This window comes from Dermacentor albipictus, chromosome 3 (genome assembly GCF_038994185.2).
Source record: "Dermacentor albipictus isolate Rhodes 1998 colony chromosome 3, USDA_Dalb.pri_finalv2, whole genome shotgun sequence".
Classification (NCBI taxonomy): Eukaryota; Metazoa; Arthropoda; class Arachnida; order Ixodida; family Ixodidae; genus Dermacentor; species Dermacentor albipictus.
Window position 1 is genome coordinate 38,429,006 of NC_091823.1, and position 257,682 is coordinate 38,686,687.

The 257,682-nt window shown below is 45.7% G+C and overlaps 2 protein-coding genes across 2 annotated transcripts; both read left to right on the plus strand.

The window, feature by feature from the left end:
* Positions 1-88,614: 88,614 nt before the first annotated feature.
* LOC135902509 (paired mesoderm homeobox protein 2-like) lies at positions 88,615-181,380 on the plus strand. Its single transcript, XM_070536429.1, has 6 exons — positions 88,615-88,918; positions 98,176-98,211; positions 111,238-111,345; positions 134,640-134,860; positions 173,862-174,075; positions 179,819-181,380. The coding sequence occupies exons 1-6, from the start codon at positions 88,615-88,617 to the stop codon at positions 179,986-179,988; spliced, it is 1,053 nt and encodes a 350-aa protein (XP_070392530.1). The 3' UTR covers positions 179,989-181,380.
* Positions 181,381-187,916: 6,536 nt separating this feature from the next.
* On the plus strand, positions 187,917-230,915 carry Pgm2a (phosphoglucomutase 2). Its single transcript, XM_065432789.2, has 16 exons — positions 187,917-188,172; positions 198,082-198,181; positions 199,381-199,537; positions 201,883-202,051; positions 206,863-206,886; positions 211,097-211,266; positions 211,434-211,623; positions 212,725-212,822; positions 215,449-215,543; positions 215,740-215,822; positions 220,269-220,362; positions 222,609-222,738; positions 226,762-226,864; positions 228,544-228,630; positions 229,846-229,985; positions 230,530-230,915. The coding sequence occupies exons 1-16, from the start codon at positions 188,128-188,130 to the stop codon at positions 230,630-230,632; spliced, it is 1,788 nt and encodes a 595-aa protein (XP_065288861.1). The 5' UTR covers positions 187,917-188,127; the 3' UTR covers positions 230,633-230,915.
* Positions 230,916-257,682: the final 26,767 nt, after the last annotated feature.

Genomic DNA, 257,682 nt, shown 5'->3' on the forward strand with positions numbered 1-257,682 from the left:
TTTGTTAGTGGAGATGTTAAACTACAAATAGATGTCAAAGTTAGTCAAGAAATGAGCGAATCAAAAGTGCCCATCAAAACAAAATTGTACAAAATACACCAGGCATAGTGTGCGGTGAGAATGTGTTTCTGTTTGTAGCATTATGCAACACATGTAAAAAGTGTAAGAAGAGTAAGAGCCTCATTGACAGTGTATAATATTGTACAGTTGCATTGCCTCTTATTAAAGCTTTGGATGCAGTTCTGTGTGTTGACATCATTTAGTACTTGGACACAGTGCAGCCCCATAGAAGGCAGCAAGAGAATAAGCAAGCAGCTAGAGAGACTCATTCAGAAATGTTTAGACGTCAGCAAACGAGCAGCACTATAGCAAATGTGAACCTTAGTTGAACAGAACAAGAATTTTTGTAACAAATGTGGCTGAGGACTTGTTAAAGAAAGTCAATGAATGGTCCTGGATATCATTCTAATAGGCTAGCGTGTGTAGGAAAATATTGTACCCGCGAACATCTCTACGTGCAGGCCAAGACTATGTATATGCAGGGTGTCCCACATAACTTGAGCCAAGAATTTAAATATGGAAGGCGCGTCAGAAGCGAATTCAACTGAACGCGTACTGTTCGCTATAGCGTATAGTAACTCTGACTATTTCTTGTTTTCCCCATAACTCGCTAATTAATTAGGTTTAATTACCCAACATTTTAATTAATGAAATATTAAAATCGGTGTAGGGGTTATCTCAGAAAAACGTTTTTGCATTTTACATGTATTTAAATTGGCTGTGTCGGAGTTGGGCCCGAGCTAAAGCTTCCTCTTAATTGGAATGCGAAGGTGATGATTGGATGTGGTCGCAGAACTTAAGTGATGCAAAAGGGTCCGTATCCAACAGCTCCTCCTCGCCCCGGAAGTTCGGAATGGCCGGTGAACTTAATTCGCTGGCCTCGAGGAATGCTGATGGAACATGTAGGGTATGGCGACGAGCCTCGTGTGACGAATTTCTGGATCCCGGGCCCTGAAGAATGTACGTAAAACAAACGAAACAGCATAGTGCTGCACCACGTGCCAAGTGCAGGCTCTTCACCCCTGACTCGCCACGCTATGACTATGTCAAAATCAACCCTGGGTTATTTTTCTTTTCCAAATTTTGATAAAGCAGTTCCAACCATATCTTTCTAAACAGCTTCCCATATCTCCCTGAATGCCGACAAGGCCAGAGTGATATTTTCGTTGCACAAGAAACGGGAGAAGTTAAACAATTAATGAAAACAACTTTTATAACTATACACAAAGTTTTGAAACTACAAGTATGACTTCCAGCCCATAATAACACTTCCGTCTTCGTTAGTCAAAGGAAGGAAGGCAATACGTTGGTTTACAGAAACAACCGGCTCAAACCATCCGTGTTCCCATTTAACTTGCCCCTTTTGTAAAGGATGGTGAAGTTATATTCCTGGAGAATTAGACTCCATCTGAGCAAGCGTTCGTTCTTAGGGGACATGTGTCAGCCAGGTCAGAGAACAGTGATCGGTCTCGAAAGTGAATTTCACTCCGTACAGATAAGATACGGTAATTTCTGGACCGCCCAAAGTAAGCAGGTGCGTTCTTTTTCGGAAGCGCTGTACGCCTCCTCTCTGCACAAGTTCGTTCTTTATTCTATGTCTGCACGTTAATTTTTGGCTACCATACAGTACCGGATGCTCCTCCGCATCGTCGCCTGCCTGCCTGGCTGAGGATGACTCTCAATCATTTGTCACTAGTGTCAGACTGCACGATAAATTCCTTAGAATATTCGGGGGTCCGAAGCACTGGTCCTGAGTTCAGAACCTCTTTCAGGTGCTGAAATGCGCTTTCTTTGGCCTCATTCCATCGAACTTTTTCGGGCTCTCCCTCTCAGAGACCCGCACCTTGTAGACGTGCCAGCACCTTCCTTAAGTGCTCCATGCTCCAACATTAGTGCTCGAAATGTGCCAAGCAGGGAAGTGAATGATGCGTAGCAACTTGAGCTTTCTGACTTGGGCACCTGCCAGTAACTCCTAGCTAAGTCGATTGTTGACATGTACTGGGCTCTGCCTACCCGTTCAACTCGTTCTTCTATGTTAGGTATAGGGTAAAGTTGGTCCCTCGTAATCGCATTCAATTATACCTGTGCGCGGCTCTTTCCCGCTCGCCTCTACGAGAATCATTGGGGAAGTGTAATCACTGTCTGCTGGCTCAGTGATTCCCAACTCAAGCGTTCGTCTGATCTCTACTTCCATTATTTCTCGCTGACGAGGTGAGACCCGGTACGGTTTGGATTGAATGAGTAAAGAGCAAGGCGCAATAGACCAGGACAGAAGAAGTACACAAACGACAGGACCGGCGCCACTCACAACTGAGTTTATTTCCGCATCAAGCCTGCCTTATGTAGGTCAACCAATGCAATCACACACGAAACATTAGAAGTAAAATACAACAATCCATCGACCACTCAGAAATCATATCTGGCACAATAAATCAAATTGGCAAAGAAACACACGTAGAACAGCACAGGAAGCAATTCATCGAGCACAGTCATTACCAAGCCAACGGGGAGAAAAAACGAGACATAACAAGTACCATCTACGCTTCACTAGCAAACTATGCAACACATAACACCATTGAAATACCTAAGGACCAGCCAGTGATAAAAACTGCAGGACTATGGGAATAATGACCAATGAATAACATGGAAAAACATGAAGAAAGCGCGTCTAAGAACTGCATCTGCGTGAAATCTAAAATTTCGAATAGTCGCAGCCTGAAAAAATTGATAAAACGAGTGACCGCGCGAAAAACGAACCATGTGACAAACAATGAAATGGACAGAACAGTTGAACGATAAAGGGTCTAAAGAACAGTGTCAGCATCAAAACGAAGAAAGGTGACAAAAACCCGTAACAGTCACTTGAAATCGTCAACAAAAATAAAATCTAAATAAACAAAAGGAAGACAGATAGATAAACCTAAATGAAAGCACTATAGCGTATGAGGCCTAGATGAGGCCTAAAAAAGTAGTCTCCTTGTCACTAAGCACAATGGACGGCCTGCTGAGCAATTTGTTTCCCTCTTTCTTGATAAAATAGGCTTCCACAATCTCCCGCTCGAACCTGTCTTTTCCAAGCTTCAAAAATTTAGTTTTTCGAACTGAAGGTGGCAGTTAGTGCAATCTCTGCAATGCTCTACAAGGAAGCTCCCTTCATTGTTGCGCAGATTACGACAATGTTCGATTGCACGTTCAATGAAACATCAACATGTTTGTCCGATATAAGCAAGCGTTTTACTTGAGCAGGTTTGGACTGGACACGCCCGTGTGATGTCAACTCAATCTCATGAGTAATGAGCGTCGTTCTCTCTGGTCGGCTACTGAAGCATTGGCGAAATTCCTCAACGAGTTTCCGGAGGTCGCTTACTTGATCGGCTTGTGGAGCCAGTCGGTTTACAGACAGATTCAGGTTGTCCTGTACGGAGCGTTTCGCATCTGTCCCTGTCCGTAAAACTCGAAGTTCGACCACTACTTCTTCAGATGCGTTTACCACCATGTTCACAACCTCTTCCCTTCCACAATAAGGTTTCATTAAATTGCAGTGGTAAATGATTCCTTTTTCCGGGAACTTCTAGCGTGTAGTTAGTCATCTATATCTTCTGGGTAACCGTTACGGGTACGTCCCACTGTACCTCAAGTTTGTTTTTTCGTGAAGGCCTTAGGATCATGACCCTGTCGCCTACCTTAAATGTTCGCCTACATGCATTTCTGTCATAGTACACCTTCGCGATTTCCTGGGCCTCTTAGGTTTTTTTCAACCAGTTCGCGCGAGACACTTAAGCGATCCAGCAATTTTAAAACCTAACTCACCACAGTCTGGCTTTCAACTGTTCCTTCCCACATTTCTCTTAACATTCTGAGGGGGGAACGGATCGTCTGACCGTACACCAGCTCAGAAGGAGTGAACCCCGTTGCCTTATGTGGGACCGTTATCAACGTGAACAGGGTTGCGGGTAAACAGTCCTCCCAGTCTGCTTTGTGTTCACGGCACAATGCATGTAACACTCTCTTAAGCCCCGAATGCATCTTCTGAACGCTGTTTGATTGTGGAGCCGCACACCACACCTTTCTAGGAATGTCGTGGTTATAGCACTTGTAGATACTGTCCACTGTCCCCTGGTCAGCCTGAATCGCTGCAGGAAAACCGATTCGCTCAAACGCGGACAACAGAGCGTCGACTATCTCGGTGGAGCTCAGTTCCTTCAAAGGAATTGCTTCAGGAAATTTGTCGTGGGACAGAGCATGGTCAAAAGGTGCTTGCACCCTGATTGGCTCGGCGTCAAAGGCCCGAGTGTGTTGATCACCAGCCGACGGACTGGCTCCGTGATTAAGGGAACCAACTTTAAAGGTGCTTTGCGTTTATCTCCCAGCTTTCCAACTCGCTGACACGCGTCACAGGACCTTACATAATTTTCCACATCCTTAAAGCATCCTGGCCAGTAATATTCTAACAAGAGCCTCTCCTTCGTTTTGTTGATTCCTAGATGGCCCGACGAGCCATTTCTGTCACACAAAGTCAGGAGGTCTGCCCAACACCTCTCCGAAATGATTAACAGATCGAGGATACGGCCCCTACGATCTCGGTAGTGTCTATACAGCAGTCCTCCCTCTTCGTGGGTGGTAATGTTGCGCCTAGCTATGCCCTCTTTTGCGTTCATGTGTCAGAGCCTGGTCCCTCTGTTGCTCCGCGCTTAGCGACTCCCTGTCCCCCTGGCCCCCAGAGGCAGATAGTACAGAGCTGCTCTCCTTTTCTGTTACTTCCACTGATGACCTTTCTTCGCTACACGAGTTTTCTACGGGGATCATGTGAATTGGCACCTCTGGTGTCACACTGTTTTCTTTTTCCTCTGTTGTCCGAGGTTCTACTAGAGAATGCGCTTCCTCGCGTTCCGCCACCGCTGCGCTGAGGTCCTCGGTCAGCTGAGTGGCGTGCTCGCGAGCAAGTTAATGCCTGCACCCTTCCTTCTCAGAACTCCTGACTCCTGACCAGGCAGGTATGAGACGATTTCTAGTGCAAAACTTGCACTGTTTATTCAATGGTAGTGAAGGATATAGAAAAAGAGTATGAAAATAGATACATTGGGGGGCCGCTTAAATAGGCCCGCTAAAATCGTAGGCGGGATCTTGCTCACGTCAACATGACGTGACATGCACAGAGTCTGGTCGGGGATGGGCGGCTTATCCTTCCTCCTAGGCAACGTTGCACGGGCTTGCCTCCTCTGGCGGCAACCCGCTGGTCCTGTTTGGTTCGTGGAAAGGTTCTCCCCTAGAGTCGGACAGTTCGCGGAAAGGGTGCTCCCCTAGATTTGCACAGTTTGTGAAAAGGGTTCTCCCCTGGAGTCGCACAGTTCGTGAAAAGGATTCTCCCCTAGAGTCGCATACACACAGAGGGGCCTGTAATCACTGCGGGGCGCCTGCCGGACCGGCAACCACTCGAGACAACCATAGCAAATTAGGGAACCATCCTCCATTTCGATAAAGCATGGTCTTTGAGCATCCTTTTTGCCCGGGGTGTTACACACGAATCATAACAGTGTTTACAAAAGAAGGGTAAACTAGGTCCATGGTTGCTCCACTGTCCCTTAATACATTATAGGTTTTTCTGCTAATCCATAGCTCCTGGAGGTACGGACAGAGAAGCTCCAAGCTTTTGTCGCGTCCGCCCACGTAGGAAATCACTACCGGCTTTTTTTTTTTTTTGTAATCCGCGGCCTAGTGACCTAGGCCCTGGCACTGATAACATCGGACTGGTCACCTCTTCTCGAACTCTTGCACATCACTTCTTTTTCCCCTCCTCCGGAGGGCTGCTAGCTCCTTTATCGTTGTTCCCTTCCTGAGTGTTTTTCATCGACTCGGCCCTCTCGGTAGCTTTTACCTGTGTCTGTTTTTTGTGGTGGATATACCTTCTCGGATTATCCCTTCTATTCGAGCTCGTTGTTGGTAGTAAGTTTTCGTCGCATCACATACTCATCAGCTGGCTGAGTCGCCTCATCTACCATGTCTACGGCATTTCTATCTTGCACCCAAAACCTCACTGACTGTGGAATGCTGCGGTAGAATTGTTTGAGACAAATGCACTCTATAATTTTGTCTCTAGTTTCGTAGACTTCGGCACCCTTAAGCCACTCAACAAGGTTTGTTTTCAAACCAAACACAAACTCTGAGTAGCCCTCGTCGCTCTTTTTGCTCGCTTCTCTGAATCGCTGCCTAAATGCTTCCGGGTGTAAGAGTTTTAGACGTAGCTGAGGGGAGGAGCTTCCCACTGCTGGCTACCAGTTGTATGGGTTGGAGTCAGCCATGAAATATGTGGTAGCTGGCCCATGCCGTCGTCCAACTCACCCACGCTTGGGAAGCGGTTGTGGGGAGGAACTTGCTCTTATCGCGAACTAGGAGTACAGGATTTAATTACAATATTTACATTAAAACATGAGATACATTTCAACAGTCTAGCATGACTCCCAAATGGAGCGCACAAGACGAAGCACACGAGCACAAAGCTCCAAGCACACTGCTTGTCGAGCACACAGCTGCTTAAAAACACTCAACATTCCTAGGTCCCTAGGTGAGGGAAAACTGCTGTCTAACCTTTGTCCAATCGGACGGTCCACAGTCGTTGGAGGTATAGTCGGCTCGCCTTTGAGCGGGAGGGCTCACACACACATACGCACTTTGGATTCCCAGAACCCACCGCGTTGAGTGGGTCCTCGTAGCCAGGTTGTCACACTTGACCCAAGCCGGCGCCTCTTAATTCCTGAGCTGACTTCTCTGGTAGCCGCCACGACTGTCAGCAGACTGTGACGAATTCTGAGGCCCGCGAAAACGCACCGCAGAACACCCTTTTCCGAGAAGCTCTCTTGCCGCAAATAGACCATGAAGGCGACAGCGAACCAAGTAACAATACACAGTCCGCCAGACGTGGCTTGACTTGCAGGCGCCGTCGACTCGACGGAGGAGACGCATGGTTGATTAACTTTGCTGTGGTCTCCAGTTCTGCGAAGGAAGTGCATGGTCTGTTAACGTTGCTGGCGTCGCCGGTTCTCTGAAGGAGGTGCATGGTTGGTTAACCTAGCTGGCGTTGCCGGTTTTCTGAAGGACGCCACCTCCGCAGAACGATCGAAACTACTGCAGCGGGTCGCGAAAGGTTCGCAGGTCAGTACCCCTGCAGGCCGATCGTAACACGGGGAAATTCGCTACCTCTTCAACAGCGCTGTCTTTACTTTCCCGTAGTCTTCCGCGTCATCCGCCGTTAGTCTTGTGACTACGTTCGCTGCCTCTCAAGGCAACAAAGTCACCAACCGCTGTGACCAGGTGCCCTGAGTGAAATTACACCTTTCACAAGTTCTCTCGAAATGAACCAAGAATAATGCAATGCCCTCTCCAACCTTGTACGGTTTCGTCCACTGGCCAATCCGACGTGGCTCGACCTCGCTTGATCTGCTACGGTTGTTCCCTTCATTGCCCGCCAATGGACGCCCGCCACTGGATGCGATTTCGGAAGTTCAACCTGTAGCTGTGTCATTTTTCTCGTGCTTTTCCCGTTCTCGCTTACGCTCACGCTCACTCTCACGTTCTTGGCACTCACGCTCCCGTGTTTCTTGTGTCACCTCCCAAGCAATCTTAATGCTTTCATCATTATTGCCACTATCTTGAATTGCCTTTTGGATAGCTGGCTTTTTCATCTTTTCGTCCGCCTCAACTGCCAACTCGTCACACAATAACAAGTTTGACCTCGTCAACCTTCTAAGATCCATGGCAGTTGCCCCTACTGGTGGTTAGAACTGTTTTCCTTAAATAATTTGTGCAAACACAAAACATGCAACAAGTTCCCGATTCCTAAAACCATCAAAATAAACACGCAAAATTTGAAGTCTGCCGAATCAAAAGAAAAGAAACCACGCGCTCACTCACGAATGCAGCACCACGCCATCCAGTTCATCGGTCCGCTGTTGCCGGTTCCTCAGGACTCCCTGGGTCGAAGGCTCTTTCTTCTTCGCTGTTCCCAGTTCCTCAGGACTTCTTTGGACGAAGGTTCATCCTTACCGCTGCCACCAGTTATTAGATCTTGCCGTTGAGTGCGGGAGTTGGCCGACGTTGAGAAGGATTTTGCGAACTGAAGATTTATTTACATTATTTACTGTAATAACACAAAATAATGAACAGCCATAAAGTCATTGACGGCCGGCAGCAAATCGGACACTGCGGCCTGTGGCAAGAAGAACGAAAGAACTCTTCTCCCTGTCTCTCGCTTTTAACCCCTTTGGTCTCTCGGGGTCACGCCATTTTCGGCCAATCGTCGAGCCAGCTCAGGTGTCGTCATTTTCCTCCAATGGTAGGCACCCATGCAACTGCCGTCACATTCGACCAATGGGGACTCTCCAAGAGCTCCATTGTCCGAGACTTGACTTGCCTCCGGCGTCGCCTCCTCGCCTGGAAGCGCTTAGCTGGAGGATACGGGTTGTTCTCGAACGACCTTCCAGAACAGCAAAACAGCTTTGCTCGGGACCAAGATCAACTTCCTGGAACCGTGCCAGCCTCCCGTTGCACTTTCGGGAAGAGTCAAGCAGGGGAGGAGACAACGTGCGGCGCATGAGGTGGGAATCGCCAACCTGTATGACGGGTCCGGTAACGTGGTGGAAGCGCCCCTGCGCACCTTAATTGGAATGCGACAGCGATTGGATGTGGTCGGGAAACTCGAGTGATGCCAGGAAAAGGGTCCGCATCCAACGGGCTACAGTTAATGAGAAAGGAGTGTTGGATTTAGAGCAACCAGTTTAGGTGAGAGGAATGCAGATTTGATATCTGGAATAAAGACATAATAATTAGCAGGATAATCGTTTCGTTTCATTTAAATATACTGAAATACTGCGGAACAACCGTCTCTATGACTATAACCTATAGTGCCGAGGCCCCAAATGATAATTATACTGGTATACTTAACCCTAATCAAATTTTCCAGAATGGAGCTCCGAGTAATATCTTTCTCTGGCGGGAATATCGTCTACATGATAAAAAGTACTGGTATATTTATTCAATTTCCTTACAATCGTGGCATAGAGGGGACATCTTCAGACCAGCTTTATGTAAATAAATATTCAATTACGGGATGCGACAGCGAATTCTGGTGTATGTAACTTCCAGTTGCCGAGAAGAACACCACTGTTTATTACAGCAAAAACCGAGATGCTTAAAGTCTGGAGATGGTGTCAGCGATAATTTATTTAAATCATTTTGCAAACAACATTTTCTGTATCTCGATGCAGTCATGCAAGCTGTATCCGCTAAAACAGGAATCAAAAGTCCACTTAAAGACGTTCTGACTAATAAATCCGCCACTTCGTTTAAGTATAAACCGCGGGGGCCAGGTACCCACAGCAAACAAATTTTTGTAAAGTTGTAGGGACTAAATTTTGAAACATACTTTATTTAGCTGTATTCGTTGCTGTGGAAAGCGACACAAATACCGATAGAGAATTTGTAATACGACAGCTGACGATTGATTAGCGGGAAGTTTGCGCATCGCTAGAACAATAGCCAATAATTCTGTACGAAAATAAGCGTGCTATCTAGAAGGTGAATAGAAAAGAACCAACAAAGAGAAGGAGAGAAAATGCCTACTCCAGCGTTCTCTTCAGACAGTGAAGCATGAGTGGCTGGTTATATTGCTTGTTTCCAGGCGTAGAACGGCACATAGTCTTAAGAAAATTGCTAGCCGGGTGGACACAAAAGTGGTCTTTTCAGCGTCAGAAAAGCTCGCGAAAATATGTCGATTAACGGACCCGCACCGTAGGCCAGCTGTCGGATGCTCTACGAATCATCGTAAAGCACCAGTGGGTTGCGTAGAAGCTGTTGTTTGAGCTCCCGCTGTCCTGTGGGAAAAGACACATCGGACAGACAGGAAAGTGTCTTAATGACCGTTTACGAGAGCATAGCTTAAACGTGAAAAATAAGCAATACGGTCATCTGTCAACTCACTGTCAGGAATGCGGCTGTGCGCCGGTGTATGGATCCTGCCGGGTTCTTGCGAGGTACAGAGATAAAGATGTGCGAGAGATTATTGAGGCTCAGGCTATCTGTCGGAATAGTGATACGTGTTAGTGCCCCTTCGGTCGACTTGTTAGATTAGGAGACGACTTTTTTGGATGGTTAAAATTCGGATGAGGCGGCGCCGCGTACTGCGCATGCGTTAAATAGGTAAGTGTTTCCTGAAATAGCGCACTGGGTGGTGTCGTCTGTCTTCTGTCCTTGTTCGCTGGCGCTAAATATGCTTTCCAAGTCAGTTCACCAACACGCACAACAAATGACAATGCTGAGAAAGGTAATCTGGTAATTGGTCATGTAAATAGTGGTATGACATTAGTTTAGCATTTGAGGGGAAAGTATCGTCAAATTCTGTCTGGAGGCTTATCTTGGATTGACCTGTTGGCTGAATACGTTGAATTTGCGCATTAAATGGTTCTAGCTGTGCCTGTAAAAATACAATCTTAGGTTTGCATAGTCGCGGCCAATGATTATTTAAAAAATAAACTTGGTTCATTAACGAAAACATGCATTGATTTTCTTTGAGGAGAATCGTAAATTTTGAGGTGCGTTTGGACTGTAACGACCCTGAATCTACTTTTTAAACGTTGTATTCGCGCTTCTATATACAGAACGCTGGTTGCAACAAATTTAGGGAGGCCAAGGCACAATCGCAGAGCTTCCCTTTCTAATAAAACCAGAGGCTGTATTTTATAAGCTGGATTTCCGGAAAACAAGACACACCCAAATTCCATAATGGGTCGGACATACATCGTATATATCATAATTAATGTTTGTCTTCACAACCTATATCGTCGGCTACTGATCTCACTGAACCATCCCACGGCGCGAGTTGCCTTGGACGCGATTTTTTCAATGTGTCTTTTCCAGTTTAGTGTCCCATCACACGTGATTCCCAGGTATTTAAGAGAATCCACATGGGGAATGAACTCTTGACAATACTTGTTTAGAGAGGAAAAGAACCGCGACTACAGACGGGACGTGACGAAGGAGTGGACAGGACGAGCGGTACCTGTCCACTGTGTCCTGTCCTGCTCGTCCTGTACACTCCTTCGACACGTGCCGTCTGTAGTCACGGTTCCTTTCCTCTTTAAACATGTCGGATCAACTGGCTCAAAGTTCCCCCTCTTGACCTTGACAATGCATGAGTGAAATGTGAGCGGAAACATCTAAAGGAAAGAGAAGTGCCCTTTTAGTGGCGTTCAGAGACAAATGTATGATCTCAATCTAAGTTTCAAGAGCACATAAGTAATTTTCTAACGCTTGATAAAGTGAATGTAGATCATCATTAGATGAAAAAACAGCGATGTCATTGGCATAAACGTATATACCTGAACGTCCTGGAGCGAAGCAATGGAGCTTAAAAATAAATTAAATAAAACAGGAGATAACACTGACCCTTGTGGTGTCCCGCGTTTCTGCTTATACCTAGACGACGAACACCCGCTTTGAAAACAGAATTATATTTTCCTTAAGAGTTCTGAAACCCATGCCGAGATGTAGTTCGGAAACCTCTAATTTTCTGGTTGGTTTATCAGTATGCCATGCTCCATAGAATCATAAGCTATAGCTAGATATAGGGTCACTAATGCTGAATGTTCTCTTCGGCGAGGAACAAGTTGTATGCGAATCTCTAAGTCTACGTGTGCACGCCATATCGAGCATCCAGATCTAAAGCCAATTTGACTGGGGGTAAGTATTAAGTTTTCAGAAATGTAGGTTGTCATTCGGCCATACAAAACTACTTCTATTAGTTTAACCAAATTAGATGTGAGACAAATTGGTATAATATTATCTAAATTATACCCACCTCCCTGTTTTTTAAGTATCGAAAATACCTTAGTAATTTTCCATTCTGAAAGTATCCAGAGATTTTTTTAGAGAGTAATTTACTATATTCGAAATTTCTTGTGGGATAATTCATCCAGAAGTTTTATCACGGCTGTGGTAACTCCATCTGAACTGGGCGCTGAAGAAGGCCGAGAACGAACATCATCCGCCAGTTCCTCTAATGTGACTTCCCTAAATTCATCTAGCGGTAATGATTGCAATAGGTACGCTGGAATAATCGAAGTGAATCTGTTTTCTAGTCACTTTCCAATATATTTTAATAATTCGGACATTTCACGCGGCGAAAGGACACAGAGTAAATATTTGCTGCTATCGGAATCATCTTTCGAGTGAATTTATTCATATCATACTCATCTTTGGCTTTAGCTATCGCACGCTTGAAAGATGCAGCAATAAATTGGTAATCACTCCAATTGTTTGGACATTGATTACAAAGAAGTTTCTTCCAGGCAGCTTTTCGTTTTCAGTGAGCACATGTGCATTATGAAATCCACTACGGACTGAAAGATTTATCTGTGTCGGAGGTTATATGAAAAGCTGCATTCTTCAAGGAACGTGTTGAACTTGCACAGAGACTAATAGCCCTAATATTCTCTTGTATATGCGTACGGGAAAGCATATAGACTTCAAGTCCTTTTGAAATTTGTCATACCCGCCGCGGTTGCTCAGTGGCTGTGGTGTTAGGCTGCTGAGCACGAGGTCGCGGGATCGAATCCCGGCCACGGCGGCCGCATTTCGATGGGGGCGAAATGCGAAAACACCCGTGTACTTAGATTTAGGTGCACGTTAAAGAACCCCAGGTGGTCGAAATTTCCGGAGTCCTCCACTACGGCGTGCCTCATAATCAGAAAGTGGTTTTGGCACGTAAAACCCCATAATCTAATCTAAATTTGTCATAGTCTGCAAAAGTGGTATTTTTTCTTCTGTGAAAGAAATCACAGGGAAATCAGTCTCAAAGATAATAGGAAGGTGATCGCTGTTTGTAGCGCAGTCTATAGTATTCCACGACGATATAATTCAAGATTCAAGGTTCAAGATTTTATTATCTAAGTGCATGTAATAGATTGCATATGACACGTAAGTACAGAAGGAGGTCTCAAAGTCGCAAGAATGAGAGTGAGGCCTCCCATAAAACCATAAATCAAACAGCAACATTTCGGTAAACAGTGGTAAACCCAGAAAATTGAGTTTTAAAAATGTTCAGCGAAGCAAAAAATGAAACATATATGCTGAAACATATATGAAACATATATAAATGAAACGATTGCTCGATAATAGGCATAGCTCCCTAGAGGTACTTTTGATACCATACCTTTCGGCGTGGTTCTTTGAACTGTGTCACAAGATCGCACAAACCGTTTAATGTCCCTTTGCATGCACGGCCAAATTAATTGTTCTGACACTTCTGGCTAGTTGTTTTCCCTGCTTGATGACCAGCCATAATAGTTTCGTGCGCCATATTGAGGACTGCCCTTCGTACTAACTGTCTCGTTTCTCTTTCATCGTGGGCCCTCGCTATTCAATACAGTAATTCTCCAACCTTCACGAACTTATGCATGACCCGGCTCTTCCTACTTTGAATCCTAAAAATTCAAAACAATGTCGCAAAGTACTGTCCACTTCTTGCCTTTTTCCCATGACCACCACCACCACCACCACCACCACCATCATCGTCATCATCGTCATCCTATTTTAAGTCCACTGCAGGACGAAGGCCTTTTCCTCCGATCTTCAGTTATCCCCGTGCTGTGCCTGCAAATTTCTTAATTTCATCACCCCACCTAGTCTTTTGCTCTCCACGACTGCGTTTCCCCTCTCGTGGCACCCATTTATAACCCTAACGGTCCACCGATTATCTAACCTACGCATTACATGCAGTTGCATTTCTTTCCCCTAACGTCAATTGGAATATCGCCTGTCCCTGTTTGCTCTGTGATCCACACCGTTCTTTCCCTGCCTATCTACGTTAAGAATATAATTCTTCGTTTCATTGCTCTTTGTGTGGTCCTTAACTTGCTTTCGAGCTTGTTTGTCAGTCTCCAAGTTTCTTTTTAGTGATAATGGTAAGCTTCCAGTAAGGATCTGAGTATGTCGGCCGTATGCTCTCCAACACAATTGTATTATTCTGTAAATTTGCTTCTCATGATCAAGGTCCCCTGTGAGTAATTGTCCTAGGTAAATGTACTCCTTCGCGTACTCTAGAGGCTGACTGGCGATACTGGACTCTTGTGTTGTCACTCTATTGATCATTATCTTTGTTTTCTGCATAGTAATCTTCAACCACACTCTTACACTCTCTCTGTTAAGGTCCTCTATCATTTGTTGTAACTCGTCCCCAGTGTTCCTGAACAGGACAATGTCATCTGCAAACCGAAGGTTGCTGAGATATTGGCCGTTGATTCTTACCCCTAATCCGTCCCAATTTAACAGCTTGAATCCTTCTTCCAAGCGTGCGGTGAATAACATTGGATAGATTGTGTCTCCTTGTCTGACCCCTTTCTGTATAGGTATCTTCCTGCTCTTCTTGTGGAGAATTAGGGTAGCTGTGTAATCTTTGGAGATATTTTCCAATGTATACGTAAGTCTCTTCTACTCCTTGATTACGTAGTGCCTCTATGACGGCTGGTATCTCTACTGAACCCATAGCTGTGTCCATAGCTGTGCCTGAAGTGTTCATTACAAGGACATCTTTCCTGTCTTTGTTCCTCGTGCTTTTCTCCACTGCAGATATGGTACGTAGCTTCACCGGTATGCGTATCCGAATTTTCATTGTATTTGCCAACGACTTCGGTGGATTCATGCTCTGTCCTACTTGTGATTCTTGCAGTGGGGAAACTCCACAGGGGATCTGGATCATCCACTCTTCTGACCCCTGGCACATTCCCAAGAATGACGTCGTAAAGTGGTTCTTTGACACACCGGGCTTCAATCCATTCGCAATACTAAGGCGTCAAAAGCAATACTCGCCCCATAGGCATTCGCTGTAGCGCTCAATCCGCCAATCGGGCTGGCGTTTCTGTACCTGTGACGTCTGTTTCCGGCACCATGGATTGTCTTACAAGAACAATGCTGGACCCAGCGTCGCTGAGTACAGACACTTTTCGTCCATGCAGCATTCCCTCTATCACAAGTCTCGAGGTTTCTGTGTCTTCCGACCTCGGAGGCGTCGTGACAGCGCTTGCATTGTCCCTGGATTATTTCTGTTCAGTTTGCTTCGTACTGTTGACATTACTGGGACTTTCGCTTGCAACAATGTAACTGCCATATTATGTTCTCACTAAGCTCGGCAGGTTTCTATTGTATGTCCATGCTGCCCGCACCCGCCGCACTTCAACCACGAACTGCGAGGGCGATCCAGGGGCAATTCACAGTTCTAGGCCCTCTATTCACCCGGGTTTGTGGACGAGGGGGGGGGGGGGGGGTGCGTTGAGGCACCCTCCGTCAGAACGACGAACCGCAGCGTGGTGCTGGTGAACGATGACTGACTGCGAGCAGCTGTGCTCGTTAGTGTTCATTCTGTGTGATGATCCATGTTGCCCACGGAGCCTGGCGGGCTAACGAACATTATGCCGAGGGGTCGTCACATGCCCTATCCTGCCACAAAGAAAACATTTGATTGCTCTCCGAGCCTGCTCCTTCTCTGGTATTTGCTTCCTTTATTTTTCCCAAGTGCTTTTGGCCTTGGACTTCCAAATAGCAGCCACCGTGTTTTGCTAGCTCAGCCACCGTCTTCGAGTTGCGCTCTCTCAGGAATACTGCGACTCCCTGGTGACATGATGCCAGGAACAGTTCTGCAATCATGTTGTCCCTCACAACTTCATGTGTTCCTATATTAGCCACCTCCAACCAACGATCAAAGTAATTGAAGATTCTTGTGGCAAACTGCTGGGCCGTCTCGTATTCCTGTGGTTTCGAGCTTCGGAATTTATCCCATAATCCTTCGGTACTTAGCCTGAAGCGTTGCAGGAGAGCCTTCTTCACCTTGTCGTAATCTAGCGTGTCTTTCGCTGACACGCTGATTACGCTGATTCGCTGATTGAATACGGCCAGCGCTACTCCCGCAAGACACATGCTCAATTCAATCGCCCAATCACTCTTCTGCCGGCCTTGTCCTATGGCGATACTCTCGAAGCGCTTTATGTATGCATCGAGGTCATCTCGCCTTTCGTCAAACGGGGTAGTTAGCTTCTGGGGACACACTTTCACTAACCTCGGAGGTACAGTGTCTGATCACCTACATACAGTGCCATTATGGCCTCGGCAGGCATGCCCGCGGCCCTCCCAGCAGCCATTAACCGTTCAAGGTACATTCCGCTGCTAAAGACACCCTGAGGCACGTGACAAAGTTAGTGCGATTCTGGCAGGTTCACCAATGTCACGCATACGTCAGCGCCTGGTGCGTTCGCTTGGGAAAGCAGAATGAACACATGAACGTAAGGTGCGACGCCATGGCGACATTCATTGCATGATGAGTTGAAATTGCACACATGTTAAAATACAACACTTATTGCACACGGAATGCGTCCTCCGTAAATAGTCCCTAAATAATCAGTTGTCTATATATTCTGTGAATTCTGTGAACACGATAAGTATTTAGAAGAATTCTAGCATGCAGTTTGTTTTGTCTCACGCAGAAAGATGCAGAGGGCTTCACAAACGTTCCTGTGCTGTAACCTAGTACATTAGCCTTCAAAGGAAAGAGTTACAGCAAGAGTCAAATTCAAGCCAAGATTTTTGAGGGGTTGCTCTTTATTTGTTTGCACTTGTCGCTCCTGAAACCCTATTATACAATAAATAAAGATGGTTCGATAATTTTTTAAAAATATGGAGCGAGAAGGTTTTGTGTGTTGTGCGCCTCGCAAAAAGTAGGTGAAATATGTTTTGCTGAACTTTTTTTATCTTTGGCTATTTTGAGCTTTTACAGTAAAAACTCGTTAATTCGAACCGCAAGGGGAAGCCGCTTCAGTTCGAATTAACGAAAGTTCGAACTAACGAAAGTGAAGGAGGGCAACCGTACACTGCGATTTGGAAGCAGTAGGGCATGTCAGAAATTTGGCGTGTCAGAAAGTGATGGCGTGTGCCCGCGGCACACGCCATCTTCAAGTCGGAGCTCTGGGTCCGACTGTGCCACACCACCGATGTCCACCGAAACGAACGTTAGCCGAGGCTTAACACCATCACAATGAATCGCGACGGCCGGTACCTCCTAAGCTGAAAACAGAGGTGCACAACCGATGAAGACTGCCGAGACAAAGACGCTGAACATGTGAAGGTGGCGAAGGCCCTCATTCGTTGGTTCTTGATTGCAAGCGCAGCTGCGACGTACTTGATTCGCTGTGTTTTGGAGCTTGCCGTGCCATCTCCACACAGCATTAGCAGCTGTACAAGATTTGCAAAGCCTCCGAGATTCGTAACGGGCAAGAATTCTCGGAGGTTACGTAGAATGGAGAGGCGGCAGCCGCCGCTGCCTTCTGGCTGACCCCGCGTCGGTTAGATTTTTTTTCCGATTTTGCCTTCTCTCGCCGTTCTCTCCGTTTCGGAGGCAATACAGCCTTGTGTGTAGGCAGTAGGCGCGCTTCTCTGGCCGTGTGTCAGGCGAGCGTAGTTCGAATTATCCGTGAGGGAACCTTCTCGCGTTCGAATTAATGGACTTTTTTATACATAGACTTCTGTGGAGCTTGGCCGGACCAAATCGTACAGTTCGAATTATCCATAAATTCGAATTATTGAAGTTCGAATTAACGAGCTTTCACTGTATGGCGACCGTGGTTGGTGATCGCGAGGTGTGCTGAAATTGTGACGTGTACATAAGTACTATTCGATGTCGGATGGTCTTTCACTGTTTCGGGGGCATGGCGCATTCATAGGAAATCCTCTGAGACCGGCTTGACGGTACGGGCAAAATTGGTACAGATGAACAGCCTCTCCGCAGTGAAAACACAGGGGCTTACTGTCGGCGTCACGCCGCACGTCACTTTTCCGGGGCCTTGTCTCAGCCATAGGGGTCGCATTCCGGGCTATCGGTACCTAGTTGCTTGGCCTCGCGATTGGCGCACTATGAACGATGTACGCACTGTGAACTATCGGTGCACTTTCGCCTGAGCATGTCGGAATACGATGGCCTCGGTCGTGTTGGTGGTGGCTCACACTGTGGTTCCCGTATAACTTGCCTCACTTCGCTTCTTACGATATCGACGATAGACGGTTGCAGAGGAGCTTCGCTTCTTACGATATCGACGATAGACGGTTGCAGAGGAGCTTCGTGAGACTGCATGTTGCGTAGTTCTTCCCTGACTGCAGACCTGACGAGTTCCCGCAGTGTGTGAAGATTATTCTCAGTGCACACAGAAAAGACATCTGCAGGCTCGCAGCTTAGGTCGCGGTTGTATTGCCGGGCTTACTGCTGAAGCGTCATTTCAATCGTTGTTGCTTCTGATCGAAACTCGGCAACGGTCCGTGGTGGATTGCGAACGAGATATGCGAAAAGCTCTTGCTTTACTCCGTGCATGAGATGGCGCACCTTTTTGTGTTTGCTCATGTTGGGGTCAGCGCGCTTGAAAAGGCGGGACATGTCCTCTATGTACATGACCACGCTTTCATTCGTGCGCTGATTTCGTGCCCGAAGAGCAGTTTCTGCCTTCTCCCTGCGATCATTGTTACCATACGTAGCCAGCAGCTGCCACCGAAACCCTTGCCAAGACGACAGAGAAGCCTCGTGGTTCTCGTACAGAGTCGAGCGAAAACAATTTTTCGATCGTCCGCGTCGTTGTCAAGGGTAATCTGAACAAGTTCATTTTTTTTTCTAAAAATGGAATAGAGCTGGTTAAGTAGCACTTTAATTCGTCTTATAAAACAATACAATGAGTTTTTTGCAACTAGTGCTTGAGTACTAGTGACAGAATTCAACTGAGGAGTGCTTTCGTCATCGAGCAAGTACTTGAATATTCCAGGGGAGTCTCTAATCATGGCCTGCACTTACCTCACTTTCTCAATTATTAATGCTCTGTTCGCGATCATATTGACGCTTTATAGATTCTAGAGCATTACTCTATCACTTTAGCTTGACTTAATATTTGCCTTTAGTGTCCCTTTAAAGTCGTCGTCTTCATGCTTTTCGTGCCGTGCTTCTTGTGTCATTGCAAACGACAAGTCCATCACATACACATGCAGTGGCGGTCGAACTGCGCCTTCACGCCATTTTGCTACAATTCGACTTGGCTGCTCCCGGCTGCGCCATCTGCGCAAACTGCGCAAAAGTGAGGAATTTTTGAGTTTTCACGCCAATGCTATGTTTTCGGTAGGGTTATATGCAACTACAGTCAACAACCGATTTTTCGGGCGTCCGATAATTCAGGAGCCTTCGCGACACCGCCATGGTTCACCATAGAGTCAATCTATAAGAACTTCTGAAATTTCGGACGCGAAATACCGTCGCCATCTGATTTTCTGGACTTCTCGCCATGGCTGCAGGTCCGAAACAGCATTGGATGGATGGATGGATAGGGCTGAATCTTTTTCATCGGCGCCTAGCGTTGGTTGGTAATATATTCTGTACATAGTGGAAGGTGAAATTTCACTATTGCATTGATTTTAGCCACCAATCGGATAACCTCCGTTTGGTTATTTCTACCTGCTTAAACTCTATTTTCCCTCCACTGTCCCTAAACCCCAATGCTTTGAAAAAATCCGCCCCATTGCTGTGAACTAGGGTGAAGCCTTTTGCAGAAAAGTATCAGGTGTTCAGCCGTTTCCTCTTCCTCTCCATATGACCCGCGTACTTGACTCGGTACGACTTAGTCCGCCGTATTCCTGTCCTGGCTTCAAACAACAAAGTGCTTCCCCTAGAATTATCGTATGTAGCTTCCTTGGCAGTTTGCTGCTTGAAAGTTCTGTATGTTCCCAGTACTGTTTCGTATGCATCCCTGTTTTTTACAGACCCCTCTCTGTTTCTTTAACCGTTTTCTTAACTGATGTTTCTTGGCTTGGTTCCCTGCTGTTGTCCAAATATTTGCGTGACTAGTTTTTGGTTCGAGTCCTTCATATTGTGTCAACATTCCTAATGTACAACTGAAAACATTCCTTGCCCACTGCTTTCCCACCATTTCTCTCAATCGCTCCTCAAATTCGATCTTGCTGCTAGCTTCCCTGCCCTCGAATGATGTCCCCCTCTCCCATGTCACCCTGCACCCCCTGATTTGGTGTATTTCCGTGTGCTCCTAATGCAAGCCTACCTACCTCTCGTTGCTTAATTCCCAACCTTGTCCGTACCTCTGACCTCATGCACAGGACCACTTTGCCTGAAGTCAGAATAAGGACCATCACCCCATTCCATATCCCTCTCACCACCTCGTACTTATTGTAATTCCATAGTGCGCTATTTTTCATTACAGCTGCGTCCCTGCTACCTTTAGTCGTTACATATTTTTCATGTTCGAATAAGTACTCAGCCCCATTGTTTATCCACACGCCAAGATATTTGTACTTATTCAATAACTCCAGTGTAGCCTCCTGTATCCTATGCTCGCCGCCCTGGCTATCATTAAAAATCGTGACTGCCGATTTTTCGTTACTAAATTTTAAAGCTAACCTATCTCCATCTCCATCAGATTTCCAACGATCCCAGCAAATCTTCTTTGTTGTCTGCCATAAGTACAATGTTGTCCACATACATCAGTCTGGGCAATGACTGGTCAATCCATTCTCCTTGCTTAAAAAAAGAAAGGCTGAAGCCAAGTCCACTCTTCTCTCATTTGGTCTCTAGTCCTTGCAGATACAACATGAACAACGAAGATGACAGAGGGCACCCCTGCCTAAGCCCCTGCTTGATTCTCTGTAGGCTCAGATACCTTTTTTTACCATTTTATAAGCACCTTGTTGCCTCTATATCTTTTAAAAGATTAGTTACTCCATCTTCCACATCTAATGTGCCTAGTATGTCCCACAAATCCTCTTGGATTACAATGTCATAGGCTCACTTGATATCCAGAAATGGTAGCCATAGGTGCCTGTGTTTCTTTTCTGCTATATCGAATCACTGCGTCAATGAGAACAGATTCTCCTCTAACCTCCTTTGTTTCCGAAAAGAATTTCGTAGTTCCTCCAGCACCTCCTTGCCATCCACCCGTGCCTGCAGTCTGTCCTTTACAATCTGCATCACCACCCTGTAAATCACTGAAGTTATGGGATGGTAGTCGTTTGTCGGCTTTGTCCCCCTCTTCCTTATATATCATGTACATCCTACTTAGTCTCCACCCACCGGGGGCTTTACCGTCCATTATCATAGTGCTTACTACATCTCTTAATGTTTGCTTGAAATTGGGTCCAATGACTTTATTAACATAATTGGGATACCATCAGGTTTTGTCGACGTGCTGCTATACGAACCCTCTTATTTGCCCTTTCCCATTCGCTTTGTTCAAGTAGAGCCACTGCACTAACCGGTCTATCGTCGCCTGATAGAGTACATCCATCATTTTGTTGTTCTCTAAAATGTTCTGTCATCATTGTTCTTATTGTTGTGTTGCCTCATCTCCTTCTAACTGAACACCTTGAGCTGTCACTATACACTGCTGCTCTAGGCTAGTCTTATTACTCAAGGAGTTGAGAGGGTTCCAAATTTGTTAGGTGCTTTTCTATCCGTTTTGTTTACTTCTTACAGCTATCGGGTCCCCTTTCTTCTAATCTTCTCATTGATCAAATGGGGTGCTTCCCTTCTACAGTTTAAGAAGTCCCATTTTCTGTCTACATCAGCTTCTATATTTCTCTATGGCCTTCTTAACCTCCTCATCCCCCCAGCTCTAGGGTTTCCGTCTTCTTTTCCCTCTCGGCCTGACTCGTACCTTAGCAAGCTCTAGCTGAAATAGACCTGCTAAATTTGCGTATGTCCATTCTGTTTTAGTATTCTCAGTAATTACTTCCTTAATTTGTTGGGTTACCATTTCCAGCTACATTTCTGAGTAAGAAATCCCATCTGATTGTTCATTTCACCTTTTTCCTACTTTCATTTCACTTCTAAAAATCACCTTGATGCGCCTGTGATTACTAGCCAGACTTCTGGAGCCATATTCATCTATGTTAATTACCTCTAGCCTATCATACATCCTATGTGACATTGAAGTATAATCTATCGTCGACTGCAGGCTCCCTACCTCCCATGTTACGTGCCCTTCATATTTCCCAGCACTGTCAGCTACAACTAAGTCATGCCTTTCACACATTTTCAGCAGCATGTTGCCTGTCGAGTCTGCGTACCCGTCGGTATCTGCTATGTGTGCATTCATATGTACTAGTATAAATATCCCGCAGCCTCCTCCTAGCTGATTAATGTCAAATTGCTATGCATTCTACCATCTTTTTGTTTTCCTCTTTGCCATTTGCTCCTGTCCTCATGTATACTAACCCAAGGAATGTGTGCTCCCCTGCCACTTTACCGTTTAGCCATAAATGTTCCTTGCATTCCTGTTTGACCCTTTGCGAATTCATACTTGGATAAATGAATGCCCCAATTGCACCCCCTTTCTGCTGGTCTATGTTCTATTGCAATATTCCCATGCATAGCCAGAATTATAGAGTGGTTGCTCTATGTCCCTAAGATGTGTCTGTCCAAACGCATGTACCACCAGCTCCTTCTGCTTTAGCTGCTCATCTATCTCCTCCCACTTTAGCCTATTCCTGCCACCTTGCATGTTAGTATACCCTATGTCTGAATTAACTTGGCACTGGTGCATACGGCTATTTCTTCTCCTACAGCCTCTACGTTTCCTGAATCTTGGGGCCTCTCCGGCTCCGTCTTTGTATACACTGGTGGCCTCCGGGCTTTGGGTTCTCCCAAAAAGCCGTTGATTGGTGGCCCAGTTTACCTCCATTACGCCGTCCCCAAGTCGTCGGCTGAGACCCCTAATGACCCGGTTAGCCTCAACCACACGCCATTCCATCCCGCTAGACTGCCCCTGGACATCAGGGATTGTGCAAGTCGTCACATGCACCTTCACAGGGTCCTCTCTGAGTTTACGCAACCCAACCTCTGTCTCTTGAATTTCTGGCGCCTTGGCTTAAGAGGAAGCTTTAGCTCGGGCCCAACGCCGACGCAGCCTATTCAGATACATGTAAAACGCAGAAACGCTTTTCTGATATAACCCCTACACCGATTTTGATTAAATTTGTTGCATTTGAGAGAGAAAGTTAAATTATAGTGACTTTTGAAAGTGGAATTGCGATTTAGGGTCTTAATTTTGAGAAAAGCATTTTCAAATATTGGAAAGGTTGAAAAAGGTAGACGGGGGAAGCTTATAAATTAATAGCTCTGCATCAAAAAGATATATTGCGGTTCTGTAAACGGTATGCATTAGATTATTCAAATCAGACAAATTCTATATGTTAAATTATATCTTACGTGAATTTGTTACGTTGTGTACAAGGGTTCTGCAAAATCTATATTTCCATATTACTGAATTTTTTTATTCACGTGTAAGATATCAATTTTCTCTGCTTTAGATGTCCTATCAGATGCCATTCACAGAATTGTGATATGTTTCCTTGCTGAGTTAGAGTTGTAAACCTGACAGTTTCGTTCTCCGGAAATTTTCAGTTCTTGCAAACTTTAAATAAACAATTGACAATCTAAATAAAAAAAAAGAAAAACAACAGTCACTAGATTTTCAGTTTTTCTAAAAAGCAACAAACCTCGTCAAGTTTCGTGCAATGGTTGCCGAGAAAAACGAATTCTTCTTTTACATGCATTTAGATAGGAGCACCCGAGCTAAAGCTTCCTCTTGAGCACATCGTTGAGACCAGCATCGATAACAAGGTTTTCGTCCTCCGTGTTGTCCCATACCACCTTTTGAGTTTTGACCATTGCGTCAACCATGCGCGTACCTCTACCTTCACCCGTTTGTCTGCCTTCACTCTTCTAAAGACGCCCTCCTCAACCTTCGCTACGTTGGAGTCTTCCACCACAAGGACCCGTATTCGCTCAACTCGTTCTCCTCCAGTCTCTGATTGCTGTCCTCCGGTTCGCGCTAGCTGGCTTTCCACTCACCGTACTCCACTATCACGTGACAACGGGCTCACTGCCACTCGTCCCGCCGCACCCGAAGCCCGCTGCGCTACACCACTATATCGTTGTGGAGCCCCCGTGCTGCCGCCAGCTTCCATGTGCGGCTCTACGAACCTTAGGTGTCTCTTCCTACCTGTCCCTTTGTTCTCATTACGTGCCTGTGCCTGAGACTCGGCGCTTGTCTTGCCCTCCTCTCCTAACCGGGCTTACGCGCCGACTGCGCAATTAGCGCCTCGACCCGCTCTTCTAGCTAGGTTCGCTTTTCCAGTTCTTCTTTAAGCTCGCCAGTTATTCGCTCTAGCAGGCTGACCTTAGCCTCCTCCCTCTAAAGCAACTCGCCGACCCGAGTTTCGAGCTCAGTCCTCCTCTCTCTCTCCACCTTCAGCTCCCCTTTAGGCTCCTCAACCCTTGTAGCTATGACTTTTGCGAGTGGTTATAGCTTTAGCGAGGAATGCCTGGAGAGCACTGGCTTTCTCGCACCGCTAGTAGAATGTGCAAAAGTCGCACCTACCAGAAGACCCAGCTCTGGCGGAACAGTTCGGCACGGCTCACTGAACGATAGAGAACTGGCTTCCCCTCTCCAAAAGAACCAGCGCTCACTTTTACTGAACAACGACTTACTCGCTATTTAAAAAGAGCGGCTCAAAAGATCGGGCTCGGTCCGGAGTGACGCATCCCTACATTGTAGTGTGATCAGGCAATAATGCTCTTTCCACTGTCAACGTTAACTGAGTTTTTTAATGTGACCCACGCAAGTGTATGCAAGTTAGCATTGCTGAACAAAAATGGATCGACATCTCATAGCTACATTTATCTTCACTGCAGCACGCAGCTCAATCTTAGTATTCTCAGTACGTTGTAGCAGCTGCTCCTTACAACACAGTGTTCTCATGTATTATAGCCTGGACTTGCTTGAAAGAGGACCATATGAATGAAATATATGTTATAGATTATATTTGTGATTAATGATGCCCCAGCGAGGCATAGCTAAGCAAATACACTTTCAAGCTATATGATGTAAACAGTGCTCTCTTCATTATGGGCCTCAGTGGCTATGGTGTTGGGCTGCTGAGCACGAGGTCGCGGGATCGAATCCCGGCCACGGCGGCCGCATTTCGATGGGGGCGAAATGCGAAAACACCCGTGTGCTTAGATTTAGGTGCACGTTAAAGAACCCCAGGTGGTCAAAATTTCCGGAGTCCTCCACTACGGCGTGCCTCATAATCAGAAAGTGGTTTTGGCACGTAAAACCCCAAATATTATTATTATTGATTATGGGCCAATGTGGAGGACAAGCTATCAGGTTGGACAGAGGTCAGCTCATAGTGTCGTAAATGTCCTTAGGTGACTGCGCATGCCTGTTGAAGCATGTGCCTAATCATACCATATTGAGAAAGGTGTGCGAACTGTAGGTTGCTTGTGGGCAGAAAGGGCATTGTGCTGCTGCTAGGCAGAAGTGGGCGCTGTTCACGAAAAACACTGCCATCTCAAGCGGCTAGTGTTTTAGCACGTCCGCTCATTTGTTTTGTGCAGCTGCTGCAGTACCATTTGAAAGAACTGCTTATGGAAGTTGAAGTTGTCCGCAGTATCAATATTTCGAAGAGCATGAAGATATCAAGCGTACGGAAGTACAAGTATGATGAATGGGCATTTGTCAAGGTCGAATGCTCATATTCAGCGTAGTAGCTTAAGCTTGTTCTGTCCATGAAGAGGCACAATCTTGAGCACAAAAACGTCAAGCTTATTGTTATGTTAGTATGGTTTTACATCTTCTGGACACATTTGCACATGGACATCATTCAATATTTTCATTGTTACCTCCGTAAATTATGCAATGAGCAGCTCTATAATGATAAAGGTACTTATTTTATTTTTAGGACTCCCCCTTTTTTGCATCGTGGTCACGCCTGCCGTGCTAAGCTAGTGCGTTACACCAATATTTTGAGTGATTTTGTATTTAATAAGTGTCTTTATTTCTTTGCTTTTTACATTTCCTGTTTTCCTTGGTTCTCATTCCCAGGTCAATGTCTCGTATCCCACCGTAAGCGCAGCAATGAGCTATTGTGGCTCAATGGAGGACTGGATAGAACTTATCCTGGTGCTGGTGTTCATAAGATTTTTGTTGGACCTTCACACTAACACGTTCTTCGGTGCGCGCCTGAACAACGTGGAACCAGCCCTTCAAGCCGACTACGAAAATAACAATACCAACCTGCTGTTCTCCAGCTTCACAAAGGAATTGGTTTTGGCAGCATTGGCTGTCTTTAGTTCCGACCAACATCCCTGGATACACGGAGGATTAGTTGCCATCTGCTTGACAAGGGCCGTCTGGTACTCCGCCGTCGTCGTGAAACTGTACAGCTTGGGCGTGCCGGAATGGCCAGAGGTACGTATTTTCGCAGCGAGTTTGTGTGTATAATTATTGTGAAGGATTAGTACACATGTGTCGCGAATAAATGTTATCATGTGGAGGAAAATGACTGGTCATTCCAATATGCAGCATGATAAAAAAAGTCATATTTATTCTTTTTCTAGTTCGCGATTACGTGCTTGCAGCTGGGCAAATTCTCGACGTGGAAGCAGAGGCGGGCGCAACGGACACTCGATATGCCGGAAAATATTGCTCGCCACGGGACTTATAAACTGACTTCGTAGCTGCTCCTGCTTCCATTGAAATACTTAACTAAGATACGTTAATACCGTCACGCTTGAATATTTCTAATAAAACTGTCTGTGTGTTGCAGACTGCTAACAGGAGAGCTGTGCACTTTGGCGGTTTAGTGAGAAATAGGAGGTTGTGTGGATATTGGTGTTGTAGCAGATATGTGTCAGGCTTACACCAGTGTTATTGAAAAGAAAGAAAAGTTTAATCATGCGCAATACAGAGAGGTCAGCCTGAGGTACATTCGCCTAGCCAGCTACTCTGCGTGGGGGAAGGTGAAGGAAGAAAGAGGCGCATTCTGCGTGGGGGAAGGTGAGGGAAGAAAGAGGCACATGATGGGTGACGATGATGAGAAGAGAATGTAAGACATGTAGCAAACAATTTGGTCTGCTCAAATCTGACAGTCCAGGCCCATACGTTTTAAAAAATAATGCTTAGACGACCTTAAAACTTGATTTAACGTCTGTCCAAGGGCCTAAAATAAGCTCATCTAGCAATGGTAGGCTGCTGAGGCGTGTAATATCATTGCTAACTTTTGTCACTCTTCCACACACTGGATGTAGTCGCACTGCACATGACCCTAGTCTCACTCACATCACTTACATTCTCGAGACTCAGTGCGTTGGATGAGGTGTATGTATATGCACGTAAATGCCACCCCTAGGTTTTAGCTGTGCAGGAGACTGGCACAGCTGCGTTTTTGGTGGTAGCCTAAATTTCATGGTAGAGTTCAATCTTTCGAGTCACCTTTGGCGATTATGCGGATTGTCCCAGTGATCTTCTGTTGCTTTTCGGATGACACTTGAGAAAGGTAGTTGGCATCCACTCTCAAAAAAAAAAAAAAACAATTGCAAACAATGGCTCTGGTTCTTCGAGTTTCTTCTTCGCTTCGGCATCGGCCAGTTCATTGCCGTATACACCACAGTCAGTGGGAATCCATTGAGATCTAAGGTGGAGGTTGCTCTCTTACGCTAGAGAGCATAGCACAGTAGTTTCAAGAGCCAACAATCTGCAAGGGCTTTCTTTCAATACAACTCTAAATAGCTGCAGAGCCGACTTCGCATCACTGAAGACTATCTATACTTAAGGAGGCTGTTGGAAATTATAGTAAATTGATTCGCTGATTGCCACTAGTTCCGTGGATGTTGGTGTCGTCTTATTACGTCGAAGAAGCTGTTTAATGGTGATGCGCTGGCATGACAAAAGCCACACCTGACACATTCGAGTAGAACAATCCGTCTGTATACGAATTCACCGAGGAGCCATATTCTTTCTACTCATATTCAAGTGCTAGATGTGCGAGGTCCATGGTAGTGACTCGCGATCTTTTTTTTTTAATTCCGGGAATATAGAGACGTACCCTTTGGACATTACCCAGGGGGCTTTACGTGGAAGGCTAGCAGGGACAGAGTATGGTGGTATGGCAGATTCTAGGCGTTTACCGGCTCTCAAAAAGGTGGAGTTCGGCCGTATGTCGGGAAGTGTCGATAACAGGTGGCGTCATCGTTGGCACAGCAGCTACAGGAATACTTGAATAGGTTCGCGAAAGAGTTAGTAGAGAGACGGGTAAAGAGGTGATGCGAAATGCATTGGCGTTCCAGTTACTTAACAAAAAATGATTTTATGCATTGAAGCACGAAAGTAACGGGAACGCCAATGCACTTCTCCACAAAGCTCGGGAATGAATGTCTCGAAACTGGTGTCATCCTTAGAATTCATTCCAAGTGGATGTACTGTGCAAACTCTACGGTTAGAAATTGTAAATTGCAAAATGGACCATAAGGTAATTAGTTAAAAACTTAATTGGTTAATTTTTTAATTCGCCGGTTATGCAGTTCAATTTTTTCTGCAAGTAATGTCCACGTTTTCAACTAGACTAGTTCATGAACTAGAAGTGTACTATCTGCCTCAGACAACCTTTCTAAAATTTTGAAAGTGTTCTCTAAAACACCCAGTTATAGGTGTATGGGTACATATATATATACGAGTTTGTTGGTTTCTTATGATATGACTGATAAAAATCTGGCCCTCGGTTTCCTTTCTTCTCATTCATAAAACAAATTATATATATATATATATATATATATATATATATATATATATATATATATATATATATATATATATATATATATATATATATATATATATTATGCTCACATACAGGCTTTTATAAATACGAAAATATTTTATAGAAACGTAATCACATATTGACAAAATTTACCTGCTGTTTTCTATTACAGATGGCCACTCGTCTCTTCTACGTGCACTTGTTCGGGGTCGTGGTCAGCTTGTTCCTGATTATTTTCGCTGCCTCGAAAGAGGCCTATGACTTGCTGGCCGAGGACACGCCGTTCTCACAGTGGTTTCTCGCGCAACGCAAGTGAACTTGGATATTTCTGCTTTCATAGCTTGTTTGCAAACTCTCTTTGAGTCTCATAATGTAAGAATTGAAGAGAAAGAAATATAAGTGTGCCCGTACAGGGATGACGATTGTCGGTGGCGCCAAATAGACGAGTGCTTCTAGCGAGCTGTTTGCTTTAATGAGGTGATGAGAGGGGTCATTCCTGAGCACTCCACCACACTATTGAAACGTTCAGGCACCCAAAGCCGTCGCAGTGATGTGTGCGTCACACGGAGCTGTATTATTTTATGTTCAGCACCACAATTCTCTTGCGTGAGACCACATGGCCTTCACATGGGCGTATTTTGGCAGTGGTGAAGGTTCACCAAAAGACGCCATCAACCCCCAACTACACCAAATACAGGCAAAAGGGGCAAAAAAAAAGCTATTCACATAAAAGGAAAAGATCAGTTGTGCTGATTCCGTATCAATTTGTGTCATTACTTAGAGATTCTTCTCTCCATTGCATTGACGTTATATAATTTGTCGCATACTTTTGTCATGTAATTCTTCATTTATCATTTATTGTTCTCATACACGCGTAGAGTTCGTAGAAAAAAGCAGTTAGCCAACAAACACAAAAGTGCCACCTGTGCAAAGAATGCAATGAAATACAGTTTGCAGAACTCGGAGGTCAGTGTATGGGTATCCTATAACCAGTATTGTCCCTGTGTAGTCTTATAAATATTGCAGTAAGTTCAAACAAAAAACAAAAACACTCCAGGCAGCTGAGATCCCATGCATGCTTTATATATGTGACCTATCTTCCTTACATTCCACTCGCTGCATCGTTCCTCCTTTGTGGATGCCACTTAGTGTTCACGTGTTGGTATTCATAGGCTGCCCAAGTTTTCTTTTTATAGCACTACTGAATGTTTCCGTGAGTTTGTGTTTATAAACTACCCATGCTTCTTGCTTTCGTTCTTGTTTTTTTACTTGAGTGAATGTAGGCACGACAATACGCACAAGCTCTCGAAGCGCATTGGTGTCGCAGGGCAACGAGAGAGAAGATGCTCATCCCAGGCTGATTTGGCAATCGTAGACCGAGGAGCGTTGCTAAAGGGTTCGCTCCATTGTTACCTCACTAATGAATTCAGCTACTGTAGCTGGAGGCTTTCGCATCACCCCAACAAACAGCTGCTCTTTCACTGTACACATCAGCAGGCAGACCTTCTTCGCTTGTGTCATGCCAGGGTCAGCACGCTTGAAAAGCCGCTACATGTCCTCTACGAACATGGCTACGCTTGCATTCGGCTTTTGAACCCTACTCTAAATGGCTTGCACTGCTCGCTTTTTTCTTGCGGGACTGCTGCACGTATTGCATATCTGCCGTTAAAATTCTTGCCAGATAGTGACGGATGGCTTCGTGATTAGGGAACCATGTTCGGGCAGAGTCGTCTAGGGCGAAGTACACGTTCCCTAACTTTTTCTCTTCATCCCAATAATTGATGCCGGCCACACGATTGAAGTCATCGAGCCAGTCTTCCACCTCCTCAAAAGGCTCACCATGTAACGGTCACGGCCAGCGCGGTGTGTGGAGAACCAGCGATGCAGGAGGCTGCCCCGTACCATATGTCTCCTGTGTCTGGCTTGCGGTTGTGTTCGACGTCCTCAACAGATCTTGCAGGCCGTATTCCAGAGGCAGTCTTTGAAGCCGTTTGCTTTTGCGTAGGTTGTACAGTCCCTCGGGGTCAGAGTACATAGACGCGTACCCAGCACCCCCATCAGTTTGTCACAGACAAAACCACAAAAGAGTTCGGTCGACGCTATAGATCTTTTATGAAGCTGTGCTGGCACCTTCGTCGTCGTCTTCTTTTGTCAGCAACCCAGCATGTCTAGCATGTTGCACTGAATTGCACCGAGCGGCTGTCAGTTGTGTCAAAGTTGTGGCAATAAGTACAGGGTGTCTACCAACCAGGAAAACCGAGAAAACCGGGAATTGTCTGGCAATAAGTACAGGGTGCCTACCAACCAGGAAAACCGAGAAAACCGGGAATTGTCAGGGATTTTGAGTAGGCTGGAGAAACTCGGGGGAAACTCAGGGAATTTGTGCCTCTATCAGGAAGGGTGTCTACTAACCGGGAAAACGCAATTTTCAGGGGTTTTCAATAGTCTGGAAAAACTCAGGGAAAACTCGGGGAATTTGCGCTTCTATCAGGGAAAATTAGCTGTAATTTTCTTTAAAGGGAAAAAAAGTCGCAGTAAAGCTAGCTCAAGTTAAAGCAGTTGCCAGTGTTCAGTAAACGACCGACTTTCCGCACGCCCGATAATTCGGACGGCTTCGCGGCACCACCTCGTACCTCATAGAGCCCATGTATAGTAACTTCTGAAATTTCGGATGCGAGAACCCTTCACCATCCGATTTTCCAGACTTTTTGCCGTCATGGCAGGTTCAAAACAGCATTGCCACCATCTATTCAACCATCACGCGCATAGCTGTTGCTTTTGTTAGTTCAACCTTCTTTGTTTAGGCTGATCCTGGGACCAGGAGAGGGATGCGACTGTTACTCAGCTGGCCTGTACTCTCATGGAATGAGTTGCGGCTGGAGAAAACGCCAATTGCGTTTAACTTTTGCCTTTGCTTCATTATTTCCTTGAATTACGGCTCGCCGCGACGCTGGCAGATGCCCGGAACCATATACACGTGATATGGGTTAGATAAGGTGGGAAATAAAATAATGTGAAAGAGCGTCCATCATGAAACCCTGCAATAACCCTTAAACCCATAAGGAAGACGACTGTCGCCCGTTACCTTGTCTGTTTTTCCCTAATTGTATAGCACTTTTCGTGCAAAATTGGCAATTGGAAATAAAAATCGCAAGGAGTTGAGAAATTAAGCGATCTACTAAGGGAGAGAGCCAAATCAACAACCAAACTGCAAGCAAAAGCGAATAATAAAAAAGTTAACCGTTGTTTACGAGAATATTTATGGATCAACATCTTTTTATTTAAAAAGTAAGTAGAGAGAACGCCGCCCGAAGTGGAGAGCAATTACTTGTTTTGAATGACGCTTCTACAGTTATCGGTCGAACCGCCTCACGTAGCCACTTCTCTGCTGTGCTTATGTGGGTGTTTTTTCTAACCTTTCGCGGTGAGCGCAGTACGTCCAGAATTGCAGAGTCCTGCGCTCTACGCAGTTGTATGGGACTGGCGGCCGCACAGCGTTACGCAATTCGCGGAACTGTCAAAACTGATCCACAAGGCGAAAATAACTGATATTCGAAACTATAACATGAGAAGGACTGAAGAAGCCGTAAAAAAATGAACGCAGCCTGAAATCAGTAAATAAGAAGCCTGGCATAGGACAAACCATGATGTATTCACTAAATATAAGAAGGATAATATCATAAGCAATCTCGAAGATATAGTAAAAGCAGCGGAAAAATTCTAAGCTGACCTGTATACAGTACCCGGAGGAGTCACGATACCTTACTTAGAAACAGTAATGAACAGGATACAGAAACTCTCCTATAACTAGCGATGAGGTCAGAAGGGCCCTGCAAGACATGAAACGATGAAGAGCGGGAGGAGAAGGTGGAATAACAGTCAGTGGCGTAGCTAGGTCGTCTGGCACCCGGGGCCCGTAAGTCTTCTGGCACCCCCCCCCCCTCCCCCGGGGTGTAGCCGGCAGTAAGAGGGGTGTCTTCAGACGTATATGACACCCCCCCTCCCCCCCCATTGGCCCCTTGCACCCGGGGCCCACGGCCCCCCCCCCCCCCCCCCTGTTGCTACGCCACTGATAACAGTCGATTTAATCAAAGATCCATGGAGGAGACATAATGCTTGGAAAACTGGCGGCTCTTTATACGAACGAAGATTGCTAGACATAACGTTAAGAGAGAGAGAGAGCGGGTCCCAGAAAACTGGAAGAATGCAGACATTATACTAATTCACAAAAAAGGAGACGTCAAAGAATTGAAAAATTATAGGACCATTAGCTTGCTCCCAGTATTATATAAAATATTTACCGAAATAATCTCCAATAGAATAAGGGCAACACTGGATTTTGTCAACCAAGGGAACAGGCTGGCTTCAGGAAGAGATACCTCACAATGGATCACATCCATGTCATCAATCAGGTTATTGCGAAATCTGCAGAGTACAATAAGCCTCTGTATGTGGCTTACATAGATTACGAAAATGCATTTGATTCAGTAGAGATACCAGTAGTCATAGAAGCACTACGTAATCAAGGACTACAAAACGCTTACGTAAAAAGCTTGAAAAATATTGCTACATGCGTGTGGTATTTGTTTGTTTGAATGAGGTACGTGGGCGCCATCACTCCAGAAAAGAGGAGGAAGAACGAACTGGGCTCGCGCTGTGAATCTAACTGGTCAGCGCTGCAACCGTTATTGTATATATAATCTGTATATAGTTTCTCGTCTTACTGACTCGTCCTTTGCATAAGAATATCTACAGATGTTCTACAGCTACCTTAATTCTACCTAAGAAAAGCAGGGACATACCTATAGAGAAAGGGGTCACATAGAAAGACACAATTTCTCCAAAGCTATTCACTGCGTGCTTAGAAGAATTCAAGCTATTAAACTGGGAAGGTTTAGGAGTAAAGATCGACGGCAAATATCTCAGCAACCTTCGGTTTGCCGATGACGTTGTTCCATTCAACAACAATGCAGACGAGTTACAACATATGATTGGAGACCTTAACAGAGAGAGTGTAAGAGTGGGGTTGAATATTAATATGCAGAAGATGAAGATAATGATAAATAGCCGGGCAAAGGAACAAGAGATCAGGATCGCCGGTCGGCCACTAGAGACTGTGAAGGAGTACGTTTACCTAGGTCAATTAATCACAGGGAACCCTGATCATGAGAAGGAAATTCACAGAAGAATAAAAATAGTTTGGATCGCATACGGCAGACATTGCCAGCTCCTGACTGGAAACTTACCATTATTATTGAAAAGTAAGGTGTGCAATCAGTGCATTTTGCCAGTGCTGACGTATGGGGCAGAGACTTGAGAACAAGTTAAGGACCGCGCAAAGAGCGATCGAACGAAGATTGCTAGACATAACGTTAAGAGAGAGAAAGAGAGCGGTTTGGATCAGAGAGCGAACGGGTATAGACGATATTCTAATTGACATCAAAAGGAAAAAATGTAGCGGGGCAGGTCATGTAATGCGCCGGAGAAGGAAAGCGCAATCGAGGACGACAAAACACTAAGTGGAGCAATGAAATCAGGAAATTCACGGGCGCTAGTTGGAATCGGTTGGCGCAGGACAGGGGTAAATGGAGATCGCAGGGAGAGGCTTTCGTCCTGCAGTGGACATAAAACATGATGATGATGATGATGATGATGATGGAGGTGGTGGGCCCCCCCCCCCGAAAAAAAATCCTGGGTACGTGCCTGGCACGATTGCATGTCATTTGGTCATTTTTCTCAAAGCTCTTGGATCGTCAGCTGAAGCATGTCGCAGCTGACAAAGAAACTGAAGTTTTTGTCCCTAGAAGAGGAGGCTCGAGTTATCGCCCAGGCTGAAGCTGGAAAAAAAGATCAGTCATCGCGGAAGAATTCGGAATTCTGACGAACTCTTTCAATACTATTGAAGGCCAAGGATGCTACAGCCAAATTGCTAGCTTCAGGGACGTCAGCAAAGGACAAGAAAGTGACTCAGCCAGTGCACGAGGCCTTGGACAAGGCAGTTACACCTGGTTCGTGGAGATGCGGGCCAAAAAATCGCTGCTAGCGGTGATAGCGTGCGGCAGAAAGCGCTGGATTATGCCTGCATGCTAGCAATTGGTTAAGGCCAGCGTAGTTTGGCTGAACAGATTCAAGTCGCGTCACAGAATCATCGACAAGGTTTTTTACGGTGAAGCAGCTTCGGCGGAAATTGACGGTGCCACTATGTGTTTTCAGCCAGCCACGCAGGCATGCTGAAAAACTACGCACCGTCGGATTTTATAATTCGGCTGAAATTGTGCTCTTGTATGAGATACTGCCCACCAGGACCCTGGATTTTAATGGGCTGTGCTGCCATGGGTGCAGGCACAGTAAGAAGAGAATAACTATGCTCCTGTGCGCTAACATGAACGATTCCGACAAGCAGCCACTTTTGATCATCGGAAAAAGTGTCAAACCACCCTGCTTGAAAGGAAATCGGAGCCTTACTGTGGAGTACATTGCTAACACTCAGGCGTGGATGACCCAGGCTACTTTTGGAGAGTGGGTTGAAGGATTTGACCGGGACGTGAGGAGGCAAGGCCGAATGGCTTGTTTACATCTAGAAAATTGTTCCGCCTACATCATGGAGTACATTGAGCAGGAAAACATGCAGTGTTTTTTCCACCAAACTGCGCCTCTATCATTCAACACCTCGACCAAGGGGTCATCCAGAGCTTCAAGCGGGCCTACCATGAGCGCCTTATTCAAAGGCTGCTTCTGAACATGCAATTGGGCCACGAAGCAGATGTGGACCTCCGTGTGGCGCTCCAAATGATTCCCGCTTCGTGGTGTGCTACGAGAAGCGCCATAATCTGCAACTGCTTCCACCATGCTGGGTTCACTGCGCAGGCTGCAGAGATTTTGGATTCTGAGAACGAAGATAGCGATAGAGACAGGTGGCCATCCGATGAAGTTGCAGCCGCGTGGGCAACCGTGCAGTAAAGTGTAGATGTGCCTGCCGATGTACATCACAACGAGTACACCCAATTTAGCAGAATGCGTTGTTGGGCAAGTTGGTTCATCGTATTTGGAAAGATTGGTTGCGCTTTGTAGACGATCACAAGTAATTGCGCCTGTCCTGTCTTCTTACTTGTGATCGTCTACAAAGCGCAACCAATCTTTTCAAATACGAGTACATCCAAGCCGACTCGTGCGTGGTGGTGGTCGAAGAACTGACAGACCAAGAAATCCTGAAGAGCGTCCGCGAAAACGTTGTTTCGTCAGACGAAGATCAAACAGCCGCGCAAACATGAGCCTGGACCACCGACTGCATCGCAGGTCATGGACGCATTCATTGCAATTAGGCGTTGCATTGGGTCCCAGGACGACAACGTGTGAATGGCGCTGCTGGCGGCATGCGAGAGTAGCGTTGTGCCATCGCTTGGCAACAAGTGCAAACAACGTAAGCTCACGGAATTTTAGATTTAAAGCTTGCTTTTTGCGTCAGCGTGTCATGTGTGGCCTATGTATTTGATGATATTGTTACGGTGAAGTGAAGGAAGACGTTGAATTGGACTAGAGAAAGACGAAGTCTGGCGGTTGCCTGAACGCCATATCCATCATTTGTAAATATAAGTTATTTTACACTCGTGGGCCTGCTTTCTTCCCGCAACATTTTGGTGGAGGTGCGGGGTACCACCACGGAACTTCGCAGCGGACGTCATCTACCTGCTGCCACAATGGCAAATCAACCGACACAAGCGACAACGCCTCGGCAGCCCGTGCCCACGGTCATCCTCACTCACCCACGGGCGAAATTACCGACCGAAAAGGTACGGGCGAAATTTCGCGACCGCCCATACGAGCGCGAGACATTCTCTCTCAGTAATGGAGTAATTTCGCTCGGGCGTGGAAAGGCGGCGGCTAGCGTAAGCGATGACACGGTCTTGGCCCTGTTGACGCTGAGCGAGGACAGCGCCGATGCCATGACCACTCGCGTCAGTTCGTACTTCAGTGGGCGCAGAAGGGTCAAAGTGGGAGAGAATCGGGGAAGTGGTAAGCCGCTCAATCAGGGTAGAGAAGGCTTTCTCCTGTAGCGGTCCCCAAGAGAAAGAGGCGTCTTTCTTAAGAAGGTCAGTGAGAGGGTGAGCGATGTCCGCAAAATTTTTCACAAATCGCCGAAAATAAGAGCATAAGCCCAGAAAACTACGGACATCGTTCGTTGAACAAGGTACAGGAAAATTTCGCACGGCGTGAACTTTCTGTGGATCAGGTTGGATTCCGGCGGCGTTGACGAGATGACCAAGCATGTTAATTTCACGGCGACCGAAATGGCACTTGGAGGAGTTTAGCTGAAGGCCAGCCCTGCGAAACACGGAGAGTATGGTTGTGAGGCGCCGCAGGTGGCTCTCAAAGTTCGGCGAAAACACAATCACATCGTCGAGGTAACACAGGCATGTAGACCACTTCAAGCCGCGCAAGAGAGAGTCCATCATGCGCTCGAATGTAGCTGGCGCATTGCATAATCCAAAGGGCATGACTTTAAATTGGTACAGACCGTCCGGTGTGACAAAGGCGGTTTTCTCGCGGTCCATCTCATCGACGCTAATCTGCCAATAGCCGGAGCGGAGGTCAATTGATGAAAAGTATTGGGATCCGTGAAGGCAGTCAAGAGCGTCATCAATGCGAGGCAAGGGATAAACATCCTTCTTTGTTATCCGGTTGAGGTGACGGTAGTCAACGCAGAAGCGCCACGAGTTATCTTTTTTCTTTACTAAGACAACCGGTGATGCCCACGGGCTACTGGAGGGTTCAATGATGTCCTTGTCCATCATCCTGTCTACTTCTTTCTGTATGATGGCCCTTTCTGTTGCCGAGACACGATATGGCCGCCTATGAATGGGGCTGGCGTCACCCGTGTTGATGCGATGCGTGACAACAGATGTCTGGCCAAGTGGTCGGTCGTCCAAATCAAAGATGTCCCGATAAGATGACAGGAGATGACGAAGAGCTGCTGTTTGCTCGGAAGGAAGGTCGGGGGCGATCATCTTAGAAACATCGTCCGCAGGCGTCGAGTACGAAGGAGTGGATGACAAAGGTCCGTTCGTACTGAGGAAGGATTCAGAGGTCAAAAAAGAAATCTGAAATTCTTCCAAAGGAGTGATATGCGCTATGGCGATACCGTGTGGCAAAACATGTGACGAGAACCCAAAATTGAGGATGGGCACGCGAGCGCAGTTTTCGCGGATCCGAATTAAGGTGCTCGGTAGGGCAATATTACGCGACAAAACCACGTCAGTAAGCGGCGACAGGACGTACTCGCCATCAGGTACGGGAGGACAGGGCGTCAGCAGGACATTTGTAGCAGCCTGTGGAGACAGCCTTGCAAATTCAGCAGCACATAAGCGGTGTGGAGCACAAGTGGTTGCGTCGGCAGGAAGCGGCAGGTCCAACTGTACAACACCTGCGGAGCAGTCAATTTGGGCAGAGTGTTTCGAAAGGAAGTCGAGGCCGAGAATTAGGTCGTGTGGGCAGTGTTCAAGGACGATAAATAGAACAACGGTATAATGGCCCCCAATGGTCACACGTGCTGTGCACATTCCAAGGACAGGTGACGTACTCCCATCGGCGACTCGCACGGTGCACGGTACGGCGGGGGTCAGAACCTTTTTGAGCCGGCGGCGGAGAGCAGCGCTCATAACTGAAAGCTGCGCTCCTGTATCAACGAGAGATCTAACAGGAACGCCATCGACTTCAATGTCCAGCAGGTTTCCACATGTAGGCAGGGTCAATAGAGGATTTGTGGGCCGGGTCGGAGTTGCAGCTTCACCTCCGGGAGCTGCACCGCCTAGTTTCCCGAAGCGAAGCGACCGGTTGCAGAAGGGGACGAAGAGCGGTGAACGAGAGGCGAACGGGACCTACGACCTTGCGGAGACGGGGATCGGCTGGATCTTGGTGGAGCACTGTCGGCGTTGATGTTCCTAGTCGGCGTATAGGGCGAGAAAGTGCGATTGTCGGGTACTTGGCTGTAGTGACTCGGAGACGACCACCGAGGAGGCGACGACCAGTGGTTGCGGCAATGACGGGCGATGTGTCCAATACCGGAACAATTAAAACAGATGGGTTTATCATCCGCTGTGCGCCATTCAGCTGGGTTGCGACGGAGTGGTGGAAAGCTTTGCGTCCGGGAGCGAGCGGTCGGAGAAATTTGGTAGGTGTTGGTATGGCGGACTGAGCAGAGAGATGGAATGCCCAAACTTGCTATTTCCTCCCGAACGACCGCTTGTATAAGGGAGATAGCGGGTACGCTTTCCCGACAGTCTGAACGAACGGGAGCCGGGGCCATGGCCTCAAGCTCACGGCGAACGATGCGCGTTATTTCTTCCGGTCCTGCGGGCTGAACGAACCGCGGCGGGTCTTCGCAAGAAGATGTCGCGGCGGTATTGGGCAACCGGTCGAAAGTTTGAGTGACGCGGCGGCCCTTCGCTTGTTCGAAGCGCCGGCACTCCTTAATAATTGCATCCACAGTGGCACAATCCTTACACATCAAGAGATTGAAGGCATCGTCTGCAATACCTTTCAATATATGGCCAATCTTGTCTGCCTCGGTCATGTTGTCATCAGCCTTGCGACAGAGGGCCAGCACATCCTGTATGTACACGACATAGGATTCTGTGGACGTCTGAGCGCGGCACGCAAGTTCTTTTTTAGCTGCCAGCTGACGACCGACAGGTCTGCCGAACAGGTCTCGCATTTTTTCTTTGCAAACATCCCAGCTCGTTAGGTCAGCTTCATGTGTGTCATACCATTGCTTCGCAGTTCCCTTCAGATAAAATATTACGTTTGCAAGCATCATTGTAGGATCCCACCTGTTGTTGTCGCACACTCACTGAAATGCTCGCCATGTACGTTTCCAACGATCACCGCGACTGGGACGTCGCTTTACCATACGTCACTTTCGCATACAACTCGTCCCGTCACGACACTGCCGGATTTTCACCATTTTTCCTTTTGTACGGCCGCGACCCCACCTTGCCTTTTGACACGTTGCTACCTTCCGCAGTACAGTCACCCAGCACTGCTTACGCTCGCGATGCTATTGACTTAGCCGCCCAGGCCCGAGATGTCGCCCGTCATCGCCTCACAGTCTCGCAAGCTTCTCAAAAGCGACGCTACGACCTTCGGCACCGAGACCACCATTTTTCACCTGGTTCCCTTGTCCTTCTCTGGACGCCTTCACGTCGTGTCGGCTTGTCGGAAAAATTACTGTCCCGTTTTTCTGGTCCGTACCAGATCTTACGCCAACTGTCCGACGTGACCTACGAGATCGCCCCACTCGGTCAGCCTTCCGTGCCTCCCAACTTAACCAGTGATGTTGTTCACGTCACCAGGCTCAAGCCCTATGTCCCCCCAATAAGTGAGGCTGTTTAACTTGCACCGGGACGGAGCTCCCCCACCGGGAGGGTGATGTTACGGTGAAGTGAAGGAAGACGTTGAATTGGACTAGAGAAAGACGAAGTCTGGCGGTTGCCTGAACGCCATATCCATCATTTGTAAATATAAGTTATTTTACACTCGTGGGCCTGCTTTCTTCCCGCAACAATATTGCCACGTTTGATTGATAGACGATTTCTTAAAGAGGCCGTCAAAGTATGAGTCGTCGAAGGGGCAGCGCAACACTGACCAAAGACCAAGCCGCGAGCTCGTGAGCTAGCCTGTCCTCTTCTTCTGGAAGCAAGTGGCCCAAGCGCGTGGCACTACCCTTCCTCCCAGAAGAGCATCGACTCGATGCTAAACATATCATTGACGGGCAGAAAGACTTGTCCCGGGGCAAATGTAATGCTCCGAACTCCATGACCATTACGATGTGCGATATGGTTTGAACCGCACGATGCGCACAATCTCGGGCCGCGGTTGTTGGCGGCGTGCTGGCTCGGTGCCATCCGGAAGAACTTCATAGTTGAAGCCACTCACTTGCCGAAGCACTTTGTAAGGGCCGAAGTAACGACTAAGAAGTTTTTTCCAAAAAGCCTTTACGGCAGACGGGGGTCCAAAGTAGCACTTGGTCACCCGGTTGGTAGTCAACTTGCCGGCAGCAGAAGTTGTGTCGCACGTCAATACACTGCTGTTTCCTGATGTTCATGCGAGCCACTTGGCATGCTTCCTCGGCACACTGCACAAAACTCGGTGTCTGAACATCGTCTGAACTTCACAACCGTGAACAAGAGAAAACGGCGTGAAGTGTGCGGTCTCTTGCGTAGCGTATTGTACTCGAAGGTGATGTACGGTAGTACCTGTTCCCACGTCTTATGTGGCACGTCTGTGTACATCGACAGCATGTCGGTCATTGTTTTGTTAAGCCTTTCCGTCAAGCCATTTGCTTGCAGTGGCTGCTGCTACTTCCTCAGTCTCTCGTCGTACTTAAGGAACTTAACTAGGTATGAAAGTATTACATGTGTCTTTGTATTCACCTGCAGCACCGTTGCTTTATAACGGTGGCGCAATCTCCGTCAAGTAGCTTTTTGACTGTGGCCCCCAAATGACGTATGCATACGCGATGCTCAAATAAAAGTTTCATTTGATACAAAAAGAAAAAAAGAAAGAAAATATTGTCACATCTATTTTTTTTAAAGGGAATAATTCCTTGTCTCGTTATGGCAGCTGTGCGGTCCACGAACATAATTAAACATTACGTGAGACTATACGTTGCATAATGTCAAAAACAAACGCAATCCTTTACATCGCACTTAGTTGTATAGCAAAAGAAAAAAGCATCTGACTCATATTCGCAGCTGTCTAATTACTTTTTTTTTGGCTGAACTTTACAAGTACAGAGTAATTTTTATGAATTTGATCGATGTAGTTTTAATTGTAATTGGTTACTTGCTTTCTTCTATTTTCTTTTTCCTATTACGTATACGAGATTGTTATACGTCCCGCGTAAGTACGCGAACAGAATTGTGACGGACAGGAGAACGAAAAATAACAAAGTAAAGCGCGATATGTGGCGGTGCAGAAGACGCGTCGTCTGCTTCAAGGGGTAGCTCGTCGGGACATTCTATATAGCCAAGAACGCTAGCCTTAAGAGACTGCAGTGGGTCCTGGCGGGTAGGAAGGCGCATTCCAAGATGGACGTCCCGCTAGCCTGCGACGTTGGCTGGAAAATGCATGAAGTCGTGGAGCGGCACACTTTATAAGGAGGCACAGGACGCATTCGTGAGAGCGAAAAGAAAAGAGAGAGAGAGAGAGAGAGAGAAATCACTCTCGAAGACCACGGAGACAGACTGGTGCGGAGGCGTGCACCGTTTCCGCCCCCTCACCCACTGCTCGGCCGCCTCCCTTGCCGCGCTTGAATAAATGAACATTTCTTCGTTGCGATACAAGAGGAAAAAGAAAAAGAAAACGATGACGAAGAATCTTTTTTTTCTTGCTCACTTTCTTCTTGATACATTTTTTGCACAACAGCAAAAAATAGGAAGCGCTTTTTCTTAAAAATAGGACCGTTTGTTTGAGCCCAGGCTCGCTAAAGTGGTGTTTTACAAGGCCATGTAAGAAGGGTAAAAACTAAATGAGGAAAGTGGAAAAGGAGCGCATAACTTGACAACCATGAAGTCTAGTAGTCCTAATAGATGAATAACTATAGGAAAGGGGCCTCGTAATCACGTGATTGAACATGCACACAGCACTAATGTGGCATCTAAAAAGCAAAGTTCCTCTGCCACGGAAGCTACTCTGATACAGTTTTCGCGTAACATATTCGACTCTATATAAGATTTGGCCATTGATTGCGATTGAGAGCTAGAACAGCACAGCTATCAAATTTGGGATCGCAGTTGCACTCTTTGACAGTGGGTGGCGATATGCAGTAGGCGGTGGTGGCAACAGCAACGGTTTCTTTTCCCGATTTATTTTCGCAGGAGAGCAGATAGTTGGGCTTGTTGGTTGAAATGCATACTGAAAAAGTTTCCGCGGAGACATTAAGACAATGCCGAGAAAAGACAGGCACGAGCCATAAAATTGTTTCCGTCCAAGATTTCTCTCGTCCGTGTCTTTTCTCGGCGTTGTCCTCGTGTCTCCGCGCAAACGTTTTCATTATTTTCGCAGTTTTAATGCGTTAGTATTTTCAGACCACTTCGTACACTTTCCGGGGGGCTATCTATCGATGTATATATCTATGCACGTTTGTATCTAACCGCTTTCCCGCCTACTGGGTCACTGGGTGGACAGTGGTGGAATGGGTAGCGCATCGGGCTGCTGCACGGCCGGAAGTTCGAAGCCAACCAGTGGACCAACTTGGTCACTGAGTATGTGGCAATGCGTACACACGTGCCGCTCTTGAACAACCCTCTTTCACGCGGAGCTGGGTCACTTAAAGTGTAGGATTGGGTAGGTGCCGCTGTTTAAAAAAAAAAAACACTCACGCCGACTTGGAGTTCTAGGTATGTGCCACTCTGTCTGTGCTAGTCTCCAATTAACCTTTTTGATGTCAACTTGGTTTATTGTGTGTGTGCCAGTAGGTGTGTGCCGCTCTTTAATGAACGTATTGACGCCAACGTGGATAACCACACCAGACGACAAACTTTCTGCGGCAGCACAGCCAAAGCTACGGGCACGTGCGGGGAGATTCTGCTCTTGCGTTACTACGCCAAGTGTAGCGCCAACGTTTTGCTGGCGGTATAGGTTTCAGTTTAACCGCCGCGTTTAGCCTATGCGCAGTTTGTTACTCATGTGGTTTCATGCGAGCTTGCTCGGCGTATCATTACTATCCCTGAAATAGTGCCAAGTTAAACCGGATGTGTATATCGCTTTCCAAAAACGAACACGAGCGTTGATAGAATTTGTGAATGCCACATTGAAGAAACAAATAGCTGAGTCATTTTCCAAGACACATTACCTCGATGGTCGCTTCTCATTTTACGCTATAGGCCGAGCAACATAGGCTTCATCTTCAATCTCGCGAAATCCAATGCAATAATATTATAAGGCAAGCAATCCAATATTTGGTAATATTCTGAGGGAGTGTAGCAAGCGCTTTTATAGAAGTAAGAGTCTTTATTGTGAAAAGCTACGTACCAGCCAGGAAATCGGCAATGAGAAATCCAACGCAAAGAAAACGTACATTTTTCACCAAATCTATGGGATACAGCGTAGCTGTTCGCGGTTGTTCACTTTAGGAGATACAACGTTGACAAAATTTCACGCGGCGGGCAGGAGACGCGTTAGCGGCTACGGTCTGCAGCATTCCTCGCACAGGCTAAGCACGCAATTTTCGCACAATGAAAGGAACGTTGTCGCTTCTATAACAGGCGTCGACTTGTCCGATGCTACAGGTGTAAATTTGTGAACGTAGACTGTATGAACGTATTTGAACGCCGTCATTGCGAAGTGCCAGCAAGGCTTGCGCCAATAGACGCTGACGCCTCCGTTGCTACACTTCCTCGCGCGAAGTCTTCCGAAATCAGTTATATCCGCTGCAATCAAGAAACTAGAATACCGACCCTACATGCTCTGGAATTATTGAAATTCATGTTTGTTTTTTCGCACTGTGTCTAATTACGCAGTTTTTCTTACACACCTGGCGAACCCGCTGTACACGCTCATCGGGTTGCAGGGTACAGGGTACAAGGTGCAGGGTACAGGTAGCCATCGCCTGCGCACTGGACAAGTGACGCACTTGCGCTGGTAGTGTTAGCTAAACACCACACAGCTCCTTCCTTCGTTATCGTATGCAGCCAACCGAACACTCGTGTTAGCAAGTCGCTAGCGCACTCTCACGGGAAGCGCTTTCTAAGCAGGGCGTTAGTGGGCCTAACTGAAGTCTGGGATCCATGTAGCACTCACGCCTTTAGTGCCAACGCTTTAGCCAGCTGCTCCATGAATACGCTACATATGTAAATACTCAAATGAACCACTTGTCCACTTCGGTTACTGAGTATGTGTGACTGAGTGTACGACAAGCGAGGGAACTTCTCAGCTTTCGCAGACAATTACGCGCCACGCATCTCGTCTCGGAGGCTATGCCCAGACTTGCGCCAGTGCCACTAGGTGGCGCAACGCGTCTAAAAAGAAGTGCGAGAGCTGAGTTTTCCCCGCCCCCCTCCAAATCTATTTTCTGTGTTCAAAGGCGACTATAATTAAAATGTAAATATTGCGACACAGGTCCAGCCGATCAACATCGCATTCTATGGTGTTGCAGGAATAACCCTCCCATCAAGAAATCGCCTGTTGCAAGCTCTCTCACGGGAGGCCTGGGACTCCGTACTAAAATCTACTAACCCTAAAACCCGAGCCAGGCTGACGGACTGCCACCCAAGCCCCCTACGCCTGATATCGGCTCCCACCTCCCCTTCCCTTGTCTTCAATAAATATTATTTCCTTCTCCTCCAGAGAGGAGACCGGTTTCCGCATGGTGCGTTTTTCAACATCCATACGCACCTGCGCACCATGTATTTCAGAGGCAACGCGCAGACTTTGTGGCGACGGCGCGAAATGTTCATTTCCGACGGTGGCAATACGTTGCGTCACTATATTGATTCAATGCTAACGCATTTCCGTCAACAGCCATCATGAGACTGGTTCCGCTGTAATTCCTTTATTCGCCGAAATGACACATTATATTGCAACAGGCCCAATTCTGTGACGCCATTGTAAAGATTACACTCGTGGCTAATGCGGGATCATGCTCTTGACTACTATTTCTCACCGCTTTGCTTTTTTTTAAAACTAATCTGGGCTTTCTTGCAGCTATCGAGTGTTCTTACTCGCGAAGGCCAAATGTACTGCTCAAGCGAACCCATATTTCTCGAGCTCGACACACCTTCTTAGTCCCGAGAAGCGTGCTCTGCCTGCTCAGCAGCATTGTATTGCAAAGAAGCGCTGCTGCTGCTGCTGTTGCCGCTAAAAAACATACACACGATCGCTCGCGTCCACTCGCACGCTTTATATACTTTATTTCTTTTACTTATTTGGGTGCACAATTCACTTTGGTAAAAGGCTAAGTATTCAAATAAAATAATGCGCAAAAAGCACACTGTACATGAGCGCCACGAACCGTCAAGAAGAAATTTGCTTTACGTATACACATTTCAGTTTAAAGTCGGATTAGAATTCTGATTTGTCAGTTGGAACGCAAACTCTAAGAGTTTATTGAGCAGATTGTATTGCTCTTGTTTAAGCGCTAATACGAAGGTTAACCATACGTGGCCCTTCATCTTAAGATGAAGCTGTAGCTGGGGGCCAGTGCACGCTGCATCTCGATCGTAAATGTGTGCCATTAGTGTTTTAAGGTGCTGTAGGGCGATATTGCGAATGGACAACGCTTTAGGGTCACATAAATGAATCTCTAAAAGAACAGCATTCCTGTTCTGCTGCATTTATCGTGATCTGAAATATTAAACCCTGTATCACAATTAACTCGCATAAAAGAAGGAGAATGTAGAAACACTGAATACCGGCGCAGCATTCTAAACACTAGCCAAGGTGGCACCAGAAGAAGGCATTTTGAAATACTCGCTGCCATTTCATCCCTAGCACTTTCCTCCAATCCGCACCTTTTTCGAGCTAAACTTCGTTATTTATCAACATTCGGAAAGTGATGCAATCATATTTTTGCCAAGATTTCACGCTTTTTGTACGAGGCACCCATCGATCGTTTGGCACCATTCCGAAGAGCACTGCCTTAAGGCTTCGGCGAAAATCCGCTTGGCGGCGCCAGGCGTACTGGAATGGGCGCATCTGCGCAGATACATAAGCGTACGCGTTAAAGAGCAAAGTGCTCAAAAATTGCACGGGAACCCTTAAGTACGGCTTCCAACAAAGCGTCTATGTTGTTTTTGGAGGTTAAATACGATCAATCAGTGAAATAAGTAACTAGCCAGCCAGCAAAATTGATTATTCAAATATTCTGTTTTAGTTTTGCTTTCCCAGTGAAGGCGAGAACGCCAGTGCCAGTAAAGGCGCCTATCCCTCTTTTAGGTGCATATAGAAAGACTATTTTTTGATGTTTAGTTGAGTATTCTTCAAAAGAAAGTAATAAAGACTAAATCAGCTTATACTAATAAAGCACCTTTTAAAAACTTCAATTTCTTCAATTTTGTGGTGATAGGATGATTATTGCAATAAAAAACGGAGGTCAAATTCCGTTAGAAAAATTCGCACTGACACCCTAGCAGGTATACGTCACGGATTTGAGAGTACTTTCTTCCTTTTTTCCTATATTTGGGTTCTTGCAGCCTAGGGGTTGCCCTTGGAACTTGCTAAGTTCAGCCTCTGGCAATTCTGCATTACCATTAAAAGACTGCGAGACTGTGAGGTCACCGAAAGACAGAACGCCAACTGTAGTAGTTACAGATTCGGTAATTGCGTGCTGTTTATCGTAAAACACTTCGCTTAACCTTTGCCAGCCTTTGGAAGTGATTGCACTAATAATTGCTCGTAGCCGTCGCCAAGGCAAATATAATTTTTCATGATTTTAAATATGCCGTTCACATACTAAGTGACGAAAGAGAGAGAGAGAGAAAGTGAGAGCGCGCAGCGCGACTGAGCGCCACGTACGGGAGAGAGCAGCAAAGGCAGCGCGAGCTCCACGATCAGCAAGGGAAGAGCACGCGCAATGCCTTATCGAGACAAGACGCAGTGGCGCGGCGACGCGACCGCAAAACGACACTTTTGGACACAGGGGGCGCTTCTCGAGGCAGAAGCGCAGTGGCGCCGCCAAGCCTAGGTTCTGGGCTCGGCGACCAGCAGACTTCCTCTGCCGACATAAGGGTACCGACACAAATGGCGCGTGCTCGCGCAACCAATTTGCGTTATGTGTTTCATCGCCGAACTCCAGTTATATTAAATAGCCCTTTGAGAGTCATGGGCAATCGCGCGACAGCTTCGTGGTGACCTAACCTAACCTAACCTAACAGATGCTTTGGTTGGTGGAGGCGCTGTGCCGCGGTCCTCCGTAGGGTGCCTCGATAGCGTCGCTTCTACGGCGGCGCTGACATCGAGGCACCCTATAATTAGATCTCTGCCGCCTCGGCCGACGGTTGCGGTGTGCGTTCGTCGCCGAAGTCTGCTATGCAGATCACGGATGAGATGGACCCTTTCCGTTTACCAGCCCACCACAGCTTCGCTTAGACCGACTCCAACAGTGCGTTGCATCAACGTGATCTTACGCAGAATGGTCGGAAGAGTAGTTACGACCTCCATGGATTAAACGAGCGGCCAAGAAAGCGCAGGTGCGGAGCCGCTTGTTATCGTCACGCTGCCGTCATGCTCGCGTCGTCGTCACGCTTTCGTGATCCCGTTGTCGTCATGCCGCCTTAGTCGCACCGTCATCGCGCCACCATCGTCAACGTGGTCACGCTGTCGTGCTGCGTACATGTCGACGTTAGTTTGCGCCGCCGTCATCGAACACCGTTATCGGCGTCAGCAGCATATACTTCGGAAGTATTGCTAGTGTGTGTATTTGACTTGTTCTGTCCGCACATTCGGTTTGCTGGTACTTCGACAACCTTGTAGGGTAGTAAACAGGACTAAGTCTTGTTAACGTCCCTGCCTTTCCTTCCTCCCTTCTCTCTCCTTTGACAACCATCTATGATGGTTTCTGCAACAATTTTTAGGGGTCTCGAAATCCATCTCACGGCAATGCACCCCTTAGTTTTGCAAATCATCCAGGGCTTTTACACGAGACCAACAGAAGCGGGTCAAGTCGGCTTGTCGGGCTGGACTCGGCCTGTCGAGCTGATGCTAACTTCATTGGCCTGAGCCAGCTCGGCTGCATGGGGTAGGTTGCCCGAAGGCTCTTCCATCCACGCGCCACCGCGCGAAAACGCGTATGGAAGGGTTACCCAGCAGCGCGCATGTAAACAAAGACGGGTCGGACCGGCCAGAGCTGAGAATTACGTGGGACCAGTGAGCTGTCAGCGTTTAGACTAGATGAAAGCAGCGCCACTGGACGGCCGAAACAAGAAGGAGCGTGCCAGTGTGCTGCTTCTTGTTAAACAACAGCGTTTTCCTGTTTCGCCCCCTTTGATAGCACGACTTTCACCTAATCTTATCATGCACAAAGAGCTTTGTGAAATCGCCCCTCGGTTCCAAGCAGACAGCTGCTGCAGCTTTCGCAACGCGGAGCGTGTTCGCCGAGATGAAGTGAACGCGAAGCACATCAGCCTCATTAAACTGAAAGGAGACGAAGAAGCTCGAAGAGTGAGTTTTCCCCCTTAGCGCTTCTGATACACTCGCGTTTCCAGGTCGTTTATTCGTTACCTGAACTTTCTCGTTCAAATGTAATGATTTCTAGCTGTAGTCTCTGGGTTGTTCCGTTTTTCCCTTCTTAATAAGAAACAACTCGTGAAGAGGACGAGCGGGTAAAAGAAAACGCACGCCTCTCGCGGCACACACACACACACGCACGCACACACACACGCGCACATACACACACGCGCACACACACACACGCACACGCACACACACGCACGCACACACGCACGCACACACACACGCGCACATACACACACGCGCACACACACACACGCGCGCACACACACACGCACGCACACACACACACACACACACACACACACACACACACACACACACACACACACACACACACACACACACACACACACACACAGTCGCCATTCTAGACGTCTCGTTCGTCGTTTGCTCACCGACACTTCGCAAAACGGAGAAATTGCAAAGTTAGAGAGGGGTTGGGGGAAGAGACGAGGATGACGAAGAGGAGGGCGACTATCCGCCCCGGCGAAGCCCAAGCAGGCGAGGACTTCATTTCTTAAAAAGTGTCCGCGACGCGGCGGCTCCCATCCCGCGAGAGTACCGCGGCGCGCGTCGGCCGCTCGGAGGACGAAAACAAAGAGCCTCCTTTAAAATGCACGGCGCCGGTGCAGCCGTCGCGGCCTCGGCGGTAGCGCAGGCGTGAGCGCCAGCGCCGCGAAGCGCTTCGTGGAAGTACGGCGAAGAGCAGCGGGAGCTCGAAGTGGGAGCTCGAAGCAGTATAGTATCAGCAGCAGCAGCAGCATTGGAAGCGCCGGCGACGTCGGAACAGCGCTGGCTGTGGTTAGAGCTCTGCAGCCGCTGTGACGCTCGTGCGCGTCGTAACCACGCCGAGGGAGCTTCCGCGGGACTGGCGTATTAATCCTGGCCCTATCTCTCTCCTCTGAACCGTCGCACGCGAAAGGACAAGTGCGCGACGCGTGCTCTATATGTTACACCTATTTGTTGCTGCATATATGCTAAGAAAATGACGGCCGTATAGTAGAGTTCTGCGCACGCCTCTATGCGGTGTAAGAGGGCGTGTTTTTTGTTCCCGGTCTCGGGTGGAGAAGCGCGGATGCATTCCGAACGAAGGTTGGAGCAGCGGGGGTTGGCGGGAGGTTTTGCCCTGTGAGGCCATTTTTCTAATTGCTGCCCCGAGCGCTGGATCGGTATGTGTAAAACACAGCATATAGGTTTGTAGGAGTGGTTGCCGCCTAGAGGAAATGATGTGTGCTTGTCGCATAGACGCCAAAGTTTATTCTTGCGTTATGCTGACGAATTGCAGTTACAGTGCATGGAGGTAATTCTACGCGTTGCGTCGAAATCTTGCCTGTATCTGTCTAAGACTACAATACTCTAAACAACAAGGCAGAAATATATTTCCTGCTTGTATAGCGAAGGAAAAGAAAGCCGTAAATAAAGAATTTGAACCTGTCCGTATTAAGGAATGCAGGGCTGTCTGATACATGTGTAGACGTGAGGTGACGACAATAATCCAATTTCAATTGGCATCCCCTTTGAAATGGGACGGTGACAAATGGTCATCTAGCTTGCTTGAGCTAATCAGGTAATTTTTATACAGCTTAATGGCCTAGGAGTTTTGCCTATCTCGCCTTTATCTTTTCTTTTTTTTCAATAAAGCCTCTGCCTCTATATATTGCACAGTTACCTGCCTGTAACACATGTGGCTGCATCATTCTCTTCTCTGCTATTTTCCACCAATGCCCTAAACATCTATCGCTTAATTGTTTCGACGGCTGGCCTGGTAATGCTTCCATCCGCTTTGAATTCCAGCGCTTCTACAAGGTGGACCTCCCAGGTTACGGGCCTTGCTGGGTGAATATCTGAGCATTGTACTACAATGTGCCGAGTCGTTTCCGGACTTTTGATGCAGTAGAAACATGCTTTAACTTGTCTCAAATATTTTTCTCCTGCATGGTCCTTTTTTTTTCTTTTGTTCTCAGGCGCTCAGGCCTCAAATAGCAATGCACTGCCCTTTGTGCTGTCGTGCAGATTTTCCCTCCTGATTTCGTTTCTGCCGTATTTGTATATCTACATGTTCTTTCTTTTTCCCGTTCTTTCCATTCAACTTACCGTCTCCGTTTCTCCCACTTTCTTTGTGATGACTCCTGGTTGTCTACTTACCCAGTCAATTACAGCGTACCTAGTTGCCAACTTTCTTGACCTCTTCCTCCATTAAGTGTCCGCGCCTTTGAGGTGCCGATATTTATGCACTTTATCCGCCCATTGATTTTAATCCATGTTCCTGAGTCTTTCTTCAAAACTAATTTCGCTCTGTGCTTCTCTGAGTACAAAAAGGCCCAACCCCTGTCACCCTGCTTTGCCTAACTTGTGGTATTAACGTGGGCATCCGCTGCCAGTCGGCTCACATACCTTTCGTTAATTTCCAACCCTGATAAGATCTCTTGATTTTAGATGTTAGCGTTGGCACTATTACTCGTTTAACATTACGTCGTACCACCATGTATTCATTGCAGCCCAAAATGGCTATATGTTTCATTATTGCTGCCTTCGGACTTCCTTTCATCCTCAGAATATCTTGGTGGATGTTTTATTAGGTATTTCCTTCCCTTATGTTTACGCCTTGCTTGACTCTGGTATGACTTTTGTTGAATTGAAATGAATTTTGTTGAATTACTCGTCTCTTCATTAAAGATCATAATTCACCATTTCTCTGTGACGAAATTTCGACCTAGATATGTAGCTTCATTGACACATGTATTCACCCGGCTCTGAAATTCCCTATATTGTCCACCAGTAACGCCATGTCGTCCGCGTACATCAGCCCAGGGACCCTCTGTTACATCATTTGCCATTACGGACGTAACATTAAAAAAAAATGCAGTTTCGCCCGAAGGGCAAAGCACCGATTGCGATAGCGAATTAGTGGATAGCTGTGCGAAGTAAGCATAATAGCTTTAGCCGCCATATAGACTTGTAAACATTCGCTTACTAACTAAATTAACAATGATAGAATATGTAAGCTTGACTGAACGAGGACGTAGGAAGAAACAGACACACCGAGGCAGAGCTGTGTTTGTGTCCCTGCTTCTTTCTACGTCCTTGCACAGTCGCGCTTACACATTTTATCAAAGATTCAAACCAACTAGCCCGCCAACGTGTTTTAACTAAATTGGTAACAATGGTGTAACGCGCGCACACGTAAACATGAACACATGGCGCTCGATGATCGAAGAAACTCGCTGTCAAAATACTGGAGTGTGAAATCGCGCAGGCAGCAAGGGGCGAATTGACTTTCGTGAATCTCTCACTTCAACACGAACGAAACACCGAAAGCACAGCGCATACGAAGCTACCGGCACTACGCGCACTCTGCAAACATCGCAGATCGCTTTGAAGATGAGGTCCGCGCGGACGTGCGCTTTAGACACGTCACAGGTCGCTTTCAAGACAAACGAGCGCCGCCAACGCGTCACTACGGCGTCCGCCAACGCCGTCTGCTACGGCGTCCACCAATCGCGTGTCCAACGCCGTAGTAGACGCCGCGGTTGTCTCCAGTGTACAGGGAGGGGTGGGCGCGTAGGTCATCGAGGCAACCTAGCAGTCGCCGGAGAAGAATGCCCCTCCTCCCTTGCCTGACCCCCCTGCCTCATGCGCGACAGGAAAGGGCTCGCTTACGGCCCGCGTTCCTCACTCGCGCACGCGAGATTGAACCGCGTTCCCCGGCTGAGCCTCGCACGCTTTCACTCGCACATACAGCACACAGCGCGCGACGACGATTTTGTCACCTTCGGATTTTATACCGAGCATCACGGTAACGCCGACTGCGACGACGATGGCAGAAATGCGCCTGGAGTGTTTGCATACTTGCTATCGCAATAAAATATCCGCCTCCCTTCCACGCTGTGATAGTGGATGTACAGACCCGCCGCGGTTGCTCAGTGGCTATGGTGTTAGGCTGCTGAGCACGAGGTCGCGGGATCGAATCCCGGCCACGGCGGCCACATTTCGATGGGGGCGAAATGCGAAAACACCCGTGTACTTAGATTTAGGTGCACGTTAAAGAACCCCAGGTGGTCAAAATTTCCGGAGTCCCCCACTACGGCGTGCCTCATAATCAGAAAGTGGTTTTGGCACGTAAAACCCCATATATTATTATTATTATTATTATTATTATTATTATTATGGATGTACAGTGAAGCTGGTACGGGCATTATACAAGTAGCACCACCTCGACTAACGTTAGATGACAGCATCACCACCACAAGTGACGTAGGTCACGCGCGCACGCACGTGTGCGGAAGTGCAGCATTAATTCTCATTCTTCTAGGCCGTCCGCCCAGTGCAAGGGCTTTATTGAAGTAAATCAATGTTTAACAGTAAAATGAGACAGAAAATGCGTGAAGTACGACTTACACACAAGCTGCAGACATGATAGCTTCGGATTGTCATTCGAATACGAGAAAACATTAATCTGTTAGGCACAAACTGGAAGACAAAGCCCTTTTCCACTTGCCTTTTGAGGTCTGTCTGAATGGCCGCGGCCGCTAGGTGGCGGCACCATTAGCAAAGCATACATCCTCATTCGTGTAGGCCCTGGACCTAGCGCAAGTGCGTTATTGAATTAGTTGAATTTCTCTAAAGTAAAATGCGTCAGAACATTCGTAAAGTATGACTTACACACAGCATGCAAACATGATAGCATCGGACTATAATTTGAACTTAGGGCAACGCATAATTCTTTTACACGGGAACTCAAACACCAACCCCCTTTTACAGCTGCCATCTCTTGGTTGAGCACGCCACGAGAAAGCCCGACCAACTAGTGGCTAACAGCTTCGCTGCAAAACCTAATAATTACCTGTTTCCCAGTCGTCTTTCTGTGGCTTTAACATAAAGCGTGAACTACGTACAATGGAGACAGAGGGCATCCTTTTTAAATTTTCGGTGAATTTACCCTAGCTCTTTAAATTTCAGGCCTTCCCATACAATTTGTGCTCGGTTTTCCGTGTATATATATATATATATATATATATATATATATATATATATATATATATATATATATATATATATATATATATATATATATATATATATATATATATATGTATGTATGTATATATATATATATATATATTTCAGCAGCTCCACGAAATCGTCATCTATGCCCTCGTGCTTGAGAAAAATCCGAGGACGCCTAAGCACTTATGTGTGGTGAATGTGCAAACATTATTGTCCAATGTAACGTCGGTCCTCGCGGGCAAGCGAGCGCGTTTTGATTTGACCTTACCGGAGGCGCAGTTAAAACGCACACGAGATCTTGGCGGACAAGGAACGTGCGGATAACACAGGCTTCCGAGAGCGGAAGCTAGGGTGACTAGGCACCACGGTGATGCCCTCTCCCTTCACACCGCAGCTGGCGCATTACTGAAGCAGCATGTGTTCAGTTTCGCCCGTTGTGATTTGCCGACGCGCACTCGGACGTGGCGTCTCAGCCAATGGGAATTTACCTGCCGTTTCACTACCATACAGTACAGACGCCGACTTTTTCGCTCAATGGGCCATTTGACGCTTTCGCATCAAAATTCCATAGCAGTTCCCTGCATACCTTATCCGTAAATGCTATCCATAAAGGTCTATTTCGGGCTATTGAAACCTTTATGCACTGAATTAGTACAAATATATTATTTGTATTGATGTTCGTTCGTTCGTTCGTTCGTTAGTTCGTTCGCTTGCCCTTTTTCTTGTTCGTTTATAGATAGATAGATAGATATAGATATAGATATAGATAGATGGATAGATAGATAGATAGATAGATAGATAGATAGATAGATAGATAGATAGATAGATAGATAGATAGATAGATAGATAGATAGATAGATAGATAGATAGATAGATAGATAGATAGATAGATAGATAGATAGATAGATAGATAGATAGATAGATAGATAGATAGATAGATAGATAGATAGATAGATAGATAGATAGATAGATAGATAGATAGATAGATAGATAGATAGATAGATAGAAAAGAGTGAATGAGTGAGTGAAAGAAACAAGCTCATCCGCGGTTAAGTTATTCTCAGGTGAAGCCTAGTCATCGTAACTATAGTGAGCATTCGTTACACGGAAGAGAAAAACTGAAAAGAGATAACTTTCAATGGGAGCGGTGCCTACCGTTTGTGGGCGACTTATGAGATACAAGAAACAGTGCTCACATATTCATGAAAAGTTCCTGGATGGAGTATACAGAATAATGTAACGGAAGTAGCAGATATCGCTGTGTAGCCAATTACCCCAACCCATTTCTGTTTAACCTCTTTGCCTTACCTTCTCTTTCTCTCTCAGTGACAGCAAGTTTAACGTTAAAACGTTGCAACGTGTAACAAAGTTGCTTTTTTTTTCACCAGCCTAGAATACCGGTAGCGGCGACTCCGGAAATTCAGCACAGCCGGTGCACAAACACCACTTCTCTGTGGCTGCACAAACTCGCCAAACGGACAACTTTCAGATTATAATAAAAAGAGGGGAAAAATGTAAGGAGAGAGAGAGAGAGAGAGAGAAATTGCGCTATGACTCGAACACGACTCATATCTCCGGCCACCTTTTCCTTTTTCTTCTTATTTTTTTTTTTCACCAGCGCTGCTTTATTGTCTTGCGGCCCGATGGTAGCAATGAACGAGGCCACCAGGAGGATAGTGAGGGAAAAGGGGGGGCCACGAAAAACCCTTAAAAACGGGGCGCGTGGCCGGGCCTCGCGGTTTCTCGTTAATTACGGGACGCCGTGCGGGTGGCTCTCGCCACGGGTTCTCGCCTTGCGCCTTGCGCGAGACTTCCTCCTCATTCTCCCAGCCCTAATTTGGCTCGGTAATTTAGACCGCTTTGACGACTCGCGTGCGCCGCAGTTTGCGTTGCGCGTTTGTTTTTGTTTTTTTTTACCCCGCACGTCGGTGAAGAAGGAAAGTCAGGCGGTAGTGTACAGGGCAACGCGGCACATAGAGTGCTGCTGATCGTGTTCAGCTCGGAAGGGCACATGCACGCGTCCATGCGTGGCGGCTTAATATCGTGGGCTCTTCTTTATTTTGCCGCACTGTCGCTTTTTATGCAAATAATGGCGAAAAAGTTGGAGGCAGGAGATTTAATGGCGGAAAGGGGAGAGGAATTGGAGAAAAGGGTATGAGTCGAGAGCAACAATACATTTCGCGCCGGATAATATATATGTTTTCTTCATTTATGGGTTAATGTTCTCGCTGCTCAGTTTCTTGAAATATTAATAACCGGTTTTCACGTGCATTTAGTACCGTTTCTTTGTATGTACTGTCCTTCATAGACTTCTCTTGCGCGAAAATCAAAGAAAAAGGCGAGAAAGGAAACGATGCGTTTTTTTTTAATTTTAGTTAGCGTAAACGTGTCTTAACTCTTTTTTTCTTTGCTTTCGCCCGTGTTAAGAGCCGGCTCCTCTGAGCTTACTGGAATTCTGTAATTTCGCCTTATCACATGAAAGCGAAGCATGATTTATATCGACAATCGAGTTACACGGCTCGTAAACGCCGACGCAACAGTTTTGTGAGTTATGTACATTAGACCTGGAAGGGTTGATCTCATCTTGAAGAAGAGTCGCATATATTTTATAGTTTCTATTTATCTTAAGCACGGAAGTGGCATAACGACGGGAAGGCGGAGTTTTGCTTGAACTCATGAGCGAACAAAGACCCTCCTACTTCAAACACCGTAATTTTGACCCGACGGAAATAGCTCCCAACATTCTTAAAGGGCTCTTGAAAACACGCTGCGGCTGCTGTGTTTCTTTAAAGAAAAAAATAAGCAATATCACCCTTTTAACGAACTGTAGCGCTGATGTATCTAATAGGAGCAATTTGTACGACCATATGGCTCATTAACAGAAATACTGCGCAGAATGTTGTTCAACATTCTGTACAGCATTCCTATACAGCGTTCTCTCTTGATGTTCGATAGAGCGGCTGCGTCGTTCGCACCAGCAATGGCGGGACCAACACCTCCTTCGGACGAATCTTGCGCACGTGGACAAGTATGTAGCAGTGTACTACGTATCGCCTAGAGTAAGGCTGAACTTTGCGGCGTGGAAGTGGTTCGTAAACGCCCGTTGTCGTGACGTAGTGGCTTCGGAGTTTCTCTGCTAAGCCCGAGGGCGCGGGATCAAATCCAAGCCGCGGCGGCTGAATTTTTACGGAGGTTAAATATACACACGCACACACAAAAAGCCCGTGTATCGTGCATTGGACGCACGTTAAAGAACCCCAGGTGGCCAAAATTAATCCGGAGTTCCCCTCTACGGCGTGCCTCATAATCATATTGTGGTTATGGCACGTAAAACTGCAGAGGTATGATTATTTTTTTTTTGCTTCATGAACCCGTTCACTGTTGTAAACCAGTTCGCGAACAGTTACATAATTTTTTCCCGAGCTGGAACGAAATTGGAGCGCGTGGAAACCAAACTTCGACCAAACCGGCAGCTTTTTTTTCCTTTTCAACACCCCTGGATATCACATCATTAGGCCGCTGAAAGGTGTTAATGAGAAGAAGAAAGTGCGCAATTTCTTGCTTTTTTAATCACGGCGCTCTGGTGTTGACAAGAGTCAGACATCGAGAGGGAAGGAAGATTTCCCTTTAAAGAATAGTAAAGAAACAAGGTCGTTTGAGTATACGGCTGTTGGCGCAACCTTCCCACAGAGTTAAACGCTGTTTGACTGTATCCCAATGCTCTGTCGATAGAGTAACCGGGAGAAGCAAGTTGGGGAAAGTCACGGCGCAGCGTCGCTCCCGCAAGCATCCCGGGTGCACGCAGATGGCGGTCGCCGGAAGATCAAGAGGCGTGACGCGGGCGGCTTCACCGAGCGTTCACGAGCGATCCGGGACGACGCGTCCCTCGAAATGGCTCTGGTTCTCACGGAAGTTATCGGCCGGGCACTTTGTTTCACCACGCTGACCCTTGTCTCGCGCGGTGAGCGCCATTCCCGAACTGGCCTTTCTCCCTACTCGAGGGGAACTCACGAACCAGCTCTCCCACACAACTCGAGCTATCGCCATCCACCCCCCCACCCCCTCCGGCCCCCCTCCCCCCGCTACCCGCCACGAGCCCGCTCCGTCGGTGGCGGAGTCCCCTAGGGGACCGCAGCGCGAGCCTCCATCGCAAATTGTTTGGCGGCGCGCCGAAAGCCTGCTTGCCTCCGGTGCGCACGCGACACACGTCCTTCCTGTTCGAACACGATCCTTCCTCTGGGCGAGCAAAGGCTCATTACACTCGCGTCCGAGTGTAACCTTGAGCACGTGTCACCGTCGTTGCTTCTGTCCCTCCCCCGGATGCCCTCTCCATCTTCTCCTTTCCTCCCTCCTCTCCCCTTACCCAACTGTCCCGCATTCAATCCCCGCCTCCGTTCGCTCCCTAACGTTAATAATGGACGAGCTAGGCTGACACAAGGCTAGTGGCTTTCGTAAAACTCCAATAAAAGACTGTCTGCCTTCCTGCTGCGGGGACATGCGCGGGGTGGACGCAAAACGCGTGCCGGTGCCCGAGCAGCGAACCGAGCGGCAGCGCCGGTAAAAGCGAAAGTCGCGCGTGTCTCGAGCGTTCACACGCCACGTGGGGCATTCCAAAACATTTCGTCACGCGCTCCCAGGAGGCGAATAATTTCGGTGTCGCCTGGTTTTTCGGGCCGGAGCGGGTGTCGGCGACGTGCTGGCCGGTCTTCGTCCCTAACGTGACTCAATGGAGTGGACGTGTGTCGAAGGAGAACGTCTGTGAACGGTGAAAATTGAGTGGCTCGTCGAAGTATTAAAGCCACGTAACCCTTAGAATTCATTTCATACTTATGGCTATAGTTGGATAACTTCCGGAATTTTCTCACGCCCGAATGGCAGAAGTGGGCGTTAATAATGCGACAATGCTGTTCTTTCGAGGCCGAAACTTGAAGGAAACTTAAAAATATTATACCAGGAATTCTCAGCGAGTGATGGAAAGGAAGATGACATAACGTTAATCTGTAAGAACACGGCAGTATTTATTAGAGAGAAAACGTGTGTAGTTTGTATTCTAGGTTAAGAAAAGCAGTAAAAAAAAAGTGGAGGTGGGTCAGCTTTCAGAATTCGTAGAACAGGTAAATTGCGGCCTATTGAGCAACAGAATATGTCGCAAAGGAAGGAAGTTGATAACAATACAGGATTAGATGAATAGGTGAAGAGATATTAAAAAATTTGCAGGCGAAGTACATGGTTAGGCTCCAAGGACTTGCTATTCAGCGTTTTGCCATTTCGTTATAGACTTTTGACATTGTTTTGCGCTTTCATTATCCCTCTTGTTTTTGTTGTTCTTCCTACCTGTTATTTTGGGATAGCCGACTCTTTGTCGACAAACTTCCCGCATTTCACATTTAGTAACGAACAAGAAGAAGCATGTTAGGCTGACGCGAAGCAGTTGGAACTCTAAATTCATGACAACCATTAAAGCTGGTTGTCATAAATAGGTGGTGGTGGTGGTGGTGATGATGATTATGATGATGATGATGATCAATGTCTAAGGATTGCACAGAAGCAATTTACCACTACCGACTACACAGCGATGGCTAGTACGAGCGACGCCACGCCATCGGTGTGATGTAGAGTCGCACTTCCGCTCCAGGAAGCAACTTGTCCTCCCAACCGGGTTGCGGCATCCTCAGCTCCGCGGGGGCCCATCCCCGCGCACCCGTGGGTTGCAGGTGCTTGTGCGCTCCGCCGCGGAGTGGAGCCGCAGTCGGCAGTCACGTGCCTCTGTGACGTTGACAAATGGCGCGGTGGAGGGCGCGCCGGTCGGGTGGCATCACCGACGCGGGCACGGCGACCGACCGCGATGTCCCCTGAGACAATTCCGTACGCCTTGCTTCGGTTTCTGGGGCGGAACACGGGGTGTGCGGCAGGTCCGGCGTGAATGTTCGAGAGAAACACTCGCGACCGTGGTTCCCACGTCGCAACACGAACGGCGACATCTGTGAGGACATTTTCGACGTGCCCTGCAAGTTTTGTATTTCCTCAGCCCTCCCAGAAGATGCCGAGATAAGCAGGCAGCACTGTCGTTAGGTCGCTGTGTCTCCCAAGCATAAATATTTTAGCATTAAACTTACTAATTTGAAAGTGTGATCGAAGCATCGTGCGTGAAATCGGTCCGTTGAAACATTCGACATAGTTTTCTGCTTCAAGGAGAATGACTGTCGTCGGTGACTAGAAGAGAACAATTGGGAGTGTGTGCGAGATAACTCATCCTCATCATCATGAGCCCATTTTCATTTCCACTGCAGGACGAAGGCATCTCCCAATCATCTCCAATTACACTTGTCTTACGCTAGATGATCACAACTAGCGCCTGAAGATTTCCTAGTTTCATCACTAGACCTAATTTTCAGCCGCCTCTGACTGCGCTTTGCTTCCCTGGGAACCAATTCTGTAACTCTCATGGTCCACTCGTCATCTACCCTACGCATTACATGGCCCGCCCCGCCCCATTTTTTTATCTTAATGTCAACTAGAATATCAGCGATCACTGTTTGCTCTCTGATGCACATCGCTCTCTTCTTGTCTCTAAACGGTACGCATAACGTTTTTCCTTCCATCACTCTTTGAGCGCTCCTTAACTTGTTCTCGAGCTTCTTTGTTAAGCTCTAAGATTCTGCCGCATACGTTAGCACCAGTGGAATACAATGATTGTAAACTTTACTTATCAGGGACAGCGGTAACCTCCCAGTCAGTATCTGATAATGGCCGCCGTAGGCACTCCAACCCATTTTTATTCTTCCGTAAGTTTCCTTCTCATGGTCTGGGTCCTCTGTGACTAATTTCCCTAGATAAGCGTACCCCCGTACAGACTCTAGAGGCCCACTGGCGATCATGAATTCTTGTTGCCTTACCAGTCTATTTAACATTAGCTTTGTCTTCTGTATAATAATCTTCAACCCCACTCTTGCACGTTCTCGGTTAAGGGTCTCAATCATTTGTTGAAATTCAACTCTTGTGTTGTTGAGCAGAACAGTGTAAGCTGCAAAACCGAATGTTGCCGAGATATTCGCCGTTGATTCTCACTCCCAAGCCTGCCCTTGAATACTTCTAAGCATGCAGTAGATAGCATTGGAGAGATTGTGTTTCCTTGCCTGACCCCTTCCTTGATAGGTAATTTTTTTTTACTTTTCTTGTGTAGAACCAACGTAGCTGAGGAATCTTCATAGGTATTTCCCAAGATATTCACGTATGCCTCTTGTACTGCTCGATCACGCAATGCCTCTGTAACTGCTGGTATGGGGTCGTGGTGGTGGTGAGTTGTAGCAACAGGTGGGTTTAGCCTGTCAATCAAGGCCGGCAATTGCTCCGCCCGAGCGTCTCTTGTAGAATCACTGTGGTGTTTCACCACATGTCCATCAGACCAATCTCTCTTAAGAATGCGATAAGTAGACGTGAAGTTTCTTTGCGGGCTATATCTGGTCCTTCGGAGAACACAAGGTGTTGTAGACACGTATGCGGAAGGCTCTTTTGTATCTCTACTGAATAAAATGCCTTTTCATAACTATGAATGCCATATAGAAAGTCTTACAACCCACCCCGCGGCTGGGCCGCGCCAGGAAGTACACGTACGCAGTGGCAACGCAACGCCATACCACCGATTGCCACTTAGTTAAAGTTCTTTGTGCTGCAGGATACTTGGCCTTCACATGTTTATAAGGATCAAGGATGTCCTGATAGGACACCAGCCTGTCCCGCCCCGACCGAGAGTATCCTTTCTTCCCCCGTGATCACCTACGCTGCCTCTTATTTTCTTGAGCCGCACGACGCTTTCGATCAAAACAAGTTGATGCGTAACTATAGTCCCGCGTTTTCATCCTTACAGCTAGAGTGGCGATCGGCTACTGTAAAATTCACGTCAAATACGTTTGCCCTGTCTTGCGTCCGTTGAGCCCAGTTTCACATTCCAGCAAGCTGCAAACATCTGTGTCTAACCGTTTCTAAACCTTGCTGTTAGTTAATTAAGTTCGACGACACTTTCTCATACAGCGATGCAAGCATCTACCAAGATTCTGTATTTTCAGTTGCTGCCCACAGCTCCCAAGTTGTTATTGCAACTGCAGCGATGCACCGGTTCGAGCCAGCATGTGTATCGGCAACAGTGTAAAAAGAGAGAAAAGAAATTAAAGCACTGGCATTTTTTTACATGCTGCCAATAAAGCAAAAAGAAGCAAGAGGGTAAAAAATGGCTGCTATTTCTTCACATCACCGACGCATCGCCTTCCGCAAGCGCGCGAGCGCATCACACAACCCCGGCAGAAGGGTCTTTCTCGTTTACATCTTTCGCAATAATGGGGAGAGCGGAGCTTTGCCAGCCTATTTGTCTATCCGGCCTTCGACAACTTCTTCGCCATCCAGCCGACTCCAACCCGACCCCTTTCCACCCGTTTCGCCGCTACTCTTACTCGCTACTGACGTCGAACATTGTTTTTTTCCCCTGTCGTTTGCCATTAGCTTTATTTTTTACGTTTTAGCCTGTCGAGAATTTTCATCCCATTCTCCATCGAAAAGAATGCGGCCCTTTGTGTACACACACTCTTTAATTCGATTATCTTGCGACCCAGCAGGGTTTTCCGCGCCCTTCTTTTAGCACGCACCCTTGCCTTCATCCACGTATCTCAATTTATCAATTTTTGTATTTCTGTTTTCCTTTTTTATTATCCTATGCTTTGCTTCAAGCAGTGGCCCTTGTCTGCCCTTGTGTGTTCTCAATGTCTTTATAAAACTAAAGATTTACGTCGGGCTGAGAAAAAACGAAGAGAAAGAAAGATAACCGAAACAGAAGGGGAGAAGGGAACGAAAAAAAGAAGCAGTGGCCCGGAAAGGAGGCTTTTTGGCAAGGTCCTGGGCCCGTAGGGAAAGTATCCCGAGCGCGTTTACGCTTTGGATTTCTTTTTTTTTTTTTTAATCTCCTGAGATATACGGCTATGTCGAAAGTCTGCCAGGAACATCCTGCGCTGCACCCGAGGCCTTCAGGCCAGCATCTGCACAGCTTTCCGAACCAAACTATACTTGGGCGATGTACCGAGATGAAGCCCAGCTCGGAGGAGCGAACTCGAGGGGGTCTTTGAAAAGTGCTGAAACGAGCTCCTCCCTCCCCCCGTTGACTTTCCTGTCTGACTCCGCGCTGTTGTGTCCTAAAAAAAAATAATGCTCAAGTGCTTACGCTGCTGTTGTTTTTTGAGTCACGGCAGGAAGTTACACTCATTGGCACGTTCAAAAGGCACGCAAGAATACTTTGTTTTCTGCTAATATTCGTTTCCCACCTAGAGCAGAGGTACGATGTATAGCTGAGGATGACGATAAAATTTTTAATTGTATCTGGAGTTGGAGCTTATAGCACGCCAGAATACGTAGCGTAATAAACTCACTTTTGGAGGTCTATTCGGAGTTTAGCCCGTCTTTGAAGCTGTTTGAACATGCGTAAGTTCACATTATCGCGTAATATTAAAACCTCATATTCGTCTTCAATATGTGCAGCTCGTATGACTTTAGTGAAAACATACGGTGCGACGCACATGCGCGAGGGACGATCTTGGCCAGGGTTTAACGATATTTCGGGGTTACTGTGATGCCTAATACTTGCTTACTTAGCTTTACATTAGTTCCTTTGACATTTATTGCCTAAGCCGTTCTCTGTGGCATGTCTGAGACGTGAACATCCGCGCCGTCACCATAGATGTGTGCTATTGGTACACCTTCACTAAGGAACAGTATCTAAATAAGTCACCTAGTAGATGGAACAATGGTTACATTGAAATTTAAAGCAATAACCGCAGCGTTAACACAGCGAACTCAAAAAAGGTAACAGGACGAATGCTACACTCATGCCTGGCTTTTTTCTGGTAGGACGACACCCCTAAACCCGTGTGCCTCAGACTCCTAGCTGATGCTTGCCAAGTTGTTCAAAGAAAAAAAAAATTAGCAAGCACGGTGCGAGATACATAAGACCTACGCTGTTTGGTCCTCAGATGTCTGACGGCCGAATACCCACGGGTATTAAAATCCTACAATGCGCCGTTTATCTTTAATCTTTGTTTCTCATTGAACAATTTCGCTAAGGTTAACTGGGACACCCAGCACATGACACAAATATGTGGCGCTTATCATGACACAATTGTGACACAATATTCTCGACACTCATAGAATAAATAAATAATTCGGCACTTCGAACTGTGCCTAGAGAGTATAATACGAATTTGTTTGCTTGTGTTTTAATGGCACAAAAATGGTCTGAAGCATTTATGCACCAGTCGATCATCATCACCATCGCCATTTTCTTTTTTTATGTTCACTGAAGAACGAAGGCCTCTCCCTGCGATCTGCAATTACCCCATTCTTGCGGTATGTGTCTACAACTTGCGCCTGCAAATTTCCTAATTTCATCACCTCATCTAATTTTCTGTCGTCCTCGACTGCGCTTCACTTCCCTTGGCACCCATAAGGTATAATAAAGACAGGTAAATCCAGGGAAGAGATGATGGTGGTAAATCCCAGAAACGAGGGTTATCCTAGAAATGGACACTAGAAGTGAACACATCAAACTACCCCATAATATAACAGAAGAGTCGTTCCAGAATTTGTGCCAGATAACGGTACCATTTATCTTTCGCAGTGACTGCAAGAATAGCTGACATAAACCCTACTTTTACATTTCGTTTCGTTTGTTCCAGTTTGACACCATGTTGCTCGTATGTAACCGATATTATCATAATATGCAGACAATTCACGATTGTAGCTGCACTCCGGTTGCCAACGTGGGCGAGCGCACATTTTTTTCTAACGTAACGTCCACGCATGAAATCACCGGTCGGGTAAACAGCGTACAAAACAACACGCACACACAAAAGATGAAGCGCAATGAAATTCTCCTCACGGTCTGAGTGGCACCGAGTGCTCTTAATGTGGCATTCAAACACTTGTGCCTCCACTTGAACTGCGTCGGAGATCCTCTCTATGTGATGAGCTGGAGCGGTGCATGGCGTCGGGTGTACTCTGTAGGCGATGCGCGGGCCGACGTTACAAAAGCAGGGATCAGAGCACGGAGAGAGCTCTCGAGTACACGACTGCGAAGAGGAGCAAGAAGGGTTAGCTGCCGGATGTCTGCATAGAGTTCGTAACCATCTGTCACGTGCAAACTGCGGGAGCAGGTGCTAGTCATAATACGGTCGCAAGGATTAGTATATTTGTATTCATACTTCCGAAACATGGAACGACGTAAACTGCACGAAAAGACAAACTCGCAAAGATCAGTATTGTCCCCACCTGTTGCGACTTCCCTTTGCCTAATTATAGACACCTGCCCTGGGATAAAACTAAGTCATATAATGATGAAAGAAAGAGAGAAACGTTTATTAAAAATAAACAAATGACAAACACTGTATTTCTTCTTCCGGTAAGGTGCCTTGATTAGGTCTATTCTTAAAAGGCATAGCAGTAAGCTATCATAGGCGGCTTTTCGTTGCACAAGGGTCCCTCTGAGAAGAATCCCCCGTTTTTATTACATTTACATGTTAAATCACCTGACAACATCGAAGGCCATCATAACGAACGCTTTTATTATGCTTCCCAACATGCACCTTGAGCTGTGGGAAGTTCCCAAAAAGCTTCGTTGTCCTGCCTCCATGATACTAAGGTGATTCGAGCATTCCTGTGGAATACGGGCCACATTGAGACTCCACAGGTTACCTTGAGTTTGCGTTTACATGTCCTGTGTACTTTTCTTTATTTTTTCATTCTCATTCATACTTCATCATATTACACCAGAAGTAGCATACCAATACTGTAGTTAGGCTAACTTGCCTAGTCATTACCACGGTGGTGATTACTAAACGTTCTCTCTCTGTCTGTGTTCGCGCAAATATAAGCACTGTGGATCAAGCACAGGAAATTAGAAAATAGCGTCGAATGTTGCGTTCCTGGAATTTGTGCCTCGCGATTCCTAAGCTGTCCAATCTTTAACGGTTTGAGCGGCTGCAGCTCAGAGAGATAGAGAGAGAGAGAGAGAGAGAGAGAAAGAAAGACAGAGAACTTTATAGAAATCATAATTGTGCTTGGTTATTGCAGGTGGAGCCCTTTTTCAGGGACCCCACTGGCTATTGCGGCTCGCCGGGCCTGGTCGAGGATCGCCAGTTGGCTTCCCAAGTCCCGTTCGGAGAGTCGTGCCTCCCATGACCAATTGCTGTGTGTTCAAGCTCAAGCTGTGTGTTCAAGACCAATGCTGTGTGCCCAATGCTGTGTGCTGCGTGCCCAACCGGCGACAGGCGAGGGACTGGCCTCGTATACAAACAAACATCTACCCATACTTACACAGGAGGAGGAAATAACTTTAATGTGTCCTGAGGAACCCCTCCCCACCCACTCTTGGTTTAGTGGGCGGCAGGGGTCGCGGGCCGCACCCACGTTGGGACGGGAAGCCCGTGAGCCTCCGCCCTTTCGTGAGCCCTCTGGACGGCCCGGAGCTGGGTCTGGTGGTCGTCGCTTTGCAGGGCGTCCACCCAGTCTTCTTCTTTAGTGAACATGGTGCCGCTTAACGCGGAGCATTGCCAAAGCATGTGCGCTAGCGAGCAGTAAGATTCGCCACAATCCGGACATTGCGGCTCTACCACAAATTTTTTCCCGACAAACACCCTGACAGATGTCCGTGGTTCGACTCCACCCCTACACTTAAACACACAACTTACCAGTGCACGCAACGTCCGGCAGATGCTGTTTCATCGCTGCAGCTCCCCATTCTGGTTCGTGGAACCCTGGGAACCGATGCAATTTTTTTTAAATTTCCATTTAATTCTAATTTCATACACCACGATTGTCATGATCGACCGGGCAATCAATGCGACGAAGATGATGCAAATAACTCGAGCCACCTTTTCCTCGTCTCAAAACAACCACTGCGTTTAGGCGCACCAGGTCTTTATTGGTGCATGATGTCGGGGAACAGCTTCAATGGTGCATTATTGAAAGCACTACGTTTTTTTTTGTGTGTGTGGCTGGTACCATTTTTAATGAGTTCGCTTGAAGAGACCGAAAAATATCTCGTTCGTAATTTCCTTTTTTAAAAAATTTGCATGAAAAAGGAAAACGTGGCAAGCTATGGCGCAAGCTTTGATGCCCAAACTTTTTTTTTTGCTTTATATCCGGGTGTGCGGGGGTGGAAGAAAAGGAGAGGGAGGGGGCATCACAACTACGAGTCATGTCCTGTGAAGCGATATTCCGAACGCGTTCTCTGGAAACGTGGTTTGTTTCTTTATGTCATTACTTTCGCTCGGATGTTTTCATTGTGCGCCTCTAGAGCACCACTGACTCGCTTGCTCAAGCATCGCCTGAGTGGCAAGAAAGTTATAAGCGCAAAGACAACAGCATTTTTTTTTTATCCACAGCTGCGCGTCTGAGTTGAATGCGAAAGTGTGTGTGCCTGGCGAGGAGTTCAACGTGACACGTTTTCAAACTCCGTTCCTCTGAATGAGGAGCACGTCAGGGTGCGCTAAACAACCTTCACGGTTTCATTCCTTGAGGAACGGACGAGGCTGTACTAAATGCAACAACGCACTTGTCGCCACCTATTACTGACAGTGTTGACCAGACACAGCATGAAACACTCAGACATGAACGGCCTATGCGAGGAATCGGGCAGAGTAAATATAATACAGAAATGCACAGGGGCCAGATAAAAAATTGCGCGCGAGCTTTGAAATTGAACTGGAGGGAAAATTGTCAATTTGGCCGATCTGGTTGCAGTATATTTATTCATGCGTTGAGTGTATAGTGCGGTAAGTTTTATGAATGAATCTTGTAAAGCTCAGTTCTTTAGCGGCGCTGCAACAATTTACGTGTTGACCGACGTAGGAGGCCCTGTGTTAAATAATAGGAAAAGGGCCCAAATTATTTCAGTCAACAGTAACTTCGTTACAGCAGGAACGCAGGCACAGACACATGTGCAGCACCTGTAAAGCGTGCATTGCCTGTAAGGTATAATTGCCAAGTGGCGCAGCAACACGCTGTGTCGCTTTTGGCGCGCAAGAGGGTCCCTTGAGGAGTTCTCTGCGCTTTTGTTCACCGACTAGAAAACAACTTAACCGTGGTTTCAGTCACGTTAACCAGCAGAAATGCTCAAGCAGTGCAATGTAGTAGATTCTAAGACACAGGTAACGCGAAACAATATTCAATTTGCAGCCATTTCTATGGATGTTACTTTTCACCCCTTAAGTTACATATGATGGACATTCCCGAGTACGAGGCTCTATTCCTCCCTTTTTTTTCTCTTTGTTGTTTATTTGAGGAAGCCTTAAGATAGGTTCATTTTTTTTTATCGAGGTTCAACAATTCTCTCTGTTAACCTAACATATTCTGTTAATTGAACTTTGCTATGTACATGCGTGTGTTTTTTATCTTTCTCTGGGCCTGAGGCGAGGTTCAACAATTCTCTCTGTTAACCTAACATATTCTGTTAATTGAACTTTGCTATGTACATGCGTGTGTTTTTTATCTTTCTCTGGGCCTGAGGCGAGGTTCAACAATTCTCTCTGTTAACCTAACATATTCTGTTAATTGAACTTTGCTATGTACATGCTTCTGTTTTTTATCTTTCTCTGGGCCTGAGGCGTTCTGAGAAATTGAAATAAATCTATATACGATGAAATGCAGAATCAGAATTGGTTTTATTTTGACGAAAACATAAGTCTACAGAACATCTATATACAGGAGTAGGTCTTGAAGTCACAAGGCACACACAAACAACGGGGACTTAATACTGAGAACACGGCGTTGACGTTCTGTGCATAAGAGAACGTTCGCGCCAAGGCTGCGGCACTGATTAGCCGATAACCCAAGTTATCGCTAATAACCCAACCCAAGCCGATAACCCATTACACTATAATGGGCCTCCTCCATTTCATTCCTCACCATCTCGCCCACAGTGGCGCGCCTGTCCTGTTTCTAGGCTGTCCTCTCCTGATATCAATAAACATTCTCTTTCTCCATTATACCTTAACTTTGCAGACTCGTAGTTATCCTTCGTGTGCCTTTGATTTCCGGTAGAAATTATATGGACACTGCAGGCGCATTTCCGCCGTCGGCGCTAGGTTCCGTATAAATCCAAGGGCGGTAAAATCGTCACCGCGCGCCGTTTGCTCTGTGCGCAAGTGAAAGCATGCGAGGTTGAGCAGGCTAAGGCGGCTCAATCTCTCCCGTGCGAGCGAGGAAGGCGGGCCTGAAGCGCGCCCTCTCCTGTCGCGCGTGAGACACGATAGTGATGCGAGAAAAGGGTGGGAGGGGGGGGGCAGGGGGGGTGGCGGCTGCTGCTTAGGGCCGTATCTTGAAAGCGATCTGCGACGTGGACAAAGTGCGCGCCCGCGCGGGCCTCATCTTCTCAAAGCGTTCTGCGATGTTTGTAGAGTGCGCGTAGTGCCGGTAGCTTCGTATGCTCTGTGCTTTCGACGTTTCGTTCGCGTTGAACAGAGGTGCCCGTGAAAGTCAATTTGCTCGAGGCTGCCGCCGCGATTCCCCGCTCCAGCATTTTGAGAGCGAGTTCATGCGCTCATCGAGCGAGATGTGTTCATGTTTACGTGTGCGTGCGCGACACCGTGCTTGCTAATTTATTTCAAACACGTTGGCGGGCTAGTTGGTTCGCATCCGTGATATAATGTGTAAACGCGACTAGAACGGACGTAGAAAGAAACAGACACACAGATACAGTGTTGTCTGTGTGTGTCTGTTTCCTTCTACGTCCTCGTTCAGTCGCGCTTACACATTATATCATTTCTAATTTAGTTAGCAAGCAAATGTTTACAAGTTTATACAGCCGATAAAGCTACTATCCTGACTTCATATAGCTATCTACCAATTTGCTATCGCAATCGATGCTTTGCCTTTCGGGCTAAACTGCGACTTTTCTTTTAAGGCACCAAAAAGGCAATTTCCGCAAACTCGGTAACAATTGAACTTTATCAAAATTTACTGCCGGTATACGGCATTTAGTAATGGCCAACTATAATTGGCGGCTCAACGTGACAGAGCTATAATTTGTGACAAATTGAGCGCTTGCCATAAGCGTGAAAAGTTGTCACTTTGCGTCTACTACAGGAAGCGGAGTTTTCGGGGTCGTCGTCAGTTCTGGATGGCGCTCCGGCTCGACCATTAATCAACCTAGGGAGGCGGCAAATATTCCAAATTACTCTTTAATAACATCGCCCCTGGAAGTTCTGAACAACGTCGTCGTCACTCGTGAAAGAGAGTTGTCCTTTTCTTTCTATGCTGTCCCTCGTGGACATTAACTGCTGCGCTTGTGTCGCGCGCCTTCTGCGACGCCTATGTACCACCGATATCGAGCTTGTTGGCGGCTTGTTTCCTTATACTTCGCACTAGGGGAGCACTTGTGATGGTATACTGATTCTTACATGGACATCTAACAAAAATTAGGTTATTAATATTTCCTCTTTTGCAATAGCAAAACAACAACCTTGCTTTAAGAGGAGGTTTGGTAAGCCAGGGAAGACACAAAAACGAAAAAACAAGTGGCGACACCACCGTGGAGTTACCACACCAGCTCGCGGAGACGTCAAGGGTTTTGATGGCGCCTGGCGCCTGCAAGCGTCTAGTTATATATTAATCGCCCAAAGGTGTGGAAGGTTCTTTATTGAAACCAGCTCGCCATGGCGTTGGCGGTCCCGGGAGCGGTCTGTTGGCAAGGCTAACCGAGCCGGGTGCCATTGTTAGTTCTGACCATGTGAGAGTCGTACGTGACACTTGTCGTTTTATTGCGATAGCAATTATATGAACGCTCTAGACGAATTGCTGCCATCGCCGTCGCTGTGGGGTTCCGTGTAAAGTCCAAGGGCGATGAAATCGTCGCCGCGCGCCTTATGCCATATGTGCGAGTGAAAGCGTGCAAGGAAGGGTGAGCCGGCGCATGCTGCTCGATCTCGTGTGCGCGAGCGAGGAAGGTGGGGCGGAAGCAGTGCGCCTCTTGTGTCGCGCGCGAGGCGCGGAAGTCAGGCCAGAGAGGACGAGGGGGGGAGGGTTCTTTAGCGGCTGCTTACGACGCGGCCATGAGGACGCCATATCTTGAAAGCTATCGGCGACGTGGCCAAAGCGCACTACCGCGCGAGCCTCATCTTCAAAGCCATCAGTGATGTTTGCAGAATGCGCGTAGTGGGCTGGAACTTTCATATGCGCTGCACTTTCGACGTTTCGTTCGCGTTGAAGCGAGAGATGCACGAAAGTCAATTCGCTCGCTGCTGCTGCAGCGATTCCTCATTTCAGCGTTTTGCGGTAAAGAAATTATGGGATTTTACATGCCAAAAGCGCGATCTGATTATGAGGCACGCCATAGTGGGGCACCCCGGGAAATTTGGACCTCCTGTGGTTCTTTTACGTGCATCTAAATCTAAGTATACGGGTGTTTTATGCATTTCGCCCTCATCAAAATGCGGCACCCGTGGCCGGGATTCGATCACGCGACCTTGTGCTTGGCAGCCCAGCACCATAACCTCTAAGCAACCACGGCGCGTGAGTTACCGTGGTCATCGAGCGAGATGTGTTCATGTTTATGTTTTCGCGCGTGATACCGTGCTTGTTATTGCAGTTGGTAAGCAAATATTTAGAAGTTTGTACGACCAATAAAACTACTATCCTTACTTCCTATAGCTATCTACTAATTTTCTGTCGCAATCGGTGCTTCGCCTTCTGTGCGAAACTGCGACTTCTCTTTATCGACCCTAATTAGCGAGCGCAACTATCAGAGCAGACATTCTTTATTATGGCTTGGAATTTTAAGCTTCCTTTTAACATGGGAAACTATATAAGGGTAAAAAAATATGTGTACCGGTTGGTCTGAGATAAAGTTATTTCCAGCACAATTTATTTTTTTAGCTCTGTGTACACCAACTGTATCTACAGGGAGGCAACTATATGGTGTGCGTCCATAACTCGTAGGCGTTCAGTGGGAAAATGCTTCATCTGCACGTACGAATGCCGAGCGATCTACTGACAATGTCCAGAGGGTCCCGACGAGTAAGGCTGCGAAAGAAGAACCAAGACATGCGGCCGAATGGCGACTCGTGCGATCCGAAAACGATCCCCAGTGCCGACGTCAGCCGTCGGCTACGCGGAGCTGTCACTGCAAACAGAGCACGCGGGAAGCGAGGACCCAGGCGGGAATGGGAGCTCCTCTCTTACTTGACTTCGTTTTCCTGCTTCATTTTTTTTTTTCTTCTGGCTTCAAGCGTTTTCGCGTGGTGTCACATTATTGACTCTCTCCCGGCGTGTTCTATTTCTTTTTTTCGTGTTCGTCCGATTTTTCTTTCAGCGTGGCCTCTCCCCACACTGTTGATGTCGAAAGGGAATAATCGCAAAGATTGCTCCCCAACGTGGACTTCATGACCGGCTAAGAAAAACCAGAAGCAGCGAGAAGCAGCGTCCTTCCTTCCGTTGCTACATATCCTATTCTAGTAGGTGTTTCATCTTGTGCGTGCATGCTACTACCGTCCCATCGTTGTTCCAGCCTGTCCAACAGTCCAGCGGGTACGGACGAGGCGACCAATCGCTCTAATGCGAGTAGCCCGCTATCCGACCGCCTCACCCTCTCCCCTCTGACCTCCTTTCTCTTCGTTCTACACTTCTCCTTCCGCATAGTCAATTCACAGCAATTCCCCCGTCGACGCCCGCCTGCCATCTCAATTCCTACTCTCTCGTATACTCCTCTCGCCTCGCGAGAGATCGGCGTTCCTCCAAACTTGGGCACGAGCATTTTTCATCCCTGATATATATCACCCCACCCGCAGTTTTCCTCCTTGGTCTCCCGTTCCTCCACTTCCTCTCGGCCCGACTACCGTCCTTGCTGACCTTCTTCTTCTTTCCTTTCTGGCTTCCTTGCGTGTCTTCCCGTTGAGTTGTGCCTGCGTTTGTGCGCGCCTCGTGCCCAGCTGTACACTTGCTGGGGAGTCCTTGGTTGCTTTCTGGAAACGAAGTGAGAGAGAGAGAGAGATAGAAAGGAGGACAGGCGGGTCCGTAATTACTGCGTCGCGTACCGCCGTTTACACGAAGTGGCACTCCATTTGGACGCGAAGAAAGCGGGGCGGCCCCCAGCAGCAGCAGCGCGCGTGTCCCGCCTTCTGGCGACATTCCCCCCCCCCCTCCCTCCTCCCCCCGCGACTGGTAACTAATGATCCGCTTCCAGCTTCTCCGCTCCTCGGGTCGGCGGACCAGCGGCCGCGCCGATTCTAATGCTGCTGCCACTGCTGCTCTGCCACCGCCTACGCCTCGCCGCTGCTCCCTTTTCCTCCTTTCTCAAAAGCAGAAGTCGGATATTCATTCCGACCAGCCGCGCCGGCACCGACGAAGCGGTGGCGGCGGCGGCAGCAGTGGCACATGGCGAACTACGCTGCTGTTGTGACGCCTAGCCACGCTCAGTAAGTGCAACAGCGAAATCATTGCTGCCGTTGGAAGAAAAAGCTGAGCTACTTGGCACACTGTCCTTTGTTTCCAACACACCTCCCGGGCCTGTAGAGGCTCGACTACCGCCTGCAAAGCAGGCGAAGAAAAACGTGGGCCCACGTGCAGGTAGCGCGAGGATAGAACAGGCTAGTGTGCTCTACCTATGGCCGATCCCCCAGACTGGGTTGCGCCGAACAAGAACACGACCTGAGCGGCGCGGTGTCGGCCGCTCCCGGAATCCCGCGGAACCATGCTGGTCGGTCCAAATAAACCGCAGCGATGGCGGCTAAATCTCGCCGCCTCCCACAGGCCTATCTTCTCCTTACGCATGATTCGTCATCTATGTCGAGTGCGTTTCATTTCTTTGACACTTCGCGCTCGCTTTTTCCCTGTAAGGATCTCTATATCGCTATATCGTAATTTCAGTGTGCAGTCAGTCACTCTAGCAGATAAGTTTTCAACAATTCCTTGACTTCAACGCTCGATAGCCCCCCTGCGCCCCCGTTGTGCATCTGCTCTCGCTGGTAACGTTCTTGGTTCGGCCTTCTACTTGAGTGCCAAGTAGAAGACATTCAAGTATACTGTTCATTTTTAACAGGCAGAGACCTGTGGTATAGGGCGGAATATCTCTTCATGTTAAAAAAAATAATAATATTTTATGTGCCAAAACCGCTTTCTGACTATGAGGCACGCTGTAGTGGAGGACTCCAGAAATTTCGACCACCTGGGGTTCTTCAACGTGCACATAAATCTAAGTCCACGGGCGTTTTCGCATTTCGCCCCCATCGAAATGCGGCCGCCGCGGCCGGGATTCAATCCCGCGATCTAGAGCTCAGCAGCCACACACCATAGTCACTGCGCAGCCATGGCGGGTATCTGTTGATGTTCTCTGTGGAAACCTCCACCGGTGAAAATTTGCTTCCTTTGAGCATTGTAAAGCACTTCTTGAAAGATGTAGACAGAACAAATGAGAAAGTCTGGGAAGTTAACCGGAAGTAAAAATCCTGTATGCTACTCAACACTATAGAGAATGAGGGAGAGGAAGTGTAACGATAAGAAGAAAGTAGACAGAAAAATACAGGGAGCGCAGACACAGAATCACAGCCGGCCACTGCCACCAGACTATCACAGCCCTGTATCACTTGTAGCGCAATAAACACCAATTCAAGCCATAGTCGCTTGTGCAGCTTAGAAATAAACACACGAATAGTAGTAGTGGGCGTAAAATGGCACTCGCGTTCCCCTTACGCAAGAACGGGGAGAAAAAAGACAATGTCGAAACTTAAACAAGAGCAAGAACGCTGTATAATTCGGCTCTCTAAAGTTAGCTTCAGGGCAATAGTTTTTGTTTTGCGGTGGACCATAACAAAAGGGAAATGGAGCCACGATGCAGTACGTGTATTATGAGCTGAAATAATTGCGCGAAATCCATCGACGATGACCTTGAATATAGGCGAATATACCAAAGAAACGGATGTTTTCCTTGCCGCGTTCGACTACACACCATCTACCATCGACCACATCCTTTAATGCGAATAAGCTTAGCTCTGCACTTCATTTCAAGGCACAAAGCTTTTATTTAATTCAAAGAGAAGTCATGTACGATGACTGTTCAAGACGCGGTACCCTTCTTTTTACTGGCTGCCTTTGATTTTGGGAAACATTTCTCTTCGTACACTCCTCATAAAACATCTCAAAGGACTCGATAAATCTCTTGAATGAGGATGCTAGGGAAGAACGGTTACCCCATTCTTCGGCTATGTGCACGAAAACAAAGGGTATGTGAAACGGACCAGTGGAATCTGAGATACACGGCATTAGGGTGCTCGAAGTGGGAAAAGCGATACGCTGGAATATTGAGTTGCTTTCCTGGGGGCAGCATATATATAAACTGTTAAATAAAAAAAGACCAAGGACGAGCAGTTTTCTGCGGAATGTGAGCAAGGAAGGACACAGCCGTGCTTTTAAAGCTGATGTACTTGTGTTTTACGCCAGCTCGGTTCCGAACAGATTCGAGATAAACTATTACGTTATTTAGCGACTTTGATAAATAGCACCCGCATATTCTTGCTTACATTGGAGTAAGGATTTATATGCAAGTATAGCTCGACTTGGGGAGGTGCCAACGACAAGTTGCGGCGTGGTTTATCTAGAAGGCTATTGCAGAAAATTTCTAATTTCATTATATATTGGAGGATAAGTTAAGAAATAGGTCATTAATGTATATGAGAAACAATAGAGGCCCTACGACAGAGCCTTCAGGCACACCGGAGAGAAAAGGCTGAGGAGATTGAGGTAATGAAAACAAGTAAAAAAGGATCAGTTAAAAATTTTCAGGTCTCGTTTATGATTTCCGGGTGATTACCATGGTGGGTTCCAGATAAATCGTGAGCGATATGCACTTCTGTGTATTGAACTGTCTCGGACAATGTTAAAGTGCATTTTTTTCAAGTAATGGAAGAAGACTAGCTGTAATAGAAGAATTAATAGAAGAATTGCGGCGATGATAAAAAATCACAGGCGAACGCTTACTGAAGTCGACGGATACAGACCTCTGCTACGCTTAGCATTCATTTGGAGGCAATATTCCTTAGTAATTGAGCCATGTAATGAAGCTGTTAATATTGGGTATATGATGCAATGGTCCTCAAAAGATGTTATTATCATCATCATCGCCGTCGTCGTCGTCATCGTCGTTATCATTATATTTTTTATGTCCACTGCAGGAGAAAGGCCTCTCCCTGCGATCTCCAATTACCTCTCTTGCGCTAGCTGATTTCAACTTGAGCCTACAAATTTTCTAATTTCATTATATTGGAGGATAAGTTAAGAAATAGGTCATTAATGTATATGAGAAACAAGAAAGGCCCTACGACAGAGCCTTGAGGCACACCGGACAGAAAAGGCTTAGAAGATTGAGGTAAGGAAAACAAGTAAAAAAAGATCAGCTAAAAATTCTCAGGTCTCGTTTATGATTTACGGGTGATTAATTAACTGTTAGAGCTCATACTCAGGAGAAGAACATGCGACACCTTTGCCAAAAGCCTTTTTCAATGTTCAAGGAAGGGACGTCAATGGAGACATTTAGGTCGTCGGGAGAATGCAAATGTTATGGAAACAGAACAAGTTCAATGTCGCAAGAATAATCATAGTGAAATCCGTGCTGATCTGGATGAAAGAAATTGGGAGGAAGCTTTTCTTTGCTTGAGGCCAATTCCAATTTTCATATTGAAATGCACGTAAAACGCAGAAATGCGCTTTGCAAAAGCAAATTTCGTTAGACAATCGCATGAATGATTTGAATGAAATTTATGGTAGTTGAAAGAGAGTTAAATTCTAGCAGCTCTAGAAAACAGACGTTCATTGAGGTCCTAAATATTTTAAAGAAGAATTGCTAAAAATTGTTAAGCTGAAAAAAAAATAGAAGCACGGAATTTATCCATCCTTAGGCAGGTAGGTAAACAACTTTATTAATTTGCGAGAGAATCGTGTGGGGGGGGGGGGGGGGAGGAGATTAAAGGAAGCAGGACAATGAGCGCTCGGGCCGCTGTAGATCGCCGGGCACTTTTGTGCTTCGGCGACAACTCGGTGCCAGCCCACTGTCCGAAGCTGTAGCTCTGTCTGCGAGCTGCACAGAGCATCATCCCATCGCCCCTAGTGTTCTGACCCTTGCCATGGGGCTCGGGCTTGTTCGGACAATTCAGAAAAATGTGGTTAAAGTCGGCTCTGGTGCTAGGACACAAGTGCCAGTGAGGAGAGGTTTCACTGTGGGCAGTGATGGAGAAAAGGAAAGGGGTCGTGAATGTGCGCCACAAAGTCTGCGCCACAAAGCCTGGTCACTTATGGGAAGATATTTATGCGGTGAGGGGTACATTAGGCGGGAATTTCTGTAAAACAGGACGAAGTCGTCGTAGCTGAGGAGACGATCCCTGGCACTGCGAGACGAAGGCAGGTCGCTTTCAACCCGGTTGACGAGTGCTCGGGGCTGGATGTGAACGGCCGTGTTGCCTGGGCGTTCGCTGTGAGCCAAGGGAGGGTGGGTGTGACCCAAGGGATGGTGATGAGGCGATTATATGGGGCACATGATTCGAGAATTTTATCAGCCGGAAAGTGGATATTGTGATTGGTATAATTACTAATTGCGGTTTTAGAGTCTGAGAAAATATACTTAGCGGAGGAGTGTTCAATTGCTAAAGTATCTGCTGCCTTTCCCGCTTCCTTCCAGGGATTCTGTCGAATTTGGGCGTACCTTTGCTTCCTAGCATGAAGGGATTGGTGTTGAATGTGCATAATTGTAGGCAGACTCTGCACCAAACACACATGTCGGAGTTCTGCAAACTACATCTAAAGCGGACAAATTTGATGTATCACTTTACAGCGTTCGTCAAATTGTTACAATGTTTACGATGGTTTTGCAACAGTCCTGCTCACAAACTAGTGGTATCGTCTAGAGCGGTGTTTAATCCATGATCTTTTTTTTAGAAATGTGATACAGTATTTCATTGATGAGTTACGCCAAACATTTGTAAACTTGATACTTGAGCTTTCTGAAATTTTGCAATATTCGAGAATTTTTCTAAAAAATTGATGACATAAATTAGAAATTGAACACAACGTGTGTTCAACTGAAGGTAATCAATCTCTCTTTCATCAATGTGTGTCTCTGTCTAAAGACAAAACAAATAGAAGGCATTACAAAGATTACGTTGCCGCTGAAGATGTTTGCGCCGGAAGAGAACTGGAGCCCCATTGCTCGTGGCAACACGAATAGTGCGGACGTCGTTCAAAGACAGCTTCGCAACGTGTTGGAACCAGTGCTGCTCCTCCCGGGATGGCGGCACGGTTGGCACGCACAGAGCGTCAGGTAGCGATCGTCCGTCCAAGGTTCATCCGTTCGGGAGTGCGCACGCAAATGTTCAAAGTGAAGCCGTGGAGAGGCTGCATACATATTCTCAGCCACACCATTATCTCGCCGCATGGAACCATCTACAGCCCATAGCACAAGTTACGACATGAATTTCGTTGAGACCAGTACGGCTGGCATTCGAAGCTGCTCTTCAACGTTGGTCGAAATACACCGCTTAAGTTCGCGTAGCGAGCGCGCGAGCGCGTGTGTGTGCATGTGTTTGTGTGTCTGTGTGTTTAAGCGCACGCGCTTTCACACGCACGCACACACGCACGCACACACACACACACGCACACACACACGCACACACACACGCACGCACACACACAAACACACACACACACACACGCACACACCAATATATATTGAATGAATAAATTTCACTAGGTGATGGCGCCATGAGTTGCTAGCTAGCGATCATAAGGCGGGTCTCGAAGTGATAAGCAAGTCATAAACTGCTCTTTGAACATCTACGTATGGCCTCAAGGTTCTGTTATTTTTTTATTTCAAAGTAAACATAACGTCTAGCATAGCCATATATCTTCACTTCCTAACTTAACAATTATTTCTGTCGTAACAGCGTGAACCAACAAATAAAGACGGAACCATTATATATTTGTACGTAAATAAATAATGTGCGCATAACTTACACTTATACAATCCTCGCAGGAGCACGAAACGTTTTTTCGCGCTACGTCGACTTGATACCCCGCGCACTTTATTACGGCCAGCATCAGCCTCCATTACACTTCAACAAGTACGAAGCGCAGATTCTACTGAAAAAGAAAAAAAGAAAAGAAAAGGAAGAGAAATGTAAAAGAAAAGGAAACACAGATTTGCCATTCTGAAATTACATAATAGATGTTTATAGTTCTAAAAGAAATAGATGAGAAATTTTCCGCATAATAACTGGACCGCTTGAAGCAGGGGAAGTAACAATAACGTGGTGGCCAGACTGCGGGGAGGCTGGCGGATGGGAAGTGCGTAGGAGCATGTACTTATGCTCCAGTGCCTCGAGTTTTTTTACGCCATAAAGCAGCTTTACTAAATAGAAATGACAGCGCAATTTGTGGGATTCGTTTCAAGCGTCTCGCTCACTGGCGCTCGCCGCAGTTCAATTTCTTTTTATTGCTTTCCTATTTTTTCGTCTTCCTCTTTTAGATTGCATAAAGACAATTTCATGCGGTTATGCGCATAAAAGACGCCCTCTCGCAATAAGTGGTCAAAGTGCGGGGAACAATAGAAGTTGTTTGTTTTATTTTGGAAAATGTCATTTATAAGCGGTTTTCCTTTGCGTTATATATATTTTGTTCATACCACTCCACTCCCCCCCCGCCCCCCCCCCCCGTTTGTCTTTTGCTTATCTCACTTGCATGGGATCGTCTTTCTTGCTTTTTTTTTAGTATGACTAGGTTTCTTTCGCGACATTATTAACGATACGTCTTAGGGACTTACCTAGGCCAATTGCGCACTGTTCTCTGCAAGAGATTTCGTTCTCGGAAAAAGCAATCGCTTGTTTGATGCCTAGGCAGGTCAACTCATGTTACCGTATATAACATTATAAGGCTTCATTCACATGCGAATGGATGCCTTATTATATAAATAGACTATGCGCCTAATTGCAAGCTTGTGGCAACACGCCTAGCACATGGTAGCTCAACAAATTTTCTTGTGCAGAGTGGCTCAGCTGTGCGGGCATAGCAACGCATTCAAATGTGTATACGAGTGAGAAAGATGCAAGAAACTAAATTTAGAGCGTACCGAATCGAAAGTTCACCATAGAAATGAGGTGTCAAAAGCAAACGCTATACACTTGCAAAACAGTGCATCATTTTCCTATCAACGCAGTCGGAATGGCTGCGCAGTGATAAAGCAACTGGATTTTTGAGAGCGTCAAATGTTCCCTATTGTTTTGAATTACGAGAGACCGCTTCTGCGCGAACAAAATATAGCGATGTCAAGCAACAGCTGCATTATCCGGCGGATAAGAGGCAGATAAGGAAAGGGGAGAGACAACACGCTATATACCTCGATGAGAACAAGGAGTCTGAGGTTGAGATTGCGAAGTCTAAGAAAAAAACGCACAACGTGATCTTGGCGTGCTTATAGGCAGCGAACTGAAACAACAAAAATCGATATCCTTTCGTGTACTACACCCACGTACACACGCACGAGTTGCGAGCTCTCACGAACACCTCCTCGCGATACTACATATCCTCTCCACTTCTTTTCACGCCTGAACTCGAGAAGGAAAAAAAAAATGAGAGAGACAACCAGAAGAGTCATCAGCGGCAAAATCCGTGGCAGAAGAGACAAGATAACAAAAAAAAGGAGACGAAAAATAAAGAAAGAAAAAGATGTACAGAGAGAAAGAGTGATAAAAAAGAAAAGAACGGTGGATTGCGCGGACGTCGAAAAGTGCACGGGCCACACAAAACACCACCAGATCCGGGCGGAAGGTTTATCTCGCGTTATGAAGACTGCTACTTGTTCACAGCCAGAAGCAATTTCATCTTTCTCCTCGTGGAGTTGATCTCTCAGCCGCTTCCTCATCCCGCGGGGACGCACGGGCAACCTGGCACAGGGAACGAAGAAGAAACAAAAAGAAGACGAGACATTAAGAAAGACGAAGAAAACGAGCGTGATACAGACGCTCAGGGAAAAAAAAAGGAAAGAGAATTCAGGGAAAGGGTGAGAGAGGAGAAACAAAGCGAAGGGAGAAAGAGAGAGAAAAAGAAAAGAGGAGGCAAAAGGCTGCGTAAGTAGTGGCCTTCGCATCGTGATTGGGCAAATTACGGGGGCCCCGCCATTAACATACGCGCCGGTCGATTCGAGTCCGCGATTGGACGGGCGACCGTCGCCGCCCCTCCCCGCGCTGTGACTCCTCTCTCTTTGGCGACCAGCGGTTTCCATGGCGACCCGAACTCTTTCCTTGCCTCGGATTCTCCTCATCTTCCATCCTCCTCCTCTGCTCCACCATTCTTTACTTCTTTGCTTTTTTGTTGATACCTCCGTTGTCTATACGTTCTTTTCTCTTTTTTTTTTCGTTTTCAACCGCCGGGCTGCCGCCTCGCTTGCTCTCGACGACTCCGCAGCAGAAGCAGCAGCAGCAGCAGCGGCGGTCGTTCGTAGCGAACGCGATACGAGAAATGTTTTCTTTCGATGCAAATTAAATCTGAGCGTTTATCACGCCATTTCGGATAGTAAACTTTTGTCGGTGGGCGCGCACGCCCTTCATTCTGGTTTCTTTTCCTTTCTTTTTTGTGTGCCTCTTCTTCGTTCCATTCTTCAGCCCAGAGCTCAGCGGCATCTGGCCCGCGTCCGCGGGCGCGCGCGTTCGCGGGAAGCGATCGTATTCAGCGGTCGTATAAAAAAACGTTATCGCCTTCGACGTGCCTCCGGCTGCCGTAGCGGCGCCGCCGCTCTATATGCTTCCTTAGCGCCGAGGCGAGAACGTCTCTAGTCAGGTGTGTAGCGTCGTCGTCTTCTACGGATTCCCTTTCTCGCCTCGCTATCATGCGCCGTGTAGCCATACAGCGGCTCCCGGAGGCCTTCTCTGATAATGGGCGCAAATCGCGCGCCTCGCACGTGCATCCTTTTATCGCGCTCGCCGCTCTTATCCGTGCCTCCCCCCTCCCCCTCCATCGACGGCTGCCGATGATCTCGGGCAACGAGAGAGCTCGGACGGAGAAGGCGTGCGTGCGTGCTCGCCAAGAAAGAGAGAGAATACATTGGAAGAGGCGATCTGTGAGCCGAGAGAAAGGCGTTCGCTAAAGCTGGAGGTGAGAGGAGAGAGAGAGGGCGTCGACTAAGAGGTGAGGGGGAAGGAGGGGGGCGGAAATTGAATCAGCCTGATTAGCGTGCAAGCGCAAACGCACACTGTGTGTGTGCCGACAAGCAGAGTCAAAGGCGCCGCTCGCAACAAGGTTAAGAGACGATTACAAGGTCAGCTGACCTCCCCCTCCCCCCCCCCCCCTCCCGTGCCGCCGCTGCCAACGGAGAGCCGCGTCCGATCAAGCAGGTGGTCTCACGTGATCGCTGCCGTCACGCGCTGCTCCACCCCCCCCCCCCCCCTCCCCTGCGCGTGTTGTCGCCACGTGACATTGGCATGTCTCCTTTTTCGCTTTTTTGCTTTGGAGAAAAAAGATTAGTTGTTTGAAGAAGTGAATTCGGGACGTGGCTATTGAAGGAGCTCTTAGCGCAAACAGGACTGGATGCGACATTGTTGATGTTGGAGGCGCGTGCTTCTTCACTTACTGCGCTGAGTCTGTAAAGCGCAACGTTAAGAAAATTAAGAGGAAAAAAAACATCGCGTAGGCTAGTGAATATATACACGGAGCAAGGCTTCTCTCGATTCGCTGACGCCGTCGTTCGGGGCTTTGTCGATGTAATTTTGCTGGCGCTTTGTCTGGCATTTTCTTGAAGTTGTGATGAGCACGATCAAACGCACCTCCACCAGCTCACTTTCTCTTTCTTTTGTTTTTCTTTTTTTTTTAATTTGTGCGCTATAATCATAGAAGTTCAGAAGCGTGTGCGAGAGAATGCCGAATCAAATATTTCTTCACAGACGGATTCTTGTTTATTTAGGTTTTAAGCTTTTATATGTTCACTTTTCTGAAAGTTCGGAACCCACCACCTTGCCGTTTATCTTTTCGGGTATTTGCTAAATGCCGTAAGGAACCGTAAAGCTGGAAAGAGAGCGCCTCACGTGTCTCTTCTTCTTAACGGAGTCTCTGGCAGCCTTTACCAATTGTCCCTCTGCAGGTTAAGCGCCGGCCGTGCGGATGCGATTCTGCACGTGATCCGGCGTGATCCGGCATGATCCGGTGTGATCCGGCTAAAGACGCACAAACAAGCCCAAGATTCTACAATTTTCCAGCATGTACAAGTGCGAATTTCCAACGCGTATTCGAGCACTCGCAGCAGTCATCCTTCCGGCACGCCGCTTGCTCGAATCGGATGCGGCAACGGTTTCTGTTACATTAGCAGCACTTGGGCGTTCTCACCGCTAGGCAGCTTTCGTGGGGATAGCCTACACTAGGTTAGTTGAAAAAGACGCGAGGAAATCTCTCATAACGAGCGAAATCGCTGCCTGATTTCTACATACTGACGTCACGACGTACATTCTTTTGCTGTTGCTCAAATATGTGCGCGATGAAGCACGCTCTCTCAAAGCGAAATAAACCATTGTGATTATTGAAACACCTTCTCGGGAAGAGAGAAATAAAATTGTTTTCGCGGCATAAGTCTATGCTTTCGATACAAGTTTTTGTCACACTTTTCGGACATCTTCTAATGGCACCCTGAATAGAGTGTCGGGTGGAAAAAGAATATTCGTTCAGGTTGTTTAACGGTGCAAAACAACGTTGGCACTGTGAGAGTCGCCGTGGCTTCGCGTTGACCTTAACCACCTTTCTAACGGGCACATAAATATATCTGCAAAAGCGATTCCACGTGCGTGTGTCAGAATGTTGTTACAGCCGCCTGATATATCGAACCCACGACCTCGCGTTCAGTAGCCGTACGCCACCCGCGTTAAATCGTCGCGGTGGAATAAGATGGCAAATTGGGCTAGTTGGTCGACGTTCATATCTGAGTGAGATCGTAGCGCACCTGAGACGCGGACACATAAAAGGAAGTAGAAAGGACAGCGCCTGTCCTATCTAGTTTCTTTCTGTGTCCGCGTCTTAGGCACTCTACAATCTAACTCAAATATGAACGCCGCGTTGGGTCTGGTAGAAGGAGACGTCCTGGATAAGAGCGCCCGCAAATCTCTGAGCCCCTCTGTAAATAAATAAAGAGAGAGAGAGAGAAACGAGATCTGACGACAGGTTAAAATGAACAGAAACGAGGTGGCTAAAATCTCGCTGAAACTCGGACCTCTCTTGCCAACGCACGAGTGAAAACTGCTGACAACCATTCTGGGCGCCTTTTCTCTGGCAAGCCTGTTTTCTTGTTTTTTTTTTGCCAGGTTTCCAAATTAAAACCCAGGTTCCGAGAGAAGGTACTCTTCACCGGGAAAGTGGCGCTCGCCAACACCTGAACGCTTTCCAGACACCCCCGGCCACGGCGCCGAACCACCTCCTGGTTCGCGGCAGTAGAGCCTTCGCTCTGCCTCCGCGGCACCGTTTATCACGTTTCTCCCGCGTCTACGGAGAGAACACCAGCCTTCGGCTCGTGGTTCCAGCGCTTCGCCGACTCTAGTTCCTTGTATCTCTCTCTCTCTCTTTCTCTCTCTCATCTTTGCTCTCTTTTACCCTGCGCTCCCAATCGGGCTGTTCAAAATCGCTGAGGCAGGCGTTTAACTTGAAGAGATATTTGTCACAGCGGGACCGAAATAGGCCTCCTGTCTTCAATATTTTTTTTCTTTTGGTTTATTTGCACTGGGCGCGGGAAGGGGTTGCTAAAGCGGTCCCACTATCTATATGTTTCTGCTGTGTCGTCACAGCAGGTCGTCAGTGAGCAGATTTTAACAGATGGCTTTCGAACGGCATGATGTGCTGACCCGCCCCGCCGTATTGGAAAGTTTATCCATCAGCTGAGCCCCTCTTGAATTTTGCGCCACATCACTAGTCGAAAAAAATAATGATAATTTATTCCTTTTGTTAACAGAAGACTGCTTGTAGGAAGAGGCCGCATGGAGAACAATATATTAGCTGTGAGAGGCATAGGTGTTAAGCTAGCTGTCTTGGGGGAAGGAAAGTGCGCGGTGAAGGATGAGTCAAGAGAAGAGGAAGGAATGACAGGAACTAGAGGTGCGCTATGTGACCATGGTGAATAATTACCTTCGTTAAAAAGGTTGGACAAGTTGGATCGTTGAACTTTCTATAGAGGTACTGGGACAAGCGATAACAATGACAAACTATGCCTACATTTCCATGCTTGGCAGAGTCTGCTGCCTCCCGTGTTCTTTGTTACAGGGAGTCGTTCTTTTAACATAATGTGAAACGGAACTCAGATGTATTTATTTATATTAAAGAACATATTTCACTTTGTTCCTTTATACTTCAGACTCAGGGTACAGATGAAGACAAATCCTGATCATTGGCTTTTTACAAGATATGTACAGCTTGATAATGTTCATGAAATATCTGTTTCATTTCATTCATTCATTTATTTATCGACCGTCAAAATGACCATAGCCAGAATGCTAAATCCATAGTTTACCTGTTTCTCGGGCTAGAGAGAGATGAAGAGGAAAGGAAGAGAGGTTGACCCGATATTAGTCCCCGGTTTGCTGCTCTACACTGGGGTTGGGAGATAGGGGTCAGAAAGAGGATAGAGAAGAAAGGCGTAAAAAAATGCACACACAGAGACACACACGAAGGGCGTTCCAGTTACAGACGTTCACAAACACCAGTAGATCGCAAGAAGCGCAGTATAGCGCTTGCACGGCCTTGTGTGAGGTTAGGTCTTGTCGATAGTGTGGAATTCGTTATTCCTATAATGGTCTGTCGTCCAGCTGGTTCAGTTCGTGGCGAAGGGATTCCCTCTGTGGACTGTACTGCGGGTAGTCGCACAAAATATGGCCACTGGATTCTTCATGGGCGCAGTGGTCACAGGTTGCGGTGTCGGCCATCCTTACACGGCACGCATAGGCTTTGGTAAAAGCAACGCCCAACCACAGTCGATAGAAAAGCGTGGCGTCTCCACTTCGAACCTTTGATGGGACTCGAAGGCTTAATGTGGGATAAACAGAGTATAATCGGGAATTCCTGCAATGGCGACTCATTCCATTGCGACGTAGTGCGCTGGCGAGCAAGCAGGCGGAGCTTCCGTGCTGCGTCAGTTCGAGAAAGTGGTACTGGTACTTAGTGGTCCTCAGTATGGGCTGAACGGGCAGTTTGATCGACCAATTCATTACCGATAATCCCGCAGTAACCTGGAAGCCGTTAGAAAGTTATTTCATGGCCTGCATCACTTATATGGTCCATCGTCTCTGTAATCTGAAATACTAGCTGTTCGTGCGGTCCACGTCGTAAAGGTGACAGTAGAGACTGCAATGCCGCCTTTGAGTCGCAGAAAACCGTCCACTCATGTGGCGGTTCATCAACCTTGTAATGAAAGGCGGTAAGGAGCGCTGCGAGCTCTGCTGCCGTTGATGATGTCGCGTGGGTCGTCTTAAACTTGATGGTTGTAACTTTCGCTGGTATCACGATTGCTGCAGCAGAGCTGTTTGACAGGAGAGATTCATCAGTGTAGATATGCGTAGAGTCACGGTAGTTCTCGTAAAAAAAGTAGTAACCTGAGCTGTTTAAGGGCTGGTGATGATAGATCAGCTTTTTTCGTGATGCCAGTTATTTGCAGGTTGATTTTTGACTGAGCGAGGCACCATGGAGGAGTCGAAGGTCTCGCAGCAGGAGTGAAACAAGCTGGCAATGATTCACCATGTGCGGTTATTGTTTGGCTGAAACAAGTGTGTGGTCTGTCCGTTGGTAGAGAGGGTGGGTGGTGACGAGGAGTTCTGGCAAAGTACGTTATATGGTTCCTCAGCGCTTCAATTTCAATGTGGGTCTTGACAAGGTAGATAGTAGTTTGGGATAATTTTTGTCAGCACACGTTAGCTCTGATAATTTTTTTCCTCTTCGCTCGAGGCTGGGTAGAAACCGGACGGAATGCTGACATGAGGCTTTCCTACTGTAACCAAATGGTACAAAATACAAAGAAGTTGCCGTCCGGTAATAACTATTTCCATATTTTGGCAATTCAAGAATGGTAATTTTGCCATATGTATATGCTCCACAAGGAAACGTCTTACATTTAATTGTGGCATCTTGCTGAGACAGCTGGCTCGCAGTTTTGAGCTTACTAAATACGCGCGAACAGAGTTCACGTGACAGAGGGGGACACAGCTAGTGTCGTCGTCTTTCACTCTTTCAGCCACACTGATGCAATGTAAACAATATAAAGGCAAATTAAGGTTTTTCAATAACGTGAACATGAAAAGCAATTTGCCAGATTAAGTATATGTTCTTAGAAACATTTGCTTATTGTTTGGCATGTGAACGTCGTCTGGTATTTGAACGTCGTTTTCATGTACCTATATCATCTTGCAACCCACTTCTGGTGCTCCAGCGGTGTCGAAAGGCCGCGTGTAATGGAGGAACGTTTCAATTGCACGCGAAATGAAACGAAACAAGAACGATCGCACATGGCAGAGGGCATGGAGAGATGCCGAGCGGCCACGGGATGACGAGGGAAAGCGGGACGCGGGGAGCAGAGCGCGTCTGGGGAGCGGCGGGAGAGAGCGCGGGCGTCGTGGGGAGGAAGGGTCCGCTGCTCCCGGAGGAGGAGCCTGCTATAAAGCGCTGGGGGAGTCCCGATGCCTCGATCAAAACACCGCGCCTCACCGGGAACGTGCCGTGGAGGGAGCGATCGCTGCGTGCCGTGAGCGCCGACCGTGTGTGCGGCGCTGGTTGCCGTTGCTGGTGGTTCTCTTGGTGCTGTGCGTGCGACTGAACGCGCACTGTTTTGCCGGGTCCCCTACAGCACGTGACTCCGCGGTACTGATAGGCGCGACTTCGTCGGAGCAGTCACAGGCCGTACATAGCCGTACTGTGAACTCTCCGTGTGCCAGGCCTAACAGAACCCGCATTGGGCAGTTTCGTTGGGCATCGACTTTCCGCGCGGAGCGCAGCACGCGGACCCGATCGCTCGAAGCGCCGCCGTTGAGGTGAGGCACGTCTCGGCTTTCCAGGACTTTGCGTTGAGATTTGTGCGTGACCGAGCAGTGCGAAAGGCGGAGCCAGTGATTGAGAGACCAAGGTGACGGGTCAATATGAAACGTGCACCTGACGTTTCTACATGCACATAGCCGTGTAACAGAGTGTTGCGGTTGTTATGAACCACTAGTGGTAAGGTCTCGTATCGGACTTGGTTCAGCTAATTAGCTGCGTTCTTGAGCAAACATGGCACTTCCAGTTGAGCTTCGCTTGTCCTGAAACCTGATCGAACAACTGCAGCTTTCGAGCGAGACACTATGACTAGTCGTCGTTAAGTGGCCAACTCGGCAGGCGCATTCTTCAACTGAATGTATATCCCAGGTTTGGGACAAATTCTGCAGCGGCTTCGCTTGAGACGAACGACTAGTCGGTCGGGTGCTTGATATGATCTCGTTAGAGATCGTCGGCTGAAGAAAGCGCCCGGGCCCTGCGTGGTTTTCGCTCGCGAGTATCACACGAGCTCAGAGAACGGAAAAGCGGTCGGTTCTGGTTACGAAGACCGAGCAGCACTGGAGTAGCGCAGAGAGAGAGAACGCTTCGGCCATGGACTACGGATACCTGAACCAGGCTGCTGCGGCCAGCGCCGCGTTCGAACCATGCATGGAATCCGCGGCGTGCCAGCTGTCCTGCTCGTACGCTGAGCTTGGTCCTCCGACGGCCGCCTACCACCGCTACTCGGCGCCCGTGCCAAGGTCCTTCTCGGCACCGCCGTCCGCGTCGGCCCCGACCTGCGGCGCGGCTGGACTCATCGCTCGAGGAGTGAGGCCCGAGCCCCCGCCACCTCCGCCACCCCCGCCACCGCAGCAGCCGCAGCACCACCCGACGCCAGTCTTCCCGGCCATACAGAGTAAGTGCGGGCCTTGTACTTTTAGACCTCAGCAACTGCGCGACGCTCTTGTGCACTCGCAGCTCGCGGTAGACCGATGTCGCGTACTTATGGTACACCCGTGAGCAAAAGTATAGGGACCAGGGATTGTGCAATAAAACTAATTTTCTCCTCATTCTGTGAATGCAACTTGAAATTGGAGACTGCAGTCCATACTTGGCATTACGAATTTTCTAGCGCACTCGTCAGTTTCCGCTTATACGTGTTAATTACGAAGAAATTCTGTTTTTTTTTTCGGCGACCCTGTGGTCCGTATGCTTTTGCTCACAAGTGTACGAGACAGTTCCTTATGTCATCAATACTCTTGGTTCCTGTTGCTCGTCCCCTTTTCCCTTCTCCAGTGTATAGCAGTACCTTGAGCGAGGTGTTTTGTAGCGAGATCGAGTGGACGCTTTCGCCATGTCATGATCACCAAGCATAACTCGCGCCTTTCGCTTTTCAAGTTCGTGTCACATAGAAGTCTGGCAAAATTACGTAGGGAACACTCTGGCTTGACGAGCGACAAAAATGGCGAGCAAGTGAGAGTTAATAAAATAGATGGCTTCTATAGCCATGATGATTCCGTGACACTGCTGATGTCCGGGATGAAAGATACGCCATGTCACGCAGACGTCTGCCTTTTTCTTTCTTTCTTTTTTATTACACGCCATCTCTTTCGTGGCTCCCCAGCTTTCGCTATGGAACACAGCCATATGGAAGGAAAAAGAACAGGATCTGAGGTGATTACCGGGATCACGAAAAGTGTGCATATTTTATTTCTATAGGTTACAATAATCATTAAAAAAGAACGACAGTCAATCCACTACCTTAAATACAGAAATAGTTGATCTCCGAATTCAAGACATCTTCTACCTAGGTATTCAACACACACTTGTTTATACTGTATAATCGCGAAATGGTGTTTGAGAGCGTGTTTTTTCTTGCGGCGGTTGCCGGCGCATCGACGTCATTGATTCTATGACTGCCTGTTGATGCTGACTATGCCTATACTGAATCGAATATTGAAATTGAACATGTCGGAACAGTACAGCGGGTTTTAATGGTCACCGCGGGAGGGCAGGGTGTGTGTGTGGGGGGGGGGGGGATGAGGGGGGGGGGGAGTTCCAAATTGCTTATACGTACGCCTATAGATTTGCGCGCAAGAATGGTTCTTTCTTTTGTTTTCATTTTGCTCCCCATCGAAATGTGGCCAACACGGCTTTAAGTCGAGCCCGTACACCTCGTGTCCAGCAGCACAACGTCACATCCACTGAGCCACCTCGACGGGTGGCCTATGTTTCTCTAGTTCGCGCAATACGCCTGCTGCGGAGCTACTTATTTCTGACTTCCCGTCTTAACACCTTTCGTCTCATAATATGGGGAAAATATGAGCATTAATCCATTTTTATACGTGCGTCACCAATACGACTAGTGAGGCGCTGTCATGGCTTGCGCTTTCTAAAATAAATTGACGTAAAAAAAAGGATGTTATAGACGTTCCAAAACAACTAGCGCGCTTCGAGAAAATGGAAGCTCCGGAATAATTTCTACTACCTACAAAGCTGTTTATTAACGTACGCATATACTTGAGTGCCCCAGCGCTCTTGCACGGTTCTTCCATTGTGGTGCGACCGCCGCGGCAGGTCACAAAACAGGAATAATACTTTTAAAAAAATGCTAAATACGAAAGATATAGTTTGTTGTAAGAAACACTGGCCTGTGTACTGGCACTTCAGCACTTGTCTAGGGTGCTTGGTTACGTGAGCAAATCCCACTCATGATGGATAATGTAAACAGAGAGAGATAAAGTTGGAAAGGCAGGGAAATTAACCAAGGTGGTGCCCGGTCGGCTATTATACACCTGGTAGACAGGGTAAAAAATTCAAGAATGAAGAAGGAGAGTCATTGTGCGCGCACGCGCAGATGAATGTCCACTCGCGTATACAGTCCTCTTACGTATGTATGCGGAAAGCACGGGGAAGGCGGGAGGTGGAAATTCAAGACGATGAGCAAAATGAGAACAAGGTGAAAGCAGGAGCCAACGTTTCGATAAGTGGACTTGTCTTCTTCAAGGTGTAGACCACTTGTCGAAACGTTGGCTCCTGCTTTCACCTTGTTCTCATTTTGCTCATCGTCTTACGTATGTAGTCACATAGCTCGTACAACCCAGTTGCCTTCAAGAAGCGCATGCATTATCGCTTTGGTGGTCCTTGTGCATACTGGAGTTCTTCGGCCAAGGTCCCGGGATCTTTGCTTCCGAAAACTGTTTGTGGTATAAGCGACCGAGACTATAGCACGCAGAACATGCTGCTGGGACTCGACGGATGGGCAGTGGCACAGAAGGTTCTTTATAGTTTTTATGACAACCGCAAGATGTTGCTCCAATATTCTTTTAGATATTTTACTGTTTCCAGCAATTTCTGCTTTAAAGAAAGCAGAGCTTTTAAATCGAAATTGTGCTTCTGGCTGTCAGTAACATAATGCTCTTTTCTCGTAAGTGAGAAGTATTTCATTAAGATCGGTTCAGCGGTCACTGAAATGAACCATTTCCGCTCGACATTTATCACAAGATAAGATCTATCTTAAATACATCTGGCTTTTTGCGTCCTTTTTATTTTATTTAGACGTTCTTCTTTCGAAAGCCATGTTTCCACACAGAACGACCGGCACAAGCGCTACCCTTCCCACTAACAACACAACTCAATATCACTTCACTGCTGGAAGATAGCGCTTGTGCCTGCCGCATGGTGGGTTTCAATCTCATCCTAAATATCCGCGCAAGAAAAGCTAAGAGTTAAGATTCATTCTGGCTTCATTGTCTGTTACTCCAATATGATTGTGACTAACAAAAAATTTAGCCTAGGCCTCGCGTCTCCTTTATTCTGCTCGCTCATGCTTCTGACTTGCTACTTCAAACGGAGAGAAAGTGGGAAGTATAGCGACAGAAGTGGCAAACGATTCTAGGAAGTGAATATGATGACAAAACGAATGCGTGTTATCCCACTCACGGGCTAGCAATGCCTTGAACTAATGGAAAACAGCCAAAATCACCTTTACAGCCTGCATTTCTTGCGTTGCTGTCTAAGCCACAGGGGCGCGCAGAGAATTAGAATCCTCTTTTAAAAAAATGCAGGTGCCAAAGTGAGACGACCAACGCTCTTCTTCTCCGTTAGTTACATTCGTTCAAATCTCCACCTTCCAGACACCCCCTGGCCTATTTTGGATGGGACCTGAGAAAGTTTGTCTTTGGCGAAAGTCAGCTGAACGATCGCTTAATGTGTGTCTGCCCGCATAAAGGGCATCCGTACACCTAGTTAAACAACAAACACGTCTCAGATAGTTGTATAGTAGAGTTGCTTTCAAGTGTCGCTAGCTATCGTATTGAAACTAGCTTAATCTAGCTTAATCATCGCGGTTCTGTACACAAGCTTTATTTTTGTGAGAAAACGGGAATAGTGCAGGCAAAATTGTGCAGAAGACAACGTTGGCACTTGAGTAAATTATGTGGATCAAATTGGATAGTTTGGCAACTATTGTGTCACCCACTTCTCCTCAAACAATAAACTGTTCAGTGATCAAAGGAAGATAACACGAGATGATATTAAAATACGTTTTGGTAATAAAACACATTTCGTAAAGGCACTTAAACAGTCGACGTAGCGGGAAAACTGGCACATTCGAGGTGTTTTGCAATTGAACAAGTCAAATGCAAAGCAAATTTAAAAATAACTGCGGCCGAATTCCGATATCACGATGACTGTTGACGGTAATGCGTTAGCGTTGAATCAATATAGAGACACAACGTATTGCCACAGTCGAAACGAGGTATGTATGAGCCCTACTGTATAGCGCGACTCCTATTTCCCGCTGCCCTAAGAACATTCAGCGTCATCTAGCGCCGCCACCACGAAGCCCGCACCTGGCCTCCGAAACGCGCGACTGCTGAAAAACGCGTCATGTAGCAACCAGGCCCCTCTCTCGCACTTCTTCCTGAACGTGCTGCACCACTGCCGCGATGTCCGAGCGTGGCCTCCGAGACGGGGAGCGTGGCGAATCAGTTCCTGCGAACGACGAGAATTGTTCCCTCGCTTGCCGCAGAGTCAGTGAGACATACACAGTAACACAAGTTCATGAGAGGTTCGTTGAAGAGCGGCAAATACCCTGTGCATTCGTGGTGCAGCTAGCTAGAGCATTGGCGTGAAAGGCGTTCGTTGAAAAGCGGCACGCGCCCAGCGCATTTGTGCCGCAGCCTGCTAATCCGTGGGGTTGGTGTCGTTTAGGAACCCTTCTGACGTTCGTTCGATTCTGCTCAGATTAGAAGACATTTAAGGAATCTTATTGGTGATTGTAAAGCGGCACACTCCCAGGGATGCATACCTAGTTAGTCAAGTTGGCGTCAAAGATGTTCATTGAAGAGCAGCGCACACCTACTGGCACACGCTCAGGGAACCAAGTTGACATAAAAACAAGTTTATTGAAGACAAGCACAGACCGAGTGGCACGTGCCATGTTCCAAGTAGGCGTCAAATGTATTTTATTTTCGAACAGCGGCGCCTACCCAGTGCCGCACTTACAGTGACCCATGTCGATCAGAGGTTCGTTGAAGCGTGGCACGTATGTACACATTGGCACATATACGCAAGTAGGCGCGAAAACGGTTAGTTAGTTAGTTAGTTAGTTAATTAGATAGATAGATAGATAGATAGATAGATAGATAGATAGATAGATAGATAGATAGATAGATAGATAGATAGATAGATAGATAGATAGATAGATAGATAGATAGATAGATAGATAGATAGATAGATAGATAGATAGATAGATAGATAGATAGATAGATAGATAGATAGATAGATAGATAGATAGATAGATAGATAGATAGATAGCCCCCGGAAAGTGCATGAAGTACCCTAAGAAATCTAACGCATTACACACACAAACGAGGGCACGCTAATGGCTGAGGCATTTTGTTTTTATTTTTATCTCACTCCCTTTCTTTCACCATCTAACATCGAGTAACGGGCCAAGGCTGTCACTGGGCTTACTTCTGGAGTTTATCATTATCTCTCTCTCTCTCTCCAAGTCACATCTCTTCATGCTGTTTTAGTCTTCGAGGGACAGTCTTTTGCAAAAGCATAGTATAACTTGAAACTTGGTCGCTTCAGTTATCTTAGGGTGCTAAGAAACTAACGCCAGTGGCGGTTCTGGAATTATTTTGTTCTTAACTGGACGGAATGTGATGGTACTCCCGCCGCATGCTTGTGCTATCAAGCTCATCGGCTTGTTTATAGCTCAATGAGCATACCATTGCTGATACTGGAACATTTCAAGACCACAATATCCATATATCATACATGCCAAGAACGAGATTTCTTATCCTACTGTTTTTTGCGAACGACGGAATACTATTACCTGTATTTCCACGACGCTGTGATGTTTGGAAGGAGAAAAAAGGCATGTATGAATGAACACAAGATTCTTAATGCGGTAAAACTACCGCGAAGAAGTACAGTTGTAAAAGTACTATCCGGCGCGAAGAGAGTCGTGTGCAGGGCTGGATGCAGACAGTGCAGGTAAAAAATGAAATGGAGTTTACTTTTTTTTTGGGTGGACAAACTAACCATTCTATCAACCTTCGATTAGTAGCAGGAGGTTTGAGGCTGATGATGGGCGAGGATGAACGAAGTGTGGTAAAGAATTTAGCAATAACAAGAAAATGAATTTTAACCTTACGATGACGCGTTTAATGTGTTAGAGCTAATTGCCTTCTTATCCTTCTTTTTTTGTGTGTGACAGCAAGATGTGTGTAAAACTCGGAAATCGTGCGTAACGTAGTGGCGCAAGCTCAATGGTCAGTGTGAACAATATAATATACTTATAATTTTGTATACCTATCTATCCCTTCATTTTCGTTTATCATAGTTACATTGCGTAATAATCAACTTATAAAGGTGTTCACATGCTGATATGCTTTGAATTTTTACCGACAAACAAACATGACGATAAAAATAAGTCTACGAAAGGAAGTGTTCTTTGTAAAGCAAGGGTACGTCGGAGCATCTCGCGCACAAGACACATAAGCTTTTTAAAGGTAGCACGTTTGTTGAGGTATGAACGAACACTAAATCACGCACACGCAATTGTTTGGGCACGTCTCAACAATGCGCTGTCTTTAGAATGGCAATGGCCAGCCAACTAGGCCGCCAGTACCTCCTGAGCATATAATATTTCAAAAATCTTTACACTGTCGATCTATTTCAAAGACGTGCAAGTATCCTCCTCACCAATAAACGTTGCTATTGGGAGAAGAGCAAAGTCTTACGGCACCTGACTTCTGGCAAGTACGAACCTCAGCGGAAATTGATCTCTCAACCTACGCCGCTCGTGTATAGCAGGCAGACTGCGAATACCTGGGCGAGAACTGGTTCACTTGGTAGTTCATGACGTGCAAGCTCTAGTGTAATGAGTACTGTTTTCTTACAGCGAAGCTGTATATGGCTAGCTGATTCCGTCCGTCCGTCCGTCCGTCAGTCGCCTGTACGCCGAAAATTCCTCCGGTGCAACCTTATGCGCATGCGCGACAAAAGAAAAGAGAGAGAAAGAGAGGCGTGCGATTGGCTGCGCCAGCAGTAACGTCGTTGCTCTCCATCGCAGCCGAGCGCGCGCGCAGCAGTTTCTCTCCGGTTCCGTAATAGGTAGGTCACGCGTCATACGTAATGCTGAGGAGCAGGCAACTTTCGATCAGCAATGCCGCGAGCAGAACCAGGAACGAGCTCGTCTACGCCGTGCCGATGTTGCAGCCCGGGCACAAGAACAGGCTCGTGCAGCCGAGCGCAAGCATCAACTGCGTACCGAGGATCCGTCAGCCTACCAAACCGTCGTTTAATGAACCGTCGGGAATAACCTAGTGGTTAATCATCTGTACGGACTGCTTGGGCCGTGACTTTTTTGGATAAGCTTTCATACATGGCTTTTTGTTACACTATTATGCGGCAGCAGTCAATGTTCGCTTTCCTTTTACGCGTTGCAGTGACCGATAACACCGCGAGAGATTGCCGTCACCATGAAAGTGAAGTCTGTCGCTCTGTGTGTATCTGCATGCTGCCTGCCTTAAGCACATCAATCTAACAGACAGTGAAGCGAAGGAAAGCATGGTGATAATAACTGTGGTTGTGATTTAAATTTAGATATGATAAATTGAAGGAAAATGTAAGTGGAGGAAAAAACAACTTGCCGCCGATATGAACTGACACCACACATGCCGCATTACGCGTACGATGATCCACCGTTTGAGCTATGTCGGCGGCTGTTCTTCCGTCCGTTTTCTTGGGTATTAGGAATTTGTGCATCTGCACTTATAGATCTGACCCTGGGAATGTTAGCCAATGTCGCCCACGGCCATAGCGCCGGATGTGGAACATTCACGTAACCGCAGGCGTACCGTAGCATGTGAACTTAGGAGCAGGCAACCCCTTCCTTCACTTCATTTCCTTGCACGTAAAATGTCCGCCCGTTGTCTTCACTTACAATACACGTTTGACAAAAGAACATGTAAAGTGGATAGGTTGCACGTTGTGCATTCGCCTGCGACGTAGAGACACAGAGAAACATGTTTGTTCTTTTTTGCTCTGTAGTTACGTCTATCACGCGGAAATGAAATTGTGCTTCTGTGATACGAACTGTATTCTCAAAGGAACACGTACCCCAGAATGGTTCTACGAAACACAGTCGGCCAATTGCAATAGCGAATACGTTGTGAGTGAACACGGGCAACCTCAGTCACGAGCAGCTCATATGAAAAAAGAAAAGAAACAAGACACATTGTTGATTCGGCTCTAGATCTATTTAGGTCTGCCACATCCGGTTCATTCTGTATTAGCGTTAGACAAGCACCTATAGGCACACGCACTGACGTGATTTAGGCCTCTGCATTGTTGTACAGCCAGCACGACGAAAAAGTGAGTTTTCTTTTCTAGATCCGCTTATCTCCAACAACAAAACGAAAGCTGCGCATAAGGCAGTAAAATTGCGTGTTTGAGGTCACATGAATACTCACTATACCCCTTACTGACATTTATGTACTCCTTTACTTTCGCGATTAATGGTGTGGACTCCAGTCGACGAACTGTTTGCATTGCGCCACTCAGCAATGCTTCAGCAGAGTCTAGTTGGTAAGGCGTCGCTTTTGTTCGGGCATCGTTATTCTTCGGCGTTATCTGTGTCGGAAGTCAGAGCCGTATATTAAGCGATGGTGCCACTTGCAATGTTCGCACACCTGCACGTCTACGAGACGTATAGACGGCGCCTGAGTACGAGCCCTTAAGCGGGCTTTTACTCAATGACGAACATTCACTTTGTCATGACTCGCCCTATAAGGAATGCGCCTAAACCCTTTCGAATCGTGCATCTATCTACTGCACACACATATGTATGGTTATAAAAACTGCGGCTTCTTATCCTCTTCCCGCTGCCTTCACGAAGGGCGTGCTTGCGGCGGGGAAAGAAAGAAACCACGAGACCAGAGGCTGCGTGCTGTCTGTGTGTTCTTCGCAAGAAACGAGAAAGAGAGAGAGACGCCGTCGAATAACGGCCCTTGGTACGGGGCGAGAGGGGGTGGGGGGAGTGGTTGAGGGAGGGCGGGGGGCGACGGGGTTATAACCGAGTTACGGGACGTGGTGCGCCGCTGGCCGCTCGTTCGGCAACGCGGCGGGCCGCAGCCGATGCTCGCTTGCTTGCTTGCTTGCGTGTCCAAATTACCGCCACCTCGCCGCTCTCGCCTCGGCAGCGCTTCCCTCCTCCTTCCTCTGACGGCGGCGGCGGCGAGGCCGCCCTTCGCCGCAAATTTGATCAAAGGCACCCTGGCTTGGATATATAAAACGCTCGGGCCGAACCAACGGGGACGCCAGTTCGTAAGGTTGGTTCTCCCGTCATTCCACTGCGCGCACACATTCAGCGCCGATCGGAAGCGAGCAGCTATCCTCCGTTCGGCAGAGGCCAAGCAGCGGCGAACGGCGGAAGAAAGGAGCCGTGACCAGCGGCGGGGCCCCTGGCTTCTCGAGGAACTTGACGCCGCCGCGAAGATTTTCGCGCGCTAGAAGTGTGCGAGCACTATAGCCGAAGAAGTGCATGACGTCGTCAGTTCGAGTATATTGGCGGAGACGTCGTGACGAATCTACTGTGCTCTCTTCGGTGCGCCGATGGGCGCGCCCTCCGCTGTTCGAAGGGGTCGGGGGGATAATGTTGGGCGGAATCAAGATGGCCGCACCGTCTCGAAGGTGAGTGCGCCCTTGCATTGAATTGTCGCACACCATGGTCAGTTCCTGTTCATGGGAGGTTAATTGAATGCCATTGTGGCGCAGATAAGCAGGTTAGCTGCAGCGGCGTTTATATGAATGTGAAAAGTTGCACATCGCATTGCAATTTTTCTAGCGCTCCGCATCCGTCTAAGCGGTGCTAATGTGCTGGAAAGGCGAATCGCACTGATGCGCCAGGAGATAGTAGATCGAGACGGGGTAAGTCGTATCAAGCGGTGCGCGTAAACGCTAGCATGTCGCATTGAGGGAGAGAGGAAAAGTGAGAAGGTTGCCGCCCCGTGCTCTCCTCCACTCACCTGCGGAACGCAAATCACCGGAAACAAGCTTCCGGCTTGTTTCGGACGAAGTTGGATGCACCGCATGCAAACGCTTCCGCATAAGTATTAGCCTGATGACGCTATTATCGCGTTCGTGTAAACACTGCTTGTGAACTCTCTGCGCTGAGGCTACTGTTCCTAAACCTCGCACGCAATGCAAACACTGCTTAAATGCAGCAGTGACTTATTGTATGAATAAAACCGCGTTCGTCTAAAGCAAAACACGTGCCTCAGAACGGTTTCACAGCTCTCTTATACTCGGCTCCCAGTGGTGCAATTGATCTAATCCACATAAATGGAAAGGCACGTCTATAGCCCCACATGACCCTGGTACGGCGCGGATGTCAACTCGGTCGTCGTTCTTGTGATGCGCTAAAGAGAATAGCGTTTATTGACGAACCAAAAATAAACCCGCATTTTTTTACACGCATTATATGTCACCGTAAAGTTGTTCACCGCTAAGTTCACGTAAAGAGCAAAGTCCACACCAGCGTATGTTCTCATTTTAGTAAGGAGCTGCGAAGAAAGAATGCTAGCTTTCGTACCAAACCAAGAAGCAAATCGAGCAAGCGCGCGTGCACTTTCAGTAGTTGACGCACTAACTGCGACATGCATAGTTAGTGCGTTTGAATATCTTGCTAGTTTATTTTCAGGTAATTCTCCCGCTATTGAGCTGGTAAATATCTCGAATAGGAGTCGAATAAGAGCGTATTCTTATGTCAATAACCACTCTGCATGTCTTGTGGCTTAATATTTTACTTTGGTGACTTGTAAACAGTTCAATGTGTACTCAATGTTCTTAAAGGTCAGAGTGTGGCTCAGTCAAATACTTCCTAACGTTTGCCGTTTTCTCTTCCTCTTTATTTCTGTATGAAAAAGAATAAGCTCTTCAAACCAACTACCATTGAGTGGTTTGCCCTCACGATGATGTTTTACTGTTTCTTCTCGTTAAGATGTGTATTTATGAGATTAACCATAAAAAAGCAACATGAATAAACCAAATCAATTCTTTTCAGCAAAGTGCTTTTTCTTATGTTGATGAATTTTTATAACGAAAAAGAAATGATACTAGATTAAGAATAATTCAGCACAGTAAAACGCCGTTTTATCTTTACTTTTCCGGTTAAAACACTAATATTAATGCGAAACATTATTTAGTTACTCAGCTTGTTTTAATCTTAGCAGCAATTTTCAAAGTTTTCTTCAAACAGCATTTAACCTACAGCTGAAGTTTCGTGGTTCATCATTTTCACTATTCGATATGAATATTGCTATCGGTCGCGCTTCATTGGTTTCATTAGAAGGACATCTGGATTTCGAAAGTTAGACTTAAATCTTGTGAAAGCTGGTGCTGGAAGACAAATCTAAACATTATCGCGAACTAATTGATGCATTTCGCTGCAACGCTAATGTCTCTCCCCTCATGACTCACATATGGCTAGAGTCAGTTCATATGCATACTCTTTCTCTTGAATGCAATGTTTTTCGCAGCGACGTTCTATTTTATTACAGATTAGTATATTCCCTGAGATTTTGCGTATTTAGCGTCTCCGGACATTCCACGACTCTTCCGGACACAAACAAAAAATTATTGCTACGAGAAATACGAATAAATGGTTAGCTCCGCGTGTAAAGACGAACAGCGGCAAACAGAGCCTGCAATTTATATTGGATATTGCGTTGAGAGAGAGAGAGAGAGATGAACAAAAGAAAGGACAAAGTCAGGGAGGTTGACCAGAAGAAAAAAAACCGTTTGCTACCCTACACTGTGGAAAGGGGGAGGTGGAGGTAAAAAGACAAGAAAGTAGAGAGAAGGAGAAGAGATGGAGAAGGATCACAAACAGGCGATCACAACCAGTCACTATCGCCGCGCAGTACCACGTTGAATAAGTGTGATGCCTCCCATGATGCTTACATTTTACCTCCTGCTTTCTTTAGGCTATACTATATAAAAGTGCTTCCAATATTACTACTTTCCAAGCATTCAGACGTGTTGAGATATTTTTTTTTCTCGTGGGCGTTCTGACCGGTATACAGGATGTTTCAGCGAACACCTTCGAAAATTCTTAAATGTTGTCTGTGGTAGATGGCACAGTTCTAGTTCATGAGGTGGTCTACTCGAAGTGGCGGAAATTACTTGTACAAAAAAATTGAAATGCATAATCTACTAGTTAACAAAAAGTTTACAAATTAAGTTCATAACTAATTGCCTTATAACCCATATTGCAATTTACAAATTCCAGGCGTGGAGTTCGCAAGGCTTGGAACGAATTCCGCAAAGCTCTAAAATTAATATCTTGTAACTGCTGTCATCCTGCGAATTCGTTCCAAGTGTCGGCCCGCCTTGCGAACTCCACAGCTAGAATTTGTAAATTGCAGTATGGGTTATAAGGCAATTAGTTATGAACTTAATTAGTGAATTTTTGTTAACTAGTAGAGTATGCTTTTCAATTTTTTTCAAGTAATGTCCGACTCTTCGAGTAGACCAACTCATGAACTACAATTGCGCTATCTGCCACAGGCAACCTTTAAAAAAATTAAAAGTGGGCGCTGAAACACCTTGTATGTCGACCTCCCACCCCCGCCCAATGTGCCTTATTGTATCTCGTGTTATTGTTGATTTAAATGTTATTTCTTCACCGCATGTTGTTACAGATAACTACTGCGTGCTGCCACTGTGTTATGTCGATTTTTGCTTGCTTCTGCTTCCGCTGAAGTCGTCAAACTACCCTTTCTTGTAACTTTTCTTGTCTGAAATTAATTATTTAACTGACTGGGATGATTACAATGGCTATAGCGTTTTGCTGCTGAGCGCGAGGTTGCAGGTTCGACCCCGGCCGCGCCTGCTGCATTTCTATGGGGACGAAATAGAAAAAAACTCGTGCACTTATTTTCAGGTGCACGTTAAGAACCCCCAGGTGGTCAGAATAATTCCGTAGTCTTCCAATCAATCAATCAATCAATCAATCAATCAATCAATCAATCAATCAATCAATCAATCAATCAATCAATCAATCAATCAATTTGTTAGCGGGATGGTGAAATCGCCCCGACAGAGAGAAAGAAAATAACTTTGTTGGATAGGGCAAAAACAAGAAAGGGGCTGGCAGATGGAATGGCACACTGTGGTATAAACTTTTTTAAAACAGGGTTGAAGTGCCTCAGACAGGCACTTCAACCCTGTTTTAAAAAACTTTGTTGGATAGGGGAAAGGGGGATAGGGGATTAGAAGCTTGATGAGTGGGGCCCCCAAGTCCAGGGCTCCACTGGCTTCTGCCGCCAGCCGAATGTGACCCCGGAGAGCCTTCTGCACCTTCGGGTGAGCTTCTCGGCTTTAAAGACTATCTCTTGAGAGGCTATTGGTTTTTCGCTGGCGCTTCTAACCAGAGTCCCAAACAGCAACAACATGCAATTAACTGGCGAGCTTTAGCCTCCCAAAGCAACGCAGAGGCTGAGGCGGACGTCGTAGCAGGGGCATCATAGCCAATTGATTTTGACCGCCCGAGGTTTCTTATGAGCATCCAAAGCTTAATACATGAGCGTTTTATTGCAGTAGTAATAACACGGACGCTCGAGACGCAATTGCGCCGTCGGCGCCGCAGTTGCCGCTGCTGTCGTGCTGACCCGCTATGGACAGACCAGGAGGGGCTCGTGTGCGAAGGGTTTGAAGGTCTCTCCAGAGACGCGGACTGCGTTTGCGTGCAAAAAAGACAAAGCGAAGCGGACGCACCGACATGATTCGCTCACTATGTTTGTCAGTCCTTCGCCTTTCGAGCTATACTGACTATTTCTTTGTGGCTTTTTTTTTTCACTCCCGTTTTGACGCGGGCGCCGCGGCCAAGGGCCGGACCTTTGAGCTGGTACTCCTCAGTACAAATTCAATGCCGTTGAACCACCCCGGCAGTTCAGTATATGTCTGAGCCAGCGTTTAAAACATCAGTTCGATGACATTGCTTTAAAGTACATTTATGGTGCAACCTTGACTATAATGTTCAAAATATCGACTTTCCTAAAGAAGGCCAACTAGATAAAATATCCTTAGCTGGAAATAACGTTGGGATCACGGAACGAACCTTTTGCTACCAGGAAACTGCATCTTTGAATTGTGAAGAATATACATAGAGTTTTTTTCCTATTTTTTTTCTTCTTTCTCTTTCAAATGCAGACCTGAAGCCTACTCTTGCATCACATTTAGCCCCAGGCAAACTACTCGGACATAAAACGCGCCAGAAGTTGTTCAAATTTTAAAGAATATATTTTATAACGCGAGCATTGAATATACGAAGTCTGTTTAATTGACGATTGTTTATTATACGACGATGGGGGGGGGGGGGGGCGAATGAATATATATACGTGTACAAGTCAGCCTCCCATACAATAGTACGTGTTTCCCATTGCCTAGAGAAATGAAAGTGAAATAAAGGTAAGATAAGTTAGTAGTGAAAGGATGTGAAATGACATGACGAAACGAATTACGTCCTACAACAAAGTTTGACCACAGGCATAGAGCTGAGGAAGCGTCACACATATACACAGATAATTTGTTCTCTTAAATGCAGTGCAGCAGGAATCTACGGTGTGGACTAACGATGGCTGACCGGCGGCGGCTTGTATGTAGCCACACTTTCGTCAGGTAGTAGCGCCTTGGTGAGCGCAGGCCATATGTTCTGAAAAAAATGAAGCGATATGACAAATTTTCATGAGTCCTACTCACAATGTACTTGAAAGCGAGATACATTCGCTAGGTTATACGCACAATACTCGACAATGCGCAGCGCGAAGCAGGCACCTTGGGCAGGATTCACAAAGCTTTCCTTCGTAACGGCTGTTCTTCATTGGCTGATCGCCTTCGCTAATATTATGTACTGCGTCACTACAGGCTGGCACGAACGCTTTATCGTAAGAAAGTTTTATGAATACGAGCCCTGATCACCAGGGGAAATACTTGAGTAATGTTCAAACCCATATAACTTTAAGATTTCTGGCACTTAGAGGGAAGACATGACTGACGTTATGCTTGAGGTAGAAATCTGATTGCGAAAAATCACTCCTAAAGATTTAAAGTCAAACTGAAGTTGCTGGCATGGATCGATTACCAGCGAGCTTTATTCCATAGTTCCACATTGGTACGTGTTGAAAACATAAGCGTTCGTGTAACGATTTCAGTTGTTTCAGTTTGTTAAGTTCACCATGGTCTGAACGAAGAGCCATACTGAAAAAGAAAGCAACTTAAGCAAACGCACGAGGCATTGCCTAGAGCGTTTCCTCAGTAGCTTATTCTGAGCACTCAATGTTCATGCAGTAAACATCTAAATACGAGCGGCTCGTTTAATGATTTGGTGTTGCTTCAGTAAGTCAATGAAAATAAATAAAGGGATCTTCGTCGTATGCTGGCGATGGCTACTTCTTTGCGCTTGCTTGGTAAATAATGTAAGCAAAATATATCAATCCTCGTACTATTTAATACCAAAATAAAAGAAAATAAATTGTAGCGACATAAAGAGCTCCAATTTTCTGGGATGAGTGGCAGTTGAAAAAAATGGACGCGGACGTCGGAGGAGCGCAAGTATGTTTCTCGCAGACACATGAATGAGACGTTCGCAGTAATGCACGGCGCTGTGGCAGCCAATATTCATCATTTATGCCAGTGTTTTCGAAGAAGCATTGCGCTGCACTTGCTGCTTTAAAATTTTTAAATGTTTCTGCTTTCGTACATGTAGGCAGATGTATGGTAAGTTTGCGCTAGAGGTGACGTATACCACACTTAGTCCTTTTGTTTTTTTGTTTTTAGGATAGTCCTTCACGGTGACTGTGCAAACTGCTGCCTTGCGACTTGAAAAATACGTGCAATACTCTGTGCACTAGTTTGCATTAGTAAAAACTTAAAATTCTAAGAATGACATGTAAGGTCATTAGTAAAATGAGTGAACACGGCTTGAAATGGCGATAATTATTACCACGTGGCGCTCAGGGGCACCATTAATTATTGCTGTGCTGGGACGAGCTGAGAAGTCTTAAACTGATGTTAGAGAAGGGAAATTCTACTAGGAAGATGTCTCCCGCATTACGCATCACGCGCCGCATTCTCAACTTAAGTTTACTAAAAGATATGCTATGAAAAAGAAAGCGCGAGCAGGCAAAAAAAAAAAGAAATACAGAAGAGACGTGTTAGCTTTGGTGGTAGTCGTGGTTTGTTCGATGTCTCTTGAATTAAGCATTGCGGACTAAGAGGCACGTCATGCACTTTGTGGCGCAAGAGAACCAGAGTTACGTGGTGAATAACAGCCTCACGTGATAAGTACCACTTTTACCATACTGAAATATACCCATATAAATGAAAGTGGGAGCCGTGTTCATCTAGAAATCATAGTGAACCTAGGACATGTGCATGAACTTTTCTTAGTCCACGGGTGTGTTCCACCTAACGGCGTTATATATGTTTCTTTTTATTCTTTTTGTGACTGATTTCTTAATAGTGTCATCAGACAGCCAAATCCACGCGTTCTCCCAATATTAAAAATTATCTAGCCTTTCACTTTCACCAAAAGTAACATTTTAATGAAACGAAAGTCGCAGTTTCCTCCCAAAGTCGAAGCATTGATTGCAATAGCAAATTATTAGACAGCTATACGAAGTAAGGCTAGTAGTTTTATCCGCCGTATAAATTGCAGTAAACATTCGCTTACTGTTAATAAATTAGCAAGCATGGTTTCCACGCTTGCACAGGCGAACATAGACAGATCTCACTCTATGGCCGCAGGCACTCGTTGTCAAAACGCTGGTGTGAGTAAGAGCAAATGAAGCGGCTAGCGAACGCTTCGTGCTTCCTCTAGCTTCAACGCGTCTCCGAAACTTACGATTACGTGACCTCCAACCTGAAGCGCGTGAGAACACAGCGCACACGAAGCCATCAGCAACGGGCGAGTTAGAATGGGAGATACGCGGTCACCTGCCTCCCCCCCCTTTCTCTCTCCTTTTCGTGCATTACACCGGACGAACGGGAAAACGGCGCGCATCAAGTCACCATCCTTCTCGGCTCACCCTGTCATGCTTTCCTTCGGACCCACTGCATACGGCGCAGAGGGGCACAATAGGATCTTATCGCACTTGAACTTTATGAGTAACGTCACGGTGACGCCGATGGTGGACATTCGCCTGGAGTGTCCCTATAATTGCTAACGTAAAAAAAGAGGAACGAATATGATAAGTACTACGCCACCAGTTAATTGCTGATAGCGTTCACGTAATTGATTCATGTTTCTTAATTCTACCCCGCTTTCTTTCTTTCTCGCTGTTCTTTTTTTCTGTTTTCCACTGGGTCACCCTTTTGACTTGCTAAGTTACATCTTCGTTCATTGTGTTTGAGATTAGTGAAGTATGATTCTCCTCATATAGTCGTTGCGCGTGGTAAAATACAGACTAGCTTTTTTGTACGTAGCTGTATATAGGAAAAGAGACAGAAAAACTAGCAAAGTAAGTATTTCCTCAAAAACGGAGATTTAACGCCGTTTTTATTTAGAAGCTTCGTACCGTTACTTTTGACCCTGTGCAGTGCGTAGTATGTTTCGCCTCAAGAAGGCCACGCATGTGGCAAAGCACGCTTTACAAGATGACAAGCTAAACGGTCGAAGGCGTTATTTTTGATATTCGGAAGCATTCTACAGAAGCAACAATGGTGCGCCGCGGTTTTGAGATGTGAAAAAAAAAAAACTCTCCCTCTCTCTTCGGTATTGTGGAGAGGATCGTGAGGATGCTCGGGTGACGATATGTGAACAGTGCGGTATAGTGCTGTCGCCTAAATTCCGCAAAGCACCGATTGCTTGCGGCGTGTAGCGTGGCTGGGGGGGGGGGGGGGGGGGGAACCTCTCTCTCTCCTCGGCGTTGTGGAGAGTATAGTGATTGTGCCCGGATGAGGAGGTGCGAAAACGATGACGATCTGATTATGAGGCACGCCGTAGTGGGGGACTGCAGCTAAATTTTGACTAACTGGGGTTATTTACCCTGCACCCAATACACAAAACATGGGCGTTCTTGCATTTCGCATCGATAGAAATGCGGCCGCCATGGCTGGAATTTGATCCCGCGACCTCGGGATAAGCAGCGCAACGCCCAAGCCACTAAGCAACGACGGCGGGTGAGGAGGTGTCCACAGTGCTGAAAAGTGTTGCCATCGAAATTCTGCAAAGCACCGATTGACTGCGGTGTGTGGCGTGTCGCCTTTCCCCGCTTCGATGAACTTCGCCTCCGGGGTCTCATTTGCCCTTGTTACGTTCGTGGTGGATGGCGATGTTATCGGTACTATTAAAAAGATTATTAGCGCCGCATTCATTCTTTGGTGATGATCGGAAACGTTAATACAATTATAAATATATCTTATGATGGAAGTGTAATTAGTGATGACATGATTTATATGTTATAGAGTTACAAGCTTTAGTGATATGCTGGAGATTTATATGTTATATGTTATAGAGATTATTACGAAGATTAGCACGTATCCTGCTGTGGCACGTATCCAGTGACCCAAGATGGCGTCAAGGAGGTTCATTGGAGAGCGGTACATACCCAGCAACACATACAGAGTGACCCAAGTTGGCGTGAAAGGAAAACGGCAAATCCGGAAATAGAAAGATACCGGAAAGTGCGTGAAGTGCTCTACGAATGCTAATCGCACTAATGAAGTGACAATACGAAGCACATGTCTGTATCCAAGTATATGCAAGTACATATATATTCAGCATTCTTTGCTTCCCTAGACTCATGTACAGAACTTTGAGACCCTACTGTCTGACTGTTTTTGTGGTACTTTTGTGATGCATTTTATTACAAATTTCGATACACTACTGTGTGTGCTACAGGCGACGTTATCAGGAGGATCTTATCTTCACCTTACACTTCATAAAACACACACTCCCCGGGTGCGTCCGGTGATCAAAATTTGGGCATGATGTCATAGTATTGCCAAATTGCCTCGCGGTGCAGGTAAATTAACAATTTCGCAGACGCGCATTAGCAAAAGCAAAAGTAAGATGAGACACCGAGAATAATCAAATGGTCTCCAATCCCCACGACGGAGGTGGTAGCAAAGCTCTAAACGACAACTAGAGCGATTTCCCATTGCGACATAAGTTGAAATTATCCATTTGGCGAGACTCACATGTGCTTTCTTTTTTATTCAGATACCCTAAAAGTCCTTACGGGCATTACATGGGGGGGTGTTAACAACAGGATATTTCAAGCGATATTAGGGGGGAAAGGCAATATAGAACACCGTGGTAAAAGATCACCGAATACAACAACAAGAAAATATAAAAAAGAAAAAGTAAGGAAAGCAAGAAATGCATAGATGATTACATGATAACGCATAGATGACCTAATTATTAGCCTGAGACGCTTTGATGGCCTGCGACTTGGCTTGCGCTGCTACTTCGTGCACCTACAAAGAGTCGATCAGAGGGAAGAGAAATTCGCCTCGCCTCGCATGTACACTGCTCTGCAGGAGCCTTCACTATACGTGGCGTCCCCATGGAGCTGTCACAATAGAAATCAAATGCTAGGTGGGTTTTTCTTTTACGTACGAAAGTGTAGTTACGTCACTTCCTGCTTCGTATGCTACCGTCAAGCTGCCGTCGCCGCGGAAGCTTGCGCAGCACTAATATTTACCGGGAGACGTTTGCGGGAACGCTACGTGTTTCGCATTGCATGTAGGCGCAAGAACGCTTTATCAGCAATTATGTGGTTCGGATGCTTGTTTTGAGGTTGTTCTTTATTGAAACTCATGCTGTCCTGTGTTTGTATGCGTGATTCCAAAGAATGTATATATTGTTCTCGTCGTTTTGCTGAGTGCTTGAAACCACTGCCTTATGGGGGTATGAACCATAAATGATAGTTTGCTGTTGACGCTACGCCACGAACAAATCCCGGAATCCTATCCATAGACAGCTTCGCTGTAACAGTAGTATGCATAATGGTTAGGTGGGTTGCCAGAAAGTTGCCAGAAAGCCCGAAGTACTTGAGTTTCATAAGCACAAACGTGTCCGCGTAGAAACCTCAAGCAACCCGTATTTCGACCTGCTGTGATAAGGTGTCCAAATGATGTTTAGCAATTATATCTGACATAACTTTGCCTGTGTGGGAATGAAAGTGTCTTATTGCCTGTCGTCTCGGGGCTATAACCATAACATCATATAAATAAGCATCAACTTAGGCTTTCTGTCACTTACGCCATTCTCGTCATGGTTAACTGCTGCACGTGTCCATCATCCCCACCACTTTAGACGACGTAGCATTTTGCGTGCTCCCATTGACCAATCCAGGAGAAGTGGAGGGGACAAAACAAACTTGAAACCAGATACTTACCCAGTCGCCATTTCGGTTATGTCGCACCGTTTTCGAGCGCACGAAGCGATTTGAAGCGGCAACAATGTGTCAAGTAAATTTCCTTTGTCACCGTGGCGCATACGGGTGGATTTTACCCGACCTAAGGACGAATGTATTGCTGTAAAGAATCTTCCCAAAGCAGAACAGTTAGGCCGGCCAATGACAAGCAGTTGCTGCGAACGAGAGCCTTTGTAAACGCATGCCCTTAGCCTTTGCTTTTTGTTAGCCTCGTTTGATTTCATCTTCATTAGAATCTGTGCAGCTATATTTACTGTTATCAATCTAAAGTTAAGTCCTCAATCTATAGGTAAGTCCACCGCAGGACGAAGGGTTTGCAGGTTGGTCATGGATGGATGGATGGATACAACTTTCTTGTACGTCCGGCAAGGTTTAATGCGACCCGGGTTCAGGTCTCCCACGGGGGAACGTCAAGGCCCTGCCTCAACGCCGCCTCACACAAATTATAAATTCTATTTCTCTTGCACCATCTAATTGCATCTTATGCCTGCACATTTCCTTATTTCATCGTACTATCTGATCCTCTGCCATCCTTGATTGCGTTTTATTTTTTCGGCAACCATTTTCTTATGCTAACCGTTTACCTCCTGGTCACCTTGCATAATATGCACTCCCCCCCCCCCCCCCCAACCTGCTACCTCATCTTCTTTATATTAATCTCAACTCAGGATTTGAGCTACACTTTAATACGTTTAGACTGACGTCTGCTTATCTGTAAACATTACTGCTATAATTTTCCGCTTGACCTCTCGCTGTGTGTCCCTTTGTTCCATCCTCGAGTTTATTTGTTCTAGGTTATTTCTTTGCCATAATTTAGTACCGGTGGAAATTCGCTGATTGTATACTTTACTTTTCAAGGATAACGATTCGCTGCTCTCCATAACTTCAGATCGCACTCTATTTGCGATCTCACGGAATGAAGATAACGTACATGCACAATGGTATGAAGCACTATATGTGTATAAGCGCATTCTTATTTGTCTGCAAATTTTCTTCTGATTATCCGGATCCGCTGTGACTGTTGGGCTTAGGTAAACGCACTCTTTCTTCTATCGGCTTACTACCAAACGCGAGCTACTGTTTTTTTGCAAGGCTACTGAACATTGCTTAACGGTTCAAGTACGCAATCACTTGTTGCATAAGATCTCCAACACGAATTACCTAATTAGTAGCATGTCAGACAAACAGCTAGGCTAACATATTCAGTACATAATTAAAACTTCTCTCTCGCTCTATCTCTCTATCTCTTCTGCGTTGCTGAACATTGAGCGTTCTTCGTGAATTTTTAATGGACGATAATCTTATGGAATACCTATGAGTGACTTTACGTCTCTCCTCTACACTATGCTTATGTTTTAGTGGGGCGATATCGCGGCCGTGTTGTCTTCATACATAAGTACATGAAAGCACTTTTGTGAATTTTTGCACTCCGGTGTGGTGGGTGACCGTCACATAATTACTAAACTGTGCTTTCGGTGCTGGTGCTCATAGCGACACCAGCTTGAGTGCGTGGGCTCATAGTAATTTTTGATATTTCCTTCTTGTTTTTCATTTTTTTATTGTTGCTTTAGTAAAGAATTTGGGATTTTGGGATAGCCAGCTCTAACGTAGCCTTCCTTTTCATGCTTCTACATCTAGAATATAAAAAAAAGGAAAACGTCATCTGCAAACCGAAGCTTGCTGCGATGATTGCGCGTTGCTACTTACCCTTAGACATTCTCTATCAGTACTGTTAAATACATTTTAAAAGAATTCATTAATTACCATTGGGAAGATTGTCTCCTTGCCTGGCACCCTTTTCGCTTTTATTTTTGTTTTTCCTGTGAAGAACTGTGGGAGCTAAGCCATTTGCTGCAAATACAGTAAGAACTCGCACATCGTGCGACCTGGAGTCTGAAGGCAGGAGCGACGTTGAGACAGACGAAAGAAAAAATAAAAGGAACTTCGGGCCCATATTATCCTACCAAGAAATAATTACCTCACAAACTTTTGCGCCACGCTCACAGTTCATTAACTGACAGCGACACTACCGTAATAATGCCTGCTGGCCTGGAAGTGCACACACTGTTCAGCAATACCGACAGTGAAACGGGTGAGACGGTCTTAAAGACCACGTTACGACGCCTGCAAAAATACTCGGCCATTGAACGTAACCGAAGATATTCCTTCGTTCTAAAATCTCGAAGAAGTGTTCGTGCGATGTCTTTATTTCTGTTATTCTAGCAACGTGTGATTTCTTCCGCCATTCGTAAAGACGCCGCACGTTTTGTTCCAGAAGCTGACGCATGGGCGCGGGCTGAGCGGTTGCCGGAGTGGAGTCCCGACCGCGAACGGAGTGCGGCGGCGGCTGCGGCGGCGAGACAAGTATCCTGGTTCGGACAAAGTGAGTGTCCTTTTTGTCAGAAAAATATTCGGCATAACTGACTACAGGATTACTTGCCAGAGAGGTAACGCCTAGGGGTGCAGCTCGGACAGCACCTATTGCTGGGCTAGTTGCTTCATACTTAGGTGGAAAAGGCGCGAGACCATGAGAAGAAACGACCAGTTAGGTCAGGAAAGAGTGCCACTCGCAACTCACCTTATCATTCAGAGTAGACAGGTACACTTTTTTAGAAATGTGCCAGCGTGCGCAAACATACTTGCGCACCGAAAACACACCAGAAAGCAAAGAAAAATGAAATTGCCAAAATGCATGCTTATTCCAACACATACGAGAGGAAATTATATTCGTTGCTGCGCAGGGTAACGGAAAGCGTACCTGTTTGTGTACCTGCGCTAAAGGCTGTACCTGTCTACTTTTAATAAGGTTAGTTGCGAATGACGCTCTTTCCTGTCTCGTTCCTTCTTAACACCGCTTCGCGTCTTTCTCCACCGTCCACCTCTCCACCTTTCTCCACCGGACTGTCTGTTGCGATTGTCTGCTTTGGTGGTTATCTGTATTGCGCTACCTGCATTTTCCAGTTGCCACCGCTTGTAAAGAGCAATTTCCGGTTGGGGATCTGGAGGCACGCTTAGAGTGGAATGTCAAGTTACACTATAACTGTAAAGTGCGCTTCTCTAAATACACATTTCACGACCACCTTTACTGTGAGCTAGTGGACGTTTAGTCAGCCAGAAAAGAGGCAAGGCTCGCAGTAGCTCGCTGTGAAATCATGGATTTGGCGACTGCATATACGCTGGTCTAGTTTACTTCTCGTCATTGTACACGACTACGTTGCCTTCTAGAACAATGAACCGAAGAGCAAACCTCTAGTAACTTGCTTTTGAAAGCTTCTTTCATTTTCTTTCCTTTTTTGCGTCAGCACAGCCCCCAAAGATACGGAAATACGTTTTGACGTACGTGACGTCACGCCGACGTGTACGCGCTATTGTTTCGGACAGAAAAAAAAAACATGTCATGGCATTCATGTTTTCCCAATATTGTGGAACTTTTTCCTGACAAATGAAAGAAAATAGAGCTAATAATATTGTTCAGCAACAGATAAGTAATGTTCTACAAGTATAAACTGATTTAGCGGGGCGCCAGGATCTAATAAATATCAACTATTAAAATTTGTGATTATTCATTTTATCTTCCTTATGATGAAATCTTCATTTTTTTTTCTTGCTTGAAATAAACAGTGGCACAGCTTGCCACCTACTCTGACCAGTAGCTCCTTATTAGACTAGTTTTTGCCATTACTTCGGTGTTAATACTTACCTGCGTCGCCGTCACGAATCATTGTCTAATCTATTTCATCCGTTATAATAATTACCTATTCCCTCAAATTACTGCACATCTTGTGTTCTTTTTCTTTATTTTTTTGCTTTGCCGTTATTTCTCATACACGTGAATATCAAATCCTTATCCTACTTTTGCTTGTCATCTTAACTTATTGTCAGGGTATTGCTATCTCTGCTCTGTGCACGGCTTGATTGCTTATTGTGTTGCACACATAATGGCTGCATCGTGCCACGTTGTTTAATTAGTGCCCTTCCTGCGACAGTCGTTGGTGGAATCGGCAATGTATTCAGATAAATAACACAAAGGGTGTAATCATAAAGAACTACTTTAGTAATCGCGCTTTTTTCCCGCAAGTAGTTTTGCCTTTGGTGCCTGTGCGATGTCCTCCTGCAGAACGATCTGAGTAAGCGTTCACAGTTAGATACACTGGCCCCATTTCTTGCCTTGAACTTTGTGCTTACCATACGGTATTTACGTATAATTGGAGCTGCATTCATGAAAATTATAGAGCTTTTTTAGTACCTTCCTATGAAACACTTAAGTTGCACCAGTTTATCCTTCAGTGCATCCATCGTTGCTCGGTCTAATTTCCTTATAAACTCACTGGCCATGCTACTGTTAGTAACTTCTTTCGTGTTCTTCCATGTTTTCCATGCATCCACACTAAAGCGCTTATAGCATTCTCGTGGAATATATGCCTTAATGGGATTCTGGAAATAACTTCTGTGTTAACGCATGTTGCCCGGTGTGTGTGTGTGTGTGTGTGTGTGTGTGTGTGTTTGTGTGTGTGTGTGTTTTGTTTTTTTTCGTTTCTTTCATCCCTTACAACTTCCCGTGCGGTAGTACGACAAACCTATTGCTAGGATCACCTCTCCAAATATAATCAAATTTTCTCTCTTCCACGTTACGGATCCACGTTAAGAAGGAGGTCTATTTTTTTCGAGAGCACAGCAAGAATGCACACCGCACCATAACAATGACACAGCGTAGCTTAAGTAGGTCGTGTTTCTCCTGAACGATGTCGTCAGAAGATCGCAGCACCGAGAGAGGAGCGGACACACCGCAATGATCACCGCCCGCCGCGGTGCACACCGCGCCACATCTTCGTTACCTGAGCGTGTCGCAGTGAGATACAGAGCAAAAGCTCCATCTCGACGCGGTGTGGTCGTTATGACAATGCGACACACAGACGGCACGGCGTTGCTGATTCGATTAGGCTAGTGCACAGCGGACCGTCTCTGCCAAGGAAGAGAGAGAGAGAGTATTTGGAATGGACACCATCTTTTTTGGTTAGCGGAATGTAGGTGAGAGCCTCATGTGATTAGCGCAATTAGCGCGGGCGAAGAAGATTTCGTCCCTCCATATTCACGCGCAAGAGAAGGTGCGCGAGCGAGAAGCTGTTGCACGGAGTGTTCCCATGGCGATTGCGGAGAAGGCTGTTATTAGAGTCGACAGGAAAGGCAAATTTTCTTTACGTCCAGCTTCCGTTTTTCTTTCAGCTGCCTACCGTCGTATTCGTTAGCTCTGTTCAGTATATGTGGAAGTTTACTGACCCCGAGCTACGTTGTATCGGAGCACTACTGGATATTTTCGAGAAATTTTTAATGCGATTGAAGCAAATTCGGCAGTACGGAAATGCATGAGGTATCTTTTTTTATGCTTGCTGTCTAATATTCCTTGCTATAGCTAGTTTCGAACTGAGCATACGCCATTCGGAAGGGAAAAAGTGTGCAATTCGTTGTAAACGAGAGAAATTGTAAACCGTTTCGTTTGATGTTGTTAACACTTACCTCTTTGCTATGAAGTAGGTGTCGCAACGTAAACGGGCTTCAAAGCCGGTGCCAGAGACCCAGAATGCTTTTCTGAAAATTCATAAATTGAGCAGCGGAAATTCAATAAGAAAGTTGCATTATTGGTATTCATTGTGCTTAACTTATTCCTAGATTGTTAACATCGCAGTGAACTTTATGATAACGTTTTATTAGTTTAGGCTTCTTTTTAAAACAGTTGTGGTAAATACTTTCCCATACGTACTCTAGAAAAACACAAGTCGGGCCCTGCCGGTATAGGTACCTGCAAAAGGAGACATAGACGATACACTAGGCTGAGCTTCCTCGGCTGCCCTGCACTGACTATTACTATTAGTCAACTAGTACGTAAAGTCTTTGCGAATGTGTTCTGTTAATTATCATTCCATAACACCCCCTTCTCTTAAAGGAGCTTAAAACATACAAGGTGCGAAACCCTGTTATTTTTTACCCCCAAACTTCCTTTTGCTTTTTATTTTCAGCACCCCGATTTCTGGCATTGTGAAACCATTGCGTATGTGTAGATCTTATTTTTTTTTTCTTATACCGGCATGGTAGTTGGAAAAGAAGCAAGGAGGTGACTTTAGGGTATGCTGTCTTTGCACAGCTCTAGCCACGTAAGTCCAGTACAGCAGCGTGATTTCGCAGTCCTTAAATCCCAAGCGTGTTCTAATATATATTTGCCGCAGTTATTTGAAAGAAGTCTAGAAAAAACACAGGACGTTTCGGTGATAAAGCAAAGTTTAAACACTCTGTCGTTCCAAGAGTGGCATAGGTTTCGCATCGTTAGTCATAGTACATTCAGGAAGAACTCTCTAAACCTCCTATAAACAGGTACTTATGCTCTTCTTATAGTTATATATACGCAACTCAGGTTAATGTATGAAGCGCCTTTCACTAGCAGAATCATTTGTAAAGGTATGAAATGTTGATTCAGAGTGACAGTGCTTTTAATTCTGCTACTTTGGCACGCTTTCATTCTGTTCTACCGCGTTATGTTTACTTGCACAGACACAAACAAACACGCACGCATGCACACGCAAACCACGTACACGAAAACATATGACAACGTACATATACAACACACATCTCAAGCCACAGCATCATTCATATTATTCCGCCTTGTGCTCCCTTTAAACAAAGAGTCCGACTGACAAGAATAAAACGAGGGCCACCGTTTATAACAATTCCCTACGAGGCCTTTAGAAATTGCGTAGTGCCTCGGATCCGCGAATGCCTCAGTGCAAAGACAACAACAGCAGCAGATTCACCAGCGGGGTGCTTGGACAATGGGCGCGCTTCAGCACAGACCGTGTTCGTAGCGTGACGGTCACGCCTCCGTGGACAGCGGGTCTCGTATTTTTCTTCTTAACAGAGACCGTACTCGAGCGCAAGAAATACTTTTTTTTCAAGATGGCGGACTGAGAAAGTAACCTCGTGATCTCTATCGCCTTTCTTGCTGGCGGATGCCGAGCTCTTGATACCGCATGGTACACGAGTCTTTTTTATGGCACGAAATAATGTTAGGAGAATTTGATTCTTCGGCTAGCGCTCCTGGGGGTGAGTTGAGTCAGAAAAAAAAATTATCCTGCCGTATGCGCACTCCTTGGCATTCCTTGCGGAAGTTACGCAAACATTATGTTCCGAGAAGGCGATTATTGCGATATACGTAGACATTTAAGCAACAACACTACGCCGCTTTCGCACCGAATTCAATTGGGCACAATCTGTCACTGTGTAAGTGACAGGCAATGTTTGCGGCGATGGTTGAATTTCCGGTTTAAGCAGCCTTAGTCGAGCTAACGCAGTAACGCCGAACTATGCGCGATACGCTCAGTACTTTGTCTTCATCTTTGGGAAAAGTGCCTCTAAGTTTAATCTACTTTAATGGCACAAATACCAGAGACTGTATCGAAACTTGCGTCGCATATGAAGTGTATGAACACCCTTGCGAACTTATACTGCACTCACTGTGATCTTTCTAGTCAGATTGCGACTATCGTGTCCCAAGAACACACACTATATATACTCTAAAAATCTAGAACAAAATGTAGCGTTCGCGGGAAAGCTCATTTTTTTGTGACGTAGAGATGAGAAAAAGCCGGAGGTGCCTCCAACCATGAATCATAGGTGTGGGCATTTGACAACTCATCTTGAAGAGTGAGTTTTCTTGCATCTCAAGCGTAGCAACACTCACATAAACATGTGTTTCCGCCACGTCTAGCAGAATCAGCATGACAAAGCATGGTTTTTGACTTATTACCACAGAAATCTTGGTAACGGTATCGCCAAACACGCTGCCTTGATACAGTGCCACTTAAGATAAAGTATTTGATAACAATATCAAATAAGACCTCACTCCGTTGATGACTTCACCGGCAACTCGGTTTCGGACACCTGCCGGAAGCGCCGAGACCACAAGTTAAACGTGCACTCCTTGTGCGCTCCGACGAAACTGAGAACACAATTCTTACTCTGTACGGTGCGCCGAAGACCGAGTACGTAACCCGTTCACAGTCGCCTTCAAACTAATAATCTTACAAAATTTTGTGAGTCTGAATCTCGGGACAGGCAGAATTTTTCATAGCAGAAAAATCGTAGGAAGTTGCAGCTAGATTGGCAGGCATTCACGTTTCAGTTCGTAGTCCTGCTGGGTTCCACCTAAACACATTCACAAAACCTATCCAACTACTGAAGTCTGACGCTGCTTTACAATCAATCAATCAATCAATCAATCAATCAATCAATCAATCAATCAATCAATCAATCAATCAATCAATCAATAGATCGATCGAATGAATGAATGAATGAATGAATGAATGAATGAATGAATGAATGAATGAATGAATGAATGAATGAATGAAGCAAGCGATATTATTATAGATGAAGCTTCTATAGCCGGTTGCCATTTTCTCCAAATGTTATCATTCTTCAACTGGGACTGCAGTCTCATTATTTCCGATCTGAGTTCGCGGGTATATTAAGTTCATCGTATGGGCGACGATATCTTAAACCTGTTTAAAAGCGCCTCCATTTATTAGAATAAAATACGGCATATGGTCATTTGAAGTGTACCTGACACATTTATGCTGTTCTCCCGGCTCGTTCTATCGATCAATCTCGGGCCTTGTTCTGGCTGTATACTCACTTGCGAGCGCAGATAAAATGCGCAGTATGAAATTTCAATATGAAGACGAAGGGAAGGAGATTTCCGTTGCTTTATTCAAGAGCGTGTCAAACGTTAAAGCCCTTCTTGCAGCGTACGGTACGCACATTTCTCTAGCGTTTTCCTTCCTCTTTTTTATAGAAAACTGACACTGACATGCATAGCGACAAATTATGCGCAGGTTCATACGTGAAGAAAAAACAAAACCCCCCTGAGAGAGAGAAAAGCATTCTTTTTTTCACTACGTCAAAGGAAAAGCTGGGATCGTGCACAGACAGAGGATGAGAGAATGAAAAAAAAATATCATCCAACGAAGCAAGGTGGGTGAGCGTCTTCGACCGCCTGAGCGGTGGTTCGCAGCGAGGGCTTCCAGGGAGCCGGCAGGAGCAGCTATCGTAGAGGCGGTCGATAGCGGGACCTGCAGTGGAGGCGTCGAGCACAGGAACCATCGGGGTCGGAAACGCACGACCCTACACAGCTTAACACTCTGATGCTCGCATTGTTACAAGAATGTTGCGGCCATCCTCCTCGGCAAGTTTCAGCCCAGTGTTGACTCGGGCCCGTTCATCACAATCCGCGTGCGAGACGCGGACTAGAAAGCAAAGAACGGAAGACGACGCTGACAAATGAAGACTGTTGTTGCTAGATCCGTGCTGTGAAGACTGCGAGAAGCAAGAATTTTTTTTGTGTGTGTTTAAACTTGCATACCTTCAAGTTGAATGCGGCGTTACAGAAGGGAGCAGCCATAGTGCAAGTCCACATGCGCCAACGCGTATAAAGCAGATAGATGCAGGAGGAATAATAGCGTAAAAATGTCTAAAACACATAATAAGCAATACAATCGCAAGCAAATGCTAAGATATTTAAATCATGCAAGAAATTAAAGCTGACCAAGCGCATTCATGAATGCGCTTCGTTCTTCTTTCCGCGAGCACAATCGTGTGTTCTGGTGAGGATCGCTCGTGGCCTGATTGAGTAAAGGAAGTTGTTCTTTGAGGATTGGAGAAGCGGTCCAGCACAGGGGTTCTCGCAGCAGGAATCCCCTCTTCCTGGACGCACTTCGAGAGCACCAGCGCCACCTTCGAGCTTTTGCTGGTTGGGGGTGTGATGCAGTCCTGGCAAAAGTTTCACTTCCACCAGCTCAGACTTGCGCTGTTCAGCGAAAACTGGACAGTCCCTGAAGAGGTCACGCAAGCGTCGGTGCGGCGTTTCCGTCGTGAGTGTTGCTTGCGATTCATGCTGTGAACAGCGCGAGGAAGATGATTGTAGTCGACACGAGTACTGCAACTCATGGAGGCTACATTCTACCCTGACAGAGCTAGCTACTCTCTCACCTTCTGCTCTGTGCAGCTTTTGCAATGCCTCAGCAACGTTAAAGCGCTTCTTGAGTGCCATGGGTTTTTGCTAGGGAGACGGCGCTTACTTGGAGCCTTCCCGCAGTCAAAAGGTGTTTCCATATTCTCGAGTCCTATTGTCTCATTTCCTGCGTCGGTTGGGGCGTATCCGCGAAAAGTCATATTCTATTGCTGTTATCTTATACATCACGGAATCCGGTTTGTTAGAAAATTGATGTTTTGTTCACGTTGAAGATCTTATTTCCTTTTTTTTATGACACTATTTGACTCAAGTTCCTAAATTCGTAAAAAAAAGAAAAAACAAACAAAACACGCTATATCGAACGTGTACTTAAGCTACATAATCTTTCCTTTTCAATATTTTCTCTGGGATCATTTCTAGGAGCTAAAAATGTAACAAGACTTCTAATCTATATAACCATTCGTGCTGGGTTTTTTTCTCCCTTAGTAGGGAGCTGCTTCTGTGCTCGGTTTTGCCTGTAAGATTTGTGTCGTTTTTTAAGTGGTTCTCCTTCATCGACAATTCCATCACAATACACAATTGCTTTTTGCTACTTTGTTATGTTCTCTTTGTATTATAATGGCAGTGGTGATACAGGAATTTGCTATTGCGAAAAGAAAGAAAACGGCCATATGAGAGTTCTACAGTACACGCGAAGTAATCTAGAAAAGCAAAAATAACTTAATATGCAACATCTTTTTATGCTTCGTGTCAATCGTTGGAGCTTTCTTGCGGCTACTATGTCAAGTTACCTTCGCTCAAAAGAACAAAACTTCAAGAGCTGAACAAGCTTTCTGAACACTAATAGCGCCCAGCAGTGTGAGGTCACATCACATATACGTTTGATGCGATTCTCGACCTAGAAGAAAAATACCGAAGGGCTCACGCAAGCCTTGCGAGATGAAATCACATCTGATAAGCCGATTTCCCACTCGCTCGATTGATTTATTAATTTGTTCTGAAGAATGCCATAATACTCACACGTTCACTTATAAGCATGCCACGACATTGCCTCGCGCTTGGTTCTAGGGACAATGCCGCTATGGTTAGGGCAGCCCCCAAGTAGCCGCCTGGACAATCTGGCCGAGTGTTCCATCCATAGTATGACGGCGTGGAAGGTTTTTTTTCTTTATCTTTACTTTTCGCCCAAGCGATCCATTCCCGTGCGTACATAGCCCTGCTCGTTGGGAATACACTAGGCACTTGGTCGAGGGAGAGGAGGCCGGAGGAGGAGATGTAACGCTCCCCGTACCCGGTCTACTCGCCCAGAGATGTAGACAACAGTGGAAAAAAGCAGCAGCAGCGGCATCAGCCCCTAGCACTGCCACCACGACATACGAGGCCGAACATCGTGTCGACTGGTGGGCTTGGCTAGTGCAAGCACATACACACACGCGCAGACGCTCGTCTCCGAGCTCGTGCCGAGCGGGAGAGCGTGCTGCTTACTTGCTTGCTGGCTGGCGTGCCGAAGCCGCAGAGCAGCAACAGAGGCTGTGGTGGTAGAGGAGGAGGAGGAGGAGTAGGGAGGTCGAGAACGCCACGCATTCTCTATCTCTCTCTCTCTTCCCTGCCTTCCCACTGTCCCTTCTTTCCTCGTGATGGCGCGTATGACTAAGAGCAGAGAACTCGGGCGCCGAGAGATCTCGGAGCCCTAACCTGATTAGGACCCTTTTCATCTTCCACGGAGTGCCCCGTTGTTTTCCATCGCTCCTTCCCTATCCGCGGCAGCGGCGGTGCAGACACGGGCCCGCCGCCGCCGCCGAGCAATGAGCCTGGGGTCTGTCGCACCCTTCTGCGCATGCGCAGCTGTGCCTCGCCTCGCCTCACTTTCTTCTCCTCCTTCTCGTCTACATACACACACATACACACACACACGCACTCTCTCTCTCTTTCATCTCGTCTTTCCTCGCGTCCCGTCCTTCGTCCCTCCCTGTACTCCCTGTCCTACAGGCGCCTTCTCTCCATCCTCCCAACACCGCCACCCGCTCCTCGCAGCCGCCGATGCCCAACGTGCCTTTGTTCTGCGGGCTCCGAAAACACACGCGCCGTAGCAGCTAGCTTTGCGGCGGCGCATTGTTCTCTTCCAGCCATCGTCATCGCGCATCTATGGCGAGCTTTGCAATCTCTCTTCCTTTCAACGCAGCGCCGCCGTTTGCGGCCGCCGCTGTTGTGTGTTGCTGCTGGCCAGCGAAACCTCTCGAGCGCGGGTCTTTCATTTCTTTTTCCATCTCCCGGCCGGTGATGCGGGCTAGCGAAGGCCGATCAGCCGTCGACGAAAGCAGTGCGCCTCTCAGCGCAATCATTGAAGAACGCAATGGGTTTATTTATTTGTTGATTGAACGCACGTACTGCCTTAGTTCTTTCTTTACCATTAGGATGACTTTTTCAGTGGAATGAGAAGTTAAAAAGAAGGCGTGGAATTCCTCGCGACACGTTCTCAACCAGATGCTACTCTTTTCTCCACAGTTTTACCTTTTCAAGTTCATTTTCTGGAAGTCGTTATCTGTGAGAACCACCTGCCGATTCTTGGCCCATCACCTGATGTGGATACTGTGTCTGGTAGATTATCATTATCATCAAAATCATCATTGTCATCATCAACGTTCTTGCGCTTCGTGATGCGTTAAATGGAAATCTACGTTTAGTTAATTTTTTTGTACCTGCTCACCGCTTGTCGCGGGTCATGCAGTTTTGCAAGCGCTCGTTGGCATATACCCCGCAGAAGTATGTGCTGCCTCCATTTTTTTTTTTTTGCAAGAACACTTCAGAGCCGTTTATTTTCTGTTACTCCAGTGGCGATCAGGAATCAAGGTGTGAAAACATAATTTTGTCGGGTATTAGTATGTCCATCGCACCATTTAGTTCCTTCTTACAACTCCACGCTCGCGCCCGCACAAAATTATCCTGCCTGTATCCTGTATTCGTAGCTCTCGTTTCAACCCACAAAGAGCAGTCCTGTCAGCCACCATAGACAAACTGGACAAGTGCCCAATGAAAGAAAGCAAGATCCTTGGAAACTGGCCTACGCGAACATCAGCGGGTTCCGCTATGAAAGCGCTCCTGCGGTACTTAAAAGGCACGGTACTTTCTCACAAATGGTGACTGTACACTGTGTGTCGTAGCATCATACGGTGACGCTGTGTAAGACTAGGAACGTTTTTGCGGGCTGCGTGACAGTGCCCACAGAAACAGTTCGTGTGTACGTGCCTGTGTGTGTATGTGTAGGGGTTTTTTTTTCTTTCTTTTTTATCCTTCCCTCTCTCACCTATCGCACCCTCTTGCCCTTTCCCCAGTACAGGGTAGTCAACAGAAGATCATCTCTGGTTAACCTCCCTGTCTTTCCTTTGCCTTTCTCACTTTCTTCTGTTTGATAGGGTTGCTTTCAGAGGTGGCAGACAAACGTTCCCATCAGTACTTATCACCAAGCTATGTTAATTACTTTACTTAATGAAATTTTAATATTGTGCTTTAGAACCTGATATATGAAAAGAAAGGAATTTCGCCTCCAAATTTGCACTGACTTTTCAGAAAAGAAAAGAGCAGGTTGAGGAGACTTGGCACAGTAAATGGATCATGCTGTACATAAGAAATATTCCAAGTACATTGAACGAAATTGGAATGATGGAAGCTATAGCTATAATGGGAAAATAAAAGATCCAAGAAAACTTAATGAGAAATTATAGGAGAGTAGAACTGATATACGAATACAAGAAATAAGAGAAAAAAAGTGAAATTGTGTTTATTTACTGCTGTTGCTTGATGTAATTGGGTGTCATCGAAAATGTTGCTAACTATTCGGCAACCAGTTAATACTCTTCCGCAAACAATAAATTTTATGCGATTAAAGGATGATAAGATAAAGTGATACAGAAGCACTTCAGCAAATTAATAAGTTCTTGCAAGCGCTTGTTGGCAGTGAACTTAATATAGGAAGAAAGAAAAAGAAAACACATAAGCAAACCGGCCGTTTCTTCCGGCTACAAGCCATAGCCATTTTAGGGCAGCCTTACACGATAATGCTGTTAGCGTCTCGCGACAACAGATTTACACGCTTGAAAAACAATTGCGTGCGCAGAGAGCCGCAACGTCGAAGCACGATGCAAATCTGTTTTCGCTAAGGGCATTATTTCCTTTTTTTTTCAATACGCTTTAAAAAAAACCTTATTTATTGAATCTTCTTTTCGTCACACGCCACACGCTTTGAACGCGCGTATCCGCTGACGAACGCGTTTACAAAACACGGGAAATCGGGAAAACCGCACCAGCGCAGCCGGGCACTGCGGCCACTAATACCCCGCGCGGATGCCTCAACGCCAGCTACATGCGGACGTCATCAGTATTCATTCGACCCGACGATGCGAGGCCTCAAGACTCGCGCAAGTAGTTCTCGCACATGTCTCTCCTGCTTTCTTTTTTTTTTCTTCTTCCTATTCCTCAAGACCTTTCCTTCGCTCTAGTCGCCGGTTTGGAAACGGGACTCGCATTAATTTTCGGCAATGCCACCGCACCAAAGCGCCGCCGCGGTCGCGGCGAGCACGATGGCGAATTGGAGGCCGGGGCCAAAACATTTGCATTACACCGTCACGTGGTGGTATACGACGCGGAGACAAACGGGGCGGCGTCTTCCGGGAGGGACGACTCGGGGCCCTAATAACCAAATGCATTTCATCTGTTGATGCCTCTGGGAAAAGGCGAACGCCGCCGCCTTCCCGCGCGAGCGGCACAGCCGCGGGCTTTAAGATGCCCGCGTTGTTGTGGTGGCTGGCACCACGCGAGGAGGAAAGGGAACGGCAGTCGCGTGGTCCCCACCGCGAAGACGCCATCGTTCTTAGTTTACGCCGTCGGGAAAGTGGGTGCCGTTACGGTAGAGCGCTCCTTGTTTAGGCCGTGGGAAAAAAGAAAGAAAAGGTAACAAATGGTGACGGGGATGAGGCAATCAGGAAAAGGGTTCGCGAGCGTGGAAACCACTTCGCTTACGACATTCAGATATCCGTTCTTCGGTCGCAAAAGCCAACGACCATTCGCGCAATAGCCTGCTACACGTACCAGTGATATTTGTCGAGGGATTCAAATTCGTCTTTGCGGAACGGCTGCAGTATACGGTGAGGCCGACAAACGCCTCCGCTGTTGATGGCGACCGCTGAGATTGCGAGATAGGAAAGTGAAGCGTCGCTTTATTTGTGTGTGTATGTGTTTTTTCTAAACATGGCACGCTTAAAGTGTTCTGTATAAATCTTGCTGTCGAGCAACACAGGGGTACTGACAAAATATCACTGCGTGTGCGACGCTTAACGCAGCCGCTTTTTATGCGCTTGACTCAACAAGCAAACTTATGACCTAAATTGCACGCTAGTGGATTAGAGGGGGTATGGCGCGGGAGTAGAAGCAAAATAACGGTAAAAATCAGCGTGTTTCTTTTTCCACTTCTGTGTGCTGAAAAAATCGCCACTGTCGTGCGCCATGAATCGAGCTTTGCGATTCATTGATTTGTTTGTCGTTGACTGGAGCTTTTGCTATGCCAACCGCTCTCAGTATTTGTCAGCTCCTGTTGTGAGAAATCACTTGTACACCTTATGTACAAATCAAGCATCGCATGCTTGGAGCCGTGAGATCACGTGTTTGACATGACCGCTCGCTCATTCATTCATTCATTCATTCATTCATTCACTTCACGACTACTCTATCAAAACCATAAAGAAACTCTTGAATGAGCGATGAAGACGACAATGATGTTTCTATGGCTGAAGGAATCTTTGTACATTTAAATTAATTATTATTCATTCCATATAAATTTCCTTATTTTATTTTAACAGGTAATTACACGCTATTCAATGCTAATTTTATATATATTCGGAAATTTATGCTCCAATTAATTTGGGATAATCCACCCATTTCTTGGCCATTCCCCCATCGTGGGATAGAAGCCACACGCGTGACAGGCAGCAGCAGCAGCAGCAGCAACAACAACAACAACAACAACAACAACAACAAACTAAATAAAACGAAACGAATGAACGTTCCAGCAGCACTACCGAAACTTATGCTTTGTGCTGAGTAGCTTACTGCTTAGTGCAGTCCCTGCCGATTATCTGGGTTAAATTGCTACACTATTCCATCGCTAAGGTTTCTCATACCAGGTCTTACGTTCTTGACTCAATTATTTCCCAGAATTTCCAGAATGGCAGCCCACAAACAAACGTCGTGAGACATAACAATCACAGCGCATGCATTTTTTAAAATAATCTCAGGCCATTAAATATTAACAGTGTACAAAAATATCAGTGCTCAAACCTGAAAGTGATGTGATTCTACTGGCGCGGCTCTTTACGGGCAGCTTAGTGGCGCCTGTGCGGGGTCATTACAGACCATACACGGTGTGTTAAAGCTTTTAAGGGTTCCAGAAATTCCGGCGGACCGGCCTATGTCACGTGCGCGTTAGTCAGACCCGCGCATAGTTAAAACACCGTCCGACAAGTTGAAGCGCCAATGATAACCCTCGATATTGCAGTCAGCGCTTCGCCCTTCGGGGGAAACTGCCCATTTTTATTTTTCGCGCATTCCTAGTTTTCTAAATACAACAACCTAATCAGGCTGTGCGTACATGCCTGAATTTTGGATTGTTACAAATATAACGCGGTATTTTCTCGAAACGTGGTCAATTTGCACAGCCACAAAGCCTTTTGAAGCCAGAAGGACGAAGTTTAGGCAAATCCATGTACCGCCCGTGATTAGCGTGTCGGCAGAACAGCCTCACTGGAAGCTCCCATAGACACTAGCGCAAGAGTTTCCTTTGCCAAGTTTTAGTAAAAAAAAAAAAACTGTATGGCGCAGGCCACTCCATACTGCGGTGATTGAAACGCGTTTTTTTTTAGATTGCGCAGATCCAACGCCCATATCGGAATCTGTGTGTATCGAAGCATTCGCGAGGCGGTTGATTAACTGTTACAAAACTGTTCATTTTCTGCGACGTGTTTTGCGGCATAGCGATTAAGTGCCCGCAAGGGGTAAATTAGCAGAACGCGGGAACTCCCGCAATCCGAACCACGCACGTGATCCGCGCAAAACTGGACTGCACCGTCTCCGAGGACGGCCCAGTATACTATTGCATTTTACTCCAGGATTTTCCCACCTTTCTTGGCAAGTAACCGGCCGGGCAGACGCACTGAACCCCGGCAAATAATAAGGCATATATAAACCTTCTATTTAATAAAGTAATTATGCGCTTGAAAGCATGCATTTCCTTTTTTTTTTGCAGTGGGAGTATTTATCTACCGTTGTTTCACAGCGTAATTTCGTAAAGAACTGGGCTCGAATTTCCAAAGCTTTTCTATGATGCATGTTTTTTGCCATCGGCTAGCTGCCCCGGCGCTAATATGTCCAGCTCCAAAATTGTCTACAGTTCGCTTTTAGTAACAATCTATACGTAGCGTAAGAGATTTTTGTGACTGCAGACCTAGAGCCGGCCGCCAGCACATTCGTGTCTGCACGACATGCAGGTTTGACTAGCACCCCACCTTAGAAAGGGCAAAAAATAACGTAGACACAAGACAAGCACCAACTCGCAGCTAAAGTTTATTCGGAATAGACATCAGGTACACTTGTAAAGGAAGCAATGAAGATGAGCAGACCGTACTGCGCTTACAAACGGCAAGGAACATCGCAGGCATGTTGAACTGCACGCAAACATTCAGTCACAGCAAACCTGCAAGTATATGTACCAACTATCCAAGCAACACGTTCTACTTAAGAGGTATAATAAAGAGGGGGCTATACACGAGCCGATTCACGAGTGCTGTTTTGTGTATACACAAAACAGCACTCGGGAATCGGCTCGTGTATATATACTATATATAGCTCGTGTATATATACACGAGCTATATGGGCGAGACAGCAGCATCCAGGACCAGATAGGGGCACCAATGCTCGCGAGGGTCCGCCGCCCAGAAAGACTCGCCTTTAAAATACCCGAACCGAAAGCAACGTTCAAGTGGCGAGCTCGCACACACCCCCGGGTCGGGCTGCGGTTCAGGCCTTCGGCGTGCCCCGGCTCTCGCGGTCTGTGCGGAGCCGCACACGACGTGTGCCGAAACCGTCCGCGCGGAAGACGCGGTCTCCACGCTCAATTTGCGACCCCGGACTGCCGCTGCTCCCTTATCGCGGCGATTTCTTTTCGCGTGCGGCTTCGCGCTGCGCCCACATTGCGGACGCTTTCGCCATATTTTGCTGTGGCGGCCATTCGAAGGTTGCTTTGGCAACGCCCCTCGTCGAGTTTCTTAAATGGTCAAGTCGCCAAGGATTCGTTATGCACTTGTTAAGGAAGGGATTACAGATGGCCTTGTTGTAACGTAGTAGTAGTAGTAGTAGTAGTAGTAGTAGTAGTAGTAGTAGTAGTAGTAGTAGTAGTAGTAGTAGTAGTAATAGTGAAGCGGTATGAGCCTTGGAATAGAAGATGAAGAAGCGCAGGAGTCTGGGTTCAGGAGAAGAGAAGAAGGAAGTGAGAATAAAATGTAGACAAGATGGACGCCAGTTCCACAGCAAGGCTTTACGTTTACTGTGTCCTTTAAGTAGGAACGCTACATTATTTTGGCGCAGCCGACAGCGAACTCCAACATGTGGGTGAGATTTTTCCTTGAGGAGACCTCCGCGGACAAGATCATCTTTTCGAGATACCAAGCTGAAGATGAACCAGCGGTGGAACTACCTCGCGAACTCAACTCGGCAGACCTCATGAACCTGGTTTTAGAGAAGGCTTCCATGGACCCTGATGAACTACGTCGGAAGGGTGCTGTGAACGTGAACTTGCCTCTGGTGATCTTCGACGAATTAGTTCTTCAACCGATGCGTCGGAAGGACTCTGGATCACAGTCGTCGACGGAAGAGGTGAGCCTCGTTTTGAAAGCACTTCGGCTACAACAAGAACAGATTTCGCAACAAAACCAGCTGGTGACATCACTTATAAGCTCTTTAAACGCTGAGAAGCCAGTGACTAAATTTGTAGAACCTGATGCATTCGACGGCATGTCATCAAGTCTAGAAGGTTGGCTTGAATTCTATGAATATGCCGCTGGAAAGAACAACTGGCACTCTAATGAGGACAAGATTACTAACATGCGTAGTTACTTAAGCGGTGTTGCACGGAAGTGGTATGATTTGCACATTATTGAAGAGGCTGGCAACTCTTGGAATCAGTGGAAAGAAAAATTCTTGACGACATTCCGAAGCAACCCAGTGCAAAGGTGGGACGCCGCGCTTAATTTCAAATTCAAGCATGGCTCCCTCGTAGAGTATTTCTTTGACAAATGCCGCCTTTTAAAGCTGGCCGAGCCTATGCTTCCTCCGTCTGCCGTAGTAGCCCTAATAATGCACGGACTGCACGCGCAAGTCCTGAAGCAAGTGCAACTACGGTCACCTAAAACTATGGACGGGCTCCTGGAGTGCCTTCACGACATATCATTTACTTCAGAAGAAAATATAAACGCTAGCTCAAGCGGTCACTTCACACTGTCCGGCACGGATTGGTCAAGCCGTAATCAGCGAGAACCGCGCCGCCTTGCAGGCGGCACAGAGAGCTTGGGTTGGCGCGCTCCCAGAGGTCGGGTGCATAACATCGACAGCGACCCTGTTCCCCTACTTTCGGACGCTGAAGAGGCTCCGACGACAAAAAACTGATAAACAAGGGTGATCAGTCCGACCCGATGACCACAACTGAGACTGTTTATTTAACTTGCTCTAGCCTACTTCACATCCCTGTGAAAGTGGGAAACAGACACATGATGGCTTTGGTTGACAGCGGTGCTTCTGTGTCTATAATAAATGCCAAGCTGGTAGATGCAAGTCACCTGCATAGTGGAAGAGTACTACGGGTGCAAGGCTACGATGGAAAAGTGACAATGCATAATCAGTGGGCCTCAGTAAACATCGAGTTCCAAGGTCATGAAATAGCGAGTGAAGTACTGGTGATTGAGGGGGTGACGTATGACTTTCTGCTATCCAGACCAGATATAAAGAAACTAAAAATCAACGTATACTGGGACGATGCGGTTTTAGTGGAAGGACTATCAAGGCAAGAGACACAGCCGGATAGAAAGGATAACCTGCGAGTTGTCAATTGCGCGGAGGATATTGCAACGACCTATCCTGAACTAGTATGCATAGGAAGCTATCCACCGGCGATGACGTCACACAAGGTGCCTTTCGAACTCACCGACAAGACCGTCATCCGAAAATCACCTTACAACATGTCAAGAGAGCGCAAGATATGGTTGAAGAAGGAATTGCAGGAGATGCTAGACGCCAATATAATCCGGCCTTCGGTGTCACCCTTCGCCTCTCCCATAACTATTGCGCCGAAAGAAGATGGAACTTTCAGACTGTGCACAGATTACAGGGTTCTCAACCGACAGACAGAACTTATACCATTTCCCATGCCGAAGATAGACACGATTATAGATGAGACAGGTGGTTGCCGATGTTTTTCACGTATTGACTTGTGCAAAGGTTTCTGGCAGATCCCGCTAACCGAAGAAACAAAAATGTACACTGCTTTTATCACGCCCTTCGACCTGTACGAGTATAACCGGCTTCCTTTCGGCTGGAAAAACTCACCAGCATGGTTCCAGAAGATTATGAACGAAGTCCTGAAGCCTTTCCTAGGTGTCTTTTGTAACGTGTACATAGACGATATTATCGTCTTCTCCAAAACAGAGACGGAGCATCAGGCACACCTGTCCCAGGTATTAAATGCCTTGAGCTTGGCACACCTCAAGGTTAATTTTAAGAAAAGTGCGTTCTTTCAAAGAAAAGTGGTGTTTCTTGGAAGAGTCTTTGATGGGACTACCAAAAGCACGAAACAAGAGTCCGTCGAGAGGATATCCCAACTGGTAAAACCATATGACGTACACTCATTGCGTGTATTTTTGGGATTAGCAGGACATTTCAGGCCCTTCATAAAAGACTTTGCCATCAAAACAAGATGCCTCACGCGCCTAACACAGAAAGAAGTTCCATTTGAGTGGAATGAGGAATGTGAGAGAGTCTACCGTGATCTGGTGCACAGAATATCTGCTGACCCTATTCTACGCATACCAGATTTCACTTTACCCTTTGAACTGAATACCGACGCCTCACACTATGCATGGGACAGGTGCAGTCTTGTACCAGAAATGTCCAGAAGCATCCGGCCGAGAAAAGCGACACGTAGTAGGTTACTACAGCTACACCCTCAAGCCACCTGAAGTCAACTACACCACTACTGAAAAGGAAGCTCTTGCAGTCCTCAAAGCAATTCAGTACTTCCGTACGTACCTAGAAGGTGCGAAGTTTACTTTGTTCACCGATCACCAAGCCCTCACTCATCTCTTGAATATGACCCAACCTAAGGGACGTATCGCCAGATGGGTGAACTATTTGCAGCAGTTCGATTTCACCATCTCCCACAGACCTGGACCCCTTTTGACTGATGCAGATGCATTGTCTAGACTGATGATACAGGCCAACAACGAACAATCGGCAGAAATCAATGAAATTAAATTGTGGGAAGGCACTGAACAATTGATTTTTAGGGAAGGTCGCTATCAAGTCCCGCCAACGCTGGTTTCCAGGGTGCTTTATTTGTACCACGATAGCCCAGAATCTGGAGGACACGACGGATTTTGGCGCACCTACAACAAGCTAGTCAAGAGATTTACGTGGCCTCACATGAAAGACGACGTCAATCGATACGTTCGTTCATGCCACATTTGTCAAATCAACAAAGTGAAATATAAGCAGCCTACGGACGCCATGATAATACCTTGCCACTCAAACGTGCCTTTTGAAGTTATACACCTGGATTTCGCCGAGCTAAATAAGAAACGAGAAGGAGTCCGAAAAACGCAAGCTTTTCTTCTGGCCATAGATGAATGCACCAGGATGGTCGCGGCACGGGCAGGAAAAGAAGATGCGAAGAGTGTCATCGCCCTTCTCGAACGGGATATGTTTAGGACAACCAAGACAATTGTATGTGACAACGGTCCAGCGTTCAAGAGCGAAAAGCTAGCAAGATGGGCTCGAGACCATAATATATCAATCCAGTTCTGTGCGCCATACCATCCCGCAGCGAATGGGCTTGCAGAGCGTGCTATACGAGATGTTAAACAATACATCAGGATGTACGATAGTTTCCCTGGTGGTTGGAAATGCTCTTTAGAAGCAGCTGTAAGACATCACAATCGCTCCTACACCAGCGGCTTGGGATGCAGCCCGCAATTCGCTTCTTCAGGAGAAACCCCTATTCTTCAGGCGGACCGTGAACTTGGGCTGTTAGAAAATCTCCAGATCGTCGAGGAAAGGAAACAGAAATTGCAGGAGGAGAGGTACCGTAAACGAATGAAAAAAAAATTTGACAAGAGACATTGCTCAGACATTCCAGACATTCAAGTCACCGACCTCATTCTAGTTAGGGAAGGAGTAAGAGAATCCAATGCCAAATTTTATGGTCCTTACTCTGTGACAAAGACGGCCACTCAGAAAGGAATATTGAAGACTGTGTGGTACATTGGCGAACGTGGCTCAGTTGAATGTGCTTCGATTGGAAACGTTTTCAAGTATTACCCCAGGAGGGGTTAGCAAAAGAAACCTGGAAGGGTGAAGCGGTATGAGCCTTGGAATAGAAGATGAAGAAGCGCAGGAGTCTGGGTTCAGGAGAAGAGAAGAAGGAAGTGAGAATAAAATGTAGACAAGATGGACGCCAGTTCCACAGCAAGGCTTTACGTTTACTGTGTCCTTTAAGTAGGAACGCTACAAATAGTAGTAGTAGTAGTATTAGCAGCAGTAGTAGTAGTAGCAATTGGTTGTTTCTGTTTTGTATATAATATTAGGAAAATTAAAGTAACGAAGTTACTGCTGACCGTACTGTAGCTGTCTAGCTACATAGGCGTATACATGTTCCATGTGTTCAAAGATAGCCGTTAGGCTCACGTGTGACACTAGGGTGCGAGTGTCATTATCCCATGTCTTTCGTTTTTTCGTTCTTTCTTTTCCTCTCTGTTTGTTTCTTTCTTTTTTTCATTCTGCTTGTTCGTATTCGTTTCGAGTGGCGCTGTGAAATGTTTCAGGTTGTTAGGCATCGGTTCCTATTGTCGCTTCCTTTGTCCTTTTTCAGATGCCGTTATTAATTTCTAATAAGTTATTATCCGCCGAGGTAGCTGTCTGTGGCATCGCGCTGCTAAGATTGAACTCGCGGGTTTGGTACCGGCCGCGGCGGCCACATTTCTCAGGGGGCAGAATGCAATAACGCTCATGTACTTAGATTTAGATGCACGTTGTAAAGAAGCCCCGTGCTCAAAATTATTCCAGAGGCTTCAACTATACGGCGCGCCTCATAAAAAAACGGGATTATGGCACGCAAACACAATAATTTATTCATTTCAACAAGTTACTATTTTGATACAAGAATGTGTGAACTAAATACACCGAAAATTCTTATTATTGTGTCTGCCATTTCATGTAAACTTACCGGCCATGAAGGACACCGTAGCCGTGGATTCTTGATTAATTTCATCCATCAAAGGCTCTTTACCGTCCACTAAAATTTAGTACACGAGCGTTTTATAATTTGTTTTTACAGTCTGCCTCCCATTGATATGCAGCCGGGAATCCAACCTGCGACCACGTTTTAAGCAGTAGCACGTCATAGCCAGGGAGCTACCACGGCGGGTACTGAATATAGTAGTTTGTGTTCACAGAAAAAGGCGCTTAATGCGTTTTCTTTTTCTCGTTCCACAACTGCACTGCAGTGTATCTGTTGCAAATAGCAAAGATATACGGTTTGAGTCATTGCGGATAAAGAGTTCCATTAGTGTCAGGCCCCCTATAAATTCTTGAAGCTACACTAAACAGCAGCACTAAATCATTTTAGACAGGTAAAATAGTCCTGCAAAATATTACCCGAATGTCGTCTGCGGGAAAGAAGATCACGAGTCATATATATATATATATATATATATATATATATATATATATATATATATATATATATATATATATATATATATATATATATATATATATATATATATATATATATATATATATATATATATATATATATATATATATATAATCTCTCGAACATCGGCGTAATTCTGATCGCGTTATCCTTCTTCATAAGATAGTTCACACCGGCTTGAGTGTTCTGGCGCCGATTTCTTTTGTTGCAGCTTCAGCACGCTGTACTCGACGATCTGATCCCCTGAACATTGTGCCCTTCAGGTCGAATATTGATTCTTTTAAGTTTTCCTTCTTTCCACGGACGGTGGATTTATGGAATAAACTTGATGGGTCTCTGCGCAGACTCGGTACTGAGGATTTTGAAAAAGAATTGCGTAATTATGCATTCCGGTAATGTTTTCTAGTATTCTGGTGAATTTTGTTAAAAGTACTTGAAATTGTATTTTTTTATTGTTACTCTGTACTCACTCCTGCTATGTCTCAGAAACTGAGACAGCAGTATTTGTAAATAAATAAATAAATATATATATATATATATACAAGCCTCTGCCTTAAGAGGGATGAACCATGCATTGTTTGTTGGCTTGCTTAGGGGGTATGAGTAATGGCTGATGACGATAGTTTTTGCTGACGCAGAAGAAAAATGCATGGAAGTCACGCCATCAACAGCATCCCTGAAAAAAAAATGGAGATCGAACTATGGTTCTTTTCTTGCGCCCTCCAGTTTGCTCAAGCGGCCACACCCACAACGTCACTGTGGCATCGTGAACTTCACAGAGTTCTCGCGAACTTGTTTTTTTTTAGCTTTATTCGAGAAAAACTAACTAAAGCTGCAAGGTTGAGTATCTGTTTATATATTCGAAAGCAACGTAACCTTATTCTTTTAGTGCACAGTAAACTGGTACTAGTATCACGCATTGATGGCATATTTCTCTCGATGTACATGCTATCGATATTGTAACTGCGGTACCTTACATTCTGCAAGTATACCTTCTACGTTGCGCTGGAACCTTATGTATTGCAACTGTTGACTTGTTCACTGAAATATTGTTTTCATGCGTTGTTTTGCGTTTCAAATGATGGTTTGCTTGAACCACACTTACACTGTCCTCGTGCGCATGCCTTTCCTAATACGTGGGCTGCTCTGGGGTTGCCACCATTGTAGGATAAACATATTAATTCTCTAATTAAAAATATAGTAGTCCCGAGCAGACGCTGCCCAGAGACATGACGTCAGAGTGCGCTGGTGCGGATATGTCTGCGTGACGTCCGCACTCATATTTGATTTGCACGCCAACGTTTCTCGCTTAACTGCCTGACTTCTGCTGAAGCCATATGGGAGCGCTAGGCGATGACACTCACCGCCAGTGGCGCTAGCTAACACACGCACCCGAACACGCACGCGCACGCACACGCACACGCACCAACACCTAAAATTGTTGACGGGAAGGCGGCAGCCACGGTATGGACTAATGTAGAATGCGTGGGTTCGGTTCCCACCTGCGGTTCATCGGTATCCCAGAAGTGTAACGCATGCTGATTTCTGTCTGCTGCCGTTCCAATCCTACCCCGCTTTTCCTCGTTTGCAATAATAAACAACCGCGTGCGCTCCTTTTCTCGGCGAATGGACGCAGGTGCGATTCCCTACAAGGTGTACACGGCAGCGGCTGCTGCGGCTGCGGCGGCGCACGAGGGCGTGCTGACGGAGAAGCGCAAACAGCGTCGCATCCGCACCACGTTCACGTCGGCGCAGCTCAAGGAGCTCGAGAGGGCCTTCCAGGAGACGCACTACCCGGACATCTACACGCGCGAGGAGATCGCCATGAAGACGGACCTCACCGAGGCCAGAGTACAGGTGCGTGATCGCGATACGTACGTCCGTCTGTCGCGGGCCATTTGGCTCGGTTGTGTATTACAGCGATAGCGGTTCAAAAGCGTGAAACTGGGTTTGGTGGGTGATTATATCTATAGGGGTTTGTTGGTACGGCATATCTTGTTTTGTTGTAGCGCATGCTGAACGACGAGGACAAACAGAAAGGCATATCTGACACACACAATTTTCTGACACATCTGACACACAATAATTTATATATAGCGACGAAAACTGGAAATAAACCTATTGTTGAAAGCTAGCGCTGTATGTGTCGGATGTGCCTTTCTATTTGTCCTTGTCGTTCAGCTTGCGCTACAGCAAAATAAGATGGGTTTGGTTGGTACGTCCGTCCTGCGACAGCCGTCTCCGTCATCGTCGTTATCGTGTCGCCAGGTGCACCTCCTCTTCCTCACCTACTCCCTTCTCCGTGTGGCGCAGAAAAACAGAAACTGTCTCTTGATTGTTTCCCCACTGGAATTCGAATCTATGGAGAATTTGCGCTGGGCAGGATATGCTGCGGCAGTTTAAGTGTGCGACTAAAATATGCTGACGTCATCCGATGGGGTTGCCGCCAAAAATGACACGAGATTTTGATCGATAACAGACGCGCTTGTATCAACGTTTGCTTCAGCCCGATGTGCTCAGGCGAGCTCTGTCCGTGGCCCAGCGACAGCGTGGAACTCCCCATCAACTTCCGAGAAATTGCCGGAGCATGAGGGACAAACCCGCGTTATACAGCAGCCGCTAGTCGATGCTCTTCGCGTGCTTTTCACTAAGCCCCAGACGCTGCGCCAGCTCGACGCGCCTTACAGGTACTGGACGACCTGCATTCAGTGCTAGCGTGCCTTCCGTACAGAGATCATGGATCTTCGGAAACGAAGATTCTTAGACCATGGCCGTGAGCGTCGCTAGTGCAGAAAGCAAAGAGGACATTATTGCAGTACTTCCAAGTTAACGAGTCTCTGCGACCATTTATAGATTTGCTGCCCGTCTTCAAGCATGCGCGAAACTAGTGCTACCTCTTCCCTCTCTCTCTTTTCGTTCCTACATCCTATTTGCCCAGCGCGGGGTAGCAAATCGGACGTGCGTCTGGCTAACCTCCCTAACTTTCCTCTTCTTTCTTTATTTACTTTTCCTGTTTCTCTCTCTGTTCGTGGGCTTGCGCGTCGCGATGTGCGCAGGCCCTCATATGTTCTGTGCAGTATGCCGGTGCCCAGTCAAGTCAGCAGCTAGAGGCAAGTGCCTCAAGATGAGCTATGAATTTGCTGATGTGATGGTCGGCAGCACATTCTACTCAAATAATGTTTCCTGGGCTCGCTGCAGGCTGTGCGTTACAGCACTGCTGTTGGCACGCAAGGTATCTATGCCCCTGCGGCAATGTGAAATTGCCTGCTAGATTCGATAAGCACTTCGCCACTTTTTTATTTAATAGATTAAAAACAAAAAACTGGCGGTATATACTAATGAGATAGCATTGCTACGCGCTCGCTACAAACTCGGGTAAGCTTCTTTCACATGCGTCCAACATGCGCGTCGTATACACGCTTCGAACAGAAGCTGCAGTTTCACGATAAGCAGGTATAGCAAGTCGCGGGCTTCCGGCATGTCGATCACAATTTCCGGACCTCCAGAAACAGTACAGACCAAGCAGCACGAACACGTCATGCGGAGGGCCACCGCAATCCCAGTTTTGGCGCTTGGTACTCTGCGTGGGTTTTGGGCGCCGCACAGATTCGGAGAGCGCTGGCGTCTAGCCGCGTATTTCGGAAGCCTGAATAGGCGCTATACTGTAGCGCACTAAGCTGACATCGTGTTGATCGCAAATAAACTGGTCTTGAAAAGAGGACGGTGTGCGCCGCGAGAGCCTGCTGCTGTCGCAGTAAACGAGTTCCGGACCTGATGAATTGCTGAAGTCTGTACTTTTCTTTCTTATACTTCCTCTGAAAAAAAAATGAAAATGATTGCATCCATTTGTAAGACAAAATCGCGCACTGATCGTTTTTCACCATGTCGAGGCCTAACTAAATCTACTGCGTATAACCTGATCAGCTTAACTTATATTATAGCCAAGTTCATATATGAGCTTTCGTTAGTCTCAGTGTCCAAAGCATACTTACTCCCTTCTTCGTCCTTGTCCTGTCGCTATATTCCTACATTAGCCGTGAATTCGCGCCAACTCACCAATTTGTATGTTATTTTGCTTTATCAGCGTAAGAAGGGTGGTTTCGAGAAGTTGGACGCTTTGTCGCGTTTGTGTGCAAATGTGACCGTAACACAACCGTCGATAAACTGAAAAATAGCAGGTTGTTTTGATGAAAGTAAAAGAAGATAAATGAACATACATAAAGTGTACTAAACTTGTGCGCAAAGCTTTGTGATTTGTGTACTGTTGGACTTTCGTATTGTGTTTATACATCTGATGTTCCACTGAGTGTCATATTTTGTGAAATTACTCGCTATTTTTGCGCATGTTTGTTTAGTTGGCTAAGTGGCAAGGAGTAACCGGTGCCGTCATAAAAGCGTCAACCTCTCCTATTTATCATCTAAAAAAAACATAAATGAGCCAGACCGCAGCCGTAAGCTCAGGGCGAAACCTTAATCCTTGTGCTTTCAGAGCAGTGTGCTTTAATGAGCTACATCGAATGCTTGGAAGAAAGTGTACTGGATCATTATATACGATTCGCTCGAATGTGTATTATCCCCTCATATCCTAATTTAGGCGATTTGTCTGATGCATTCAGCCTGGTGCGATAGATAGGTAGATGCTGGTTTTTATGAGAAACTGAGGATGTCAGCCTGGCTGATCTCCTGGCATGCTACTAGGTCGGGTGCTTTGTGATAATTACGGTGTGCGCAGTGATCACAGGAACGCACAACTAGCAAATACACCTACCGGCACGCACGCACTCTGAATGTATTCACAAAGCTTCGTTAAAGCCCGCAGACATGCATTTATATACCATCCAAACGTAGAGATATCCGCACTCGTCATAGTAATCGTTCTGGCGGCAATAATGCGTTCTTTACTATATGAAGAAAAAAAAACGATAAACATTGGCCATTCTCTCTAACGGAGAGGTTCTATCCGTACGTACCTCACCAACCAAAACACGCCATTTACGCGAGTGAGAACGCCTGAGAAGATATGAAACATTTAGCGCGTTCGGTTACTTCGCCCACGACAATGAAAGAGCCAGCAGCACAGTATGTATACGCGTGACCGCGAACCCGGTAATGGCCCCGAAGCCCTACACTTTCCGGTTAGCTTGGCTCTCTCCAGACTATAGACGCCGTGTAGCCAGGCCCCGCGGCGGCTGGCTATTTGAGCGGGCACGTCGATTCATTGACGAGAGCCGTTCCGGCGTGGCGCTCGATGATCACCCGCAAAGCTTTGCGTCCCGCTGCGCAGCGTTGGAATAACCCTCGCCGTTTCTGTGGTCCATCCCCGCCATCCCCGGCGGCTGCATTTTCGGTTGACTGACACCAGCTGCCGAGGCAGGTGCCTGACGTCAAGTGTCCCCCGATTACAGTATAGCTACCGGCGAGTACGGTGAACGGATTTTGGTCTCCCGATTCGTGTATATTTATAGAACTAACGCTAGATGCTATATTTATTTATTTATTTATTTATTTATTTATTTATTCATTCATTCATTCATTCATTCATTCATTCATTCATTCATTCATTCATTCATTCATTCATTCATTCATTCATTCATTCATTCATTGAACATATAGACACTATATGAAGTGCTAGTTTCCGATAAGAAAAGGGTAAGAAAAAAAGGCTCGTAGAACGAGAGACAAGGCGAAAATGGAAGACGGGACACTTGGTCATCCTCCTTTGTCTGGTTTCTTATTTTACGCACCCTTTCTCGAATAAACTAATACCAAAACGCCAGATTCGCTGCTATTCTCGCCCCTCAAAATATCTTAGTGTCTTTCTTTTTCAAGGCTAACATAATTTTCAAATATCCCCTGCGCCAGTCTATACTTCTAGCTATGGTTTACTCGGATAGACGGTATACTTGCACAAGAAATCAGAGCAAAATTCGAAATTAACAAAATGTCACTAATCAGTTTATCGACAATTTTCCTTTAGGGCACATATTGCAATTTATGAATTGATGCCAGCAAGTTCTCAAGACACACCCAAGTGAAACAAATCCTAAATTTAGCACCAGTTTCGAGATAAGCACCGTCAAACTTTCGGCAAAAGTGAGCTATTGTTACACTTACTTCTTTTAATAAAGCACAGCTTTATGCATTGCAGCACAAAAACTATTACGCTAGTCTACTTCGTCACACATTATGGAAACACTTAATCTCGAAACCGGTGTTATCCTCTGAATTCGTTCCAGGTAGATATTCGATATTCGTATATTGCCACATACACAGTAAATCAATTAGTTTAAGTGCTAATTTCCAAAGTTTTTGGCAATTAGTTGATTATGCACTTTGATTTCTAGCGCAACGCCCGCCTCTTATGGTAATCCAGTTCAACAAGTACAATTGTGCCACATACCATGGGCGATCCTTTATGAGCTGTACTATAGAGATAAGATTTTCTGACTGGAGATAGTGGATTTACAAAAGTAGAACAATGCTTTTAGAACGAGAACACCGTAATAAGCAGCGTGTCTGCCATCGAGAGGCTAACTTACCCGTTGCCATATGAAAACCTTAACGTTGAAAATGAACTTTCTGTCTATTTTTTTCCAGTTTAAGGCAAACGTGTTTAGTGTTTACATCAAACGTATGCGACCACATTCGTGACGGCAAAAATTACGCTCAGAAAAATAAACTTCACTGTTAAGGATTTCATCGAATACAACTTTGGAATGCATGACGTTTATGATAAGGTAGGCGCGCTGTGGTTAGACGGGGAATAAAAGAAAATGAAAGTGCTGATAATTGTTTTCTCCCCTGCCAACCGGCCTTTTTCTGCCAAATAGAAGTACAATCAGAGTCTTGAAGACAGAGTTCACTAGACTTCTGGCGATCCTACACTGGGGAAAGGGAAAAGAGGAGGCAGATATTAAACGAAGAAAGCCTTATGAGTGTGACACCAACGAAAAGGTGGAGGCACGGATTCGAAAATGTCTGAAATGGAGGCCACCCAAGCGTGCTAAACGTCTTTCTGATTCGCGCACGGTGCTGAAACAAAAAGAAAGAAAGAAAGAAAGAAAGAAAGAAAGAAAGAAAGAAAGAAAGAAAGAAAGAAAGAAGGAAAGAAAGAAAGAAAGAGGCAGCGAAAGGGCCAACAACGAATAGGAGGAAAATGAGAACGCGCACGCAACGCACCGCTCTCCCGCATCTTTTGTTTGTGTTGGGGCCCGTGTCCAATGTTTCCGGTTTTGTACAGCGCGGCTCGAGTGTTAGGGGGCCCCCACCGCCACACATCAGCCCCTGACCGGCCTACGGCGCGAGCGCGGCGCTCACGCACTATCACGCACGCACGCACAGCGCCGCCACGTTTTGTGCCACCGTCCCGCCGCGCTCTCCATTCGCTCCGTGGCAAGCCGGAAAACTGCATCCTTCCTCGATTTCCCCTGATGAGCCGGTCGAGATAAACGAGCTTATAATAAAATAACAAGCACTTCTATCTCTCGCTCTTACTCGCTGGCTCGGTGCTGCCCCCGCTACGTAGCAGCCGCGAAGTCGGGAGGAGGGGTGACGGCAGAACGGCAGGGTGCGCGGCCACTGACACGTGACCAGTCCAGAAAGGGTGTCGCGGGAAGAAAGAAGAGGAAACTCGGTGGCGGGCAGAGCTGTGAGCGGGTCGCTTGCCGGACAGAACTGCAACCAACGCTGGCAGCAGCAGCAGCAGCAGCAGGTTCAATCTAAGAGAGTGCTCAGTTTTCTATCGGTACGACAAGCGGACGCTCAGCTCAGAGAGAGAAAGCGTCTGGCCTAAACGTGCGTGCGTCCGCGAAAGCTTGCATGGAGGGGGGGGCGTCGTCCTGTCAAGGGTTAAGGAAGAGGGTCGCGACACGGTCGGCTGTCGTGTAAACAGTGTCCGTTATTAAAGCGTCATCCCCGCGGCTCCTCAACTTCAAGTGGAAGGAAAGAAGCACGACGTCCATCACGCGGTCAGCCGCCGGAGGGGGAGACACGCTGTCATGCCCAAGCCATCTGTGCGTGGCTTTGGCTTGCTCTTCGTAAAATATCCACTCGTGAGCATGTCCTATAGAGTTGGTATAATGTGCAATTTGTGTTCGTGGGCATCTTTGCGTTCTCTAAGTCACGTTATAGTAGCATTTGTCGCTGTCACTCGTCAAGCCTCGTCAAGAAAAGACGATGCTGATAAAGTATGTGCAGTTTCAGTGAAGCTTACTATTTTGTTACGTATACAAAACCAATACGATTATCTATCCTCCCCGAGCGGCGCAAAACCGCAAAATAAGGCGTTAAAAAGAACTAAGCAAGCATGACCTGACGGCATGTACCGGGTTTGAGGTGCGGTGCCCAATACTATGCGTGATTGTGCATGTCGGGTGAACAACCATGCATCTTCGAAAGGCAGCAGTTATGCCATGACGTTGCATCGAAGTCTTTGCTCCAGAGCGCTTTGCACAATAGGTCTACAACTCGCACGAGCATGAGCTTTGCTCAAACTTGGTTCTTGCAGGAAGGCTGAATATTTCATTCGTCTTGTTATGACAACTTAAACTAAATAACAACATTTACATCACTTCATCTCTTTATTGTCACTGAGTTTTCTGACATCGAGTCTCAAACCCAACCCTATAAATTGATTCGAGAAATGCAAGGGTATATAAGGAATGAAATAGAAAAATACAGCCGCAGTCGAACAGGGGGCAAAAGCAAAATAAAGGACACGCCTGTACGAATGCATAGGCCTCACTGTAAGAGAAACAAATTCCATTTGTGCCACGAACCCGGCAATCTATGAGGACACCTGCCTTCGCCCCATCACTTGACGATATCCGTGCACCAGTTTATAGCCGCCATCCTTTCCCACCAGACTTTACGCGACCAGAAAAGGCCGTCGAAACAGGCCTAAGCCAAAGTATAGTAAACCAGAATAGAACTATACTATTACCATATACCCAGTTTTCTAGTTCACCATAGCGAAAGTGAAGCTCACGGCCGGACCACCACCGAACGAGACACAAATCGTAGACTGCGGCAGCAGCGAAACATCCGCTGATAAAAAAAACCAGCCGCACCACCGGCGGAGCACCAGAGTGACGCCTTATTTAACGGGGGCCACATCTGCGCTCGCCTCACCGCACCCAAATCAGAGGCGACAGTTCGCCGCCGCCGCCGCCGGGAAAGAAAGGGAGATCGGGAGAGGCGCGACGCACTCTGGTCGGGCCCCTCGGAAGACAATGGCGGCGGCAGGCGGCGCGTTGTAATCAAACTGCCATCTCTGACCGCGACAACAGCGTACACGGCGTCGTCGACGACGGAACGACAAGAGGGGTGCCCCGTCGCACGGAGACACTTGCCTCGACAGTGGCGCGGGTGCGCGTTCGCCGCAGGCTATGGCGTGTGCGCCTGTGCACGCAGCACGTGTCGCGGCACGCGACAACACGCGTTAGCAGTAGTAGTCCGGGAGCCCGCCGCACGAGCAGCACGTGGCCCTACAAGAGGCCTCCTGATTGGTGCACGCGGCGCGAGGCGACGCGGCCGCGTGCTGGCCCGGGGCCATCTGCCGCTCGAAGTCCTCGAGGCTGTCGCGCGGTGCTCGATCCGTAATAGTGCATCTGTCTTGCGGATGAAAGCGGGTTTGTCCCGACGTGTCTCTCAACCTTCTGTTCGCTGCAGTGAGCTGGCGCGGTAAGGTCCGAGGATGTACAGGAGCTGAGCGTGGCTGTCCTTGTCGTTATGACGACAGCAAAGGCCAGTTTGTCGTAAAGGGCAAAAATACAAAATACAAACTTTTTTTTACCCGTTCAGAAGTTCGGTCGTTTGCGAAAACAATACTTGTATTATATCAGGTCGCGATGGCCGATTTATAGGATGCCTTTCGCTGACATCTTCGGATTCGTCGCCAATACCTCGGTCTGGGTTCTTTAATCCCTGCTACATTTGTTTGCAGAATATCGTCTCAAGAGCGAAGAGTGTTCTACACGCTGCAGGCTTTCTTTCTGTCGATTCTGTTCTTTTTGCGAGACGTGTTCTACGTAACCTTTATATTTCCATTTGTTTATAAACCGAAAATATTCGGTATACGATTCGATATTTGAAGGACGTTTCTTTCCTATATATGAATTCGAAAATTTCGCCATTCAAGCTCGCATGCATCAAACTGCAGCTTACGGCATTCATATATATATTGAGATATACAAGCTTTAATGATGTGGACATTTATTGAGACACCTTCACGCAGAAGTAGAACTCAGTGTAAAAGCGGCAGAAACGCGTCATTCACCTAGTTGAGGCAGCTGCACTAGCTCCTCCTGGTGCAAGCATCCTCAAAGTAGCTCGAGCGGGGCTGTCGTTTTTGGGACGCCACTTGTAAACGAGCGCGGTCGATTGTATTTAGAGGCCACTTACTCACCCAGTTCATTAATCAACCGCTCCCTGCAGTGTCGGGTTCAGAACACGTCGCTTCACAGCCGCTTTCCATACTGTGCGTTATCGGGCAAATCGCGTGTCATACGAGCCTATACCGGGCCCGGGCACAGCTGGAAGACAGGGACGGTGTGTGGCGAAGCAAGCCAGCGACTGAGGCGGGCAACAGACTACGCGACTGCGCGGTTGGAGGCCATTTTAAAGGAGACCACGGTTGGTGCTTACCGCGATTTAATCGCGGTATCCACTCGACTAGCACTCCGGGTCGCCCAGGTCATCTGGCGTCATTTAGTGCCGGCTCGCCGCGTCCGATACGCACCTCTGACTCCCGTTGCTTCTGTACGCCCCACAACGCGAGGCGCTTCCTTCTGTACGCCTTCGAGCGCGCAGCGTGGTTCCTATACTCGTCTACGGAATGGGCTGCGTGCTCCCCCTCCCGCTCAGTGAGCAGTCCGGGAGCTTTAGAAAGTGGCAGATGTGTGGTGGTCTACTGATGACTGTTTTGCGCCGGGCTCCATCCACCCTGCACCGGCATAGTTGGCTCGCAGGGCAGGAGTGGACAAAAGCGGGGTCGCTTTCAAGGTTTGTTCGACGACCTCACCAGAGCGCGCTTTGAACCTGCATGCTCGCGTCCGTGCTCCATACGCGCACCGCACTACACCGCAACCTCTCTCCCCCTTCCTCCACTCGCTTTTGATCTCTCTTCATCGCCCCTCGGCTAAGGTGCACCGATCACCCAAGAGCGCCCGGTGTTGCGCCCCTGTACTAGACGCCCCCCGCCCCTTTCCGCCGTCCCCTCCCCAGGCCTTGTAACCTTTGGCACACACCTCGTGCCTAGCGCTCTCTGCTTACCCCTCCGCACCCCCCCCCCTTTCCGCCCCCTTCAAGCTGCTGCTGTCCTCGTCCCGAAACCGGCCTCTGGAAGCGAGCGCGACGCTTGGTTTCACGCACTCAATGCGTCCATTCAATCCCCGCACCTATAAGCTGCCAACTGCGGCGCCAACAAAGCCGCGCGTTCGACCGGAAGCCCTTGGCGGGCAGTGATGTCCCGTTATAAACGATCGCTTAATAAACTGCCCCTGTGGCACGCGGAACGTATTGACTGGCGTGCTTGACGGCCACTTTTATGCTGTTAAAAAGCGCCGCTGCTCTTCGTTTTCATTCATAGCTGCGCCCCGCTATCCCTTCTCGTCCGCTGGCTGAGTATAATTAAGACGCTACACCGCACGACGACACCCCGATTTCCTGTTCCGCTGTCAGGGTATAGTATCTGACGAGGCAACGGTGTAGTGGATGCACTGAAGCACCTGTGCTGTTCGCAATCTTACCAGACACGGGTCATGAAAATCCGTTCCTTGAGGGTGTATATGTGGGCTGTGCTATAAGCAAGATGCGTAAAAGCCCGAGCTAGTTTTGTGACTCGCCGGTGACAACCTGTGTATAGGCACTTGTATTTAGCGCGCAAGACGAATGTAGGGGTTATGGTATGCGCTATGCCAGGAACACTGAGGGCATCCTAACACCGCAAACGCTGTCCTAAGAGGACAAGCGAGAAGTCAACATAGAGAACGTCTATTCAGCGTGCTATACTCTTTTTAGTTGCGCTGCCACTCCAAAGATTTATTACCGTGCCGCCCCGAAACTTGTAGTAATGACATCGTTCTTGAAGCACGAGTAAGTGTAACGCGTTTCTCGGATGCAATAGAGTATTTCTTTACAAAGAATCTATAACTTAAGGCGCGCACCCCCGAAAATTATTTTAGGACACAACAGCAGCTATATTTCAAAAATACAGGTGTTAAAAAAGGGCGTCATGTGAATTATAGCGTTTTTGAAAACATGGCAATATATCAGGTATTGCACGATGAATACAGAAAAAAGTAGGCAAGGGTTTACATCACCTAATAATCTAAATTATATAATTATGTATATCAAATAAATTACGTTGGTGTATGACACTTATAGAAGCCACGCCGGGAGCAGGGGTTTGGTGAACAAGAAGACGCAAATACGAAAGACTGGCGGCGACGCGGCCTTGACGTTCTTGTGCTAGAGCGTCACTACTCACGGAGTGCGACAGCATCTGCTTGAATTTGATTAACTTTTGATAAATGAAAATTGATTACACTGTAACCTAAATTGAACAAATACACAACCTGACAGATTCTCAGTTTTTCTTTCTTCAAAAAAGAAAGAAAACCGAGCCAAATATGCGATAAATTCTGTGAGCTTCATTCCGTCATGCTGACATGAGAGTGTACGCCGCTATTGGGGCGCCAAATTTGAATAAGGGAAGCTCGGCCTACAGTTTATTCGCTCATGAGCAATGTTTTCAAACATATATCGAGTTTTTAAATATTACTTCATCGGCTAACAGTCATTTAGCGTTTCTGTTTAGCGTCCTTTAAGCGCATTGAATGGGAAGCCAGTGTCGGAGCTCCGCAGATGACAGGCAGGTCTTCTCCGAAAACAGAGAAAGAATGAGAAAGGGTAAACGAACGCAGCAATGACTGCCTGTAAGCGCGCAACCCTCCTTCGAACGCGTACAGCAGTTCGAGCAATATACCCATAGCTCAGCCGACCGGACCTGGCTTGCAGAGTGTTTGATGATAACAAGTGGGGAGCTGCGTCGGGTTAAGCGATGAAGCTGCGACCAACTATGCCGGGAAGGAAGGGCTAGGACGGATGGAGAGCCCTGCAGACGTGTGTATAGTATACTACTGGCTATACACGCAGCGAACGCAACTCGGCGGTTCATTGCGAGCCCGCCGGCGTGACATATGTGACGCATTTTACGCGCGAACAAAGCCACGCGTGTATAAGCGAGAGAAAGGAAAGAGCCGGCTCTCCTCCGCATTCTCTATATCTTTTTGTCCCGTGGCCGTGGCCGATAGCCACGACCACGATTTCCGCGTCTCTCTCTCTGCCTGCCACCGCGAGCGTTAATACCGAGACCGAAATAAAACACAACGCGCAGGAAGGCAGTTCAAACATGACGTTGTACAGGACATAAGCAGCGACCAGAGAGGCAGAAAAAAGAAAAAAAAAGAGGAGAGGGGGGAGAGAGATCGCGACCGCGCTGCAGCATAGGCGCCATAGAACAGAGACGTATCCCGACACGCCGGGGTGATCACCGTGTTGTGTGGCTCTGTTTAACCTCTTCCATAAGTAAGTTATGCGACGGTGCCGCACTAAGTGAAATCCCGTTAGCGAGGAGAGAAAGAGAGGAGTTCATTCGGTGTCGTACTAGAGGAGGGAGAGCAGGGCGCTGCCATCGTGATGAAGGGGGGGAGGGGGGACGCGGATTAGCGACACGAGGGTGGCCACGTCGTCAAACTTTGCGAGCAGGTGTGACAGATGGGTGAAGCTGCTGCGGGTTTGCGGGGCGAAACCGTGCGGACTGGCGTGTGTGTGTACTTATGTAAGTGTCGACAATGGACGCCAGCGCCCGCGCGCTTGCCGCGTTGTTTGCAGCGCTCTGGTTCCGAATACGCCGGGGGAGATAAGCTTGATTGCTCCCAGTTTGCGCCTGCGTACTATATGCCAGAGGGAATGGTAATGAGAAGGCGAGAAGATATGCCGGCGAGTGCATTCGCATTGTCATTACATCCTGGTGCTGAATGGCACACGGGACACGCATGCGATGGGGCTTGTCGCAGGTGCAAACCCAGAAAAAAAATGTATTGAATTGGAAGCTGCTCTGCAAAGTGATGAGGCGAGGCGCGCAGAGTTCATTTCCTTTTCTTATCTTTTTCGTGCAACCTTGTGAATCAAGTTTCCTTGTAGTAATGTGATGACTCCCAAGCGGTTGGTAAGTTACTGAAACTGAAGCGTGGTTTCCCCCTCTAGAAAGCCCGCATAGCGTTCTGAAGGAAATCGAGAGTCACTCGCTTTGTTAATAAAACGTGGTACAAATGGCAACAGGTATGTGCATGAGTCGTGCGCTAGAGTTTAGTAACTTGCGAGACACCAAGGCGTCGCTTGTGCACTCCGCTCTCTATAGATATATAAGCACAGAACTGTAGGCTATACATGATCTGAAAGTGAATCTTCGCTGTAGACCTTAGAGCTTAAGGTTGGATTCAAAGCGCATGCGATTTAGCGTACGAAACTTTTCTCGTCGTCAAAAATAACCATGACCACAGCGAGGAAATGGCAGCATCCAAAAATTTACGAGGCTCGGTTGAAAGATAACAACGTAAAAAAGAGTGAGCAATGGCTCCAGCCGTCCAATCCCGTCAATCAAGACAAACTGTATGTTTGTAAGGAAAGTGAGCGTAGCGCTGAAAAGGAAAAAAAGAAAAACAACCGGTGACGAAGCTGCTGACAGACGTACGCATTAAGCCGTGAGGTATACAGGCCAAAGGTGAAAAATACTTGAAAACACTCAGCTACTTGCTAAGCCTATATATAATCGCTTGACGCAATAGTAGCGGTAGAATTGCTCACGCTTGAGGGGACTTGGTATAAGTGGAAACGTCCTATGTTTTTTGTACGTACAATCGCCTTGTCGATCTGTCTTCCTAGTGTCAATGACGCGGCCCGCTCCTGCCGTGCTTAATATTGTGGCATGTTCAGTGCAACACAACTTGAAGAGAGCACTCAGGTGGAGCATTAAGCGGTATGCATTTGGAAGGCGTCAGATATCCACCTGTAGCTAACGTATAATTCTCCACCTCCTCCTCTTCCTCAAACGACTGCGTTCACAGTTTCTCTTCTTCGGCGCTGTTTTGTGCTTTGAGCAACAATCTTTGCAAAATAAAACTTGTGCAAACTTCCCGCGTATATTACTATGGCTTTCTGATAAAATTCACGCTAGTGCAGAGGTCGTAGAAATTTTGTATCGCGGTGCGACAGCAGCATCGCCGCATCTTCGCGACGTCACGCCCTGCAGCTTGTCTTGTAAGCCACGCGTCCGAAGACAATGCGGTGCGCACAAAATGGATGGAGAGGCGAGGCGAGCGACCAGTTTTCATGGCATTGATCTTTACTTTATTTCGCGTTGTTGTCGCCGTCGTTGTCGACCGAAAGCGAGAGGAAGCAGCACCAGCCCAAACGGGGAAAGAAAACGCTCTCCCCGTACACGTGTCGAGGCGGCCAGGAAAGAAACGGCTACATGACATACAGCGGACCATGGAAAAGCCCCCGAAAAAAGGGCCGGCCTGCAGCGAGTCCCCTCACCTCCCCCCCCCCCTCCTTTCTAGCTCGACTTCGTTCTCGTTTTCGACCTCCCTTCTTCCCTCATTCTTCCCCGCGTCCTAGACGACGCGGAGTGCGAGCGAATAAATCTTCGTTTGCTGAGCGGGCAAGTAAGAAGCGAGCGCGGACGACGGTGAACGAACGGCGCAAAAGGAAGAGGCGCGGGCGACGCGACGCGCTGCGCAGCCGGTGGGAAAATAAAACAAAAATAGTAAAGAGGAGGAACGCACAGCGTCTTCCCTTTAATTTCCGTCTATTACAGCCCTCTTCTTAATGGACTGCCTCCGTTTACTTATTCATCTATCACAGCTCCTTTTTTTTTCCCTCCCCGGAGTCCCTCGCTCTTTCGGCCCTCTATACATACCCTTTGCGCTGTTTCAGCTATATGCGGCTCCGCCACCCACCCTCTGCATCCGACGCCCACTTTCACTTTCGGTCTTTATCTCCTTTCCCCCGTTTTCGCGATCCCTTTCTATAAGGTGCGCGTCTTGCCTCTTGGCGTCTTGGCATATCTTTTCTTTCTTCCTTTCTTTCTTTCTTCCTTTCTTTCTTTCTTTCTTTCTTTCCTTCTTTCTTTCTTCCTTTCTTTCTTTCTTTCTTACTTTCTCTCGTTCTTTATTTATTTATTTATTTTTTCTGTTACGTTTTTATATTGCTTGGAGTTAGAAAAGCGTGCCGCAAAGACGCCGAAAGTGCGTCGCCTGCCCGCTCTCCTCCCGGGTATCTCTCGGGGAAAAAGAGAACCACCACGGTGCAACAACTAGCGTGTGTTTTACTTTTTTTTTTCTATGCGAGGTTGCATCGAAGAGCGTACAATTTGAACTGTTGTGTAGGTTAAGCTCTTTCGAAAGGGCAGGTGCGTGTTCGTGCATGCCCTCCGCCACCTCTCTCTCTCCTTCTCTCTCTCATTCTCTCTCTCTCTCTCTCTCTCTCTCTCTCTCTCTCTCTAAGTGTTTTATGGTGATGCGCTGCGCAAAGTGCCCGTGGTACATTTTGTGCAGTTAGTTTACTGGTCAGCTTCGCGAATTGTGCGACCGCCTTTGAATGTTGTAGCGCGTAGTATCGCGTTACTGTGTGATTTTTCTGGTTTCCACTTTCTTTTCCTCTTCTTCTTCGTTCTCCTTTTAGTCCCTTTACTCCTTTCCCCAGCACAGGGTAGCCAGCCGGTACTTACACTGGCTAACCTCCCTGTCTTTCCTCCCCTTTGTCTCCTCCTCCTCCTTCGCGGATCGCGGATATTAAACGGCGGAGAAATCAAAAGGTAGTATGCGTGATAAACAAAGCAAAGAATGCCGGGTATAGGGCCATCAACACTGTTAAGTATGTTTATTGCTATTCGCTCTAACGTGGACTAGGATGCATATGGTGCATATCGCTTATATGCGAATTCGGAGATGGCGAGTATTCTGAAGTAAAGGAGAATTCACCGACCTTTGGTTGCTTCGTGACACATTCAGAGAGCTGTCCGTTTATGAAGGCGATGAATTTTATGTAAACCCTTAAGGCAGTTTCCGGTCTTGCTTACTCTCTCATGACGTGGGTCTTATTGTGAAAATGCATAATTGCTGTCAATAATGTTTAGAAAACTGCGCCTCGGCGGCCCTCAGGCCCAGGAAATCCAATTTCAATCAAATTTAACTGCGAGCAGCGAGGCGTGAGACCATTCTTCTCAACAGAGAGTACGAAAATAAAAATAAAAATTGTATGTACAAGGCGACAGTATACGATGTTCAATATACGGGTCGATGTGCATTAGAACAACACGTTGGCATCAACACAAAAGCGTGGAGTATTTGCTCATTCAAAATCAGCCATACGTCACCATTAAAAAAGAAGTACTTCTATTCGCCAACGCTATAGTCGCAAACGATGAAAAGCGGTCCCTTTGTGAAAACAATGGCTCAGACCTGAAACTACTCTTGCTTCCCCTCTCTTAGCTCCTGGCACGAGTGTCGAAATCTGTAAGCCATGTCAAAGCAAGCTAAGCACGACGCAAAAATAAGCGCAAGATGCACCACGACGCTTTTCTATAAGGGAATCGCAGTTAACGTGGGTAGCAAGTTAGCATTACTTGAGATTCTCAGGGGTACTTTAGGCAATATCTGAGCGTTTCTCTCACTGAAACACGAGAAAGTGGGGAGGATGGTCCGAAAAATGAGAAACCGGACTCTAGCAGCACTCGCAAAGTATGCGCAGTTGATTATTATTTGCTAAGAAGGCTACGGTTATTCGATATCGGAGTATAGGCGAACGGAGAAGCTACGACTGACGATCCTAATGAAGACAAATTTCGACAGTCTACAGATTGTCTATAGACGTCTTGTAGACGTCTTGTAGACGTATTTGTCTTCTTATGGACTCGTTATTTTGACTATGTAATTTATATAGAAAAATACGTTCACAAATGCATGTCCACTGGTATATTGCCCATGGGGTCTCGGGCGAGACGTTGGGTATGTTTGCAGAGCATCTATAGACATAATACGATAAAGAGTGTAAAGCTGTCACAGGTTGCCACACGCAGTGAGACAGCCCAGAGGCTGTGAATTGACTATCTGTAGGCTTCGCTTGAAAACGTCTACAAACTTTTTATAGACGGTCCAAGTGAGCTTCTGAGGAGAATTCTTCTCTCCTTGAAGGCTATTAGAGCTATTGGTAATTCAAGTGAAGCTACTCACAAAGACCGCAAATCATAGATGTTAGCAAAATAAAGCGGTTGTGTTACACCACGCACAAAACTAGAGCGGCATCAGCAACTCCTTTTGTTCAGATTCTACGGTCGACAGAACAATTTCTTTCGATTGTGTATTTTATCTTTAAAGCAGATCACGTGACTACTATACGCATTTTCACCTCTTCAAGTGTTACATACAGTGAGTGTAGGAATACGCGGACATATGCTACCAACTGTGCTGTAAATAGAGGCTATAGAGTGCATATTAAAGGAACTGTGGGAATAAATCACAGGTTAAGCTATAAATTCGCCTCTAACCTAACAACACAATGGTCATTATTTCAACCCTCCCGTCATTGAAAGCTTGAAGAGACAGAAAGAACTCGAGAACAAATAATAGATGGCGACACCACAGGGATATTTTCAAACCATCTCTTCATAACGTCATGTATTTTGACACAGTCTGCTCGGAGTTGTTTAACTATTCACTAAAGTAAAAACAGTGCATTGCCTTAGCAAGCAAGCTTGCAACTTTGAACAAGTTTCGTTGCACAAAAAGCAAAGAGAGAAAGACAGAATGAAAGAAAGAGAGAAACAACGAGGTCGTGGGCGTGGCATTTCAGGCGCGAAGTTCGAAAATTTTCAATTTACCATTCCTTCGCGTTTTTAATCGACATCTCTCCGTAGAAAAAAACGTAAAGTTATTAAGAAATGCACAACTGTAAACAGATATAGTAACTTAAATGAAACGTTGTCTAAAAAGATCTATTGTTTTCCTTTATTGTATTTCCTTAATAGCCAACGCCCCCTATCGTTTCTCGCGAAGCAGCTGAGGCGAGTCGGCCTCCTCTGTGTGCAACGACACCCGCCTTCGCGTATCTTCGGCCGCTTTATACAGTTCGTACGGCCGATCTTCCGGGTGATTTGAGTGACGGTGGATCCCGGGGCCTAAGCAAACGCTCCCCCCACCCCCTCCTCGTCCCCGTGCTCTTAAAACACAAACGAGATCCGCCCCATCCGTCTTCCTCGGACCGTCACTCCGTCCACGTACGTGACTTGGATGAGGAAAAACACACGCGCCGAACAGAGAAGGTAACCACCCGGATCTCCTGCTGCTCCTGCCTCGCGTTCCTCTTCTATCTTCCTAGCTTTTCTTTCTTGTGTTCATTCGACGAGTTTTTTCTCGTAGGGAGACCTGAGAAACGCAGTCGCGATTGCCTTTAGAACATTTGTATGTCACTTCTGAAGGGCGCAGTTGATTTCATCTAAACAATGGGGACGGAAGAATTGATTGATTGAAGGAACGTCCTGGTTTTGCAAAGTATTGCTCTTTGTTCTAATACGAGGAAAGCGGAAGGGAAGGATATTCCTTGAAAAGGAAGGCGCGCTGCGAGGAACATTTATATACAATGCCGCTGTATAGAGCCCCAACTTCCTGGCAAAAGTAGACGGTGGTTTCCTTAAAAACCTTATGAAACCATATTTGCGTTCTTTTTCTGATTGGAATTAGTATGTGGAGACGTTATATTATACTTCATATGTGTATTATTTTGTGTCTTATTGTAATTATTTTTGGATAAGTCATATCGAACTTTTGCTTGTGTATCTTTGTCCATATCAGACAAGTTACTATGTGGGACTTACATCGTATTGTTCTTGTTTAGAATATGTATATTGATGTATGTATTTTATTTGCATGTATGTTTCTAACGTAAACTATTCATTGTTGAGCAATGTACTGGTGACAGGGCCGACGTACGCGAGCCAGATTAGTCTCTGCCTTTAGCCTTGTCATCCAACACCTTCACTGTGTGTCGAACGATGATAACTAAATAAGTAAATCGATAAAAGCCTCAAAAATACTCCGCAGCCACGCGAAAATTATCTATAGCGTCACCCAGCGGTCACACCTTCTCGCATCTCGGCACCCCTTCCTGGACTGAAGTGCTTTCTGTCGGGCACCACTTCATGCAGCAAACCAAGGCCGCTCTCGAGCGTGTCATATCAGTTTAGTATAGAAATCTCGGCATGTTGGTTTTGAATCTTCCGGCAAGGACGACGACATGCAGATAAACCGATGCATACAAAGTGCATTGTTGTGTGTGCCGGTCTGTCTGTGCATCGTTGTCGTTTTCGCACCTTTTGCCCGAATGTCTAGATCAAGCGCTAGGCCGTGGATGTTATGTGTTACTTGTAGAAGTGGTCTGGCGTGGCCGCAGTGGGTGACTTGCATGTCGTCCTCAGTGTGCACATCTCACCCATTTGTGTAGTATGTAATGGGTCGTTTATTTTCAATTTGGGGAAAATGAAAAAGAAGAGATTACTGCTGACCGAACTGTAACTAGCTAGCAAGTAGCTTCTGCTGGCCCTTGAACGGTGATCAGAAGTAAGGGGGGATGGGTGTAGGGGTGCAAAATTACAAGGGGCGAATATGTAGGAGGGAGGATATAGTATAATAGTATTTTGTATATGTAGCTATACGACAGAAGAATAAGACCTGGTCTAATGTGTTCGCGCCTCTGTGATGAACCATGTACTATGTGCACTGGATGCCACCTATGACCGCGTCTCAAATTTGTGTAACGTCATCATACTGGAATAGTTGAAGGCATGGCGTTTCTTCGTACTCTGTGTTGACGAAGAGATAGAGGGAGAGAGAGAGATAAGTGATAAGAGAGAAGGATGGACGTTAGTCCGTCTAAGCCCGGTTGGCTATACCCTGCGCTGGGGAAAGGTGAAATGGGACTGAAACATAAGAAGAGTTCAACAGTATGCACAGATACACACGCAATGACACCCGCAAAGAAATAAAGGAAATAAGCTAACACCAAAAGAAAGACAGAGAAGTTAACCAGATAACAGTGAATTTTATAAATAGCGCATCAAAACGTCTTTGCGTATACCCAAAGCCCCAGGCTCTTGCGTTATTTCTTACTCCTGTTTATTTTTTATGACTTTTTTCGTTCTTTCGTACGCCAGGTTGTCTGAGCCATTTAACGTTGGGCGCGCCAAATCTAAACTCCCGGATGTCTCCGGTTCGCTACCCTGTAATGGAGAGAGTGAGCATGGGTTTGAAAGTTGATGTAAAAGCAAAGAAGTACAGTAAATGCGTGTGGACAATTGAATACTGTGCGGGTGAAATTAAACATGCAGTACAGAATTATAAAGCATGGCTGAAGCCCAGACTCGAGCAGTGCTCGAGGGCATCTTTATTGTACGGTCATTTCAGTTGCACGATATGGAAAGAGCGCCGATCGACACCAGACGCTGCGAGAAGCGTTTGAGAGACCATTCAATAGAACTACTTTCTATACATAAATACGGGCCGCAGGTGCGACGTCACATTCGTATAGGCATGGAAAAAGAACCGCTGAACCTCGTTGATGCTTCTCCTCAATAGAGCAGTGTTTTTCCTCTTCAAAAATTGCTCCCTATGTGTTGCTTATTTCTGCAGTGAAAAAAAAAAAGAAGTTTCGTTTTCTCTTTTTTTCCTCCCCCCTCTCTTCAACAAAAAGAAATGCGCTGGCACGAACGAAAAAAAGAACGGTAACGACGCATATAGGGAGTGTTTCATCATTCGGATCTACGATAGCACAACAAATGTGATTTCAGTTGCAGCCGGGGACCCAGCGTTTTATCAAAGTTTAAGCAAAATCATCGTGTTCCGAAAAGAAAGGAAGGAAGAAAGAGGAAAGAAATAAAGAAGGAAACGCAGGCAGTAAGAAGGCATGAAAGAAAAAGAAATGAAAGAAGGAAGTAAGAACTGAAGGAAGGAACGAAGGCTGCGCGACTAACGCAGCACGTATACTCGGGAGCGCAGTGCATGCCACGGGCGAGAATGAAGACACAAGCGTTCAAACGAGGAGGACACAGAGCGCGCGAGAAAGACTCCGGCGGCGGCCTCGTTGGGCGTGCATACCGCGGCCAGGGCTTGCGGCTGCAGCAGCCATGGAGCGCGGCATCCTCGCCTCCCCCTTTCGCGGGCCTTCCCGTTGTCATCCCCCAAGGTTTCTCGGGGCGCGGCTGTCTTCTCAAGTAGGAGCGCAAGCAGAGCGCGCGCTGGTGGGACGGCGTTGCCCCCACCCGCTGGCGTATCGATCTGGAAGAGCCCAATGCTTCCGCCAGAGGGGGTCAACCTGCCGCCGCCGGAGACCGTATATGCACGCCCTGGCTCTCACCGATCGCGTTCGAAGCCACCGTCCGTGGCCGGCGACACATTAACGACACCTTTGTCGCTGCATGCCGGCCACTGCATGGCTGCCCACGTTACTTGAAGAAAAGGAAAGAGCGCTACAAAGACGCGCTCTAAAAGAACACGTACGACGGACAGGCGCTGACTTCCAACTCAATGGTTATTTGAAGAAATAGGATTTATATATGTTCTTCTTTGAGTCCGCGTCTTTGTAGCGCTCTCATCTTTTCTTCCACAAGTATGTTAAACCAACTCGCCCACATCAAGCTTCTGCTGCACGTGTTACTCGAGCGTTATGGGCACGAGGCTGGCTGCCCAATTGCTTGCTTCAGATAAGAGGAAAAATAACAATGCGGGTCCGTATTCGAAAAGAAAGAAGATGTGTGCTATAGCTGTTCGTAAAAGCATATGCTGGCCGATAATGTTGACAGACATTTATTAGCGAAGGCGATCGCCTAAAGACAAACAGCCCTTGCGAACTAAAAGTATTGTGAAAGAGGCCTCCGGAGTTTCGGCCAATGTTTTACGCAGTATCAAGGATATCTGGCGCAATTCCGCATGGGGGCCCACCGTTTGTGAACTGCAGCTTTGATAGTATCTCACCTGCGATGACGCGAATCGCGGTGTGAACTTCTTATATGCTGTGCTGCTGCGGTTAATCGCGCATTCGGCAGCATCATTCCCGGTAAACATGTTGCGATTCCCAACGCTATGTAGGCAGAGTTTGCATTAAAGTTTCTGGAGCCGCGGAATCGGAGAGAGCATTACATTTTCGAGCAGTTTGTGATTGAATCCATTAAAAATCGTACAACAGCAAACGCTGCTCGCTTATACCGGATGTTTCATTTTTTTAAATGTCCAAAATATTAAGATTGCCTGTGGCAGATAACACAATCATAACCCTTGATGTAAAGTACTCGATGAGGCGGTCACTAGTTCCAAGAGAAATCAAAGTGCTTCAAAAATTAATAATATAATTACGATAATTTACTTTTAGTTATTTACTTTACGGCACATATCTAAATCTACGAATTATAGCCGGTGAGTTTGCAAGGAACCGATTGTCTCCACTTGGAACGAATTCTCTGGACTGCACCGGTTTCGAGATATTTTAAAGCTGTCCGACGAAATGCAATGGCGTTCCAGTTACTCCTTTTAAGAAAATGCTATTTTATGCATTGAAGCACTAAACTGTACTTCTATATATAGTGGGTGTTTCAGCGAACACGCTCTAAAATTCTTAAAGGTTGGCTGTCGTAGATGGTACAATTCTAGGCCGTGAGCTGGTGTACTTGAAGAGGCGGTCATTAGTTGCACGAAAAATTGAAATGCATAATCGACTAATTAACAAAAATTTACTTATTTTGTGAATTATTTTATGGCACATATTGTAAATTACAAATTCTAGCCGGGGAGTTCGCAAGGCGGATACACTTAGAACTAATTATCTGGATGACACCAGTTTTGAGATATTAATTCCCGCACTTAGCGAAGAAATGCATTGGCGTTCCAGTTACTTTTGTACTTCAATGCATAAAATTACGTTTTGTTAAGAAAGGAAGTGGAACGACTGCATTACCGCAAGTTTGACGGCGCATATCTCGTAAATAGTGTCATGCACACAATTATATTCGAGTGGATATGCTTTACACTCTCACCCGCTAGGAATTGCAAATTACAATGTGCCATAATGTAATTAGTTAAAAACTTAATTAGTTAATTTTTGTTTAAGGATTGACTATGCATTTCAATTTTTTGTGCGCATTATGTCCTCCTCTTCGGGTAGACCAACTCATGGACTAAAATTGCGCTATCAGCCACAGACGTATATTTTTTTTAAGTTGAAAGAAGTCACTGAAATATAATAATTTGACCAGAGGACCTTTAGCACAGAAGCCCGATATTCTAACCATTATTATGACCCTGACGCTTGCCTCGTGCAGACAGAATAGAACATTGTTAGGAATTTCAAGCGTGCAAGAGTTGTTTCGTAGGTGCCGGGGCGCTTTTCCTTCCTTTCTACTGAGCATTAGTTGTCTTGCATGCTGTGTCATGCAAATATGCCACACCCATGTATATATGTAGATGTAGAGCCTAGGCGTTAGTGGCACCTACCCACTCTGATCTAGAGGAATGCACCTCAGGCTGACCTCTCTGCATTTCGTATCATTAAACTTCTCTCTCTCTCTCTACCCAGTCTGGGGGACTGGACATGGACCGGGTAGTTCCATATAATAATAAGAAAAAATAATTATAACATAGCTGTAAACAAAATTGGTGAATAGTTATATGGGAAGTAATAGATAGGTTCTAGCTTATGATTTTAATACAATGCGGGAATAAATGAAAACAAAAATACAGCTAATGTAATGGATTTTGAAGAAATATAACAAAACCTTAAGTTCTGATTTTACAGTCGAAATCTTTCTGACCCTGCAATAAAATCCTGGATGGCATCGCCAAACTTCCTGCCATTGCACCCAAGGGTCGAGGCCACCAAAGGTAGTAAATTATTACCATTTAAATCTAACTTAAGGACGCGGAACGGCGTTTCTAGTGTTCTTTTTCGCAATTCAGAATATCTTTGACAATCAACGAGAAAATGATCTATTGCTTCATGTTCTCCGCAAGAGGGGCAGTTCGGTGAGGGAGCCAGACCAGCTTTGTAGTGTGTAGGTAAAAATTTTGAAATGGCATTCGGCCACGCAGTCTAGTGATTGCGACCTCAAGTGCTCGCGTGTGACAGAGGCTACTATCCCATTAATGTAACAAGTGCTGAAAATCTGTAGAGTTTGTCAAAGAAGGGGCGTGACATTCAGGCAGCGTCATTTGCCTATGAAATCTTACCCTATGATGAAATCTGATGCCGGTAGGGTTTCAATGACTGCAGGCCATTCAGGGACGCTTTCACCAACAAATCTGCCATTTCATTTAGAAATAGGCCGTTATGTCCTGGCACCCAAACCAATCTAATCAAGGCTAAATGAGAGGGTACTAACGATTTGAAAGCTCGCAGAATCTGAGAGTCATCAAAAGCAATCATGGAGGAGCATAGAGACAGAGAATCAGTCACGGCCACTGTGGAACGTGTTGATGTACTTAGTTTGCGAAGGGCTGGAATTACAGTTTAAAATTTTGCTAGAAAAATCGGCAGTGTGGGAGGCGAAGAGAAAGCGACCAATCGAGAATAGGAGAAAATATTACGATTCCACACTTTTCTTCATTTTAGGAATCGTTAGTATCAATAGCTGTCTTGATCGATATGCGAAGAAGATAATCATCCGAGATAGAACTGAGCATGCGGTAAGATAGTGCCTTTGCATTTTTAAGGAAAGTTTTCCTTAAATGCAAATAATAATCGAACTGAACTTTAATGGAATTTGTATTGCAACAAACAGGATTCACCTCACGACTTCGGACGTTTATGTGATCTAAGTGGGCTTGTCTAAAAATAATTTGAGGTGTGTGGAGTCGCGTCCAGTACAAGCCAAAAAACAAATCCGGCTGGGAGATAAAAACTACTTGTGAACGCCTTATAGGGGATTCATATAGCTTTAGGAATGATTGGACCGATAATAATCGAAAGCGCGTTACAAGACAAGGGATCCTAGCTTCGAGATATAAAGCTTCATTCGCTACAAATTTAGGAAGCCCTAAACATTGTCGCAAGGCCTGCCTCTCCAGAAGAACAACGGGGCGAAGTTTATATGCAGGTGCTCCAGAGTACAATACAAACCCAAACTCCAACACCGGGAGAATGGGGTATATTCGCATTCCTGATCGACAATTGATCAGCCTACGTTGACAACCAACCCCACGAACCCCATTTGCTGCAATATAGCCAACGTTCGCCTTCCAAGACAGAGAGCAGTCATATATTATGCCAAGATACTTGACAGTCTGTATACTTGTGGGATGATAGCGAGATGATAAGACAGAGAAATGTATATATAAATATCGCTCGAGGAGGAGTCGTCCTTGTCGCCGTCGTTGTTATTGTTGTTACCCGTGGAAATCGTGGCTGATACCCACTATGGGGGACTGGCCAAGAAGTGGGTGAATTTTTATCTCAAAGAAAGTTTTGGGACTGCTCTAGAGTAAGCGTTATTGAAAGGTTAAACTACATGTTAAAATTAAAGCATTACTACTATTAAGAGTCAATATTAATTAATTAAGAAGCCCTGCAAAAATAAATGAGACTCCATGCGAAAAAAATCCCGGACTGTGGAGCAAACATCTCCGTCGCTGAATCCCAGAGTATAGGGGTCATAAACCAAAGAGCCCAAGTGCAACGATATGTACCTTGCTGTCGCTATGAATGATTAGCCCTTGGGGCTAAACAACAGGCGGTTTCTTTCGGATCTAGTTCACTCACTGTGCCAGTATAGATCTCCGGGAGAGGTTTGTACTGCCAAAAGCATTTGTAATACTACAGGTCCGCCAATAACAATCAAAACTCCTTCTCTTCCTTCTCCTTCTCCTCCTCGTCCTCCACTCAGTGCCCCCGCGGGCACGTCACTACCTATACTTTTCTCTGACAGTCCGCGCAGGCGTGTCTTGATTGGGGTTTAGCGAATCCTCTTTGATTCCGTCGTAAATCGAGCTCGTTGACTAAGGGACACGTGTGGAATGCAAGCCTTAAACCGAGCACTATGTATACTCTGAGGGAACTCATCGTTAAAGATGTATAAAACGTACATAAAGAAACATACACTACTTACCAACAGCGTTGCTTCTCCAGCAGTCACCACACTGTATATGTACGTATATACCAGCTCCAGCCCACGTTTAGTGAATGTGTTGACGGCAGACGACGACGCGCTGCCGGTGAGCCTCGTCAAACCCAAGTCATGAGCCGACGACAGCTATCGCCGCGAAATGCAGCCTTTCTAGGGAAGAGGCAATCGACTGGCCCCACCAATCTCGGTCACTGGCTGCAACAAAACAACGAATTTACTTCGAGAAAGGCAGAGACGTCGGTTCCAGGTGAAATTAAAGCGCCAACTGGGCTATAGTTTGGTAAATCAATTTCTTTTTCTCCTTGTGCAACATGTTTGCATGTTGAAATTTTTAGGCGCACCATGGCATGTTTCTTCAGATTGGATAATATTTCATTTGAATCTGTCAGTCACCAAATGCTCCTTCAAATCGACGCAATAAGCATACCCGTTCTCCAGCGAAGCAGTGAAAACAATAATACCGCTGTATTTTTCTTTTCACGAGACGCAAGATCATACTAAGATCTTCGCGTAAACAGACGCCGTGGTGATGTGCAAGAAATGGTGGCCATGACGTGTCTGGTCTTTTCGACCACCCGCATTACAAACAAAAGGATCAATTGCGATCAATAGTTTTATTATTATTTGAGGGAGCCATCTCTGGGGGGCGCGTGGAGAGAGGGGTAGGAGGATGGGCAAACTATTGTGCTATACAAACATGTATTCCCGCCATTCTGTTCAACGTGCCATAGGTAGCTACCGAGAAAGAGACGTGAAGTTAGCAACGCATCGCCTGCTCTTCCTTCTTAGTGATATTGCAAAAAAGCGAAGGCCGTGCTCGAAAGATGGTGGAAATACGGAACATGTATATGTCAGTACGGCCCTTAAAGATAGAAACTGCATCGAACGAGGGAACGATGGCCAAAGATGAGGAACGCTGCGCTTCGTGAGACGGGGACCGGGCGGAAATTGTAACGACCAGCTACAGCTGTAACTGTAGAGAGAGAGAGAGAGAGGAAAGGGGGATGCGTGAAACAGCAAACAACTGACTGGTGATCATCCATTCAACGGAAACGATACAGGTTAAAATAAATAAGAAAGACAGAGAGGGAAAAGACAGATAAAGGCTGAAGAGGAAAAACGACTGGAGAGAAGAAACTGTCTTCATACACATGACGGGGTGCATCGTGGTTCCCTGGATCCGCCAGTGCTCAGACGTCACGCGGCACTACCTGCCGCTGGAATCATTTACGACGCTCAGGATTCGTTGACATCATGCCAACAGTTTCTTTGTCTTGCATCTGGGGCCAAGGCGTCGCCGAGAGTTTCAGCGGGCTCCATGAATAGCAATATGCTTAACAGGTAGTGGCTAATGGGTACGTTGGTTTCTTGCCATGGCAGTGTATGTGCGTATATACGCTCTTAGGCGTGCGTACGTGTGTATGCTCCTGTGGTTGCGTGCGGACGTGTCAGAGCATGCTGCGTTTTATCTCCGCTAGGAATTTCGTAATAAATTTCCTCGACAATCATACGTGAACACCGCGTTCGCGTCTTTCCTCCCTGGTCATTCTCTTGTAGAATTCAACGGTCAAAGAGACCCCGAAGGAAAGGAACACACGGACAGCGCTTTTGTTGTTCCTATGTGCATTCCTTTGTTGTGGTCTCGTAGATCGTGCGCGTTAAATTCTCTAAGGAAACGAATCCGTAGCAACTCACCCAACTTTCCGTTCTGCTACCTGGTCAGTCTGAATTAAACGCGGAGAGGTAAACCGCCTACCCTGGGTATAGACTTCGAGAAGATGATGCATAGGAGCAAATTCTCTTGAAAACAGAATTGTCTTGCCTTTGGAGCGATATCTTTTCGTAATTGCGCTGCCTGATGTATAGGCTTGTCAGACAGAGGTGGACAACCAGTGCATACGCGAGAGTATAAATGGTAGCACGTAGGAAGCAGTGGAAAGCGGGTGCGGCCAGATTGAATGTCTCAGCTTGGTACCCCGAACTGAATTACTTTCTCCCCATGCCCTCTGACGATGATCCCCTTCTATTTATCTTTATTGCGCTTGTCGAAATGCTGGCCGCGGTTGGAAGCACGGCGTTTCTAAGTGGATATATTTTTTTTAATTATTCCTTGCTTTTTTTTTTACGGAAACGAAAGTAAAATAAGTATATTTAATGAGCTGCTGTTGTTTTCAGTTTTAGCTAAAGATAACGAGCAAGTTCCTAAAGGCTGGCATGCATGTTAGCCATTTATGCAAATATTGTTAGCAATATCTTCACCTGTCAAAAAGAGAACGTGCAAGCCACGTCCGGTGACCTCTTGTAGGGAAATTCTCTCCAATATATATAAATATATATATTGTATATATATGTTATTATATATATATATATATATATATATATATATATATATATATATATATATATATATATATATATATATATATATATACAGTCTCATCAGGAGTCCACATTCTTCTTATTTTCTATCCCCCCCCCCCGTCCTTTAGTGCTACGCATCATCATCCTCATATGTATTGTCCACAACCGGACAAAGCCTTACTCCAGTGATCTTCAATTACCCCGCTATTCCGTCAGCAGGTTCTATCACATATATCCGCAATATTCCTACGACACATACGCGACTGAAATGAAACGAACTCCAACGCTGAGCTAGGCAGGCTCAATGAGCGTGTGAGCGAGTGTCACGCGCATAAGAATCCACGTACCAAGACACTCATCGCTGGTCTCACCCGACTATATATGGTCCAAATCAAGATTCTACTGACGCCAGGCATTCTATTCGCCTCGCTGCGGCATCGCCAAACGCGTGTCTGCAGTCTACACTCGTGGTCACGAGCTTCTCGTCCCGGAGGCAAGCCACCCCCGTGTCCCTTCAATCCCTCTCTCTCTCACTCACTCCTTGTTTCAGGGAGAGACCGCCCCGTTAATATGCATTACGCTGGAGGCAGTATCAACGCCGGGTACCTCCCCTCGCCGACCAGAGGGAGGGACACGACCAGGCGCGTGAGAGCCCGCAGCCACCATCACGAGCAGGGATGGTGGCAGGCTGCGGGGCGACGGGGGAAGGAGGAGGAGGGAGGGGGGGAGGCCATGCAAGTGTGTGTGCGGGGAGCCGGTCCGCCGGAGCCGTGCGCTGGACGCATTTATTATGCGCTCGGGCGACACGCCGCCGGGCTCGGAGGGTTCTCCCCCCCACCTCCCTTGTTCTTGCTGCTGCTTCTCTCGATGCTTCTGCTGCTTTGGCGCTTTTCGTGCGTGCCATGCCTGGGCGAGTCTCCGCGGCCGGCGCTCGCATGCATGGTGGCCGTATCAACCGCGAGGGACGCCCGCGAGCGAAATGCCGGCTGCCGACGCTTCCTCGTCCTCCTCCTCCTCGCCTCGTTTCCAGCCTCCCGTTCCTCCCCCGCATGTCGTTCTGCGGGGTACACTGCTATACGGTGTTGTCATCTCTGTTTTACCTACTTGTACGCGCGTCTCGTCCTTTCGGGAGTTCTCTTTTATTTTAATATTTTTCCTTGTGCGTGAGTTGAAATATGACCGTCGAGTGTAGGCTGGAGGTTTCACCGAGAACGCGGGACTAATTGAGGGACCGAGCTTTTTTTTTACATTTATTTGTTTTTTTCTTGATATTCTTTTCTTTCTTTCTTGCGATAGCAATGCGTGGTGAATCTAACGCTTGTAGAGTTGTTTCCTAAATAGAGAGATAGCGCAACCAAGCATAAATCTTACGACATTGCCCACTCGTTTGCTACAACTCCGGCACCAAGCTGTATAGGCTGAGAGGAGAGCGGGGTGACATTTGGTTCGTAGAAAGAATTTCGGCACTAATTTTTGTGCTCACCTGCTACCCTTCTTATGCTCCCCTGAGAAAAAAATATTCCCAGCGTCTAAGTTATGAGAGGGTCCGAGTGCTTTCAAATGTATGGACGTTTAAAGCAACGAATTAATATCTTGTTCCACATGCCGGAATAGTTGCACTACGCTCACCCTTCAGTGACTGCGCAGGGGGCATCGACCTCTTCTCAGTCACGCACCCCGTTCGATTGCGTTGCTGTTCATCGTCGTACAGCTGCGAAGTCAGGAAAGCATGGGAAACACAAGGCAACCGACTTTCCTTCCTCGCGTATCTAAAAAGCGACAACGACTTAGACGTTTACATATTATGTACGCCTTATTCCCTGCGTAAAATGGGGCGACATTGATTTGAAGAGATTCGATCGGGCGCGTTACGCTACCACGTAGGTTAGCGGCCGTTTTCTAGGACATTGCGTTTTAATCTCCTCCCGCCGACGTCCCGAAGTTCTCGGAGCAAATTTCACGACGCGTTTTCATAGAAACTTCTAACAACAGCCTAAATGGTCGCTGAAAGGAATTGGTGCTATATGAATAATTTAGCCGTCTATCACTTATTTCACTTCAGCCTCGTATATTTCTGTAGAAGTATAAACCAATCATACGCACTCTTTCTGCATTCTGTTAGCACTGTTTCGTGGCTAAAATAATATTATTCGCTGGTAAATAGAGCGGTTTTCGATGGAGCTTTATAAACACTTAAGTCAGCGCTAAGTTATAGTGTTAAAAGAGAAGAATAAAAAAAACTGGATGCAGTACTCGGCAGAAATTTTCCCATAAAATTATCGAAATTTTATTTAAGTTACTATTGTTCCTTAGGCCTAGACCACATAGTCCAGTAACCTACAGCGGTAACGCAGCTAAACAGGAAGTTAATATCGCTGAGTTATCAAGACCGCTCTAGAAAGTTTCATTAGGCTTATACGCCTAAATAATTGGTCATTATAATGACCACTGTGCTTGAAGATCAATTATTTATGACCGCACAGGTGAGCCCACCATAATGCAGTGGTGCCTGATTAAACTATAGGCTCGCGAAAATGATTGCATTCATTCTTGTGAGCTTGGAGCTAAGCGTAGCCCGAAAAGCATCAGTTAAAACGAAAAAAAGTCAAGAGTCGATTCTCTTAGTTGCACTGTGCCCAACTCTTTTTTTTTTCTTTAACTTTCTAAAACAGTCACACCCGTGCTAAAAAAAATAAAGAAAAGGGCAAAGGAAAAGCAAGATCACCACGAATTAAGGAGCTGTTGCTTCGCCACACGAGACAGACGTTGTTATTTGCGGAGAAAACAAACGACGCTTTTCCTTTTTTTCGCCGACTCATCAAAACAAAGTTCTCTGCTCGACCCGTTCCTTTCTCCGCCATCGCTTAGCTGTTAGGGACGAGGCTGCGTCCCCTGCGGCCTGCCCATTCCACTGGTACCCGGTACAACTTTCGATTACGCTGCAAGAAAAGCGAAGTACAGCCAAGTAGTCAGAGGGACAAGCAGGGACGAAAACTGAAAACAGAGCGGATCAAAGCACGCACAACCGAGCTCAAGTTGTTTTTTTTTTTATTTGCACTTTCGGCGTGTGCAGCTCTGCTACAGTCCGTCCGAAGCGATGACAGACCAGCAAAAGATGATGGCGAGAGAAGTGCTGAAGGAAGAGAAGAAGGGGGTTATCGACAGCCCTGTGACAAAGAGGCAATGAGTTTGAGCAGGCTTGCAGCTCCGGAGGCAAGAAAAGCGAGAAGCCAACGGATGTGAGAGGGAGTGCAAGAGGACGAGGCCCAGAAACAGGCCCAAAGACGAAGTGTCGACAGTCGGCAAGCCAACCAGCCTTCCATCGGCCCGAACCGCCGAGCAGCACAGTGGAACGCTGCGTGGGAAGATGAAAAACAGCTAAACGAAGCGCGATCTATGGTCTCTCAACCAACTTTGACGATGAGAGAAAAAGAGAAAGGAGACGCCGCTGAAAGAACAATGGGAGGAGGAGCGGCACTTTGAGTGTGCGGGCTTCGTTCTGTGTTACTGCAGCGTCGTGCAGCGTGTGTGCGTGTGTGTGCAGCCGCAGTTGAAAGAGAGACCGAGTTAAAGAGGAGGAGACGAGAGGGAAACGAGATGGTGTTGCTGAGAAAGGAGTCTTCCCAAAAGAAACAGGCCGTGAGGAGGTGATCAAAGCCTGAGGTTCTTGGCTGCGTTTCTTTTTTCTTTTATTTTCGTGCTGCTACGTTCTCTGGCGGCGTCCCTGCTCGGCCTCCTTTTCCCCTTTTGTTCTGGGGGTCATCCCCGAAGCTAAACGGGCGTGCCCCTGTCTGTGAAAGACGGCAAGGCGCCGGGCGAAGAGTGAAGCCAGGGGTTGGGGAAAAGGGGGAGGGGGTGTAGCGGAGCTGATCCAATTAGCGTAATTGCATTAGCACTAATTAGAGTTCCGTCAATACGACGAAGGACCGGTTTCCGACCCAGCCTTTTCTCCTTTCTCTCTCTCCCCCTTTTTTCTTCTTTCCCCAGCTCCGCTCTCCGCTTCCCACAACTTCCCCAGGGAAGAAAGACACCGAGTATAGCGCGCGAAGGAAGCTGGCAAGCGTGCCTTTTTTTTTTTTCGGAAAGCAAGGATTGTGCGCGTCGCAGGAACAAAACGACGATGAGTCCCGGTGGCGCATTTCACGGGCGGCAGAAGAACGCTTCTCGCTCCTTTCTCTCCTGCATGATATACGCGCCGACAGAAAGGTGGTGTAGCATCGGGCTCAGCAAAGACTGGGTCGGAGGCAGGTAAGCGTGCATACAGCCTCGGGGAATCTTTCCCCGGCGTCACACCGTTCACCGCCCACAAAGCGGGGCCTCAGTTGTCTTCGCCGTCTTCGCCGTTGTCAACGTTGGCTGGCGCAGCGTTCTTCGTCAGCCAATAGCCGTGGAGCGGAGAAAGCTTGGAAGTTCTCGCCCTGCGGTTGAGTTGCTCAGCGACCGCGCTGCAGGAACTCTTCTTCGGGTGTACGAATCTGCTGGCAAGAAAAAGTTGTTGTCAGCCTGACGTGTTGGCACGCAGGGTCGGGGGTTGACGCGCGCCCTCGCGCTGTTTAGATCGAAAAAGCGGCGGGTGAAGTTTGGCACGTCTGCGCGGTACTTTTCTCTTGCGAATAAATCTGCTTAGTTTCCCTTTTGACTAACTATATGCCGAGCTTTGTCTAGGAAGCAGCGAACACCTGCCGCTCGTGCACACATACCCAGCTAGTGTTAGCCAAGCTGCTGAACGAAAAGAAAAATATGAGAAAAGAAAGCGTGGTGTAGTATACGATTCTAAAAACTGTGGTGTACAGTTGTCAGATTTCTGATGACTGACGACTGAAATATGAGACCGCATGGGTCTGATATTTATTTTTTTTCCTTTCTTTTTTTTTAGAAGCTTAGCTAACGTTAGCTTCACACGTACGGTACACATAGTGGGAGCTCACGAAAATAACCTGGCGCACTATTTTGATATATAAAAGACAAGCAGTTTGGATAATATGCTTGTTCAGTGCAATGACAATACCTTTTTGTAAACGTTTCGCCTAATTGTAATCTATGCCTTACCATGTACGGCTGCTTGTGCATTGCACTGCGTGTATTCTTCTTTGTGCATGCGTTACCACTCTACTTTGTAACTACCAAGGTGCTCCGAAAACGAACGAATGAATGAATGAATGAATGAATGAATGAATGAATGAATGAATGAATGAATGAATGAATGAATGAATGAATGAATGAATGAATGAATGAATGAATGAAGTGGAAACTTGGCAACCGGTCGCCAACTGGAGACGCATTACTGGAACCTTAACCAGGCATTATATATGTGAAATAGCAAATACAACCATAAATTACTTAATTCCTGAGTTGCGTCCCCCTTGCCTAGCAGCAGCGGTGGGTCCACATGTCGCACGCATGCCTTACATGCGTGGTCAATTCGCTTTCGTCATCCCGACAACCTGCACGGTTACCTTCCTTCTCCGTTTACGCTAGTGCAGATAGGAAGCTAAGAGGGGCCAACCTGAAGTCGATTTCACTGGTTCTTAGATAAAATTCATGTCTTTTTATCTTCAATGACGTCGCTTGTGATCAGGTCCCGACAGTTATCGATTGTTCCACCTTTGCTTTTGTGTGTGCGATATATTTCATTCTATAAACGTAATAAAAAAGATTACTAGGATTCTTAGAACTGTAAATAAATAAATAAATAAATAAATAAATAAATAAATAAATAAAAGTGCGGACACCGCTTCATATGTAAATCGGTTTAAGCTATAAGCTTTCGTTTGCAAAGAACCCTGTTCTTGTTTTAAGACAATTCGCAAGCCCAGAGAACGCGGCCAAACTGGGCACATTTTCACTGGGAATCGTTTCGCTCCACCAAAACCTGCGACGCTAGAACATGCGGGTCGCACTCAGGACAACGAATGATTGATGACGACGGTATGACGATGACGTCATGATGACGAGGGCACATGAGAACAACGGAATTAGGATGGCAGATTGACCACGATGGCATCGCGACTGCATGACGACTATATGCTATACAGGACAACGTTATCGCATGATGACGGATGATGGAACGGGGTATGGATTTTAAGGAGATAGAAACGTAGGAGAGGAGCACAAGCAGCTTAAGGCGCGTACACAAGCGAACAGTATAGCACCCAATGTTCTCAAAGTATTTCATCTGCTCGTTCACCGTAAAAGATGGATAAGAACTTGAGCAACGCACCTGAGCTGTCTGGGAGTTTCCATTGCCATTGCCCCGCCGGTCTATCAAGCTCTGGGCGCATCACTTGTTTATTGAATGCTGGTATAGATAGCGTAGACGGGCGCGCTGACCGCAGGCACAGGTAGCTAACGTGAGCGTCGCGACAGGAAAAGTCGTGCAACACAATATCCGTGTTTCGAGAAGGTGAGTGTTACGGGCACGCGCATAACGGGACGTACTTGAAAGGCAACGAAAAGTACCACTAAACATGGAAGGGAACAGCACGAACGGCGATAAGAATGAGTAACGCCGTAGCGTTGCAGCATGCTTGGAATACAGACATATTTTCTTGCAACAAATATTCAGTGTTCCGAAGATGATGAAAGGATTGATTTGGTGCTATTGAAAACGCACGTTTCGGTGCCGGTTTTTTTGTTATCATTTGCTTATTAGATATGCACGCACACATTATGATTATTATTATTATTATTATTAGTAGTAGTAGTAGTAGTAGTAGTAGTAGTAGTAGTAGTAGTAGTAGTAGTAGTAGTAGTAGTAGTAGTAGTAGTAGTAGTAGTGTAATTATGTACACACACATGTGCAGCAAGTGCATGCACGCAGGCAAGGAACGACTGACGCGTTTGAATAAACGACAAATGTGGTGCAGTTGAGCTTTCAGACAATTTTTCACGCGCCCAAATCCAAATCTATTGAATTGTGATGTTTTGCCTACCGAAACCACGATTTGTTTATGAGTCACGCCGCATTTTTTTCGCCTCCATCGTAATGCGGCCGCCGAAGCCGGAATTTGATCCCGCGGCCTTCGTGCTTAGCAGCGCAGCACCATAGCCGCTAATCCACCGTGGCGGATAATACAAATCTATGAAATACTTCACAATTTTGGAGCATATGAGCCGCATATCACGGAAATAGCACAGGTCTATATATGTATACTCACTCAGCGGACACCGGCATTGCACTATAATTTCTCGATTATTGACGTAGTATTCCATCAAAAACTCGCAAGGCCGGGTTTTTTTTTTTATTATTTCAGCCGTAGTTTGCTTATATTTTACTTTCCTTTTCCCATGGATGCGAATTCCGTTTCATAATCGAATGCTACACTTCGTAAGCGGCGCCACTATCGGCCGCTCGTTGTGTCTGCTGACAGAGATGGCGATCGGCAGCAGAGCGGAAGCATTAAGAATGATCCATTTGTATCCGGTCCAAGACGACAGCGTGCTGCTATAGGCTAGTCAGCCGCCGCAACTGGTAATCCCCGCCAACGTTAAAGGTAGACGGCCTGCATCAGCCGGCCGCCTACAACTTATACAACTCAGACCTCCTTTATATATATAGCGCTGAGCCGCAGAGCACCTCCGAGAAAGGGACAGAAAGAAATAACTCGCAGACAGAGCACGGTGGCGTGCTCCTTGTAGAGCGTCCATGAATCACGCACTGCAGCTCGCGCAGACCCGCGCATTGTGTTAGCGCAGTTGGCGGGAAACTTTGCGGCGAGCGAGCAAGACGCCAGAAAGAGTGCGTCGGAGAGTCCCCGCCGCTCAAGCACGCTGATGGTCGCATGTAGTATGCAGAGGTGGCGCGCGCTCGGAATAGTGCATGCATGCACGCGCCGCAAGAACGAACGCCAGCGCTGCAGCGAAGAGGCGGCGAGCAGTTCTCCCACTCTGCGGGCGGCGTTGGACACACTCAAGTCCGCTTGTCCCCTGTCGCACGTATTCGCCGGTGCGCTCACAACAGACTGCGGCTCTCGGAGAGAGAGCTCGGTTAATTAGATTTGGCGCCGAAAGAAGTAGAGAAGAAAAGAAAACCGTAACCTCGCGCGCTTTCTCCGCAATGCCGCGCGTTTTGCCGCGGGCTCGCACCGCCAAAGCTTTTTTCGGGAGCTGCGCGCGCCCGCGCATACGCACACCGTCGGTCTCGCCTCGCCAGACTCGAGAAATACTCGCTGTCAACGGCACTTATCTCGCACTTGGGCCGTCCCTTCCCCAACGTCGTCCTTACCCGTTCGCATACGGCTCGCGTTGCTCGTGGCGCTGCTCTGGTGGCGTGAATCCTTTGGGAGACGCGCCGCGTGCCAGGACGCCGTCCTTGGAGCAGTTCGCAAGGGCAGTATATTACAGAGAGAGCGCGTGACAGCTTAGTTGCGCTCTAGAGACGAGGCCACGTGGGAGAAAAGTTCGGCTGCGCTTGAAAAGAAAAGAAGTTCTGGTGACTTTGTTCGTTCCTCTTGTCTAGCGTAAGTCGGTTGAGCGAAAGCGTCAGGACGGCGTTCTCATTGCGGCGTCTTGCAGAAGACGATTGCGGAAGCGGTCATTTTGTACGCGAGTGAGAAAACTGCATAGAATATATAAACACAAAATGAAGGTGAGGATGAAGAGCTGTGCAATACTCACAAGATATGGCGGGAAAAGAAATTTTACGCTATCGGCGTCCAATTGCTCCAACATTCAAGTACCATTTTTTTTTCTTATGGTGTGCGTATCAGTGCAGCAACCTCCAACTGGCTTATTCAAACTTCTAAATCACGTGGTTGCCATCTAGCAGACGTAAGTGACCCAAACAGAGGCCACTGTTCAGGTGCATACAACACGTACAACACGTCTATACTGTACAGCCTCACTAGACATATTCCCTAATTTTGAAGGAGAGAGAGGAGAATGATAAATGAAACGCAGGGTCGTTAACCATGAACTGAGCCCGGTTGGCTACCCCACCCTCCTGCACTGGGGGAAGATAAAAAGGGAGGAAAAAGAATCGTTGCCGCATTTGGCGAATGAACGTAGTCACTGCTGCTCACGAATTTCAGCAACAGCATAACCCACAACACCTTTTTTTACCACTGAAGTTTGTCACCGAACTGTCTCAATGCGAATCATTTCAATAATAAAAAGAAAAAAAAGGGGTGTGTGTGAATTCTCGCTCTTTCTACGTTAGCCATATTGATTAAACCATGACACACACACACAGACAAAATAAAAATAAGCTGAAAAATCCTGTCTCGCCCCTGTGTGTAGCAGTATTTCTCGCTGCTCGTAATCTGCCGGGTCGACTCAGTGACCACGGTGTTGCGCTGCAAAGCGCGAGGTAGCAGCGTTGATTCCAGGACGTGACGGCCTCATTACGACGGTGATGGAAGGCAGAAACGCGCGTGTGCCTTGCTTTGGGTATCGCGTTGAAAGAAAACTCCGGGTGGCCAAAATTAATGCACCGCACTTCGCCACAGCGTCCGTCGCAGCCCACAGTGCAGCCTTGGGGCGTTAATTCAACTCCACAATTTAGTTTCACTTTACTGCTTGGGTGATTATTATATTTATCAGACTTAAGCTTACCTGAGGCTTGAGCTTGCTTTGGTACTCGTCTTTCACTTCTCAGACAGATATCTGTCCGTCCAAAAACGCAATTAAGACCTCTACAAGGTTAACGTTCCCAACAAGATCCTAATGATGGTCGTGTAGCGTGACCGCGTCGTTGCCCCAATAGGTATATTTTCTTGGTGTCCTCATCTCTCCGAAGAAACAGGAACCTTAATGGTTACGAAATATAGTTAGTCATTCTATAGGAAGTCTATATAGGTTAATCTGTGATGTATCTAGACCATCTGTGCGCATCGCTATTGACTAGTGTTTGCAATAAACTTAAATAAGCTGATATGTATGTATGTCATGAAACTTTTATTGTTGTTTTACATGCTTATGGCCATACTCTTCGATTCACCTGTTGTTTGTCGTTATGCATCGAGATGAAAGAAGAAGAAAGAAACATGAAGGAACCCAGAATAGTTGGTAAACAGTACTTTCTCAATCTATTCTCAAATTGTTTGGTTAACGGTATAACCAATAAGGAGATAGAAAATAAAAAAATAAATTCGGAACTCAAAAATTGTGTGCTACCTTGCTAGTTTCTTTCATTTCATTCTTTCAAGAAAGGACAGGTGCGCAGTACTTTATATGTGCTCGCGCTCTTTGACCGTATTCAGCGTATTTCAGACGTTTCATTGTGCTCTTTCTTCTTTAGGCCAGTTCCACTTGAAGGCGCCAACCTTTCCTTTAAAATCGTATTAATAAAAATAACATACGTAGAACATTTATTTATCTGTTTCTTGTAAATTGCTATACATTGTGCCAAACAAATAAGAAAAAGCTAATGGAGGTATACTATAGTCTGCAGACAGTAAATTTGTCTCAACCGAATATAACGTCTGGTCGACGCAGTTCTCAGCACTTCGGGACTTTCTAATCGATAGGGACTTTATGCGCTCTTTTCAAAAGATGCTCGATCGGTATTGTGTTCTTTATCATACTTGTACAATTACGGAAAGTTGCATTGATGTTCTCTGCTTTATTTGGTTAAATATACTGTAATGTCTTACGTGGAGTATTTGTAGCGATTTCCTTTATTCTTCACCTGTATGCGAAGCTCTTTCTCTCTTTCTCTCTCTCTTTCTCATCTAGTGACTGTTCTGGTAACGAACTCTGTGACAGGACATTTACGTATTGGTGATATGTAAAGCTCAGTATATGCATGGATATATAACCACCGCTTTATTCCTCCTCTTTTTCTTTCTACCTTGTTTCTTTGATATTTTTTTTTACCTTCTTTAGTCCCCGCGAATTATTGTAATGCCAACACCATTCCTCGCATCGTCAGACCCTCTCTTTCCGGCTAGCTAACCTAACCAAAAGATAGAGGCCGATCCCGATGATAGCCCAGCCTAAAAATATGGACCGATCCCGAAACTATTGCCTTCTAAAAAAAGTTGGACCGTTGCTGTGGGTTTGTGCCACTGGTTATGTGCTGGCTTCGCGGAGCTACCGCTAGATGGCACAACATGTCCCGAGAGAGAGAAGCGTGAGAGAGGAACCCGGCTGCAGCACACGCCTCACACATGACGCGTTTCCGCTTCGCACACATCTGGATAGTCATGTTAGGTTAGTTCTGACCAAACCTTTATAATGACTGATGTAGCCGCCCCTTTCGTGGAACCCATTTTTTCTCGGGATGCCATCATTTAACAAACAGCCTAATGAGGAGGTGTTCTGTCCGTGCCGCAGGTGTGGTTCCAGAACCGGAGAGCCAAGTTCCGCAAGCAGGAGAGGCTCAACCAGCAGAAGCAGTCGGCGTCCTCCTCGTCGTCGGGCTCGGACGCCGGCATCACCACTTCGCCCATAAGCACCACGGCCGACTCGACGACGCACACTTCGAGCGCCAAGGACTCGAAGGACGTCAAGGTCATGCTCCACTCGCAGGACGTCAAGCACCTCAACGGTGAGCCGACAATCATCATTACGTCGAAGCCCAATGAAGAGGCACTAAAACGGAATATCAAGTTTGAGCAGAGCAAAGTGAAACACTAGGTCAGTTTGGGTTGATAAGGTATTTTTTCTAAATACTATTTTTTGATAATTTAACAGTAAGGGGTTAGGGTTGATTATTAGAAGAAAAAATGATGGCGAAACTTATACGTATTTCTTTTTTTTCAATTATTTCGCACCGAGACCCGCCGCCGGTACGTCAGTGTGATGTAACAGATTTTAATCATTTTTCTCGTATTTTGGGCCGCAGTGGCGCAGTAGAAATTCTAGATAGTCGCTAAGTTCAGTCTTTGGTTCCTTTAGAATCCAACTTAGTCCATATTGTAGTCTAAAAAATTAACTAGACCGGAGCAGACGCCGTCAGAATTTATGACGTCGCAGCGAACTGTGTTTAGGTTTTTCTTCTTCTCTGACTTACAAACCCCCCTTTCGCGGTAAAAGTGGCTTATCTAGTATTCTCCCGTAAAGGTAACCTAATAATATAGCTAGATGTTGCTTTAGAGTCCCTTTAAGCTCGTACTTGTAAGTTACGTTTCTGTAGTACTAAAGCGGTTACACTTATTTTGAGTAGAGGGGACTTGGTAAGCAAGAAAAGACGGGAAAATAAAAGACAGTGGTGAAGCCACTCTGCAACCACCGAACCAGCTTTTTGTGACATCGTGGATTTTGACGGTGTCGTCTTGCGGCTTCATAGCCCAGTAGAGTCGAAAATTGAGCAAGTTGAGTCCTTTATGTTCTGTCGTCGTGTGGCTGGGGCCTCCTTCAGCCTTCATAGCTAAGTGCTAATCGTCTCGAACGTGAACTGAAGACTAAACCGAAGAGGCTTTGAGAACTTTTTCTGCGCATGGAACGACCCAAGTGCGAAAAAAAAAAGAAAACTGCTTCGAACTATGTGCCATCACACTGACGTGTACCGGCGCTGAGGCTTGGACACGTAATACAAGAACAGGGATGCTTCGCCTTCAATTGCTCCCCTAGTAACTAATGCGTTACCGTCAGATGAGTGAAAATAGAGTCGCGTGATGATGTTTTACAAGAGAGCGAGAGAGATAGCAAAGAGAGGAAAGGCAGGGAAGTCAACCAGACGAGCGTCCTGCTTACGAGTTTAAAATAACTTATATTATGATCTTTTCTATAATTTCAAACATTTTGCGTTTTCGTATTGCACGTTAAGCAAACTGAACTGCGCACTTGCAATATAATGACAGCAAAGAAATTCGCTCGAAGATAGAGAGAGAGAGAGAGAGAGAGAAAGGCAAAGGAAAGACAGGGAGGTTAACCAGAGATTATCTCCGGTTGGCTACCCTGTTCTGGGGGAAGGGAAAGGGGATGCAAGAGGTGAGAAAGAAAGAAGGATAAAAAAGGAAAAAAAAGGAAACCTAAGCACACACACGCACGTACACACGAACTATTTCTGTGGGCACTGTCACGCAACCCGCAAAGGCATTCCTAGTCTTACGCAGTGTCACCGTACAGTCCTGCGCCACACAGTGATGAACTAGGATGAAAAGCGTTGTTAAGCCCGCTCGAAGATAAATTAACATTGCGCATATTAACGCGGCCCGGAGAACGATACAATTCGTGCTAGGTTTATGAAGGCCTATAAAATTACATAAAATGATGAGCAAGTGACTTCCCTGGGAGGGCTCTGATGTCGCCGAAAGAAGCAAACGCGACGAAACGAGACAGACAGAAACAAGAGGGAAGCATATCTGTCCGCTTCTTATCAACCTTGACCCGTCGGCTCCATTGTTCGCTGTGCTAACGGAAACCCAACCTCTCTAGCCATGATATCGGAGATAGGGCAGTCGGGCGGCGTGCGCTGTCTTGCGCTGTCCGATCACGGGAACTGCGTTCCAGCTTTCGACGTTGTCGAAATGCCTGCTGTTCAACGAAGTCGCCTTGTCCATCTCGTGGCGACCTCCAGACGTCTTGCGCATTGCAGCAGTCGTATAAGTGAAGAAGAAAGTGTAATATCTTGACTGCTGAATATTCGCAACCCGATGTCCCATTTTGCACTACTCACTCATTTAAGGAATCAGTGTGGCATTTCGTCTCTTTTCAGGTCGTGTGCGCTAGTCGCGAGACAATTTGCCCTTCCCGATGGCCCCCGTCTTTTCCAGACTATTGCTTCTGACTTTACTGCACGAGAGGCTTCTTTTTGTTTGTTTGTTTGTTTGTTTGTTTGTTTGTTTGCTTGTTTGTTTGTTTGTTTGTTTGTTTGATGGTTTGTTTGTTTGTTTGTTTGTTTGATGGTTTGTTTGTTATGGGTGAAAGCGTGAAGAGGCATGGCTGAGCGTTTTCGAATTGCAAGGTTAGATTGGCAATGTGTATGCGGTGCAGCTAAGAAGGAAATTCCTAAGTTTATTCGCATAAAACGCACAAGATTCACTGCCTTTTCGCCAGAGTCCATTAATTCTTCTTACGAAGAAGCTCAGCTGTTTTCCTGACTTGTCTCGTATGCCCGACGTGGAAAAGAAAGAAAGAGAGACAGACAGAAAGAAAGAAAACTTGCACGGCCAGGAAGCGCCCCCAAGGCGCGTCGATCTGTTCGAACGGGACGCCAGACCATGAAATGTTCAAGAACCGACCAGTCCCAGAGTACCGCGTCAGCGTCGTCGCGCCTCTTGCGAAACAGCTTCCCGGGCGAGCCTGCGAGCATCCATCTCTCACGCGCCGGGCTCCAAAAGCGGTGACGTCATTACTCCCAGCAAAATGGCGACATCGCCATCCCCCTACTCAACCATCCGCCCGCAGAACAGCTAGCGAACTTGGGAGGAGCGTCCAGTACTGCACGCTGCCCGTCGTCTGTTTCCATTAGGGTCGCGTCGGACACGCGAAAAAAAGAATTAAGAAATAAAAAAAAGGCAGCTGCGCAATGCAACGCAGTGGAGGAGAAGGAAGGCCCGGGCTCAGCAGAAGCGGGCTGCGAAGGAACGAAGACGCGTTCGCGAAAATAGGGAGAGCTGGGAAGTCGAGGGACGGGAGGGGGAGGGTGGAGAGAAGAGAAATGGATGCGCGCAAGGGAAGGCACAGAGGGGCGGGCGGAAAAGGAGCTCGCGGCGTCCATCTTGAGCGGGCCTTCTTTATGTCCAGTGGCCACCGGGCCTAATGGTCAAGTTGCGTCGTCTGTCTCCAGCCCACGCTCCCGCAGCCCTAGGCTTTCCCTTTCTCTCTCTCTCTCGACAGTTCCCTAGAGTTGCGAGAGTAGGCACTTCTGAGGAAGTGCACCGAAGGCGATATGCGCGGCGCGCTCGTGGTGACGTCCCTGATCTCGTGATTAGCTCTGGCGCGAAGCCTTCCGTCCTGCGCTCTTGTAGGCGACGCTGCCTGGTGTCGTGTATGTGCAAGGTGGCTGCGAGTTACCTGCTATGCGCTCAGTGACGAGGTGTCCTGCCGGAACGAAAATTGTGGTATCTGCGGGACAGACGATGCTCTTCGCCTGCGCTTGGCTATTGTGCGCTATATTGGACTTGTTGTTACGGGGGAGTATTCGCTTTTGCATTTTACTGTCGTCGTTTTCATCGTCGTCGCCACCCCTACCACGTTAGAAGACGCAAGGACAATTGCATTAAAGTTAAGTTAGAAAAAGAAAAGTATCACACCATCTTTTAGGAACACTGTCAACAGTGACTGCGATTAACAACACGTGTACACTGCGACCCCTTTTCAATGCTTCAAGAATGGTGCCTTAAGGAAATTAAGTGAAAGAATAGAAAAATAATAGGAAAGGGGGGGGTGAAATTGAACAGAAAGGAGACAGTTGGAATGAAATTTTGTGGACCTCTTTTTCAGATGAATTGGTCACAGCACCAAAATAAACGTGTATTCTAGGAAGCAGTGGCAGCTCTGTAGCACATTCTCAAATGCAAGTCCATAAGTGAGCACAGTATCTCGTTAATTACCGTCTCGTTCGAAGGCCGGTGAAATGACGCAATAGCAAGTATGCGACGCCTGTGTTGCTGCGAAGCGTAAACGGCACCCGGAGGCAGGCGTCATAGGTATCCGATAGAGCGATGAGTTAATTGAACTGCGCCGTTAGAGTAAAGATGAGCAGACGCACCATAATGGCGTGAGCGGCCGCTGTGGTGGCGGTTGTCGGGGACCACCTTCCAAAATGTGCCAGGAATGCGCGGGGAATATCGTCGTTCCAGACACCAAACTGAGTTTGACCGCAAGACACTTCCATTCACTACCGTCTTTACTACCCTTGTAGGTGTCCAGGCTACTGGCCTTTTTTTTCTACGCAATTACTCAGTGATAAAACAAATGATACCCAAATATCCTCATTGCGACAAATATACGTCATCAAGAACACAGTTCGTTTCATAAAGCAAACATTTCTAACCTTTCCATGCTTATTTTCCTAACCATTAGGTTGGCACAAAATGGCAAGGTATCGCTATCTCACGCATTTGCGGGATGATGATTGCGTGACGCACTTACATGGGATAGATTTTGCTGGAGCCCGGCTGAGAACACTTCCGGGTTCAAAGATTCTCGCACACATCCTGCGTCTCCAGTCGCTTTTACACGTGGCTTCACTGCAAGATCATAAAGGCAACAAAAAAGCGCGCTTTACAGAATATAGTGTACGAAAATTAAATTGGAATACTAAGGTTTGAAAACTTGGTTTCGGTTGAGCACTACGGGAGTATTTGCGCCCTCCATTCCAGCCTCTTTTTACGCGCATGCATCGCAAATGCGAGACATGCACATTCATAGCTTTTAAACCGAATATGAGGCAGGTCATCGCACTGCTGACAGAGTCGTTTTTCAAGCTGAGAGGAAAGAAACTAAGAATAAGCAATACGAAACCAACAGCAGATGCAGGCATAACTAAAGACAGGGGGGGGGGGGGGGTATAAGGAAGGCAGGGATGTTAACCAGTCAATATTCCGGTTGCATAACTAGAAGGAGCTGATAGAGGGTAAGGGGGTAGTCTCGGTAAGAAGTAATAGAAATGCGAATAATCACGGAATAGCAGAGTATAACAATTGCTTGTATTACTGTAGCCGGGTGTACCTGCACAGTCCCGCTCATACTGTTGATTATTCCAAGTTGAATTCTTCAATATATTATATGGGTTATTGAATAAAGCATCGACTAGCGAACATCAATTGGAATAATCCGTGTTTTGAAGCGTTTAGGCTTGTGTTAAGGTGCATACAATCGCTGTCTTTGTGATATACAAGTGCAACAGTGCTTAAGTGGCGCAGAATTTACCAAAGCCATGAACAAATGTACAATAAATATTATTATTAAGGCGGAAGCCTTAGATGGCTCACGGGTCGAAAAGTCAGTTGTCCAGCGTTATGGCACCGAAATTCATGGCACCAAAATACACAGGGAGTCGAACCCTCGACCTCTGGTGTTAATTAGGGCGAATTAGGCCATCAGTTTCTTTGTACGAAAACGTGAAGCCAAGGTGAAGGAGAAGAAGCATCAGCACGACCTGTGGTGTCCATTATGGCAAAGTTATTTAATACACTGTTAATTAAGATATAGTTAATTAAATCACTCGAACCCACGAACTTTGGTGGGAGTAGAATCCCCGACCTCTAGTGTTAATTAAGGCGGAGTTAATTAAGGTACCGATAATTAAGATTGCATTTACTTACGTCCATCACTGAAATGTGCAAGCGCTAGACCACCTGCTCGATCCTTTGCTTACGAGTACCTGCCCCTCTATGCAGGCAAAATTGTGGCCGCGGACAGCCCCTGCAGCCAGCAGCAGCCTCACATGTCGCCGCCCAAGTGGAGCTCGAGCCCGTGCGGCCAGCCTTCGTGCCTTGGCCCGTACCCGTACGGCTCCGGGCTCACGGGCGTCGACACCAAGCCCAATTTGTCGCCGCAGATATTCTGAAACGACTGCCCGTGACAGGATCGCGACTGAGCGCGCCACCGCCGTCCCCGTCACGCCAGAGACTGCCGCAGTGGCCATCCGACAGGCACGGAAGGAATAGCGAGTACATACCGCAAAGTGGGCTAGGCCTGGAGTGTCGCCGTTGCTTGCCCCCTCCTGCTGCAAAGAGGGGACGGAGGGGGCTTGCGGTCCTGGAGAGTCGCAAGCAGCCCCCCTCTTACCACAAAATGGGGGTGCCAACGCCGTTCAGAACTCAACTATACCAGCGGACTCGTCGGAACCAGTGCGCACCCCAAGCTTCGTTAACGAACAAACGAACCGCTTCGGCTGACACACAGCCTCGTCGATGGAGCTCCGCTTCAGCGCATTCGATCGGAGCGTGTGCGTGACAGAGTGCGTGTGCGTGTGTGTGTGTGTGCGTGTGCGTGTGCGACTTTGCGCCGGCGACCATGTGCTTTGTCCATCCAGCGAGAAACAAACCGGAACTGTGTTTTGGCAGAAAGGCGCGGTTCGGTTGTTTTGTGATCTTTGGCGTTCCGTTCATTTCACTTGGTTCCATTCCCAACGTCGTTTGTTCCAAACGCAACTTTCAGTGTCATTGTGTACAGAGTGTCAACAAAGAGACAAAAACTGAAACGCACGAAGCAAGCACGATCATGGTAAATGTGGGTGTTCAGAACGCTGCGTCTTAAGCTTCAGTATCTCGTGCTCTTCCGGCCGTAAATAACAACTGCAAGAGGTAGTATTCGTGTTCACACATCGGAAATATTATTTCTTATCGAGAAAACGCGATCTATTATATTTTATGCTCATGGCCTTACATACAGCGGAGATTCCACGTGAGATATTCCTAGTCATGTTCTGCTTTAAGTATCTCACTCCTGAGAAGTTTTCACTAAGACTTATGAGGCCTGTTTCACAAAATAGTAATACTAATAACGACTGACTTAGCCATAGAATCCGGCTTGAAATTAGAAGTTCGGATAATTTATTTCGACGTGACTTAAACACAAGGCGAACAAATTGGCGTTTTGACAACACGATTTAGAAAAAAAAACAATGGATTCGGTATGCTTCAATCACTGGAACTATCAAGAAAAAAAGAACTTGCAACCTCTGTGGAAAAAACAACAGCATCAGCATAAAGCACGGGGTTACCAGTGACAACGTAAGCAATGATGACGCATGACGTCCCTGGTGAATAAGTAAACCCTTCACTACAAAAATTCTGTTCTACAATTACGAAAACAAAAAGGGAAAAGTGGTGTGTAAGAAACACTACAGTCGTCCTGCGTCATCTTTTGACAACGTGATTTCAAAAGCGGGATTTTGTTAAAGAAATCAGTGTGGAAGTGAAAATTATTCCCGTAGCAAAGGTTCAGCGTATGCGAATAAAATATGCTACGTAAACAAGGTGTGCTGCTTTCAAACTCGTCACTCCTGTGCTACACGTACAGACTTTGAAGGGGAAACTTGGAATCTTCAATACTGTAGCACGAAGCTACAAAGAATTGCATTGTAGCGTGAAAATTATTGTTTATTTACCTAAGTAACGCAGAATGCAAGGCTAAGGTAGAGGTTTCATGTTGCGCTAGCTTGTACCAACGTTGGCCTACGTTCGACAGTGACTAAACCTGCATTAGTCCAAGAATGGTCTCATATACTCTAGTATATTTGGGTGTATACAGTATGCTGTAGCTGCTTCCGAGAATCGAAGAGGAAGAAAAAAGCCCCAACATTCTGACGGGAAAGTAAAGTGTTCACTTTCTATAAGGTTGTGCTGTCTTTTAGAACGAGCACCAATTGTTCCATTCGGAAGCAGCTAGACGTAGAAAGGTGGCTTCCGTTAAAGATAGCTTCCATGCACCAACACGAATTTACTTGCCCAAGGCAACACGCTTTCAAACATTTTCTTTGGCTCCATGGTTTCGTGACATCCCTGCCCAGAGTTTCACAACAGACATTTCTGATAGTATGTTCCTGGAGAAGATATCCCTTCGAGCTCACTTCAGATGTCTAATATACAGAATGGCACCATGCAGCTGTCAATGTACTGAAGTATTCTTTCAGGTAAGTCGCGTGCGGTTCCTTCTCCCTAAATCGTGCGCATCCAAAGGGTAAGTTGACTAATCGTGCCTGCATGAGAGCCTTACAAAGGTTTTCAGTGGGGGTGATATGCTTAACGTGAAGTAAAATTTCCGGCGCGATACCTTGCCGCACTATTCGCGATTTAACTTGTCTAAACTGCCATTGCCCATCGCGGCAGAGAACTTGACCTCGCTGCTAACATTGCTCAGTTTTGAAAGGGATATATAGTTATCCGCCTACAGTGGCACGAAGCTACAAAGAAAAACCACACCGGTTTCTGAGAAACAATGCTTTGCAGTTGAAAAGAAAAAAGAGATTTGTCCTGGTTTGGCGATTGGAACCTGGAAACGATGTCTTTCCGATGCGTTAGTTCATACCACCAGAGCTAACCAGGAAGCTAGCCGATCGCAGGGCAAGGCCGAATTAATCCACAACCTTTTCCCTGATTATTCATTCAATTTGCAGGCTTCTGCAGAACTGATCTGCCGTACTGCCCGTTTTTCTCGAGCTTCTCTCAGTTTTTTTTATTTTCTGTGTATTTTCTGAATAACGCAGGCGCACCTTTCTCCTATTTTGCTTTCATTTTTGTAAACCATCGTGTAGTAAAATCGATATATCTGTGAAGAGACTGTAAGAATACACAGTCGAGCGCGTCTACAACGAATGCCTCTGCAATAGAATGACCTTTATAACAAAGGAATAATTCTGCCCCAGTTCTATTGTGTCGTGGCGGCGCGCGACCCTTTACAACGAAGTGACCTGTATAATGAATCATTTCGGAGCCCACAAGAACTTCGTTATTACTGCGATTTTCCTCCCAGCTGGCTCTGTTCACTAAAACTTGAAAATGCTAGTCGTAAAACATTAGCGCAAGGGTAATTGGGGATTGGAGGGAGAGGCCTTCGTCCTGCACTGGACTTAAAGTAGGTTGATGATGAGGATGAAAACATTAAATTTTATAGAGAATTTAGCCAGGAAAGCGCGGGAAGTCTGTTCACGTTTCTTTGATATCAGAACAAAGAAATTACAAATAAAGAAAGAACTGAGACATCATGCTGACCGTACAGAGACGATCGTTTACGGACTTTTGACCCGTCGTTTCTCAAGCTGCATGCGGTTTCAAAACACATGACCTGTTTCGAACATGTCACGCTCTCTCTCTCTCTCACTCTCTCTCTCTCTTGTACATGTTAGTATGTTTACTCGAACATCACTGTCTTTGAAGAGCATAATCGATTGCTAGCGCTCGTAAGGCAGAAAAGGAAGAAACACGTTTGCGCTTCTTTCGTTCCAGTAGAAGCACGTTTATCGCAAAACCCGCAGTGAGCATTTTAAAGCTAAAAAAAAAAGTGAAATCCTAATTCCGAGCACAGCAGACGCAAAGAAAAACTTTCGGCTGCCGATACCGAGAGCGAACAAAGCGTTGTGTGGTGCTCGCTGGCTTGTAGCGGGGCAGCCGACCGGGACCGAACAGCGGAGCTGCAAGGCAAACAAAACCGCGGCGCACGGAGGAGCGGTGGGCGGTGAGCAAGAAGAGGCCGAGGTTCTCCCTCCCTTTCTTCAGCGATCAAATAGAAGAGTCGGGGCGCGCAGTCTCCCCGACGTCGTCGTGTTTACCGACCGGTGTTGCACAGTGTTTGCCGAGAAAGTCCTTCCACTGTAGTTTGTCCGTCGCGAGTCTCGACGGATGACTGGCAAGCGAGGCGGGCTGTCAAGCAGACTGAAAGAGGCACGTCATCCCGAAACAGAAAGAAAAGATAGAAGCGGCGCGTACACTGTAAGTCTGCGAGTGCAAGTTTGGTGGTTAGGAACGGGTCATCGTCAATGTCGTGCTGAATTTGCTCGATTCTCGTGAGACTACCGTAGCTAAGCAGCTCTGGGATTGGTGTGGCGCCGTCTGTCCCCGATCCTTCAATCACGCCACATGTGAAACGTCCAATAAGCCCCATGTTTCGATGCCCGACGAGTAGCATGTGGAGTCTGTCGACTGATGTGTCGCCTAGAGACAGGAGAACTAACTATACGATGTCACTTTTAGACATCAGCTCTTGAGCGCCCATTACTGCGGTGAGCGTCGCGGTGTCTCGCAGTCGGCGTCGTCGGTGTAACCGAGCGAAAGAGCAGAACGATAGATGAAAGAGCGAACGGGGAGACCAGCAGGAGACGAAAAGCGAAGAGAACGCGAGGAGGAAAGCGGAGGAGACGGCTACAGTGAAAGTATGAGGCGGAAAGTGGAAGATGGGGGTACGTTGAAAGCTTGAGAAGAAAAGCGTAGTGCCGCTCTGCGGTGACGTGGCAGCAGGGTATACATTTATAGCGCGCGTCGTCTCTTCACCGATGGCATGCGGCGACCGCGTCCAACGGTACTATATATGAAAACAAAGCGCTGCATTAGCGGAGGTTTGTTTGCGGCGGCTGCTGTGAATCGCGCCCACGCGTCATCCACGCGCTGCCTTTCGCGATCTCCCGATTAGCAGTGCACTCGCGCTACACTTCGTTGTCTTTGCAACGTGGCGGAAGAGACAGATTGTCCGCGCCAGCCAATATACCACGAAATGAAAACACGCATAGAGTTGCGCTCAAATTTTGCATTATTGAGTATCGTAATCGTCGGTGACTTTTTTTTTTAACAGAACAATAAACCAAGTTTACTGCATGCACTGTAAGCAAAGCTCAATAAACAGACACTTCAGTTAGCGACGGTTTTCTTGAGGTGGCAACGTGTGGCGGCGTGTTAAGCATCGAATGTCAGTCAGAGATCAACCAGTCATGTGTCGAAGCCCTGATGTATAGCAAGTGGCTGGAATGTGTAGCCGGACGCCGATGTCGGAATATATAGCGAGCGCAACGTATAGGAACATGCGTCCGATATAGTGGAGGGCATGGTATCACTAAGCTCGGATGTAGAGAAGCGTCCAAAAAGACTTAGGTATTGTGAAGGAATTAACCGTATACAGTGAAGCGTCTGCAAGGTTTTAGGTCGATTTACCACAGGCGTATGATTATACCGAAGGGCGTAAGAACTCCCTTATTCTATGCTTGCACACCTTCGCTGCATTTCATGAAAGAGCTGCTCGATTATATACAACTGCGAAGTGGTTTATTTATTTATTTATTTATTTATTTATTTATTTATTTATTTATTTATTTATTTATTTATTTATTTATTTATAATATTTTTTATTATTTTTTGCAGTGCTCTAATGACAATATTTTAGACCCAAAAAGCAAAGGAAGACAAATGTTTACAATCTGAATCAATATAGAAAGTGCATCTCCGTATGACTGTCGACGGTAATGCGATTAGCATTCAAACAGTGTGGCAACACACCGCATCACCGAAGTCACGTTTATTAAAAATCACTTGTGGCCATTCTGAGACAGCCGTTGTTTCGGCTACGTATCGATATCGGCCCACATTGCTATGGAACTGGCTTGCCAAGGTCGCCGTGAGCATGATGGCGAAGACGACGACGCAGTGACGCTCTTGGTCCGAACTGCCAAGAGTGTCTGGAGGACGTGGAATATTTCGGCTGAACGACTGTGCGAGGGACCCGTCCGTTTGAGATGATTAGCACATCCCATGTATGGTTATCTGTATCTTTGCCGTAGAAGTCCAAATGACATTGTTGTGCGCTTGTATATCAACATACGCTATAAGGCAGCCGACTGGCCCATTTTATTACACGCGCTCTCTCTGGTTCGCAAAACGCTTACCGCCGTTCGCAAAGTCCGCGGTCAAAAAGACTTTAATTCTAGCGAGGGCCAAACTGACGCGTTGAGATCAGGAAATTCGCTAGTCCAGCTTGTCTTTGATATGCAGAACTGGAACACTTTGACACAGCTTCTACTGTGGTAAATTGAATATCAAGAAACACGCTGGAAGGAGTCTTTAATTGATTCAGTGACGCCGCAGTTTAGCATACCGTCGAGATTTCCCGTGGGACATCGAACAATTGATGTGCCCGCTGGACAGTGGGCCCAGGCTTCTTGCATTGATTGGATATAATGTTGATCGACAGATAGACTAAACGGAGTCGTCGCAACCGAAGAGGCCATGTGAAAGATACTTTCTTGGTAACATATGCAGCGCTGAGCTATGAGAGAAGCCGTAACGGAGGGCTGCGAATTCATGTTGAACCCCTGTGGTTCTTTAACGTGTGCTCAAAACACGGCATACCATATGCAGAGTTACGCGTGCCGCGTCCACCAGAATGCTGTCAGAACGGCTCGGACTATAACCCTCCGACGAACTCGTGCTCAGCACGCCACAGCTACTAAGGCACAGCGATGTGTGTGAAAGATGCTGAACTGCTCTTGCAGGCACTTCCAGGTCACGGTAAAAATTTCGTGGTGTGAAGAAGTATTTCAAAACCCATCCTTCCGGCTATGACGCTTATACTGTGTCGCGGCGTATGCAAAATGTAACCGCGCGTATCCGCGAGCTTGAAATATAGCGCTTTACATTTGATGGCGTACGTGGTTCACCCAGGAAGAAAGAGAACTAGGAGGGAACGATGGCACAATCTTGAAGCCTAGTCACAAAAATATGTAACGGAAATGCTCGCGGAAATATGTGCTCTTTAAAAATGAATTACACCTTTTCGGGCTTATCTTGTCCCACAACGATAATCGTCATCCGTCTTTCCTGCGTTACCTTTCTTTAACGCTGCGAGCCCGCCATTTCCCACTCACGAACGACGGGCGCGTTATCAGTGTGACACAGCAATCTCGACAGGCAAGCAGCGAGCGCCGAGCTTTCAAGAAAGAAAACGCAAGCAAGGCAGATGACGATTATCGTTGCGGGACAAACATACACCACAAACGGTGCAACCGTTTTAAGAGTGTCGAGCAATCGAGTTGCGTGGCTGGGCGGGAAGGAGGTGGGTATGTCGCTCTCTCTCTCGTTCTTCGTCCGTTCGTTCCAGCTATTCGCTGACATCGACAATAATCGCCGATGATTGCTGCATAACGTCTCTCCCCCCCCCCTCCCTTCTTTCATGGATCATGATGCCCACATTGGACCGCCTGTAGTACATGCGTCGGTGATAGTATGGAACGCGCATTAGGATCGCGCATGGCGATAAGCAGTTGTTGAAAGGCCTCAAATACCGTGATGTCTACAACAGTATGTTTGTTGGGCACTTGAGCACTTGATGATATTCATTAATATATGGGACTTGAGCGTGGACCCGTGCTGCCATCTCGCAAGAGGTGGGTAAAGATAGCGAGGCCTGAAGCACAGAGTGCACTGGCAAGCCTAATCTCGAAGGCTAGGCCTTTGTCACGGAAGCGCGTGGCCTACAAAAGCGTAGCAAATACCTTAGTTTTGTACATACATTTAAAAAATATATACTACACGCTCCAGAAGCAACGTTACGGGCCATAGTATTGCCATAGCTACACTAATCTAACGTTTATGACTGCCACATATCATGGATCTGAAGGATGATCATGGAAGCCGTGCCACCCTCCCGGCTTAGTGGCCTTCGAGATTGCCGCTCAGCCATGTATTATGACACTGCTAACACGCAGCACGCACGAAAGCGGAAAGAATACACGATTCACAGGAAATCTCTGCTGTGCATTCAGGCACCCCAAAACTCTACCCATGGTTCTGAAAAAAACAAAAGCTTTCATGCAGTGTTAATGTAGCAATTTAATAAATTTATTCTAAATCTGCAGATATATAACCATTAATATAATACACGCTATTTTTTGCTGTAACAAATAAAATAACACGTCTTTTTTAGCTTTTTTTGTTTTTGCGCTCTCTGGCGACGTTTTTTATAATTTCTTCACCATTGTCGTCATTTCATTTCACAGATGGCGCGGCGGTTGCGAGCGCAATTTGACCCACGATCATGCTACGTGTTATCTGCGCATATCATCTGAGACACTCAATACCCTCTTCCTGGACGTAGCGCGTATTTTACTGATGCCCGTCTCCTTTTGAAAACGCTGCCGGTGCTGGAACAGAAGCCGTTCAATAGCACAAACGCGTCGACGAGTGCGTCAGTTAGGAGTGGTTCAACCCATAGCGATTCAGCTATGAATGTGTCGCAGAAAGTTGCCGAGTGGTTAACGTGGGATAAGGTAAGCATTTTTTTTTTTTTTTTTGCTCTGCTGCTCATTAACGCGGTAAGAAATATGCGACCTTGAATGCGCGGCTCCAATGTTAAAGCGCGAGGCCCCGGAGCGTTTACGCATCAATCGGTGATATTATGCGTCGCTAGCGTAAGCAAGAAAGATTGCTGTGCTTGCCGTTGGGCAAAAAACCCTGTCGATATCTGGCGAAAATGCGTATCGAAACCGGACACTACACCGGCAGGTGCAATAATGTGCCTTATGGTATCGCGATCACCTCCGTTTATCACAGTCATCTATTACTTTCTCTCGTATTGAGCGCGCGCGAATACCTTTTAGGAAGAAATTCATTGCGGAGCCCACCACCGCATAACATAACACAAACCTCTCACCCATTCGTTGCCATTCATTCTGCTCTCACTATTTTTACATGCCAAAAAAAAAAGAGAACTTGAATCTCAACTGCCCGCTTTTTGTGCGCAAATGCTGCACAATCAAAGTAAAATCTTGCTTCATGGATTGTCGACGTTCAGTCGAATTCAGTGGACATTTAAATTTCAGCACGGCTTCTGAAAAGTTTACCATCGCTAGCCGATGGCGAGTTGTCTCACTTAATTTTGGATCAACAACGCTGTCTGCTGGTGCTATTAAGAGCCATAAGCAGAACTACCTCTTGCAAACTTGACGGGGAAAAGCCATTGGCAACATTCTTTTACCTTTCTTATTTATTTTTTTTAAATGTCCTGTACATTGCATTTTTGAACTATATATAAACAGTAAAATAATTCTGTGTGCCATTTCGTCTTGTCATGCTACTGCGCGTAATATGTACCGCCCCTACACTGTATGGATTCACTGTGCTTTAGAGGAAAGGATCCCACTCAGTCCTCATTGGCACAAGAAATTAGAAGATGTGAATCTGGCGATTTATCATTATCTCCTCTTATCTAGTCTTTGATAGCTACGAGTATAGCTTGCACGGTGAGAATAACTTTGCATCACGACGGCATTAATACCAAGGCACTTTTGCTAAAGCTTGTTTGAAATGGCTGTGATAAGCAAACCTCTCCACCTTCATAAAATGTGGTAGTGCTGGTTACACTGGCAGTAATAATTTCATGCTGGCCAAGTTTTGACATGTGCTCAATGATTGTTGAACAAAAACATAACTTTGGTGCCGAAACACTGACAAAAGAAGTTTTTTTTTTATAGAATTATCTTTCATAACTCTTTAAGGATGGTATAGGTATAACTGCTTTTGTTTGGGAACCTTATACTGCTTCCAAATTCTCGCTTGAATTTTTTGGCTGGTGCAAGCCTATGGTAACAAATACGCCATCATTTTCAGTATGATAAAGACTGAGCTACAGGAGCATGCATCCTGTACTCCCCTTTCTGCTTGTTGTTTAATTGGTGCTATTAATAACACTAGATAATGGGACAGCACACTAGGCTTCTTATCCTAGTGACATAAGAATTGATTAGTGCATTTAATAATTGAGGCACTGTACTGAAGGCACTGGGCATGGTGCTGGTGTGCTGATGCAAGAGAAGAAGACGACGAGCAGTGCTGGCTTCCCCGTTATGATATAGCACCGACCTGTTTAAACCTACCGCTACAACCTATAACTAGTGCTGCTAGGCGAACACCCCCCTTGCATTTGGTGGAGATGCTGGGTATTGATCTCAGTACCTCTCGCATTTTATATTATGCACACTTTCACTTGTGAAAGCGAGATAAACGATAAAAATAGCTTCATACACTGTTCATGGCTTTTGTCCTGAAGACTACCAGCAGTTTCATCATATTCGTTTTTCTTTCATATGAATATTAAAGAATGTAGGGCGTTATTCTGGTTAACCTCCCTGCCTTCTGCTTTTCTCTTTCCTCCCCTTTAAGGCTAGAAGCAAGTGAGCGTTAGCTTTTTCCTCGTGCTTAGAACTTGCCGCAGCGCAAGTGATAAGGCCATCGTACCATGCGATATCTAGTCTGCTCTTGAGTGTCGGATGCCTGTGCTGGCAACTTCTTTTCTTAGAGGTCAAGTGGCTGTTCTGAAGGCTCCTTTGGAGTTCATGTAACCCCCAAAAAACATTTCCTGCTTCTTTACTCTGGAGAATTTGATATTGTCACCGCTCTGATAGCTTTACTACTCGTTTTTTTTATTGTCCTTTGCCCCTGTGCTGCAAAGCCCATTTGTGAGCACTTATGTACGGGTGTATGCAATTCAGGATGTTCCAGCCAGGGACAGAATGACAAATTATCACCATTACCTTGAGATTGCAAGATGGCAGCATGGATTAGAGACTAGCAAATGCTGTCAGCTGATGTGCTGGTCAAAATTTAGGGAACGAAATGGGGTTGTAAAGGTGACGTAATGCATGGAACAGGCTATCTGTTAGTTTTTATAGTAACAGAATGAGTGCAAAGGGAAGACTAGGTTAGGCTAGGTTATGTTGACTATGCCATAGGATTAGATAGAGTGATCAGATCAAGAAACTCACAGGCATAAGATGAAAGCAGCTGTTGCAGGAGAGGTTAACTGAAGACTGCTGAGGCAGGCCTTCATTTATAGTGATTTTAATAGGTAGAGTATTATCGTACACAGCTCAGAGTTCTTCTCCACATAATGATCATATGATGTGGCTGAAGTAGGCTTACAAACACCAATGTACAATTGGAGACAGTATGAGATGAAAAGTATAGTTTGCATTCAAGACCAGCAGCTATACTAGCTTCAGAGTTCATCTCGACAAACTGCCTTGAACCAGATAATGCAGCACTGGAGCTTCTTAGCAGTTATCAGCGTGAAAGGAGCCTTGCATTTTTGCTGTGGTTGTAGAAGAACCTTGCATTTCTGCTGTGGTTGTTTCTTGACTACTAAAGACTATATAAAAAAAAATTTCTTTTTCACTTTAGATCTCCCTTTACTGTACGCTGTATACAATTTGGAGCATGTCAGACATGTGGCATTAGTATATTATGGCTGATGAAAATACAAGAATCGTAAAGACACATTGGGTTGCAGGAGCACTTAGAAGGAAATTCATATGCGTAACCAGTAAGTTACCTTTCAATGTGACAGATCAAGCTAGTTGGTATTCCATTACCAAACTTTTCTAGCGGGCAGAAATCACTAACGTAAAAGGAAAATCAGAAGTGCTATCTTCCAAGTAAAGTTCCACATTACTATTTAAGTTATTACAATTTATTTGGAAGTTAGTGCTTCTGCTTCTCATATCCATTTTTGTTCGTAGTTTATGCACAATGTAAAAGTTTGGTCCATAGCACTTGCTCATTTCGCCTCTCCTGGCATGTGTATACATTTTCAGGGGTTGCCCATGCAATGTTCGTGTATTTGCACAAATTTTCCTACTATTTGTACTACCTTTTATGTAGAGCCTTTCACAGCTGTGCATATCAGATGGTGGAATGCTTGTCTACCACTGGAGCATTGCAAAGCCTTTTCTTTTACATTCATATTTCCTCAGAGAGCAGGCATGGCATGTTTTCCTGGATGGATTTGAATTCTTAGTTCTTACCGTAGCAATCAGATGCTATGGCAAAATATTCAGTTCTGTTCTTTACGTTGCATCAGCAATCACTTATGGGTATAAACCTCGCCTGCTATTGTAAAATAAATTGAAATCTCTAATTGGGCACGAAATTAATTTGGATATCTTGTTCCCTTACTGTATTCATCTAGAAGGTAATACATGGTGTGCTAATAATAAAGGGACCCCTCATTTGGGTTTAAAAGCAGTAATGTTTTATTATTTATTTTTTTTCTGCACTGAGCAAGAAAGTTATGTGAACAGGATTCCTTGACATGTGAACAATATAGAATATAGCAGTGAGTGAGTTTCTGACTATGGCATTGGCAAGAATTTCTGTTAGAACACAGATTAAGTGTTTTCTCTCATATTGGTACAGAGCACAGATCCATGCCTGGAAAAACACATTTGTCATTCGGTAAGAAAAAAAATGTGCAGCAAATCTTGGCTTATCGTCCCCAGATAAAGAACTTCAGTTCTTTTTTTTTTTTGTGCTGAACCTGATGTCTGAGCGGACAGACACCCAGGTTATCAGGGTGGTGTGATGGCCGTTGTCTGCCTTGTCTCCACAATATATATGCCCTTGTCGGGAAGAGTAGAGCGTGTCTGCCACGTTTGTTTTATGAGTTTATGGACACACAGGGGCTGCCTGTGTTGGCACAACTATGAAATTTCAGGTTGACCTGCTGCAAGGTTCAGTGCACTTATCTCATCATTTCCAAATAATCTGAGATCATCAAAAATATGAATAGAGTTCTAGTGAGGGTGAATGACATATTTTGCTCTGCTGCAATGATTCTATCTATATTGTATATTAAAATGTGCTTTTAAATTATATACTGGCTAGCTAACACAAGATGGCAACATGTAGCAAGATTTGTGACAAAACGGAGTATTGATACAGTGAAGGCCTTCAAAACACTCACTGTCTTGACCAATCTTTGTAGGTAATCTTTCCAGTGTGCTAGAGAGATGCTTAATACAGCATTTTACAGTCTCTTGATTATGGTGTGTCAGTGCGAGTTGTAAACAAACTTTACTATGTGTGCCTTCTTTCACATATTTTTCTTCGTCAAATAGAGAAGCTAATTGTATTGCTTGAGCTTCTTGACAGGCGAAAGTTTGTTTTTTCACTTTGTTTCTTAGGTGTTTGATGCATATTTTTGTAGTATATAGCATGCATATTTAGCATATAAATGCTGTAAACTTTTTTTCATTGCACTAGTAGCCTTTCGTGCATAAGATTCATACCTAACGTTGTTTTAACTGTTGTACAAATTTGCCCATATGTCATCTTCAAATTTTGGCCTAAACTAGCCTGGGGCTTTAGATGTGATCAGTGCTTGCAAGCTATCATGTATAATAAAAAACAGTATATTTAACAACAACAACAAAAGCCTCTTTAGCAGTGTTTTCAATTTTCGCTACGGAAGTAATAAGCGGTTTGTTTATTACTCTGTGTGTGATTTCACATATGAAAACATTCAATGACAGCACATTTTTGCAAAAGTAACTTGAATACATTACTTGGCCTGTAGAGGGGCATATGCCATTGTGTGTCGGTATTCAGTGCATAACATTCCTTCATGGGCCACTGCCATAACCAGAGCAGCTGACAGAGCTGATCAGAAGGCACCACACTATCTTTTTTGTGTATGTATCTGTTTACTCACATACATCAATACTATGATGTTGCTGAGGAATATTGCAAACTGGCTAATGCCATTATGTGTGCAGGACTATTTCGTAACCTCACAGGGGCCACGCTTAATCTCCTCAGGTGTCAACTAATTTGTCTCGTTCAAAATTTAGTTCCACCACATTTCTGGCATCTTAAACATCATGAAAAGGGTAGGGCTGAATAAGGGATTAAGCATTTTCAAATTTTCAGTGAGTTTTGCCAAGTTTATAGACTCCCTACAGTAGCTTGTGTGGTACAATTCGAAGCAGGGACAAGGGACGCAAGAAAAACAAGGACAAGCGCTTACTGCCAACTGACATCTTATTGCCTGGTGCAAGGTGTTATATATAAATAACAGAGGGATAACGACATAAAAAATATATATGTAAAAAAGAAACAATACAAATGAAAAAGAAACAAGGAAAAAAAAACATTTAGAGATGCCCTCACCCCTCAGTATTCCCGCTGCCCTTGTCTAAGAATGCTAACTCCCTTCGTGATAAGGCCAGGGATGGCTTGCTTATGCACAGGCATTCTTCACATGCCATGCTAACTGAGTCAATGATGATGCACGCGTTCAATCACTCCTGTGTGGGAAAATTACTTCTGTTTTGCTTTGTTTTTTTTTTTTAACGGAGGGGTGCAACCACATGCGCTACAATACAGGGCTAAGAAACATTATTTTCCATTCTTAACATTATTCGCATGTTCATGCAGACGATCCTTCAGACACCTGCCTGTCTGACCTAGGTAGCATGCGCCGCATTTCAACGGGATTCTGTACAGAGCCGCCTGCACACAATCCACATAACGGTTGGGGAGCCTGACTTCACCCTGGGCTTTTTGTTTCTTGATAGGGGTGCTTTTCCTTGATAAGGAACAAAGCTTGTGTGGGGCAGAAAACACAACACATGCACCAACCTGCTCACCAATTTTTTTAAGACTACGAGCGATTTGATGCTTGTAGGGAATCGCTGCGACCTTAAGGTCCTTTCCTATAGACTGCTCTTCGGTGACCATCGCTTCGCTGTTAGGTTTTCTTTTTCTGTGGATAGCCTCAGCTGCTGAGACGAGTAATCTGTCAGGATAGCCTGAAGCTTTCAGGCCTGTAACTTGTGCTTGAAAACTGCCACTTAGTCTGTGGTGGCAGGACCAGTCTAAAGTGTTGGAGAAGCAGTCCTGAACAGTAGCCCTCTTTACCAGTTGACTGTGTGCTGATGAGAAGGGCAGTAGTGTTTTGTGCACACGGGGTTCATATGCCCAGAAAACATGATCATTAGAGAACACGAGCTTGAGGTTGTGGAAACGCAGGAAATCATCTTGTGGCATTTTATGTGTTAAGACCGGGGGGATAGACATTCTTCAAATGTATCGACTAGTTGTGATGAAGCTGAAAACAATTCCGAGACACCACACTGTAAAACTATTGAAGAATCATCCACATATCTGAAGGTTCTCAAAACTTTGGTCCCTTCTAATAGTTCCTACAAGGATCTGTCTGATTTTGACAAAAACAGGTCGCTCAACAAAGGCGCAGTACAAGACCCAATGGAGACTCATTTGTTATGAAGATAGATTTCATCGTATTTCACATATGTGGATTCAAGGTAAAACTGTACCAGATTTAGGAAATTGGCCGAGCTTAACCCTGCTCGGTTTTGAAAGTCAATGTCACCTAAATCTTCAATGCATTCTCTGATGCATTCCAACATCCTATTGTGAGGGAGTGAGTAACAAAGGTCCTTAATGTCGATCGAGAATGCGGCAAGCTTACGACATTCATTAAGCTTAAGAAAATCAATTACCTTTTGGGAGTTATTAATTAAAAACAGTTCTTCTGTGGATAAAGACTTCAGATATTGTTGGAGGAACAACCCTAATTATTTCTGCCTCACTCCTCTTTCTGAAACGATGACACATCAGGAAGGGCACATCAGATTTGTGTTTTTTCTCAAAAGAACATCTCCAAACCAGCCTTCTTGCTTTTCTTGATTCGTTTTTCCAAGGCCTGTAAATCTAAATCTCCTCAAAGCTGCTTTGCTCTAGCCTTCACTTTTGACAAGTTCACACCGGTACATGAGTGAAATACTGAGCTAATGGCATTTGGGGCTTTTTCTTTGAACAGGTCAAACACTAATACAGCAAACCTGCCTTCTTTATCGGAAGGAACAAGACACATTTCATTGTCTTTTAGGAAGGTCGGTACCCTATGTATTGGGGTTACTCTGTACTGATGCTTACCCCAGAGAAGCACAATGACACCTTCTGCAACACATCTGTCAGCTTCCTTGTCCCTGCTTCGTGCTGTACCACACAATCTAAAATGGAAAACCAACTAGCCCAAACAATCACCCTTCTAACTCTACAGTAGCATCATGTATGAGAACATCAGGATGGAAGCTAGGGGTAGTCGGTTCAACCTTTGGAATGGTAAAGCAACTTGGGACCTGCAGTGCCTTGAGCTTTCCCTTTCGTTCATGTCTTTTGTGGCGCTTTACCATTGCTAATGAGAATATCAACTGTTTCATATCTAGCATACTTGGAAATGACCTATCCATCCACTTGAAAACTGTGCTTGCTGTAAAATATGATGAAAAACAAAGAAGTGGACATGCTCAATGACGACTTATTGACACTGAGAGCAAACAACCAGCCATCAATCTTCAACTTGTTCTACTAAAACACCTCACACATTTCATCCAAACTTACTGCGCAGGTCCAGTCAGAAGTGTTTCAAGATGTATGTGACACACTTGAAAGATTATTTTCATCGGTGCTTTTACTTTTGATGCATTATTTTGGTGTTCAAAATTGTGTGCTCAGCATTGAAGATTTTAAGTGCACAAGAAATGGATAGGGGATTGCATATGATATGTATTTAAGCATGTTTTACTAAAAACAAAAGTGCTATTTTTTAAACTGAATCAGTGAGTATCAACCATTTCAGTACACTTCATGCCTTTGTATATTAAAAAAGGTTATGTGTCTTTTTCTCGTCAGTGTGTGTAAAGAAACAACTTAATTAAAAAGATACTAAAATGAAACAGTGAACTGGTTAAGTCTTCCAGAGTATTCTTTCAAAACATTGTTTCTGTTAATTTCACGGTAATAGGTTGATTATTAGATATGTGCCAGCTGTCCTGTATATCTTGTAAAGTTCATAAATTTCGGCACGCTTTATGAATGTTGCATCTTCTTTTACGAAAATAAATTCTGTTTGAGAAAAAGTTTCGCTCTCAATCCCCAAACTTTTCATTAGAAGTCTTATGATGTTGAAAGGACGCAATAGGGGCTACTTGCATTGAGCAAGTTCATGCAGACAAGCTCAGGTGAAATTGGCAGCACCAAGGTCACCGTTATCTACAAACAATGTTTTATCTGTTTGTCAGTATTTCTTTTGCCGAGTTTATTGCAACCTATATGCATTACTTATATTGTTGAAGAGGCACGACCTCAGGGAAAGCTTTTAAACACGTGTTGTTCCCCCCTCACTCCCAACTTTACTGTGATAGCAATTATAGGGACCCATGAGGTGCTCTCGTGTCGTGATGTTGTCCTGGTATCGACGGCAAATGTGTGGCCCATGCGCGGATGATCTGGTCTCCAGAGATGCACATGTGTTTGGCTGCAAAGACAGCTAAGAAAGGTCGATGCCCTGCCGACGCTCCACTCGGTAGACTCTGCAGTGATCCCACGGCAGTGTTCTTTACACAAAGACTAGTGTTCCTTCTGAGCAGCTGTGTGCATACCCCACCACACTTTGTTGTGACGCTAGTGCACGCATTTCAGTGAAGTCCGTGAATCCACAGTTTTTCATAAAGCAGTCTGAGTGGAACACACAGTAAATTTCAAGGTGCAAACACAAACTGTTTTTCTTCGGTCTCATTTCATACACCATTGAGGTGCAATATCGACAAAGCTGGAGGCGGCACTCCTCTTTATGTGACTGCCGGGAGACTCCCAGTAGCGGTCAGGGTGCTGTTTGTACTGTGCAGCAGCAGTAGACTTGCTTGCTGTGTCATGCCAACATGTAGCTCCCGCATATTGTCTGGACACTGTTTGAGAATCTGGGAAGTAAGGGTAAATCTTGATGTGTATTGCTTTCAGTGCATTACCCTTCGGGTGAAACTGCTCACTGTTATAATTCACAGGTTGACAGGTATGTTACTGGAAAAGAAAATAAAGGAAGTTTCATTTTTTAAAATTTCGTGCTGAAGCCTCAGCGCTGATACATCATTTTGACATTGCAGATTTCAAGGTATTTTCTCATATTTGGGCCCTTGTGGCTCAGTAAATGTTTTTCAAATTTGACAAGTTGGGTCACTGGCTTCTTTGGAATGTAATGTAGTGCATCTTTACCAAAAAAGTAATTAACTAGGTCTGAGCGGATACCACGATCAATGGTGTCACAGCCAACTGGTGTGGCAACTTCAAGGTGGCATTGTTTTTTAGGGCTTGTGATACCTCCTCTCACAGAAAGCGTGATGTTTCTTTTCATTTTGTATTGTAAAAGGGTGATGTACTTATACAGCTGAAATTATTTTCCTCTTTATTGTCCCTTTAATTATCTCAGCCTTCATGCACCACTTAGTTGAGCTGCACATGTTGTTAACCAAGCTTCAAACTCTTGAATTTGTGTCTACAGCTCTTAATTAACATTTCTACATACATTTTATTTCTGTTAGAATGAAACCACTAGGAAGCACATCGAACATCTTCAGAAGGTTGGGGACACCGACCAGCTGCAACGTCTGCTGCTTAAACGACTACAGTTTGGAACTGCAGGTAAAATGCAAGTTCTCCACGAGCAGAGCTCATCTGTGCATTCATTTCAACACTGCTTCAAATTTGGGTTTTTGTGCATCAGGCAAATATAGCTCTACGTTTACTACATATTAATGTTGTACAGTACAGTGATCTGTTAAAGGGAACACCCAGTTAGTATTTTTCTGCAATTTACTGCACTGTTATGGCATGAAGGCATGCAGACTGTATTAATGCATATATCTATGCCAGCCTAATGCATCCTATCAGCCATTATTTTCTTTCTATAAAAGAGAATCCTTCTAGTCCTATAACAGGGCTGCAGTTTCTATAAATAAATGAGCATTGTTTCAGGTGTATTGGCTCCTTACCAGCTTTCCCTTAAGAGTGGATTATACTGTGCATAGAAGCGAGCAGTTGCATGGCCTCTACACCTCTTTTTTACAGAAATAAATTGAGGGCACAGAGTGATGTGCTCCAGCGCATCACAAATGGAATACTATATGGTTTGGTTTTTCCAAATTGCTTGTTTCATTCCTCCACTGATTGTCAGTCCCGTTTTGAGTTTTGGCACGTGATAATTTTTTATGCTCACAAAACTATGAAGTTATGAACAGTTATCTTGTCATTTTAAAACCAAATCTGGGATTGTTGCCTTCAGTTTATCACAGGCGTGAGTGCCTGCCCAGCCACTGTAAAGAACAGTGGCTGGGCAGTGTACAGTGTACTTTTAACCCTGAGCTACTGAAGTCACTCAGACGTTTTATTCAGTCAATAAAAAATCACCCCCTCTAGTAATACCATATTAACAACCACAGTAACTACTAGTGCATGTTAGTAGAAACGGCAGGAAATTTGTCATAACTTTCCACATAGCACTGTGATTGCATGGAACATGATGCGCATCATTTCACTGTACCTTATTTTTGCACATACTATCTGCCTTTTGTGGAGAGCCTGCTGTGGACAACATTTAGTTTAGCCCACCAAAACTTGTTCCTGCAAATTTGTTGCTGTTCAATATTATCTCCTGACATGTTCTTGGGGAGGAGGCCATAATTGAAACCTGTGTGAAAATATGTTCCCGTTTTTTTATTTCTTCAGTGCAATAAGAATAACGAGGATGATGAGGAAAAAGCAGTGTTTATTTTCTTAATTCCTACTGTTTATATGTACGCTCACGTTCTGACCCTTCTCCCACACCATTCTTTCTCGTAAAGGCCTCCGTGGAGTCATGGGCCCCGGCTATGCCGCGATGAATGATCTGGTCATCATCCAAACTTCACAAGGTGTCGCAAAGTATGTGCAGAGCATGCTTCCCGATGCAACAAAGAAAGGAGTCGTCGTCAGCTTCGATGGTCGCTACAACAGTCACAGGTGGGCGCTAGTGCATTGTAGCATGTTTTTAACTGTTTACTTCAAAAGAATCTGCAGCGCAGAAAAATGGACACCTTTGCAGATGTGTGCAAACCCAAGCAACTCATATGTCAACGGTAGTGAAGCTTTATGAGGGAGTTCTTGCACCCTTTAGAAGTCTTGCGGGTTTCCTTTGCTACTGCCCAAGACCGGCTTTACCTATGCCAGCATGTGGCTTATGCATTTTGACGGCCTGGTCATACAGCCACTAAGGGGCTGCAATGCAGGCTGCATTGCTGGCTTTTCTTAGTCCTAGTTCATCACTGACACAGTGTCTGGGGTTACTGACATTCATGGCTGTTTCAGGGCTCGACCAGAGGGACATGACATTTATGCATACCTAGAAGTTTTTTATAATAGGTTAAAACAGCACTTAAAATCTGCTAGGATCCTATTAGAGGTTGGATTGCACAACATTTTGACGAGACACACAGAAGAGACACACACCACAAGCGCTCTGTGGTGTGTGTCTCTTCTGTGTGTCTCGTCAAAATGTTGCGCAATCCAACCTCTAATATGCTATACCAACACGCCCAGTCGTCAACCTTGCTGGGTTCCACAATTGCTTTCTTTTCTGTCACCCAAAATTTGCTAAGAATAATTTCATTGGGAAAGAAGATCAAATGTAGTAAACAGACATCTTTGGGGGTCTGCAAAATTTCAATTATTGTCATAATGAAGCCGCAAATGTAGAGTTGGGGGTCTAAACCAATATTTCTTTTTACATCGACAGCAAACTGCTTAATTAAAGATCTCTTCATGTTTTACAATTTAAAGTATGCTGAAACAGTTGTGTAAATCCTTGCTTATTCCGAAGTTGCTTTTCACTGATACATTTTTAAATAATTATTTGTCTAAAACAACATTCACAATTTCTTAGGGTCCTCAAATATCTTCCTAGATCCGCTAAAGATGTGCTAAGAAGAATGAAGTGTTAAGTGTGCCAAAAAGTATTAGCACTTTGCTATAAATGTATATTTGCCACTAAACAGGCCAAGAATTCACTAGAATATTGGAAAACTGGTTTAAATTATGGCTTTCCACATATTTCGCCGATGTAGGCATTAGGAAGTATAAAACACATGCATTGCATACATAAAAAAATGACAAATTGGAAACAGTGATGATTGGCTGGTGTATGAGTAGCAAACACAACAAACATACACATGCCACGAGAGGTAAAAAAGCAGCCATGATTGGCTGGTGCATGTATACAAGTTTCTATTGAGGTGCATTTGCCACTGCGTACTTCACTTGTCACCAGCTGTGTTGTAAAGCAACTGCACTCTTTTGTTGTTGTTGTACTATATGTAGCAGTCACGCTCGAAGATGCGGGCCCAGTTTCACATCATCAGCACCTTGCTGTTGCTTATGTGTGATCTGTGTGTTGGTGGTATGCGAACCTCATTACAGTGAACATGGATACACTGAATTTATGGGTATATCAATCTAATTCCTAACTATTACAAGCTCAGCATTCACTTAAGACTCTTTTAATGAACCCACATGAGTGTGTTATGGACATTAACTCTTCAATGCTGGAACGAACGTGCTCTTGACATGAGGCAGACTTCTTCACAGTACCCCAGCAGTCTGCACTTGTGTGGCAGGTGTGAGCGATTCACAAGCATGTGTAAAATTTTCAAGCCAACAGTGCCTAGAATGGTCCTCTCGTCATAGCGACGTAAACACTCAGTGACATGGTCAATCTTGGTGCGTGCCCTCCAATATTAAGCAGCCTGGCTCAGGCACACCAAAAATGTTCGGGGCAACGGATGACCCTCTTCCGACCATCGCTAACCTTGGATGCCAAGCTCAGAGATTTGTAAACGCTGTTGGTCGAGCATTCAGCTTAGCGGAAAACATTAAAAAATGAAGAGCTCTGGGGTGCGATCTTGTACGCGTTCCAAAATAGAACGGAGGCGGTTCGTTCTTTACGTCACGAAATAGGTGGTATGTTCCGTTCCGTTCGTCCGATAGCAGACGACACGGAATGATTGAAAGCAGATATCACGTCACAATTGACGTCATGGCATTCGGCACGGTTCAAATTGACGAATCGTATTTGGCTCGGTGGAACGAACCGCCTCCGCTCTATTTTGGAACGCGTACAAGATCGCACCCCTGGTGTTCTTTGCAATGTCACAAAGGTATCGAATGATTTTCAGTACAATTTTACATAGCGAATTTTGGCTAGGCCAAACTATATTGTGATTTTTGTTCTGTTCGCTATAACAAGGTCCAGCTGTAGATTCAGCATCTCCCCAGAGGATAAAAAGTGTGACTTCTTTCTCGTCACATTGCAGGTTTGCCCAGCTGGTGGCAGTGGCCTTCTTGCAGCTGAACATTCCAGTGCGCCTCTTCAGCAAAGTGACTCCCACACCTTTCATACCCTTCACTGTCTTGCACCTGGGCTGCTCGGCAGGCATAATGGTCACAGCATCTCACAACCCTAAGGATGACAATGGCTACAAGGTGTTGTTACCTTTCAACTGTGTGTTATCTGTGCACTCTGTGGCACCTGAAGGTTCCATTCCATCTGAACAAATTAACTCGTACAGTAGACTTCTGTTTATTCAACTCCAGTTAATTATACATTTTTTGGTTAATTCAATCCTGACTGAAGGTCTCAGCTGGCGCCCATGCATTTCTCTGGGTCCAGACTTCCGTTATTTCGGTCCTAAAATTGGCCTTCGCCAGATCATTCGAACTCATCCAGTCAACGTTCATGTGCCTGTACATTATGGTGTAGACCCAATAGCGACCCCTTTAGTGGCAGCATGTCTCAAGGAAGCTTAGGGAAATGAGTTGAGCACACGTCATTTATCATTGAAAACGCCTATTTTCGGCCTGCCTTAGGAAGATTTTCAAGCAATCATGGTAGCCCAATATGTCTGATTGCAGTATTTGCTCGATTCGTACAAACGCCTCATATATTTCAGAGAAAATTGACCTGTTGACCTGAAAATTGCCTGCGCGATGCAATTGAATGCGAAACCAAAACCTGTTCGTGGGGTTTGTATGCTTTACTGCATGATACAGCTGTATTGCGGAGAAGTTGACTTTAGGAAACCGGTCACCATTGTGCGACACATAGTAGACACTTGCCAATTTTTGTTGCTAGGAAACCAAGTACGTGTTAGATTTCTACTTTGTTTAGGAGCTTTTATGTTGTTTCCATGTTAGTTTTCTACTTTGGACACATAGAAAGTGGGCGCACGCTTGCTTCAGGGGCATACTAGAATTGGGCAAATAGTGCTAAATGAATGAGCAGTGTGTTTTGCCATTTTTTCTGCTTCTTGTTTAATTCGACCCGCCGAATAATTCAGTCAGATTTGTTGGTCTTGCTGGGGTTGAATTAACGGAAGTGGACTGTAGTGAAGGCTGAGCCTATCTTTCAAAACAGGAAATTTCTTAGTCCTATTTTCATCACTGATGAAACAAATTGTTTATGATTCCTTAGGTAATATCATCATCATCATCATCAGCCTGGTTATGCCCACTGCAGGGCAAAGGCCTCTCCCATATCTCTCCAACAAAAAATGAAAGATCTCATCAAGAAACGCCAATGTATGAAAGCCTCTAACCCTACAGCTAGAATAGAACTGGCAGAACTTTCGAAGTTAATCAACAAGCGTAAGACAGCTAACATAAGGAAGTATAATATGGATAGAATTGAACATGCTCTAAGGAACGAAGGAAGCCTAAAAACAGTGAAGAAGAAACTAGGAATTGGCAAGAATCAGATGTATGCGTTAAGAGACAAAGCCGGCAATATCATTACTAATATGGATGAGATAGTACAGGTGGCTGAGGAGTTCTATAGAGATTTGTACAGTACCAGTGCCACCCACGACAATATTGAAAGAGAAAATAGTCTAGAGGAATTCGAAATCCCACAGGTAACGCCTGAAGAAGTAAAGAAAGCCTTGGGAGATATGCAAAGGGGGAAGGCAGCTGGGGAGGATCAGATAACAGCAGATTTACTGAAGGATGGTGGGCAGATTGTTCTAGAGAAACTGGCCACCCTGTATACGCAATGCCTCATAACGTCGAGCGTACCGGAATCTTGGAAAAACGCTAACATAATCCTAATCCATAAGAAAGGGGACGCCAAAGACTTGAAAAATTATAGACCGATCAGCTTACTGTCCGTTGCCTACAAACTATTTACTAAGGTAATCGCAAATAGAATCAGGAACACCTTAGGCTTCTGTCAAGCAAAGGACCAGGCAGGATTCCGTAAAGGCTACTCAACAATAGATCATATTCACACTATCAATCAGGTAATATGTGGATATGCAAATAAAAGTGTCTGTAGGTAACTATCAAGATATCACCTACCTAGTACCACATGTCCGTTCAGCAAGCCCATGTCCAGCCAACAAGCCCACAGCACAACTCTGGTTCTAGTATATTTGTATTTTCTATACAGTGAAGCCTCGTTACTACAGCTTTTCAGATTATGGAACTTTTCTGAAATCCCCTGCTGACTGCTTATACTCTCAATGTAAAAATATTTCAGTACTGTGAACTTCAGAATAACAATCATTATTCAGTTTCCATGTCATGTTAACGATGTCTGAGTGCTTCAAATTAATGTTCCAAAATCTGGGGAGTCTTAGATTTCCGTGCATCGTTCCCTGCAGCCGGAACAGTAGACCAGCAGACAACAAGGCACTGAAAGCTGACGCCGCCGCATATGAGTTCGAAAAACCTGAAATGGCACTGAATATGAAAAATGAAAGAGGGGAGTGTAAATTTTATTAGTCCTTTTTTCTTTTCTTTTTTTCTATTGCGGAAGGGACGAAACATCAGGTTTTGTGAGCCCTTGCTTTGCCAGGCAAATGTCACCTAGCAGCGGAGGTGCGTCTCTTCCTTCTTTTACCGTTTTTTTTTGCACATGCCTCTTCTTTCTTTTGCACTTTTTTCTGCACCTGTACCAGCTACACACGAGGAGAAATGTAACCTCTGTGCTCATGGGGGTGCCACACGGTGACACTTTCCGGGTGGTGTTGTTTACGCACATTTGCGCTTTGGTGTAGTTCAGTTGTCCGCCTCGAGCGAGAGAGTTGTGGCATCTACGGGCAAGGACTGTGAAAAACAAACGAACAAAAAGAAATGTTATGCTTTGTATGCAACATGCAGCTTCCTCTTTGTCAGCAGTTTTCTCAGTGTCAGTGTCAATTTTGCGTGCACCACTCTGACTACGCAGCGCTTCGTTAGGGGTGGGGGGGTGGGGGAGGTGGCAGTGGAATCTGTGGAAAATAGCAACAGCACAGACCGAGAGCCAACACCGACGCTTTCATGGATAGCTCATATGGTGACAACTGATAAACTGATGGATTGATGGGAGACTAGTTAATTTTGGTGCTTTCACTGTAACATCCTTTCAGAATAACAAATTTGCTGCGGTCACCTGAAGTTTGTTACATCCATATTTCACTGCATTTGCTTCCAAAATTTGAACCTTGCATTCTTCCACTGCATTTTGCAGGCATGTATAAACACATTTAAAAGAAGTATTGGTGGAAAACGGGCCTTTCTACTGCCTGTGCTCCCAATGATATGTGATATCATATTATTATTACGTAAAGATCACATTGTTTTAAAAATGCACCTTCGAATTTTTCAGGCACAGCCCATACACAAGAAAAATGTAAATGCATAAATGCACATCTGTTTTCAAAAACACACGTGCTTGCCACTGTATACACTAACTTCAGAAGCCTTTATTTTGCCTTTGTGTGCTACCTCAGTCGTCATCACTGGCTCATAGCCGCTTAGCTGGAGCAGCTGGAGTCTGGCTCAACACAAAGTACACTGTTCAAAGGTGAAGCCATTCTTGGGTTTGGGCTCAGTTGTTGCACTGGATGTGACGTTGCATGATGAAAACTAGCAGGGTTTTCACATGATGTATGAACGAAATGTTGCAGTTGATAGTGTTTGTGTACACGTTACGTGGTGTAGCAGTGATTAAACATCACCGCACAAGTGTATTTAGGAAGCATGGAAAGTCTCTGTGCACGATGCACACACACTAGAGGTGGCACATAGCGGAAAGTACTGCATTGCATGAATGCGTACACACGTGGGGAAAGTATTATGGGACAAGTTGCAAGTTGCCGGGATATGAATTTTATGGACATCATTGACGCCTATTTAACAAGCTTTCGTCTAACAGACTGCCAGCTGTAAAAGCAATAAACAAACAAACGGAAGAGGAGTCTGATACACATATATCCACCATATTGATCTGTTGCTAATGTGTGGCGATAGCGGAGGGCCATCCCTCTGCAGATGATGAGGTGCATGCTTCGGAAAAGGGGCTGTCGCATCCACATGTCTAATTTTTGAAATATTTTATTTTCATTGACATTTACACACTAGTTCAGGTGTACGGCACTGTCATGGCTGTGGACCTTGTGCAAGAATACATGGCAACTTTCAATCAGTAGCAAGATGCTGAGATTTATTACAGTAACCCTAGCGGTAGAGTGCAGTGGTCTAAGCCAAGACAACCTAGTAGCGAGCAGCAATCCAAGACAAGACAAAAAGAGAGAATAAATTGAGTGTTTTTTTGGAAAGCATACAAAAAGAGAGAATAAATTGAGTGTTGTTTTGGAAAGCATGGCAATATCCACTACCTCCCTCGATCCGTAGTGTTGAACACCAAGTAAAACACGACACCTAGCGCTGCAATGCCTTCAGGTCGTCTTGGTTAAATGCAGTTAAGCATGCTTGCAGTGTATTTTGGCATAACTAACAAAAACGGGGGTGTCACCCAACCATGCGTGTTATTTTTACGTTGCCACAGCACTTCACCAGAGCTTCAAAGGATCTACAGGTGCTCTCTTCTTGTATAGTATTTGATAAGTTGGAACTCTGGGACGCGCCGAAATGGTATTGTAGGGAGTTGTACAATGTGGTCTACATTATGAGTCCAGAATTGAAATTCACTTTACTGTTTCCTTATTATGATAATGAAGGTGTCAAAGGGATCAACAATGACTGAACAAGGGAAGGTGCAGGCTGGAGCTGATGTTTCAACAACTCTCTTTGTCAAAATGTTGGCTCCAGGCTGAGGCTTATCTAATTTGAGCTCTGTTATTCACTTTAAATCTCCATTTTCCTGTGAACCCTTGAGTTGAAGGTGGTAAACTGGCACCAGAAAGCAGTGTTTTAGTACTTGATATACAAATTTTGTAGCAGCCGTCGTAGAGTTTTGATGTGATTGAAGGCGTAAAGCAGAGGCATGCTTACACTTTTGCCTTTGATTTTTTCAGGTCTACTGGAGCAATGGCACTCAGGTGAGACAATTCAGTCTGCTTCACTGATGAAGAGTTGCAGTGTAAGGTGTGTCAGATGGCACTTGACGTCAACATGTTGGGAAAAAACAACCTGTAGGAAAAACACAGCTTTGAGGCCAGAAGTGCTAGTTGGTGGACTGGCGTAATTAAAAGCAGACAAGTCTCTTTATTTGAATTGTATTTGTATGTCATCCATGTGGAAGTCTGCAAAAGAAGTCATCTATGAAGAGCTTGACATGGTCACAGTCATTTAATGTAAGAGCACAAATACTATGAACACAAAAACACAGATGTGACTGTAGATTATTACATTAAGACCCCAACAAAACTTGTAATCATCATAGATCTAGCAGTCTATACTGTATTTACTCGATTCTAACGAGCCCTCGATTGCAATGCGTGCCCGTTTTTCGTGAACAAAAAAAGGAGAGAAAAAAAACACCCTCATGTGTAACGCACACCCGTTTGGTGTGACTTAAAGAAAAGAAGAGTCCTTTACAATACCGCACACCTCATTCTTTCATACAGAAATACAACTTTCTCTCATTTGGAAAAGCAGATTTACTCCCACTACAGTAAAGTCGCAATAAATAGAAAAAGTCACAGTTTCACCCGGAAGGCGAAGCATTGATTGCGATAGCAGATTAGTAGACAGCTATATGAAAAGTAAGGATAGTAATTTTATCGGCCGTATAAACTCTTAAACATTCAATTACTAACTAAATTACCAAGCATGGTGTCACACTCGCACAAGCAAACATGAACACGTCTCACTCAGTGACCATGGAAACTCTTTCATCAGAACACTGGAGTGAGGAAGTGCTGTAGCAGGAGTGAGTGAATTCACCTTTGTGCGGCCCCTCGCTTCAACGTGAACTAAGCAACGAGAACGCAGCACGGTGTGCCTAGATGCGTAGACTCGCAGATCGATTTCAATATAGGAGCTGGGCACCCATGCAGCCATGCCATATGCAACAGCTACTGGAGTTTAACGGCTCTTCTGTTTGCATCAGTCCTGCACGCAAGTTTCGGGCTCTCCGAACACCCATGACACAGCCAGATTTCCGTCCGTCTCCGCACACATGATCACTTTCCTTTTAATTGCGGCATCGCATGTCTTCTTCGCAGTCAGTGCTTCCATGCTGACAGAGCAAACGCAAAGAAACGGGAAGACGGATGGTGTACTCACCTAAGCACATGTACTACACCACATGGAGGAAGCTACAGCAGCTAGACTCGAAGCGTGTATAGGGCAGCCATCTTGAAATGCCAATAATGTCTATGGCAATATGGTAACACAGATTTAGGGTCGTTCTCGATTCTAACATGCACGCAATTTTTGGACCTATTTTATTGGGAAAAAAACTGTGCGTTAGATTTGAGTAAATACGGTGACTTTTCAACAATACACAGGTCCGAAAATGGCACATTTATTTGTTTGCTTGCTTGTCTTACTTACTTATTTTATTTATTTATTGTCACTCACTTATCACTCATTGGTGAACCAAAAGGCCCAACAAGGTTTTAGTGGGGGATGATGGGACACGATTAATGCAGTTAAAAATAATTTATACGAGTAGAGCAGTAACATGTAAACAGACAAAAAGAGATGGAATCATCCGCAAAACTGACAAAGTTGTTAAACTATCGCAATAACATACTCCATAGCATACATGTTACATATACAAATGGAACTTTTAACTCTAGGCACATTGAACTATACCTGTGGAACAGACAATCTAAAAGAAACAGAGAGAGACAAGAATAGGACAGCAGTACCAAGCACATGAAATTGGTAAAGAAAGTCACACCCTGGATTGACAAATCAATGCACACCAATACGAGGCCTTGTCTAAACTAAGAAGTACTTGAAGCACAATAACTTTTGTTCTGTAGTACTTGCTCAGTAACACAACTCGGAGGACTCGTCCAAGGTGTGTTGCAGTAGCCATATGGGCCATGCTTCAATTTTAGCATGACATGGGGACTGGAATTGTGCCTTTGAGAATGTCATTGTATTGATCACCAACACTTTTGCATCATTGATCTTGCCACCATCATGGTCCGCCATTCTTGCATTCCTTCTCCTTCCCCATTGTATATTAGCAGGTTTGGGCATACAAACTCAGGCCAACGTTCTTGCTTTTCTCTAAATAATTTTTCACCAACTCTTTGACTTGGTCAAGGACACTTTCTCGGTAAGCAAGATTCAAGTTCCTATAACCATCATCACCACCAGCCTATGTTTAATTCACTGCAGGATCGCGAAATTAGCCCTGTCCTGCGCCAACTGATACCAACTTGCGCCTGTGAATTTCCTCATTTCATCATCCAACCTAGTTTTCTGCTGTCCTCGACTGCGCTTTCCTTCTCTTGGAACCCACTCTGTAACTCTAAGGGTCCACCAGTTATCCATCCTACGCATTATATTGCCTGCCCAGCTCCATTTTTTTCTCTTAATGTCAATTAGAATATTGGATATTCCTATTTGCTCTGATCCACACCACTCTCTTCCTGTTTCTTAATGTTATGCCTAACATTTTTCATTCCGTCACTCTTTGCATGGTCCTTAACTTGTCCTCGAGCTTCTTTGTCAACCTGCAAGTTTCTGCTCCATATGTTAGCACCTGTAGAATGCAGCGATTGTACACCTTTCTTTTAAATGACAGTGGTAAGCTCCCGGTCAGGATCCGGTGATGCCTACCGTATGCACTCCAACCCATTTTTATTCTGTCAATTTCCTTCTATTGGTCAGGGTACCCTGTGAGTAATTTACCTAGATAAATGTACTCCTTGACCGACTCTAGAGCCTGACTGGCGATTCTGAACTCTTTTTCCCTTGCCAGGCTATTGATCATTATCTTTGTCATCTGCATAATAATCTTCAACCCCACTATTACACTTCCATTGTTAGGGTCCTCAATAATTTGTTGTAATTTCTCCCCTGTGTTGCTAAGCATGGGCAATGTCACCTGCAAACCCGAGGTTGCTGAGCCTTCCCAGTTTAATAGCTTAAGTACTTCTAAGCATGCAGTGAATAGCACTGGCGAGAGGGTGTCTCCTTGCCTGACCCCTTTCATTATAGGTGTCATTTTACTTTTCTTGTGGAGTACCAAGGTAGCTGTGAAATCTTTGTAGATATTTCCAGAGGTTTAATAGCTTAAGTACTTCTAAGCATGCAGTGAATAGCACTGGCGAGAGGGTGTCTCCTTGCCTGACCCCTTTCATTATAGGTGTCATTTTACTTTTCTTGTGGAGTACCAAGGTAGCTGTGAAATCTTTGTAGATATTTCCAGAGGTATTCACATATCGCTCCTGTACTCCTTGATAACGTAATACGTCTATGACTGCTGGTATCTCTACTGAATCAAATGCCTTTTCTTAATCTATGAAAGCCATATAAAGAGTTTGATTGTACTCTGCAGATTTCTCAATTACCTGATTGATGGCACGGGTATGATCCATTGTAGAGTATCCTTTCATAAAGCCAACCTGCTCTCTTGGTTGACTGAAGTCAAGTGTGGCCCTTATTCTATTGGAAATTATCTTGGTGAATATTTTATACAATACTGAAAGTAAGCTAATGGCTCTATAATTTTTCAATTTTTAACGTCTCACTTTTTGTGGATTAATATAATGTTGGCATTCTTCCAGTTCTCTGGAACACTTAAAGTAGTGATACATTGCGAATATAGAGCTGCAAGCTTTTCAAGCATGATATCTCCTACATCTTTGATTAAATCCTCTCCTGCCACTTTTCCCAAGGTCATGTCTTGCAAGGCCATTCTAACTTCATTGTTATAGAAGGAGCCTCTGCATCCTGTTCATTACTACTTCGAGCCATATGGGCAATGCTTCAATTTTTGTGTGACACAGGGACTGGAATCGGGCTTTTGAGAATGCTGCTGTGTTGACCGCCAACACTTTTGCATCATTGATCTTGCCACCATCCTGGTTCATTATACTCGCATTCCATCTCCTTCCCCAGTATATATTAGCAGATTTGAGCATACAAACTTAGGCCAACGTTTTTGCTTTTCTCTAAATAATTTTTCAACTCTTTCACTTGGTCGAGAACACTTTCTCAGTAAGCGAGATTCAAGTTCTCATAACCTAAAGCTGCAACTTCTTTTCTTCACTCTTGCACCTTTTCTTGTGTGAAAGCACAGTTCATTGTCGTCACATCTCTCGAATCGTTGAAACCTTTCAGATAATCTCGCCTCACGACAGTGGTGTTCAAGCCAGCATTGAAAAGAACCTGGAACCCTGGCCAGAAGCTTGGAACATTGATCTGACTAAGACAAGCCCACTGTGTACCGACCCATTGGCAGAAGTCAGCAAGAAATACTTTGACATTATTGCATCTAATATTTATGACAGGTAAGTGATTTGTTTTGTTCCACCTACATCTCCATGTTTTCTACACAGTTGGACGTTCAATTACAAAGTAGTATTGAAAGCGTAATGTGCATTACAAGTTCTACAGATGCCTCAACTAACATTAACCAGGGCTGACAGGCTGCACAATGTTTTTGTTCCTTCTGCAGGTCCATGAATGAAAACTGCGGGCTGACATTCACATTTACGTCAATGCATGGTGTGTCTCATCCGTACATGGTTAAAGCATTTGAAACATGTGGTTTCAAGCACTACATTCCAGTCAAAGAACAGATGGACCCCGACCCCGAGTTCCCCACAGTCAAGTTCCCAAATCCAGAAGAAGGAAAAAGCTCACTGGTAATTAGTAGCAAAATTGCGAATTGATTAAAAAAAAGAGAGAGAAATAGCTGCAAAGAGTAGTAGGATAGGGTTAGTTTTATTCTGACAACCAGATGAAATAGTGAGGTGTGACTGTGAAGCCAAGAACTAACTTTGCTTCTTGACAGATCGTCTTTGTACTCGCCAATGGCTTAAACACAGATGAATCAAAATATCTGGGCTCCGAGAGAGATAATAAACCTTACTCAGATGTTCAAAGACCAAATTATAGGCCTTCTTTGGAGAGGACATTTGTTTTTATGGCTTGGTAAATGTGGTAAGTTGTAGAAAAAGTAGTGTTGCGCTAGTGAGCTCGAGGTCAGGATTTCTATCCTGGCCGCAGCAGCCGCATTTCAATGGGGACAAACTGCAGAAATGCTTGTGTAGTGAAATTTAGGTGCATGTTGAAGAACCCCAGGTGGTCAAAATTAGTTCTATGTCCTTCACTACAGTGTGCCTCATAATCGGATCATGGTTTTGGCACCTAAAATGCCCGAATTTAATTTCAGCTTGATACATAAGCATAAGTTAATGTATGACAACCTGTATGAATGGTCCTCTTAGTTTCATCCTATATTCATACTTACGCCACCTTTTATGAATTGCTAATTGCTAATGAATTGCTTATGAATTGTGTAGTGCTAATTTTGCATACAATTCTTGTAAAACTGACATCGTTGATGATGAATAAATTGAACTTGAACTTATGAATTTGCCTTCATCTTGTGGGTTTCCGCAGAATTCATTTAAACAATTCCTGGAGAGGTATTCTGTTAGAGTCCACCAAGCCAACATGTCCATTTCATCTGCTGCCGAAGTTCTGATTGGCAGTGGCACCTCGCTGCCGCAGATGTGCAGCCCAGCCCAGCCAATCAGAACTTCAACAGCAGGCAAAATGGACATGTCCACTAAGTGGACTGTACAAAATACCTCCTTTGTCTCTGACAGTATTATGTTGTTTTATATGATTATTTTTGACAAAAATGTGTTACAGGTGCTTTTAATGGCTGATAGTACAGCCAAATCTGCAGGTGCAATGTCTTGTTCTAATGGCTTTTTTATTTCTTTTTCCGGCTTTAGGATTTGTCTTTCATTACCGCTAACAAAGCAAACAGCAAATTGATTTTGGCAAATGACCCTGATGCAGACAGGCTAGCCGTGGCTGAAAAACAATCCAAGTGAGTTCTATTTTGCATCTTGTGTGATGTAGCAAACTTGCACATGGCAGCAGGTGAAGACATATACAGTTGAAGCCCAATGATACGCTCCATGCTCTTGCATTTTCCTGGCTGTTAGGTTGCATTTTCATGGTTCATACCTAAATTACATTGACTCCCAGGTATTATGTTCCTGTTTGATACATGCACCGTTAAACGCCATACATCATCATCTGTTTGATATGTCTTCATTCTGTAATGCTCCAGCATCTTTTGTTGCGTTTGAACCTGGCAGTCAGGTAAATTTAATGATGCAGGTGAAAATTTGCTCTCATATGAATGTGAGAGTAAACTCTCATCATGCCAGCTTTACGAGATGCCTGGTATCTGCCATGGTGCTGTTTCTGCTGCACAACAGCAGTTGCCTTGCGTGCTGCATCGTGCCAACATGTTGCCTCCACAGGTTGTTAAAAACCCATCCAAGGAGTTTCAACGCCACACTAAACCTTGCAATCACTTTCATGTTTTTTTTCCATTTGGGTGGAATTGCAAAAGCTTCATAGGAACTTAAATTTATGAAAGCAGAGAATAAGGCTAGTTGGTATTGATTCATAATTGCTACAAGCCAAAATACGAAGACAAGGGGGAGACCTGAAACAACAGGACCATCCGCTGTGCAACAATAAATTAAATTTAGGAGACTGATACTGTTGTTTCATGTCTCCCTTTCGTCTTTGTATTTGGCATTGTAGTAATTGTGGCTCAATATCAACTAGCCCAACTCACTGTTCTCCTTAATTTAATTTCTTGTTCCTCAGCACATGGCGCTGGTGTTTTGTGTCTCCTGTTCATTTTTGAATTTTGTGCTGTAGTAATCGGGTGTCAATACCAACTAGCAACTGAAGTACATGGTTGCTTAGTGGCTTTGGTATTGGGCTGCTAAGCATGAGGTCACGGGATCAAATCCCAGCCACAGCGGCCACGTTTGGATGGGGGTGAAATGCGAAAACACCCATTTACTTGGATTTAGATGCACAGCAAAGAACTTCAGATGGTCCAAATTTCCAGTCTCCCTCTATGGTGTGCCTCATAATCATATCGTAGTTTTGGCATATAAAACCCCGTAATTTAGCTTTTGCAACACTGCAGACTTTTTGTGTTACAGTATAGGCAAAACAATAGAAAAAGATGTGCTAGAGGGTCTTTGGAGTGAAGTTATTTTGCGTCAGTTTCTCGAGAATTAACTAAACTGTTCGCCCGGCGTCGACAGCGACCTGCGCTTTGTGCTGTTCTTTGCACAGTGATCTGTTGAGACGATATTGCCTGGTCGCAGCCGTGCGCGTAGCTTTACAAGTTGCTTCTTCAGCAGCAGTTCGCACCTTGCTAGGAGGCCCCATAATGTGTTCGAAAGAGGTAACACAGCTAGCGAGACTATGTGATGCGCATGTCACGACCCATACGTGTCTTAACACAATGCAAGTGGAAACTGGTAGGTCCAAAGTACTCAATCCACAGGAACATTAACAAAAACGGACTGTTTAATACTGCATGCTAGTTACTTCTTGTTCAATATGTCTTCTTTTTGTCATTGTGCTTGCCACGCTACGGACGCGACATTTTCCTCCTTTTCAAAGAATGCGTCATCTTAATGTGAAAGTTAAGCATGTGCAGGCATGAGACATTAAAATGCTAGTCACTTGGATCAGTATGGCTTTATACACGCCGCAGTATGCAACTGCAATGCAAAGTGAGCACGTATCGACACTGTGCCGCACGCTGTAGCTGCGACAGACACCATCGGCAACCGAAACAACAATCGAATGAGCCATAACAGCTTTCACTGTCAAAATCACAGAAATTACAATGTGCTTGATTGTGACCTAGTGGGAAATTGCCTTTCTCAATATCACAAGGGTTACTTGGAGAAAATTCTGAAAGCACAAACTGTTGCTGTCACTATCATCAGAACCTGTGTATAATAATCTTACTGCGTGCTGTAATGCAATAGCTTTCACTGTCACTGCTTCACCGTCTTGCAAACCTCTGCAATAATTTTTTCTCTTTTTCCTGGTTGACAGTTATTATTGTGTGTGACGCATATCTGAGTGAAATCTTTAGGTCATCAAAGATGTCATCTTTTACCTTGTGCAGCTTAGAGTTCCATTTTCTGAGAATATATACGAACATATTTGCAACAGTTATATCATCTGTCACCGCTGCTATCTCACTCAAGACAGCAAACGTTATGGTTGCTCTTTGTACGAGTATAGCAAGCCTTTAGTCTTCGACACATTCTTTATCTAGTATCAACATTCCTTCTTTGACACTTTTTCTCGGGTGAATTTGTTACCATCATCGTTCACTTGTGACAGTGTACCTGGCATTTGCCCGAGTTGTTTGCAGAATGCATTCGTGAACCGAATGCCATTTTACTGCATTGTGTGTGCAACACTTGGAGCAAGGGTTCATGCCCATTTAAAATATGTTTAATGCAATCCATCTGTCATTAAGAATTCTTTAGTTAGATTTTATTTCTTTCATGGAAGTGGAGCTAATATATGCTGTAGTGTAGGGCCTGATTGAACAACATAATTGTTTCACTTCACTGGACAGTAAGTCTCCACAAGCTGCTCTTATTGTTTTGCAGTGGAGAATGGAGAGTGTTCACGGGCAATGAAATTGGTGGCCTGCTTGGCTGGTGGCTGTGGCGTTGCTACAGAGCAAAAAACCCCAACACTCCTGGTGAGCAGCTTCCTCAGTGGCATATGGTTTTTATATGCTCAAACGTTTATTTGAGCAAAAAACAATTGTGATGTGCATTAGTGTTGTGCATTCTATGTCTCTCAAAGTTCTGTGCCATGTTACAAGTAGCAGCCTGAACAAGTTCGCTGTTGCATTTTCTTTTGTTTTCATATGAGTCATTGCACTGTTTTTGCAGCTGAAGATGTCTACATGATCTCCAGCACTGTGTCTTCAAAGATTCTGTCCTCCATAGCTGCAAAGGAAGGCTTTAAATTTGTTGTAAGTAGAACAAAACATACCATTTACCCAGCATCTTGTTTCAATAAGTCTTTCCCCTGATAAGACCTAATTACTGTCAAATTTATTTGTTGCATGCATTAGTACCTTATCTATTTGAACATAAAGCGAGGTTTCTTCTCAGAATTCTCTGCCTTGAAGTCACCCTCCTCCTTATGTGCAAGGCTGATAGATCTAGTTACTGTTTGAATATGGCAGCAGCAGTGCCATATTTATGTTGATCCAGATTTTAGGTGGCAGTACAAATTGTAGCAAATACCTAATAAACATACTCAGGTGAGGCAGTACCATAGTTTTATGCATATAACCTACACTGAGAATGCAAATAGAGGTGAGTTGCGGGTTGTGTAAAAATTTCATCTTGAGGTGTGACTTCACAGCGATATGTGCATATAACCCACACCGATTATTCACATTCAGTATTTTGAGCTCTCTCCGCTGAGTCTGAGTAAATCTTCTGCTAATCTATATCGAGTTGTATTAATTAGTGTGCATGCTTAAGTTCTTTTCTCGGGTTTCCCCAACTGCACTCTCACCTTGTAATCATGACCACCTTGTAATCGAATAACTATGGTATGTTGCTTATATGCTTGCTAAGTGGCTCTCTTCTGGAATAATCTGAAGTATTTTACCTTCTTGATTAGATACAGAAAGCAAAAACCACTAACAACCTTGAATACAAATCAGGTGTTCTCTTTAATATTGGTCTCCATTGTTATCATCATCATCATCATCATCCAGTTTAATGTCTGCTGCAGGACCTAATGTTACCATCAGCATAAATTGAAACCCAAACAAGAAAAAAGCAGATCAGAACACTTGTTAGGTGTAATTACATGGGAGTGCAATGTGCAATCATTCTGTAACTGGTTTCTAAGCATGATGTAGTCCCAGACATATGCTTTGGAGCCTAAATTAAGCCATGGTTACAAACATAGGCAAACCTAGAGGCACAGCTATGCACGTTAGTCATTTCGGACTTTCTCACGTTTGAATTTATGTTGATATTACATTGCAAACGTTCACTTTATGTAAATTTAAACGAAGTATGTAAAGCTATGTCAGACATGTGCATGAAAAATCGAATTTATCACCTTAACGGTACAGCAGAGGGGCAAATCCATAAGGAGGATGCTCTTCTGCTACCGCATTTTGCAAAGCTTCACACTACCTTCAATATACAGCATTAAAATACCAACACCTCCACCAAACTGTTATGAGCACGAAGGAAAAGGTTTATTTAGGCCTTGAACACCAGGAAAAACAGGCTACAAACAGCAAGAATGGCTGCTGCACATTCGTTGTTCTCCTCTTCCTTTCCTTTACATATCCACATCCCTTTTGTGCACTTTGATGCAACAATATATACAGAGCTATTTATCATACACGCATACCTTCCTGTCATCCCATGGGCAAGCTAGGAACCTGCACAAAGAAGAGAATGGAGTACGCACTGTGGCACACTTCGACAGCAATCAGTTGAGGGCTTGCTGTTCTACTGAAGAAGGCATTTAGAACAGCCCTAGGTGTTAACTATGTTGTAAGAGAAGAGGTTAGAGTAGAATGAACGTAAAGTGCACTAGAATTGGCCTTCAAAATGCTGAATTCAACAAAAATAATGCAGCGAAGAACCCCAACAGTATTGAGGCAGTGTAGTCAATATGACAGCTGGAATAACAAATTATCAAGCTTCAATTATCAAGTGATAGTGATGTAACACCTGCCTATCGCACTGCGGTTCCGTTTTTTTTTTTCCGCATCAGATGGAAACTTTCTTCCCCCCCTCCCCCTTCCCCGCCATTGTCTCTGACGTGGCAAAAACATTTTTGCCGCTTAGATTTAATATGATGATAACAAACAAGGTGTTCTCGTGGTTGCTCAACAGGCAGGTATCTAATGCACCATCAAGTCATGCATATAAGTATGTTTATTGCACTGTTTCTACATTATGTTTATGTCGTTATTTTTACATGTCCTCTGAAGCGCATCTAATGGGGGCAGAAACTTACTTAAACAGATGGCCCGACAGTCCAATGCATGCAGCACTCCAGCTGCAGCAATGACGCACTGCTTCCTGCCATCTTGCCTTGTTAGATAAAGTGGCGAAAAGGCTTTCGCCACATCAGGTGAACTACCAAAGACAACAAAGAAACAAAAGAAGAAAAAAATTTAGTGAATTTGTGTCCTACCCAGGTACCGAGCATAGCAATCTGAGATTTTAATGCAGCGTAAAGAAAATGACTGACTTGCGATAGTTTCTGTACTTGTAATATTGACCACTTTCTGCCACATTATCTTCATTGATTTCAGCATTTTTAAAAACCAGTTCTTTTGAGCTTAACATATGTTCTACTCTTAACCTTTAATCCATAACCTACTTAACATAAACAGCCACTGCATGTTTCATTAGAAAAGCCCTTAGCTGCTTTGGCACTGATTGTCATTGAACTGTGCTAGTGTATGTGTATTCCCAATCACATTCGCACAGAACCTCATCTGTATAGCCTTCACTACTTTAAGTAGGTGAAGCAGCATCAAAATAGGAGTGTTTATAATCTGTTGGTATGGCCGAAAATGCTTTTAAATGTATGAAACACGGCACCTTATACAACACCATAACTCATACTACCAATTTAAGTTTTTGTAGTGGTCTTCCTAGTGGTATCATTAATTCAGTCTCCCTAAGAAGCATCAAGAAAGAATTGCTTTGAGCCACAAAGCAAGTGGTGTGACAAGGGTCTCTCATGCCCATTCATGAATGAAAACTAAAAGCCACTTGAAGATTGATCAGCTACTCTAACTGTAAGGAGAAGAGTTGCGCTTCTCTGCTTTCGTATTGCAGTTTTGTCTTCAACATCTTCATATTTGTGAAATGCTACAACACAAACAGATTTCTACCAATCACTTTGTGGATCGGTAGTGAAGTATATTGCAACAAATGCACATTGTTATAGTATCATTTCAAGGGCACCGTATGGAATGCACTTTTCTTGCTGTGAAAGCATGCATCAAGCAATGGAAGCAGATGCGGCAGTTGTGAAAGCAATGACAAGCAAACAAATGTGCGTGGGCTGCACCGAAACTGGCATGCTGCACCACAACACGCAGAACAAGCGCTGACACGAGGGACATATGTATTTAGCTGTTCAGCCTGCTTATGGTCAACATATCCTAACATGAAACATGGCAGAAACGAACGAGAAATGTCGGACGTACTTGCATAAAAAAAACTTCTAGATCCGTTAAACGTATCTGTAAGGAAAGAGGGAGGCGATGACGTACCTTTAGCCACAGCCAAATTTAAAATAAAAAAGAATGGCAGGAGGAAAAACTGATATGTTGGTCATGCCCTAGCTCATTTTGTCACTTGTAGTGGCAAATATACATTGAGAATGCAAAGAGGCCTTCACTACCACTTAACAACAACACAACCTGCATTGCTGATTTTGAAATGGGCAATTCAATGTTCATGCTACTTCACGTCACTTCATATGCCTGAAGACGCCTGACAAGCTCTACGCAGCCATCTTTATCATATGTGTTCAGGCTGCGAATTTACTCATGGTAGTTTGACAAGCATACAGCATGCAATTAAATGCCTAAATTTCATGTGCTAGTCCTGATAAATTTGTAAAAGAAATGTTATAGCTCCCAGCTCTTGTCTGGAGGATGACAGTGGTGCGCTCAGAAATGCATTTGTGCTATCTACTGTAAGAGGATGGTTGAAGATAAATTACGTTGAGCACGCATCACTGGATGGGCTGATCACAGCTAATTGTGCTTCTTGCTATGCAGTTCGGCTTTCACCCCACCCTTTTATGATCAATACAGTCCTAAACAGGTAACTCTCAGTAGTTGATGAGATGCAAAGCAAAGGTGTGCCTTATCGCCTTGTGTGACTCATCTCTTTGCTGCCCCGAGAGGGGCACGCAACTAGCACTGGCCTGCGAATAAGACGCTTAAAACACTACATGCTGAAAATTAAATTGTTTAGACTCGATGATTTTCAGTACATGGTACAAACGCACAATGCCGTGAGCTGCTCCAGCAGCCTCACCGTGGACAAGTGTGCTGGAGGCTGTCCACATTTCAGATCCAAAATTAAATGTGATTGACTTTGCAACTTGCCAACTTTGTCATTTCTGTGTTGCAGCGTTATGTGTTTTCATTTGTTTCTGGGATATTTAGCTGTACTTTTGATGGATCATTATATGGCCATTATTTTTTTTGCCGAGTTTGATGATTCTGTGCCATGGGTTATTCATATTTAATACTTGCTGCATTTGAGTAGCCAGATGGTGAGCCTAGCTATAGCTGTCATTGTTGTTAAATATTTCACAAATACTTTTGTGTGTCTCAGTGAGACAGTAGGAACAGAAGTCACCCTACTACATCCATCCCCATTTTGTTTATTCTTTGTGTTAACAGGAAACACTCACTGGCTTCAAGTGGATGGGCAACAAGACATGTGAACTAATGAAAGCTGGCAAAACTGTCTTGCTCGCCTTTGAGGAAGCCATTGGTACGTACAGATTAAAATAGTTGGTGCACTTCTTCTAGTTCTGTGCATTCCTCAGTAAAGGAAGCACAGCAATTAGAGCATGTGGAATTTGAAGCGTTCTTGTGTTGCACCTTGGGTCACATCGAAAAAATTTCAATCACTGTTAGATTAACCAACTAACTAAATAGAACTAGCTTAACACAAGTTAGTTTAGACTGGTGAAGTATTCTTTTGAAACTCTACTTGTGTACTTGTGTTCATTAGATAGGAAAGTGTTGATCACTGGGAAAAAAATAAAGGACAAACTGAAGGCTTCTTCAGTTTCACACTGAAATATCAGTGTTCACGCACTGGCGTGATGTCACAGATTTCAATCTGTCTTATTTTTATTTAGGCCATTTTTGCACAGAAGAAGTTATCAAAATTTGCTCTATTGAGTCTTTGGTTCCTGTAGAATAGAATGTAGTCTCTCTCTTCTTTTTTTTACCGATTAACAATTAACTAGACCTGCTAATAAGGTGCTGAAATCCATGGTGTCATGATGAGCTGGTGCAGAAACTTCGTTGAGGTGGCGCCTTTCGTTATTGCATCATTTCTGTTTTATCAAGCCTCCTACCATGGTAAGGGTAACCATTTTGCTATTGCAAAAGCATAATTTACTAATGCAGCCCAAGTTAAGAGGAAACTTTACCTTGGGAGCTCCTATCTAAAACATGTAAATGGCGAAATTGTTTTGCCGGGTATTCGCTGCACTGAATTTAAGTTTGTTCTGTTTAAAAGAAGTTAAGATCAAGTGACTGGAAGCAAATTACTTTGATTCAACAATTTTTTCTTTCAACGCATTTTCAACAGTAATTGTTAAAAATTTTAAAAAAATTAATGGGCTGCTTCAAGGATGCAGCTGCATCTAGGTACGTGAAACATTGAGGGCATATAAGCCCTAATGTATAGAAATGATGTATCCAATTACTCAAGTGACTTTTATTCATGCATTGACAAAGCTTACATGCTTAACTTTTGATATGGCTCGGGGGGGGGGGGGGGGGGTGGTCTTATGGTTAAATCTTCAAATCGTGTTCGCTCTCTATTTGTAGTAGGCCCACCATGGTCAGAGTTGATGAGAGCTAATTAGCATCCCTCTGTCTTGCTGCCCGAGTCTCATCGCACAATTTTTGGACCCTATGAGTCAAACACGGTGGCACCATAGCCGAGCAACCGTCAAATTTCTGCGACAAATTGCACACTTGTAAGCCTTATAACTTCTGCTGAGCACAGGTATGAGTTTGATGGATTATGTCTACTATGGTAGGAGGTGAGCTGCCTCAAAAGCAACCGCTCCCACTGGGATCTACAAACATACTGCCTAGCTATGCCTCTCTGAATGCCAAGCGAGAGGCTCAATTTAACTCCAAGTGCATCATGCATAAAGTTACTATGGTGCCATCTATGCATGTGACACATGCATGATTAAGTAATGGCTTCTCTCACCTAAGTAAGGTGCATGGTTCGCACGATTGCATAGATATGAGCAACTATAGTATTGCATGTTTTCATTACATGTAGCTTTAGCAAGCGACCCTCTATGCTTACCAAACTGAAAGACATTTCGCGTCAAAATACTGAAGTACCAAGTTTTCCACTCCGGCTCAGTAATAGGTAATGATATTGGTGAGTGTACAGCTCCTCCTCTAGCCTGGTTGTGGCTGCGCATGGCTGTTTGCACTGCTGAGAGCGTACGCAGCCCGCGCTCATCTTGGAGGAGGTTAATCTCTGGCTGGTGCAAAGTTTGGGAGAGCCGAGATGGCTGGCAGCTACAGGTGCTGTCTTCCCGCTTGCCAAGTGCTGGAGGTCATGTAACTTCAAGTTTCGGAGATGTGTTGAAGCGAGAGGAAGCAGAAGGCAGTCACTCCCCTCTGTTTGAGCTCATCATCATGCCAGCATTGGGGCGGCGAGTGTTCGTGGTCACCAGTTGAGATTTGTTTGTGTTTGACTGTGCGTGTGTGACACTGTGCTTGTTAATTTAATTAAGAGAATGCTTACTGCAATTTATACACCTGATAAAACTATAAATCTTATTTCATGTTGGTGTTCAATAGCCATTGTATTAGTGAAGGCCAAACGCACTTGGCCACGGTGGTGCGTAAGGTGATAGCAGTGTTTTTTTTTTCTCCCTATAGTATTAGCTGTTACACACTGTATGCTGGACAATGTCTTTATCAGTGCAGACTTTGACAGCGTATTGCCGATTGGCCACAAATTGTGTGCAGGTTACATGTGCGGTACAGCGGTGATTGACAAGGATGGTGTGAGTGCTGCCATGCACGTAGCTCAGATGGCTGCCTACCTTGAGACACAGAAACTGACACTGACAGAGCAGCTGAATGTCTTGTTTGACAAGTGAGTGCCATGGAAAGCTATTTGAAAATTGAAACGAAAAGTGCAGGCGAGTGTTTCTTGGCAAAACGAACGTGCACAAAAAATATATTTTATTGCAAAAACAAGTATACGGACATTCAAGACCCATTCAAGCCACCGTTGCCACTGTCATTGTGCTGTGCCAAATGTTCCTAAAAATACTTGCTGCTTAGATACCAAGAAGCGTCAATCTATTTTCCACCTGAGAATGATAAGTAATGTTGAAAATAATGGGGATGAGCACCTGTTCAGTTCACCATTCGAAATGCATGGGGAGCAGTCATTTGGGTGGGTGCTAGCCATGTCTTGATAATTTGCCATCTTGGACACTTCGCTCGTGCTAATAATGTTCTGCCTTCCACCTAGTACACCTGTGTGTAAAACGAATTTTATACATACGAGAGAAAGCTCTCCAGAACTTTATTCAAAAATACTGCAGTAGAATTCCTTTAAGATAGTCTCAAAGGGATCATGAAAACCTGTTCGTCTCAAGAATTCCTTTAAGATAGTCTCAAAGGGATCATGAAAACCTGTTCGTCTCATCAGAAGTTCATCCTAAACGTAGTGATCCACAATGCTCCAAATCTGTCACGCCTCGTACACCCAGGTCATCATCATCATCATGCACCCAGATACCCGCAGCAAAAAACAATAAGTGAAATAGCAAGCAATTTTAAAGGCTGGTGTAAAAAGAGAAATTTGCTAGATTTCCATGATACTGACACCTGTACTTGCTTATCATTGTGGGTGACCACTTTTAATTGTATAACAAATGTTATTGCTTAATGCGAGACACGCCCGCATGTGTCGGACGTTTCTTGAATGTTATCGATGGTTCTATCTGCTTTCTTTTGTCACCGAAGTTTGTGTAATCTGATTGCATGTGCAATGCAAATTATGTAGAACTTTATGGAAGGCACGCGCACACCGGCGCCAATCTGGAACCTTCGGTGACTCGTGTATAAATGCCGATGCGCTTGACCAGCAGATGAAATTTTCGACAATCACCGACTATGTTGTTCTTTGAGTGTAGCCTGATTCTGAGGGCACAGGTATGCCCAATAAAACGGTAGTTTTCTCATTCACAGTTTTGCTGCTTTCTTCACCATCACTACTACATGACAGTACAAATGATTATAGGTTATGCATGATTACATAAGTCATTGTGTAATCATTGCTTGCGTGTACTGTGCAGAACTGTGCGCTATCACAAAACCTGACTTTTTACTTTAGCTTGCTTTATAATTCTTCGATGACATCATGTGTTGGGAGAAAATGTGCTAAATGATTCAGAACGTTTAGCTCATTATGTGCGAGCACCGCTGGTTCTGTAACACCTGGAAAGTGTCCTCATTGCCATTATCGACTTGCAGAGGCACCTCGAGGATCTCCTCAATTAATGTTTCTATAGTGTCAGCCCTACAGGTTTCCATGTCATCATTGATGTTGGCATAGCTGTTCATGCCCACAGAAACATCACTTACTTCTTAAGAGCCTGCCTCCAAGTCTGCCAGTGCGGGCCTGTCACTTAGTTGAGTAGCAGGTGTCGAAAGTTTGACATAAAGGGATCCTGAAACAATTTTGACGATACTATACAAATGTACGGAGTTGTTAGGGTTAGTCCTTCTGATCATTAAGTGACACATTTAAGCACTCTGCGTAAAGCATGTAATTTATTATTAGGTCTTGCAAATATGCATCGATACTGATCACAGTAACACATTATCGAAGTACATGTAATACATTGCATATGACATATAAATACAAAAGGAGGTCTCAAGGTCGCAAGACAGAGTGAGGCCTATAAAACCATACATCAGACAGCAACATTTCAGTAAACAGTGGTAAACACAGAAAACCGAGTTATAAAAATGTTCAGTTAAGCAAAAAATAAACATATATACATAAATATAAGAGCACTTATTATGAACATCAAGAAGCGTTTACGTGTTTAACAAGTATGAGTACAAAGCCTTTTTAAACATTTCAAAGGATTTCTTCTTTTACCTACAGGTAAAAAATTCCAAAATGATACTGATGAAAAGTTAATGACATCGCTTCCCTGATTTTTTAGCTGCCCAGTCACCATCTAGGTAGGAGATGCATGGGACATCAGCTGTGCAAGTTATTTGATTGGCTGCCCTCGTTATGTCATCAGTAATTTTTCCAACATTATCGGGAACAAGTGTTGTTCGTAATAGTTGGAATGTGTGTTAATTTGTTTCTATAAAGAAAACAGCAAGAGAATGCACAGCAAATAATTATCACAACACTCAAGTACTTCTGGCACAGAGCAAGTGTCAACTGTTTGTGTTGCAACATGCTCCTTGTGGACATGCGCGGTGCAGTCAGGGTTAGTCTCGAGCTATCTTTTCGCGAGGACCACGAGTCACCCTTGTTACATTGAGGGCTGCAAATCTATCTACTGGCGGCATATCAAGATGCGACAGTGTGTCCCTCTGCAAGCCAACAGGTGATCGGAGTGACTGCAGCGCATCAGGCTGTCAGTATTCGATTGTTGGTATCTGAGGCAGATAGCTGAGAGGTTGGAAAGGCTTTATGCGCTGGCTCTAAGATACCGTAAGTAGATGACACTACTTCACATCATGATGCAGAGTCAGTGAAGGCAGAGCTTAGCCCCAATCACTTGTTGAACAAGTTGAGGAGAAAAAGCATAGCTAGGGAGGAAGAAAGCTTGTAGTAGTCTGTAGGCTCTCTTAACATGAGATGCTTCACTCAAATTGTGGTGTGAATGCTTTACTGTAGCTGTACCCTATGCATCTACAGAATTTGTTCATACCATTTCGGGGACCTTTTAACAACTAAATTAGCATTTCGTGTTACGTAGATTTACTGTGCGTTTGATCTATCAAAAACCAATATTTTTCCTTACATCCGAAAATTCAGCTTAAGGTTATTGTTACTGAGAGTGCTATACTTGAGTCACATGCCATTTGAGCCCTAACAAGCCTTAATCAAATACTGGAGCACGTGCTCATCTTAGCGCATGTCTCAACAGCACTAACTGGTCTTTGTTGCAACGTCTGTCAACGGAGGAGAGCCGTGGGATCAGCGCAGTTCCACGCTGCAGTGCTCTCAAACAAGATGTCCTCGATACATGAGGTCATTGGTCATTAAATTGGCCATTTTATTACCTCACAAAGGCCACCAAATAAGTTGCTGCTTGACCTTTCTTAACGCCTTCGTCAAAACCTTGTATCAGTACTTATTACTTGGCAGTTTGCAGCTGTAATCGTACGTTTTTCCATCCTGTGCACTCCTGCACTTGGCGTGCTGTGTTCGCACTGAAGGGGATGCACTCAATGTTGGTTACGAACGGGCACACGGAAAAACCACAAATTGCGTAATAAGCCCATAAGAGCTGTTCGCTCTTAATCTATACATAGGACAAATGTGTGGTGTGAGGGCACTTTTACATAACTACAATGAAGCTTCAGATGCACTGTCAGCATAAATTCTAATGCGAAAAATTTTGAATCTGCTCCGATGCGGTGTTCGGTTTCCACGTTGACCTGCATTTGTAACAGTGGCTTGATTCAGACTCAAGAAGACCAAACCTTTTCTTTGGACTACTCCGTATACTTAGAAACCAGCTACAGACCGATTTCATGCGATGCTCACTTCCACATATACTTAAGTGTAACAGGCATTCTGATCAGTTATATGCGTTTTAATTTATTCGCATTACTACTGCTGCAGCTGGAATAAAAACTGGAGCAGGAAGTAGTTCTTGTTCTTAAGCTTTATAAAGTTATCTTGCGGGCCACATTATGCAACATGTGGCGTAATGCTTCTTATTAAAGTGGGAAAGAAACTATGTGCACGTGTTTGGAAATTTGGATTGTGAGTTCTGTCTGTGTTTAGAATATATTGCCTTTCACTAAAGCATAAGCTGGGTTTGTGCAAAACAACAGGGGGTTTCCAGCGCTTTGCTTGCACGAGTTTGGTGTTGCAATAGCTTAAAATTACATTTTTCTCTTTCAGTTATGGCTATCACGTGTCGAATAACTCGTACTACATCTGCCATCACCAGCCAACAATTCAGAAGATGTTTGAGCGTCTACGAAACTTCAATGGCAAGGACACGGTAATATTAGTTTACAGACAATGTCTTTCTTGGGGCCCCACTTTTTCTGTATCATGTTTGTGTTTTCCTAGCCTCTATCATGGGCTGATCCTAGAGAGAGTGCAGTCAAGGATGTCAATTTTACCAGAAAGGCAAAGCATCGATTGCGATGGAAAATTAGCAGACAGCCATACAAAGTAGAGATAACACTTTTCTCGGCCTAATCATTTTGTAAACATTCGCTTGCTAACTAGATAACAAGCATGGTGTCAACGGGCACAGCAAACGAACACATCACACTCTATGACCGCAGACACTCGCTGCTGAAACACTGGCTGGGAGAGTGTTATCGCCCTAGGACTTTATACGGTGAAACCTGGTTAAACCGTAGTTGGCCGGAGCTCGGAAAAAGTACGTACTAAACGGTAGCACTGCTTAACCGAAATAGCATGAGATTGCCCACTCACCTGTCGGACACGGAAGAGAGAGTGTGATAAAAGGAGAAAAGACATGCAGTATTTATTTACTTCACACAACAAAAATGTTATTTTCGTTTGATGCCGCCGTGGACTAGCAGCGACGACAGCAGCCTCAAACTTACTGAAGCTGCAAGCCAGCTTTTCAACCAGCCCCCTCTTGGCAAAGACTCGCATTGCAGATTCCTCGTTAGCGTTGCATATTCTCCGTGTGCGAATGCGGTAGCGTTGCAGAAGTTGCGGGGCTCGTTTTCATTGCAGGGTGCTGTTCTCTTCACGACGATTGCATTCGTGAGGCTGACATAACGCGCAGCTTCTGCCTCTGTCGGGCCTGAATCGCCCATGCTGTCGCTTTCCGTGTCATCCTTATCACTGTCGCTAGGCAACACTTCAGCAAAACAGAGGCAACAATGGCGAAAAGTCGAACCTCGCAGCCGACATCTCTTCGCGGTAGCAGCAGCGCTGCCGAGCAACTTCTTCACATTCCAAATGCCACACACTGTAGTCAGCAGTAGACCCATGTCACGTGCCAGCGCCGACTTCTTTGTGTCTCGTCTGAGAGCACGAACAATGTCTAATTTTTTTTATATGCTGAGCACCCGGCATCTTTTTTATCCAAGCTTCGGCATGACGAGAGTCCTCGCTTACCTGACGCCACAACGCTCCATACGCTCTCTGGGACAGCGCCGAAATGATGTTGATGTTGATGTGGCTTCACGTGCAAACGCACAGGGTGCTTGGAGGCCGTTGTTCAAGTCTCCGAGGCTTGTTGTCCTGCCGGGCCGCCCGATAAGATGAAGCACCGCTGTGTTTGTGCAACAAAAAGTGGAAACGCTACGTGTTAACCGATACATACGCAGTAAGCTGGTACGGTTTACGCAGATACAATGCACATTGTGTTCAATGGCCGCTGAGTCGGGGATTCGACTTCACTACTTTTAAAACGAAACTACTGTTCAAACGGGTACGGTTTAATGAGATTTTGCTGTACAGAAAATCATGGTGATGGCGATGGCGCATTTCAAGCATCAAAGCTGCAGGAGCCTTTGTTTGAGATGCTGCGGGCTTTTCAGAATGAATATTATAGTTCGTACACCCCATTCCGGCCCACAACTTGCTCTGGAAGACCTTGTCTTCCACAGATGCCTCCTAGAGGTTCAGTTGCCTTCCAACTTTTGTATCTATAGTTATATTTATTTTACAGAAGCTTTTTTTTTTTTGCAGTATCCACGCAAGATTGGCTCTTACACCATCAAGAACATCAGGGACCTGACTACGGGATATGATGACACACAGCCCAACAAGAAGGCAGTGAGTATAGCTTGGACTGCTTTGCAGAAATGTCAGTCTCGCTATGGATGTGTGATACGGTCATGCACTAGTGCGTCCATGCTCACCGTTGCATCAATGGTGTGGACCATGACGTCATGGCAGGAGGTGACTTATAGTATGACAGTTCATTTAGTATAGAATGTCACCTTGCCTGGAAAGCCCAGCCAGCCATAACATGTTGTGAACACATTGTATTTTCGTTGCTGTATCCTGCCCTGTATATGTAGAATCATCAGTTGCATTATGAGTAATATCGTTAATATGGAAATTTGCGACAATATTGAATAACATAGCCATGTTCACTTTGAGGGGACAGAAACAGAGATGGGCATGCTTAGCTGCCAGTGACATAGAAACAGATGGCAGGCATGCTGTGGAAACTGCGGCATTTGTCTTCACAACTATCCTAATACGGCACATTTCCGCTAAAGGTGGGTGAATATCTTAGCTGTGTTACAAGCGTCTGTGTATGAATAGGGTACACTTCTAACGTATCAGTGTAAACATGGCCACTATCGTTGTCGCTCGCGATTTGCTTCGTTCCCACAAGTGCAGACGAGAAGAATCGAAAGGCGCCTTTTTTGTCATTGTTGGCCAAAACCATTATGAAGCATACAAGTAATAAAGCCAAGGCAAGTTTGGTTGTAGATGTTTTTTGTTTTTTTTTTCCATGGAAGTGTGGAAAGTGATCAAAGGAATGAAATGGAGTATCTGCTTAAGAACGTTTGGTGTGTGCAGACCGCTTGGTATGTCTTCAAGAGTCGTTCGCGTAGCATTTGACAGCATTCGACAAATTGTAAGCGCGATCATCATTAGCTGGACTTGGCACACAACATATTGCTGCGACAAGTTCGGGGTGCAGTCATTACACAGGAAAGAAAAAAAATCTAATTTTGATGACAAGGTTCAGGGGTGCGATCATTATGCGAGTGCAATCATTGTCCGAGTAAATACGGTATCAGGTACAGCTTTGACATGGGTATATATTCAATATTGCTAAGGCACTCATAACAGGAAATCACTTGCATCTGGTTTGCATTCTCCTCACGATAGTGTTTGAGTAAAGATATGTGTGTGCATATGCTCTGTTTGAGTAAAGGAATGTGGAAAACTTTCTGTATGGAAGTGAATGTAGTTTAAGTGTCTAGGGAAGCAAAAGTGCAGCATTTAAGTGCAACTGTTCATTTGTTTCAGATACTCCCCACGAGCAGTTCAAGCCAAATGATCACATTCTACTTAGACAATGGCTGTGTCATTACCATTCGAACGAGTGGAACAGAGCCAAAGATAAAATATTATAGTGAGCTCTGCTCAAAACCTGGTACTGACAGAAAGTAAGTCTGTCTCCTGCCAATATTGATTCCTAACGTAAACTTTGAACCTAGCTGCATATTTGAATTGAAAGCTCAGAAGACCTATTAGTTGGTATGTGCAGTAATCAACTGAACCATACAAAGGCATTAAAACGAAAGCATGTCAGTTTGAAAGCTGCTTAGGGGTTAAAAAAAATCAAGTAGGCACGTAAATACTGCGTTATTGTTATAAAATCTGTTACCTGTCAGACTGTCAGAACACCTGTCAAGACTTCGAACAGATGTGTGGACTTTCAGCCGTGATTGACAAAAATCATGGAATGCTTCGCTCTGTTCACATTTTTCTTTTATGTCACAGTTTCGTTATTGGGCAAATGCCAGCAGGCATAACCAAAGTTATAGCACTCTTTCACGTAAAACATGCGCTCTTCCTGTGAATAGGCATGTTAGTGTTATATTTATTTAGGCTTGTATAGAAAGAGTTGGATATTTATGTGCTAATTGTATTAACCATTGCATAGCATGATTCCTGCCTCCTAAATGAATATGAAAATTTTCCTTCCAGGTCATGGAAGAAGCTTGAGGATGAACTGAATCACGTCGTATCTTTGATGGTTCAAGAATTTTACCAGCCAGAGCTGAATGGCCTGGGTCCAAAGGCTGATTGAATAGGCAGCAACATTGTCTCTTACATACTATTGGTTGGTTTTTAAATGCAGTCGATGTCATTTGTCATTTAGGAAGAAAGATATCTTTGTTCAGCTTAATTCGGATATTGTTAAGCTTCAAAAATAAAATCCAAATTTACAGGTAATGAATTAAGAAGAAAGAAAAGAGCCTCTGTTTAGAATTCGGCGGCTATATTTTCCATATACAGTCTAGATTTATTTTTAATATATGACGTTGTCCATGAATTATGTGTTTATACAAAATAAATATTTCTTATTTTCATTCATCTGTGCTCTTCTTTAAATTGATGCTCATGCAGAAATTCTTGCATATTAGGAATTGAAGTCATACTCAATGCACACTATACATGCAAGCAATCCATAGCACAGCCTCTTATCAAAGCCTGTTGCTGGGATAGTAGTATTTATTTTATTTATTTATTTATTTCACAATACTGCAGGCCAATGTGGCCCAAGCAGGAGTGGAATTACAATCACATGGGAAAAGAACAGCACAGGAATAATTTCCAACAACATTTGCACGACAATATAATACATCGGTTTCGCTGGGATGGTATTTATCATACACACACGTAAAAAGAACAGCACATCAATAATTTACAACAGTACTTGCACCAGAAATAACAGTTTGGCTACGTTGATATTTAAGACACATGTAGTTCAAGGGCTTCGTCAAAATTTTCAGCCTGACAAACAAACTCGGGTAGACTGTTCCAGTCTAAAACAATGCGTGGGAAAAAACTGCTTAAAAGCCTCTATTTTGGCAAAAATTGGTTGTAGGGAGTGTTTGTGAGTGTTAAGTGTTGGTCTTCTTGCGGTGGACTTTAAATATGGGGGTACCGATATATTGATTTTTCCATACAAAATATTGTGCAAGAGTTTTAGTCGACTGATTTTTCTGCGTGCAGCTAGGGTGGGAATGTTATGTGCAATCATGAGCTTAGTTGGAGAATCCAGCCTTTTATATTTATTAAATATAAATCTGACTGCTTTCCTTTGCAGGCGTTCTAAGCAGTACATATCCTTTTTTGTGTGGGGATCCCACACAAAGGATGCATACTCCAATTTAGGTCTGAAAAGGGCATTGTATGCTTAAAGTTTAACATTCACTGTTGCCTTTGTAAGCTTCCTTTTTAAAAAACATAGTTTGCGAAAAGCTGTTGTGCAAATTGCAGAGATGTGCACTCCCCATGTCATATCACTAGAAAGAGTAATCCCTAAATACTTATATTGAGTGACTGCTTGAATGTGAGAGCCATGGATAGTGTAAGTGAACACGCTAGGATTAGTTTTCCGCGTTAAATTTAATAACACTGTTTTGTTAACGTTTAGTTCCATGTCCCATTCTGCGCACCAGCATTCAATGTGGCTGAGAGTTCGCTGTAATAGCTTATGATCTTCATGGCAGGTTACTTCTTTAAGCACAATACAATCGTCCGCAAAAAGTTTAATGGACACTGAGTCAGGGATTACTTGCACTAAATCATTTACATATATAAGAAATAATAATGGCCCCAAAACGCTCCCCTGGGGAACACCGGATGTAACGCTGAGCATCCTAGATACACTAGATTTGATTTCAACAAACTGCTTTCTATTAGTTAAATATGCCTCAACCCATTTGATAAGATATAGCGGCAATCCTAGGTTATTTAATTTTCGAAGTAATTTACAGTGCAGAACCTTATCAAATGCTTTATAAAAATCCAACAAAAGTATATCAATTTGCCCAGAACGATCTAGAGCTGCTAAAAAGTTGTGAATAGTTGTTACCAGTTGTGTCGTCGTATACATTCCCTTCCGAAAGCCGTGTTGGCAAGGAGATTAGACGTTATTATCTGCTAAAAAGCACTGGATATTGTGAGCCACAATATGCTCTAGTAACTTGCAACAGACAGAAGTTAAAGAAATTAGCCTATAATTAGAAATTATTGACCTATCACCTTTTTTAAATATGGGGATTACGCGTGCAATTTTCCAGTCGTCCAGAAGTTCGCAACTACGCAAGGATGCATTAAAGACCTTTGCCAAGAAATCGCTTATCTGTATGGAACAGCACTGTAAAAATGTATTTGGGATTTGATCTGGTTAGGAGATCTGGATAGAACACATGCTTCCCAGCCCTTGCTCTCTTATATGCATTGACTGATTTTAGGCCTCTTTACAACCATGGTACATCCTTATCATGTATATTGTCAACTCGTCAAACCATATCTTTGGCACTCTTTGACCAGAACTGGCCCTTGTGCCACAAGAACCCATTAATCAATCAATCATCCATCATGCTCAATGACACGTGTTCTTTGTCAAATGTTTTCGAAGTCATTCCAAGAGTGTCAAACATTGTCATTAGGCCCTGAGTAGGGCTGCTGAGCTTCAGAGCACGACTCATGCTCCAGTGTTGACTCAGTCTATATCCCAGAGGTGCAGTCTGTGGCAGAAGTTTGTGGGCAACCCTGACAGGTACAAGTGCCATGAAGGCACTGCTATTCAACGTCGCCATTAGCTGCATTGTTAGCCTACACCAGATGGCGATGCCTCCATCAGCAATGCCAAAAACAGCCTCGCTGTTTCATATTGTAAAGCAGGTGTTCCAAAACTTTCTGGCCTTAGGGAACTCCACCTGCCTTCCCAGAGTGCTGCGGAACACCCCCACCCCTACTTTTTTCCGCCGTCGATGTCCTTATCCACAGTCTCGCGATGATTGTTTCTTTGTTCCAAAGACTACCAAAGTACAAGTTCGTTTCTTTTTGTTGTTGTTGTTGTTGTTGTTGTTAAATTGAAACTCTAATTTAAATATTCACCCAAGGTGGGGTAGGGTTAGATTGTTTTGACCACTCGTGAAACCCTAACATGCTGTTTGCAGAACCCAGTTTTAGGAACCCCTGCTTTAAAGAGTGATAGAACAACACATTGCTTAATTAGCATAGTTAAGACAGCGGTTCAAATCTGCATGCTTCTGTGATATTTCTTCCTGTTGCTTCACCACATATGGACCACATATATTTTCTTTTCCTTTTGTTGAATAATACTACTCTTCAAGGTTGATGTCCGACAAAGATGCCTTGAGATAGATGAAGCAACAGTGACAAAATGGGTGGGATGCATTAACCACCACAGCTGCCTCGTTTGCTAAAGAATCGGAAGTGTGTGCATATGTATGCGAGTGCCCATGTGTAACTCGCGATTATGAGCAATCGCTTAGTGACTGGTCTCTATGAGCTGCTATATGGGTCTCTAACGTCATATGTAGGGCATAATAGAGGGGTCTTGAAAGCTGCAGGAGAGTGTGCGGTTTTGTGCAAGATTGTGCACTTTTGTCTCATGCAAAGAAATATGTATTTATTTGGCTTGCATGTTTGTGGCAGTGTTGTTTACATTATGTTAACATGTTCTTCCCATTTTGACATTAAAGCACCCTCAAAGATGTGTAGGACCATTTAGGTTTGCTCTTGTAATGCCCTATTATTCAATGCACACAGGAAGTGCGAGGTTTAAGGTTAGTGGACTGCAATGGACTGCATGTTTTAAGCATACCCAGCTGTGACAAGGTGCCTGTGAGGTCCCTGGTTTCCAGAGGCCCCAGTCTGTGGACGAAGAAAGGGTTCAGTGTGCATTGACACCAAAACTTTTAACAAAGACTGCGTCTGAGGCGTCAGCTGAGCTGCAAGTAGGAATAAAATGTGCTAGCCCTGCAGTGAATTATTGTGGTACAAGGAGTGTGTATGGAGCCACATTTCTGATAACTAGCCCTCGCTGTTCCAGCTCTTTCCAAAACAGGTATACTGCCGCTTGTGCCGTAACTTGTAAACGTATTGTCGTTTCCCGCGCGGCACTACGTTTATACAAACAAGTCTTGTATGCACTTTGTAATGGCTTCACCATTGCACCTATGTAACGCGGTGAAGCATGCACAATGAATTGCGGTGAAGGGAAATGAGAATTCGCGAAAGTACTATTTTTATTGATTTGGCGAACCGAAACATCAACACAAGGTTACGTTTTACGACAGCTCCTATTGGTTCTGACCTTTCTTGCAACTTTTTTATTGAAGTTTCTTGACGGTAGGCTTTTGCGCTCAGACTAGAGGACGAAGACGCAAGACTGGCCAAACACAGGCGCCGTCCGTGTTCAGTCACCTGTCTTCGTACGATAGCTTGGGCGAAAAAGCTACCGTCATGGAATGCCACCAACTTGCCTAAACCAATACCCTACATAGGCATATAATATGAGGAATCATCTTACTACAGGATGTATTCAGTTAAATTTGCATAGTATTTCTCCATACTGGTTATTATTACTTAGCAGGATTTTTGCAACGATCTCTGACTAAAACCAAGAAGAAACGTCTGTCGCGAAATGGAATATTATTGTGTTATTGCTGCGTCGTGCGGGCAGTAGGCAAAAATTTCCTTCAAACCGTCCAGGTGGCACTAGCTGCTAGTAAAGTTCGCAAAGGTGCGCGAATAATCGAAATTTCGAATATAATAGTTCTGTTTGGAATTCACATTCGGTTCGTATGCTCCCTTGGTCGCTTCGACTACCCGTGGTAAGCTGGACTATAATTGTACTTTAACTTCTTTCTTTGCTTGCTAGCGAATATGCGCGCAGTGATTACTAGGCCACCTTCCTTTGAGGTCGAATATCAATAACGCTGGTGTACCGTTCCTTGTGACAAAATTAAAGAACACCCCATGGGATGAAGATTAATCCGGAGCTTTCTGCCACGGTGTCCCTTGTAACCCATCTTGTATATCCGGGTTATTAAACTCTCTAGTATAATATAAAATTTTCTTTTTTGATCAATCTCCTTTCCAAGATAGTTTTTCTTTCTTTTTTTTGCGTTTAGAAGTTGAAGGAAAAAATCGCTATTCAATTGAATATTCTACGTCCTTTTTCGAATATCTATATATGATTCGGAATTTTCGCTACCCCGACTTCGTAGTCGCGAACTTCGAAGCAGTGCGGCGTAGCATATAAGGAGTAAAAAAAAAAAACCTGTTTTGACGGAGATACCGTCGACTGCGTTTGAGTTACGTCACATTCATAACAACGCCAACGTGGGGCACTAGTTCGTCGACGTCATGGTTAAATTTGTGCTGAAAGTGGGTCGCGCTGCGTATGTATATAAAAACGGCAACTGCGCTAATACGAGACGTATGGGGGTTAACTGGAAATAGTAATATTATTGTCATATTATTGTTAGTAGATTTATAACATTTAAAATTGTCTACAATAAGGCTGCTGCGAGCTAAAAAAATGCAGCGTTTTCAACAGCTTATTTTGTACGTGAGGACATGTGGGCCGTAGTAATCGAATGCTGGATTTTCTTTTATTTCTTTTTTTTTAGCGACGAGTTAAGACGAAAAACGGACATTAACTGACAGGCCTATTCACAAGTTGCCAGCTTGTTGAACGCAAGGCATGAGTAAACGGCTAATCGGGAGCTGCGATCTATAGAGATACCATTGTTGTAACAATAAACTTCACTGCAGTCTATGTGTGTATGCGGTAAAACCAGCTTTCAAGTAACTGACCGGTTGCTTTTTACGATATGCTGGTTCGACGGATATATCAGTGTTGACACGATGCGTTTCTTGTTTGTCCGTATTTTTTTTCTTAGTTTTATTTTTCAACGGCGTTCGCCATTTGTTGTCAAAATGGTACTGTCAGTTGTTTCTTTTTATGCAGAATCCTTTAAAAGATTTCTATCTAGACCTCTGACGTTGTTGCAGATAGGCCACGTGGCTAGCTAGGTGGAGACTAAGCGACAATTTCTCTAATTAGCCAAATATACGAATTAATGTCTAATTACTTACTTTATAGTACATGCCGTAACCGTGCAACTGAAGAATAGAAATAGTTGTTATGTCAGCTTGGCAGAAATCCTTTCGAAGTATGTCTCCAAAATCTGCTAGAAAGAGGCCTCCGCGTTTTCGTTAAGATCATCCCGAGCTGTTAGAGGCACGCTTCTTCTTTTTTTAACTGTTAACTGAAACGCCGCCGCATTTCGTAGTGCATTTTAGGGTCGCATATCTATTGTCTATAGTGTCTATCTAGAGCATCTAGTGTCTATTGACTGCAATGGGTCCCAGAAAACTAGAAGAATGCAAACATTTTACTAATCCACAAAAAGGGAAGCGTTAAAGAATTGAAAAATTATAGGCCCATTAGCTTACTCCCAGTATTGTATAAAATACTTACCATAAATAATCTCCAGTAGAATAAGGGCAACACTGGACATTAGTCAACCAAGGGAACAGGCTGGCTTCTAGGAAGGGATACTCTACGATGGATCACATCCATGTCATTAATCAGGTTATCGAGAAATCGGCAGAGTAAAATAAGCCTCTCTATATGGCTTTGATATATTACTAAAATACATTTGATTCAGTACAGATACCGGCAGTCATAGAGGCATTACGTAATCGAGGAGTACAAGCCGCCTACGTAAATATATCGGAAAATATCTAAAGATTCCACAGCTACCTTAATTCCGCACAAGAAAAGTAGGAAGATATCTATAAAGAAAGGGGTCAGACAAGGAAACACAATCTCTCCAATGCTATTTACTGCGTGCTTGGAAGATGTATTCAAGCTGTTAAACTGGGAGGGCTTAAGAGTAAGGATCGACGGCGAATATCTCAGCGACCTTCGGTTTGCTGATAACATTGTTCTATTCAGCAATACTGCAGACGAGTTAAAACAAATGATTGAGGACCTTAACAGAGAGAGTGCAAGAGTGGGGTTGAATATTAATATGCAAAGGACTATGACAATCATGAATAGCCGGGCAAGGGAACAAAAGTTGAGGATCGGCAGTCAGCCACTAGTCTGTGAAGGAGTACGTTTATCTAGGTCAATTTATCACAGGGAACCTTGATCATGAGCAGATTTATAGAAGAATAAAAATGGGTTGGATCCCATACGGCAGACATTGTCAGCTCCTGACTGGAAGCTTACCATTATCATTGAAAAGGAAGGTGTACAATCAGTGCATTTTACCGGTGCTGACCTATAGGGCAGAGACTTGGAGACTGACAAAGAGCGATGGAACGAATAATGCTAGGCATAACGTGAAGAGACAGAAAGAGAGCGGTTTGGATCAAAGAACAAACGGGTATAGCGGATATTCTAATTGACATTAGGAAAAAAAGATGGAGCTGGGCAGGTCATGTAATGCCCAGGCTAGATAACTGTTGGAGCATTAGGGTTACAGAATGGGTACCAAGAAAAGGGAAGCGCAGTCGAGGACTTCAGAAGACTAGGTGGGGCGATGAAAATAGGAAATTGGAATCGGTTGGTGCAGGACAGGGGTAATTGGAGATCGCAGGGAGAGGCCTTCGTCCTGCAGTGAACATGAAATGTGATGATGATGATGATGATGATGGTGGTGGTGGTGGTGGTGGTGGGGGGTGTGATGATGATGATGATGATCTACAACAGTGTGGCCAGTATGGCACTGGTTTGAGCGAGTTGGTATCTGTGATCTGCTTTTTGTTTCCTTTCTTTCTTTCTTTCTTTCTTTCTTTCTTTCTTTCTTTCTTTCTTTCTTTCTTTCTTTCTTTCTTTCTTTCTTTCTTTCTCTCTCTTTCTTTCTTTCTTTCTTTCTTTCTTTCTTTCTTTTTTTCTTTCTTTTCGTTAACGAGGGGGGAGATAAAATTACGTGAAGAGACAGACACAAGCGCACACTTCCGACTGAATGTTATTGGCGAGCTGGCTGAAGTTTATATAATGACATGATATGACGTACAATCAGCACGCGCCCGGTGTGCCGCGCCCCGGCTACGCCCCTGCGGACCTCGCGAGCATAATGTATTTTTGTGCCGACGCTTTTGACGCAGCACTGACGCAGTGTATTCCCACGCAAATAATTTCTGCAGCCCCTATTATCTTGTCTGGTTCGGATACATGGCGTTCACCGCAGAATCTTATTTTTTGCGCAGAACCTGCCGTCATGGGGTAAATTTTGCGTGTGCGTTGACTGTTTTTAGAGAGCTTTAGATTAGGGGGACGCAAGTGTTGGGGCGCGCTAGCGCTTGCGGCCTGCGCATGCGCAGTAGTGTGGCCCCAAGCGCCAGCTGGCCCCAACGCTTGCGTCCCCATAATCTAAAGTTATCTTTTTTCTGCCTCACTAACAATGGCGTTCTCGGCGCGAGACACCTGGGCTGCAGTTTTATGGAAATCCAGCCATAATGTCAGATTTTGTAATGGCGACAGTTTGGGCCAAGCAGAGACGCCGTTAACCGCCCGGTGGGTCAGTCATAGCTGACAATATGGCGGATGTCGACAATGTCCAGCAGCTTAGTTAGTGCTCCAGTCCGTTTCCCTCAATGACGGCACAATATATACTCGTATAATTCGCGGAGCGCAAGCGGCTTTAAGGGACTGGTAACGTACGCGCCGAATTCTGTATATTCAATGTCTAGTTTATCATGGGGGACTAAACGTATACATGAGTATATCGGCGAGTAAGTTTCGCGTGCTCGTTGGAGAGAATAGTTCACTTTAACCTGGTTGGTTATATTCAGGTTCGACTTAATTAAGTTTTCGAATCTGTGCGAGCACCACTGACTGCTCTGAAATGTACGATGGCGCATGCAAAATAGCAGACAGGCTTGAGCAGTGCGATTCGATTCGAAGAGCGCCGCCTGAGCTCGGCTTTGCTTTTTGGATGGATGTTAGCACAGTAAAAGGATGAATGCTTCCGTTTTCTTGTTAAAGTATATCGTACTTCTGCCTCTGCGTCGTCACAATGCGACCGAAGTTTCTTATCTTGAACTTTTTGTGCTGTACGTATGCGCTTTACTCGACGCAACATGACATAGGCGTTTAATCCTCGGGATCTATTTATAATAGATAAGTCTGTTATTAGTATATATAACGGAAAAAAAGCGGGGCATTAATAGGAATTTTTCAAGCATAGGATGGGGCTCGGCTGACGCTGCAGGCAGGGTTAGTTGAAGAGCTCTTGAAGAGCCCTTCTTCTTGAAGTGGACTTCATGCGATAGTAATGATGATGATGGCATCTTACAGCAGGCCCGCTCCAAAGCAGGTTTCGGAACAAAGAGCAACGGACAGACGGTTTTGATGACGAAATGATGTGCAGGTTGCTTCCTTGAAAGCTATTCTTTAACCATTTCTTGCAAGGCTTCTTGTTGTATACTACTATTTCTTTTTCAGTTCTCTGCTCCAGTGCCAGATATGCGGCGAACTTAGCACTGTCGGAAATGTTCAAAGAACTCATGTCAGTCAAAGACCCCTGCTGTAGACTTTTAGGGTATGCTAGCAAATATACACGAAAAAAAAAGTCTCGCTTACTCGCACGTCAGATGCAGTATCCACGCCTGCACTTAACTTCACATAAAATGTCTAAAGGAATACAAAGTCTGCGCATGAGTTGTGGTCTCGCCAGCAGGCTGCCTTCACGTGTTTCTTATAACAAGCCACGGATACGTCTTGTTTCCTGCCGTTTCGGACGGCTAAGTGTGGGCATTACTTTGAGGCCGCGGCATTATTTTGAGCGTGCTGCTCGTCAGGGACGTTGAGCGTGCTGGGGGGGCTGCGGAAATTGCTTTAATTGCCGGAGCTCAGCAGCGTAATTCCACAGTAATAAATGACCGCTCATATTTAAACAGGAACACAAGAACAGCTTTAACGGGGAAAAAGAAAGACAAGAGAGAATGGAATCACGGCCCTCGGTGCCAGCGAGTGCGAGAATAGCTTCGCTGTTCTTTGAAATACGTTGATGACTGCAGTGGACTGACAACGTGCATGTATGTGCACGGTCGTTGCACAAAGTGTGACACGGCTTGTTAGAACCGCGTGTGCTTACAGCCGACAAACGCCGCGGCCATCCAATGAGCACTCGCGAACGCTCAGCCTCTTCACTCTCTCCACATTGCTAGTTCCGTCCTGGTTACCTTCTTTTCCGCGAAACCCCACTCATCCCGTAAGAATACGTGGGAGACCCCTTCTGTAGGTGCTTGGGCGCGTACAGTAAATCCTCCCCGTTTTTAGTCTGCTAATGGTGCGTATTCATTCATTCATTAGTTCGTTCGGTCGTCGGTCATTCGTTCATTTAATTCAGCATCATGTTTCATGGCGCCATGGTTCGTCAAGTATGCAACCACATTCGTCTTACGTTTGCATTGCCACCTACCATTTTTTTCTACTGCCGCGTGCGTTAGCCAGAACGCGGCGTATACTATCACCCACAGTCGTTTTGGGAAAAAAAGCAGGAATGCGAAAATAAGATGGTATACAGTCTTTACCGTAAGAGAATGCTGCTGTCGCAACAAATGTGTTCAGGGCCGAAGGATAAGCTGAAATCAGCTGAATTCTTTTTTTTTTCTTCTCGATGGCTATTGCGTTTGCCTGTTATCGCGGTAACATAGCGATAGCTACTGCACTTCCAAGCTGACTGAATTGCTGAGTAAACAGGCAAAATGGAAAAGATCGATAAGCTATAACTGTAGAGACAAGGATTTGAAAGACTTCTGCATAAATTGAGATCAAAAGCAGTTGTATCATGTTTCAATTTCAAACGCCATCCAGAGTATTTTGCTAGGTGGCGTTGCATAAGAAGAGAGATAAATAGAGAAGGGTAAGGACGTTAACCGGAATAGCGTACGGTTGGCTACCCTACACAGGTTAAAAAAGAGGACGGCATAAAAAGACGAGGGATAGAGAAATGTCACTTAACAGAATAGAACTGCAGTTAAGGGCGACGGAGGATTGGATAGGATGATGATGGTATAGCTAGCGCAGCGTGTTGTAAACGCTCGTTGCGTTCTGTAATTGGTTGGCGATCACTATAATACTCGAAAATAAATTGTATACGGTGGATATATAGCGTATTCGAATGGGCGCAGCAGTGTTGATCGACCGCGCTGGATTTGGCTCTGAAACATGAAAAACTTTTCGGCGCATAGGGCGAGAACACATAAGCTTGAGACAAGGAAGTCACCACGGCACGACACTTCAAGCTCGCTTACAGTGTAAGAAGTGCACGAATTTAATCGTTATAGTGCGCCTTTTTCTTCTCAAATGGTTAATATTGACCCCCACGCTTTAGATGGCGATGTCTTTCGGCGGCGGTTTATTCTAGGCAGCAGGGACACATGGCTATATATTCGGCTATTCGAAATGCAAAGGCGCCCTTGTCCCGTGCATTGGGGGCACCGTAAAGATCCCCTGTATATGGTAGCCAAAATTTATCCGTAGTCCCCAACTACGGCGTGTGCCATAATCAAAATCGTGGTTTTGGCACGTGGAACCCCAGAATTCAACTCAGTTCAATTCGTCTATTCCGATAAAAGTTAGTTGCGGTTAATTCACGCCACCTTCTTGCCCCTGTCGCCTCCGTCAACAATGCATGCTACAGAGCCGCGATCATGGCATGCTGCAGGAAGGGCGGCCATCGCAATATTTCCTCATATTTTCGTTGTGAGCTCGTAAACTGTCGTTGACACACCTCGGACGCCCAATATGCACTTTATCACATATCAGCGTATAATCCGGCAGACAACACCTTCCGCATGAGACAGAATGGTTCTGGCGTTTATTTATAAACTTACGTACCCGTTCCCGCAAGGGCGCACCTGGTTGTTCAATGTAATACGGGAGCCCTTCTGTATAGCTTCTTCTAGCCTTTAGTAGCCGTTTTTGTAGTCTACCGTCTATACCTATAGTCTATAGTTGTGTGCCTATATAGTATATGGGATACAGCACCTGTATATGCACACTCTCATCACCTTCACGGCCACCTCCAGCTATATAAGGACTCGGCATGCGCTATAGACAAGGATCCACGTAATTTTATTTGGCTGGTTTCATCTGCGAGGACTGGCTCCAACACAGAGAACAAACGATCGTTTACTTAACGGTCGGAACAGACGCCGGTGCCCACTGATTCGCCTGTACCGATAAAGCGTCTCACAATAATCTGTGTGGGCTGCATCTTGTTGTCGATATTTGCATCGATCGAAACATGCTCGCGCAGCTCACGAATGCTATCATACTCGTAATCCCTCAGACTCTGTGTTTCTTTCGTTGCCCCGCCTTTGTTTATTCGATACTCTTGTGCCCGAAGCTGCAAGCTGTACGTTCCCTTGTCTTTTGCTCTCTAAGAGCGGTTCTCTACGAAGGTTATGCGCTGGGAGCCGAGGCCGTGTATAGACCAAGGACGTCGTCACATAATCGCAATGGGTGGATTCAAAAAAGCGGCAGCGCACGCAGGAGTCAGTTGCCGAAACTGCTCGAACGTGTCAGGGCGTTGGTTCTTGTGGTGCGGCTCGCGTGACAAGTCCACATATCCTGTTCGCCCGCATATTAGTCATTTCTTTTCACGCGTCGCTATTTCACCCCCAGCATAGTGTATAGAGAGGTGACATGGCGGGTGATTATAATCTCGCGTCTCTAGCGCCGAAAAAAGTGCCACTGCTGCGTAGGAACTGCTTGACACGTTGCCATTGATGTGCTGACGTGTCATATATTCGAGCGAGTGACGTTGTCGCATTCTTCGAGATGTGTTGCTAATGTCGGTTCTATGGTTCGTGGGGTTTGTCTTCTCAAAGCAACGTTGGGGCCCTGGGAGGCACCGCAGTGGAGGGCTTCAGATTAATTTTGCGCCCCCCCCCCTAACGACGTTTTTTAACGTGCATCTAAACATATGGTATACGGAAGCGTTTTCGTATCCCCCCTCCCCCCTCCATGCACCACCATGAATCCTATATGCATATACGCGAGCCCTTACACACTTAAAAAACATTGCACCCTTTGGGGCGTATCTTGTCCCAAACGATAATCGTCATCTATCTTGCCCGCATTTACTTTCTCTAAAGCTGCAAGCCTGGTATTTCCAGGTCCCGAATGGCATGCACGTTATCAGTGTGACATAGCATTCTCGACAGGAAAGTAGCGAGCGAGGAGTTTTCAAGAAAGGAAACGCTAGCAATTCAGCGATTATTATTTTGGAACAAGATAAACCCCAAAGGGTGCAAACTTTTTGAAGAGTATATAAAGAAGAGGCGCATTTAAATGGTTCCGCAAAGACATAAAGCGATCGAGCAGAGGCCTCTTCACGTCGTTACATTGCCCTCCTCGTCGGAAAACGATCTTCATTATGCAGAGCCGAAGCGCGAAATTTCCTGTTTACGGTGCGCCCTCTGCCACCGCGCCTCAAGAGTACAAAACCAGAAAACCGCACCGTCATTAATATTGCACTCACAAACTAAGTGCGCCTCCAAGGAAGGCGCCCTCTTAACTCGCTCAGAGGAACCGCCGGGTCGCGGGAGGCGGTGCGAGAGTCCAGTGCGGTAACGCCAGGCGGCGCGGCCATCAGACGCCCTATCCGTGTCCCGCGATGGTCGCGCGCACGCCAGCCGAACTACATGGACGTGCGTCCCGCGCTTTTGGCGCGCTTTATGCGGCGCCATCCGACTGGCGGCGCTTGATTCGTCCGGAGCGCTCGGTTGCGTGTGTGGACCTCATGAATTCGGCCGAGGAAATTATGGCTTCACCGCCCGCACCGCACTCGCTCGAAGGACGAAAGAGGCTCGACGATGGGGGAGAAGGATGGTTTGATCGGCGGTGTACCGTTGTCATGCCTTGCTCGGGAGAAGTTTGCGTGACAGTCGCGCTAGCCAAGTGTTTTTGGATTGACCATAGAGTGACTGAAGAGTGTGCCGAAAAAAAAAAAGTTATTGCGCGTGCATCGTCTTCCTGGCGCACATCTTTAACGGAGCACTTCTCTATAGCTGAGGGAAGATTGAAAGTCACCGCGAGGGAGCAGAGGTCGCTATCATTTGCGAAACAGCTTTCTCTGGGTTTAAGAAACATGTGGTATTGCGTGCGGAGCATTGCATCAGTCTGCGGCGACCCTGCTTCTTAATAATTAATAACGAAAACTATTTTTTTCCATTGATTTGTTCACGGAACATACAAGCTTTCTCATGAGCCTGTTCTGTTTTCAACTTTATTGAGAGGATGCAGAAAGTCAGTGCCTATACTAACTTCCTTATAAGATGGACAATCACGCGATCATTTTAGTGATGTGAATTTTATTAAGGACAAGGGGAACCGATAACTTTTTCGCCACACAGGAAACAACGTGCGTGTATATAGTCAACAGCAACCGACGGCGCCATTTCAGGCAGAAAGCGGACTCATTTACGCCGCAGGGCAAACTGTCGAATTACATGAAAGAGCAATTAAGAAGCAATGGCTTGACCATATGCGTAAAGTCACTCAAATGGTCTTCTTGGTTTGATGTGTCGTGGCTCTTATTTGAGCCGACGAGTCTGGCAAAGGAACATCAATTCGTTAAATTAAGCAGAAGACCATGGAAGAACTCACGGTGTGAGCCTATGAAATTGCCCCGAGCGTTCCACCGCATATGGGGGGACGAAGCCTGCAATACATCGATTATGTTAGCCACTAAGATATTACCTTCCCAAAACGCCACCGGCAGCAGCTAGAAGCACAGCGTTGTGGAAGATTAATCTCGATTAATTTTGACCACATGGGACTCTAACATGTGCACCAGCGCTTTTACGCATACGCACAGTAAAATTGGTTTCACTAAAACGACTTACACTTCTCTGTAACTATTAAAAGAAATCTAATGTATAAGCGCCGTCTTTCAGGACAACCTGTAGATGTATTCTGTGAGCTGCTTTTTCGTAATAACGACTAACGTCGGCTTTTTTTCTGCGCGATAAAGGGTTTCCGCAGAACTACTACGTCAAACATAATTTGTGAAACAGACCAGAACCAAATTGATTGCGGTCTCGCATTTGTTCCTGACGAGGAAAAAATTAGTGCTACAAAAAGAAGACGGTGGAACAACTCAGGGTACGAGTCTAAGTTAACTATCTCGAATGTTCCACACCCGAGTGGAGGGGGGTGGGGGGTGGCGAGGGGGTCACGTGTTCATTCTTTGCGCTGATACGTGTGCATAATTCGATCTTCATTGTTTGTTTCCTAACGATCGACTGTAGCCACCAGAACTGCACTGCATGGGCCACCTGAAAGAAATGCCCTTGACATAAGCTCGTTCTTATTGAGGATTACATTCATGCAGCTTCTTGTGTCTTATACCGATATATTTTCTCCTGGACAAAGAAACGATGCACTCGGCTTCTGCGATGCACTCGAGATCCTTCCGCGTAATTTTCATTTATTCATTTATTTATTACTGGCTCCGCAGAAACGCTAAATAAGAGGTAAATAGGAACATAGTAGATTAGAGTTTGTTAAAAAAAAATAAAGATTTGCACTTTCTACAAGGGTTCCACCAAAAACGGTTGTTCCACGGGCCGACGGCACAACTACGATGGTGGCTTGCGTACAACGATGCCACGAATATATCATGATGGCACGACGACTACACGATGACTGGACGACGACGTGAGGCTTGTATGGCGCTCTTCGACATTTTAAGCCAGCGAAGACACTTACCACATGGTTGACGACTGGGGTGTGAAGGAGGCAGACTAGTACATCTGCAATTGTGCGTCTGTGGAAGTTTTTCTTTGCTTAGTCACTTTGGCATGACGACGACACGATGACTGGACGACGACGTGAGGCTTGTATGGCAACGACGACGTCATGGCAACTATAGCACGACGCCTACACCACGTTGATAACTATAGGATGGAATCCTGGGTGGCACACATTGAGATTTATTCTTTGGTGACATTTCGATCCTGTACCACGAAAACCTTCAATAGGTACCGCAAAAAACTAAATAATGGGCACCTAACAGTCACCACTGTAATGTCTTTCGGCATGTACAGCGTATATCTACTGAATAAAAATTATCCGTACTGACGCGTGTTTCTAAGAGCGCTGTAGCAAGCAAGGATGGAGGGAGGAGAATGGCTATAGTATGAACTATACTTCTGCGGCAGGTGCATCAGGGAGTAATTGCCTAATGTCTAGCTATCACTGTGATCACGTGAAGCGCTGCTTATCTCGTCCCTCATATACAGATATGCAGCTGCACTCTATGATGTGTTGGCAAATAAGAAATAGTTTTTTTTTTCGATTTGACCCGCGTGTGGCGGTTGCAGAGTTATAGCTTTCACGGCACGTCAATGTTATGAAGATGGGTCTCGAGACCAGGACACCAGGTTTTCAGCCTCACTTCTGGAAACCGCGGTTCGCAGAATTCCAGGCACATGTCGCAAGCATCTTGAGCAGTTCTACGGCATATTGTTTTGCAGGACCTTCATTTCGGTAATCGATATCGACCCTGCTTTTGAGTAACGTAAAGAAGAAACGACCTCTCGTGAAAGCTTTTACTCGTTCCTACTCTACAGCAAACATGTACTGGTAGAACAGACAGAGGGTCAGCATTCGCTGTGCTCATTCATATTGTGTACGAGACACCGTTCTCCCATATCCTGCGACGCGAAATGTTTTTTACGTGGCGCCGACGGGGCTTTCCAGGCATCGATGCGGCTGCGTCAAACTAAATGCCTGTTGCCGAGCGCACGCAATTTATGATAGTTTGTGCGCTGTAGGGCACAAAATAAGGGCAAGCAACAGAGGTATCACTCGCCTACGTTTGCTCAATATGCTGCAGTTTTACTACTGAACAACAAAGTAACCCGCCGTGGTTGCTCAGTGGCTATGGTGTATATATATGCCTTTATTTCCATAAATATACAATTTATGGAGGATTTAAGGAAAAAGTTGCTCGCATCAACTTGACGGGCCTTAAACTATAATATATAGGCTGCTAATCGCGGTATCGAATCCCGGCCACGGCGGCCGCATTTCGATGGGGGGCGAAATGCGAAAACACCCGTGTATACTTAGATTTAGGTGCACGTTAAAGAACCCCAGGTGATCGAAATTTCCGGAGTCCTCCACTACGTCGTGCCCCATAATCAGAAAGGGGTTTTGGCACGTTAAACCCCATAATTAATTTTTTTTAACAACGAAGTATGATTTGTTTGCATTGACGTCATCGCGGCCGCTTCTTGGCGCACTATAGACAGCACGCCGAGAAGGATGCGCAAACAGGAAATGCGACAGCACGATTGACGCGTCACGCGCCTAACAACGAATCGATAGCAGGGATAATCCGTTGAAAAGCGGGCACGGTCAAAAAGCGAAACAATTTACGCGTAATAACACGATGCATTGACTGACATCATCGTCTCCGCCATGTTTGGGTATACTAGCACGATGAGAAGCTGCGTTCGTGACGTTACGTGAAAACTGCATGTAAAAACGAAGTCTTCATCGCAAACAGGCACCGCTGCGCTCTGTCGCGATCTGTTTCCAGGAAAATCACGCGAAATATATTCGGAGGTAAAAAGTGAGGTCCCCTCTGGACACTAGCAAAAAGAGGGGTCCCGTATAGTATAGTATAGTATAGTATAGTATAGTATGTAGGGAGACTTCGCTTTCTGCTTGCGAATATTTCGCGCGCTTTTCTTGAGGGGAGCTCGCAACAGTGCACTGCGATGCCTGCTTGCGATGGAGGCGTCGTTTGTTTAACGGCGCTCCGACATCAGTACGCAACGTAAAAAAACGGCGCGGGGCTTTGTCCAGCTGTTTGTCTTAGGTAATGACGGCACTTGCTATAGCAAGAACGCAGTTCTCGAGTAGATGCCCTATCTCTCAATCAGTTTCTCCTCGAATCGTGAAGCTAGTCTCCCCCCCTTCTACCTCCTTCCCTTCTAGCTGTTAACTGAGATGTTCTTGCGTGCGCCATCAAGTCGGGACCCAAGAGAAGACAGAGTTCGCTAAAGCTTTATACTACGATGATAGCCTGCATAACTGCTACTAAGTTGCACTTGCTTGTAAATATCGTGAAAGTCTCGACGCATTCAAGTCGGCGGAGTCGTGCACAGGAGCGCATTTCGGCACCTCGTGATATCTATCGTCAATGCACTCTTAGAGGTCACGTGATGCTTGCGGCTATAAACCGTGCCTTCTGCTCTCGTTTTCGCCCATTTACTCGCGCTGTTCACCCTCGCTCGTTTATGAGTGCTGAATGTGCACCGTGCCTTTCGACAAAGGCAAGAAGCCAACAAAAGCCGACAGCCCGACACGCGCAGGGCGCGCTTTCGCGTCTGCTGTGTAGGAAGTGAGCGTCAAATTGCCTCGCCATCTATACGACGCTTCAGGAAGCTGCAGTTTGCCGTGGCATTAGCGTCCACTTCTCACCGGCACAGACGGTGCTCCGTTGCTTTTGTATCAGCAGAAAAGGCAGCGGAGCTGTGATGGCTTATACGTGCAGAGTTTGGGCACGATTGCATGCATGAGTGCCGCTTTAACTCAAAGGGTGGGCACACGTGCCAAGTTAACGAAAAAGAAAGCATAACACGAGATAATCATTTGCTTTTATTTTGTGCTTCAATCTCTATGTAGTTTGTGTTTGTACGAGCAATCAACACAACAAAGGGAAGTTTTACTACGAGCAGAGCATCGTCCTCGCTTGATTCGGAAGGACGTTGCGAAAGCGCTCGCTCGGGAAAGGCTAACATCGAAACAGGTTCCCGCGGCATTATTCGGCCTGCGACCTGCGACAAGGCGGCTCATTGCGCATTTACGCCTCGGGCACAGCGGTGGTTCTCAGAAGTTCGACAGTGACTTCGCCGACTGCGAGATTGCGCGCGTATAAGTATTGCAGCGCGCCGAGGCCATATACAGTGGGGTCCATTACTGCTCAACGCTTGACACTCTTCATCCATAATGAGAGAAGAAACGAAGGAAGCGAGGAGAACGAAGAACGAGTAGGAGGTCCTTGACGCGGCATCTAAAGCCAGCGTGATCTGTTTGTGCATCTTTTTTTTAGATCGCTTCTGTGGAGCGGCCTTTGGTTGTGTTTGAGTTCACGGAACTGTTTATACGTTTCCCGAAAGCGCCGAGAGACGGGTGCGGGAACGCCTCCGCGAAAACGGAGAAGTAATTAGACTCTCGAAAGTGCCATTAATTCGATCGCGTTCCCAAAGCCGCCCGCGGACGGACGCTTCGTCTCCCGCTCGAGACCAGTATGAAAGAAAGAAAGAAAGAAAGAAAGAAAGAAAGAAAGAAAGAAAGAAAGAAAGAAAGAAGAAGAGAGACGGACAGGGCAATGCCGGCAAGTGCGTGAACACGGTGGCGAATGAGAAGAGAGCTTGATCTCCCGAATAGAGAATGAGAAGGTCGTTAAGGAGTGTGTGTGTGTGCGTGGATGTGCATGTGTGTGTGCGTGTTCGTACGTGTGTGTGTGTTTGTGTGACACTCTTGTTTGTCGCTTTAGTTTCTTCGCCGCACATTCCTTGCCGCTAGACATTTCTTCCTCCGTCGGAGTGCTTTCGTCCATTCCTGTCCTGCCCTCCACTGGAAATCCTCATCGCTCTTTCTCTTCTTTTTTTTTATTCACTGACGCACCCGCCGTGACGTCCGGAGAGAGAAAGAGAGGGTGTCAGAGAGAGAGAGAGAGGGAAATAAACGAGAAGAGATACGCAGCGAAAACAGCGTGCCCAACCCTAAGAGGGAGCGAGAACAAGATGAAAAATACTGACTGGCTTCTTTCTCCCTCCAATCACAAAGTCGTATACTCTGCCAACACGCGCATGCTGTTTTCGGCTTTCTTTCGAGCTGTTCGTTATAAGCAGCAATGAGAAAGGGGTAGAGGGGGAGGGACGGAAAGATCTAGAAAAGGGACGCGCTCTCTCGCAAGGGGGCACGAGGGCATCAACCAATGCACGGGGGGAAGGGGGGGGGGGCGAGGAAAGATGACCGCTCCTGACTCAGTCATGCTGCCGCTGCTGTTGGATGGAGGTGATTGCACGCAACGCGCCGCATGCACAAAAGTGCCCCGTGCGCTCGCACAGCGCTCGAATGCGAGGCGTGCGAAGACGAAGCTCTCCGCGCACGCGTTGCCATCTCTCAAGTAGCATGCGTCGAAGGCGTGTGAGCCAGAACCGCGCTGGATGCAAGCGGCGTGATGTTCGTGCCAACGGTTTGGTGCGTCTCTCTGCATGCATGCACTCCGAACCGATGGAAAGAAAACACTCGCGTGGTATTCTGCTGCTGCTGCTGCTTCTGCTGCACGCTTTGTAATTATACCCGGCATCCATCAGATGGGCGTCGCGTGTATCTCACCCTCGCCCCGGTAGACTCACCTTATCTTGCCGGCTGCAGCCGCAGCGCCGTCCGTGGCTTTGGGGCGCCTATGGAGATGAGCGCGTGGTCCGCGGCCCTATACACGACTGTATCGGCGCGGCTGCTGGGCTAAATGCTTCGTACGCTGATGCCAGCTTACACTGAGGCGCCACAAACAACAACCGCAAGAAGGAAGACAGCACAATCGCGTCGTCCACCGTGCGATCTCTCTCCGATTTCATCTATATACACCCAGGGGATGCAACAGAAGCATCCAGCAGTGCCGGGCTTTCTCGTGTAGAAGTGCGTGCCCTCATGCACACGGCGGGTTGTTGGCGCGTGTATTCATAGTTCTATCGCAGCGCAGTGCCGGAGCAGCGTGCAGCAGCAGCACCAGCGTGCTTGAAAGTCATCGGCGGGCTACATCTCACTTAGCGTTCGGCCTTCGTAATGAACGATTGAAAGCGCGCTCGCACGGCTATCGATGTTTCTTTGTTTCGGCCGCTCTGTTTTGAATGCTGCATTAATTTAAGGCATGAGCGATGATGTACAGCCATGCCCTTCGCTTTGCTCGGCAGCTGTCGACCTTTTGGGCTTCAACCCAGCTCGCCGCTGACAAAAGCGCGTAAGAACAAATAGACGCGGCGTAGCATAATATGCATTAGGTTTCTGACCTAATGAAAGAAAAAGGGGAGAAAAAAAAGGGCGGAGGGAAGGGGGTGGGGAGTAGATCTGGGAGGTGGGATATACATCTTAGTTATTCAGCATAGGCAGGGCTGGTAGCTATATGTACGTGGAAGCGCTTCGAGGCAACTGAATCTGAGGACTATACTTAATAATATTACAGCATACATTGCACTCACGCAAGCAGTGCACGCAGTCACTTTGTTGTGCACTCAAAGTGGGACTGCGCGGGTCCTTAAACGGTCACGAATGCGTGGCTCCATTCCCAATGCTCTGCCTAATGCATCGCACACATTTGCCTTTGTCTGTGCTGTTTCATCTTCCTTCCGTCTTTTATTCCCTGTGATATGGGTAGTCTACCGGACATATAGATAACTTTTATGCTTTTCCCTACCTCTCTGCTGGATGGAGGCGAAATGCGAAAAACACCCGTGTGCTTAGATTTAGGTGCACGTTAAAGAACCCCAGGTGGTCAAAATTTCCGGAGTCCTCCACTACGGCGTGCCTCATAATCGGAAAGTGGTTTTGGCACGTAAAACCCCAATTATTATTATTATTATTATTATTATTATTATTATTATTATTATTATTATTATTATTATTATTATTATTATTATTATTATTATTACCTTTCTGCTGCCCTTTTAATTAACCAGTAAGACTGTCTTGTTCTTATGGAATCATGCTACGATACCCTAAGAGCATAAATATTCCGAGCAACGCATTCAGCAGCAACTGCTTGTAGCATTAAGAATTAAGCTGGCACCGATTCGCCACCGCTAACGTGAAGAGCATACTTGGCGTAGGATAACCTAAAACACTGGCCTGCATGAAAAGTTATAGGAGCTCGAGAAATGCGCAACGTGGACTGAAATTAAGGTATACGAATCATTAAAACTTCTTTCTGGCTGAGCTCGTCCTTGTTACTTTGTGGTTGCATGTGTTTGCGCTGTTAAAATTTTTATGTATACGAATCGACCCATGGAAGGATACATTGTTCGTAAGCGGCAACGTTACAAAACAGAAAATGGTTCGCAAAGCAAACGTATGTTCCCGGAGCTTGCGTTAGCGTATTGCGGTAACTGGCAGAGCGCCTGCGTCTTCTTTTTTGTGTGTGCTTTAAGAGAACTATTTTCCATTTGTTTTATTCAATGATATAATATGTATTCTCCGGTACAGCAACGGATCGCAAACCATGACTTTGACTTTACAAGTCTGCAGGCCAGAGAAAGTTGGAAATTTGTTTATGCAATTGCAGTGTAGTATAACATCTTAAAAACGAATCTTATTTCGTCATAATTGTTTTATGAGTCATCTAGCTCCTGTAATTACACGGCTCACATAAATAGCACCGTTGTTAACGGATGCTATTATGACACGATGAATCAGTTGCCGTAAGGCGACGTCTTAAGTACATCACCAAAACTGTGAATTCTCAACTTCACGACTTAATCGGCCCGCAGCGAAATGGAACACCGGCACATCCAAGAAGTGTATACGCAAGACAAAAACGCTACGAGTTTGCAATTCTTTCGTCCCATATTTGCGTTCTATAGCGATGCGTAGGTCTGCGTTGATTATGCGCCACCAGTTTGCCTGCTCTTAAAGGCGTACTAAAAAGCAAAAATAACTTGAGCCGTATTAGGAAGCTACCTTTTTGCAATACCGAAATAAAAAAGAACACTCTTACCGCAATAAGAGGCTTGCTATAAGCTAGAAAAGACGCGAAAGCGAGAGACGTGTGACGACGCCGCCTCGATGTTTATTCCGCACCAGCGCGCAATGACGTCGTAGATTTTGACGGCGTCTGCTTCGTATACTTCTCATTATAGAGCTCTTTCCTTTCTAATGGCTTGACTTTATGTCCAATGTTAGATGTAGAAACAAAATTTAGCAAGTATATATATATAGATGCTGTAGATGAACAAGCCAGAAAAACTTTACAGGCAAACATGTGTATGCTTTCGAAAGTAAAAAAAAAAAAAAAACAAGCGGTGAGCACATACCTGCTGCGCATTGTTTTCAATACGCTTTAAAGACATTACGAAACGAAGACGTGAAGGCTGAAATGTACACTTTCAACATTGGTACGGACTTCTCATGTGCGCGTACGCAACTAACGCGTGGTTTTGTATCGGTTTCTTGACGTGTACATAGTTCTGTCGATTGCGCATGGACATTACTATGAAGTTGAATATTTTCTCTACTGTGCATGCCGCGACTGTTGTGAAAGAGTATTCAATGAAGAGCTAACGATTTCACGTAAGCTTCTTCCATTATCTCTGCAAATTTTCTCTCACAAACCGGTTGACTAACCACGCGTGGGATGATGACTGTGAAATTTCGGTCTATATAGGATGTGACAGCGTAACTGCTTACTTTTTATTGGGATGTTATCTAAAGCTGCTCCTCGGTATACAGGGTGTTTCAGCGAACAATTAAAATTTTTTTTTAATGGTGGCCTGTGGCAGATAGCTTAATTCTAGTTTATGAGCCGGTCTACCCGAAGCGGCGGACACTACTTACACAAAAAATTGAGATGCAAAATTTGCTCATTAACAAGAATTCACGAATTAACTTTTAAGTAATTATCTTATGACCCATATTGCAATTTACAAATTCTAGCAGTGGAGTTCGCAAGACCGATCCACTTGGAACAAATTTTCAAGATGACCCCAGTTTCGAGATATAAATTTCCGAACTTTGCGGAGAAATGTATTGGCGTTCCAGTTACTTGCGTGCTTCAGTGCATGAAACGACGTTTTGTTAACAAATCAACTGGAACGCCAATGTATTTCTCCGCAAAGATCGGGAATATATATCTCGGAACTGGGTTCATCTTGAAAATTCGTTCCAAGTGGATCCGTCTTGCGAGCTCCACTGCTAGAATTTGTAAATTGCAATATGGGTCATAAGATAATTAGCTAAAAGTTATTTCGTGAATTCTTGTTAATTTGTCAATTTTGCATCTCAATTTTTTGTACAAGCATAGCCCGCCGCTTCGAGTAGACCAGCTCATGAAATAGAATTGTGATATCTGCCACAGACAACTTTTAAAGATTTCGAAAGTGCTCGCTGAAACACCCCGTATGTACCCTAAGCATAACCGTATACACGGAATCGGTCACTGAAGTGGGGGGAGCTATAGTGACGCACTGCGGACGCTCGCCTAACGTAACCTGTTAAACCATAAAACGATTCCGCCTTACACCGTCAATTCAGGATAACCGAAGGGCCGGCACGTTTGAAGTGTATTCGCGATACCACGAAAGGAACGGCACGAAGACATGCCGTGGTTGGGAATTAACTGGAGTACCGGATAGACAGGCTGTAGCGAGAGAGCGTGTGTTAAACGGAAGCTGAAGATGCCAGCGTTGCTATATATATGCTGCGCTTGCTACTTCAAACGTGATGTTTGAATTGGCATGAAGAGGAAAAGGAGGTTGGAAGCAGCCTGCTTCCGGTTACGCCATTTAGCTTTTGTGAAGTTCTTTTTTTTTATTGCTGTTCGTAGTAGTGATTACTGAAATGACTCATCTCAGCGGCTTTTTGCAAATTTTTTGCGTGAGGTTACGCCATTTCATCAAACTTGCTGCTTCTGCTTTGGACATGAAGGAAAGAAACAACATAGCAGAGGCCCTTACGTCTCGTTTTTGAAGCCGGAAATGTAGCCATGTTGGTGTGCCATCTCCTTTGCGCCTATCAGCTCTCAGCATCGCGGAGCAGATAGGCGCGATCTTTGAACTTGCATTGCTACGAGCCGCCGGAAGCGTGTGCTGTTAAAGCGCGTCAGAACAAAGTCTACGAAACTTCCGTGACAGTTTCAGCGAAGTAGACGCGCTCCTGTGCTTTTCCGTGGCACGTTGAAGAAGACGACGAAGACCCGCGCCGTGGTTGCTTGAGTGTGTCTGTTGCTGACTGACACTCACAGTCGCAGACCCAAAACACGACTTTCAAGCTTACACTCCGCGCTCCAGAGTCAGCTTTTCTCGCGAACAGAATGTGCTGCCAGAAAGACATGGACCGAAAAAACTTATCTCACTTTTCAGAGGCCAAGAGCAGCAGCGAGAGCTTCAGGAGAGCGGTTGCTACGGCAACGTTGACGTTTGGGTTATCAGTCCCAATGCTTCTTTGCGAAAAACGGCACGTGACTTCCGCCACACTTTCTCCAATACGTCCGTGCTGGCCGGGGCCCCTCCTATTTCTTTCCCCAGGGCTTTGGAAGGCAACACTGTCTTGGATGCTTAGGTTGCTGGTGAAGTATATTTTATATGACATTTTACGGGGCACCAGGAGCCACGACGTAGCGTGTAAACGGAAGAAAAAGAAAGAAAACAATTACTTCCGCGTGCTTTCTTCTTTGATTGCAGGACTTAAATAAAAAAAAATGGGCAGCAGCGGGCGGCAGAAACCTGCGGACCCGTCAAGTGCTTCTGCTGAGGCTCGGTGAACTTTCAACTCCGGTTTCCCGGTGGTTTTTGCTACACGGCTGCCTGTGTGCTGAAGCCGAGTTCATCTGACTGGCAGTGTGCTGCTCCTGAGCAAACAAATAATCAAAAAAGAAAACTAAGAAAAAACGAGCTTTAGCAATGTGTCTACGAAGCCTGCGCACCGCCGACCACGTTCGTGCGATGACTGGCTTCTCTATTATTTATGCTCGCAGACGGACACGAATGCACGCCACGTGGCCTCGTGGCTTTAGCTGAGATCACCTCGGGTCACTCACACAAGCGTGGTCCCCGGCAATTCTCTCCCCAACAAAAGCCACGCCGCACGCAGATGGAGCGCCGAGTTAAAAGGAAGAAACTCGGTCTCACGCTCGCGTCGTCGTCAACGTCATCTCGGTCCCGACTCGTTCGTTCGTTCGCGGAAAGCGAGGTGTACGGCCGCGTGCACCTTCGTCTGCGCGCACGTCTCAGCTGACGAGACGGCATTTTCCCGTCCAGCTCGCAATTTGCCACGCATCGGCTTCAGAGCCGGAGCCGTGCAAACGTCTCGAGAGACGGCTCAACGCCGTTTCGTGTGGGCAGTCAGGCTATACGGGAAAGGCTGGCAGGCAAGCAAGCAGGCGGGCGAACGAACGAAGCAGGCCGCCACCGGTACTGCGGCTGCCGAGCTCTTTTCTGCGAGCTGCGCGCGTCACCTTAACGCTTAGCTCGCGTGCGGCTGTGTCTGTTGCGTGGCACGCACGCGTCCGCCCGGCAGAAACAAACAGAAAACACGATCAATAACTGCGCGAGAGGAGGGGGGGGGGAGGGGGAGGGGACAGGAAATACTGCGAAACGCCGCTCGCGTCTGTCTGTCTTCCGTGCAGAGTCCGGTATCTCGGTTTTCGTTTTTCTTTTTTTGTCTTGTTTCGTTTCTTTGACTCTCACGAAAACTCGGCGCGCTTGCCACGAACGTGCGCGGGACCGCTCTTGCGATGGCGAATCGCTCACTCGCTCGCTCGCTAGCGTGCGCCACACTCACAAACGCACACGCAAACACATCCACACAGAGTTTCGGGAGGGGACGGTCCGGTCACGATTCGAGCGAAACAACTGCCGCTCTCGTCCGATGAGATGCTACAGCGTGAGTTGCGCGAGCGCAGATAGAAAGAGGCGGGAGGGGGGGGGGAGATTGGAGTGTTGCTCTGGGCCCACCTCTCGACATCTCCGGTTTCGCGTAACCTTACCAGGTCGACTTGGAAACAACTTGGTTCGCCCTTGCTGCTGCTGTCGTGGGGGCCGGCCGGCGCAGCCATGCGCGCGCGGAGGCGGGAACCGAGAACGCGCAACTATACGAAGACGATTTCGCCGTAGCGGCGGCAGCAGTTGGCGTCCCGCGGGAACCGCCTTGCATGCGTCTGTGTCCGCTTCACTGAACAGCGTGCGCGAGCGGTTCGCGAAGAACAACGGACGCCGGGAGATCGGATCTCTCCTTGGCTTGGCGCTTCGCAGACGGTATACGACGAGTACGAAACTATGGCTGCTCCTTTTTTTTCTCAATCGGCAGAAGAAGAAGAAATACTGATAGCAGAAAACAATCGGAACAGTATACTATACACCCTATACTGTTCTGTTATTTTCTGCCGTCACTTTCTTTGTAACCCTGTACTGTGAGATGCCTTATACTATGCCCGACCTTATATGGTTTTGAAAAAGTATATGAAGCACTGTGAAGCGCGCAGGGAACAGCATTGTGTTCCTGTGCTCTGTTTTACAGTGATGAAACAGTTGAAGCGGCTGGCGTCA

What these genes read in the sequence shown, in the direction of transcription:
- LOC135902509 (XM_070536429.1), top strand. Translation starts at nt 88,615, where the DNA reads ATGGACTACGGATACCTGAACCAGGCTGCTGCGGCCAGCGCCGCGTTC. An exon ending in AGTATCCTGGTTCGGACAAA is followed by an intron (nt 111,346 to 134,639) that starts GTGAGTGTCCTT and finishes GAATGGACGCAG; the next exon opens with GTGCGATTCCCTACAAGGTG. An exon ending in TCACCGAGGCCAGAGTACAG is followed by an intron (nt 134,861 to 173,861) that starts GTGCGTGATCGC and finishes TCCGTGCCGCAG; the next exon opens with GTGTGGTTCCAGAACCGGAG.
- Pgm2a (XM_065432789.2), top strand. Translation starts at nt 188,128, where the DNA reads ATGAATGTGTCGCAGAAAGTTGCCGAGTGGTTAACGTGGGATAAG. An exon ending in GGTCGCTACAACAGTCACAG is followed by an intron (nt 199,538 to 201,882) that starts GTGGGCGCTAGT and finishes GTCACATTGCAG; the next exon opens with GTTTGCCCAGCTGGTGGCAG. An exon ending in CGCCTTTGAGGAAGCCATTG is followed by an intron (nt 220,363 to 222,608) that starts GTACGTACAGAT and finishes AATTGTGTGCAG; the next exon opens with GTTACATGTGCGGTACAGCG.